Below are 242,069 nucleotides of genomic sequence, written 5' to 3'. Positions count from 1 at the left end.
CAAGATCAGCTACAAATAACAATTATTTTTCATCTCAGAGTTTCATGGTTCTGGGGAACCTAAAGAAGATCTCTTCTCCCCAACTTTTGGCCTCAACTCTCCCTGACTAGATAGGAGTACAGGTGGATTTTACATTTGTGGGAGTGCATTCCTTCAGTGTTGTGATTCCTCTAACATGGGAATAACAAAATAAGAAAATGAGATCGTAGAGAGTGCATGAAAACCAAAGATGGCTGGAGTGATAAACAAGGCGTACATGTGGCATACATGAATAGCTGGGTGAAGAATCAATGAGGTAAATATGCATTTATGTGTGGAAGCATGTATAGGGAATAGACAAGTTGCAAATTCTAACACCTGTAAATAAACTCTTTTTGCTGTTTCTTTTGTCTTTAGATGGAGTGTAAAAGAAGTCAGAAATGCTCAGTAGTCTCCCTGCCCCAGCAAGCCTGGGTTTAACACTCAAACAGAAATAAAATATTATTGTATATTCTGTTTTTGTTATATATATATTTACAGGAAAAATGTGTAGTCTAACAAATGCAGCTTCAAAAACTCAACATTTGGATAAGTATCATAAATACAAATCATACCTGCATAGAAATCATTCATAAAGAGAAATAGCAGCATTATTCACTCAATATTTCTGTTATATAAACATACTATCCCCTATGGTACTAAAGGTGCATAGGAATAGAACTTAAGAGCTCAGAGAACTTAGATGAGGGAAAGAATAGGCCATTGTCCATCACCTTGCAAATATAGTACATACAGTAGTCCACAGATACATGATTTATCAGTTATTAAACTGATACATTTGATATTAACCCAGCCAAGAACAAATGATTACTGTCTTGTCTAGTTCATAAGTTATTTTGTTATGTATCTATTCTGGAGTGCCATAACAATACATTTTATGAATGCATAAAATACATGATCTCTATCCTGAGGAGGAGACAAATATGATACATGGAATAAATAAATCAAACATAAGTTAGTGAAAGGACAGATATGGAGATTAGTATTAGAAAGCTTCATAAAAGAAATGGGTTTTAAGGAGGAACTTAAAGTAAAAAGAAGAGAGCTGCTAGTAGACAAAGAAGAGGGAGAGTGTTCCAAGCATAGAGACCAGCATGAAAGCTGATGTTAAATTGACAGTGGAAGAAGCACACAAAGAGAGCAGTTATGGGAGCAAGGCTAAGAGTAGGAGGAAATAAGAGTATAGCGAAAGCTCTGTAGAGCTGGTACAGAGGTTTTTTTCATCATATTATGTTGTTTTATCAAGGCCAAAATGGTTCACAGAGATGTATTGGTTCCGATGAAGTTTTAGATGGGAAGGTTTCCAAGGTCCAGGGAAGACTCTCAGATCACTTCAAGAGGGAGAGAGAAACAAAAGAAACAAAATCAAAAAGCTTAGGTTTTCAATCCAAAAGCAGATTGTTTCAACACAATTCTGCTTCACAAAAATGTTTGAAAGGTTTTGTTTTTGTTTCAGTGAGGAATGAAACAGAGGGGGAACAGAGGGAGAATGATGTCGTCAGAATGTCCATTTACCAATGGACTTCTGTATAGACTGGAGTGATGAGAGGCAAGATGCAAAGAGGTAGTTACAGTTGGTGTGGTGAAAGATGACCAAGGCATGGACCTACAGAGGAAAGGACAAATTTTAACAGTGGTTAACCATGTAGACAAGCCCTTAAAAGTGACAGGTTTTAGCAAGAGCCAAAATACTAGGGGGTGGAGCAGATGAAAGTGGGGACTCAAAGATAACATTAAGTTTGTATATCTGGGTGATGGGGAGAATAATGAAGTTGTCAGTGGTGCTAAAGAAAGGAGACAGAAGAAAGAATCTGGGAGGAAAGGTGAGACAAAGTTTCTAGATATCTCAGCTGAGAATTTTCAAAACTATTTAGGGGCTTTGGATGGTCAATCTCATCCACAGGGCCACATTTTTAAATGAGGGATCTAATTTTGCACCAGTAATTGAATGTAGGCAAGGCACAAATGGTAGAATGGAAATAGCTAACTACTGTGTCTGAGAAGTAGATAGTTAAAGATTTAAAGTTTATCATTAGTGCCCATATTTGATTGCATCAACTGAAAATAAGCATGAAAATTAGAGGCCAGATCGGGGCCTTTGAAAATATGCCCATAGAACTCAATTCTCTACTTAGATACACCCATGCAACTTTCACTCAAGACAGTAGAAGTTTAATGTGTGCATCATTAATTTTGGGATGCCCATGTGTCCTTAATTTCTCCCTCTCTGTGTTATTGGTCTAATGATTGTGATAATCTCTTTACCATTCAATACCCTTTCCTTCACTATTATTTTCTGTAATTTATACCATACTCTCTCCAGTACCTTACATAATTTTGATCTGTAAAATGATTGGAGATACAGTTTGTATGATGCATGCTATTCAAACTAAAGTTGGGTTGCTTTATTGTCATAAACTGACAGGAGATGTGCTCCAGATTCTCTGTGAATTTCTGTTTTTACTCTGACCATCTATTCTATCATTATTTATCAGCCACTTCTTTCATGACTTATTTGCAGAATTGAATGTGACAATAAAAATATTCAGCTGGTTCTTAGCATTAAGAAATAATTTGAAGTGGAGTATACTTAGAGCACAGTAGATATCTCTTGTACTTTAGGTATGAGGTAAGGGCATAATTTACTATACCGAGACCTGATTATGCATTCCTTACAGTGAGTAGTACCTTATCCTGCAAGCAGTCACGTTGAGTAACCTTATGTATATATCAATCACAGTGTAACAACAATCGTCTTGGTTAAGAAATATAGAAAACACAAATAAAAAACAAAAACAGTGAAGTGGGGCAGCGTGGAATGGTAGACTCCTCTTCTTCTTCCTTAGATTATCAGAAAAAAAAAAAACACTACTGGCAATGATTTCTATTCATTCTTGTTATGATTTTTTAAAAAAGTCTTTTCTGCCCTAGAGCCGTTCTTTTTGTTCTTCAGTTATTGTTATTATTTGTATTACCACAGTACCCAAAAAAACCCAAATCAGGGATCAGGGCTCCATTGTGCTAGGTGTTGCACAACAATATTCACACTCCCTTTCATAAGTTGGAACTCTCTAATATGTGACTGACTAGCATAAACTGTAAACGTACAAAACAACCCTCACTGGGGAAAGAATCTGGTCCTGTTTTTCCTCTTTCCTTAACGTTTTCACACTGTTTTTGGAGTGAGTATTTTGAGGTTTTGTGGTTGGGCCCTGACAAACTAAACTAGAACCCAATTTTTCCCTATTGGAAAATGAGTTTTCCCAAGAAAATCTGTTTTTACAAAAATGGCAGAATCCTCTGGGAAAAATAATTTCTTCCTTAAGGAACACAGGATTTATCAATCAGAGGGGTTTTTTTTAAACAGATCTTAGCATTATAGATGCACTAAGGATCTGATCTAACTACCATTCTGCTTCTGGAAGTGAACGTAACATTTGAGTCCTTCAGAAAAAGATATTTTTAAAGTTTAGTTTGGTCCAGGGGACATTTTTGGTGTTTTTTCCCCCAAAACAATTGTGAAAAGCTATGTTCACTAGATTACAAATTACAAAATGTCACCATGGATCAGATAAGTATACATAAAAGCACTTTATCTGTTTTCACCTCTATACACTTAGGAGTCAAGATTTGTCATGTCACACAGCCCTGGGTTAATAAATCACACAAAAAAATTACTCCATTTAAAAATCAGGAACCCTTTTACCCTTTGCCTGTTAAAGAATGGAAGAGTCACATAAAGCCTTCATTCTCCATATGAGCATCATACTGCAATCTGTATCCAGTTGAGCTCTAAGATGACTTACCCTGGTTAGGAAGCTGCCATTCATGTATAGAAAAGGTGGCTTATAGTTGTAAGAAATAACTCCAAAGTGGTTGCCACCAATGCTGCTATTATATCCAAAAAGATGAAACAGCACAATAAACAAAAAATGTCTCTTGAATCTTAAAACCATCCTAAAAATGTGAGGCACCCTTCTTGTGTCATCTGGTTTGTTTGGGTGCAGTTTCCGTGTATAAGTATAGTACTTAAACTGCAACACCACAGGGTTACGCCTGAAATTTGGCAGGAGACAGACAAACTTGCTAGACAACAATTTCTTTGCTGTACAGCTGACAAAATGGGAAGATAAAACACTGCCAATAATTATAGATTAAAAAGAGTTGCTAATTAATCTGAGTCACTTAATGATGAGATAATGACACCTGTAGAATACGTAAAAGGATACACATCTGAAACCCATAGCTTTTTTAGTTTCCATATTCTGTATTAGTCAGAACTTGGTTAAAACATATCCATTGACATTGTAAATCATGTTTCTTTACGTCATGCCTCATTTGTTGTATATTATGTAACTGTGTTACCTATTCAAAAAGCACAAAACAAAAGTGAAAAGATAAATTGAGAGCACTCCAAATTGAGAGGCTAAGGAAGCAAAAACATATATTGTTAAATATTACTTTCAGAACACATGGAGGGTTTAGAGTCCCATTCATTTCCAAACAGTAATGTTAGTGACGATACTGTAGATGTGTTTAAAGCATTACCTGTCTTTAAAGGGATTCAGTTAAGATGCATCTTTAGGCTTCATGAGGATATGAATTGGCATGCTTTGTATCAACAATGCTGATTTCATTTTTATTGTGTAATACCAATTGCAAGGAATGCAATTTTGCAACCTTGCTTGTTTTTCGCAATTGAGTGATAATTAATACAATGGACTTATTTCCTTCTGGCACCTATACCAGTGTAGCCCTAAGTTTTCCTCTCCTTCTCTTGGTTTTACCTTTATCAGGGAACGGTATTTTTAAAAGTTTGTGTGTATATGTAGCCATGCCTGGGAGATATACCTAAAACTGCCATCAATTAACTTCACTGAAGTGACAACTCCATTGGAGCTTGGGAGTTGTGTACTTAACCAGGTGAGTCTAATGGACAAATGGCTTATGTTATAAAAGGGAGCTGGAAGGCATCAGAAGTTTGAAAAGCTAACAAAAAAATGAATAAGGAGAGGATTTGGAAATGGAAGCTTATAAATAGTTTAAGAAGGTAACTCCTGGGATTAGCCATTTGAGGTCTGAAGAAAGACTTCACATCCCTCCACTGGCTTCCCCTTCTCTATCACATCAAACATAAGTATCCTGTCAGAAGACAAGTATTGAGCTAGGTGGACCTTTGGTCTGATCCAGTATGGCCATTCTTATAAGATACTTTTCTTCACTTTCAAGACCCGTTATGATGGTCTATCCCCACTCTATCTCTCTCATTCCCTATCAAAATGGCAATTCCTACCCTAAGTGGGTCCATGGTACCAGCCTCTATCACACACTTGTAAAATTTTCAAACAAGCACCTTTGTACTTTCTCCCATGCTGCCCCTCATGCTTTTCTCGTTGGTTTCCTTGTACTTTCCCATCTGTCTGCCTGTATCCATCTGTTGTCTCTTTACCACTTATCAATGATAATGCCATAAAGGACCGAGCCGCATGAATAATTATTCATGCATCCTTTATGAAAAAATTGCTTTCAGATTGTAACTTTAAAAGTAGCTATTCTGCAGTTTAGAGGTTAATACTATAGATCTTGTTTGACGTGTAACTCTTATTTTGTTATTCTGGCAAGTGGTCTATGGGCAAAGTAAAAGGGCTACATTTTGGGGACTAGAATAAACAGGGCAAAAGGGGCCCTCTGTGGGAGGTGCTGAAAGTTTGACTTCTTGCCATATTAGATCAAACAATCAGTGTCGCATTGTCAGTTCTGCTTTTCCATGACATTATCCTAGTCAGACTCATGCAACACAAAGAGAATTGGTCAAACTTTATATTTAACTCTCTGCTTTTCCATTCCCCAAGAGAGACTCGTTAAAAGGAGAACCATTGTCTAAAATATATTATAACATTAATAAAGTAACAAACTGAGGATAACTCTCATTTACTTATTGTCAGCATTCTATTCCCAAGAGTGCCTTCTGTATGAGAAATTGCTTAATTTAACCTTTGAATTCATTATTTTTACACAGCCTTACTTTCCAAATAATATTTTCAAATTCCTGTTAGTTCAATATTTAATTGATTTTCAAGAGCCTTTTGTGATTTTTCACTCAGGATGCAGGCATTTATTTAACCTTATTCACGTGGAAATCAAATCAGTTCAGGACATTGTGTGTGTTATGGGTGGGATCTACAAATAATAAAGAAAAAACTTCTAATGGTTTTTAAAGGATTTTAAAAATGATTTTGTAGTCTTATTAGTATTATATATATTGCAGTCACACCCAAAGGCCCCATTGTGCTAGATACTGTATAAGCCAACAGGAAGATCATTTCCCCTGAGATTTTACAACTAATCTAAACAAGACACAACAAGTGAGTGTTACAGATAGACAGTAGGAAAGAAGTGGGGAAAGAGTGTAAAGGTGACAGCAATGAGATCACACTGCTATCTAGGCTAGCTATGTGCACAGCTGGATGGGTCCATTGTTTATAATAGGCTTTTAGAAGGTATAAAAATTGTATTAATTCCACCCACAGTGCTTTTATTGTTAAACTAAGGCAAAATTTTGACTTCTCCCAAATTTTATCAGTTTGTTTTCTAGTATCAAGTTCTCGATTCTTGGAATCGAATTTTCTCAGTAACACATCCCACCCTAACACTGAGGGAATTCATGTAATTGATTTATCTTTAGTCAACTGTGGTATAAGCAACCAGCTGTTTCCCACAACAGAAGAAACTTTTCTTTTGTGCCATCAGAAAACATAGTAGTGGCAAAACGTATGTCATCCCATCCTATACTGTCAAACTTATCTTGTTCCATAACACTTTCCTTCATATGGCATCTTACATCCACATTTTAAGGAAAAATATAATGAAGAAGATTTTATATAAATGAACATTGTTAAACATCTCATTTCCCCTTAAGACAATATTATGAATGACTACTCAATCCAGTACAAATATATCTGGCTTGAAACAGAATAGAGGATTTTTGCTGTGTGCTGTTTGGACTCCTATTATCATGACAATACTCTATGCATACAATGTGTACATTCCTTTAGAGTCCTGCTGAGATGGATTAGGATTTTCTCTGGCAAATAATATTTTTGATTTATCAAAAGACTTGCTAGTCAGTTTCTCACATCAATAATATAAACACCCTCTAATAAAAGAAAAAGTTCATTTCACACATTTATGTAGTACTTGACTCCTTTTCATCAATTTCTGCCCTGTTTGCCCCCTTTTGAAAGTCACACTAGTTACTTTGTTCTTTTCACCTGGAAGGGTGGAAAGTAAAAAGGGACTGAGGAATACTAAAAATTTGTACTGGACTGGTTTTGGGGTGCTTCAGACTTTTTGGCATATACATTGCATGAAATCCCCAAGGAACTAGCACTTAATACATTCTCAGATGCAATGACTGCAATCAGAAGAATGAAAATAATGTAGACTTGTTTATGTAATAACTATGTAGCTTTAGTAACATTCTCCCTATTATAAAACTCCCTTAATCCCCACGCTATTAATTTCATTCTTATAGGATACTACCACACACATATGAAGAGCTTTTCATCCCTGACCAACTGAATAATACTGGCACATACTGAGGTGTCTGTTTACGAATATGAGCTTTGAGAACAAGAAGTTCCATTCTGAAAAATGTTTAAGGGTAGCAAGGTGATCCCGTAGGGCCCTGTTTCTCCATTGTGCGTGGATAGAGAAAATAGCATTTTACTTTGCACAGCTAAGTTGTAAGGCAGCAGACATCAGACTCTGTGTATGAATTTTGTAGAGTAGGAGATAGACTCTAGGGAAATCTTAAAGTGGGGTAATAATATCTGCCATTTTGTGTAATCTGGTAGATTGCAAAGACAAATCAGCACTCTCTAGCAATATCATCAGCACAGCTTTATAGCACCTTTGCCTTTAGGTTTTGTTCCTCAAGAATTTTTGCCATGAACACAAAATAGGAGAAAACACAAAGCCCTATTCACTAAGGAGTGGAGAATGTTCTGTGAGGCCTCTAGCACTTATTTGCTCTCTGTGCTTCCCCCAGCTACACCTTCTGTGATTGAGTTGGAGTGAAAGCACTTATTCTTAAAACAAATCAAAAGTATAAGAATTGAATGTGAACCTAGTGCATTTGGTTAGCATTGTGGTTGTATGGTCTACGTGTACAGACTAGCTGATCACTATGGTCCCTTCAGGCCTTGGAATCTATGACTTTAAGGAATAAACTTTGAACATAGCATTACTGGAAAGGCTTGTGGCCAACCAGTGACAAACTAGCAGTGGCTATGCACCCTAATTAGCTGCTACATTCTACAACCAATCTTTCTATGGCCTAAGACAAATAGCTTCACATAGCCAAAGTTCTAAAAAGAAAAGGAAAAGCTTAGTCCTATATCTCAGGTAGCATTCATTCCCTATATCAGCTAGGTTGCTAAAAGAAAAAAAGTGTACCACCCTCTCTCTTCTTATACTGCTTTCTCTTTCAGATGGCACAATTATCCCCACCTGTGCCAAGAGCCATTTCCCCCCCATCGCTGAACTCCACTGCCATCCCTGCAATGAGGGCAGGCACCTGTTGCCAATCCCATGTTCAGACACAGATGGCCAAATCCTGTATCAATTGAAATCAATGGTTAAAAATCCCATTGACATTTGTGGCACCAGAATTTGACTTGAAGTTGTTTTTAACCCTTGCTCCCGCAAGCACTGGCTGGGAACTGAATAAACTGAGGATAATAATAATAAGAAAGAAAGAAAGAATGATGGCAGCAGTTATTCTGTTAATCCTGTTTTTCTTTTTTTCCTAGTTCTTTGTTCTTATTAACTCCCCCCCCCCCAGCATACACACACCATTCCCTCTGTCCCCACATCATAAAAATAACAACATGGAATTAACAAGACTTGTACCAGTCATCACCCTGACAAATCTGCTGCTTGCAAAGTGCTTTCCTTTCTCCTTTGTCTGATGTTTGTCTTTTTAGATCATATGCTAGTTAGGGCTGAAATTGTGTCTTCCTATATGTCTGTCCAGCACTTAGCACATTTTGAGCATTATTGAGTAAATAAAAAAAGTATACTTCCTTAGCCTGATCTGTGGGAGAAATGTCATACCATTCTGCAAACATCAAGGGCCAATATTTCAAAGTGTGCTTTTATATGCACCCAGCTTGTGCAGATGGAAACTGCAATTTATGGTGGAACCCATATGCATGTGTAAATCAGGGTCTGTGCATATGCAATTAAATCTGAACTCATGCTTTTGAAAATTTGGCCTCAAGATTTTTGAGTGCTTCTATTTCAGGGACAAATAAAAACAAATCACTTAGGCAAGTACCTCCCATTGTTTTCATTAGATTTTTAAAACATATTTAACCACTCCCCAAAACTGTTCATCAGATGTGGTTATGACAGACAATTTAATCAGACTTTCAAAGCATCAGCTATATTTGGATCGCTCAGATCTCACATGCAATGCATCACATCACAGGTTTGGTTGGGGGAGTTCCTGAGCTGTTACAACATGAGCCTGTACTCCTGGTAAACCTTCACTGTGCTGTTCAGTTTTTTGTATGCTTAGCAGAAGTCAAGAATTGAGCAATATTCAAGTGCTCAGGGGATGTGCCACACACAAGCAGGATATGCCCCACCTTGCTGTCTGCTGCTTTTTCTCCAGAGTGAGTCTACTACCATTTGACTCAAGCAGCCTTTTCATGATGATTACCAAAACTAGGGGTGGGCATTTAAGAAATGACAATAACCTCAGTTTCAACTGATAATAATGCAGTTTCTTTGGAGATAATAAAATACCCTGTTTTTGTGGCAGCCCTCTCCCCCTGCACACACACACACCTTCCCCACTAGAATCATAGAATCATAGAATATCAGGGTTGGAAGGGACCCCAGAAGGTCATCTAGTCCAACCCCCTGCTCAAAGCAGGACCAATTCCCAGTTAAATCATCCCAGCCAGGGCTTTGTCAAGCCTGACCTTAAAAACCTCTAAGGAAGGAGATTCTACCACCTCCCTAGGTAACGCATTCCAGTGTTTCACCACCCTCTTAGTGAAAAAGTTTTTCCTAATATCCAATCTAAACCTCCCCCACTGCAACTTGAGACCATTACTCCTCGTTCTGTCATCTGCTACCATTGAGAACAGTCTAGAGCCATCCTCTTTGGAACCCCCTTTCAGGTAGTTGAAAGCAGCTATCAAATCCCCCCTCATTCTTCTCTTCTGCAGGCTAAACAATCCCAGCTCCCTCAGCCTCTCCTCATAACTCATGTGTTCCAGTCCCCTAATCATTTTTGTTGCCCTTCGCTGGACTCTCTCCAATTTATCCACATCCTTCTTGAAGTGTGGGGCCCAAAACTGGACACAGTACTCCAGATGAGGCCTCACCAATGTCGAATAGAGGGGAACGATCACGTCCCTCGATCTGCTCGCTATGCCCCTACTTATACATCCCAAAATGCCATTGGCCTTCTTGGCAACAAGGGCACACTGCTGACTCATATCCAGCTTCTCGTCCACTGTCACCCCTAGGTCCTTTTCCGCAGAACTGCTGCCTAGCCATTCGGTCCCTAGTCTGTAGCTGTGCATTGGGTTCTTCCGTCCTAAGTGCAGGACCCTGCACTTATCCTTATTGAACCTCATCAGATTCCTTTTGGCCCAATCTTCCAATTGGTCTAGGTCCTTCTGTATCCTATCCCTCCCCTCCAGCGTATCTACCACTCCTCCCAGTTTAGTATCATCCGCAAATTTGCTGAGAGTGCAATCCACACCATCCTCCAGATCATTTATGAAGATATTGAATAAAACCGGCCCCAGGACCGACCCTTGGGGCACTCCACTTGATACCGGCTGCCAACTAGACATGGAGCCATTGATCACTACCCGTTGAGCCCGACAATTTAGCCAGCTTTCTACCCACCTTATAGTGCATTCATCCAGCCCATACTTCCTTAACTTGCTGACAAGAATACTATGGGAGACCGTGTCAAAAGCTTTGCTAAAGTCAAGAAACAATACATCCACTGCTTTCCCTTCATCCACAGAACCAGTAATCTCATCATAAAAGGTGATTAGATTAGTCAGGCATGACCTTCCCTTGGTGAATCCATGCTGGCTGTTCCTGATCACTTTCCTCTCATGCAAGTGCTTCAGGATTGATTCTTTGAGGACCTGCTCCATGATTTTTCCAGGAACTGAGGTGAGGCTGACTGGCCTGTAGTTCCCAGGATCTTCCTTCTTCCCTTTTTTAAAGATTGGCACTACATTAGCCTTTTTCCAGTCATCCGGGACTTCCCCGGTTCGCCACGAGTTTTCAAAGATAATGGCCAGTGGCTCTGCAATCACAGCCGCCAATTCCTTCAGCACTCTCGGATGCAACTCGTCCGGCCCCATGGACTTGTGCATGTCCAGCTTTTCTAAATAGTCCCTAACCGCCTCTATCTCCACAGAGGGCTGGCCATCTCTTCCGCATTTTGTGATGCCCAGCGCAGCAGTCTGAGAGCTGACCTTGTTAGTGAAAACAGAGGCAAAAAAAGCATTGAGTACATTAGCTTTTTCCACATCCTCTGTCACTAGGTTGCCTCCCTCATTCAGTAAGGGGCCCACACATTCCTTGGCTTTCTTCTTGTTGCCAACATACCTGAAGAAACCCTTCTTGTTACTCTTGACATCTCTGGCTAGCTGCAGCTCCAGGTGCGATTTGGCCCTCCTGATAACATTCCTACATGCCCGAGCAATATTTTTATACTCTTCCCTGGTCATATGTCCAACCTTCCACTTCTTGTAAGCTTCTTTTTTATGTTTAAGATCCGCTAGGATTTCACCATTAAGCCAAGTTGGTCGCCTGCCATATTTACTATTCTTTCGACTCATCGGGATGGTTTGTCCCTGTAACCTCAACAGGGATTCCTTGAAATACAGCCAGCTCTCCTGGACTCCTTTCCCCTTCAAGTTAGTCCCCCAGGGGATCCTGGCCATCCGTTCCCTGAGGGAGTCGAAGTCTGCTTTCCTGAAGTCCAGGGTCCGTATCCTGCTGCTTACCTTTGTTCCCTGCGTCAGGATCCTGAACTCAACCAACTCATGGTCACTGCCTCCCAGATTCCCATCCACTTTTGCTTCCCCCACTAATTCTACCCGGTTTGTGAGCAGCAGGTCAAGAAAAGCACCCCCCCTAGTTGGCTCCTCTAGCACTTGCGCCAGGAAATTGTCCCCTACGCTTTCCAAAAACTTCCTGGATTGTCTATGCACCGCTGTATTGCTCTCCCAGCAGATATCAGGAAAATTAAAGTCACCCATGAGAATCAGGGCATGCGATCTAGTAGCTTCCGTGAGCTGCTGGAAGAAAGCCTCATCCACCTCATCCCCCTGGTCCGGTGGTCTATAGCAGACTCCCACCACTACATCACTCTTGTTGCACACACTTCTAAACTTAATCCAGAGACACTCAGGTTTTTCTGCAGTTTCGTACCGGAGCTCTGAGCAGTCATACTGCTCCCTTACATACAGTGCTACTCCCCCACCTTTTCTGCCCTGCCTGTCCTTCCTGAACAGTTTATAACCATCCATGACAGTACTCCAGTCATACGAGTTATCCCACCAAGTCTCTGTTATTCCGATCACGTCATAGTTCCTTGACATCACCAGGACCTCCAGTTCTCCCTGCTTGTTTCCAAGGCTTTGTGCATTTGTATATAAGCACTTGAGATAACCTGTTGATCGCCCCTCATTGCCAGTATGAGGCAGGAGCCCTCCCCTCACAGACATTGCTGCCTGTGCTTCCTCCCGGTATCCCGCTTTCCCACTTACCTCAGGGCTTTGGTCTCCTTCCCCCGGTGAACCTAGTTTAAAGCCCTCCTCACTAGGTTAGCCAGCCTGCTGGCAAAGATGCTCTTCCCTCTCTTCGTAAGATGGAGCCCGTCTCTACCCAGCACTCCTCCTTCATGGAACACCATCCCATGGTCAAAGAAACCAAAGCCTTCTCTCCGACACCATCTGCGTAGCCATTCGTTGACTTCCACGATTCGACGCTCCCTACCTAGGCCTTTTCCTTCCACGGGGAGGATGGACGAGAACACCACTTGCGCCTCCAACTCCTTTATTCTTCTTCCTAGAGCCACATAGTCCGCAGTGATCCGCTCAAGGTCATTCTTGGCAGTATCATTGGTGCCCACGTGGAGAAGCAGGAAGGGGTAGCGATCCGAGGGCTTGATGAGTCTCGGCAGTCTCTCCGTCACATCACGAATCTTAGCCCCTGGCAAGCAGCAGACTTCTCGATTTTCCCAGTCAGGGCGGCAGATAGATGACTCAGTCCCCCGGAGGAGAGAGTCCCCGACCACCACCACCCGCCTTCTCCTCTTGGGGGTGGTGGTCGTGGAACCCCCAACCTCAGGACAGCGCATCTCATGCCTTCCAACCAGCGGAGTCTCCTTCTGCTTTCTTGCCCCAGACATATCATCTGGTCCACTCTCCGCAACGATACCTGTGGAGAGAACATGAAAGCGGTTAGTTACCTGTGTCTGTGTTACTGGAACCCGGACATTCCGCTTACCTCTTCTGGAGGTCACATGTTGCCAAGCTTCTTCACTGGTCTCTTGGCTCCTCTGTGCAACCTGCTCTATATCTGTAGAGCTTTGTGCCCTTAGAAGCCTATCCTGAGTTTCGTCCAGGAAATCCTCAGTTTCCCGTATGCAACGCAGGGTTGTTATCTGTTGCTCCAGACCTTCAATCTTCTCTTCCAATATGGAGACCAGCTTGCACTTTGTACAGACAAAGTCGCTTCTGTCCTGTGGAAGAAAGACAAACATGGCACATCCAGTGCAGGTCACAACAGCTGAACCCCCCCTTCCATATCACCTTCCTACTATGAGCTTCCTCAGAGCAGTTTGCAAGACGTAAGCCTCACTGGGCTCCCTCCAGGCGAACTCCCAGGCAAACTCCTGCTGTGTGCTGCTCTGCTGTCCCCGCTGCTCAGCTGGTTCTCCGCTGCTCAGCTGGTTCGCGAAGCTCTGGCTATTTTTAAACAGCCAGGCTTCCCTGTCGCAAACAAACAGACACTAAATCTTTGGAATAGTCCTTCCACTATGAAAAGTTGGTTAGAGCTGTAAAAACTTTTTGGTTTAAATCTGAAGCCAAGAAAAACTTGCCTGGTTTTATGTTTCAAGATGAAAGCTAAAATCTGCACAGAATTCATCATGCCTACTACACTCATTTCCCATAGCTGCTCCCAAAAAGGCCCTTTATGGAAATAACTGCATCAAAGTTTTTCTTTATGTTTTTGAGCTCACGTAATCATGGTGGATACTCCATCACTGACCATTTTTAAATCAATATTGGATTTTTGTCTAAAAAGATCTGACCTAGGAATTATTTTGGGGAAGTTCTATGGCCTGTGTTGTATAGGAGGTCAGAGAGATGATGGTCCTTTCTGGCCTTGTAATCTATGAATAATTCCAGGTGAACATCAGGAGGTTCAAACCAAACCCACTGATTTTGGTTCACCAAAACTGAGAACTGAAACCTGTGCATTCCATGCAACCATAGATGTGACAACAGTAAAAATAGTTGCTTAAATGTGCTGAAAGAAGGAGTTTCCACCATTTCCACAGGGAATTAATTCCACAGACTAATGGAGCGTGCATTATCAGTATACACATATCAGAATTACATGATATTTACAGGCTACATTTCCTTATTTAAATTTCATCCTATTACTCCTAATAAAAGCCCCTTTTGTAATATGAATTATTTCCTCTCTTTTTGGTGTAGACTATATTCACCTTAATCAGTGCTTACCTAAATTATAGTTAATTAACTCTTTTATTTTGTCCTTGAAAATTGGTCCCTCAACAGTTCCTTCAAAATTTCTGTTGCCCTTCTCTGAACTCACTTCAGTTTTCAGTATGTTTCTGGTAATGAGGGACCTAGCTCTGAATGGAGTATCCCAGGTGAAGTCACAGCAAAGATGTATTGAGAAGGGACTACTATCCAGGCGTGCTGGAACTATTTTTATAGTGGAGGTGCTGTGAGCCATTGAACCAAACCGTAAACCCTGTTTATAATGGAATCCACTTCAAGTCAGTGGGTACTGCAGAACCCCCTGCACTCCTAGTTCCAACATCTATGCTACTATCTCCGTGCTCTCCAATATGACACCTCAGCCCAAAATTACATTGGCCTTTTTGATGTCATAATATATTGCAAACGTATGTATAATTTGCTGTCCACTCTCACTCTTAAGTCCCTTTCAGGATTACCAGTAACACTGTTCTAAAACATTAGTAATATTCCTGCCAAAGAGATTACAGTAACCTTTTCACAGAGAGTGAGCAAAGACTGTGTTATCAGACAGCAATTTGCTCAACTTTCAATCAAGCAAGTTCCTTGATTTGGAGAAGTGGCTGCAATGATGTGGTGTATGAAATAATTTGTTCATTGGTAAATCTATCCATACACTTCATAAATTCTTTGGGATGCCACTGAATGATGTTTCAATATTCCATAAATAAAAAGCATTATCAATATAGTTTGGTCTTTTGATTGGCTGGACAGCGTTTCTCAAAAACTTGTTGCGGGGATGATCCTAGGGACAAAATATCCAACCCAAACCAGATGCCAACAATCTATTTCCTAAAAAAATACAAGCAGGGTGTTCAGTATCCAAATAAATGACACATGGAATGATTGACTGTAGCTTATACCAGATATTGTCTTTGCATTCAGCTGCCATACTAGGGAGAATAGAGAAACAATACACAGGGAGTGAAAATAAAGCAAATCGGTGAATAGAAAATAAAAGACTTCTAAATTGCCCTGGACATTCTCACAAATGCTGTTTTTCAGCTTTATCAGCTTCCTATTTGTGATTCTGCTAAACATCCACAACCATGTGGCATTTTTTACATGGAGAAGGGTGGGGAGAAGAACTCTGATGAATGCTAAAAATCTGGATTTAGCTTGTTTTGGTATGTTTCATCTGATTTCACGTGTAAAGCACCACAGATCCCTGAATAATTAGTATTTCTGAGATTCTTAAATGCAGTGATTGTAACCAGAAGAATGGCAATAACAAACTATATGAAGTGTAGATTTAGCTGTGTCCATCCCAGGATATTAGAGAGACAAGGTGAGCGGGGTAATATATTTTATTGGACCAACTTCTGTTGATGAGGGAGACAAGCTTTTGAGAGCTCTTTGTGGCTCAAAAGCTTGTCTCTCTCACCAACAGAAGTTGGTCCAATAAAAGATATTAGCCCGCCCACCTTGTCTCTCTAATAACAAACTGCACACTTGACTCTCTTGAATGACCAGATTCTAATAACACTCTCTCTAAAAATAGAATGCTCCGGTACCTTTGGTCCCACGCAGTTCCTCCACCCCATTTATACACGACTGGTTTTTCATCTCTGACTAACTGCATGCTAATGGCAGGCAGTTGAATAATCCTTTTGCTTTGTGTGATTCCCTATGTGCATTCTCCTTTGGAATAAAAGGAAATGCCTGGGCTAAACCTATTGCATCAGATTTGAAAAGAACGACTTCCTTCTAGCTGAGACAGGCTAAAAACTGCTTTTACTGAGTGAGCCACTGGGAGGCTTCCTTTGAGTCCCCTAATTGGGTAGGTTTGCTATTTCGTGCTGCCCATCAGTTGACTGACTAAGTTAAAACTGGTAAAGGCCATGGAGCCACCTGGCTTAGTGATGAATGGAAAAATGCTGGTTTGTGTTGTCTGAAGAGGATGGCTTGACGAAGAGTTTTCTTTTCACTTTAGAGTTTTGTTAATCCTAAAAATGCCTCTGATGTTGAATTTATAGTGAGAGTGGGGGGTATCATCATTCTGAAATGTACAGTTGTTAGGGGACAGTTGGTCCCTTACTGACACACAGTTGGGATTTTTGGTTGGCCCCCTCCCAGTACCAGAAGAAAGGGCTGATGAGAAATCAGGACTCTCAGACTAAGAGTCCTCAGGGCCAATGGGGAGAGGCCAACATTCTCAGTCAGCCTGACTGACAGAGCAGGCAGGCAGGCAAAGGAAGGAATCAGGAGGTTGGGGGTCCCATCCTTCGTGTGAGCTGGAGCTGCCTGGGCCAGAGCAGGTGCAAGATAATGAGAGAGCAGGAGCCTGAGCTGAGCCAGGGAGTGAGCCACGCCAGCCAGAGGAGCAGCCCAGAGAGCAGAGCTGGAGGCAGAGCAGCAGTGCATTGGAGAGTGGAGCTGGGGCTGGAGCCAGCTGGAGCCAGGTGCACTGAGCAGCTTGGGAGAGCGAGGGGGAGCCTGGGCAGAGGACCAGCACAAGGAGACACCCCCAGCCAAGCGGCCTTCCAGGCTGAACTTGAAGGGGGATGATAACCCTGACGGGAGGGCCAACACTGGGGAGAAGGGCCTTGCCATCCAGAGCCTGAGGGCGTGGCACCACCAGAGCAAGTGTCTGACCTGCAACATCCCTGAAGCACAGCCAGGGCCTGGGTAGGGGCCTGGGACATGTGAGGAACAGACTGTGAACTGCCCTGACATTCCGGAGATGCTGTTTGTGGTGTCCCTGGGACCACAGGGCAGGGTTACGTGTTTTCCTTTAACGTTTCCAGTTTTTTCCTTATTTTTTAACTGGTTCCTGTTTAATAAATTGCATTTGCTTTGAAAGTATGCAGTGATCAGTGGGTCAGGGAAGCATCCAGAGTGGAGAGAGTACCCTGGAGTGGAGGCACCCTAACCCCTGTCCTGAATGACCATAACAAGATTGGAGGTTGAGTCCCTCAGGAATCCTGAGCCCAGCCTTGTAGGGGTTACAAGGACTCTGCCATACAGGACAGTGGAAGGGGAGCCCTCAAGGTCAGGCAGGCCTCTGGCTAAAGGGAGTGGGAGTGAGGACTCAGATCCTTTGCTAGCCAATTCCACCAAGGTAGTATATAAACCATGAAAGTTCCCCACAATAATGAAACCACTCCCCTACCTACACGGTGATTGTGTTACCTTGGAATTTTCAGCTGATCTTCTTAGATATTAATTGGCTAATGTTTTTACAGTGCTGTGCAGGTGTAAAGGACGATTTAAGTGCAAGGTATTATTATTAATAATGATGTGGTTTTTCACAGAATCATAGACACATTAGAGAGCGAAAAGTTCTACAGGCTCATTTAGTCCATCCCTTAGGCAATATAGGATTGTTCCCACCAAATATTTTCTATTACTTTTTCCAGCCTAATTTAAAATGTCTTGAGTTATGGATCTTCTATCATTCCCCTTGGGAGAGAGACTATGTTACAGCCTAATGGAGCACACCGTGAGGAAGTTTTTAATAATATTCAGCCTAAATTTTCTATATCTTAATTTAATCTCAGAACAGTTCTTCTCCCTTGTTTGTTTCCATCCTTCAAATACTTGTAGGCAGTTATCACCAGTCGTGGTGATAATCATGGTCCAGTCATGTTACCTGCAGCCACTTTAAAATAAGGGATAATTTTAGCTGGCATTTATTTTACTGGGTGCAAATAGCTAAGAATTTAAGGTGTAACCACATAAGGTACAATTAAATACTACTCCACTGAGATAAATACCCACTGAAGATACTACATAACAGAAATATAATTGTCAGGTGACACATGGATTTTAGATTTAATAATTGGATTTCCAACAAGAACAAGGTAATGTCATAGGATCCTATTCAATGACAATAATATACAAATTTTACATTAAAGCAGCTCCCCAAGGCCATGGAATTGATCTGGATTTTGCACATGATTATCCTGTTATCAGAAAACAACTGATGGAAAATATTGTGTCCAAGTTCAATGGTATCGCCCAAGGACAACCAAAGGGGGAAAAGAAAATTTGTTACAAACCACTCTCTTCCTCTTACTCTCCTTCGTGTGCCCATGATGGCTAGAATGTCTGATTAGCTAGTTGAGAATATCAGGATGCAGAGCCTGGGAATATCTGTTCTGAGAGTAGACATGTACTATCTCACTATGTATTTGCCTTTAAAGTATCCTCGTGTATATTAGGTCAGCCCTTCCCCATACAAGTACGTCATTGTGTTCTGTCCATTGGAGGATCAACACATCTTCCAGAGGCATTACCATCCCTACACTAAAATAGGAGGGACACACCTTCCTTTTCTGAAACAATTTGTTGGATGTGGCTAAAGAAAGATGAAGTAAGCAATTCACAGCACATAGAGGTTTTGCTTACTGAATCAGAATTAGTGTGCAAGGATGTCAAGTTGAAGCCAGTAGAGTTTTCATGGCCAGAACTTGTAGAAAATTAATTTCTGCTGATTAGGGCCCATAGCAGAAAAGGAGTGATCACATGGTGTGGTTAGTCGTAGCTTATTTTTTTAAAAGTGAGAACTTTGCATTTGCTTTCTCAGACAATGTTGGCAACTGCAATGTTAAGGAAATAAAACCCTTATTACACAGCTTTAAAGCATTTAAATTTTTAACTATGGCATTATATTAATGTATGTGTTCACTGAGGGTTTTAGTATAAATCACATTTTTATTAAAAAATACAGTAACAGTATACTGTACAGTACAGTACAGTATAGATTTTTTTAAGTACTTAGAAGCAGGAAGTAGTATGTTTATGAGAGTTAAAAACTCAGGGTTAAATTCTAGTCTAATTTACCAATGCAAGTGAAATAACTTCTGTGGAGACTTCAGTAGATATAAATCAAGGCAGAATTTGCCCTGATATTATCGATAAGATTAGGGCTCTGTATAGTACAGTACATATCAGAAATATGTTAAATCTTCTTGCATCTGTATATGACACAGGATCTTCATGAATGCTTCCTACTTGGATATTCCAATCATTTCAGTTCACTTCATTCACCCTGCATATATTACAGAGTGAGTTCACACTGGAGCCCAGTGCAGGAAAAGAGAACACTAACAGTCCATTTCTCTGGCCAATCATTTTCTTAATTCCCTTTCATATTAGTATTTATGCTGTAATAAGAGCTTTCATTCTCCTAGCCCAATTTTTTATTCTGCCTCACCCATAGCCACAGGGCCCAGTCCAATCAGGAATTCCCTATGTCAAGTGTTTGCCAGATCAAGACCATAATCCTGTGTTTGTGACATCACAGTCTATCACTATTACTATGTTTATATGATTACTAGCACAGTTATTGGTTCCAATAGTCATTTTGTAGCACAGACACTGTGGAGTTGCTTCCATGACTGTCTGCAGCTCATCTGATATGTCATATGGCCTTTATGAGCATATGAATGGTAGGTAGAATGGTGTTGTCATCGGAGCATTGGCCTGGGACTCAGGAGACCTGGATTCAATTCCTGGCTCTGTCACAGATTTCCTTTGTGCCCCGGGGCAAGTCACTTAATCTTTCTTGTGTCTCAGTTTCCCTGTAAAATGGAAGTCACACTTTCTTCATTTCACATTTTGTCAGTCTTGTCTACATAGATTGTAAGTTCTTCAAGGCAAACACTGTTTCTTACATATGTTTTATGAAGGGTGCCTAGCACAATGGGCCCCTGATCTTAGTTGGAACCTCCAGGTAGTAATCTTTTTAATGTTATGAAACTCAAAATGCCCATCTTAAACATCTTCTTCGCTCTCCCTGCCCATCTGGGTAAAGGCAACCAGTTTGTTGGCTATAATCTTTCCTTTATGAAACCATTCTTTGAAGGACTTTGGCAGGTTTCTTTCCAGATCCAGTACAGTCAAAACTCTCTAGGAATCAAAGAACTAGTCTCATATATTCAAATAACTGCAACAATGTCACATGGAGAGAAAAACAAGCCAATATGCTATAAAATATAACATAAAAGCAAGGAAAGACAGATGAAGATACTTTCAAAATCTGGCATAGGTAAGCAGTCCTGTGAAAGAGCACTGGGCTGGCTTTCCGCAGTGACAAAGCATCACCCAGTGGCCATTTACCAGAGGTGCATTATTTACTTCATTTTGTTAATCTCAAGCCTTCCTTCAAATTTAAAACAAAGAATTGGCCAGAACCAATGGATCTGTTTAGAGCTGTGTGAGTAACGGATTTTCCAGTTTGCTGTCAATTCCAGGAGGGAGGATCATTTAGGGAAAACCAAAAATGAATTTTTTCAAAATTTGTGGTAATTCAAAAGTATGTGTTTAAGTCCATCTCAACTCCACAAAGCACTTCATATGCTTAAGAGTTTTGTGAATTGTGGCCTCTCCTGAGGTTGCGAATAAGAATGCCAGCTGCCATGATGATTTCTGATATAACAACCCCCTAGCAACTGGACAGAGACCTGCCCTCACCCCCAAACAATGTTTTTCACATAGGCTAGTGGGCAGTATTGGGTGATAACAATTTCTGCTTCCTTGTGGCCTGGGCTACGCTTGAATTGAACACCATTGGAAGTTAGACACCTAAATGCTTTTGAGGATCTAGGCCCGAGTATTATTGTTTTTTAATAATATTTTAACAACTAAAAACAGAACTAACAGAAAAGGATTGTGGGAGGCATTCAAAACTAACAAGTTTCAGTGGCAGTTGTGACTTAGTGCTTCTGTGTTTATATTAACTAGGACAGGGATGGGCAAACTTTTTGGCCCGAGGGCCACATCTGGGTGGGGAAATTACATGCAGGGCCATGAATGTAGGGCTGGGGCAGGGGGGTGGGGTGCGGGAGGGAGTGTGGGGTGTGGGGGGAGGTGCGGGGTGAACAAGGGGACTCAGGGAAGGGGGTTGGGGTGCAGGAGGGGGTGCAGAGTCCGGGAGGGGGCTCAAGGCAGGGGTGCAGGGACATGGTGCTGGCCACTTCTGGGAGCGGCACAGGGCCTGCAGCGCCACAGGGGTGGCAATCCCACGGGCTGAATCCAAAGCCCTGACGGGCCGGATCCGGCCCGCGGGCCGTAGTTTGTCCACCCCTGAACTAGGACAATCTAGTTAAATCAAGGAAAAAGCTTCACCTGGAGCTGCTGTATTTTCTCACTTTCTTGGGACTCTGTGCTGACTGTCTCCCCCATCAACACACACGCTTAAGAGGAGTACAAAGAATATTACATAGGACACCAGGAAAAACTTGAAAACCTCTCAATACCTTGGAATCTTCACATCCTGGTCCCCCAGGTCTGTTTGAAGAGCTCCAGAGCTGCAGTGTGAAAGCTGTGAAGTGGGCTGCACGGTGTGTCCTGGGGATGCTCACTCATCAGAGAGGCAACACATGCAGTGAAAGAGAAAATCACACACCAGGAAAGGAATGGGAAAATCACTGTAACTTCCTAATGAACAGTTAGTTTTCCAACTTGAGAGTTCAGGGAAGAATGGACCATATTGACTTTTAGTTTGTTCAGGGAACAATGTGAATCTATAAAACGTGGACTTGCTTTTGCCAGTTTATTTTCCAGTGAAAAGGAAGTTTGTTCTCAAATACTGTTATCTTTTGGAAACATAGTAATTTTGCAAATCTTAATAGGTTTTGAAGTGAATGGGTGATAATTAGGGCTGTCGATTAATCACAGTTAACTCAGGCGATTAACCCAAAAAAATTAATTGCTATTTAAAAAAATTAATCATGATTAATCGCACTGTTAAACAATAGAATACCAATTGAAATTTATTAAATATTTTTGGATGTTTTTCTACATTTTCAAATATATCAATTTCAATTACAGCACAGAATACAAAGTGTACAGTGCTCACTTTATATTACTTTTGATTACAAATATTTGCCCTGTAAAAATGATAAAAGAAATAGTATTTTTCAATTAATCTCATACAAGTTCTGTAGTGCAATCTCTTTATCATGAAACTGCAACTTACAAATTTAGGGTTTTTTGTTACATAACTGCACTCAGAAAACAAAACAATGTAAAACTTTAGAGCCTACAAGTCCACACAGTCCTACCTGATCAGCCAATCGCTAAGAGAAACAAGTTTGTTTACATTTACAGGAGATAATGCTGCCGACTTCTTAATTACCATGTCACCTGAAAGTGAGAACAGGCATTCACATGGCACTGTTGTAGCTGGCGTCGCAAGATATTTACATGCCAGATGCGTTAAAGATTCATATGCCTCTTCGTGCTTCGGCCATCGTTCCAGAGGCCATGCTTCCATGCTGATGACGCTGGTTAAAAAAATGTGTTAATTAAATTTGTGACTGAACTCCTTGGGGGAGAATTGTATGTCTCCTGCTCTGTTTTACGCACAAGCTGCCATATATTTCATGTTATAGCAGTCTCGGATTATGGTCCAGCACATGGTGTTCATTTTAAGAACACTTTCACTGCAAATTTGACAAAATGCAAAGAAGATACCAACGTGAAGTTTCTAAAGATAGCTACAGCACTCAACCCAAGATTTAAGAATCTGAAGTGCCTTCCAAAATCTGAGAGGGATGAGGTGTGGAGCATGCTTTCAGAAGTCTTAAAGAGCAACATTCTGATGTGGAAACTATAGAACCCCAATCACCAAAAAAGAAAATTAACCTTCTGCTGGTGGCATCTGACTCAGATGATGAAAATGAACATGCGTCGGTCCACACTGCAATAGAGGATATAAAAAATGGGACTATTGATTCCCAATTATTTCACAACTTGCAAACAGTCACACATTTTACTTTTTAGTCTTAGTGTTTAACTAGAATCTAAGCAGCCAAGATGACCCCCACAGGCAGGTAGCCAGTAGCAAGATCAACTAGATGGTATGATTGGATATAATTCTATTAAATAGGAAGAAATTACTATAAATTATTTTGATTGTGTTTGGACATTATTTAGATGATACTTTCACACACACACACCCATTTGTTTTTCAGCAATATTTATGGGATAAAGTAAGCAGTCATGGGATAAGGGGGAAGGTCCTCTCGTGGATTGGTAACTGGTTAAAAGATAGGAAACAAAGGGTAGGAATAAATGGTCAGTTTTCAGAATGGAGAGAGGTAAATAGCGGTGTCCCCCAGGGGTCTGTATGGGGACCAGTCCTGTTCAGCATATTCATAAATGATCTGGAAAAGGGGGTAAACAGTGAGGTGGCTAAATTTGCAGATGATACAAAATGCCTCAACATAGTTAAGTCCCAGGCAGACTGCAAAGAGCTAAAAACAGATCTCAAAAACTGAGTGACTGGGCAACAAAATGGCAGATGAAATTCAGTGTTGATAAATGCAAAGTTATGCACATTGGAAAACATCATCCCAACTATACATATAAAATGATGGGGTCTAAATGAACTGTTACCACTCAAGAAAGAGATCTTGGAGTCATTGTGGATAGTGCTCTGAAAACGTCCACTCACTATGCAGCAGCAGTCCAAAAAAGCAAACAAAATGTTGGGTATCATTAAAGGGATAGATAATCAGACAGAAAATATCATCTTGCCTCTGTATAAATCCATGGCATGCCCACACCTTGAATACTGCATGCAGATGTGGTCGCCCCATTTCAAAAAAGATATATTGGAATTGGAAAAGATTCAGAAAAGGGAAACAAAAATGATTAGGGGTATGGAATGGCTGCTGTGTGAGGTCAGATGAATAAGAATGGGACTTTTCAGCTTGGAAAAGAGACAGCTAAGGGGGGATATGATTGAGGTCTATAAAATCATGACTAGTATAGAGAAAGTAAATAAGGAAGTATTATTTACTCCTTCTCATAACACAAGAGCTAGGGGCCACCAAATTAAATGAATAGGCAGCAGGTTTAAAACAAACAAAAGGAAGTATTTTTTCACACAATGCACTATCAACCTGTAGAACTCCTTGCCAGAGGATGTTGCGAAGGCCAAGACTATTTGAGGGTTCAAAAAAGAAGAAGATAAATTCATGGAAGATAGGTCCATCAGTGGCTATTAGCCAGGATGGGCAGGAATGGTGTCCCTAGCCTCTGTTTGCCAGAAGCTGGGAATGAGCGAGAGGAGATGGATCACTTGACTGTTCGTTCCCTTTGGGGCACCTGGCTTTGGCCACTGTCAGAAGATAGCATACTGGGGTAGATGGACCTTTGGTCTGACCTAGTATGGCCGTTCTTATGTTCTTACGACTACATAGTTTTTGAGTTGGTAATTGTTGGGACAGTGCCAAATTATTATTATTACTGTGATTGACATGAGTGAATGTGATGAAGATGAATCTGGTATGGCTTGGTACATCTGAATTTGCTAGAGAATTCTGGGAACAGGGTTCTCTTAGCATCAGACAGTTGGTATGGAAATTTACTAAGAATGATTAGAGACTCTATCTGTGTGTATGTTTCAACATAGAACTTTGGTCATATTGTTAAGCTTATAAGAAGCACACAGCATCTTTTCCAGGAGATAAGGCAATGTGTTGCGTTTATTAAGAATACAGCCTAAAAATTAGCGTTCACACACGTACATACACCAGTCCTGCTAACGATGTTACATTTACCTTGTACTAACCTAGTGGCCAGTTAGGTCAGACACGAGTGGAGGAGCCGGGTTTAGTTGGACATGATCCAATGCTCTGAGGCCTTGCAGGACAAACCCCAGAGTTCCATGGCAAAACACCCCATCTTTATACTTGTAAGTTTCCATTTGAGTCTGTAGATTCTGCACTGTCATCCTACAATTGTTAGTCCTTAAGTGGCGTTAATCTCTAGGTTTTCCGCTGTTATCATTTGATGGGTATTGTCAGGCTTTCCATCCTTATGTCTTATTTGTTGTCTCCCCTTCGGGAATATTTGCCTCATCTCCAGGGTTGTCAATTCTACTAACTTGTTTAGCATTGAGTACAATGGATGTTTTCTGATTGTTTCCTTGTGTCTCCAAGTCTCTCACTTCTTCCTGACCATCTGGACATCTGTGATGGTTTTCACACTTACCCTTAACCACGCACACATCCTTCATTCACACTAAACAATTTTACAGAGAATTTTAGACAGGATTACATTTTAGAAAGGATTATATGTGTAGGCACCCTTTACTAGAGAAGGCCTCTGGACGTTATTGGGAATGTTCTGGGGAAGATCCTGTGTGCTGCAATGCAGCCTTAGAGACTACAACTCCAGTTATGCCTTGGGAAAAGGGGAGAGTCTCTCTCTGCCAGGTGGGAGAGTGAGCAGGCAGGGGGACTCCATTTTGAAGACGGAAGTGAGATTGCTGTGGTGGAGCTCTGGCCATGCCAGGAGCTGCTGCTATGAAGCCAGAAGCTGCTGCTGAGAACCTGTAGGGGCTTTGATCTGCAGGGAGCCTCAGAGGCTGTTAGTAGCTTCAGTGGAGTTAGAGCCAGGGCCGGTGCAACTACTAGGCAAACTAGGCGGCTACCTAGGGCGCCAAGTGGTTGGGGGCAGCCAAAAGCACACTCCCGGGAGGCAGTGGAGCGGCGGTGAGCTGGGGTAGGGGGACGCGGGGAAGGCCGCCTGCAGCAAGTGACGTGGGGGGCGGCGCACAGAGGAACCGCTCTCGGCTCTGCTTCTCTCTGTCCCAGGCTTGCGGCGCCAAACAGCTGATTGGTGCTGCAAGCCTGGGAGGCGGGAGAAGCGGAACAGTGGTGGCATGCTCGGGTAGGAGGCGGAGCAGAAGTGAGCTGGAGTGGGGAGCTGCCGCACGACTCCCCGGGCCAACAGGGTGGGGGGGCAGGGAGCTGCCGCACGGCTCCCCGGGCCAAGGGGAGGGAGGGAGATCTGCCGCCGGGGGCGGGGGGGGGGGCGCCTCAGGGCGGAGGGCAGGGTGGAGAGCTGCCGCAGGGCTCCCGGTGGCGGGTGCACAGTGGAACTTTCACCTAGGGTGCAAAACATCCTTGCACTGGCCCTGGTGAGATCAGAGACTTTTGCTGTGCTTGGAGCTGACTGAGCTGGGCCTGCAGTGAAGGGAACTGTGAGTAACTCTGGCAAGGGAAGGGACTGCAACAGAGGGGTAGATAGAGGATTCCCACCTATCCAACATCACCACTGGGATACCCAGGATCTCCTTTAATGTCAGCAACATCAGGCACCCAGATACACGAGTGTTGCCTGCTCCCAAGTAACCCAGGGAGGAAAGGGTGGGTTACATATGGCTACTAAAGAGATTACAAAAGAACCTTATGCAACTTAGTTTGCAATACAGACAAGAAGCACAACTTAATTCGTAATGCAGACAAGAAGCAAGACCTTGTAGCAAACACTAATAAAACCTTGTCCTAAGATAAAAGAAATGACCATACTAGATCAGAGATTTTTCTAGCCTTTTCCTGCCTCAGTGTCGGAGGTAGGCACTGGCAGGCCTATCCGATGCATATTTTACAACACCTCCAGGCTGTTCCTTTCTGCTAATCAGAAAAGGGTGGCTGGCAGGGTAAAGATGCATCAAACAGATACCCATAATTCTTCATCATTAAACTCAACACTACTAAGAGAAGGTTACTCACCTTGTGCAGTAACAGAGATTCTTCGAGGGCTGTGCCTGTGGGTGCTCATGCGCCCCTGTGCGCATAGTCGGAGACTTTTGGTAGCAGCGCCCAGTTGGGCCGGATATGCGTGGTCCCTGCCTCGCGCTGCTGCAGGCAGTTAACCGACGCTGTGCGACCAACCCCCACTCCGTTCCTTCTCTACTGCAGAGACTAATAAGGAAACTCCGAAGTAGAGGGGAGGAGGGAGGGTAGAACCTGCACAAGGTGAGTAATCTTCTCCTCTTCTTTGAGTGCTGTCCTTGGGGGTGCTCCACTTTAGGTGACTTCAGAGCAGTGCCCTCTGATGGAAGAAGGGGTTTCAGAGTTGAAGTCGTGACCTCCTATGGTACAGAGTGTCCGAAGGAGGTATCAGATGTTGCCTGTTGCTCTAAGGCATAGTGCTATCTAAAGGTATGGGCTAAGGCCCAGGTAGCAACTCTACAAATGTCTGTGATAGGTACATTGTGCAGAGAAGCCATGGAGGCTGATAAGGCTCTAGTGTGATGTGAGCGAATCCCCATGAGGGATTGGCAGTTGCACTGATGATAGCAGAGTTTTGTGTGATTATGGTTCTACGTGGAAAGTCTTTGTTTTGAGATGGCGCTCCTTTTGGAGCATTCAGTGATGGATAGAAACAGTCTGGGTGATTTATGGGATGGTTTAGTCCTGTCTATGTAAGAAGCCAGTGCCCTCCGAACATCAAGATTATGAAGTGTGTAATGTGTTCTATCTGTGTGGGATTTAGGAGTGTGGTCTGAGGGAGGCTTTATCCTTAAAGAAGACCATGTACGGGGGTTCTGCCATGAAAGCCCCCAGTTCTCCCATACGTCTGACAGATGTCATTGCCACAAGGAATGCTACTTTCATAGAACAGTGTAGCAGTGATTATGTCGTCATGGGTTCAAATGGGGAAGAGGTGAGGATCCGAAGGACCAGGTTCAGGTCCCATGGTGTAGTAGGCTAACATAGGTTAGGGTAGGCATTATTGAGTCCTCTGAGGAAACATTTGGTCAGTAGATGGGTAAAGATGGGATGGTAATCCACCTTGGGGTGGAATGTTGTGATGGCAGGTAGATGCACTTTTATTGAGCTCATGGATAGGTCTGACCATTTGAGTTCCAATAGGTAACGCAGTACAGAGGGTAATGTCCCTGGGATGGAAGTCATCCATTTTAGTTGGCACCAGGCCTTAATTTGTCTCCCTTTCAGGGTGTATGGGTGACAGTTCATTTCTGTTCAACTGTGTAACAGTATATTTTGTATCTCTTCTGAACAGGTCAGCTCAGGTTCCGTGAGCCATGGAGGAGCCATGCTCTGAGATGGAGTTTCTGTGGATGCAGGACACAGCCTGAGTCCTGGGACAGTGGATGAGACAGAAGTGGGAGTGCGATTCATGGATGCACAGTCATGCTGAGGGGGTAAGGATACCATGTTTTGGCAAGACCATGCTAGTAGAATTACTGTGGCCCATCCAGCCTGATCTTGTGGATCACTCAGTTCAAGAGAGGGATAGGAAGGAAGGCATAGAGAAGGGGAGCATTTCACTAGAGGAGGAATGCATCGCCTAACGACTGCACACAGAGACCTGCACTGAAACAAAAATGAAGGTGTTTGGTATTTTGTGCAGTTGTAAAAAGGTCTATTGTGGGGAACCCCCAGTGTTGAAATACATGCAGGAGTACTGTGCTGTCGAGGTCCCTTCCAGGGATTTCCCCAACACCCCCCCACACCTCATTTTTGTGAACTAGTTACATGCAGTGTTGCCAATTTAGTGATTGTTTGGAAATCTGAATTGAAATTGAAACATTAATTCACATTTTAAAAGCATATAAAGTATATGATAACAAAGGACCAAAATGGACACTGTGTAGAATCAAGCACGTAGGTTGTATTACGCACAGTGCTGGTGGAGTGTCACCTTGCTTATTAGGCTCAGAGACACTGCTAATCAATTGATTACAGTGAATTATATGGATTTTCCATGGGTGGAGGGAAATGACGGGGTAGGTGTTAGGATATAGATATTCAAGCCTGTCTGTAAAGGCCTATACACTAAGAATTTAGGTGTATTCTTATCACTTGGCTAGTTATAGAGGTATAAAAGAAAGAATCAAAATCACTGTCTGCCAGTGTAAGAGCTTTCTCTTACTGTGACAGTCTGAGGCCTTGTTCTTAGGCTAAGGCCTTTGGCTAAGCAGCAGAGGCAGCCATAAGCTGGGAAGCGAATGGTCAGATCCTCACATTGCAAATTAGTCACATTGAAATAAGGTGCTATTGGGCTGTTAGGAATACAATCCTGTCCTGATAATGCCTATCGCCTCCAGAGAAAGGGAAGTGCCTAGAAGATGTAAAAGGAAACTTAGTTTGATAGCATCCTGTCTGGCAAGAACTCACTTATCAACAGCTGGGATGTGAAATCCTCATTTCTTTGTTGTTCTATCACTGTAGTCCCCGCTTCCCTATTGTTTGTCTGCATAATCTCTGTCTGGTTCTGTGATTGTTCCTGTCTGCTATATAATTAATTTTGCTGGGTGTAAACTAATTAAGGTGGTAGGATATAATTGGTTAAATAATCATGTTACAATATGTTAGGATTGGTTAGTTAAATTTCAGTAAAATGATTGGTTAAGGTATAGCTAAGCAGAACTCAAGTTTTACTATATAGTCTGCAGTCAATCAGGACATGAGTGGGTGGGGGGAAAATGGGAACAGGGGATGGGGTGGGGAATTGGAATCATGTTTTGCTAAGGGGGGGGGGATGGGAACAGGGACACAGGTAAGGCTCTGTGGTGTCAAAGCTGGGAAGGGGGATGCTAAGGAAGGAAACTAGAATCATGCTTGCTGGAAGTTCACCCTAATAAACATTGAATTGTTTCTTCTCTGTTCATGCGAGAAGGACCAGGGAAGTAAGTGGGTGAAGGAATAAGCCCCCTCACAGTAGGTAGTCCCAAACCCCTGGATAGGTCTAGCAGCAAGACAAGTACAGTAGCCAATAGTCAAAGATTACATGAGGTCTCTGCCCATGGTTTCAAGTTAACACATAACATACAATTAGTACTTCAAACAATATATAAAATGTATATTAGTATAAAATATATATGTTGAATTCAGTTAGAGGTCCATCGGAATGAAGTAGCTCCTTTGATTGTCCACAGGTACATACCTGGGGGTTAAAGCAAAGAGACAAATGAAAATTACATGGCAATAGAGATTGTTTTTCAGTTGCTCATTTGTGTTTCTAAGGCAGGCACTGATAATGGCTTGGGAGGAGGGATGTGCATCTGTGAGAGGGAGGATGTCATATCTCATACTGACATGTTTGAACCTCTTCCATAAACTCAAGGTTGATGTGTGGGAAGGTATCTCTTCCTACAGCAGGAACAGGGCCCCTTTCATTCCTTTGGTCTGTTTTCAACTTCAAATAAAGACACCAGTTATGATTCCCCACCTGGCATTTCGCTGACCAAGCTTATCTTAGCAAAAAGCAAGGTTGTCTTTTGTTTGTTCTGCTCTCTTAGCTAATATTGTTCACTATTTGCTAGGCCTCTGGTCTCTTGACCAAACTCTGGACTTTGGGCCTGTAAAAATAGCTAACATGGTCTATATCAGGTTGTTACATAAACATCATATGGATTTTGGCCCTTCAGATAAAATATGTGTATCTGAAAAAGTATAATAGATTTGAAAAGTATGAACATAGACTAGCTTCCTTATACAGATGTTGTTTTTTTGACAGTGTCAGTGCATCCCCCATCTCAAAAAAGATATATTAGAAACAGTACAGAGAAGGACAACAAAAATGATTAAGGGTATGGAACAGCTTCCATCTGAGAGGTTAAAAAGACTGGGACTATTCAGCTTGGGAAAGAGACGACTAAGGGGGCATATGGTAGAGGTCTATCGAATTATGAATAGCGCGGAGTAAGGAAGTGTAATTCACCCCTTCACATAACACACGAACCGGGGTCACCTGACTAAATGAATAGGCAGCAGCTTTAAAACAAACAAAAGGAAGTACTTCTTCACACAACACACAGTCAGCCTGTGGAACTCATTGAAAGGAGATGTTGCGAAGGCCAAAAGTATAACTGGGTTCAAAAAAATAATTAGATAAGTTCATGGAGGATGGGTTAAAAAATGGCCAGTAGCCAAGATAGCCAGGGATACAACTCTATGCTCTGGGTTTCCCTAAGCCTCTAATTGGCAGATGCTGGGAACAGGAGTGCCAGAACGTTGGTAGAAGTTGGGGGATCATGAGGCCCTGCCCCTCTTGGTGGCACCTCCCCCAGCCAGGCCGGAAGCCAGAGCTGGGCAGTGGTAAGAGCAACCCAGGGAGCCTAGGCTGTTGTGGGGAGCCCTGGTCCCTCCACCTGCCCTGGGTGGGTGGGAGGTGCCCAAGAGCAACCCCTGGCTATGTCCCCATCCCCCAGGGGCTGTTCTGTTCATTCCCTTGGAAGCATCTGGCACCGGCAACTGTCAGAAGATAGGATACTGGTGTAGATGGACCCTTGGTCTGATCCAGTGTGGCCATCTTATGTTCATGAGAGATAATACTCAGCAATGCAAAATACTGGCCATGAGGCCATGGCTGGTATTGCACTGTGGGTTTGGGAGGAGTCTCAGAATACAGGCATGGTGTGTCAGTGAGCACTATGAGAGATGAGAAGGCTTAACTAACACCGCCTAAAAGACCTGATCTAAAGCCCCTTCAAGTCACTGAGAGTCTTTCCAATGAGTTCAGTGAGTTTTAGATCACACCTTCAAACCTCATCTTAGTTTCAGATGTCAGAGGAAGCTGCAGAGAGTAAGAAGAGGACCAGAGTACTCTATAAGGAGGAAATGCTGACTCACATTAATAGAGCGAATATAAACTTATATGCTCCTGGGCTTGTTCCTTTACCATTTACTCTTTCACTTGATAAGACAGTGATAAGGAGAGACAGTTTTCTGATCTCTGGGGCCTCTAGCAACAAAAAAGACAGAAAGAGATCACTGAAATGAATGGGAAATAAAGACACCACAAGCTATAGTAGCTCCCAACACTGTGAACTAAACAAATCTTGTTAGCGTTGCCTAAAGGGGTATTTCTCTAGTTAGAAGTCCCTTTTTCCCCAACCCACAGTTGTGGCCTCACATATAACTTCCTTGTCTGATATTGCGGGCCCATAACATTCAGAGCACTGATGAAGATTTTATACTGCCCCTCTGAGTTGTCCACTGTTTGTAACCAGGATAGAGAACATTCTCAGTACAGAAACACCCATTACACTGTAATTAGCTAAAAATGACAAAGTGCAACTATAGAAAACCTAGAGCCTTGGTTTATAAAGGCAACCTGGATGAAAGTGCTTTTTTTTTTTTTTTTTTTTAGTTTTAGCTTTTACCATCAGTCTCTGAATAAAAACCCTGAGCATATGAGACCATTTACTTAACTGGTCCTTGACTAGAGAAATAAAAAGAGATTTAATCTACCTTTGACACCCTACTTGCTCTTTGTCAGTGCTTTCCTCTCTTATATTCATCAGTCACCCCTTGACAAAGGACTGTGAATCACAGTATTCTCTCACAGTCTAACTTTTTTCTCTTGTTTCCTTCCCGGTTTCTTTCAGCAGATGGCAGCTCCCAACACCACTGTACCTATTTTGCAGCAGTCTCTCCATGAGGCAGAAGGTGGAAACCTCTGGCTTCCTGTGGGGCAAATTTACATTTTTATAGTAGCCATTTACTTGATGGATAAGAATGTAAGTATGATCACACTACTAGCCACTGGAATATGATACAATCCAAGACCATGAGATCACTCTGACAAAGGCAGAAAAGAATACAGATCACAAGACATACAAGTTTTGCTATATTAGAAACATACACACTAATGACAGGTTTCAGAGTAACAGCCGTGTTAGTCTGTATTCGTAAAAAGAAAAGGAGGACTTGTGGCACCTTAGAGACTAACCCATTTATTTGAGCATAAGCTTTCGTGAGCTACAGCTCACTTCATTGGATGCGTACTGTGGAAAATACAGAAGATGTTCTTATACATACAAACCATGAAAAAATGGGTGTTTACCACTACAAAAGGTTTTCTCTCCCCCCACCCCACTCTCCTGCTGGTAATAGCTTATCTAAAGTGATCACTCTCCTTACAATGTGTATGATAATCAAGTTGGGCCATCCTGGATTTGTGCTGGAAATGGCCCAACTTGATTATCATACACATTGTAAGGAGAGTGATCACTTTAGATAAGCTATTACCAGCAGGAGAGTGGGGTGGGGGGAGAGAAAACCTTTTGTAGTAGTAAACACCCATTTTTTCATGGTTTGTATGTATAAGAACATCTTCTGTATTTTCCACAGTATGCATCCGATGAAGTGAGCTGTAGCTCACGAAAGCTTATCCACTCTCAGGAGCCAATGCCCCACACTGGTAGCTTCTCCTGCATGGCTGTACTGTTCCCAGCCCTGCCCATGGGGCTCCTTGCCCACAGGTGCCCACCCCAGTGGCCATGCTGGAGGAGCTGCCAGTGCAGGGCACTGCGCAGCAACTGATTTATATCCGCGGATATATATTTTGTATCCATGCAGGGCTCTACAAATCATACCCGCCGATATTGCATACCTGTACTGGCATAATATGTGTTAGCTTTTGGGGACTGTTTCTCAGGGAGTTGATAATAGATTCTGTCCAATAACCAAAACAACAGTGATTGCTGTAATTTTGGGGTATGGTAAAGATTAAGTTAAAACCTATTCAATAAAACCATATTTCTGTATCAGTGCTACAAACTGTGTGATGACTGAAAACTTAAATCGAACTCACTGCAGCCTGAGTACCCGTGTTAGAAGCTGTGACATTCTTTCTATCCCAGAGAAGTCCCACAGGCAGAAGACTGCTATAGAGCATTCCACCAAGCAGTTGAGGAGCCTCCCAAGGGTCAGTTAGGATGTGGAGATGGGGAGCAAGCAGTGAAATCCAATAGAGACTTTTATGTCTCTTGTTTGGGCCAGGTAGGAAACCTCAAGGTCTAGGCCATCTGTAGTTTTTGCACTGGAAGGTGAGGAAAACTCCTTGTGGGCAAAAATACTCAAGTTTATTTCCTGCTTTTAACCAGCATGTGTGATGTACAAAGCTCAAGAGAGAGCCTTCTAGTGTGGTTGATCTGGAGATAAATACCTAACCAGTAATGGAGACACGACCAATTTTTGGCAGACTTATGTTGGAAATAACTATGGAAACATGGTCTTAACTAACAAGCTGTTTACTTAGCATGTTTAACGAGTTATTACATACAGTAACTTCCTCAGTCCTTTTGCAGTAATGCCCTATTCTCATAAAGGGCTCCAAGTCCATGGTCTGTGAACACAGACAATACACTTAAAAACAATTATAATTAACTTTCGTCTTAAGAACAATTATATTCAACAACAAACAAAAAAACTACACAGACTTCCTTGCCCCAGAGTCTTCAGGCTCATAATCATGTTCCAAAATGGGTTTTAACTTGGCTTCTTCTGGCTGTTTCTGTGCCTCCTCTCGCCTGCTCCCATCTCTCAAAAGTGGAACCAAGGTCTTCCAGTTTTTCCCTGAAACTTATAAGCAAAGTGGCTATTAATGTTTTTTTCCTATAGAAACAGACTAGAATATTCCTGGTTTCCAAAACAGAGGAAAGCTGATATAAATATAAAGCACAAGTGAAGATTTTATTCTTTTAAGAGTTTTATTCTTCTGTCAGTTTTCCATTCTTTTAAGGTGACAAGTGCATCCACTGATCTATGAACTGGGGTTCTTCTGCGCTGGCTAGTGAGCTACTGAACTGTGGGGTTGGGGCATCAGAGAGTGGCTCCTATGATACACTGCTGCCATCTCTACCCAGCTCACCAAGGTGTGCCACTCATTACACACCATCCAAAAACATCCAGAGTGAGGAATTTGAGGGAGCTAGAGAATTCCAAAAAATAAAACTGCAAAATGAATACAGGGTTAGCTCATTTTAATCCTTTTGCCCACTGTGTTCATTTAACAGCAGTTCATGTAGCTATTGGAAGTCTCACTAAGAGATGTATAAACTTGCACTACATTACGCTGCCTTTATAACCAAATGTATAGTCTACTATCGTCAGAATATGGGAAGAACCAGAGTGTTTCCATGCATGGATTCCTCACCTCTGCTAGACTTAAAAGAAAAACTTGAGTTTCGCTTCAAGCCCACGCTGTATCCGGGCTCCTCGTTGATTATGCCCAGATTAGTGTTCCACGTGGACCAGTTCACCTCATCGACTCTGGAGAGAGAAAAAGAGTGATGTCATGTTGAAGGGGATCTAATTTATTCTCCAAAAAGGGATCGAGAGTCTCAAGGACCTCATGCACAGTATAACTTTGTCACGCAACCAGTTCTCTGTGTGGACAAATTACTCATAGATAATTCTTGTAGAATAGTAATTACTACTCTTGAAGTACTCAAGGTACACAGCAATAATCCTGGAATTTTTGTGAAGTAAAGTGTTGTAGAATGGTGCTGGCCTAATCCTTGTGGCTGATTAAAGCTCCTGTGGGTTTAATATTCTGTATTAAAGTCCCTAATATACCAAATAAAATTCTCCATCTACTGGATATTTGCAAAAGGCCACTCTCAGCCTGAGGACCGAGGCAACTGTCCACAAAGAATTCTGTAACGTTCACCTGAGGAGAAACCAGCCTGACTCAATTAAATTTATATCATACTATGCAGAGAAACACCAACGGATTCCATGGTCACACTCTGTCCTTGTGTCCCAGGGCAGAGGGTTGGCTGTGGGCTGGTGAATCCATGAGTATGCAGATCCACTAACCAATCACCACACAAGGAAGAGTTCCGGCTATCGCAGGCCTGCTGTGTAACAGTTCTGCCAACGCTTCACGGTTTGGCAGGGAATGCCATAGACGTCCCTGTTGCATAGGTCAGATACTCAATCTCTGCACTCCACTAGGATTCTCCCCACTGAGCAGTTTGCGTCACAGTGGCCCAAGAAGTAAAGCAACGTAGAATCAGATATCGAAAGAAAAAGGCTCAGTTGCAGTATCTGTTCATTATCCGTTGAATTATGATGCTGCTTTGAGTCTGACAGCAATGAGAGGACACAATGCTGCTATTTTAACATAGAAGGTCTGCTTGGCATTCTGGCCCTTCTCAGACCCAGCAGGCTGGACCAAGTCTATTGCGAATTGGACTAAGAACCTATTTCACTCAGGCCACTGAACAGCTATCACTTAGTGTAATTTTTGGTCATCCTAAGTTTAAGAGCTCTGCATCCCATTACCAGTTATTGAGCCGTCCCAGCCTGTAGATATGTTTCTGTAAAAGATTGTCCATTTAAAATAAAACCAGGTTACCTGAAACACCATCTGTAATCGTCCTTGTCATCAGGCGTGGTTCCCACTAAGACTCGCTTCCCGGATCGGAATGAGCTTATCATGCAGTTCAGGTAGCTGTTTTCAATATTCAAGATGGTGATGGCTCTCTACCAATTGAAAAAAGCAAGGGGAGTGGGGAACAGCTAGCATTTAACTATATTTATACAAATGTTGAGTCCTTTCTTTATAAAACAAGAATCCCCGAACTTTCACCTGCATTGTCAGCCTAGGGCAATGATCACGCCAACCACAAACACAGGAAATTTCTCTAGAAGTGTGTCTTTTAAAACGATGGATGATTACTGTTATGTAGTTAGAACTACAGGGTTTCTTTTCGTACACAAAAGCTGACATGACATTGTCTGCAAACCTGGCAGAAGGCACTTGCTTTCATCCAATGCATAATCTCTATCTTTTCATATTCTGATCATAGTTTTCCAGTGTCAAGAGCCTAAATGCCTTCTGGTTTTTGACTTTGTTATTGTCTAATAATAAAAATATTTATTTTCTTAAACTGCAAACATCTGTGAAATATTCAGTGTACATCGAGAACATCTGCTTAAACAGTGCATCATACACCAGATGAGGAAAGGGGCCAAGGACAGTCATACAGGCTTGTGCTCATGGGTAAGGAATCAGGAGATCGAAAGCCATGAAAATCTGCAAGTTTAGAAACATACCAATCCCTCCAGATTCCCCTTAAAGTGCTTATCCCCCAAGTTCTCTTTCTAGTTCCAACATAAAACCAGAACCCTTGGGGGATCGACAAACCTGGAGTTTCCAGATGCTCTTACTCTCTTGTGCGATTTTGTTCACAGTTTCCCCCATCAGCGCAATCAGCATGTTGAGCAGGAGAATGTAGGTGAGGATGATGTAGAGGACCAACAGGATGACAAAGACAGACTTAAACCTGTAGTTCTCAGTGAACTCTAGATCTCCCATGCCAATGGTGAACTTGAACAGCTCCAGGCAGGTGTAATACAGACTGTTGTATGACATGCGGCCACGCTTCAGCTGGACTGATCGGGTGCAGAGAGAGCTGTTATTTTCTTGTCCCTCATAGTCATCTTCAATCAGAGTCACCACAGCTGTTGCAGATGGGAGGAGCCATGTATACAAGAAAAAGTTACTCAGAGATCATGCTCATTTTGCAAACAATGAAAAACTTGCAAAGATGTATCTGATTAGACACAATATATTGACGGCCATCGACTGCAGGTGGAGTTGTGGGGAGTCAGAAGCTCTGAAAAATCAGTCCCCAGGATTCTAAAGTTGGGCACCCAACATGGAGGCATCCAAAATTAGAGATTACTTGAAAATGTGGTGTCTCAGTTTCTCCATCTGTGAAATGGGAATAATGCTGCTTGGCCAGCCACTTTGAGATCTATGGGTAAAAAGCCCCATTTAAATGCTAAGTAATAGTATTCTTTATTTTTTTATGTGGTAGAGATTTTGTACGGGGGCGTGATGTAGATTTCTTAGTTTCTAGTTGGTAAAGGGAATTCTAAATTAACTGAAAAGGTAATTTTTGCTAAATCTCATTGATTCTCTAAGAAAAAATAACTCCCAGGGTGACATTACCTGTGGAAAATCCCAAGAGAAATACTAGGTAGACAAACATGAAACGACATAAATCCCTCAGGATCATCTGCAACATGGAAACAGAACATTTTATAGGACTCTAACACAAACTGCAACCAAGAGTGGTGGAAGGTCCTGATTTGGCTCCAAGAAGGAACTATACAGTGTGAACTCACTGCCCTTGCCTTACACCATGACTGCATTTCCTAGTACTGGCTTTCAATATAGAGAACATTTCCTTTGCATTATTCATAAAACCTATTACATGCATATGCAATATATTTAATGCCAAATATATTTTCAACTTTTCATGTGTGAATCAAGCTAAGACAGTGTGGTTCTTTGTCCCCCTCTATAGGCTGCTTGGCTAGACCACATGAAGAGGTCAGACTTCTTTGTGGAGAAGGCCTGAAAATAATGGAGGAGAGGAGAGTTAACGGACATGAGCCTTTTCAGACTCACTGGAACAGTTAGTAGATTCCCCCCCCTCCCCCACACGGTGAAAATAAAGCTGCTCTCCCTGGTTTAAACCATAAGGTTGAGTCGGTGGCTCTGTGAAAATTCAGCAGTGCTTGCCAGCTGCTCCCTAGACTGACCTTCTCAATCATGACAGAGTAAATTCCCATCTGCTGGAAGCCTCGGGTGTAGTACAGCATGTTAGTCCAGCCCAGTGCCAAGGAGAACACCATGGATGCCACATAAAGTTCCTGGCCACAGAAGTACAGCACCACTGAACTCAACAGTAACAACGAGTGGACAAAGCTGAAAGACAAGCATGGTCCAAGCAGAGTGCAGATCCACCCAGTTAGGCAAGAAAGGAGGGATGAAGACATAAGCAGTGGGCTCAGGAACTCCCCAAAAGCCCATTAGAACCCACCTGGACAGGCATGTCCTCCTAGGCCAACCTCCATCCCTTGAAAGATTCTTTCCTTTCATGCTTCACTTGTTTTCTGCACCCTCCTCAATTCCTCTCCCCTTGATAACTCCCAAGTTTCCCACATATCCCTGTTTCTCCAACCCCACTGCTGTTCTTCTGCCTTGCAGGGTGTCAGCAAGACAAGCCACAATTCTCTGTGTTGTCCTCGAGCGCTGCTCTCTCTGGTACTCCCTCTCTCTCACCACAGAACTGGCAGCAGTTCAGGAAGCTGCCCTGTGTAGCAGCCTTCCGACTGGAGAAGGCAGAGGACTCCAATAGAGTAAAGCGGAAGGTACCATTGGGGACAAGAGAGGTTTCAGCTTGGCCCAGTGCCCAGGGCATTGGACTGCAAGTCAAGAGTCCTGGGATCTATTCCTGGCTCTGCTGCGGGACCCAGTCAGTAAACCTCTCAGCACCTCACGTTCCCCACCTGTAAATGAGGGTTATGACCTGGCGCCACCTGTGTAAAGTGCTAGGAGAACTGGGGGATGAAAAGCACTGTGCTTATTTCAAAGCCTGTACATGAGCTGCCTGGCTCAAGCCAAGGCCATGAGTCCCTCAGGCTCCTAAATGCCACATTCAAAGGCAAATAAAGAAGTTGCTGAGAAGCTTACAAAAGAACCTCACTGTAACTGTCAGCTAGCAGAGTCTTCAATGAGGGCCGCCTCTGCAGGAAATACTGTATCTGCAAAAAAAGGAGAAGAAAGGTCAGTTTCAGGCTGGCAAGTAGATTTCCACTGCGAATCTGCCGGGGGGACCCATCACTCTGTATCTAAGTGCTGACTGTTATCTGGATCACACTTGTTGGAAATGCTACTGCAACCATTGCCCCTGTAAGTGCTCGGGAGGTCTGCTGAGCCAGGGCCAAGCTGGGAAAAGAAAAACAGCTCACCCTAAGTTAGCTCACCACAAGGACCTCTCAAAAGAAACACACATTCCAGTAAGCATGAGCTTCAATTAGGGTTATCCCCTCAGTGTAGCACTACTCTGGAGCTTGCAGCTTGGGTGGAAGACAGCAGCCCATTTGCTCACTGGTTTGAGCAACTGTGATCACATTGTATTTGCTGTGCGTTCTTTACATTGGCCACCACACAGTAACAGGTTTCAGAGTAACAGCCGTGTTAGTCTGTATTCGAAAAAAGAAAAGGAGTACTTGTGGCACCTTAGAGACTAACCAATTTATTTGAGCATGAGCTTTCGTGAGCTACAGCTCACACAGTAACAGTTTGTGTTTAAAATAGCACTGATGATCTCTAAAGTCCTTAATGGTGCAGGCCCTGGCCTATATTCAGTACCCCGTTAAACCTTGTCTCGGCTAGTTCCTGTGCTCAGGCACTCCTAGACTTTGTAGGGCCTTCCTTCTCACACAGTAGCATGACAGGCAACTGCACCTTAGCTTTGCAGGTTTCAGAGTAGCAGCCGTGTTGCAGCCTGTAGCTGCAAAAAGAAAAAGATCACTTGTGGCACCTTTGAGACTAACTAAATTGTTAGTCTCTAAGGTGCCACAAGTACTCCTTTTCTTTTAGCTTTGTAGCTCAGTAGAAACCTGACAGCTCCTGGCCATGCCATTGAAAACTATCTGCAGCTTTCGAGTGAGGGATGGACTCGAATAGCAAGTAGCCCAAATCAAAGGGGGCACCTATTTTTGGCTCCCACCTATCCACATGGCTCTAAAGAGACATTTCAAAGCTCTTACCCCTCTGAAAAAGAAATAGAGACCTCCCAGCACACTCAGGATCTCTCCGGTGACTCGAAAACACTCCTCAGTGGTGTATTCAAATTTGAAGGGAGGCTGCATAACACAGGAGCAAAGGGTCAGCACAGCTGAAGATGGAAAAGGACCTGTCTGCTGAGCAGTTGAAGGTGCTTGGCTTCCCCTAGGATTGGTCCCTAAAAGCACTGCTTCCTCCGTTCTCCAAGGAGGGGCTGGAGGAGGAATCCTTCCTCTACGCCCTTTCTCTTCCTCACTCAGAAAAGAAGGAAGAACCTTTTAAGCTCTGGCACCATGAACATGGCAGGCATGCCTGGGAATTCATCTCTGGGGTGGTCACACTGATGAGCATGACCAGTGAAGTACCTTTCCATGTTTCTCCACAGGTCTGAAGTAGGCGGCAATGGTGAGGATGATAACGTGCATGGCATAAACAAAGAAGTTGAAGTAAAATAGGCGTTTGACGAATCGGTCCCACTTGTCCTGCAGCAGCCTGTTCAGGGGCTCTACCAGCAGCATCTCATGGCGATTCTGCGAGGGGGACGAGAAAGAGAAGAAATGCGAGTCCCAAAGAAGCCAATACACACATAAGATGAGAGAGCACCTGCCAAAGGGCTTTGCAAACAGTAAATGAAACCTCATTGACCATAGCGAACACATTCTCCAATCCCCAGAAGGCAGGGAAGTGTCATTATTCCTGCTTCACAGATAGGGAAACTAAAGTAGAATGATTTGTCCAGGGTTGCACAGTGAATTAGGAGCAGAGCTGAGAACAGAAGCCAGGAGGCCTGTCTCCCAGTCCCCTGCTCTAACTATAAAATGTTTCTCTCAGGAACCCAAAAGAGTGCCAGGGAATGACATACAACACAGGGGCTTGCTGTATGGCATGACCATACTCTTACTTGTCTGAGCAAACACTCCTGTGAACAGTACTGCTGGCTTCAAGCCGAAGGGGAATGTTTGCAATAAAGAGTCCTGGGATTAGCTTCCACAGTCAGGTGGGCAAAAGGAATGTCAATGCATAGACTCGTGCCAAGAACAAAATTACATCTCTGCACTGTTCCTGATCACTATTTACTTGTAACTAAGGATGCAAACCTTCAGAGACATGCACTGTACAGAACGCAGCTGACCACTGAACCCAGTAAGAACGTGTAGAGGAGGTTTCATACTCACTGGTGTTTTGCTGCTATACGCAATGATCTCAAGCACTGAGTTTTTCTCACATGTGTCTATGGAGGACAGGTCATAAAGAGATGAGTGGACGGGTCCATAGGCCCATTCGGTGAACTTCCTAGACAGATGCCTACACTCAGGCTCTTTGATCTCTCGTCTAAGGATATAGGCGAAAATCTAATCATAAAAGAATAATATGTGACCAACATTTCAGCTGTGGTAGATTTTTTGTTACTCAGTTTCTCAACAACACAGGAGGTCAGATTCCTCCCTGGCTTAACTGCACTGATATCAAGCCATTGGGATACTGTACAGCTCACAGCTTGCACTATCCAAAAGCCAGTGATCTCATTGGGTTCTGGAGAATGGGCAATATGAATGTGGCAAATGGGCTAATGCAGTAACACAAAGAAGTGTCTCTGATCTCTTCCAGTTAGGATTTGGGACTATCTTTGGCCTCTGAAACCTAAAACAGACATCTAGAGGCACCTGTTTCATATCCCTTTGAGGTCACTGTCTTGGTGAATGGGAAATATTTTGGAATTGGCCACGTCAGCCAATCAAAGATGCGCTTCCTACTCCACCTGAGATAGCAGCCAGGGCACTTTTACTGTTTCCATCTAAGCTGACATACATGTAGTGGTACTACATGACTCCCTCTGGATACATGATCTAGACTATGCCAAAGCTTTGCTTTTTAAACTCCAGTGTTAAGTCCTGCAAAGTTTTCCACCATCTCGGTCTGCGAGGCCCAGGCAGCAAGTAATGACATGGACCCAGTGTAAATGTTTTGATTATACTGTGTGTCATTTGAAAGGGTAACAGGTATGTGTCCACCTACCCCTATCTTCCCTTTCTTTGCAGCCAGGGTTAAAGGAGTCAGTCCCTTCTTGTTAGTGATCTCTTCCAGCTTCAGCATCGGGTTAATTTTGGCACCAACGATCAAAATGTTGTTATACACCTTTGTTACAAACTTGGTGTTATCTTTGGTGTTATCTGCAATCTCCACAAGGGCGTGCAGAACTGTATTGCCCATAGAGTCCTGGCCAGCTATATTGGCTGGATGATACGGATTCTCCAGGAGAAATTTCACAATGCCTAGCTGGTTGGTGCAGGCAGCCAGGGAAAGAGGGAGTTCACCTAATGGCAAGCAACATGAACCACTGGTCAGAAAACTCACCATATGTACAAAAGTCACCTTTATGAGCCTAAAAGCGAAGGAGAATGTACAAGTCTCCACCTCCCACCATGACCAGACAGGGGTGAGAGTTCTCCATCAAATACTGTACCAAATCATAGTCTCATTGTAAAAATTGTATTTCCCTATAGGACTTAAGCACTGCATAAAACTTGTGCAGGCCCTCTAAACATGGATGAATGTCACTCACTAGGGAACATGTTCATACCTTGCTAATCAATATAGACTGGGGTTATCTGGACCCAGCATACGAAGAGTTGAAAAAAAAAGAATTCTCGAATTAGAAATGCACACTGAATGGTCCCTATGTATTTTGGTTAAAAGGACTGAATGTCTTAAGGGAGTTTTCCACACACACACACACACAAAAAGACTTCTTGTGTTGGGACCTCACACACTAAGTTTTAGGCAGAAAAAAAAAGTGCTTGGATTATAATATCCTCTTCCCACTGAAAACAGATGGCTATAGAAATATTGAGTGCAGGGCTAGAAGGTGCCTTTAATAATGATACAACCCATCAAGAGATACAGAGGTAGTTCAGAAGACAAATGAGGTTAGGTACCCATCTTGCACTGAATATCAATGGGAAATGCATGCCTAACTGCCTTAGCTCCTTTGTAATCCCAGTCCCCATTAGGGAAATACTAGGGAAGGTTGGATTAGCCCCCTTGCTATTTGTGGGTCATCCAGTCCCCCATAATCAGGAGTATTTGAACAGCTCACATTTGGGACAACTCTCTTGGTTACTTGATCAGTGACTGAAATCATGTATCATGCTCCTTGTTTTCCCTACCAAAATAAAAGCCCGGTTTCCCTTTGATTTTTCTGAAGAACTCTCCGTGGGCTCTTGCATGAACATCTGCTCCATTTTGGACCAAGAGCTTCACCAAGTACATATTCCTCCTCTCGATGGCAATGTGGAGAGCAGTCTGACCTAGGGAAACACGCATCAGACCATGAAAATCTCACATCACATAACACAGAGAAACAGCTGCCAGACACTACAGGCTCTTCCTTCAGAGGTTAATGCAATGCTGGTGAAAAGGGACAAACTGAACATCACTGGAGACTGAAGTGCTCTATTTATCAACAGAATGGAGCCCACAGAGGCAGCAAACACAGGCTTCCTTGCACCCCTGCCAATGTGCTCCCAACCCTATTCCAGCAATGTGCAGCTAGAAAGGAAAGAAAATTAGACCACATTAACCAAACATGTCACTGGCATAAATAGCAGGTGTGATCCAGGTATTTCAGGAATACAAGTGCTGACTAATCGTCAGGCTCTCTGGCACTTTGTGGTTCTGCTTTCCTAGAACCAGAGCTTCATTCTTGGTCACATACAGAGAAACGTCTAAAGGGCTCAGGGGTCCTGTGTAACCAATCTTCAGTCTTTCTATACAGACTTAGGCTCAGGCAAGGCCAGACATTCTTCCAGCTGCCTCTCTTACCCTTGTAGTAGTTGTCAATATATTCTGCATTAACTAACTCTTTCAGATTGCCTGTCTTCTCTGCAATTTCCAGAAGCAGGGGAATCGTATCATTCTTCCCATCATGCAGATTCAGCATGGCTTTCAATAAGCAGGTTTTCCCAGTTTCCGGCTCTGTAACACAAAGGGTTACAGCTATAAAAGGGGGCATTACAAACCTGCCCTCTGACACCTAGGCATGCAGTAATAACAAGGGATCTGGGATCTTCTGAATGGATGGAAGAACCTACGGACATTTAGGGTTTCACAAATAACCTCTCAAACTTTTCTGAAATTTCCAGCATCTTTATAGAGAATTGCCCAGTCTATGGGAAACTCCTGCATGACACAGAACCCCCTGCCATGTCTTACCATGTATTTAAGTTAACACCATGCTGATCTTTTAACCTCAGCAGCGCTGCTGGAAGAGGGAATTGGCATTTGGATGTATCTGACACTACTGGGTACCTTTGAACTCATTGTCTGTGAGATGCTTCCGGGTCTCATGGAGATAGATCAGCAGGTCATTCAGATCACTTGTGTCACCTTGGGCTACAGCATCAAAGATCCTTCTGCGATCATAGAACTTGAAAGCTTTTTCTGAGCAGCTTGCAATGGAATTGGTAGATAGGAGCCTAACAAAGATACATTTAGTTACTGAAACGTAAGGATTAAGCAAGTCTCTTAAAAACCACCAATTATACTTCCATTACTGGCTTTCAGTGGCACACACATTAGTGAATATTACATATATGAATTGTACAGTCTATAAGATCATAAATGTTTAGACAAACAGATTTACTGGTGAAATTATGTTTTTACTGGTGAAAAGTTAAGAACAAGAACTCAAATCCAGTTAAGCAACTAAGTCTAACATCTGATCACGCTCCTGGGAGCTAAGAACTCCCAAGTTCTAACCCCAGCTCTACCACGGATTCACTGTATAGCTTTGGGTAAATGATTCAGGGCAACATTTTCAAAGGTGCCCACTAATTTTGAGAAAGACACCAAAGGGTTTGATTCCTGGAGGCACTGAGTTCACTCCTATTGATTCATTTGGAGAGTAGATTGTATTCAGAGATACAACTCCAGGATGGGCAATAGTCATTAAATGTACCATAGTATTTGGGATACTTCCCATTCTTTAAAGCGTAGGAAATACTGAAATATCTGCTGTAAAAGCAAATACTTTGGTGCAATGGGTAAATGCTGAGTTATGCAGCCCAACCCCTGTCATAATATATATCCAATATATCAGGAACTTACTTGGCAAACTGATTGTGTATTTTTGCCCTTTCCATATTGATATTAAACTTGATGACGGGAGCAGAAACCAGGTGGTCCATCTGGTACAAGGAGTCCATGGGCGCCATGTTCTTATCGCTGTCCCCCATCCCAAAGCGGCCTCGTCTAGCAAAGATGTTGCTTTTGGGCAGCTGCTGTACCTTGGTGCTCTGGCTACCCTGAAGGCTGTCAGGGGTTCCCAGAAAGGAATTCTCACCATCTGTGTGCTCGTCCGTGACTTCAGAGTCCTCCACATCAGAACTGCCAAGTTTCCTCATCTTTCCAAGGATGGATGACATGGCCAGCAGGCTGCAGGGAACCCAGTGACATTAATACTGCCACCTGATAAACTATGTGGGAGCTTAGTCTGGCTTCGGTTAGGACTCTTCACCAGTAACAGTTAGAAAGGGAGTTGCTTTCTTTTTCTTTTAAGTGAAGGTGCTGGTTGCCATTCTGTATTACCTGGGAAGGTACAGTAGCAATATACACTTTCTACTCACTGCTCCTCTCAGCCTCATTCCTGATCTGGAGAGACCAACCACTGCTTTGGGTTAAGAGAGGAATTCAGCCGGTCTGCTGATATGATTAATAAGGGGGTCAATTGGTGCCAATTGTGGTCATGGTTCTTGTGATGTGGTCACTTGTTCACTAAGGCTGGGGCTGTATCTTTTCTGTTCTATTCATTGACCTCATCACCTCCAACTCGTTTCATACAAGCCCATCAAACAGCTATCAGATGGTACATTGCTCAACCACCACCACCGTTCTGGTGATAAACACTGATTTAGTATTCTGCTTCACAGACAGACCAAGCCTCTTCTGGCTTGCAAAGCTCTGACTTACAGTAAAAGAATCAAGAGTAAGGTCTTGAAGGAAATTCAACAACAGAGATTCTCCCCCCACCCCACTAGCCAGAACCTGGCATACACTGGGAAATAGTGTGGCAGACTTATAGAATGTTACAAAGCCAGGAGCAAATAAAAATATATACATGCTAGGAGGGAAAGAGAGTAGGGCCAATATCAGGTCCTTTTGCATGCTGGGGAGGAAGAGGAAACCAAGACACATGTAGCTCTTGTAAGGCTTATGGAAAGGTACAAATTGCTACATAGGCACATTGATCTGGTATGGTCCTGGTATCCTGTCTTGGAAGACGCCAATATCTAAAATGAAAACCTCACTAACAAGGTAGTATCTGGTACTGTGAAGAGAAATTTTCCTCTTCGCCCCTGCAGCAATCCACTGATGCCCTGAAGCATAAGGTTTCACTGTTCATGTCTTCATCTATATATATTTTTTACTTTGTTCATGAAAGAATTTTTACAATATCTTACTATGAACATGAAGAGGAGAAACCTAACACGAAGGATCTCGTCTTCACCAGCCATGAAGCCATCCTCAGCAAACAGGCTACTCCCCACCAGGTGAAGCACTGAACTGTTTGGAAATTGACTCATAGCTCACACTGTCCTGTCCTTTAGCATTTTGTTAGGCAGGCAGCTTGAGTCTTCCGCATGCTTCAACGTAACTATTCACTCGAATAGCTCCTAACCTGAAGGAAATATCCTCAGTATGTGAAATCAGTGCACAGCAACATTCCCTCTGGGATGATCCAGCAAAGAAGAGGCTGCAGCACTGATTAATAAACCAACTGATATGGAAAATCATTTTTACTACTTCTGCAGAATCACGCCAGTTTCAATTATTTTGGTAATTTATTTCAAAATAGCTGTCAGCAAGTATGCCTGTAACAATACAGACACACCCAAAAATTCCCCTGGGAGTAGAGTGTTAAAGAAACCCCTATGACAACCCAGCTCCTCTTTCTCTGTCCCCTTCTCCCCCCTCAGAGCCCAGCTGTGGGGCCAGAAACCCACAACCCCTCCCCAGAGCCCACCTGCGGGGCCCTCCCGGCCCAAGTAGCCACATCCCCTCCCCCCCACAGAGCCCCATCCCCCACCCCGAGCCCAGGGATCCAGAGGGAGAAACAGCCTGATGCTTGGTCCCAGGCTTGCACAGAGTTTCCTGCACACGGCCCTCTCCTTCCCTCAGGGCATGCAGGGAACTGCCGCTGCCAGAAACCCTCTAACTCCCTCTTCCTCCCTCCAGCAGTGTCTTCTATGTGCAAGCTGGGCTCTGCCGAGTCCAGTGGCCCCTAGTGGCAGCTAGCAGTACTGCAGTCCATTTTGGTGGGGGATAGAAAATTCTGCACGCGTGTTCAATTTCTGCAAAATTCTTCACTGCACAGTGGTGGAGAATTCTCCCAGGAGTGAAATTTTACACAGGATCATAGGAGCAAACTACATCACCTCAGATTATCATAGATCCCTGGCAAGGAGAAAACAACTCACACCTCTTTGCACATGAATGATTAAAGCTCAAAGTAAATTTCTTTGTTTGGCAACAACAAGGCTCATTCTGCTCTCAGACCAGGGTAAATCGGGAGTAACACATTTATATGAAAGGAGTTGCACCAGTCGGTAAGTAACAGCAGAATCAGGTCCATGGCATCTACCACAAACAAGCTCTCTTGTTCTCCTTTTGCCCATCTGATGAGAGTCAGGGGACACAAGAAGGGGAGAGGGAAAGTTGTGTTATTTTCAGGATAAGCATCAATCAAGAGAAGCAGGACAAAGTAAGGAGCTGACACTAGGGAGAGCAAATGAGAAAGGAATGGAGAAAGAAGGTGTGCTAAAGAAATGAATGAAACAGGTGTCCAGCAAGTTTGAAATGTCAGATGTTGCTGAGAGAGATTTGGAGGACAGGACTGAAAGAAGACGCTAAGTTGTTGTGAATGGGCCTGTTAAAAGCACATAACTAGAGGGGTAGTAATTAGTCTTTGTGGGTAGAGGTTAAGGATATTACTCTAAATGTTGATCTATTAGCCAGTGAACTGGGCCTCAACCAATGTCTTTGTGCATGAGGGCTGCATCTCAGCCATATGGTAGCAAAGAGATGTTTGGCTAACATGGGAAATTACCACCTACTGACTTCAGTGGAGTCACAGTGATGTCTAAATGGTGTAAAAGACTGGAGAACCGGTTCCAGTAAGATAGCCACTAGACAGGTGGACCTTGGAAGCTGATAGTCACCTCAGAGATACTAAGAAAGCAAAAAAGGACAGGTTACTCTAGATGAGTAATATTCGGAAGGCCAGCACTTTGATCGTGTTTGATTTACGATAACAACAGATATGCTAAAATGAAGGGTTGTTGTTGCCGTGATGGTCCCAGGATATTAGAGAGACAAGATGGGTGAGGTAACATCTTTTATTGGACAGAAATTGGTCCAATAAAATATATTACCTCATCCACCTTGTCATGCTAAAATTAAGACTGTTTCTAGACTGTTTTCTTATTAAAGTGTTTTAAACAGCCATGTGTACATGCAGTGTGATCAAGAGGAAATGAGGCAAACACTGATACATCGAGGTGAACGTGACATGCAGGTAGGAACTACTGTTCATATCATTATTAGATATAAAATACTCTGGAGGATCAGAAGTAGAGAAAGCATTTCACTGTACCCCTTTTGAACTCTGACCCAGCCAGATTTGAGAGTGTGTGGAATGTCCTCTTACAAAACATTTCCTGAAATCCCAAATTGTCTGGAAAATCTAATGCTTTGAAAATAAGGGTTTTTGAAATCCTGCAACAGCAAGTGCCCTCCTCAGCTATAAACAGACCTTCATGCTAAGAATTATTATGTATACAAGCAATAGCTGACCAGTGACCTCATACGTGCTTATGGAGGCGAGTTAGCAAGACCACAGGTAAAGTTGTACCAGGATCTTCAGTTCAGTAGGATTCATTAACCTCTAAATCAATGGCACCTGTACAATTTTCTATGGAAGTAAACATGGAATGAGAATGTTGTTGTCGGTTTGACTTTTCAATAACCATACATAATATGTATCGAACAAATTCTTAAAATATTCATAAATATACATTTACAGCATCAACCATAAAACAAAAATAGAAACTGTTAAAATGACATCTACCATAATTTAGCTGTGGGGTACATTTTTGCTTAAATTTCCAGTTCTGTGGGTCCCTCACAAAAATAAACTGAAATAAATAGAAAAGAAATTTTCCTAATATCTTAAATGATTCTGCAAACAAGAAATAATGCAAAAAACAAACAAACAACTAAAAACAAAAAAAACACCTTTTCATTTACAGTTTGATATTAAAATACTTAAGAACTATAAAATGTTCCCTGAAATAATCAACAGTGGGTTTAAAGAATGAAAAACACTGGCAAACAAAATATTCATGGGTTTTTGGTTTGGGGTTGGGTTTTTTTCAGGGAAGAGGGGGGTGTCTCCTTTAAGCGAATGCACATCTGGCAAAAAATGCCAGACTGGAACCTGGAGACCTTTATTTCTCCACAGAACAGGTACCGTATAGGCAGCAGCCCAATGACCTTTCTCTCACTGCCTTATCAATACGCCATCACCCTATTTTCATCATTCCAAAAGCTTTAGTTTTAAAAACGCTTGGTAGAAACTGCAATAATGATAGGAAAACTACTCAGCCTCATACAGGTCTGAATTTGCAAGATGTAAAATCTTCCACAGAGACTTCAAAATTCACTGGAAAGATATTTTGTCTTTAAATTTCTCATGTGCTATCCGGATAAAATGTACCTAATTTGGGCTCTTCTAATCCAGTGTATATCAAAATTCAATCCTATACAACAACCAGATAAAAGAAAATATTGCTTACAAGAGACTCCAATCGAACCACATCTAGTGATAAATACCAAGGGGTAATTTACAAACAATGCACAAGTATGCTATTCAAATATACATGCAAAGACTTACAAAAGCTCAAAAAAATGCCACCTTCTGCAAAATAATCCCGTCTCAATAAGTACTATCTGATCTACAAGTCCTCTCTTCTTAGGTGATTCGTTTGGAGCAACATCACAGATCTTCCCTCCACTTCGGTTGTCTGCGGGATTGTTCTACACTCTGAGGATGTACACTAGAACATGAACTTGACTAATATAATAATTAAGAACTATCCTAGAAGCAGAAGTAACAGCAGCAGCTATTCCCGAGAGTGTATCAAAGCTCTTTACAAGAATCCCAGTTTGTTTTTTTCAAATTACATTTAGCAATGGACACTCCTTTCCAGATTTCCTTTTCACAGATACATTCAGCCTGGGAAAGTCAGTTATTTTTGTGGTTCAGCTGTACACATCACTTAACGTGAAAGTTTGTAGAGATCTTTTCTGAGATCGTTCATCTTTGCAGTGGCTATTAGTGATGTTATAATAAAGATCTACATACTGTCCAAGGAAGAGTTTGATTACAATCAGAGTTGATGAACTTCGAAAACCAATTTAAAAAATCCAAACACCATTTTATTAATCTGTTTATGCACCGCGTTTCATTGAAATAATACATGCTTACCTTAGTCAGCTGTGAAAAATTAATGTAAGTGCAGCTTGAACACTTGAAGTATTTCCTTACTTCAGGCAGGCTGGTTTTATTAATCTGTCCTTCTGTCTAGGATATCTACATCAAGGAATAGGCTAGAAAGACAAAGCATTTCTAAAAGATATGCTCTAGCCCAGCCAGAAGTTTTGGACTCGATACAGGAATCACTGGTGAAATCTCTGGCCTGTGTTCTGCAGGAGATCAGACTAGATGATCACAATGGCCCTTTCTGGCCTTAACATGTATGAAAAGGGATGCTGCAATATTCACAGCAAATTGAATTACATTCATCAGAACAGCCTACGACATTTTATTCAGAACAAATAAAATGCCTGTTTATTAATGCTGAAGCATAAATTAACAATGGGCCAGATCCTCGGATAGTGCTACTGGAAGGAACTACTTCTTCACTGATTCCCCAGAGCTGGACTTGATAAGCGAACTAGGTATTTGGTTGTAGGAACATGTGCATTTCCTGAAAAGGTGAGCATTTAGCACCTGATCTACCACTGACCATCAGAGTTTGAGTTTATATTCAAACAGCAGGGTTTGATTCTGTTCTGGCTTACCCAACAATACATCTGGGGCAATTCCTTTTGAAGTCAATGGAGTTAAACAAGTGGAGAAGAGAAGAGTCAAGCACCCCAGTGTCCACATTCAGTCATAGATACATCTCCAGATTTCAGACATCCTGGAAACAGAAACTCTCAGTGTATCAATAAAGGAAAATTAGAGCAGCCAGAGGAGTGAATGAAACCAGAGACAGAGTAGCAGTTTGGTACAGCTGGAGAGGGTTGGGGGGAAGTGAGGGGACAACACACACGCGAAAGAGGATTAACATAACAAGAGGAAGACGGCAGAATCTGAGCTTGCCTGCAGGAATGTGTGACCTACAACTTATCCTATTTATGTCTTGCTCAGGGAGTCACTGGAGGCAAGTTTCCGGCAAAATTTCTTTAGAATCGAATGGATCCTCTACTTAAAAAACAAAAATAAAACAAACCTGGGCACTTGTCCCCAGTATAGAGTCTGCTATGGGAAATATTCACATATTGAAGGACATAAGACAGCTTGGTCCCTAATTGATCTTGCAGCCAGGCCTCTGCCTAGCAGATTGTTATGCAAGATACCACATTTCCATAGATAACCCAAAGGAAAAGTCATTTAAAATAAAACCTCCTGGAACTGTAGTGGCTGTTTGTCAGCTCTGTGTGATGAGCTCACAATTGCTGAATCAATTGATGTAGGAAGGACTAACACTTACGGATTCCAAACAGGAAAAAGACTGAAATGTATCCAGCACTTCTAGATAAGAAAAAAGGGCAACATGGAGCAGCCAACCGCAGCCACTGGGAGCCGGGACTGGCCAAACCTGTGGACGCGGCAGGTAAACAAACCGGCCCAGCCCACCAGGGGCTTTCCCTGCACAAGCGGTGGAACAAGTTTGGGAACCACGGCTCTAGGCAATTCGAGGACAGATGAAACACTGCAGTTTTATACCAAAATGCACCACGTACCAAAGCTTTTCAACAGTGTCAGAAATTGTATAAGCCAATTTCACAATGGATGATTTTTGAAGCGCCTAAATTAAAAAATAATGGCAGGTTAGGGCCCAATTCTGATCTTTATTACACCAGTGTAAACAGGATAGATTCTCCAGATCAGATGAGATGCATTCAGCATAAGTCTGGGGGGGCTGGCCAAAGTGGCTTGAATTCTGATTCTGATCCCACTTACACTGGGGTAGCTCCAGTCCAAAAGAATCACTCCAGATTTTTCACCAGCATAGGAAAAGTACATAATCAGGCCTACTACATCTGAACAATGGAGAACTGCAGTGAGGTCCAAGCCTACCGGTATCTACCCATCATGCAGAGAACAGGAGTCTTCAGAGTGAGTACAACATGCTATCTATAGAGCTAAGCAACTTATATGGCCCCCATTACGGTTGTACCACAGGCAAATAGAGAGAGATCAAGTGACTTGCCCGAGAAACCTGCGGCAAAGCAGGGAATTGAACATGGGTCCCAAATCCCAGGCTAGTGCCCCCACCACAGGGCCATATTTCCTCTCATATCCTTGCTCTGCACATTGCTGTCATGACTCACAGCAGTCAGTCTCAGCAAAACAAGAGAATTACAATGCACAGTGAAACATCCAGTAAACCTCATTATGCTGGACTGTTCACTAAGATAATCACATCCAGCTTTTCAGAACTATGAGGAAGGAAAGTTAAGTGCTTCAGCTGCACTAGCTAGATTTTCAGTCATAATTCAATTATCCCTATTACTGCCTTTTACTTCCAAAAAAACAACACCCCGGAGGCGCTGTGACCATGTCTCTCATGCCCCCTCTCGCTTCCTAGGCTTTTCTTCATCTCTTTTTGCTAAGTACTTCTTCTGTCTCCATCTCCCATTCCTGGCTTCAGACTTTCTCTGACCCTTCCTACCCCATGGATGCACATTTTTAGAACACCCTCCCATTTCCTGTGCATCAAGGAACTCCCCTCCCCTTCTGATCTCCCTTTCTTGTGAAGATGCTCTGCTCTTCACGATGTCCTGCTCTTGCCTCACCTACAGGTCTCTGCACCTTCCCACGCTTCAGCTGTTGTCCTAAATACTGGGTTTGTTTGTATTAGACTTGGCAGGGACCTGGTTTGGGTGTATCATATAGCGTGATCAGTATACTTGCAGCAGCATATAAATAATAAAATGGTGAAATTTACCCCTGTGCAATGGGTCCTACATACATCTGAGGCTTAAATGGTGCCTCAGTCTTGAGTAAACTCTGCACACAGGAATGAATTTTACTCACCGAATATCCTTTCTCATCAGGTGGCAAAAGACAGAAGTGACAAGAGATATGCTAGGAGCTTTAACAAACACAACTGGTGATGGGGAGGACTGAGTTACTCCAGAGAATTATTTCCCGGGTATCTGACTAGTAGGTCTTGCCCACATGCTCAGGGTCTATCTAATCGCCATATTTGGAGCAGGAAGGAATTTTCCCCCAGGTCAGATTGGCAGAGACCTTGGGGGAGGTTTGCCTTCCTTTGTAGCATAGGGCACGGGTCACCTGCAGGTTTAAACTAGGGTAAATGGTGGATTCTCTGTAACTTGAAATCTTTAAATCATGATTTGAGGACTTCAGTAACTCAGCCACAGTTTAGGGGTTTATTACAGGAGTGGAGTGGTGAGGTTCTGTGTCCTGCAATGTGCAGGAGGTCAGACTAGATGATCATGATGGTCCCCTTTGACCTTAAAGTCTAGGCGTCTATTAATCAGGGAAATTCTTGTCTTGATAAAGCATAGTAATGAACCATATTCCAGATTTTACCAGCTCCCTGAAACTGGCTTAGCTGGATTCAAGGATTACTAAGTGGCAGCTGCAAAGACCTAGTTTTTTAAGGGGAAATATTATTGGCTCCTAGCGGTATCATTCAAAAAAGGGAAGAAGACCTGCTGATGCACACAAACAATATAACTAGCAAAATTAAAACAAAGTGCTACAAAATAGGGTGTTTTATCATAACCTTCAACTATTCATAACACAAGAACTAGGGGCCACCAAGTGAAATTAATAGGCAGCAGGTTTAAAACAAACAAAAGGAAGTATTTTTTCACACAGCACACAGTCAACCTGTGGAACTCCTTGCCAGAGGATGTTGTGAAGGCCAAGACTATAACAATAACAGGGTTCAAAAAAGAACTAGATAAATTCATGGAGGATAGGTCCATTAATGGCTATTAGCCAGGATGGGCAGGGATGGTGTCCCTAGCCTCTGTTTGCCAGAAGCTGGGAATGAGCGACAGGGAATGGATCACTTGATTACCTGTTCTGTTCATTCCCTCTGGGGGACTTGGCATTGGCCAATGTCAAAAGACAGGATACTGGGCTAGATGGACCTTTGGTCTGACCCAGTGTGGCCATTCTTATGTTCTACACTTTGTCTGTGTTTCCTGGTTACACCAATGGCTCTTTACTCACCACATGGAAAAGACTGGTCATGAGGAGGCAGGGGATTAATCTATCACTTTAATTAAAGTCTGTGGACTTAGAGCTCTGGGATAGGAAGCAGATTTCTCATTAAGACAATATGAGTCAGTCTCGATGCTGCTAATGAACAAGATGAATATGCAGGTCCATATTTCAGTTAAAACAGATGCTTCTAGTTAATAAAATTGTACACAGATAATATGAAACCGCTTTATTTACTTCCCTCTCTCTCTAGTACTTCTCCTGGATGATAAAATAAAATACAAATGCTTTTACTTTAAAATAAAGGAGTGGGTAGAATGATCAGCGAGGTGCTTTAGGACCATGGCACATGGGATAGAAACCCAGAGACTTATGGCAAGCTCACATGAACAATGCTCAAAACTGAAAAAAGATTTTAATCCAGCCTGCAAATTGCTATGCCAAGGCTCAGTTCCTTCCAATATATAAAAAGCAGAGAGTTATAAACTCCTTAAAATAGAACATATCAAGGAAACCTGAAAGGACGTTCTTGGGCTGACACACGTGAGCACATTTCACCTCTCACTGGCAACAACTGATTGTACTTCAAGTCACATTGCGGTAAGAAGAGAGGGGAACGGATCTATCAGGAGGGTTACTATAACCTTTCTAGAACAAAAGAAAAGCCCAATGAACCATCTATTCAAATATCCCGCCAATGCGGGATGCTTCAGAGGAAGCTCCAATCCACACACACGAGTGTAAATAAACAAGAGAAATACCTTCCTGACCCCCCAGCTGGTAACCAATTGGCACTCTGAAGCGTGAGCACTGAAGTCATTTATGAGCTAGTCATGAATCTAACTTGGATCAGCAGCAATATACTTCACTGATCCTATCACCTTCCCTCCTATATGTTTTTCTTAACATTTTATTGTTACTTAAGAGCCAAAAAGGTGCTCAGCCCTTCAGAGAGAGACTCTTCAATGCATAAGATATGGTAAATTATTATTTTATTTGTATTACAGTAGCACCTTTAGGCTCCATTGTGTTGTATACACATATATATGGAAAGAGATAGTTTAACCACAAAACATCTCTAACAAAGGCTACAGATGCCATTACCAACAGACACTGGCTCTTCTTAGCCATCACAGGCTTCTTTCCTAACAGGAAAATAAGCCTGTGATGAAGTATTATCTTCAGCCCAAACGTAATGGAGCTTTTCCCTTCACACAGCCAAATTTCATATGGTAAATTGTTGCACAATTAGGAATGACAACATAAGAGCATGCAGGGCCCTGAGTACATATGGAACCAGAGAGGGACATTAATGGAAGCTGTTCTTCTCCATACTGAGTGGAATGGTAGATTAAAAGCAACGTCAGGAATGATGAGGAAATAGAAAGAAAGTGTTGATATGTCCAGAAAAAAAAACAACTTTGTATCAGACAATCCTGAACTATGGATTTATCTTCTGTGCAGCATCACCATAGCAGCGCCTACAGCTGCATCCACATCCTTTCCATAGATCACAGGAAGTGGAAAAGTTTTCTCCACTTCTTGCTTCAGCACATCATTCCTGGAAAGGGCACTTCCACTTCCCAGAATTCTCTTCACTCCTGCCTCTTTCAGGTGTTGAAATGGCAACATGGAATGCAGATTCTGAATGATCCCATGGCACAAAGCTCTGGTGACGTGACCCAGAGAGAGCTCAGAAGCAGCGATACTAGTCACAGACGCCAGTTGCTCAGGCATGTGCCTTTCTCCAAATACAGTTGGGCAGATTGAGAGTCTGGTAGCATTTTGGGCCAAGGCTGCGTTGATCATTTGTGTATAGACACGGGACTCTAGAACGTCATACCCTGCCAAAAGGAAATGGTGTTACTAATTTTGTCAGCCTGGTGTCCCTTTCACCTGTCAGAGATGAATGCTGGAGGCTTAAAGTATGCTAATCATGCTGGGTGCTGTTTCAGTGGTGTATGTTGGCTCAACAGAACACTATGTATTTGGCTTCTCCTGTCCCTAAGGAGATCACTTTTGCAGGAATATGACTCTCCTCATCCAGAGTATTTTGATCCAAGAAGTCTTTTCTGATTATAAACACTGCAGTTCTGATAATGGAACAGTTTTCTCTGAAACATTAGCTATTGGCTCAATTTAAATGAAAAAGCAACAGTAAAGATAATTTTGCATGTTTGGAAACTAACCAGCTAGTGACCTTTTCTTAATAGGGGCAATCAGCACAGACTCCACCTCCTATACTGACAGTGCAAAGGTCACTCAAGCATTGGTTGGAAGGGTTTTAGAATTTACTGTTGCACTGAGACAACTCAAGGGAAGGATATCAAAGAAGTTGTGACAACACATTTTAAAGCACTTTGGGGAAATGACATGATTGTCTTATATGATACTGCACTAAACCTGGCTCTTTAAAGTCCATTAGGCATTTAAAGTTCTGCGAAAATTGCAACTCCAGGCAATTAACATAATCAAGTCACTCTTTAAGACTCTATGAACATGGAAATTAGTGACTGACTTCTGATTTATTGACCTATAATTTTTCCTTTGAAAATTTTTCCTTCTGAAATGGAACCCACAAAGATATTCTCACTCACTTAAGTGCTTGAAACAAAAATAAAACCCAGACATAATCCAAATGCAGGTTCCAGTTAGTGTTGTTCTCAGCATGTCCCCTAATTGTTGTAGGAAATTCTAGCACTACAGTGGGAACAAATCGCATGCGTCATGATTTCTGCTCAGATGACACATACTGTACAACAGTGGTTTTCAACCTTATTTCATTTGCAGACCCCTAAAAAATTTTGAATGGAGGTGTAGAGCACAGGTTGAAAACCACTGCAGTACAAGACTTGCTGCTTTGACTCAGTCCCTCATATCTTGCTGATCTACTCCCATATTAAGCTGTGTCTATCCCCAAAATACTTTACCCAACTCCGCCATCCAGCAGGCCAACATATCCACAAATGTTGCCAGCACATTTCCTCCGTTGAGTGATGCTGCCACTGCCAGATAGTTACCATCAAAATAAGGAAAATAGGCAACAGCTGACAAGGAATCTGGTGTCTCTGGGGGCTGGAATCCCAAGGGCATGGGGACTGTCAGCTGAGCAGAGGTGCTGATATTGAGAACTGCAACACAAGAAAGAAAAGATTTCATCTTTTAGCAAGCTACCCTGAAAGAGGAAAATAAGTTATCCACATACCGTGGTGTTGAGCACAATATAAACACCGAGCTAGGAACAACAGTCAGGCAAAAAAGAGTGCTATGGTATTAATGGAAAAATTTTATTAGTCCTTTCACAGACTAGAAACTGGTACTCAGACCTATTGAAAGGTCTGACAGTAGAACCTCAGAGTTACAAACAGCAGAGTTACAAACTGACCAGTCAACCACATGCTTCATTTGGAACCAGAAGTACACAATCAGACAGCAGCAGAGACAAAAAAAAAAAAAAAAAAGCAAGTACAATACTGCGCTAAACCTGAACCACTCAAAAAAATAAAGGCAAAAGTTTAAAAAAAAGATTTGACAAGGCAAGGAAACTGTTTCTGTGCGACAAATTAAGATGGTTAAAAGCATCATTTTTCTTCTGCAGAGTAAAGTTTCAAAGTTGTATTAAGTCGATGTTCAGTTGTAAACTTTTGAAAGAACAAAAGTTCTTGTTTTGTTCAGTTACAAACAACCTCCATTCCTGAAGTGTTCGTAACTCTGAGGTTCTACTGTAGTTGTTGTGTCCCAGCTGTATAAGAATACCTGCATCAGTCCTCTCAGTCATACAAGAATAAACAGAGCACTGGAAATCTCCCAGAGCAATTCCCACTTCCGCTCCCTTTGGTATTCCATGCCAGTCATGGGGCATCCTCCCAGCAATGCCACCAGGGTCACCCACTTCAGGAAGCAAGTCAAGGGGAAAGCCAGATTCTCTCAAACTGCAACCAAAAGAAAAATATATATATATACACACACACACACACAGATGGATTAGTCAATACGACAGCATGCAACCTGGCGATGTGAACATCCCTGAGGTCACAGGCTAGCCTGACCATGTGCTTGTGGCTGCTGGGTTTACAGATTCTTTTGCCCACCCAATTAGCTCTGCCTTGGACAAGTTCAGACTTTTAGTTTTTAGCCAACACAGCCAATGGAACTAGAACAACCTTGTACAAAATAGCCCAGAAGAGTAAATAAATCCACCTACATTTATACTTGATTTGATCTAGCAGGGATCACATGTTCAACCCACCAAAGTCACATAGCCAAGCAGCATGGTAAGGGACAATCAAAAGAACAGAAATATAACCAATTTTCAAGTGCCAAAGAACACTGACTCCCAGGACACTCTCATGCAAAGGATTAGCATGTCAAAAACAAACCAGAACATCTTAATTACAACAAGCTTCTTAACCAAACTTCAACGTGAGTATGGGCTACCTCACAACAACTACTACTTCAAGTCAGAAAAAGCTCAGTGAGCCAAATCCAAGGTCCTGTTACCCTTTCAATGGGCTAGAAAATATTTTACCTTCACTGTTAGAAGATCTTTTCACCCTGGAGTCGTGGCCCAAACCGATCCCTGAAATGTATAGGGCCCTGGACTCCACCCCCTGAAAGAGCAAGTCGTTTTTAAAAAAAGAATAAAACTGATGTCTCATCAGATGCCCGGTAGCCGGACACCTTTTAAATGACACTGTGAGGAAATTTTAATGCTTATGAAAGAGCTCAGCTGAAGGCACTAAAGAGTGAAATTCTCTTTAACCAGCATGTAGATAGAGCATGGACAGTTGACCCACTCTGTCTCACTGCTGTACCTCATCCGTGCCCTAGAGAGAACCCCAGCAGGAAGGAAGCAAATAATTCAGTATCCATGGCCTCTTTGCTGAGCCAGCCAATAATGCCTTCTCTGAGGGTTTCTAAAAATGACAATGCCAATGACTGCCAACAGTGATGAGGTTTTATATGATATACTTGCCCACCACAAACTGCACTGAGTCACACAGACTCATTCAGCAAAGGGTCAAACAACCATCAGAGATAGCAGCTTTCAATCACCCCTTTCTGGGCTATAATCATACTTATGGTCTACAGGAGTATTCACCCCATCTGGGACAGACAATAAATAAAATCCATTGGATGACTGTCACTTACATCTCAGTATTCCAGCTTTTACTTCTGGAATTAAAATATCCCCAGCTGGCAGCATTCTGGACGGACATCAATGGCCTTTCCAGGTCACACAACATGGCAACCACGTAGTCGTGGATGGTACCAGCTGCATCAAAAGGCTTCAGAAAACCTGGGCTATTTAACAACAAAACAACAGCTGATTTGTTAAACGTCCACTTGCCAACCATTTCCATTTGTAGTTGATATTCAGGACAAAACTGGAAACACATGACAAAAGAAACCTTCTGGAAACATGTCAATTAACTGAATGAGAGAAATCCTTAGAAAACAAGTGTCCACTAGCACTGGTTAGGAAACATTCTTTCCTCCCCACAAAAACACGTTATACTACAATAATTGTTTTTGTCAAAAACTTTCTTCAAAACTTTTTGGATTTTATAGAAAAACCAAAAATCCGAATTAAGGAAAAAAATCATTTTTGGCAACTCAAAAATTTCATAGAAATCAGACATTTCCCTGCAAAAATTTGTTTCAATTAAAAAAAAAAAGTAAAGAAAGCATTCTTTGTTGATAAAAAAACCTTTCAAGCAAAAAATTTCAACCATCTCTAGCATCTACCTCCAACACTGCAGTTACTCCATTGGCACCTGGTTTTGAGGCCAATAATACAATTAGATCTCTTCCAAATATTCTGAATAGGGTACTTGAGGTTTACTGTAAAAATGATTTAACAGTGAGTGTCTGAGGGAAAACAAAAAAGCTGCTTATTGAAGAAAAATAGAAAAAATTGAACAGTGTGTCTAATGTTCTTCAGTGAATTGTTACTTTGCAATAAAACTTAATTACACTGTTGCAGATGAGTATTGCTGAATTCCTAGCTGTATATAAAAGGAAATAAATAAGGTAGGTATTATCTCTTTTCTTATCTTTGTCATGAAAGTCAAATGATGCAGAGCAGTATTAAGTAAAGACAATGAGAAATAATTCCTAAGGCTCCTTAATATTAGTAAAATATTACATTAACTCTGTCCCATCAGTAACTGCATCCTTTATAAAAAACAAGATTGCTTCTATCACTCCAGAGAACTTTAGAAACACACAGAATCTCACAATTAAAATTGCATGGAACCAACTATAAAGACTGCCTCAGTGATCAAGTCCTAGTTTTTCCATAGAATTGGATTTATGGTGTGTTACCATGCATAATACTCACTCCTACAGGGAGATGGGGGAAACAGTTTTAACACACAAGTTCTTTGTGGCAAAGTGCACAGCTGCAAAGCCTGTTATAAAGAGAGAAACAGCAGCAGACTTGCACAGAGATGTCCTGCTCTCAGCTTTGGAGCATCTGAAAAAATCTTAATTCCATCTAGTTGAATTAGGGTGCTCAATATATGCATTAAAGCAAAAGTACCAAGGATGAAAATAACAGTATAAATACGAGTGTGGAGAGATCAACTGTGTTCCAGATACCATCTAAACAAACTTCAGGAGGAATGCAAGATCAAGAGAGTCTTTTATTCCTTTGAGCAAAACGGAACTCCTACTTGATGTGGAAGATGGTGACAGTTTGGGAGATGTAATAGCTTATTGAAGCTGAAGTGGTTTCAGAATCTACGCAAAGGTTTTGTGGATTCCACACCCTGCTATGGCTAAAGGCAAGTTGTAAGTGAAAAACTGTCCCATGCAAAGCATGTGACAACCCAGCAGATTATGTATAAAACCTCATCAGAGGCTTGCTAGGACAGCTTAATGCCTAAAAGGGAAGGGAACAGCAGCTAATGTAGGGCCCAATTTTCTTAGCATGTTGCGGGAATTGGCCCAAAACAACTCCAACAGATTTTAGATTTTCATAAGTATATATAGGAACTATGCTTAAAGCACAGCTATAGGGTTCAAATTATATTAACTGATGATGTTTCCGTTCATGTATAACCAGAGCTGTTTCTTTTCTTGTTAAGTGTTCTGTGGTATTTTTAAGTAGAAGGATGAGAGAATATCAAACTCAGTTGTATATGGTTAATGTTTAATACTTCCATTTGAAATGATCTTCAGCCATTTAATTAATATTATGATTAAAGGGAAGTTTTGCTTCATCTCACAGGTCTCCTCCTGCTGGTGCATTATGACAGATAGGAAGAAATATACAGCTGCAGACCCTGAACTGGTATTAGCCTTCTACAAGAACACTGACTGGCTTGAATTCCAGCCAAGAAACTGCTAAGGAAACGGCATGATAGAGAAAATCTAATGAATACAGCTGAAGTTACAGTGCTTCTACCTGTTCTTCAAATACCAGTAGATTGTGGCACATCCAAATCCTGTAGCCACGCTTAGATGTGACTGTGGTTGAGGAAGAGAAGAGAGGAAACTGCTGCTGCAGCGGCCATCTTGCCACGTAATCAGATGACTGACTTCTCCAGGCTGAAAGGTGTGACCAGTTCCACTCTCGGCCCATTTGCAACCTGAAATCGGCAGTATTTGAGAAGCACAGCATAATTAACCGCAGTTTGTCTGGTACCTTTCAACTCCTGTGACTCAAAATATTCCACAAAGAAACACATTTAACACTTCAAAAAAAAAAAAAATACAGCAGTACTGACTCTACTCAAACTAACCAATCATATTTTCTAGCCCTGAATAATCTGCCTCAAAGACTGTTACCCTGAGATGAAGAAAAAAACCATTCTGTCCAGAGGCTTTATCTCTGTCCTCCTAGCACCCATAATATCCATCCAAACAGGCACAGATGGAGATAAGACAGAATGTGACACCTGAAACTGAGCATGACCCACCAAAAACATGCAGCTAAGAAGTGCCCTGAGAAGTGGAGCAAAAGGCTGCTAGAACCGCACTGAACTTTTAGAACTGCATGCAAACGCTACATGTTTTAATGCAGCTAAATGTAAACGTAGGACACCTAGGAACAAAGAACGCAGGCCGTGCTTACGGGGGGACGGGGGGGCTCTATCCTGGGAAGTAATGGATCTGAGCTCCCAGTTAAACGTGGTGGCCAAAAGGGCGAATGCAATCCTTGAATGCATAAAGAGGGGAATCTTGAGTAGGAGCAGAGAGGTTATTTTACCTCTGCAATTGGATCTGGTGCGACTGCTGCTGGAATATTGTGTCCAGTTCTAGTGTCCACAGGTTAAGAAGGATGTTGATAAATTGGAGAGGGTTCAGAGAAGAGCCACAAAAACAATTAAAGGACTAAAAAAAAAAAATCTCTCGTAGTGACAGACTCAAGGAGCTCAATCTACATAGCTTAACGAGAGACTTCAGGGGGGATTTGATGACAGTCTATAGGTATGGGGAACAAATATTTGATAATGGACTCTTCAATCTAGCAGAGAAAGAAATAACGTGACAATCCAATGAGTGGAAGTTGCAGCTAGACAAATTTGGACTGGAAATAAGGTGTAAATATATTTTTTTAAACAGTGAAAGTAATTAACCTTTAGAACAACTTAATAAGCGTCATGGTGGAGTCTCCATCATGGACAATTTTATCAAGATTGGAAGTTTTTCGAAAAGATATGCTCTAGGAATTATTTTGCGAAAGTTGTATGGCCTGTGTTACGCAGAAGGTCAGACTAGATGATCACAATAATCCCTTCTGCCCTGGAATCCATCAATCACTTGAGCCCAAATTTTAAGAGTATGACTTGGATGTGTCATTTTCTAGCCTTGAAATATCTACACTTGCTCTAACGTTGGGCTCAATTTCATACAACAGATAGCTCATGAATATGTCTATTTTTTAATACAAAGTACCACTTACATCTGGTATCGGGGGGTAGCCGTGTCAGTCTGTATCCACAAAAACAACAAGGAGTCTGGTGGCACTTTAAAGACTAACAGATTTATTTGGCCATAAGCTTTCGTGAGTAAAAAACCACTTCTTCAGATGCATGGAGTGAAAATTACAGATGCAGGCATTATAGAATGAAACATGAAGAGAAGGGAGTTATCTCACAAGTGGAGAACCAGTGTTGACAGGGCCAATTTGATCAGGGTGGATGTAGTCAACTCCCAATAATAGAGGAGGAGGTGTCAATTCCAGGAGAGGCAAAGCTGCTTTTGTAATGAGCCAGCCACTCCCAGTCCCTATTCAAGCCCAAATTAATGGTGTTAAATTTGCAAATGAATTTTAGTTCTTTTAAGTCTGTTTCTGAAGTTTTTTTGTTCACATATAGCTACTTTTAAATCTGTTATAGAATGTCCAGGAAGATTGAAGTGTTCTCCTACTGACTTTTGTATGTTACCCTTCCTGATGTCCGATTTGTGTCCATTTATTCTTTTACGTAGGGACCGTCCGGTTTGGCCAATGTACATGACAGAGGGGCACTGCTGGCACATCACTTATGTAATATATATAAAAGTTATATATGTAAGTGATATATAACTTATGTATCACTTACATCTGGGTTTATCAACAGAGACATGTAACCACCAAGCAGTAAAGAGTACATGCCATCCTAGCTTTGTAACACAGGCTCATAGAACATCCTAGCTCTGTAACACAGCCTCATAGAGAAGGTGGACTGCCTTCATTAGGATTTATATTGATTCAATATTCTTTTTTAGCTTCATTGCCAGGGTAATTCCTATCTTGTTCCTTTTAAATACAAAAGGTAGGATTCTGTGCTGTGCCTCTAAGTGCCTCACAATCCTAGGCCACCTGGAGGGGCCAGTCTAAATTATGCCAGCCACCCAGGGCTGCCCAGAATCTCCACAGTTCTGCATGCTGATGCTCCACTTCTGTGCCCTCAACCCCACTCCAGTGTGTTCCCTATACTGGGCGTCGTGAAGGAGTCCTAGGAAGGCAGCTTACAGGTGTCTTGCACAGTTCCTGTGCTGGGGAAGTTATCCCCTGGCCAGAGGGCTTTTATGGACCCTTTACACAGCATAAAGGAGCCACAGTGGGAGTGAGGCTCTCACCCATAGAAGTTAAGCCGTACTGGCAGAGAGGGAGCTTATACCAAACATGGCAGAAGGCATCATTCTATGACGACCAGTGCCTCCACTAGTCTGAACTGAAACTTTGATACAGCTCCTGAACTTCACTCTCACACAGAGCAACTTTAAACAAAATGTAAAAGTTACAGTATTATGTGACGCGTCCAAAGTCCATGTCTGTCTTATTTCCTTTTCTTTGATACCCATTCCTTTAAGTCTATTTCAACTGTATTTCCACTTCATCTATTTTCTAGTTTTCAAATTGATTCTAAGAACTATTATTAACCACAAAGCTAACCCTAAATGATGCCATTAAAAATGTAATTTGCAACATTGAGTATGCGGTTTCACTTAATCTACTCAAAGTAGTGAGAGCAAACAAACATTCTCCTTCATTTTGTTGAATACAGCAATTTAAAACAAAAAGTGACATACAGCTTTCTGAAATGAAATATTAAACATCTCCACATGAGAATTTATGCGGCTGATGGAGTCATGAGGTTTTGTTATGCAGCACTCATGGGACAGCTAGAAAGTGGGCAACAGACCCATGAATCCATCAGTCCTTGGATATACTCCTTGGTGATGGTTTTAGTATTTAAAATAAAATCACAGCGGTGAATAGTTCAGGATCTCTTAAAGCAATTGAGATCCTGCCAATATCTGACAGACAATGACCAGTGCTTTCAGAAAATCAGTTTTATGGTCTACAGCAAATCTCTGCTTCAACTACGGAGTTCAACATTAGCTATTATTAAATATTTTTTATTATTGCCTATAGGTGTGTATTTTGAGTTATAGAGAGAATAAAGACATGGAATCAGATTCTGAAAGCCAGAGTAATGCCACTGACCAAAATGGATTTACACTAGTGTAGCTGAGGAAAAATCTATATTATAATCCCTGCCCTAGAGAGTTTACAATCTAAGACCAAAATCTTGTAAACAAATGCATGCAGCTACACATTTACTTGAAAAAAGAAAAGGAGTACTTGTGGCACCTTAGAGACTAACAAATTCCTTTTCTTTTTGCGAATACAGACTAACACGGCTGCTACTCTGAAACCTGACATTTACTTGAGTATTTGCAGAATTGGGGCCTATGTGAATAAGTCACAGAGGTCGACTTGGTTGCTTGTGACTTGGATGCTGATCCTACAGCTACTTACACATGCAGAATTGCATTTCCATTTCCCAGATACTCATGGAGTCAACAGCAATAAGAGTATTGTGCGTCTGTCACCTGTGGCTTATCAGAAAACTATTTCATTGAATGCTTTGGGCTTTTTAAAAACATCTGACATCAATTCAAATATTTATTGAATTTCACTCCTTGTATTTTGCATTCAAACTGGAATCTTTAAAAACAACATTCCAGAGCAGAATGGGTAATGCTATGTACATTTCCATAAAGTGTAAGGCTAGCTAACTTTCCACAGCAGGATAGACTCAGTAACCTCTGTACTGAAGAGGAATTAACTGAAAGGTATTCAGACAACTCACTGGGAAACAACTAGTATGGGATAAAAAGAGTACTGTGTGTTCCATAAGCACATTTCATTTGGTAACAAACAGAGGACAATTGATAGATAATTGTAAAGGCCCAATTCCCTTCCAAATCCCAATCCTGCAAAACCTTCCTCACGTGAATAGCCCTGTTGAATTCACTGGGACTGCTCACATAAGGATTCACAAGATCAGATCCTTAATTAGTATGTCAACAAAGAACATGGTTAAACGGAATGAGTGGTTGTAAATGTCTGTCTACTACAATTAAGGAGAAATGCATGTTTAACAGGACTTTTTCTGACTATTATATTTCATAAAACATCAAGATGTTTTATGGCAGTTTTCTGCAAATTATTCCAGAACTAAAAATGATCTCCAACATCAATAGACCCATCTTCCATGGCTTCTGCCATTTAGCTTCTATACTACAATATTTATAGCAAACATGTCAAAAGATGGACATTACCTTGGTTTGTTTTCCAAAACACAACCCCATGCATTTGTCCTGAAATACCAATGCGACTAACCCTTTGAAGGTGCTCCTGGGGAAAAGCCGCAAGACATTCATTCAAGGCTTTTATTATTTTCTGGACATCTTGCTCCATTCCCTGCAACCGTAAAATCAGCTATGAGGGTGTTGAGACATAATCTACTAGATTCATGTACTGCATTTACTTAAGCAGTGAAACAGAAGCTAGAAGTGAACACCATCTATTATTTAGCTTAACAATATACTGTTACTATAGCTGAATTACTGAGTTACTACTACATAGTTCAAAATTTCAACACACACTAATTTAGCTGATTTGTGGCTAAATAATATACATTAGAAACAAAGTTTAATTACCCACACACAAATAGATATGAATTATTCTATTAACATATAACTTTGATTGTATAAACAAACAAGATGTTTACCTGCTGTTATTATAATTACTTATTATTTGTATTACCGTAGTGCCTGTCTTCACTACTAAAAAAGGCAAGGCCTAGGATCATAACAAGTCCATTAAGAGCATAGAGATGTACCTTCTATCTTTCTGCCCTGGTTTTTGCCAGGTTGTATCAATAGACACAATGGACCAGAAGCCCCTTAAGATGAAAGGATCTTGTTGCTTCTTTCTAACACACCATGCCCTACTTAAGCAGTGCTTTCATGAAGCTAATGATTGTATCCCGAAGTAAAGTGCAAAATGGGCTAGGGCAGTTTGCCTCTGTCCCCTGTGAAGCAGCATCACATACAAGATCAAGGTGCAGGGAAAGATCTATTTTAGGTTTTTCTAAGGTTCTGATAAATATGATCTAAGTATCTGGGCTTTCTGCTGTTTTCTAGATTCTCAGGCGAAGTACATAACTTGGGTTTGGGCTGTAAGTTTCACTCGATCATGCTAGAGCAAAGACCACTATGGCAGCTAACTATGGTGCCATTTCAGAAAGTGCTCAGAGCTATGTCTGTTTTGAAACTCCACAAATCATTAGGAAAAAAAAAAAAAGTATTCATTGCCGATAGTAGAGAGACAAGGTGGGTGGGGTAATATCTTTTATTGGACCAACGTAATAAAATATATTACCTCACCCACCTTGTCTCGCAAATATCCTGGGACCAACACAGCTACACAACCACTGCACACTGGACAGCCAGAAACACTAATCAACACTAATTCTGTCTTCATTTGACTTAACCATTTAGGTACCTAACCACTGATTCTTTTAAAAACTGACCCTTCTAGAAACAGACTGTCTTACTCTTACTTGGCTTGGCTTTTTCATACAGCACAAGAGAAGTTTTTTAAATTAGATTTGAGACATACAGACAGACACACATGCCTCCTTTCCCTTTTTTCCTAAAGAGCCAAGCGGCATCCTGCAAGGCATTAAAACAACGCTGATAAGTCACTGAAGCTAACGTAACATGGTGGCGCAAAGCTGAGTTGGTAAAACACAACACCTCTGTCTTGAGCTCTCTCTCACCTGTGCTCCAGCAGCCGGGCTATCAGCCTGGGCCTGTGTCTCCCTTGAGCAGCTCTGGGTCACAATTTGCCCTTGCGCTGTCTCTACGACCAAGGCAGCCTTCACTGAGGTGGTGCCCAGATCTATGCCCAACACACACACCGTTCCAGGCGTGGCGCATGGACTCAGCCCCATAGCCTGGTTATCAGCCATCATTTGTGTTGTCCTGTGGCAGCGGCCACTTCCTGCACCACGGGGATGCGTTCAGTCCGCCTGCTGCCCAAGTAAACACCCAGCACAAGGCAGCAGTAAGGGACCGGCGCAGGGACTCAGCCCGGCAGCCTGGCTCCCACTCTCCAGCCCTGCTCCCTGGGGTGGCTCTCGGTTACTCGTCTCTCCACCGGCCGGGTGCCCAGGTCTCTGCCCTACACACAGGCAGCACCAGGGCACAGGTCCAGCTGGCTCCGGGCTCCCATGGCAGGCCAGGGCTGGAGGGCCTGGGGCAGCAGCCGCCTGAGGGTTAAATCCGGCTCCAGGCAGGCTTGGGCTAAGCCCTGGGCTGCGCTGACCCTTGAACTGCGAATCTCGGAGCCGCAGCAGCCGGGAGCCGCTGCCCGAGTAGAGCCGGGGGAGGGATGGAGCCTCCCATCTTGAGTGTGGCAACACGCCCGCCCGCGACCCACGTCTGGCTCTTCCCAGGGCCCACCCCCAAAAAAACCCGTATCTAAAGAGTTTTAAACACTACTTTAATTAAACCAAGAGCGAGACACCCCAGGTCATCGCTAGCGCCCCCAGCACCAGATGCCACACCCAAGATGGCGGCCGAGGGCGGCCATTGCGGCTCTACGGCACGCTAGAGGGAGCCAGCGGGAGGCCTGATATAGGCGGTCGCCTCACAAGGGAGGAAGGAGCCGGCAGAGCGCTAGTCGGACAGAGCGGCTCGGCGGTAGTGGGTCGGTCTTTCTCCAGGGGGTTTGTTCTGCCCTCGGGGCGTACAGCGGAGCGGGGATCCCCCTCCGGAGGGGTGGCCCATGAGGACCACAATTCCCAGCATGCACTGCGCCGCGTGGCCGTGGGACTGAGGGGGCGCGTGGGTGCGAGCCCTCCCCGCCCCCCATCACCCCCGCCCCCTGGCAGGGGCGCTGAGACACCCCGCCTGTTCCCCCTGCCCTCCCTAGAGCGCTGGGCTGGGTGAGGAGATGTGAGGGGGGAGGTGTGGGGCGGGCTCTAGGTTCAGGGGCCCCTGGGGTGGGTGTGGGGCAAGGCAGGGTGGTGAGGTAGGTGGGTGGGGGAAGGGTTTTAGGTTCAGGGGCCCCTGGGGTGGGTGTGGGGCAAGGCAGGGTGGTGAGGTAGGTAGGGGAAGGGTTTTAGGTTCAGGGGCCCCTGGGGTGGGTGTGGGGCAAGGCAGGGTGGTGAGGTAGGTGGGTGGGGGAAGGGTTTTAGGTTCAGGGGCCCCTGGGGTGGGTGTGGGGCAAGGCAGGGTGGTGAGGTAGGTAGGTGGGTGGGGGAAGGGTTTTAGGTTCAGGGGCCCCTGGGGTGGGTGTGGGGCAAGGCAGGGTGGTGAGGTAGGTAGGTGGGTGGGGGAAGGGTTTTAGGTTCAGGGGCCCCTGGGGTGGGTGTGGGGCAAGGCAGGGTGGTGAGGTAGGTGGGTGGGGGAAGGGTTTTAGGTTCAGGGGCCCCTGGGGTGGGTGTGGGGCAAGGCAGGGTGGTGAGGTAGGTAGGTGGGTGGGGGAAGGGTTTTAGGTTCAGGGGCCCCTGGGGTGGGTGTGGGGCAAGGCAGGGTGGTGAGGTAGGTAGGTGGGTGGGGGAAGGGTTTTAGGTTCAGGGGTCCCCGGGGTGGGTGTGGGGCAAGGCAGGGTGGTGAGGGGGGCTGGGGAAGGGAGGGCTCTAGGCTCAGGTATCCTGGCCGCTGGGGTGGATGGGGGGCCAGAAATGGTGATGCAGGGTGGGCACCACGCTCGGTGGTGAGTGGGAGCTTGGCAAGCCAGGCTCAAGGTGGCCCCAGCCCCTGGGATGGGTGGGGGCTAGGTGTGGAGGTGAAGGGGCAGTGCTGGGCTGGCCATGGTGTGTGGGGAAGTGATGGGTGAGATGAAGGGATGCAGGGCACAGTGGAAAAAGAGTGCTCGATGGGACTGTTCTGCTGCTGAAATTATGCAGGAGCCTAAACAAAACTTCCTTTCATTTGCTTTGTAGCGGTCTGAAGAATAGCATGATGGTGAAAAGATGGCTACTTCTCTCTGTGTTGTGTTTTTCGCTCTCATTGCTAAAACTTTGTGGTAAGTGTCTTCCAAATAGGGAAGCTTATCTAGCTGTGCACCAGATCAGCAGTCGGTTATTTATTCGCTAAAATGGCTGTAAAAGAAAAGGGTATCTGTGCTGAAAACCAAATAGTCTCCTGTTAAAGGTGACCTGTGTGAAATAGTGGTGTGTTTATAAGGGTATTGGCTCGGTGTAACAATTTCTAATAAAGAATTGCTCCAGCTGTTGTTGTGGTGTTGGGAAACTTTCTTCCCTTATATATGTTACCTTCAGACTATTTTGTAGTGACAGCGCAGCATGTCTTCTTTCATTATTGATGTAAGTGACTAGGGTAGGTCAGTAGGCTAGATTCTATAGGTTTAGTCCTCATTATACTGAAGTCAGTGATGAATTTGGTGATCCTGTCTGTGCTAGCTATTGGGTTTATAGGTGCCAGAAGTATCTACAAGATAAGACCACCAAATTCAGTCACTTGTAATATATAGAATTTTAACAAAAGATTTCTAAAAATTGCATTTAAAATAATCCCCTTCTCCCCTAATTAAGAGGTCTTTATTCTTTGCTTTTATAAGCTTCTGATATTAGCAGGTATGAGTGGTGAATTCCTGGGCAGGCTTTAGGCATATGTCGGAATTTGGGCAGGGGAGTGGAAAAACTGTCTGTGGGAGGCTGAGCTATACTGTGGCACTTGCTTGTGTATGAAATGTAACTACACCCTAGTCACTTAAATAAAGTGACTGACAAGCAAGAAAAGCATAATCTTATTTCTCATATGCCTTATATGAATATTGTTGCATGGTGCACAATTTCAAGCACAATAGCAAGATGTTGCTTGAGTACTGCAAGGGCAGGATAATGAGCTGAAGTTCTTGAATTTCTTGGTATTCTGCTGGGCTTGTGTCATGAATATAAAGGGAAGGGTAACCACCTTTAAATCCCTCCGGCAAGAGGCAAAACCCTTTCACCTGTAAAGGGTTAAGAAGCTAAGAACCTTGCTGGCACCTGACCAAAATGACCAATGAGGAGACAAGATACTTTCAAAGCTGGGGCGGGGGCAGAACAAAGGGTTTGTCTGTTATGCTTTTGCTGGGAACAGATCAGGAATGCAGCTCAGAACTCCTGTAAAAAGTTAGTAAGTAATCTAGCTAGAAATGTGTTTAGATTTCTTTTGTTTAATGGCTGGTAAAATAGCTGTGCTGAATGGAATGTATATTCCTGTTTGTGTCTTTTTGTAACTTAAGGTTTTGCCTACAGGGATTCTCTGTTTTGAATCCGATTACCCTGTAACGTATTTACCATCCTGATTTTTACAGAGGTGATTCTTTTACCGTTTCTTTAATAGTCTTCTTTTAAGAACCTGATTGCTTTTTCATTGTTCTTAAGATTCAAAGGTTTGGATCTGTGTTCACCTGTACAAATTGGTGAGGATTTTTATCAAGCCTTCCCCAGGAAAAAGGGTGTAGGGCTTTGAGATGTCTTCCTGCAAAATATCCCCCCCAAGTGGGCTCTTTCCCTGTTCCTTGTTTAACATGCTTGGTGGTGGCAGCATAGGGTTCAAGGACAAGACAAAGTTTGTACCTTGAAGTTTTTAACCTAAGCTGGTAAGAATAAGCTTTGTGGGAACCTGCATGAAAGACCCCCTTCTGTACCCTAGAGTTCAGAGTAGGGAAGGAACCTTGACAGCTCATGTGGATCATGTAGCAATTTTAAGACCAGCTTTAAAGAGTTCTGATTCTTACAGGTAATTAGGATCCATTGCTGATCATAGCAAGAAACAATAACACTTAGCATTTTATAATTAGCTTAGAGTTTAAAGTATTTATAATAAACACATTATACACATGCAATTAATTTTGTTCCAGGAGACCATTGTTTGGCCTATTTACTGTTTTCAGTCTGCACTTTTCTCATTAATGTCTCAGAATTATTCAGTCACTTGAAAAAGTGCCAATGCTTACTTCCACACTGTTGCTAGTTGTCTGCCACTCTAACCCTTCCTGCTAACCAGCCCTAGGAGCTCGTCTAACTGGTTTGTACTCTAATTGCTTTCTTCTGCCACACAAGAAAACAATTCCTCTTTTCAGGAAGGAGATTTTTCCTTTTGTAGAAATCTAAGCTTAATGTTTTTCTTTTTCCAGATGGAGCCATCATGCTCTCTGTCCCTGAAGTGGTTTCAGTAGAAAAGGGTAGCTTGACAAATATCACTGTGACTCTAAGGTAAGGTTAGAGCATCATTTTCAGTTTCTCTTCCTTTAATTCTCTGCTTTTGTTACACCCACAGGCATCAGACCAGAACAGAGAATGGACAAAACTTGTTCAGATAACTAACTAGATTTGCAGGAAAGATGAGGTGGCTTGTTCATTTAGGGCAGTGGTTTTAAACCTTTTCTCATTTGTGGGCTCCCCCCTCCCCCATCTAATTTAGGTGCATGCCCCTTTGAAAATGTTAGACATAGTCTGCAGACCTCCAGGGGTCTGTGGACCAGAGGTTGAAAGCCACTGTTCTACGGTTATGACTACCTTTCACGGACCCCCTAGACATAGTCTGTGAACCCCCACCACTGGAGGGTTGAAAACCACTGATTTCAGGTGAGTTTCATCTGTGTGCAGTGAGTTAGTACAAGGCCACTATTCCACTTGAGCTGTGGTACATAGCCTTCATACTGGCCCTCACGGGGATGAAAATTCACCATTAGGTACAAGCTCAGATAAGTCTGTATTTTTGTATCAATAAGTTTTGGCTAGATGTAAGATTCAAATTCATATGTCCTCTGTTGGAGTATTGAATTCTGCATTTGCCGGAAGATGGACTCAGTCTCTTCTAGCTCTAACTACTATGAGCCTAACAAACATCCTTCATGTACAAATTTATCTAGAAGGACACCTAAATGTTTTATAAATTGAACAGGTGTCACTGTTCCCAGCACAGAAGTGTAGCCATCTCAGAGCTGAAACACACACTGTAGCTGTGGAGTAGATATTTACTATAGTCCAGTGCTCATTTTCTCAGTCTCTCACTAATAGTGAGACTTTTCCCAAGAATGGAAAGTTCCTCTCAATGTGAGATGACTTGTGGGGAGAGAGAGGAAGACTTCAGAGAAGACTGCAGTGGTGGGGATTGGTGGGGTGTTTACAAAGTGGGAGGAGAAATAGGGAAATATCAGACTTTTTTTTTTTAAAGGTGTTTATCCATCTTTCAAACCCCTGTTAGAATTGACTAGTGGCTGCACAAAGGGACACATACAAGTTCTATCCAGTTCAGATTGGTTTGTCAGTAAAGGACAGTATCTGTTTCTAGAGTATCATGTTGGTGCCACAAGTGATGATTAAGTGTGAATTGTATGTGGTCCATCCAAAACAATATTGCCTAAGCTGCATGGAATCAATTCTCCCAGAAGGCCTGAAACCTCCTTTAAACACATGGATTTATAGGCTTCTTTTGACTTGTCTATCTTCACAGTGCCCCATTAAATGAGACGTTGGTGATAACATTTAATATCACATATTCGTCAAAAAATGGAACCATTGTTGAACTACCTGATCAAGTGAGTAACAAAACTGATTTCAGACCTTATACTAAAGCTTACAATTGGTCATAGTCTGACCTCATTAAAAACATGTGACTAGTCATTACATGTAACCTTTTTTTCCTTGTCTGACAGGTAATATTGCCTGCAGGTCTAAATTCAAGCTTTCAAGTGAAAGCTAAAGATGTTGGACAAGTTACAGTTTATCTTCATGCCAGTAATGCCAATGAAACTGGGTGAGTTAAACTACTATTCAACCCAGATCATGTGCAACTCCTTGGTATCCAAAGTAGTATAATAATTTCCCCCGCCCCTACACCATCTCCCAGTATCCTACTAATTACACTGCAAGTTCCCTTGATTAACATAAACATAGTCATCTTCTCTTATCTCTCCTTCTTCCCCCCCCCCCCCCCAAAAAAAAAGATGTTGAGATCCGTGAAGTGGTACTGGTAGCTTCTGTATCTTGTAATCATGAAACCTAACCTCCTAAGCATTCATAGGTCGGGTTCAGCAGCATGCTCTAAACTACACAAGAAAAGGCTCCAAGCATGCATGACAACACTACTCAAGCTGGATACCATTTGGCCCTAAAGTCCATGGGCTACTGCTTTGTTGCTATGCCTATCTTGCGAACACGCTTCTGAGATTCATATCCTTGAATGTTAACAGCCTGACTCTCCTCTGCACACCCACAGCTTTCACAAGACTTCAATGCAAGCCACAAGTACTTAGCACATCCACAAACCTTCCTGATTAAAGAGTCTCTTAAGGAATCATGTGTTCACAGGTGGAACTCTCTTCCTTGAGATCAGAAACTGGTGAGATGGGGAATGCTGAGTTGCATTTGCTTGTTGCCATTAATACCACAGCTCTGCAGGATAATGCATGGTCTTGTCACTTCCTCATTTCACTTCTGCTTTTAACTGTCTTGATCATGGCTATCGTTACCCACATCACAACATATCCAGGAACACAAGACAAGCCAGATAATAAGGCTTTGCTTGACAAGCATGAAGAGTAAAACCTTGCTGTTGCATAACAGTAACATACTAAGAGGCATAGAAGAAAGAGAGGAAGATGAGAGGCTTCAGAAGGCCTGTATAAGGGAGGGGAAAATGACAGAATAGAGGAGGATTGAGGGTAGGCAAATCACTAGGATTTGTAGAAATCTTGGAAAGACCACAAGGGTGTGTGAAAAGGGGGAAAGCTTTATTGCTCTACTAAAACCCAAACCGAAATTTGAGTAACTGAGTAGTTTTCTGCCCCACAAATTAGAATGAAGAAGTATGATCTGTGGAAAAGTGCAGAGAATATACTGACTGTTTAAAAACTGATTGATTAGTACAAATTCCTTTGCAGCCCCAGGATTCGATTCCAAGTGATTCATAGTAACATACTGAGGATTATAGACCAGGTGACTGGCTGGATCTATTTCTTTGCCTGGTCGATCTCCTTCTACCCTCAGGTTTTCGAAAACTGGCGACGAAAAAGGTAAGGAGACTAGCTGTGAAATGTGTGTGTCTCTTAGCAGTGATACAAATGGTCATGTGGACTGGTTTCTGAGTAGGTTGGGGAATTATCAGAGATCCCCCTAATGTAATTAGTTCCCATTAAAGAAGAAAACCATACCCCATTATCACAAGAGTCCATTAACGTCATTAATATAAAGTCTCTTCTGGCAAGCTCAAGTACCTTTCCTAGAAGGCTACTTTCCTCACAACTGTCTGAGTCAGAACTCCAAGGCGCTGACCCTGCAATTGGTTTTGTCCAAATGGACCCCTGCAAAGTATCATTGAAGTCAATGGGCAGCAGTTCACATATGTAGCTCCGATTGCAGGATCAAGACCTAACTCACTGAAAGATTTAAAAATACTAAAAGACCATTCAAACAAAACAACTCTCTTTGCTGGAGAAGTAACCTGTCAATGTTTGGGTCCCCCCCCGCCACCCTTCTTTCTCCCCTTGAGCACAATAGTGGACTCTTCAGATCTTAAATTCACCATCAGAGGGAGCCCATGTAGCCTCATGAACATACTGGCAACTTTGTAGCTAAAAAAACTGAGTAATAGGGTTCAAAGAAAAATGCACTCACTAGTATGTATGCCTCCTGAACAGACTCATCTCGATGGAAATTAGATTATGCCTATTATGTATGCATAGGAGGGTAATTTCCCCTAGTCACAATTCTGCTTAACTCCACAACTTCTCACCTGTTCCAATGAATGGTTATTCATGATTAAGGCTGCAAGTTTCACAGACATTCCGAATTCCATGACTTCAGTGACTTCTGCAGCAGCCGGTGCGCCTGGCTCAGAGGCAGCTCAGGCAGCCCCTGTGTCAGGCATACTGGCCACTGCTAGGGCAGTCTCAGGCCTCCGCCCCCATAGCAGCAGTTTGGGTGTGGAAGGGGACAGGGGATTGGGGCATGGGACAAGGTGAGGCGGGCTCTGCACAGCACTTACCTTGGGGGGGGCTCCCCGGAAGTGGCAACATCCCCCTCGCTCAGCTGCTAGTCGAAGGCGTGGCCAGGCAGCGCTGCGAGCCAATGGGAGCTGCAGAGGCAGTGCCCTGGGCAGAGGCAGTGCACAGAGCTGCCTGTTCACGCCTCTGCCTAGCAGCTGAGCAAGGGAGATATCGCTGCTTCTGGTGAGGCCCCCAGGTGGGTGCTGCCCAGAGCCCGCCTCACCCCATCTCGTGCCCCTGACCCCTCCCACACACAAACGCTGCTGCAGGGGCAGGAGAGAGCACAGAGCCGGGAAGGGAGCCAGCCCCACCCAGGGACCCGGGCCGCATGCTGCCTCCACGTTTTAGTCACGGTATCTTTAGTAATAGTCATGGACAGGTCATGGGCCTTGAATTTTTGTTTCCGTCCTGTGACCTGTCCGTTACTTTTACTAAATACTTGTGACTAAAACTTAGCCTTATTCATATTGTGTGTGTGTATGTATACTGTGGCAGCTGGAGACTGCAGCCTCATTCTACTAAGCACTGTTCAAATATGTAAAACATACAGTCTACTCCAGGGCAGGGAGTACAGTTTTTTTGCATGTTAGACACCTAGCGTAATTTTCTAAATGCCTAATTGACTTAAGAACCAAAGACCTATTTTCAAGACCACATCACCCACGTGCTTTTGCAAAATTTACCCCTAATCTCCATCACCTCAATTTCAGTTACTATGTGAATAAGTTACTGGAAAGATGGGAGTGTGTTTAAAATACACACTGCAGTGGTGATGTCCCTCCTCTTCTGGGTCAGAGGGAGGCCTCACTACATCATCAGTATCACTGCCTAGTATCAGGGGGAATTAGCAGACCAGGCATTAGTGTCCTGACTGGTCTAACAGGGAAGAACCCCAAAGAGTCTATGGGCTCAGGCAAGGGCAGGGCTAACCTGTCATCCTAGCTCTGGACGACAGTAGGCTAACACCTACCACCTGGCCCACGTTAGGGTGGGATGGTAGGGAGACCCAGGCCCACCATCACTGGATCTGATTCTAACAATCTTGGAGTGGTCTGCAGTGGGGAATCTAGCTGCAACATGCTGACCATGTTTCAGGCAGTGCTACAGCAGACTAGAGTCAGCTGTCCTGGGCAACTTCCTCCCCTCCAGGTGTACCTAGATTGAAGGAGTGTCCTCTATCTCCCCAGGATAGGTGGCCAGCAGCAGTTCTGGCAGCTCCCCTGTAGACACAGGTTCCTTCACGAGCAGGATGCATCTATCTCCCTCACTGTTTCAGACCTAACTGAGCTGGAGCTCCACCTTTTATACTTCCTGTCCTATCTATCCACTTCTGGTGGGAAGGACAAGGTGGATCTGGCTCCGCCCACTTGGGCAGAGTGGGTGGTTCCTTCTGGCTTGGAGGGAGGGCACACAGCTTCACTGCACACACACTGTAGTGCAAGTGACTACATGTGAATTTGAGCCCTGATGAACTTTCAATAGCACGTGAATTGGAGGGAGAATGGAACTTTAAGTGCGTCCTCCAGTGACCTAACGCTAAACCATGACTTAATATGGATGGTTGACAAGATTTCTTTTTCCCCCAGGGTTGTAGAAGACACTGTATTTCTAACCAATTCATTTAGAATGCATGCCTTTAACAATGACAGGTTATCTTGCCTCTGACTTGAGGCTCTTAGTGAGTGAACAAACGATTGTCTAGAAGTTTTTTAAATTCTTACCTGGAATGTGAGGACAGAACAGTGGGCAGCAGGAATGGACTCCTTCTGATGTAATGCTTCTGGTTGTGGATCTAATTTAAAATGCTATCTGATTCATTGCAGTTAACATAGGAATATGAATTTTGAAAGTAAACTTTATTGTAAACGCTATCAAAATATATAGTATGTGTGAGGGGCAACCCTCACTGCGAACAAATTACTTCTTTTATAAAGTGGTATAGCCGCAGTTTCTGCTTGGGACAGCAATTGTAAAAAACACTTAAATCAGAACCTTCTAGTGCCAGAAAGTCTGTCCCTCTATGGCACTGACCATACTGCTCCGCAGATGAATCTTTACATGTAAAGTGGTGTCTCTCTTTCTTTCTTAGTGTTGTTGGATTAAGCTTTGACTACATAGCGTTCAACCTCACTGGTTTCATAGCATACAGTGTATTTAATGTAGGACTTTTCTGGATTGCCTATATCAAGGTAAGTGCACTTGTTCTTTCAATGAAATATTTCATTACTTGTAGAACAGAGTTACGGTAGCTGACTTGCTTGGGTTTTTAATACACAGGAGCAGTTCCTACGCCAGTATCCCAATGGAGTGAACCCTGTGGACAGCAATGATGTTTTCTTCAGTCTCCATGCAGTAGCTTTAACTCTCTTTACAATATTTCAGTGCTGTATATATGAGGTGGGTTTACCTAGGATATTCTTATAGTCCAAATGAAGTCAAAACCGTTGATTATGTTTAAGCTTTGAGGCAATTATACCTAGCAATTATAGGGTTCTTCATTTTCACAGCACTCTACAAACATTAATTCTCAACATCCTTCTCAGATAGGAGAATACAACTGCCATTACAGCAGAAAATATGGGCACAATTTGTATTACTCTTACAAAGCCATGCGGAGTGGCAGAATCTGGTTCGGAATGTGGGAGTTGTTCTTGGGTTCCACTTCTGTGCTCAGTTCACTGCCTTCCCAATTACAAAATGTGTGTGGATGATCACTTACAGGCAGTAAACCTGCTAGGTGGAAAAAAATATTCTTACCTCTTCTGGATTACCAAGTTGTGAAAGAGGGGGGTGTGTATGTGCGCTCCTTGCTCTCTCTACCAGCATGGGATGCTTTCAGGAAAGGTCAGGGTATGTGGCAAGTGTGACTTTGGAAGCTTCTCTGTGCCCATCTCAAATATGCTATTACCAGCATAAAGCCCCACAAATAGTCTTAATTTAGAACTGAGTAATAAAACAAGTTCCACAAAAACATTGCAGAAAGACTTTGACCCCTTCCTCCTGGATGCTAACATTCTGAACAAGATTTCCATGGGAATTGGGACTCGGAAATTGCACTGTTTTATCCTAAACCTGTAGCAAGCTATTATGATACTAAAACAATGTGGGGATCCTTGAGGAGGAGGAGGGGTCAATCTAGCCAGTTCCACAATGGGCTTTGGTTGTATGTTATGCTTAGCATTGTGCATCCTATGGTAACTGGGGTGGGAGGGAGCTGGGTATAATGAATTCTAAATGTATAAAGTGTCTTGTTTTTCAGCGAGCTAGTCAAAGAGTGTCCAGAGTTGCTATTGGGCTACTTGTGATTGCATGGATCTTCACATTTACCACACTGTCCGTGGCTGCAGCTGGAGAAATCACATGGCTACAGTTCTTATTTTTCTTTTCTTACATTAAACTGGGAATCTCACTGATAAAATATTTTCCACAGGTAAAAATTGGCACTAATGTCTCCTAACTCAGGCAGATAGCAAGAGGCCACATCCTAATATAGGAGGCTACCTGGAAGAGCACTGTAGGTTCTTTAATATGTAGTGCATATGATTCTAGAATGCTGACTATGCTATGTTAGAATTGTGAGAAAACCAATCACTTGATTGATGGCTCTTGTGCTGATTAAGCATGCAAGTAACTTGCAATGTCTGAAAACTGTAGTTTGTTAAACCAGCGAGGCTTTCTCTTACAGCTGGGGTTAACTGAGGCATTGAAAGCTCAATCTGCTTATCTGAGGTCAAAATAAGTGGAGAATTCTCTATTGCTGGGGTAGAATAAAAAGTTTTGGCTTGTTTGACTGCTCGATCTGCAAAAATATTTGCATTTTATAGGTAAAAATCAAAGGCTGCAGCATATTTAAATTCACTTTGACTCCCTTGTAGGCATACATGAATTTTCGGCGGAAGAGTACTGAAGGGTGGAGCATTGGAAATGTGTTACTAGATTTTACTGGTGGAAGTTTCAGCCTCCTTCAGATGTTTTTGCAGTCTTACAACAACGGTAAGAATGAAATTGAAGTGTCTTTTAGGGCCTACATTTTCAATTAAAGAAAAACCTGCCACAAAGCACTTTCTTCCAGTCCAGACCCACTTAAGGTCATTCCCAAACCTAGGTGTCCTGCATGGCAATACATGCAGCCATCAGTGCTATAAAAATGTGGTAAAGAATAAGTGTTTGGCTGTCTTCTAATGTAAGCTATTTACACAGTTCTGTGTAACTATACAACAGCACAGAATACCTTATTGCATTAACCGTACAATGTCATGAAATCAAACTAAAGTTGATGAATAACGCCTGTGCTGTTAAAAATAAACCATTTTAGTAACAACCTACGGTAATGACAAACTTGAACAATTTATCTCATAGACCCATAACTATGGGATAGCCATTATCCCTTGACTTTTAAGGATAGCCAAGACCAGTTTTAAGACTATTAAATCAGTTAATGTGGGTGACAATGCAGATTTTCAGACTACCTTAATTTTTGACAGATGAATGGATATTAATCTTTGGAGATCCAACTAAGTTTGGACTGGGCCTCTTCTCAATCACCTTTGATGTAGTCTTTATCATCCAGCATTACTGTCTATATAGAACATCAGGCTATGAGTCTTTGAACTAAGACCCCACCCTGAATAGACAACAGTACGGATTTATTGGTTTTACCTCTATACTGGCTGATGGATTTCCAGACTACTCACCAGGTATCCACGTGAGTAGTGCAAGAGTCATGCTGTTGTTTATAATTCCTCTACCGTATAGGACTGTTGAACTTATTTTTTGCTTAATGGCAAATGCCTTAATGGATACTCCATTACCCTACCCCTTGCAGCTGGAAAAGATTTGCAACCCTGGAAGCTAATTCCAAGCCAGCCTGTCTTGAGCTGGCCTAGTAATAGTGGCTATCTTTGACCAATACAGCATTTTGTGTGGGGCAAGGAAAGAGCTGGGCTTCCTTCAGCTGAACACAACTGGAGGGTGAAAAACCGAACCAGGTACCTTTATAAAGTAGTGACCAAGAAACAGGTTGGTTTTTTTTTGTGGACTGGACAGTAAAATCTAACTCTACTGCTGCTGACTTCATCTTCTCCCAAACCAAGTTGTAAGTGAAAGGCGGCGGCTCAGGAAAAGACTGCTTGGTAACCACAGATACTGTTACAAGTAGGTACAATGGGTTAATGAAGGCACTAACCAAGAAGCATGAAGACCAGACCAGTCTTCATCAGATTTAATCTCACAGCACGTTCATATGACTGTGTCAAAAGCTGTACCTAAACATTAAATAAAAAAAACTTTTTTGTGATCTCTGCTACCATATACCACCAAGCACTTTCTGTAAAAGTGCTAAATCTAGTGCCAAACTTCTGAATATTTACTGCACTAAGTTGTAGTTATTCACATTGGGTTCCATTGAAGTGCCTAGTCTGTGCTGTTAATGCAAGGGAACAATTTTATGTTAAGTCTGATCTTGTTCAATAGCCTAATGATTAAAATTTGTATTAATCTTTGTTTCCTCCCATTTCCTGAGTAATCTAGGCAGTAGCTGATAAGCACTTACATGGCACCTTCCAGGTAAAGATTTCAAAGCCTCAAGATTCCCTCTGCAAGGTAGACATCCATTTTATGTAGGTGGCTTGGGGTAAATAAGGTCTTTAAGTAAATAACAAGACCTTAACACAAGGTAATGCAGGAAGGTGGTGAATTGGGAATAAAACTTGCTCTGGTGCTCTGAATTGCTTTCTCTGTAGTATGCGTGCAAAGGATGTAAGATATTTGATCTCTAAACAGGGCTGAACATTCTTGCACTTTAAACTGTACAACTTGGCACTATACTATATTATCTTTGACTGGAGTAAGGAATAGCTTATACTAAAAGGGACTCAAACACATGATTTAGAATCACTACTGTTCAAGGTCTGATTACTTAATCCTGTGACCCTCCTGCCAGAGGGAAAATTAACTTGTTGTTCACTGAAAAGTTTAAGATGGTAAAATTTCAGAAGGGAATGTACTTCTCCCCAAGAGATGCTCCAAGTTGTAAATGGGTGAAGAATTTGCTGACTGTCACTTTACTGTTAGCTGTTTAGCATATCTTTACTTCAGCAGAATGTGGCTGTCTAAATGTTAAGCAGCACTCAACCTGTTCTAAATCAGAAGAATTGGAGGGGTAGGAAGCTTGCACAAAAAGGGTGTAAATACATAAGTTGTCCTCTTATTAGAGACAGTTTCTTAAATTCATTTTATTGTGTAAAATCAAGACCACAGTACAAATAGCAGTGTACTTTTTTCTACAGTAAACAAAAATAAGGCCTATCTGTAAAGCTATTTACTACCACAGGATTTGTAATTTAAATGTCCAAAATTCCTTTTGGATTTTTTAGTATTACTGAATAAGGTAAAAAAGTATAAAAAGAGGCATCTGCTGGTATGTCGAGATAGAGTGGAACATTCTTTGAGATGCATTTATCAAGTTTATAAAATTCATTCAAGTCAGAACCTAAATAGCACTGCAGTAATAAGTTAGTCTACAACCTCTTCAGTGTTCTAGTTAAAAATTTTAACTGGTCTGAAGACAGCTGAAGTAAAGAGGTCATATACAGTGTCATTAAAACTAGTTCTGGACAATGAAGCAATTTTTTTGAATAATTAAAGCTAGCCTGTATAATGCCTTAAAGTGTAAATGAGTTTCACTGAAGAGTATAAAACCCTTTAAGGATTTGTAGGAATCTTCTGCAAAAGCTCCTACAACTCCATAGTTTGGCCTTTGTGAAGGATTTCTGTAGTGTATATTTGCCTACCACAGGTGCAAGGATAGGAATTTTGGTACAATAGATGTTTGCAAGCTTGTTTGCACATTTCTACTTAACACAAGATTTAAATAAGTCTCCCACTACAAAACAGACCAGCTGCCCCTTCTATTTGAAGATTCTCTCTGCTAAATGTGGAATGAGGAAGTGGAACTTTGTAAATGTCTCCTGTATGGTCAGCAATGACAAAGGTTTCCATCTCTTTCCCAATTATTATTTTTTTTAAAAAAATGTAAGCCCTAGAGTTGCAATAATTATGGCATGTTAAAGCTGGTCTTGTTTCCCAAGTACTTTACAGTTGCAAAGTACCTCTCTACAAGACAAAATTATGATTGCTTCATAAAGTCTTGAAATTTGTTACTGAATCCCACACAGCTTCCATTATAATCTGTTTCTGCACCAACTGCTAGTTCAAACTTGTGTCCCTTTTATGATGAGCTGCTTAGTGAAGCAGACTAAAATCTTGCAGTGAACTCTTCAGGACAGACTATCCCTCAAGCACTGCAAGATATTCTGCTTAACTTCTGGTAGCACTTGATGCTAAGAGTAGTGTAGAGATGTCCTTATTGGACTTTCTACAAACTTCTACTTAAATGTAGCATCTTAAAAACCTGAGCCTGAACTAGTAAGGAACAATCTAACCCTTAACATTAGATTTTGAAAACTTACAGTAAAAACATTACCTCCTCTCCCCACTGTTAATCATTCACTCCTTTGCAGAAGCAGCTAACAGAGCTTTAAATGCTAAGCAATGGGGAACTCTTGCACTATAGGAGAATCATCTCCCACTAAGTTTCTTCCCTAAGAGAAGTATTTAGTGTTTTGCATGTTCTTAACTGCTAACTTCCCCTGCCGCTGTAGTGTTACAGCTTTGCATACACAGTAGGGTAAGGTGCTGTTTTATGCAGCATATGCTACTGGAAGCCTTTCTGAAAGAGAAACTTGCTTCTGAAATGGCTAGAATTTACTATTTTCAGTTTAGAGTAAAAATGGTGCATATTTACCTTGTTGGGCAGCACTAGTGTTTGCAAACAACTCAGGTCCAGTATTTGCTTCCTTAGAAAAAGGGAGTGTCACTCTATAGATCCATCCCTCCCTCTGCCCCCCTCCCCCAAGCCCATTGCATAATTAGGACATCATGGACTGCTGAACAGCCTTCTGCAGGGAGTGTCTGGTCACCAGGAGCCGTACCACTTCTTCATTCCTCTTCGTCAGTCTCTTCCTCGCTTGGTCATGAGTTACCATTGTCATGTCCCACCCGTTCACCTACAAGAGAAGTTTTATCAGGAAACAATATTGTCAGTGGAGCTAGCCCTGTGAAGGTGACTAGCAAGCTGGGGCCTGTCTGTCACAGTGTCTTGGCACTAGTGGGTTAAGTCAAGATAGGGTGAACTTTAAGGTTCAAAGGTTTGCTTTGGAGAAGTACCAGACAATTTAAGAACTGCTAGTACGACAAACATACCTGCAGGAGTCCTGGTGTCGCCTGGAATGAGGAAGTATATGAGAAGAGACTTAGCTTAGAGAAAGTTTGAACATGCACTGAAGGACTTGAAGATGTGGAGAAGGCAGAGAGAAAACCTAGTGGAAGCACAGACTTAATGAACAGCACCCAATCACTTCACCATCTCAAGGACACTTCATTACCCAAGGGAAAATCTGTTCAGACATTTCTGCTGGCTCTCAGGTGAGTTCCCTCATTGCAGAACTAAGGGAGGGTCTGGGGTGGATTTCTCTTCTGCTCTTGCTGAAGCTGGTACACTTTAAAAAAATTACATAGTAAATGCGCCACAGCTAGCATCAGGACTGCTGTATAACCCAGTGGTTTGAGTTCTTCCCCCAGGCTGTAGGAGAGTCTGATTCAATTGACCCTCTGCCTGCTCACTGGAGTGTAGGCTATACTGGGTGGGGGTGGCCTCATACTTGCCTGTTGGAGCTGCTGACCCTTTACTTAAGTAGTGTTTGGGCCAGGCCAGGAGTTAGAATCACTCCCTAGTCCAGTGGTTGGATATTGCCTAGGAGGTGGGGGATTCTGGTTCAACAGGCAGAACCAGGATTTGAAGAAGGGATCTGTAGGGGGATTCCCAGCCTTCCAGGGCACATCTCAGTGAGGGAGAGCTCCTGGTTTGAATCCCCTTGTCCTGGAGAAGGGAGGGGACATCCCCCCCTGAAGCTGCCAGGGCAACAGGAGGCCCTCATCCAAATCCCTTCAGAGAGCAAGGGATGTGGTCTAAGGTCTCCTGGCCCCTGGGTGAGTAACTTAGCAACTGGGGATGAAGGAGTGGTTTGAGTTTTATGCAGATCAATTTTAATTTAAAAATAGAACTTTAGGTGGCAAAGCTCCCCAGGCAGAGGGAAGACTTGAACCAGTGTCTCCTGCATTCTAGGCACCTACCCTACACCTGCACCACATAGGGCTCTTTGCTGCTATATCTTGCTTTGGCCCAATTAATATTTAAAGTGGAACAGCTTCAAGAAAAAGGACTTGAACTCCATGAGGCTCATTCCTGGCTCAGGACTTGAGCCCTGCTCGCCACCAGCACAGTGTGGCAGCATAACCACTACACTACCAAGGGCGCCTTACAGCCCATCTTTGCTTTGGCCTAATTAACATCTAACTGAGCAACCCTCACAGCAGGATACCTCATAGCCTACCTGTTAGGGCAGTTACTTGCATGGCAGGGAGATGGCTGTTCAAATCCCCTCTCAGGAGACAAAGTGAGACTTTAACCAGACTCTTCCCACACCCTGGGTGAGTTTATACTCCAGTGGGTGGGTTAAGTGATTCTTATGGTGTCTGACCCAATTATTATTTAATTAAAGTGGAAGAGCTTCAACAGGAGAATACAAGCAACTGACATCAGACTGTCCCTTAGTGCAGCAATTAGGGCACTCACTGGGGAGATAGCAGTTGCCTGCTCAAATCCCTTCTCATGAGGCACAAGGGGGAACTGACCCAGAGTCTACTACATAACCACTGGAGAAGAGCTAATGTAACACCCATTTTAAAAAAAGGCTCCAGAGGGGAGCATGGCAAGCATAACTTCAGTACTGGGCAAACTGGTTGACATATAGTAAAACACAGAATTATCAGACATCAATGAACATTGTTTGTTGGGTCTGAGTCAACACAGCTTTTGTAAAAGGAAATCATGCCTGACCAACCTACAGGCATTCTTTGAGGGGGTCAACAAGCATGTGGACAAGTATAGTATACTTAAATTTCACAAGATCCCTCACCAAAGTCTCTTAAGCAAAGTAAAGGAGTACTTGTGGCACCTTAGAGACTAACCAAGGTGCCACAAGTACTCCTTTTCTTTTTGCGAATACAGACTAACACGGCTGTTACTCTGAAACCTGTCATTAAGCAAAGTAAGCAGTCATTGGAGAAGAGGGAAGGTCCTTTCATGGATCAGTAACTGGTTAAAAGACCAGAAACAAAGGGTAGGAATAAATGGTCAGTTTTCAGAATGGAGAGGTAAATAGTGGTGTCCCCTAAGGTCAGTACAGGGACCAGTCCTGTTCAGCATTCATAAAAGGGGTGGCAAAAGAGTGAGGTGGCAAAATTTGCACATGATACAAAACTACTCAAGATAGTTAAGTCCAAAGCAGTCTGCTAATAGATAAAGGGATCTCACTTTTTTTTTTGTAGACACCACACATGCAACAACATGCATGACTAAAAGGAGCTCTCACAAAGATGCACACACCAAAATTCAATGTCGATAACTGCAAAGTAATGCTCACTGGAAAACAATCCCAACTATATATATAAAATGGGGTCTAAATTAGCTGTTACCACTCAAGACAGATCTTGAAGTCATTATGGATAATTCTTTGAAAATATCCACTCAATGTGCAGCAGCAGTCAAAAAAGCGAACAATGTTGGGAATCATTAAGGGATAGATAAGATGGAAAATATTGCCTTTATATAAATTCACAGTACACCAACATCTAGAATACTGCATGCAGATATAGTCTTCCCTTCTCAAAAAAGATACTGGAATTGAGAAAAGGGCATCAGAAATTATTAGGGGTATGGAACATATGAGGAGAGATTAAGACTGGGCCTTTTGAGCTTGGAAAAGAGTCTATAAAACCATGATTGGTGTGGAGAAGGTAAAGTGTTATTTACTCCTTCTCAAACAAGAACTAGGGGTCACTAAATGAAATTAATAGGCAACAGGTTTAAAAACAAAGGAAGTATTTCTTCACACAACACAGTTAACCTGTGGAACTCTTTGCCAGAGGATATTGTGAAGGCCAAGACTATAATAGGGTTCAAAAAAGAACTAGATAAGTGCACAGAGGATAGGTCCATCAATGGTTATTAGCCAGGATGGGCAGAGATGGTGTCCCTACCTTTGTTTGCCAAAAGCTGGGAATGGGCAACAGGATGGATCACTTGATTACCTGTTCATTCCCTCTAGGGCACCTGTCATTGGCTACTGTCAGAAGACAGGCGACTGGGCTAGATGGACCTTTTCTCTGCCTCATATGACCATTCTTATGTAACCACTGGATTAACAGTCATGAGGGAAAGCTACCTTGCCTCTCAGAGCACTCGAGCAATGGCAGCTCACTATTCAAATCCCATCTCATAAGGCAGGAGGAGGAAACTGACCCAGGCTTGCCCCTATCCCAGGTGAGTACCCTGACCATGGAGATAAAGGGAGGCCAGCTCCTCCCAGCCTGCTATGTGTGGCCTTAGGCAGTCCCTAAGCAGGCCTACAGACTGAGTCCCACCAGGGAGACAGACAGGGCATGTGTAAACCTGCTCCAGTTACCTAGAGCATGAGCAGTTTGAGGGCAAAGAGCTGAAATGCTGACACCTCGTCACCCATCAAAGATTATCTGATAGTCTAGGCCAGGGGTAGTCCATAGGCAGACTGCCAGCCAAATCCAGACCACCAGACACTTTTTTTAATAGACCTTAAGTCTTTTTATTTACTTATTTTCTCTGGAGTCTGGACCTTGACAAAAAATATTTGAGTACCCCGGTCTAGGAAGTAGCTATATCTCTGCCTGTTAATGGCTTTATAAATTAGGACCCTTACTTTGAATTCACAGCATGGACAATCCTGACCTAACCAGAGAGGTAATGAAGAACCAAGCATTAGCTGAGTCAATAGTCCTTGCTCAGTATCACTAGCAAGATTTGAAGGTAGGTAACTGCATTCCAAGCCAACTGCTGTTTTTTAGTCAACAGATCTCACTATTGTATTGGGAAAGAAGTAACCATCTCTGGATCATGTGGCTGAGTTGTTTGCCAAGAACAAAACAAATGAGAAACTGCCAAGTGTAGCCTCTTCAGGCAGCACCTGAAACATGCCACTGATCAGTCAGACATACAGAATCATGCTGCAGTTCAGTATCCTCAAGTATCCCCTGTCAGCACCGGATGGGTGATAGGTAGTTCCTAACACAATGGTCCAGCTGCCTGCTCCAGCAGCCAGCCTCACCTTTGTGCAGTGTAGGTGGGAGTACCTGTGCAACAAGGAGATGCAAATGCTGCAGGGAAGATTTGGTGTGCTTGATGCATGCAGCTGTGACAGTAACAAGTGCAGCGACTGAGCACATCAGAGACAGATTCCGAGGGGCAGTGGAAATGTTTCAACAGTCTGCAAATTTCTGTGATTATTTTTTTGAGTTAATACGGCCCAAAGGAGCATTGCATTAGATATCCAGTAGCTCACAGTTGTATACAGGGGTTACATTAGAGTGCTAGTTTGTTATTCACAAGATAGTCATACAAGACATTCTATAGCCTGGCTACTGAGTCCTTATGGTTATATAAATAGTATACATGTATTGTCATTGTACTCAGTGACAGTAAGACGATAATTATAGTTGTATGTGCTTGTTTAGCTTAATGTCTCCAGCTGAGCAGGTATCAAATTATATATGCTTTATAATTAAGGGGTAGGGGTCTTATCTACATAACTTCATAAACATAGCAGACAAAAACTCTTCTCAAATGAGTCCATTCTACACTGTATTGTGAGGTATTACATGGTACAAACAAGCTCATACTGTCATGTGACTATAGACTTCTGCTTTAACTGAAGGCAAAAAAGTATGGGGGGGGTGGGTTTTTTTGGCAGGATTCACATTCCTCCTTCTACTCCAGCCAGAGCAGATTGCATCACCTATACACAAAGGGATTTAAATATTTCCCAAAAAACTTTCCATACAGGACTATTTGGAGTACACACTTGCATTATCAGTTGTATTTAGAAGCTTTCTGCCAATTTTGTTAAAAGTAGACTATGATTCTACAAGTAAAGGCCCTTTTTGGATTTTATCAATTTTTCAAATTGGATACTCCACAACATTTAGACACGTGATACAAAAAACCCTCACCATGAGGGTTGCATCTACATCCCCTCTGGGGATGACCACCAGGTATGTGCCTAATGTGGTAGCAATGACATTCTTCTACCTGCTGGGTTACCCTTAGTACCTTGGATGGATCACTATTAAAAGCCCAGCCCCACAAAGGCGTGTTTGGGGGAAAGAACATGTGTCAGTCTGCTTCTTCAGGATCTGCCTCAAGTTCTGGTATTGCAGAATGGTTGCCAGGCACTACTTTCAGAGCTCTGAGGTTCACAAGAGTTCATGACCATTCAAGACCACGTGCTCAATTGTGACTTATAGCTAACTACCTATAAGTCACTCTTCTGCAGGGGGCATTCATGCTGGCAGTTACAGCCAGAAGCCTCTTGTCTGGAGATAGGGAAGCTTTTCCAGACAGATTCCCAAGACAATCCATATGGGAAGGCAGTGACCTTTTATAAACTTCCTTGGGTAGCACATACAGCCGTGGAACAATGAGTAGGTGAAACAGTCAAGAACAGAGCAAGTGGATGAGATTCACCATCACCCTACCTCTGAAATAGCCTGGAAAGCAGTGCTCCCTAGGGATCTTCTGGGCTGGGATTGTCCTGCATCTAGGCATTCCAGTATGTTCCTCTTCCTACCTTTGAATTTACCTGCATTATCTTGTCTCCAACCTGGAGTCCGGCAACTTCTGCTGGGCCTCCTTCTGTCACCCTTGTTACATAGATGCCCTGTAAGAGTCACGTTTTAGTTATTCCAGTTGGAATGGTTACAAATGCACACAAGGCAATAACCTTTACTTAGCAACACCTTAAAAATTGATTCCATTAAAAAACAAATCTGATATTAGAAAACAGATGAGTCACACAAGAGCCCAAATGCAGCAGCAGTGCAAGTTGGCTACATTGACTAAGTAGGAAAGGAGTATAACATGGACCAATCAGACTGAGGGAGGACCAGGCATAGGCTTACAAAAAGTGTGTGCCACTCACTGAATTCAAGGTGAGTTGAGGGCACTCAGCCTCTTACTGGGGGTCTTAATTATTTAAGTTCAAAGAGAATCTGACCTTGTCAGTTTTATCTTCAGAGAAAGGATTCTGAGCAGGGTCCTGATCAATTCCACCTCCAATACTGAATCCAAGAATCAGATTTTCACCTTGACGGAGTTTATGGATTTCAACTCTTTGCTGAAAGAGATGGGAGGGGGAAAAGTGCAGGATTCACATCCCTTCTTCTACTCCAGCCAGAGTAGATTAAGTTTAGCTTTATTACATGTAACTATCTCTGAACATAGGACAACAGATTTTGTTTGGTGAGCTACTGTGTAACTTCCAGACAAAGGGAGCACATAAGATAGTTTACAAACGAAGGCCATATCACAAGCATGTTTTTTATATTTGCTTAGACAAAGAGCAGGGATCTCTGGATCTAAAACCCATTGGTGGATGGGAGCATTTGCTATCTATCCCAAAGAGACAAGCAAACTTAACTTGGGCAACAGCTGTTTGTTTTAATTGATCCTGTTTAAAAGTTATCATTAAGATGAACCATTTCTGCCCTTCAGCAGTAACTGAGGAGCACTCTGTTGTCCTTGCTAGTAAGCCACAACAGAAATAAGCATCTCCAAACATATCCCTAAAGGACCTGGCACTTCAGCATCTAAAGGAGTTTAGCCTCTATCTCCGTTACCACAATTGAAATGGAAGGAGGGATGGCTCCAATAGCAGTAGCCTTATATTGGAGATCAGCTTCCTTCAAGCCAGTAAAATGCAAGTGTCAATAACGAGCAGTCTCTCAAACCCACACATCTTGTTCTGTTTTGTCCATGGAAAAACTGCGAGTTCCTCCTTTGCGCTCTGCCAATGGGAGTATGTATCCTACTATTGTCACTCACCCACAATAGATAATGGGGCAGAGACTTCTGTTGTCTGCAACAAGTTCAGAAACTTAAAGTACTCTGAACGTAGGCCACTAACTCGGCTGAAGAGAGTCCAACTACCAAAGGGTTCACAAGACCAGCTGTAAAGTCGCCCCGGCATTAAGAGTATTAAAAAAGTCTTGATGAGAAAGTTCAGACACCAAGAGATTTTAAATCGTATGAGTAACAGCAGAGGCGCTCTTAGTGACAGAGATATGAAGGGGAGTCATGATCTCATCCAGAACCCTGTCCAGCCGGGGCCTCTCTGCAAAAAAAAGTTGTTTAGTCTTTTCTCTTGAATTAGGCCCAGATCCCCCCAGGCTACAAACTGCTCTGCCAAACAAATGATTTGTGCAGCCTTTGCTGCATGACCTACTTCCAACAAAATTATGAGATTTATCATACACATCACCAGGAAGCCTGGTTTAAGTGTGATTAGTAATTCAAAGTGAGTTGCTTTGCAATCTTTGTTTCATCAAGGAAAGTAGTTCACATTACTATCTTAGAACATTTTAATTTAATGAACTCAAGTATGACCAACTACAGTTCTATGTTTTTTACTGCCTCTATAGTAACAGAACTCTTAACTATAGCATTGCAAACCCACAGATTACAGATAAAACCAGAAACAAGGATTTAATTCTCAAAAGCTTGCTTGGCATCTCATTTTCACAAGGGTTTTAGCTAGTGAAGTACAAAATTAAATTTTTTTAATCTACTTCACAAGACTAGAATAGCTAAAGCAGATGCCACTCAACTTTTAAAGAGCACCATGCAGCACTGTCTAGTGGAGGACACAGAACAGTCAGTAAGTCTTGTCATGCTACCAGAGTGACACTTTGCATTGAGAGATTAGAAACTGTTTTTCCCTGCTCAGGGGAAGGTTCTTCCTTGTGAAATACTCCAAAATGTAAACAACCTATCTCCTCTAGGTAATTTTGGGTATGTTAACTAGCTTTCCCTTCTGACAGCAACTTCTGGAAAGAAAGCATGGGTTGAGGGCAAAATTACAGGCTACATGTAAAAAGAAAAGGAGTACTTGTGGCACCTTAGAGACTACCAAATTTATTTGAGCATGAGCTTTCGTGAGCTACAGCTCACTTCATCAGATGCATACAGTGTATTCAGCTGTAGCTCTTAAAGCTTATGCTCAAATAAATTTGTTAGTCTCTAAGGTGCCACAAGTACTTTTCTTTTTGCGAATACAGACTAACACAGCTGCTACTCTAAAGGCTACATGTATGATTTTTGAAGTTTTTCTTCCCTCAAGTTTGCACGGCTGTCTTTTTCCATTCATCAGAATGCTTCCCTGGGTCAAGTGAGCCCATTTGGAATAGAAGAGGGAGGTGTCTAACTCAGCCAAGTAAACAAATAATCATTTTAATTGGAGTGAGACTCCATATGAGCTCATTGGAAATACTGACAACTTCCACAGACAAACTAAAAATTGCAGCATACCATAATAAGAGACAGACAAGGAACAGACTCCAGGCTGGCAGCCAAACAAGTGGATGGCAGCAGATTTGGTATCTTTTTATGTTGTCTTCAACACTGGAATTGGCTCGGAGGCAGGTTGTTGAGAACAAGGCTAACAGCAACAGCGTGCAGTCACATGGCATTTTTATCAAGCATGCGTGGGGGGGGGGAAGTGGGGGAGCGGCGCTAAGGCACCACAACTTTAGCTGAACAAGGACATTCTTGGTTTTGTTTTGTTAACTGGTGATACTGAGATTCCAGTTCAAGAAAACCTATGCTCCTTGAGCAACATGGTGTGCAGGGTGTTTACCCACAGGAAAAGTAACCCATTGTAATCTGTGCACCATCATCTTCTATCCCAGAAGGCACCTTAACAGAAGGCACCATCTGCCAAGCTAAAGAGTGAACACTTTCCATCAAGATCACAATGGTTTTCGAAGAAAAATACTGTTAGAGAGGTCTGACATCTGAGGTGAAGACCTCTGATAAGTGGCAAGTTGACTATGCTATGCCTCTTAAATCACAACACGTACCATGATCCCAGTTTGCGCTCAGTTAGGCTGCCTGGCGTTGCAGGGAGATGTCAGAAATCTGACTTGTTTGACAGTCACTTGGTTGGACAGCTAGTGTGCATGCCACGGTGTGCACCACACCGATATGTGGCAAATTTTCACCTCTACACTTATGGTACGTTTTACTGGGCTTATTTTCTACGGAGAAGGGTTGATTCTGGAGTCAAATCAGCCCCCATCCAACCTGCACTGGCTTGCATTAGTGGCAGAACTCACACCAGCTCACACAGCCTCTAAGTTCTTTGTTCTCATCGGACTGTCAGAGACTTTGTGCAAAAAAGGTTATTTTTTCATCCCCTCCACTACAGCTACCACAAAGTGACATGCATCACTGCAGTCTTGTGCACATCAGAAACGTAACCATAAGCAAATAGCGGAAACAGCATAATCCAGTGGACCTGGGAGACAGGACAGCTAGCTTTTGTTCCCTGCTCTACCACTGACTCACTATATGAACTTGGGCAAGTCAGATCACATCTGTGCTTCAGTTTTCCTGGATGTACAGAGGGGACAATGATACTTCAATCTTTGGATGAAAGTGGTAAGAAAAATGGTATAACCTAAAGTATATCTGTAGTAAAATCCTTAATTAAAAAAATACAATAAGGGAAGCTAAGTCACCCAATCCTTTCACACCACCAAAATGAATTAGTTTGACTTTTCCATTCCCCCTACCCCAAATCTATAAACATGCTACGGTTCTTTTGCTTCAGAGCACATTTTTCAAATACCGTTTTACCACCTTGTTACTTAGCTGTACGTGTATACATGCACACATGCAGGTGCATCAAGGATGGGGGAAAGAGTTGTTACATGCTTCAGCATAGCCAGTGAACTGGAGGGGTCTCTTCGAGTTGCCTCCAGTACACTAGCTCGCTCCACGTTTCGACTGCCCAGGTTTCAGAGTAGCAGCTGTGTTAGTCTCTATCCGCAAAAAGAACAGGAGGACCTGTGGCACCTTAGAGACTAACCAATTTACGGGAGCATGAGCTTTGGTGAGAGGCAGCTCACTTCGTACAGACTAGGTAGCTCTTATGGAGTGCTCTATAAAGGAGGTCGCGACCAGCCTCGTTTTAGAGACGGGGGAAACAGAGGCACAGAGCAGGGAGGGGCCCGGCCCCAGGTCGCCCAGCGGCAGACTGGGACTCAGCTCTCCCAGAGCTCGGCCCCTTCCACCGCCAGGCGGCGCTTTCACCGCGCGAGCCTCGGCCCGGGCGCTCCCCGCAGCGCAGCTCGGAACCTCCCTCCGACTCCCCTGAAGCGGGGCGCGGCCAGAGCAAGCGCGTCCACCCCGGCTCCCGCGCCGCCTCAGCCCAGCGCCCGTCCCCACACGCGCTGCGCTGCTGTCAAACGCCCCCGCCGTGGTGGGTTTTGCTGGCAGCCGAGCAGCCCGAGGGAGACTTTCCCCCCTTCTCCCCCCGGGGGGTGGGGGGCAGGAACCCAGCCCGCGCGCGCCCCTTCGCGCCCCGCCCGGGGTAGGGAGCTCGGCCCCGCAGCCGGCGGGGAGCCGGGCCCCGTGCGCCGCCCCGAGCGGTTCGCGACCCGCCGCCAGAGCTGAGGGGGCTGCTCCGGGCGGGGGGCGCTACGGGGACACGGTCCCGGCAGGGGCCGCCCCCGCCCCAGCGCTCGGCTCGGCCCCGCCCGGGGGTGGCCCCTGCCCCACTCACCACCACGGCGGTGACCGGCTGCCCCGGGATGTACGACATGGCCCCGCCCGGCAGCTCGCGCCCGACTCGCCGGCGCGCCCGCCGCCTCGCCAACAAAAGGTCCCTCCGGCCCCGCCCCTCGCTCCGCAGCCGAGGAGCCAATCGGGCGCCGCCTCCGGCCGAGAGAGCAACGGCGCGTGCGCATCGAGAGCGGGGCTGGGGGGGGTGGGCGACGTTTCCCAGCAGCCTTTGAGCCAAGATGGCGGGCGGCCGCCGGCGGTAGGCGCGGGTGAGTCGCGGCTGTTACCTCAGCGGGGCCGGGCGGCCGCTGGGGGTCCGTAGTGACGTCGTCCCGGGCCCGGCCTCACCCTCACCCTCGGGTCAAACCGAGGCTGGCGGCGCTGCCTCAGGCATGTCCTTTGCGCCTTGCTCTGGGCGGCCCCCGTCCAGGCCTGGACCCCGGGCGGGGGCTGGGCTCCGGCGGCCCCCCGGGCGGGGTGGGGATGAGGCTCCGGTGGGGCCCCCCCCGGGGCGGGATGGGACCGGGAGGGCTCGCCCCGCCCCCCTGGAGGCCGCTGGTGATGCGCTCGGGACCTGCTGTTTCTAGTGTGGAAGCCGGGCTGCGGGAAGGGGCGCAGAGTAGCTTCGAGGCCGATATTCTGCCCCATAAAGGTGCAGGAGCGAGCTGGGGCCAGCCTGGTTCTGCAGCACAGGGTGGTGTCCCCGCGGGCCCGGCCATGGCACTGCGGACTCCATCCCCCAGGCTGATCCTGTATCCCCAGCCATGCTCAGGGCTAAACTGCAGCTGCACTTGGTGTCTAGGCTGGGGGTAAAAGCGGTGCTTTCTTTTAGTCCCTCCTGGAGTCGGTGACCCCAGAGAACACTAAGTGAGGGGTGAGTTTAAACTTCAGATTCCTCACCTGTGCTTCACTAAGCATGGGGAAAAGGGAGCTAGCTTGGGGCTGGGTGGTTTTGCTTTAACTCGGACCAGGGAAAGGAGGAGATGTGGATGTAAATCTGCTTTTACTGCCATTTTGTATAACATCTCTATGAATATTAAAGTTTGTGAAATCTTTCTTTTACAGAAAGCTACAGTTGGAGTCTAAACTGCTTGACAGGCCCTTTCGCTTTTGTGTTCTGGTTGCATTTCACCTCAGGTAATTACATTGAGGCACTCCAAATTTCCCAGAAGCTTCAATTAAGCACAGTGCCCTTTGCTTTTAGTCCTGAAGTCTTAGGTAGTGTTGCTATTGAACAACTAGCATGTTCCACCCTAGCGATAGCTGCGTTACACTGTTGAGTAGAGTGATCCCTGTATCTAGTTATTTTGGGTCTAAGCCAAGTGGAGGAGGGGTTCTTTAATATTAGTAAAGCACACTGAAATCATTGGATAAAAAATGCTATAGAAATGCCAAGTAGTGGTTTTAATGCAGCGTGCAGCTACATTTGGTTAATTGGGTCCTGTAGTGTCTAGATACTACTTCCTTGGATTTAATTACAACTTCAAAATTTAGGTAGTTAGCTAAAGAGGTGGCATTGTTGAACAGACCAGACTGATCGAAATTAAGTGTAAATAGGAAATCTTATCCAAACTCTGTGTGCTACAACAAGGAGGATAACAAGGAAAAGGAGGATGTGAATTTAAAAGTTGAGTTGCTGTTAGAACTATGTGTATGTACACAACAATATGTTGCAGGAAAAGGCCATATAATGAGGTTACTCATCTCTAAATTGGGCTTGCAAGTCTTATACTGGAAGCTAGGTTCCCTGCAAGCTGCATGCTTGGGCCAAGTGGCTGCCCAGGTGATTAGCTGAACATCTACACCCTGGCAATATGTGTTCATGTGCCTCTCCCCCCACAGTGCTTGTCCTGCAGCTGCTCCTCTCCTACTTGCTTTGCGGGGGGGGGGGGGGGTGTTGCTGATGTCAGGATGTTGACCCTGTACCCCATCTCTGCAGGGCAGAGGGGACACAGTCTGGCTCAGGAAGGACTTGGAACTGCTGGGGTGAATGATGAGTGCCTTTCTTAAAGAGACAGTGCACTGAGATTTCCCCAGCAGCCAGCTCTCACACACTTCCCCCCACCCCCATATACCCCATCTCTGCAGAGTGGGGAAGGGGAGACGAGGGCTCAGGACAGAGCAGGAGAGCTTTCAGTGAGTGTCTTAAAGAGAGAGCGCATGGCATCTCTCAGAATCATCCCCAGCAGCCAGCACACACCCAGTCTGTCACTCTCACACACACACTCACCTCCCAACACATAATTGTATTAGTGTTACTACTTGGTACTTCCTGCAATGCACATATAGTCTCTAATTTTATTCTTTCAACGTGTTATTTTAGGGTTTTGACTGGTCTATGCATTTCATAATTTTTATTTCTCTTACACTTAAATTATTTGAGTAGTGAGTCCTAAAATGCCTAACCTGTTCTAGCTGGAGTAATTATCCCTATAGTTACTCTTAAAAAATATATATATGGGTTTTCTGTTTCTACTGGAGATGCACATCCCCAATTTATTCTGCGCACATGGGTGGAAAAAATTAGAGGGAACATTGATTGGAACAAAATTCTATTTTTTTCAGATGGCCTAAATTTTTCTTATTCCAACAAGTAAATTTGTGTGCTGTAAACATATGTAATGAGATTGGTACTGTTTTGTTTGTGTGTGTGGTGTTAATGACGAAAAGGCTTTGCGTTTTAGATGTAAACTTACCTGATTAACTCAAGTTAATTTTATATTTGCATAGAGTCCAAGTGCAGACTACCTGATTTGCTTGAATATTTTAGCAGCTCTTTGAATACCATCAGTTATAACAGCTACTGGACATGTGAATAGCTCCTTGATTTCTTGTAGTTATTCAAAGACCACCACTTATTTCTAGTGCAGATAACTGGGAATACAGTTTGTCCAAGACACTACTCAAATTAATTTTTTTCAAAGGGTATGAACAATGTTCTGATGACTGATGCATTCCATATGCTGTCAGGCGTGATGTTACCAAAATGTGCAACAGATTATAGGTACTCTTCAGTTTATCGATTTACTGATGGTGATTTTTGCTAAAGAGGACAATTTCCAAGTAGCAGTGCATTTTTCACTCTGAGTTCCTGTTGTTAGTTATGCACAGGAGGGAAAATTGTTCTGTCCCATCTTCCCAAATAAAATGAAATTGACTTAGTATAATAGTTTCTTTTCTCTCCTTTGACGTAGTCTCGTTGGGAGAGAGAAATCCTTGACTCCAAACCAGAGCAATGGCTACCATGGTGGCTAAGCGAGAAGGGCCTCAGTTCATCAGCGAAGGAGCAGTCCGAGGGAATGCAGCCATTCTGGATTATTGCAGGACATCCGTTTCTGCCTTGTCAGGAGCAACAGCAGGAATTCTTGGCCTGACTGGTTTACATGGCTTCATCTTCTACTTCTTGGCTTCTGTCCTTCTCTCAGTGCTTTTGGTATTAAAAGCTGGACGGCGGTGGAATAAGTACTTTAAATCCCGAAGGCCACTTTTCACTGGGGGGCTTATCGGAGGCCTCTTCACGTATGTCCTCTTCTGGACTTTCCTCTATGGCATGGTGCATGTCTACTAAAAAGAGTAGTAACCACTTTAGCTGCAATGGGTTTTAATGAAATGGGAGGACTGTTGCCAAAAACTCATCTAAACAACTATACCAGCTTTTTAAATTGTTGTTCACTGCTTGTATTGTTAAGGCGGTCAGTAACTTATGTCTGAGAACAAAATTCTGTAGTATTTGTCTAAGTAAATTGAATGTAAAATGTCTTACGGAAAAGTCCCTTAAATTGTTTCCCACGCTTCTATAAGTATCCTGTGAATCGCTAAAAATCGCCATTTGTCCACTATTCTCAGCTGGCTTTATTCCTTTTACATTCTGCATCTGTAAGATCAGAAATAGCAGCTATATTTTACTGTGTGTTCCTACTGTCACCGTTTGCACCAGCGTACAAGCATTGGTAAAGTATTTTTAACCAGAAGCTTAATGCAATGAAATCTGAAAGGCAACACTGACACAAAGTTAATTTCACAGTAATATATAATTACATGTACATGAAACTCTGGACAGAAGTATCTTATTTGTCTGGATCATTCGTGTAAGTAATCCTGGGTGCAGTCACTTTATAAACAGGAAATTAAAGCTACTAAAACATTTCAGTCTCTTCCATGCATTGACTTTGCAGAGCATTTTTTTTAATGGCAGATATAAAAGGTAATAAGTAGCAGAATGCTTTCCACTGCCATACTACATTATGCCAAAGGAAACCACAGTATCCTATGAATCAGTATCCATTATAGCTAATGTGAACAAACCCACAGCCAGAGATCTGAAATAGACTCACTCTTAGTATTTCCCCAAACATACAATGCATTATTGTGGTAATATACTTCATTTTCTGCAAGAAAATCAAGGACAGACTGAGCTGTAAACTGTAGCTATAGGATAGACCCTGCAATCCCTCTTCATCCATTTTCTTAGTGAATGGGTATATAGTCTCTGCACTTGTATGGTGACAGGGCTCTGAAGCACACTGATATACACTTAGCAGTATTTCCATACAAGGAGAAAATCAAATAGTCAGTAGCATTTTTGCAGTTCACCCTATTCTAAAACAAATTACTAACCAGTGACAGAACAGTCAGTGTAAAACATTTTCCCACTTATACTTTGAAATGCTTTTTTTAAAGTAGTCTTCCCTCTATTTTAAACTTTAATATTAAAACAAAGACGTTATATATGATAAAGGGAAATTGACAATGATACTATAAATATTGTCAGCCATACTATATATTTACAATAGTTTTATCTTTGGTCTCCTGCAAAATAACATGGTCTAGTTACTTAATTCTGTCAGAGCTATTTTTCTATATTGTCATGCATCTTTTAAACATGGGCACTTTAGCTATGCTTAGATGGGCAGCTTTATTAATATACTTGTACTGTTCAAATGTTGAGTATCAGAGGGGTAACTGTGTTAGTCTGGATCTGTAAAAGTGGCAAAGAGTCCTGTGGCACTTTATTAGACAGACGTACTGGAGCCTAAGCTTTCGTGGCTGAATACCCACTTTGTCAGATGCTTGCATCCGCTGAAGTGGGTATTCACCCACAAAAGCTTATGCTCCAATACGTCTGTTAGTCTATAAGGTGCCACAGGACTCTTGGCTGCTTGTTCAAATGTTGTGCATGCTTTTAAAAACAAAATGGAGAAACCAGCATGTATATGGTTAATCACCATTATCTAAAATAATGCAACTTACAGAAGAGACGCAACATTGTCCTAAAATAGACAAATTCCACTGCTGTATATTAACTCCAAGAAAAATATCAAACTCTATTTAAAAAAAACCCTCTGAGAATCCGGTAGTTACTGTTTATGAATAATCTCTGTACTGAGTTTAAAGAAAAAAAATGGGGATCAAATTTTGTGATGAGGGACCTAAAGTCTTCAACTCTGGAAGTGAGTTTAGGTCCTTTCTAACAAGGTAGCATTATTTGGGCAGGTTAAAGTATTAGACTACAAAGCAGGCCTAGCCTTGTTTTTATTTCTGATGAGCTGTTTGATTGAATCATACCGTAGTATGAGGTGACACAGCATTGTATTATATTTGTTTCAGCTTCAAAAACTACTTAAGTATAGATGGTTAAGATAGTTATATTGGCTTAGTAAGTTTACACAGTCCTGTTTGCATCAAGCTAATGCTGTCAGGTTTCACCTTAACACATCATTCACCAGTTTTTTAATTGAGTGAAAAGACTGATGTAGGACTATTAATGTCATATTTCAAAACAAGGCAGATTAATCTTCACCACCTACCATTTTCATCCAAGGCTAGTGAGCCAAATTCATCCTAAGGAAGCACAGAGCCAAGTAGAATTGACTTTTGTGCTTTTGCTTCCTAGTGTTTTTTGGGAAGTTATATGACCATCTGAATTTAGGCCACAGAGCTTTGAGAGTCAAAAACCAATGGAGCAAAAAAAAAAAGTTTTAAAGTATTAGATTTCTAACTTTTAAATAAATCCTGTAACTTGTGGGGTTAGGAGATACAGAATGACTTGGGAAACAAAGTTCAATTGGTGTTATTCCCCTCCCACAGCCCCACATTTTAAAGTATGGATAACGAAAGAGCAGACACAGTAGCTGTCCCTCACTAGAGCCTGCCTGACCCAGTAACAGTGACTATCCATTCCTACTGGCAGAAGTATCAAATTCCTCCTCTTTCAGGAATGAGTAAGTAAGGTAGAGAGGATAATCATCCATGAGCTAAACAAAAAGCACAGTGATAATAAAAGGGAGTTGCTGAGAAAAGCAGATGAAACCAACTGGTAAAGGAAGGGAGGCTTGGTCATTGAATGTGCTGTCATTGACAGGTGCCTTGATGCATGCTGTTAACACACTGAATGTTTGATACTTTCTTTCCACATTCAGCTTCCAAGGGCAGTTTGTTCAAAAGAAAATTCAAACAAAAAAGTGTTATCAGGCCAGTTATGCAAGCATTTGTCAACTTCCTTAGAAAGAAGTATCACCCAACTTGTTTCAAAATATTCCCCTAATCAGCTAACTGCTGTGCCACACTATGCTTTCTTGTACCCCAAAATGTCCAGTTACCTGGACCAATTACTAGGGGACAAACCCCATCCCTTTTCTGTAGGTTATTCTGGTATTTTTAAACACTAGATTTAACAGAAGTTCTATATTTATTTGCTCATGAGAGCTTTGCCAGGCCAACTGCAAATATCACTGAGCCTGGTTGGTTTTGGAGTGGGGTTGGTAAAGTGCTTCTATGGAAATAGGAGGATACCATGGTCTATATAGTAAGTGCTCTTCCTGTGAAAACATCTTTAGAGTCACTTTACCTGTGGTATGATGTTACCTGAACTACAGACAAATTGAATGGAACGCTGGATCTCATTTATCTCAACAGCAGCCCAAATTATTTCAATCTACTCTTACTGGTAGATCATGCAAGACTTGGGAACTGGTGTGCAGTGCAGCTGAACAGAAGGTGATTCTGTTTTCCCAACCTCAACCCTCCTAACAATGTCAAATGCCACGTGTTCTTTGATAGTGATCTTTCACTAGCAAAGCAATGCAGTGCTAGAGAATAATGCTGGTTATCTATGTATGTGCATATAAAAATGTCACCTGGTTTCTTCTACATTTTTCTTTATAATACAAAAATTCTGTAGCAATGACAGGTGTCATCAGCTCAAGATAGGGAAGAATGCCTTAGGTCAGAAGGTGTGATATTTTTAGCAAACTGCTCTCTTGAACAGAATAGCTATAACTGACTTCTTTGGGCATCCAAATGATACAATAGACCTGACCAGGGGTGTCTCCACCTCAAAGTTTGGTTGCTTGTTTTACCACCGTAGTCTTTATGGAACGTGTTTTCCAATTGACAGACCCTTAGGTCTCAACTGTCTGTAGTTGTCTCTGCTGCTCTAATGTAGCCAGTGATTCTGAGTTCTGGTTCCCATTCACTGTTCCACCTGGTAAAGACTTCCTTGAACTGGACCTGTGGGAACAAAAGGCAAGAATGGCAGTACCTTGAGTTTATTTACCTTGTGAAGCAGAAGAGGGGTCTTGGTAGGACCTTCAGCATTTCCAGGAGACACAGACAAAGAATGTTTAAACCATTGTTTCTAGAGATGGGTAAATTTCTCCCTGGCTTGGCTAATGGACAGAACTGAGCCATTTTCATAAGTAGTCTGTTTTGACTAAACTATAACTGTTCAAAACAAATGTTTGTTGTTTCAATTGATTGTTTTTTAAGGTCCACTTGTACATCACAGAAGCTAAGTTGAGTCATAGATTTTTGCATAATGCCAGCAATGGCCCCAGGGCACCTTGCTGTAACTCCAGTAGGAGCTCCTCACATAGCCACATGCACAAATAACCTTATCTATTCCACGAAGCTCATACTGAATTTGTGATGTCAAGTTTTTTAGAAAAAAATCTTTCCCACAATTTGTTGGCAACTTCATGATTGAAACAGAGGGGGCAGTTGTTCCACTGATGTAGATCTGTAAACTCCCTGTTAATTCAAGTAGATTGCACACAAATATAATCAAAAGGAGCTTAGACGGTACATGAAAAATAAATGTCAACGTGACGCTCAGACTTCAGGATTCAGAGCAATGGAGCTCTGGCACTGTGACAATGTTCTATTACAGGGACTGTGTACTCAAGGTTTTATTAGATGGATGCTGGTGCAGCAGTGACTCACGCTGCCATTCTCAGTTGGCTGAACTCCAGTGGCACAGAAAATGGATCTACAGGGTCTAAGTCTGCCATACCTGAGAGGACATGGCCCCTGTTGCATCCCTGCCAGGCCTACATCAGCTTAGCACTGAATCCACCCTTTAACATAGCAGCTCTCGGGCTGGAGTTGTAATTTTCATCTTTATAAGTGAAAGGACAAGGCATCCAATACTTTTAGTAGTTGCCATTGATTCCATTTGGCATCATTATGGATGAAGAGGCAGGAGGCCATTTGCAGCTTGAACAATGACACAGCAGTTTCCCTGACTCCAGAAATGACTTATGGAGGGAGCAGCTCGGCTACATTCATCTGTATGCATGTAATTTCCTGGAAGCAAATGCCTTTCCTCTACAATTAAAATTTCCCGTGTTTCTATATTTCTGTCCATTTAATGACTGGACGGTCTAATGCTACACACATAAATGCAACAAGAGTCCCACTTACTTCACTTCCTCATATTTTTTGCCTCGATAGAAGTTGCTCTTTTTCATCAAATACAGCAGCACCACGTCGCAGAAGAAAGCCCCCTGCAAAATATTGGAGGCAGCACAGTACTATAAAAAGCAACAGAAAGCAAATGCATAATCTCCCTGTAAAAATCCCCAAAGCCACTACCTTGTCCTCCTCCCAATCTCTCCTGAAAACTCACCTGTGCTGTGAAGCCTACAAAATGTTTGACAATGGCTACTCTCAGCCAGCCTACCGTGACTGTTGCTTATTATGGTAATCGTGATCCTCCCACTGTCACCTTGTGCTCTCGTTTGCGTGTTGCATCCACCTGTTCTCTCACGCTCAGACTGTAAGCTCTTTGAGGCTAGGACTGTCTTTGCCTGATGTGCATAGAGCACCTAGTGCACTGGGGTCCTGTTTGGCAACTCTAGGCACTACTGCAGTGCAAATAATCACGTCTTCAATCCCAACCTTGCATATGAAAGGCTTTAGCAAAGCAATTGTTTCCACTCTGTGGGGCCAGAATACCCGAGGCTACTAGATATAACTTAATTAGATAGCTCCAGGGCATCTGAGCACCTCACAACAACCCTGTGAGGCAGGACAGTTGTATTATCTATCCCCGTTGTGCAGATGGGAAACTGAGGCGTAGAGGAAATATGTGATTTGCCCAAGGTTCCACAGGAAGTCTGCAGCTAAAGCAGGAATTAAAACCAGGTCTTCTAAATCCCAGACTAGCACCCTAACTGCTGCACCATCCTTTCTCGGTATCATCCATATCTGCTTACCCAAAAATAACTGGTGACTTCCGCTACCAAGAAATGCAGCCAGCGTTAAGACTGGTACATGTTAGCATGGAAAAGACACCGGGTTCACAAACATCAACATCCGCATTTGCTACATATGGACCAGGTATGTGATTCTATTTAGCTTTTATTATTCATTAACACAGCAACATGCCAATTTCCCTCAGCAGGAGTATCTTGCCCAGATTGGTTTCAGACAATGGGACAAACAAGAGAAGGAAAAAGACACCAAGTCACAATTCACAGGGGGCTTATTATAAAGTCTACTCAGTAATAATTCAGTGATAATGGGATTAATCTTGCTTTGTCTGTCTAGGCTTTCACATTATAGTCATCACCATGGTATCTGAGCTAAGAGATGTCAGCATATCACAGCTTCTTCCTTGTGCATGCGTTGCATCTCTCAAGTACAATAGTAGGCCTAATTTGCAGCATGCACTGGTTAAAGGAGGAAAACAAAGGCTATGGCACAGTTTATAATCTAAGCATTTATACTGTGCTTATTACCGCAGTGTCTGTTCTCCCTAATGTGTTCTGCCATGCTGGGGTGCCCACAGCACAAAGTGTATTAACTGATGGCTCCCTTTTAAAGGCACAATCCCAACCGATCAGCCTTTCTAAAGAACTTGACTATTTTTTCAGGCCAACTGTTTATCCTGGAAACATCTCAACCGCAGGATTTGGACATGGTTCAGGTTCTGATGCTTTTCTTTCATCCGTAAATAGGATGATACATTTACTTACTGCACCCATAAGCGCAAGTCCTGAGCCCACGTTGATTATCGTTGGAATGATGTTAAATTTACCTGCCTGAAAGAAATAATAAAACACTTCGTGTTAGCCGAGCAGTTACCACAAGCTGAACTGATGGCCACAGAGTTACACTTAGGGAAAATTTGGCTCGATGCATGTGTTTCATTAGCAGTACGTGATGGAAGCCAGCAGGCAGAGTTACTGAGCAAGCTTTGAGACTAGGGCTACATTCTAAGAGGCATGGGTTTGTCTGGTAGCAGCCTGGCCCTGCTTGCCTTCCTGGGGCTGTGGTGACACACCAGACTAGGTCTCTCCTGTATGCTGATTCTCTTTCTCCAGTTCTACTTCTCATACTACAGTGGGTATTGACAGGAAACCCAATAACATCTTCCATAGTCCTCTTACTGCTGGACATCACATGAACCAGTTTCCTCAATGAGCATGAGATGTGTAGAGTGGATCCTGCTGGCTGATATTGACTAATCTATTAATCTTACTTTGAGCAGCCTAGTGCTTCCCTTCAGCCTCAGCTGCACTCCAGGCTCTTTTCTTCCCTTTGTGTATCAAGGCAGCTTGCTAGTGCCAATGAAACATTGCCTGCCAAGAATCCTCCCCCCTCACAAACAAGGGGGTGGTTTCGCCCTAGTGCTGCCCTTTCCCACTCTGGTGGTACCTACCCAACAACAAAAGTCTGACTCCACCCTTATTTCTTCCAGGACCAGAAATATCCTGGTCTAGGCTCCTCACCTTGCCATTCACCATCACATCAAAGCGTATTCCGTAGGCTTTTATCAGTGTCCTGTACTCGACTCCTTCAGCATCCTTGTAATATTTGGCAAATCTAGAAAGCAGAGAATGCAAAAACATTGATTTTTAACCCAGTCACCTGCCTCCCTCACGTAAGAACAAGTTTGAATTCACCCTCTCTGTTCAAACCCAGGTATATTTCCCTTTAAAAATCAGGGGTACATTTGATGTCCTAAACTTGAGGTCTCAGAGGAGCATGTGGATGGGTTCTGTATCAGCCAGTTCTTGACATCATGTTTCATTTCTAGCCTTAGCCAGACTAATAGGAAAGCCTTTCTTGCTGGGTAGCTCTAAGCCTATTGAAATCACTGTAATGGCCTCAGCGTACATTTCCTTATCATTACAGTGGGAGACTGGAAGGTAAAAACCCTAAACCTGTTCAATTTCCATGGATCACTCTCAGTGGCTGGCTGACCGTGGTGGGGGTGATGATGCAGAAGCAGTGCTTAATGCAGAATATGAAAGACTCAGCAAAACTCATAGAAGATCTCTAATTCTAGATTAGGAATCACTGCAAATACATCAAGACTTCGGTGTCTGCAGTGTGTGAATGGTACTAGCTTTGTGGAGAGAGAGAGAGACTGTGTGTGTGTGTAAGTAAACTGCGATGAAAATTTTAAAAGGCCATATACCATGGAACCGGCATAGGCTCAGCTGAAAGAGTTAGCCAGGAATAGTTAGGAACAGAATCTGATTTAACCTATGAGCCGATACTGTTACAGTGGCATTTTCAAGGGCCCCTGTGCCTGAGAGTTACACAGTGGTACCCAGTCCCATCATTGCCTTTGATTACCTGAAGTTGTATCCAGAGGAGATGGATTTTTCCGCAAACTTGTTGTCCAGACGGCTAAAAGAATAGTGAGGGTTGCATTCAGAAGGAGGTTTATCAAGATCACAGTCCCATTCAATCTGAATTCCTATCACACCACCCTTAACGAAAGAGAGACACGTTTTCAGTGTGCTTTTTTGTAGCTTGGCTTGGTTTGTTCATTTTTAAATCATGTCTGCTCCTCTGCCAAGTGTCCCTTGAGGGAGATAAAAGAGAAGTAGGCTCCTCTGGTCCTGAACTCATACTCAGATCAGGATGAGCCAAACTTAGGCAATTGTGGTTAATCATATTTTTCTACAGTCATCCTGGCTCTTCCCATGCTGGGCATCTGGAGACAGTTTCACTGACAGCTTCCTCACAGTGCTCCTGACACCAATTCCAACCCCACCTAGAAGGGCCCATCTGTACTCTCTGTTGTAATGAGGATTTTCATGCCCAGGGTGTTCGTTAAGTTCCTGTTAGCTGACGTGTTCACTTTAGCGAAGAGGACCTTTGTCCACTAGTGGTAAAATTCTGTCCTGTGCAGAGGGTCAGCATGAGGACTGTGGAGCACTTAGCCCTAATTATGCGGGGACTTGAGAGGGGCTTAGGTCTTGCGCTGGCTCCTCTGTACAGTAAATTTCAGCACTAACAGTAAAATATTCTGTATTTCTTTGGACTTGAAAGGGTTCCACAGGTGGAAGCATCAGTCAATGGTATATTCATGAAAGCTACGTTCCCTTTAGGGAGTATAGTTAAATGTAGTCCTTCAAGGGACCTGAAGAAAAGCTCTGTGTAACGCAAAAGCTTGTCCCTTTCACCAATAGGAGTTGGTCCAATAGAAGATATGACCTCACCCACCTTGTCCTTCAAGGGACACTGTTAAAGCTGGCTGTGGCAGGGATGGTGACATTTTAACATGTAAGGTTCAGGACTTCTTTACATAGATCCAAAACAGACATTTCAACCATGTTTTAAAAGAACATCCTGTGAGCAACTCATACACAGCCCTACAATAACAAACTAGGGTGCTCAGCCAGACATGTACAAGGTACCCAACAGTAATGCACAATTGGGCAGGTGGAAATACTTCAGTTCCATGGGGTTATTATAGGCAAGAGACAAGATGATTTTAAAGCTCAATGACCTGCCATAGTTCTGGATATGAGAAGTCCTCATAGGGGTGAGGGGGAGTTTTGGTCACTGGAAGGATTATCAGCTTTTCCAGAGAGGAATGTCTGTTTAGCTGGTGTGGTGTATGGGAGAATAAGGAATGTTCATACCTTAGATGCCATGTCCTGAAAGTTGTTCCCAGCCCAGCTCACGAGTTTGCCCAGGTGGAATATGGGGCAGTAAAGGTGCTGTGCACTGAAGTGGCAGTTTTTCAGGTAGAATTCATCATCAGTGTTTAGCACATTAGTCCTGCATATAGTGAACAACAGAACCAGTCTGACCTTTCTCTTTGCCTGCCCTACAGAACAGCCGTAGGAAGATTCTCTTCCAAGGCCACAGAGATGAGTCTCCTCTTCGACACCCACCATAATAATCCAATAGGACAGAAAGGGCATTCTTGCCACTAACCCTATTATCCTGTGAGCATCTCTGCAGCCACCCCCAATGAATGCATTCTGCTGTGCTTGGATGCAAACAGACCCTGAGCCTGCACATAGATCCACGCAGGCAGATTTATGCCCATGCAGACCTGACAGCAAGATCAGGCTCTAAAGGAGGATGCAACCCTCATTCAGGCAGTGACTTTTGAAACCACACCTGGATTGTTCCTTCAGTTTTTAAGCAGAGCTTCCTGTTGCAATTCTGTCTCATGTTCTCTCTCATAACAATAGGCTAGAAATGCACAACTGAAGCTACCCAGAGTGGTGATGGGAAAATGCTCGTTTTGATAGAGATTTCTGTAAGTAGAGCCATAGCCAATAGCTCCTGTTCCCACCTTCACACCCATCCTTACAAGTGGAATATTGAAAATCAGCATTTTCCACTCAACTTGCCCAGGTTATTTCATTTTTACAGCATAATAATTAGGGGGTGAAACTCCAAAATGTTCTTATTTTTTACCTAACCAGTGAAAACACAATCCCCCATCAACTTCCCCCAGCTTGGGAAGCTGGTTTCTTTCTAAATGAAGGCCCAACTACTCCACTCCCCTTTCCCCCGAATACTGCTGGTTGATGGACATGCTGGGTTTAGATCATGTAGGCTATTAGGGAGGCTGCCAGCCCAGTTGTACTCTAGGCATGAGAGGGGAATACCCCAATATTCATATACATGGGCTTGTTATCCAGTTAGATTAATAAAAATCCTATGATGGAAATAATGGGTCATATTCATCCCATTGGTCAGTGCAATGTCAGCTTGGATACACATAGCCAGACAACTGTCAAAGATTACGTTCCATAAGTGACGGTCTAAATCCAGCCACTGTTTGGCTGGGAAGCTCTCACCAGACTGAAAATCTTCCCCTAAAATCAAATCCTTCATTACCTTCCCTGCTCCTACATAGCCAGAAACCAAATACTGTCCTCCGGTTACCAACAGGAAACAGTCACCATCCTAGACAGGAGTGTTCAGATCACATGCCAACATGCATTGAGGAGAAAAACACAGGAGCTATTTGGATTATTGACAAAAGAAAGGTTGCTGATAGAGAAAGAAACAGAGACAGGCACACACTTACTTGGAGAATTTAAACTTAGGGAAGCGGATCGAGTTTTTGATGTAAACAGTGAAGTTTTCTGCATTCGCTAAAAGCGGTTTCCTGAAAGAGAGGGGGCAAAGTTCTCTTGGGTTTATACTCATTGTTCTTCTGCCCATTGACATTTAACTGACATGTTCATGTAATAAGCAGAAGCAGAATCCAATCCTGCAGAATGCCCTCTGAAGACAGAGAAAGGGCTGCTGCACAGACCCTTGGCTCCTACTGAGAATCAGTTCTGTTCCACACTCTTCCCCTTTGGCCAGCCTCCCTCAGTTGTCATGTTTTGTCGGGGAGTTGTTTGAGAAAAGGGCAGTGTTAGAGGGAGTCAGGCAATAGCAAGAGTTGGAAGATGCCCTGCAAGAAGCATGTGCACCATCTTTAGAAGGAGCAAGGTGTGGTCCCCAAGGCACCCTCATGCAGAATTTCCTGCTGCCCTGACACATTTTAAACATAGCAGATGTTTCTGACCTCGTGCGTTCAAGCCAACGGGAATCTCTGCAAATACAACCCAGCGACTTATCTTCAGTTGCTTGTTAGGAAACGGAAGCCATGCTTCAAAATAAGACAAAAGACAGGCAACTCATGCTCAGTGAAATTGCCAGAAGGGGAACATACTTGGGCTTGGACTTTTTCTCCACCGGACACCACGCTAATATTTCACACGTCCCATTGGTGTTGCTCCCGACTTTCAAACAGCGGCCAGTCTTGACCCCTATGGTGCAGACAAGGTCATGGAAAAGGTCATTCAAGGCTGATACCTCCCTTTTTCCTGGCCCACTAGAGCAGATGAAATGTTACTTTGTCTTCATTGTAACCCTAAATCCTCCCAGCTGTGAAATGTTCTCTCCCTGCTTGAACAACTGCTCTGTTGTTGCTTTTCCTAGCAGCCTCAGGGTATCTTGGCAGGGAGACTGTGATCCATTTGGTTTAGCAGAGCTCTGTTTAAATGGGCTGTAAACAAGTCAATGATCTCAAATAAAGATGGCTAAGCAAGAGTGAAGTCACTGCTGCTCCCTCTCAGTTACTGACTGGAGACATCCGGGACCACGACAGTCCCAGCAGCTCAGTATGATATTGGCTTTCAACAGCAGTCCACCATGACACATCCAGGGGTTCCCTTTCTTCCAAGGAGCCCTGGGTCCTTTGTTAATTGCTGACCTCAGTCTCAGGGCTGTTGGGGGACCACTGCTGACCATGCTACAGTGCTCGGCTCAGGCTGGGGCTCCTGATACAGTCGATTCCATTTGAAAAAGCCAGGTCACTTTGAAAGGCAAGAGCTGGGCTGTTGTGAATCATCAACCACCCTTTACAGCACACAGGGAGGAGGGGAGCAGGAACATCTATGGCTCAGGGCCAACAAGATGTGTAATGATATGCAGTGACCCCCCCCAAAAAAACAACCAACCAAACAAAAAAAACCTCCTGGGGTTACGGCCCAGACCCAAGGTCACAGTCCCAACTGCTCTGGAGTGCCCAGGGAGATCAATGGACACATCCCTATCTTGCTATCTCCTGTTAAAAAGGGAGTGTTCCCAATATCATAAAAAGAACAGGAGGACTTGTGGCACCTTCGAGACTAACACATTTATTTGAGCATGAAGTGAGCCACAAGTCCTCCTGTCCCACTTGCTTTCCTCAGCCAGGCCTCCGAAGAGTTTTGCTGACTGGCCAAGTCAGTGCCCAGGGGGTGCCACTACTCCAGCACACCTATCCTCCACGGCTCTTACTCATGCCACATGCCTTGGGCAACTCCTCTTGATCCAGACTCCCAACTGGCTGCATTCAGAACCATAGACATGCTGTGAAATCTCTGCCCCGGGGAGATCCTTGGGGATTCTGCAATATATTTAATGCCAAGCACCAAGAATCCTGTTAGGCCCAGGCTAGGTGTTGGAGCCAGCTGACCCTGCCCTGCTGCTGCTACCAATGTGTGTCGCAGGATAGGATATAAGTCAACCAATGGTAAAATACATTATTAATGACAGGTTTCAGAGTGGCAGCCGTGTTAGTCTGTATTCGCAAAAAGAAAAGGAGTACTTGTGGCACCTTAGAGACTAACCAATTTATACAGCTGTAGCTCATGAAAGCTCATGCTCAAATAAATTGGTTAGTCTCTAAGGTGCCACAAGTCCTCCTGTTCTTTTTACATTATTAATGTAATTGATGTCGGCTTTGTGCTCCTGAAAAGAGAAGACTAAGAACACTGGTTAGGACCAGGTGCACTGTGGGCAGGTGTGGCACCCGATTTCCCCACAGCTCTGCTGATGCATCTCCATCCTGCAGGACCCCCAGCTTCCAGTCCTGGGTCCACCTCTATGGCCACTTTCTCAAGCTCTCCCAAGGCCACATCCCGTTACTCACTAAGAGACTCCCATAAAGCTCTGCCAAGACACCTCAGTCCTGACTTGCAACACCCCTGTTATTCTGGGACAGAGACTCCCATAAATCTCTCCCTCCTCCTCCAATCGTCTTCTCAAGCTAAGTTCTTAAGTGGAGAATTGTCTTCCTCAGAAGGCAAGCTAATTGCTCAGGATGTGCAGGGGGATGATCTCATCTCTTACCATTGCCAGCTATCACAGCTTCCCCCGCAGGGCAGTCCCTGTTCTTGCTGCACAGTGCGTCTCGAATGCCAGTACTCTGCAAAGCAGATGATTGCAGCAAGTAAGGCATGTGATAGAAAGCATAGTGTGCTTTCACTGGAACGCTCCTCCACATAGGACTTCATGTACCCGCCACCCCAAAAACACTTAGATTTGCATTGTGGGGGTGAAGAACTAAGTGAAAGGGATACATCTGAACTCATGTCAGCCTCCCAAAATTCACTCATTCACTCAGGCTGGATGAACAAGGTTTTTGATAGGAGAGTAAAATATTATTTTCTTCTTCCTCCTCATCACAGTAATTGGGTGAGACTTTCAAAAAATACCTAAGTGATTTAGAAACTTGAGTCCCTTGTTCTCCTAGGTGATGTAGGTACTTTAGGAAATCCCATCCTTTCTCTCTGGCATACTTCCATGAGGTTTACATGAATGATTTCAGTAGGGTAATTAGGTCACTTTTACAAAGAGCCACCAAGTGCATCCCTTACGCAATGGGGACCACATATAAAACATTGTCCTGGAGGAAATGTACAGTTTAACAAATGGGGTGTGCACGCTAGCACTCAAGAACAGCCCTGCAGTAACCTACCCTGGGACTGGGTCTATCTATCATGTTATTTTTTATGACATGCCAATCACTCGCATCTGAACAATTGAGAGAGAAGAAAATGAGAGGAAAACAGATTGCACTCCCCGGCTCCCACAGGTCTCTAAAAACAAGCAGGAGGAAACAAACTATTATTAAAATGATGGGATAACGCTACCTTTGCTTTAATCTAAAAAACTTTCTCACTCTGAAATAAAGCAGAGACATCCTGTGTGATTGGACACATTCTTATTCCTCTTCCATCTCTGCACGCTATGCTAACCTGGCCACTTGAGGGCAGTGTTGTCTTACCCAGCTAAGCTCCATTGTTTGGTAGGCCTCCAGAGTGCTTAATTTCAGATGACCTCTTCAGACAGACATGGAGCCCAGCCAGAGGAAATGACTGTCATTAACTAGGCCTCAGCCCTGAGAGCTTGTTACCAACACACACACTGGCTTTCCCAACTGCCTGAGGGTTTGCTACAAAAACTGGCCCAGGATAGGGCAAAGTTAGTAAGGATACTGGTGAGATGGTAAATAATGGAGCAAAACATTTCTACATGTTTATGACCGACAGCAGTCCAGCCAGCTCAGGCTCTTGGCACTAACGAACAGTCTTTTATGATAGGACTGGAAAGAACTCCTGTTCCTTGCCTAATTTAGGACCCAATCCTGAAAGGTGCTGAGCCGGAGTTAGTCGGAACTGCAGGTGTTCAGCACCTCTCAGGTTGGGGCCTGTAACAGGGGAACTGTCCCCTTTAAGGCTGGCAGGGACTAGGGGTCAGGTAAGTTTTGGGAGAGAGGAAGTGATCTCAGGGAATAATTAGTGTTTGCAGAAAATCCAGGGTACTGTCTCTTGTAGTGTAGGATGGGGACAGGATCCCCTCTCTCCTAGCCAATCAAGGCAAGCTCTGGGAACGAGGGCAGTAGACATTGTGCGCCTGTTCCCTCATAACGATGGAGACATAGCAGGACTGCTGCCCTTTGCCTGCCCAGGGAGAAAAGGACTAAACTACAAAACTGGGAGAAGCTGGTTTAAAGCTACAGCACACGGGCCCCAAGAGATTGTCTGTGTGGCTCCTGAACAAAGGAGAGGAAGCTTGTCTGAATCAGCACATAGGCCCCAGGAGGAAGGCTGGGGAGTCCAGAATGAAGGAGAAGTGTTGTTGGCCCAACGGGCTAAAAGAGTTTGTATTTGGGAGAAGATTAAATAGATAAGATCTCACAAAGGGAGATCCTATTTTAAGTATTCCGGCCTGTAAATTATTGTAAAGAACTAATAGGGATATAAGGCTGGGTGCCTGCAGGGCTACCTCATGCCATGAGGGGGTGCTCTGAGACCACCCCGAGCCACAGGTTCTTTCTTCTGGCATTACTGCAAGAGAGTCGTCTCTACACGAAACCCAGGATTGTTTCATTTGGACTCCACTTGATCTCTTCATATGACCACTCTCCCTTAGCTAAAAGGTTACCTTTCTCTAATGACTGTATGCTGTTATGGCCTGATTTCCAGTGGTGCTGAGGTCCTGCACTTCTCATTGAAGTCAATAGAGGATATAAAGTGCTCAGCACCTCTGAAAATTAAGCCAGCCGATTCTGCACTCCCCAAGGGCTAATCCACTTCTTCCCTGGTCAAGTTACTCTTCTACAGGCCTGAGAAAACACCTGCCCCCCGCAGCGATGTTCACAGCCTCTCAAGTATTCAAGTTTCTCAACTTTCCTCTTTGTTCATTCGTATCCATATTTTTTGGGGGGGGAAATGAAGGAAGTGGGGGCAGTTCTTCCTACCTCAGGGCATGTGTCCTGCCTTTGATTTGGGGTCACAATCAGATTTGTCATAACGAAGAAAACATTTTCACCCTAAAAAAAAAAAAAAGAAGAAAAGAAAATTTATAAACCCTTTTTAACTCCTAGGATCCGCTTTAAAACATTAGTGCTAATAAGAACCCATCACAACAGATGTGTTGTTTTATAATAATAAAACCGAGTTCTTATCTAGCACTGCTCAGGTGGTAGCGTCTTCGGCTGATCAGTTTTTCCCACTAATCTGATTCAGTCCATAGTTTAGGAGACTCCTGCTCCTGGAGTCCTCACGGGCACAAAGGGCTTGTCTACACTGGCACTTTACAGCGCTGCAACTTTCTCACTCGGGTGGGGGGTGTGAAAAAACACGACCCTGAGCGCAGCAAGTTTAAGCACGGTAACGTGCCAGTGTAGACAGTGCGCCAGCCCTCGGAGCCGTGCTCCCAGCACTGGGAGCTTCGCCCCTCGTGGAGGTGGCTTTTTTAGAGCGCTGGGAGAGCTCTTTCCCAGCGCTCTGCCGCGACCACACAAACCACGTTGCAGTAGACTAGCCCTGAGCTCTCACATAGCAGCATCTGCAAGTAATGCCTTCTACCATCTCCAGGTGATGAGAAGACTGTCCCATCCTAGCGGGCAATGACCTGGTTATACACACCCTGGTCTCCTCTCATCTGAACTACAGCAATGTGATAGACCTGGGCACGAAGCCTTCTGTACTTAAGAAATGCCAACTCTCCTCCACTCTCTACACTTGCATCCTATAGAACAGCAAGTCAAGGTTCAGGTCTTGGTCCTTATCTTCAAGGTGCTCAATGGCTTGTCTCAATAGCATGTGTAAAAGAGCCTAAAGCTCCAGGATAAGGACTGTGGTCAACAACTCCACCCCTCAGGCCTGATGGAACTGTCCGCCACACAGGTAAGGCTTACCGGTGCAGGAGACAGTGCTTCTCCGGGGGCTGGTCCCAGACTGGAATGAATGCCCCCAGAACCGAGGACCATCCCAAATTCTCACCACCTCCTGCTCCAAATGCCATCTGCACTTCTCCGACCTGCCTTCTCCAATATAAACTCAGGGCAACAGGCACTTAAAAACAAACAAACAATCGCTCCCAAAACAAAATGCTCCACTGCACATACAATTCTCCCTGTCGAGAGAGGATGACAGAAAAGTGTGTATCAGATGTTGGTCACATTACTTAATGCACTGCTGGAAAGTGCTCAGATGCTATAGTGATGAACGCGGGATAAAAACCTATATAGGACAGAATAGATTTGATTGCTGCACTGACATACAGACACAAGCATACTGGTTCTGTATTATTAATGGCATTGGCTAAACATGCTGGAAGAGATGTTCTATATCCACACCAGGGAGGGGTTCTGTGATGCACTGTGTTTGCATGGTTAGCCGATGGAATACACTTTATTTAGTGGAACATTACTTGGCTTTTAAAAATACATTTGGCTCTAACATCGCATCCTGTTTTGCTGCATCGATTATTACTGGGGCCAGCAACCAGCAGCACCTGGGGCATTTGGGAGTGGGTTTGAGTGAAATGCATTAACCTTGAAGCATAATCAAGAGGATAAACCAAAAGCTCTGGAGACTTTGGGAAGCAGCATTTACCAGCTCCGTTCACTCTCCTTTCAAAGTACAGTCCCTTCTTGTGTCAGTTCTATGAGCAGCTTCCATCTGACGACTGAACAAGTTGGGAAGGAAAAGGATGTGTGTTCAAGGTTCACCACCACAAATGCTGCTGCTATGACAGTGGGAGTCTCCCAGTATTTTCCAGTAACAATCCAGTAACTGGCGCTGCAGCAGCTTGCCACGTTACTGCAGGAGACTGCAGTATTTGTGATAAAGGAATCAACCACAGCATATTTTGCTTTATGATTTTTTGCAGAGCGAACCACTCCCTCCCTCCACCAAACTGCGTGAGGCAGCTCAGTGTCAGAGCGAAACATAAGGAACCGTGGGAATGAGCCATGAGAGTAACCTGCAGCTTTTGCTTGCTTCAGATACACCCGCTTTTCCCTATTCATCCCACTCTGATCCACTGAACCACTGCAGAGAAATGACGCCTGGGCCCAAATGCCTGTACTGTAGAGTGCCATCACTAGAGATGGGGTGGACGTTTTTAGAGTACACCAGGCGGCACCCCAACAGAGTGACACACAGTAAGAGGGCCAGTGGCAAATCCTGGCGCATGAGTCCTGTGGAAAATAACTATCAGCGTCCCTGCCTGGTTTATGCGGATGGGCGTACACACATGACACCTGGTCCAATGGGCATGAAAGTCCTGGACACCACCTAGGGCAGACAGAGTTTCAGGCAGTGCAACCATTTATCACACAGAGTCTTACTCCGTGTTTCATGTCGAGCATCTGACTGGAGGCCACGTTTTTCACATCAGCGATGAGATTTGGTTTTAAAGTGCGGGTGGGCTAGTGAGCAGTGCAGAGCACTGGTGCCAAATTTGAGTGAGTGCAGACTGGGGCATGAGATGGAAGCTCTTACTGGCATGCACAACTTCACTGCATAGAAAGGGTAGCAACAGAGGACTGCAACACGCTGCCAAGTACATTGCTCTTGCTTTACTGTCCTCTGCACTGCCTCAGTGTTTGCTGTCTTGTAAAAGTCTGTCAAAGACTGGGAAGGGTCAGACTTTCAGCCCCACCCCACCCCCTTTTTTTTTTCCTGCACATGCTTTTGTGCACATGCAACTGACTGTGCAAACAAAAGTGGACATGCAAACGGCCACTGGTGAGTGCAAGTCAGACAGCTCCCAATCCAGTCCTCAATTATCCAGTATGTGCACTCACAAGAGGTGCTCCCAGACAGGGGCCAGCCCACATTTGCAGGTACAGCTGGCCAAGGAAATGGGCACATCTGACATTTGAACTGAATCGAGCAAGGAGCCCGAAGGGTTAAACCAGACCCTTCATTTAAGCAATTCACATACTCAGCACCATCATCATCTGATTCGTCCGCCTCCTCCTCTGGGCTTCCCCTAGAGTTCTCAGATAGGCACTGCATTTATTCATGCCTGCTCTGTTCAGGTAGAGCCTAATCCAGCATGTTGCTTAAGCATGGGCTTAACTTTAAGCAGGTGAGCCATCTCAATTAAGTCAATGGACGACTAACCTGCTTAAATTTAAGCACATGCTTAAACGCTTTGCTGGATCAGCACCCTGGCCTGACATCCATCCAAGGCCGAAAGGAGGCTGGCTGAACATTTGTTGGAAAAGGAGGCACAGAGCTGAGATTCTCTGGTAGCCCCTCTCCTGGGCATTCACAGAGCTATGGGGACTAGCAACTTCATCGCTGTCTCGCCAATAGCGACCAAGCAGGAATTAGCCCCCAGTCTTTCTAGCTAAAGAAAGTGAGAAATAAAGCAAAGGGGACTCAGCAAACCTGTGGGGGAATGACATAATCGGCGACATCCCACAGCCTCTCCCCCAGCTCCGAGGTGTTGGTGAAAGCCACGCCCTTCAGCTTGGTGATGACGGAGCTCTGGATGGAGGTGTCCGAGTCCTGGTAGCCTTTCTTGACAACAAATACCCATCTGTGAACAACACAGCAGGCAGCAGCATTAGCCAGGACAGCCAGCCGAATGGGCCAATGTGGCAAGTTAGCTAGAGAAGAGTTGTGCCCAGGTAAAGCACAGTTCAAGGGTAAGTCAGAATATACAAGTGATACCAAACCCCTCTCAGCCACAGCTCCAAATTTAGATTAAGCCCTTTGATGCAAGTCACCTGTCCAGCAAATCCCCTAATGACCTCAACTCCTGAATGTTTCCAATGCACCCAAAACACTATGGCTAATAGAATATGCAGCGCTTTCCATCCATCAATCTCACAGCACTTGCCAAGGGGTCAGAGTATCATTATTCTCATTCAACACATGGGGAAAAGGGAAGGGAAGCAACTTGCCCCGCATCACACTATCTCCATGACAGAACTGGCATTACAGCCCAGGCCTCCGGACTCTTGGTCCCCTGCTCAGCTCACCATCCGCAGCCAGGTCAAGGGGCTGCTATTGTGTATCTGGTAGCATATATGGCCCAAGCCCAGGTAATTCTTACACAGACAAAGCTCCCATTGACTTCTATAGGAAAGAGTGAAGGCCCTGGCTCTCTGTTAGTATCATCCTGCTCTGCTATATACCTGGGATTTACAGACTCCTATTACCGATGACATACGGTTTGGGAGAGTCATTTTTTGGCATCTGGGAGACATATTTACCGGAGAGACCCAAGCAGCCCCCAGGACTCTGCCTGATCATACAGATAAATAATACGCATTTTATTACCTGCCACAAAATTGCCAGCCCTGCAGTGGGTCAATGCTAGGGAGACACAACCCAGGAAGGTGAGCAGGGATTTGCTTAGAGAAATCCACAGGGAATATTTGCATTATCCTAAAGTCGTCACCTCAGCACCAATGCCATCTTCTGAGCAACGCGCGTATCTCGGTTGGCTCAGGTGCTGCCAGCATGAGGAACAACTCTCAGAGTGTGGCACAGACCTTCCTCGAGAGACTGGGAACGTGAGTCCCACCCACCAAGACACTGTGTCGCAAACAGGAGTCCTGAGACCAAAGGGACTGGAAGCTGAACTGGCACCGCTGAGGAGGGATCACCCCTGCAGCACACGAGGGAGCTGCAGCAATTAGCAGAGGCCATACGTGATGTGTGCCAGGCAGTGCTTGGAGAGAGTCGCCCAGTACACTGGCAGCAGCTGATCCCATTGTATGTTGAAGTGGGGCTTCCAGGCTTGGATGCTTAGTGGGGTTTAGCAGATCAAACTGGGAGCATTAAATTCACTCCACTCCCTCCTTTCCTCCACCCCGAGCACCATATACCCGGTGAGCTGCGCCCCACTGCACAAGGTTCCTTCCTGCCCTGCTCAGCTGGCACCGTGAAGCCTGAGGTCCAATTGCCTCTCTCCTAGCCTGCAGCATTGTTCACAGGACTATCCAGCCCCTTTCTAAATCTAGCTCTGGTATTTAGGCCAATTACAATCCTGGTGTAAGAAGGCCCCTGAACTTCAGTGAGAACTGTACCCGCTTTATGCCAGGGCTCAGCTTGTACCTTAGAATTTATGATTACCACACGACCCCAGGAGGCGGGACCCAAGCCTCAGCCTGCCTCGGCACTGGCATCCTGGGTAGAGGACCAAAGCTCAGGCCTCACCACCCACCACCATATACCCGGTGAGCTGCGCCCCACTGCACAAGGTTCCTTCCTGCCCTGCTCAGCTGGCACCGTGAAGCCTGAGGTCCAATTGCCTCTCTCCTAGCCTGCAGCATTGTTCACAGGACTATCCAGCCCCTTTCTAAATCTAGCTCTGGTATTTAGGCCAATTACAATCCTGGTGTAAGAAGGCCCCTGAACTTCAGTGAGAACTGTACCCGCTTTATGCCAGGGCTCAGCTTGTACCTTAGAATTTATGATTACCACACGACCCCAGGAGGCGGGACCCAAGCCTCAGCCTGCCTCCGCATTGGCATCCTGGGTAGAGGACCAAAGCTCAGGCCTCACCACCCCAAGCTGGGGCTGGGCGCCCAAAGTCGAAGCCCAGGGCTTCAGCCCCAGGCAGGGGGCCTGTAAGCCCTGCAACCCAGGCCTGAAGCTCTTGGCTCAGCTTCAGCCCCAAGTGGTAGGGCTTGGGCTTCAGCCCCGGGCCCCAGCAAGTCTAACACTAGCCCTGGCAAACCCATTAAAACAGGGTTGTGACCCAGCTTGAGAACCCCTGCACTAGGCCCATCACAGTCTTAAACTGCTGTTACATCCCCTCTGATTTCTCCTTCCCAAACTACCTAATCCTCGGTTTTGCAATCTCTCACTGCACACAAGAGCTCAAACTAGCCTCCCTTCCTCACCCTCCTTGGCCCCTTTACTGTTTGGAAAGAAGGGTCTGTCACTGATTCCCACTAGGATCCAACTGTTCTGGGGGGAATGGAGAAGTAAAGCCCTTGTAGAACTGAATGAGGTGCCTGCCAGCTCCTCTATAGGACTGCCCCAGAGTTAGGGCTGTCAGTCACCAAGACAATGAATCAGTGGAGAACCTCTGGCAAGTTAAATGACCAGGTTACAGACTGGGTGGGGAGCAGGCAATGTTTGTAGGAACCCTTGGAATGCACTAAGGACTGAGCATGCCACTGAATGCAGCATGTGCAAGCAGCTGCCATGAGGGCTGGGGATAGCAACATCACATGCCTAACTCATGCCTGCTTTTAGAGGCAGATTAAGAATAAACCAAGAAAGCCCCCCCCCCTGGAAAATTCTCAGACTTTCTTGCCTTCCCAAGAAAACCAGCTCTTTGCAGTGAGGACTTGACAGTGACCCAGTTTGAGGCAGGTCTTTAGCTTTCCCCATTCGAATGTAACAGGGCATCCAGTGTGGGCAGATGTGCCCGAGCTCCAGGGATGCTCATCTGAACGGACACTGGTGAATAACAAAACCATCATACTAATGCCTGAGATGCAAGCCCAGCCTGGCAGCAAAGGGGTCAACACAATAACAATCACCTTTAGTTATATGGTACTACAGGGATGCATGGAGCTATACACACCAATGAAAGGGAGCAGCCCATTCACCCAGTGCGTTCAATGTCTCCCAGGCAGAAGTCACTTTAGTATCCTCTTTTCTCAGGGGAAGGAGTATCATATCTATAGGATTCCTCCTTTAACAGCTAAAACATGCCAGGCTTCTGAGACTCCACTCCTCCTCCACTAACAGATGTACAAACAGACAGCAACTGTGCACTTTCTATAAATAAACCCAACCAGGAGAGTGACTCTGCTATATTTATTCAGTTATGGTGGGGGAAGGGAGGAGGCACTCAAAGGACAAACAGCTCAGCTCTTGTTTTTGGGTTGGAGACTCTTCCAGATAGCATCCTGGATCATTCTGGGAAGCCCCTGATACTCCAGGAGGAACAGCACATGCATTACACATAATTCATCAGCCTGTTGGGACATGGAACTTGATCATTCAGGGCCTGATCCTGTGAGGAGTGAAGCATTGAGTTCAATGAGAGCGCTCAGGATGTAGCAGGACTGGATCCTCTCTGAGCAGTGCCGGAGCCATCACCATGCCAGCCAGTCCTGCTCTGAATCACTCGTGAGGCAGCAGACATGCATGCCACCTCTCTCCGCGTTCCCATGACTGCCCCCATTCCGGCTTGCTCAGCTAAGGAATTTGCCACTCAGTATGGGCCCATTTTGCTCTCAGTTCACTCAGACAGCCACTATCACACCCACAATCCTGCATTTAATAGAGTCACACGGAGTCAAACCTCACCTGGTATATCCTGATTGTCAGCAATAATGGCCACAAACACTTCAGCTTCTAAAAGAGGTTAGCTACAGTGGTTTGGGACCATAATTACAGAATACTGAAATAAGGATATAAATAATGCATCATAAGGCAATAGTAACATTTGCTCTATTTTTAAACCTAATTGTAATGGGGGAGGGGAAAGCTAAATATTTCTACTGGGGGAATCTAGATATTAGCCTCTTACATTACACAAAATCCCTATTTTGATTAGGAAGTTCAAATATTCATATTCAGGCAGGTAAAGCATTATAGAGCCCTCCCTGTACATACAGTCTCTCATAACAGCCACGGCACCAAGCTCCATTGAGATGTAACTGAGATAGTATCCTATGCACAGAGTGACCCTGACCGCACTTACCCCACCAGGTAAGCCAGGATGGACAGCTGCACCACTCGATAGAGAATCCCCACCTTCTTGTTCTTTGCAATGACATATTTTTCGGTTTTATAATCAAAAAGCGACAGACACAGACCCTTCCAACCGACCTGCCCCATTCTCCCGGCTCACTCTGCATCAGTGACAGATCGAAAAGGCAGCACTGGATCATTCACACGTGCTTTGCATTGAAACCTGACTACACCAATCCCTGTAAAAAACTGCAGATCTCCACCCTCCTTCTCAGCTGCTGTTAAGCAAGCAGAAGCACCTTCCTTACAGCCAGTACTGCAGTAACAAGAAAGGGATTCTCACTGAATTCATCTGCCCAGGCACAAGTCCCTGATAAATTCAGTCAGCCCCAGAAAGTGCTGGATGATTCTCTTGTACCTTTCCCCACAGTCCAGAAACAATGGTAATTTAAAACAGGTTTAAGGTTGAGCCTTTAAAACCAGAGAGCTGTATTCTCTCTCTCTCTCTCTCTCTCATCCTGAGGAGTCAAATCCTAAAGTCCTTGCTCACTTTTATTCAGTCTTTATTCTGGCAAAACTCTCACTGACTTCCTTGCGAGTGTGCTGAGGCAAGGAGAATTTGGCCCATCTGGAATAATCCAAAATCTCACAATGGCAGAAACGCCCTCTCCCAGCACAAAGAGCAATGTAGGAGACTAACCTACAGATTTTATAAAAACAATGAGGAGTCTGGTGGCACCTTAAAGACTAACTGATTTTATGATTATCTGTAGCAAAAACAACCAGAATTGAAAACCATAAAAATAAATATGGCTAGATTACAAAACATTTTTTGAAAAGTACATTATTTTAGCCTATATTACAATCAGCACTTGGGTTACCAAACAAAAGTATTTTATTGTACATTTGGTAGGTCAACTGTTCGCACTAGTTGGTGAAAATAAACTAGTCAGTGTCTAGTCAATATGATTTTCTAACTGTCTAGAGGAATGTTGGAATACCAGATCTGCAGACAAGCAGGGGAATGGTTGTTTTTTAAATTACCGTTTCCGATAGAATAATTTTAAAACAATAATGGAAACGTTTCTATAGGTCTTTGGTTTTATAAAAGCTTGTTTTTCACAAGACTTAAATGTTGGTCCAAATGCATACCCTGAAAATGCAATAAAAACTCCCTCAGCAATTCTCTCTCTCATTCTGTTTTCTCTGACTACAGCTATCATCATTGTCCTGCCCCGAAACAAGACACAAACATGACAAAGCGGATGAGTTTCATTTTCCATTTTGGGGTCTTAAGATCCAAATACTATTCTTATACTCTTCCAATTGTTTTTTCCCCATTTGCATGATGCTCTTTTCTATGACAATGGCTTGAGATGAACCAGACTCTGGTTGTGGTCAACCAAGCAGCCACCAGGGAGGCACACAGTAGAACACCACTCCAACTCTGACCTTGTTTATAAACTGGAGCCTTATAAATCATGAGTACTGGGAACTCAGGACAGTCCCAAAACCATTCTCCGCCATATGTTATCTTTCTGCCTGGTTCTCACTTCACCCTTTTCTGATCAGTCCATTTAACAGCCAACTTTGGGCCTCAGAGGCACAGCAGCTGGGATAAGAGAGTCTGAGGCTTTCTAGGAGCAAGAAAGGCTCCTGCAACAAATAACTGACCAAAACAGGGATACTTTTTTGAAGGAGGGAGTTACAGGTGGGGAGCAGATTGGTTACTGAGATGATGGGAGGCAGAGAACATGACCCATGTAAATGGGAGTTGTCACATATTTTCTCTATCTAGGACACTGCTGTGCCCAACATTGGTCCAGAGCTGCAGATCTTGGCAAGGGACCAACACCCATGGCTGAGGCTCCCTCCTTAGTGATTTTTCCTTCTTCACACAGTGTGATTTTTTTAGGATGGAGAGAGATGGCTGCAATAAGACTACAGGATGTGCATACTGAAATATAAAACAGGGTGAAAAATAGCAGCGTCAAGTGCACAGTGCTGGTTCTCTCTGGAGAGGACATGTTTGGCTGAAATAGAGCGCAAAGAGAAAAATACAACTGTAATCTGCCAAGGCAGAATTTTCCAAATATAATCCATTAGATTTCTCCTCTAATTCTGCTGTGGCTTTGCAGTCAGTGCAGTGTAACAAAATGAAAATCAGAATCAGGCTGCAAGTTGCCATGGTTATAAACAAGTTGAAGGATTTTTATTTTTTAAATCAGAGGCATGAAAATAGCATTTGAAATTTGATAAAATCAACTGCAACCTTTGTCCTTCTAACTAGTGTCGACCCAAATTAGGCACATGTCCTTGAATCCTGGGGTCTGAAAGGAAAAGGAGACAGAATCCCAGAGAAACACTGGAAAGGTGTTTGGAGCATTTTTACCTTTTGAATAATTTCTTTCTTTTTCCTTGTAGTGTTGAACCAATGGGACCAATTCCACCTTGGCTGGCAGACTGAATTATTTTCTCTCATTCCCAGACACTCTTGGAAAAGGAGCACCTGGAAATATGATTTCTGGCATCTCCATGCAAAGGGACTGGCAACACGCCATAAAACCTGGGATTCCATCTCTCCCAGGGGGCACCCAAACCTGCCTGCGAGGGTGGGGAAATGGGAACATATCCAGGTTCCAGGAGACAGCCAGGTATTTTCTGTTCGATTTATCTCCCCAATCCTGCTCTCATTAAACCAAATGACAAAACACCCATTGGCTTCCAAGAGAGCAGAACTGAATCTCAACTCTGCATGTTGCTTCCCAGTCTTGTTAACCCTCTGGTTTGGTGAAACAATACCGGTGACACAACTATCTCTCACCAACAGCTGCGCTGACATCCTTTAATTATGGTACAAGCTGACCTGCCCTAAAGAACAAGCTACCTTCTAATGACAGGTTTCAGAGTAACAGCCGTGTTAGTCTGTATTCGCAAAAAGAACAGGAGGACTTGTGGCACCTTAGAGACTAACAAATTTATTTGAGCATGAGCTTTCGTGAGCTACAGCTCACTTCATCGGATGCATACAGTGGAAAATACAGTGGGGAGATTTTATATACACAGAGAACATGAAACAATGGGTGTTACCATACAGACTGTAACAAGAGTGATCAGGAAAGGTGACCTATTACCAGCAGGAGAGCGGGGTTGGGGGTGAACCTTATAGCTACCTTATAGTTAACCAGCTTTCAGGTTACATCATCTCCTCATTCTTCCAGTGCTCTCCTAGTCCTTGAATGATCTGTATTGCATGTAGCACATCCTACACGGCCTTAGCATCATCACTGGCTGAAGTACTTGCTACTTCCCCTCCCCCTTCCCAAGGATCCAAGGTATCAGTGGAGAAGGATTGCGAACAAATGGTGGGGAAATCTTGTGGAGCTGAGGAAGTTCTCATAAGACAGTGCTTGATGGATTAAACTGCTGGCACCATAAAGGGAAACTGAAATGAAATAAAAATACACATACAAAATCATTTGGAAGACTGAGTGCAGCAGTAGACGGAACAGTCAGCATTTTGCAATGCTGCATTCCAGTGCTTTGACCTCCTAATGCCAGCCAACAAAAGCCTTGTTGGGGGAAATGTTAAATCAATGGCCTGAAAACTGACAGTTTTTAATAAAAACTTGCCTTCATGTTAAACTAATAACTCAAAGCAAAAATCCTGCTCTTGGCTAGGTGTGGCAGGTCTCTGCTCCACTGGTTAGTACACAAATGGCTCTTTGCCAACATGCTTCATGATTGACATGTAGGAATGAGAAAGGAATCCAGTCCCCAGAGCTCATGCAACCCAGGGCTGCTCTGTTAAGATGACCAACAAGGTGGCCCAAACTAGTAGTGGTGATTTTAGTCCTGTTATACTTCTAGGAACTGGACTGAGGCTCACCAAACTCCTTCATCACAGGCTACCATCAGACAGTAACACATTCCAGTCATTACTCAGCCTAGGCAGGACTCAAATCTGTGACCTGGAGAAGAAAAAGTTTCTTGTCTCCTTAGCAATCCTCTGAGCCAATCAGTCCCCTCTGACTGATCCCGTCTCAAACCTGGAGTCTGACTATGCATAGTGATGATCAGAGGTGGAATATTTGCAATGAGCAAGTTACATGCCACTGAATCACTACAAGAAGCTCAAATGTCCCAGTTGCAACAGAACTCTGGAGCGCACTACAGACGATGTTCTGCTCTCCAATTAGTTTCACACATGTTCATCACCCCACAGATGCAGCATTGAGCACTGGCTTCCAGGAAGTTTAGCATTGCTGAGTCACCTCTTAGCACTGTTAAGTGCTCTCAGGGAATTCTGAACAGAAGGTGCCCTGTAGATTACTGGGCTGCTCTTTAAAAAGCATATACTCTTCTAAGTCACCTGGCACAGACTGTATTCTCCACAGGAAATGGAGTTAAGGTATGGCCCACACTAGAGTCTAGACAGGTTGTTTGTGCCTCACTCAGGAATCAAGAACACTTTTTGCATGGAAAGCTTAAGCCCTGCATCACCCTGTGCAGGAGGTCTGGGTAGCACCCTATTGCACTGTTGCAAACCCTGCTGAATGCTTAGGGAGCTCCAGGATCTCCACAGTGGCATATCTTTTCATTCTACCAATACTTGGGATGGGGGAAGGGGAGAGGGACAGGGAGGACAGACCCAAATCAAGCAGCTGAGAGCGAGTCCAGCTAGGGTCCGGCAATTAAAGAAGCTGAATGTCATTTGCAAGGCTCTGTTCTTGAATGGCAACTTCAGCAGATAGAGCAGCCTCTTTCCTTTTGCTCTGTTTAGAATGGATCCTCACTGTATTGACAGGACTGAGCAAATCTATATTACCAGGCTGACTTACCGCACAGCTATCAGTAGGATCTAAATGAATGGCAAAACTAGCTTATGCAGAGGTGGTTCGCCAGGTACCTGAGGATAAACAAAGAGTGTTTATTCCCACATAGGGAAAGATGGCTGAATAAGACTGATAGGAGAATAAGGTGTTGAGTGTGAATCAGTCTGACATCACCGAAGACCTAATGAGATGGTGCACAATGGCCCTCAGACAAAGCCTAGACAAAGCAGGGAAAGACGTCACTGCCACCCACCTATAGACGATGGGAGCCCTAAACTGAGGCTTGGCTCAGATGGCAGCAGGTCGCAAAGCAAGTCCAGCCATGGGATGAGGATTCCACCAACTGGCTACGTTTGCTCCAAGAGAGTCCAGGGCAAGGTAACACAAACACATACGGTGAATTTAGTCTAATCCCAAATGGTAATATGACTATGTCACAAATCCACTCTGTTATAATGGTACAGTTGCCTTGTGTGTGCACATAAGTACTGACAAGGCAATAAAAAGCAAGGGTCAGTGGCTCTTAACCTTTGCCCAGTTGGCTTTCCTGTTTTAACCCCTCCCTATGTGGTCCACGCGTCTGGCGGGGTTGTGGGGAGGGAGAATTCCACTGAATAACAGTGAGCTCATGCAAAATGAAAATGTAACAACAGCCCAATGCTCCCTTTCCTGCAGGACGAGGTGGATTGTAAGGCTTTGGAATTGGTTTTAACCACACTCTTGGGGACTATGTATGTACAAACCTCAGTGCTGGTGAGGTTTGTTTTTTTTTTATTGTAATTGAAGGAAGTAAAATTAAAAAAAAAAAATGCAGCAAAGCTTCCATGGGGAAAACACAGGATCCTATGAGATACATGATTGTGGTTTGGGTTGTTACAAGATCTTGGCAGTCCTGGCTAATCCCTTTAGTGCTATCCAATCACTGTGAATGGATTTGGCATCCACTACAGCAACAGCAACTGTGGGGAATTAAATCATCAGATAGGGCATGTCCGGTTTACAAGTCAAGGAGCCTTATAATGCATTTAATAAAGAAAAGCTGCTTGAAAGAAAAACTGGTTGGACTCTGCTAGAGCCACACTCCCAGCTCCCAGACAGCTTTAGAAGACAGCAAAAATGACTGGAGGCATCAGGGAAGTTACATACAAGGGGACACTGGAAAAGAGAAGAGTAGGAGGCGATATAATAAAATAATGAATTGTATGGAGAAGGCTGGGTCCCCTTTAACCTGTCCCATAGCACAAGAATATTGGGACACAGGCTGAAATTAAAAAGCAGCGAGTTCAAAGCCAGTAAGAGGAACTACTTTTTAAAAAGCTACACAGAATTAAACTGTGAAACTCTCTGTTGCAGAATGTCATTGAGGCAAATGGCAAAGAAATATTTTTTAAAATATTAGACGCCTAAAAAAACCCTGCTTCTGTAGTTATACACAAACACCAAAAATCCTCATGTTTCAAGGCATAACCTGCTGATCATCAGCTGGAGTTAGGAACCACTTCTCCCACTCATGCATTTCCTCCATAGGATAATATTGCAGTGTTAATTGTGTTGTAGAGCTGTTACACCTTTGCTGAGCAGGAGCAGACGCAGGATGTCACAGGTCAGTTTCCAGCTTGAAGCAGAAATCGGTGAAACAGGATCAAGTATTTTGTTTATAGCTTGTTTATTTACAAGATCTACACTAGTTTTATTTCCTTGGTAACAAACGGGCAATTTACAAGATCTACACTAGTTTTATTTCCTTGGTAACAAACGGGCAACTCCCCTCTTTCAGAAGCCCTAGAGAAAGGAACCGCTGCCTTATCCCAAGAAGCAGCTTCCTTGGGCCTCTATGTTTCTCTAGGGTCTCACGCAAAACTAACTATTAAATACAGTTCTCTCCCACTGCCCCCAACTCCTGAGGATTTTCCCTAGGAAACCCCTGCAACTCAAAACTCCTCCTCTGGGGGGGCCTTCCAAGATGAACCTGATTGTCAGCCTTCCTTTTGTGCAGCTGTTTTGGAATTCAAAGGAGCCTCAGAGCTTTAAGTGCCACACAAAGGCAAGTACTTTAACCCCCACAAGTCTCCTTAATGAGCATCTCATCTGGGTACTTATACATCAACAAACCCTATTAGACAAACCACTAGCACATTTCAGCATAAAATGGAGCTTTGCTCCTGCCTATGAAGCAGTTAGCAATGGCCATTGTTGGGGACAGAACACCTTATGACAGCCAATATCAAGTTTGTCTACACAGGGAAATTATTCCAGAATAAGGTAGGATGTGAATTTACAGCACTATAGTTATTCTGGAATAATTCAATTATGTGAACGCTTTTATTCCAAAATAAGAGTGCCTCTTTCCAATTTAACTTAATCTAGCTAAATCAGAAAAAGGCACTCTTATTCCAGAATCAGAGTGTCCACATGGGGGCGTTATTTCCAGAATAGTTTATTCTGGTCAAGCCCTTAGTCTCTTGCAGTACTACAGTGCACATGACTATAGGAGAGAGTGGGAAAAAAACGGTTACTTACTTTCTCATAACTGTTGTTCTTCGAGATGTGTTGTTCACGTCCATTCCACATTAGGTGTGCGCACGCACCGCGTGCACGAGCGTCGGAAACCTTTTCCCTTAGCGGCTCCCGTCAAGCCAGCGGGCCCCCCGGCCCCCCGAGTGGCGCCACTGCGCCCCGCATATATACCCCCACTGGCCCGACCCCCTCCAGTTCCTTCTTGCCGGCGACTCCGACAGAGGGGTAGGAAGGTGGGTGGTGGAATGGACGTGAACAACACATCTCGAAGAACAACAATTACGAGAAAGTAAGTAACCGTTTTTTCTTCTTCGAGTGCTTGTTCACATCCATTCCACATTAGGTGAATTACAAGCTTACCTCTGGAGGAGGGTAGGAGTCATGGAACAACTGCTCGGAGGACCGCTCTGCCAACTGCCATGTCCTCTCTGGCCTGCTGGTTGACCGCACAGTGGGTTGTGAAGGTGTGCACCGAGGACCAGGTGGCTGCTCTGCAGATCTCCTGGATCCGGACCTGTGCCAGGAATGCCGTGGAAGTCGCCTGTGCTCTGGTCGAGTGGGCCGTGACCGCCGGGGCCGGAACACCTGCGAGCTCATAGCACACCCAGATGCAGCTTGTAATCCAAGACGAAATCCGCTGCCCCGACACTGGGAGGCCTTTTAACCTCTCCGCCGCAGCCACAAACAGCTGCGCGGATTTGCGAAAGGGCTTGGTGCGCTCCAAGTAGAACGCCAGCGCTCGACGCACATCCAAGGTGTGCAAGCTGCAGTGACTCGGGTCCGTATGGGGTTTCAGGAAGAACACCGGCAGACAAATATCCTGGCCCAGATGGAATTGGGAGACCACCTTAGGGAGGAACTTGGGGTGCGGCCAGAGCTGCACCTTGTCCTTGTGAAATACTGTGTATGGTGGCTCAGAAGTGAGGGCCCTCAGTTTGGACACCCTTCTGGCTGAGGTAATGGCAACCAGAAACGCCACCTTCCAGGAAAGGTGGACGAGAGAACAGGTAGTAAGGGGCTCGAAAGGGGGTCCCATGAGTTTAGAAAAGACCAGGTTAAGGTTCATGGAGGGACTGGGGGGCAGGAGTACGGGAACACACTCTCCAACCCTTTAAGGAACCGCCCCACCATTGGGTGAGAAAACACCGAGCCCCCCCGAGAACCCCGGATGGAAGGCGGAGATGGCCGCCAGGTGCACTCTGAGTGAGGACGGGGCTAGCCCTTGCTGCTTGAGGTGCAGGAGGTACTCCAGAATGGCCTGCACCGGCCGCACCTGTCGGGGTTCACACCAACATGAGAACCTTTTCCACTTGGCCATATAGGCCCCCCTGGTAGAGGGCTTTCTACTGCCAAGCAGAATCTGCTGCAGAGGAAGGGAGCACTGGCTCTCCAGGGCGTTTAGCCACAGAGCCTCCACGCCGTCAGGTGCAGTGACTGCAGGTCGGGGTGGAGAAGCCACCCGCCGTCCTGTGTAATGAGGTCCCGGTGTAGGGGCAGGACTACGGGGGCATCCACCGACAGCTCTAGGAGCGATGTGTACCAGTGTTGGCGGGCCCAGGCTGGGGCGATGAGGATCGCTGCCGCCCTGTCCCTGTGCACCTTGAGCAGGACCTTGTGCACCAAGCGGAGCGGGGGGAAGGCATACATCAATCCCCTCTCCACGCGATCGCAAACGCATCCGCGAGTGAGCCCGGGCTGCGGCCCTAGAACAAGCAGAACCGCGGGCTCTGGGCGTTGGCCCTGGTGGCAAACAGATCTACCCGGGGAAACCCCAACCTGTGGAAGAGCGAAAGCACGACATCCACCCTAAGCGTCCACTCGTGCATATGGTACGACCTGCTGAGGGAGTCCGCCAGCTCGTTCCGCACCCCCGGGAGAAGGACGCCTCAAAGTGAATCGCATGGGCTACGCAAAGGTCCCAGAGGAGGAGAGCCTCGTGACAGAGTGGCGAGGAACGAGCCCCACCCTGCTTGTTTATATAAAACATGGCAGTAGTGTTGTCTGTCAGAACTGTCACGCTGTGACCACTCAGAGTGGCATGAAAGGTCTGGCAGGCGACACGAACCGCCCTGAGATCCTTCACATTGATATGGAGCGACCGCTCTGCCTCGGACCACAACCCTTGCATCATGAGGTCCCCCAAGTGGTCTGACGCGTCTGTCACCAGCATCAGGTCCAGAAGTGGGGCGGCAAAGGGGATGCCTTCGCAAACCACAGGCTGGAACTGTCACCACAGCAGGGAGTCCAGCACATCCCTTGGGGCTGTCACTACCAAGTCCAGGGGGTCCCTGCCTGGGCGGTACACCCGAGCAAGCCACGCCTGCAGAGTCCTGAGTCTCAGTCTGGCATGCCTGACCATGTGTGTACCTGCTGCCATGTGGCCCAGCAGTCGCAGGTACCACCTGGCCGTTGTTGTTGGAAACTGGCGCAGGGAGGCCACTGCTTGTTGGATAGCCCAGAATCGGGATACCGGAAGGCTTGCCCTGGCCTGCACTGCGTCCAGGACCACCCCTATGAATTCCACTCTCTGCGTGGGTATGAGCATTGCCTTGGGGATGTTGACCAGGAGCCCCAGCTCACAGAACAATCTCAGGGCCACCTCCACATAGCCCTACACCTCTGCCTCGGATCGGCCCGCCAGGAGCCAGTCGTCGACATACGGGTCCACCCGGATTCTCTGCCTCCGTAAGAAGGCCGCCACCACCGTCATCCACTTCGTGAACACCCTTGGGGCTGCGGCTAGACCGAACGGGAGAACCGCAGACTGATAATGTTCTCAGCCCACGGTGAAGTCTAGGAACCACCGATGTGCTGGGAAAATGGCGATATAAAAGTACGCATCCTTCATGTCGAGGGCAGCGTACCAGTCCCCCGGATCCAGGGAAGGGATGATGGTACCCAGAGAGCCCATGTAGAACCGGGCCTTGACTGGGAATTTGTTGAGCCTGTGCAGGTCTAGGATTGGGTGAAGGCCCCCTTTGGCCTTGGGCATGAGCAAGTACTGGGAGTAGAACCCTTTTCCCCTTAGGCCGTGAGGCACCGCCTCTACCGCCCCCGCCTGTAGCAGCAAGCGGACTTCCTCCTCTAGGAGATGTTCGTGAGAGGGGTCCCTGAAGAGGGACAGGGAAGGGGGGTGGGAGGGAGGCGAACTGCAGCGAGTACCCGTTCCGCACCGTGCGTAAGACCCAACGGTCCAACATAATGGTGGACCACGCACAGGAGAAACGGGACAGGCGGTTCAGGAAACAAAGGGACAGATCTGGTGACTAGTCTGGTACTCTGTCCTTGAGCGCACCTTCAAAAGCCTGGCTTACCTGGCTGGGGTTTGTGCTGGCCTTGGTTCTGGCCCGGCGCATTACTGTTATTGCGCCGTTGCCTGTTATCCCTGCCTCGCCTATGGTAAGGCTCATGCCTATGACGAGGCTGGTACTGGCATTGAGGGGGAGGCTGTGGCTTAAAAGGCTTCCTCTGGGTCACCGGGGTGCGCATACCCAGCGACTTGAGTGTAGCCCACGAGTCCTTGAGGCTATGCAGCCTCGCATCTGTCTAATCCGAGAAGAGCCTTCGAAGGGGAGGTCCTGGAGCGTATTCAGGACCTCGGGGGGCAGGCCTGACTCCTGGAGCCATGCCGAGCGCCTCATGACCACCCCTGACGCAATTTTTCTAGCCACCGTGTCTGCCGAATCCAAGGAGGCCTGGAGAGAGGTCTTGGCTACTGCCTTGCCCTCGTCCACCAGGGCCGTGAACTCCTGTTGGGAACCTTGCAGGAGGTTGTCCTTAAACTTCCCCACGGCCTCCCAGGAGTTGAAATTGTGCCTGTTGAGGATGGCCTGGTTAGCAATCCTCAACTGAAGGCCCCCAGATGAGTACACCTTTCTACCAAAAAGGTCCAGGCATTTCGCCTCCTTGGCCTTAGGGGCCGGAGCCTGCTGCCCATGGCGCTCCTTTTCATTCACTGCCAAAACCACTAGGGAGCATGGACTCGGGTGGCAGAATAGGAACTCATAGCCCTTAGATGGAGCAAAGTATTTACGCCCCACTCCTTTAGCCATTGGAGGTCGGTGTCTGCCATATAGTCTTATAGATAGACTGAATGGTCTTAATGAGCGGGAGCGCTATTCTGGATGGCCCTTTGGGGCTCAAAAATGTCCACCATGGGGTCCTCCTGCTCAACCGTCTCCTCGGCCTGCAACCCCAAATTTTGGGCAACTGTGCGCAGCAGTTCCTGGTGGGCTCTATGATCTATTGGCAGAGGGCCGGATACCTCTGTACCTGCCACCGCCTCATCGGGGGAAGACGAGGAGGTTAGCTGCTGCTCGACCCCCTCTGGTTGGTCCTCCTGTTCCCCATCTCCCGTGGCAGGGGCCCCCGGCTCAGGCTGGGGTGGGAGTCCATGGGACGGTCTAAGCTGGGGGGATGCTGGAAGCCTGGATACTGCTGCCTCCGGCACTGTCTGGCGTCAGTGCGGGGACCGGGACTGCCGCACTGAGTAACTTCCCCTGGATGGGGTGCCTTGGAGCTCCTGATAGGCCCAGGGGGTCCAGAAGGGCCAATGGCCTGGCGGCCCCCATTGACGTTGCCAGCTCCCCTAAGGGTCCCTGCTGTCAGGGCCCAGGTGCAGGTAGCTATAGCGGCTGGAGCCAGCGCCGGACTGCAGCGATGCCAATCGCGAAGGCCATGGCGGTGCCAACGATCTGCACCAGCGGGAGAACGAGCGGCTCCTGGCTGAGCGGGACTGGGACTGGGACCAGTGCCGGCGTTCCCTGGACCGGGACCGTCTGCGGGAGACCTCTGGCGAGGGCCATCTCAGCTCCTCCCGGTGCCAGTCTCTGGGAAGTGCCAGAGAGCGGTGTGCCCTTCCTGGCGCTTCTTTGTGTCGACCTGCTGCTGGTGCCGCAACCTCCTTCTGGGCCGCTGGCAAGTGCGAGTCTGCGGAGTCGGAGCTCGACCGGGACCAAGTCCGGGAGTGGTGCCGGGATGGTCTCCTTGAGTGGCACACCATTGCCGGCTTACCCCTCGACGGCACCCGAGGCATGGGTGCTGGAGGGGGCTCGCCACCGACAGCTTGATGAGGTCCTTTGCGGCCTCAAAGGTGCCAGGCATAGAGGGCTGATCTGTTATGCCCTCGAGCCCATCATCCACACTGAGCTCACTTAGGTCTGGGCTCGGTGGGGCTTGTGCCGCTGGGACCGCCTGTATCAGCACCAGTACCGCGGCCTTCCTGCTCTTGTCGGTGCTCGGTGCCTTGGGAGGCACCAGCCTCCTGTTCAGGGAACGACCACGCCTTCCTTTAAGCTGCACTGGGGGCTGCACCAGGGAGGACGATCGGTGCTGGGGCCTAGCCTGGTGCTCCAGGGCCGACAGTTTACGGTGCTTCGCCAGTGCCGGGTCTCATGACGGCTCCGGGGCACTACGCACCGATAAAGCCTGAGCCAGCGTTGGGTGCTCTGGGCCCAGCGGCTGCAATGTGGCCTCCATCAACGATTGTTTTAGGCCAAAGTCTCTTTCTTTCCTTCTCCTTGGCTTGAACACCTTGCAAATCCTACACCTTTCAATTTGATGTCCATCCCCCAGGCAACGTAGACATGAGACATGGGGGTCACTAACTGGCATAGGTTTGCGGCATGTGGCGCAAGCCTTGAAGCCGTGAGCCTGCGGCATGCCCCACGGCCCGGGGCCGGTGCTGGAGGCTTCCAAGCACCTAATCACTTTAGTGTTCACAGTTGATATGTAAACGAACTGCTAACAGGTACTCTAAAGGCTAAGGGACTGCTCTTCTTCCAGAAAGAGAGAGAGAGAGGTTGTTCCAACGCCGCCACGGATGGTAAGAAGGAACTGGAAGGGGTCGGGCCGGCTGGGGTACATATGTGGGGCACAGTGGCGCCACTCAGGGGGCCCACGGGCCCGACAGGAGCTGCTAAGGGAAAAAGTTTCAGACACTCGTGCATGTGGCGCATGCACACCTAATGTGGAATGGACGTGAACAAGCACTCGAAGAATAAGTCCTTCATTCATTTAGCAAAGCCCGTTTCCTACTGTATGGAGGAAACTCCAGATCCAGCCAGATACAGTTTGCCAGGATTCATGCTGCAGGAACTCCAGACATTAGAAAGATCAAGGTACACTGTTCCTCATTCATCCATAACCAATATCACCAAGGTACATAAAGATATTGAGACATGATGGATAGAACAGAATCAATGCACAGCACAACAGATGCATTTGTACTAAAGGTATGTTTGATGCAGAAGGGAAGTTAAAGGTTGGGGATTCATAGAGCAAAACTCCAGAGACACAATCTAAAACAAAGCCCTGGTGAAGATGCAAGAACACCAGAGCACAGAACCAGAGCTCTTAGAGAGGAGCAAGGCCTATAAGGATTGAATGAGCTAATGCACCCACTTCCCCAGTGGAAGACTGGTTTACAGTATTACTACTGGACTAACCTCAGTTGGAAAGCCTGTATAACCTCAGTTATAGAGTAGGTCAATGGAGTTACTGCAGATTTAAAGGTTTCAGAGTAGCAGCCATGTTAGTCTGTATTCGCAAAAAGAAAAGGAGTACTTGTGGCACCTTAGAGACTAACAAATTTATTTGAGCATAAGCTTTCGTGAGCTACAGCTCACCTCATCGGATGCATTCAGTGGAAAATACAGTGGGGAGATTTATATACATAGAGAACATGAAACAATGGGTGTTACCATACACACTGTAACCAGAGTGGTCACTTAAGGTGAGCTATTACCAGCAGGAGAGCAGGGGGGAAAAACCTTTTGTAATGATAATCAAGGTGGGCCATTGCCAGCAGTTGACAAGAACGTCTGAGGAACGGAGGGGGGACGGGGGGAATAAACATGGGGAAATAGTTTTACTTTGTGTAATGACCCATCCACTCCCAGTCTCTATTCAAGCCTAAGTTAATTGTATCCAGTTTGCAAATTAATTCCAATTCAGCAGTCTCTCGTTGGAGTCTGTTTTTGAAGTTTTTTTGTTGAAGAATTGCAACTTTTAGGTCTGTAATGGAGTGACCAAAGACACTGAAGTGTTCTCCAACTGGTTTTTGAATGTTATAAACTGATGTGACTGAGACCAGAATATGGCCTGTATTCTGGTACCCACTATTTCCCTTGGGAAGCTATTCCCTAGTGATGCAGATCTCACTTTCAGGACTTTTTCCATTATGTCCCCCACTAGATTCTCCTTTGCTTAGTTTTATCCCATTACTCGTAGTTACAACCCCTTGAATGACTCTGAAGAATTCCTCTCCCGACCCTTGGAGTCGGCAACATTTAGGTACAGCACTAGTAGAAAATTACTATTCTCCTCCCCAGGAAAGGCTTGATTCCAGGCCCAATGAAGCCCATTAATGAGAGCTTTTCCACTGACTTCAATGGGCTTTAGATCATCTCTAAAGTTGACAACTGGCCACACCATAGCGAAGATGCTACTAACTGTCCAAAAACATTGCTAACAGACTCAGGGTTACCATTGCTGCCTTGTGCCCTTCCAGAACTTCGGGAGCGGATACCCTCAAAATCTCTGAAAAGCAGGGAAATACAACATTAAGGTAAATACCACCCTTGCAATGCCACCTTAACACTGACCCCTTGAGCTAGCAATAGCCACTGGGAATGGCTCAGAAAGGGTGGTGCCATTAATAAGCAGACATGAGGAAGGACCATAAGAACATGCCCTTCTTTGTGTTGTTTTCCACTCCACAAATTTGAATTCCATCATTTATCTGCATTCCATGCCACGTAACTGTATTGGGATCAGTTGGAGCAAGTTGGAAGAGCTGTCATTGTGATATGCAGAGTGGTGTAAGTATGCCTCATTTCAACACCATATTCCATATTGTGTCAGCGGAGGTGCGCAGGAGTGCTGACAATCCCCATGGCAAGAAGACAATCAGGCTGGGATACAAGACAGTGGTCTCCAGGGCTTAGCAAGAGGTGAGTGAAGGCAATGTTTCAGAGGAATCCTCAGGGCAAGTCTGGGGTGGTTTGTGTTGAGTAAGTTCTGTGTCTGAGTGTAGGCCAGGTGCAATTAACTATCGATTGCTGTGCCTGACTTAACCTCAAGATTTGCCTTAGCAAAGAGGTGTTACTTTGTCCTAGTGTTCCTGTGCTCTGTTCCTGAAGAATGCTATCACATCTGTAAGGGTAGAGGGCTAGTATGTGTCTTATTGGTGTGTTGCTCAAAGAAGGCAGAATTAAGGTTGAGTTGTGAGGGCGGAATGCACCTTAACTATGTATTTCCTGGTTTTTAGAGGTTTAAGCGCAGATGAACTCACATTCAGGGTCAAACTCTACCCCAGCCCCTCTTGCAGCATACCAGTTTTCAAGACAATCTCCCTACACATGTAAGTTTTAGGGCACTTAGATTATCATCATCATCTGCTTATTGGGAAAAGAGGAGACTGTATCTGAGAAACCCCTTGACCAAATGACCCCAACTTGCACCACAAACTCCTCATTTCCTATTCCTAGCATGTCCTTCTACAAATAACCTTCTTTCATGTGATGAGCAGCCAAGAGGCATATATCAGGGTTGGTTTTTTTTACTCCAGACTTACCAAATATGATCTTACTGTAGATACCCCACTCAGGATTCTTTGGCACTGCACAGCAGCAATCTCTTCTGTGAGAAATGGAGAGTGTAACAAGGTGCTGAGTGATTTAGGGAAAGCTGGAAAAAAGGAGACCATGCTGGAAGAACTGGTGGCTTCTTTCAGTCCCTTCACAGTCAAATATTAATAGATGCACGTCCGAACTGAACTTCCAGACGCTGCGAGGTTTGCCGATTGCTGGAGAGAAAGCAGAGAACAGACTCCCATCTCCCAAAATGAGTCAATCTGATTCTTGGCTAAAAAAATGTTTTAAGAAACCTCAAAACAAGGCAGCCCATTATGATTCCCCCACTCCAAGTACTAGTGTGGATAGTACCTCTCCTACAGTCTTCATTTCAGTTACCCTGAAGCACCACAGGTTGTCACAGCACAGCTCATCTGCTCTGCATAAGCCCAGCATATCCCCAAGGTTAGGTCAGTGTGAGCCAGCAGTAAAGTCATGCACAAACAGAGCTCTCTTGCAGGTTTTTATTGTGAGGAAGCCACAGTTAAACAGATTTTAAAAATAAACAGGAGATTTTATACCAAGAGAGAAATAAGGTCATTCAGGATAAACAAAAACACAGGCTTTCCAAGCTCAGCTACAGAGCCACTTTTGCTCAAGAACCTAAGTTAGTTGATTCCCTCACTTAAACTGTTTTCTCTTGGCTGAGTCCCCACTTAGGAAGCCTCGTTAACTCAACCCTTTCCACCTGCTCCAGTGTGGGGAGCAGGCTAGATTAGCCATTAACTCCCTCTGCTGCGGCCTATATGAACAGCTTGTGGTGATGGTCACAGAAATGCAGTTAAGCAGAATGGCTATGTTAATAAATCTTTAGACTTGCAAACAAATAGGCTCATCTACACTATAGGTTCTCACAGCATCTCCTCTCTTCTCAGTGATCAGGTCCCTGCTCAAGGGCATGACACCTGGAAGCCACACAAATAAGTCAACCAGAATCAACATTCACTACAATACCCACTGCTCCAGGTTTCAGAGTAACAGCCGTGTTAGTCTGTATTCGCAAAAAGAAAAGGAGTACTTGTGGCACCTTAGAGACTAACCAATTTATTTGAGCATGAGCTTTCGTGAGCTACAGCTCACTTCATCGGATGCATACCGTGGAAACTGCAGCAGACTTTATATACACACAGAGATCTTTCCACTGCTCCAGGGTTCCTGACGCTAGCCTCCCACTGGTATAACTACCGTAGTTACCCTAGATTTACTCCAGTGTAAGTGAGATCATGTTCAGACCCTGTGTTTGATCTTTTCTTGTTCTGGTTGGCTGCACTTTTGCCACGAGTGACCAAACTTACAACACGCTGAGCACCTTCAGTTTTCATCCACAGAGGTAGTTTGTATGGAAGAAGTGAACATAGTTTGGTGGCAGTGCAACATGGGACCAACCTTGTGCCTCTAGTCTATTCAAGTCTTTGAAGGTAACAGACACGGTAAAGAAGTGCCTCCTGTGGGCTGACTAACAGACCATTCTAGGAAACTGAACGGGGAGTAACAGATTAGCTCCAAACCCATAAGGAGTCAGCAAAAGATAGAACTCTTTCCCATCCACCACAATATCCTCCCTGGAGAGCTATTTGCAGTATTCCCGGTACATATTTTTCAATGGTGCATACATCTATTTTGACTGTAATTAGTGACAATGTTAAGCCATTATCCCCCCCAGAAAATGACAAGGTTAATCGTTTTGTGAGCTCTCCTTGGTGGAGGAAGCCATTTCCCTCTCTGGTTACCATCTGTTTGAATGATCTCTAGAAATGTGCATGTGGCCAGCTGAGTCACATATAATTATGCTAAGAGATGCTATTGTTTTATGGATGTGATTCCTTCCTGTGAACCAAAATGAATAATCCTCTGCTGGTCAATTTTCACTGGAAATACTGATGCAGTAAATAATGTCGCTTTTATTATTAATAATTTATGTAGTGCTATAGAGCACACAGCACTATAAAGCTGTGGCTCAGTGCCAAACAGATAACAGGTGCCTGCCCCAAAGGTCATACAATCTAATGGCCTGATCCTGGGAGGTGATGCATACCCTCAACTCCCTATGATGTCAACCAAAAATCAGACGGCTGAGAATTATTCTTTTCTGTTTCATAGGTAGTGTTCACATCCATCAATTGACAGCGTCTCTCAGGAGCTTTATTAAAGGTGACTCAGCTGGACCACACACATGCCTCGTACAGTATGATGGTTTTGGATTTGTCTGCAATAAATCTATAAATACTATATGTGCTATGAGTTTGTCTTAGTACTGTAAAGTTGGGTACTGCATTAATAAATTGTGATAATTCACTATCGTGTTTGTCAAGAAATGTTCCCAGAAAAGAGGGACAAACATTTGAAGAACAGTGCTGTGATGAACTGGCTAGATCCCTCTGTAGGCTTGCTAAACAGGTTTCTCCAGCAATGTCTCAGTCCTGTGAGGAAACGGGGGAGAACAAAAGACTCACTAGGGTTTAAAGACACAAAGGCTCTCAAGAATTCAGTTCACTAAAAGGGAGTCCAGGAGAGGTTGGAGATGTCTAGGAGGACAGACCTACCAGGTTCCCTATGTAGAAGACGGAATGACTCCTAATAAAAAAGATGTGTGTGTAGGCCCTTTGTTGTTTTAATTCTTTTCTCCTGTTATGCTGTGTTCTTATTGTTCAGATTAAATAATACTTTGCTTTAGAAGGCTGTTTGGGTCATTGTATTCACTACTGGTCATAACCCCTGAAGGGAAGAACTGCAGGTACTCTGTCCCGCTGGGCGTGCTGAGTAAGCATGGATTGTACACAGCGGGGTTGTAACCTAGTACCCTGATTTAAGTGTGGGAGACTCACAGGATTCCATCCCAGGGAGGTAAAGGCATGAGCCTGAGACCTCAAGGGGGAGGCACTTGGACAGAAAGGGAGAGGGAGAGCTTGTCCTGAACTGTGACACACAGCTAAAACCCAAAGAGAAAGAAACAGTCTGTCCTTTTTCTGATCTGATGTTCTATGGGGATTTTAAGAGGTGGTCTGTCCCTCCCTCCAAACCATCCACAAATGAGTTTCTTGGATTGCCAACTCTGGCACTAACCAAAGGCCTGGCAGGTTTCTGAAGCTCCTCTATATCCTGGGACCACAGATTCAAAACTCCTGCTTAAGCTCTACCTTGGAGGGAACAGACGTGCTGTCTACTCAACAACCATTACCACTGTGGTTTTGTGAGTTGTCCATTAGGACGTGCTTTTGCAGAGTATCTTGTTACCTTCTCGGACCTGCGTAGACTGAGGAGACCCAACATTGCACTTAAACTCAGGTACTTGTCATGCTGCACCACCACCACATCACAGCCATCTGCCATCCGACCAATTGCTACATCAGGATATTAAAGACACTCCAGTGCAGGCCACAGGGCAGCTGTTAGTTTCCCATGAAACAGTACATATTGACTGCTACACTGAGACATTAAAAACACCAGCACAGGCTACGTAGAAGCTGTTAGCTACCCATGAAATGGTGTGTATTGGCTAAGACATGAGCAGGTGGTGGGCCAATCTGCTTTCCTTTTGTTGGAATGAACATCTAGGTTAATTCTGTTCATTTCAAGTGAACACACACTCAAGTTTCAGTGGTTTTAGGTGAAGTAAATGTGACAGAAATAAAACAGCAAACTACACAGGTAGGGACAGCTACAGCCAGATGTGGAAATATTTAAAGATATTTTTGCTTTCAAAAAAATGTTTTAGGTCAGTGGTCATTTTCATGCTCAGAAAACACAAGGACTGAAGGTGCTGACTAGAGCCAACCACGGGACAGGCAGTTGTTAAGCAAACTTCCCACGCACACTGCTCTGTAAATGCAGTTACCTCTGACCTGCAACACCCCCTGCTGTTCCAGTCTTGGGACTCCACATTGCTATGCAATAAAGCACAATCCTGACCTGCAACAATCCTGCTCTGTTCAACTCCAGACTTGCCAGTGACTCAAGACCTGCAACACTGCTACCATTCCAGTTCTTGTACTCTTCTGAGCAGGCATTGCCAATCATGCCATCATGGTGCAGTGATTTCTGATGCGGAAATAGTCCATCGGGACCTAGTATGAAACCTAGCAAACACATTTTCACTTGTGACCTAATCAGAATTTGAAAACAATTAACCCAGAACTGAAAGGCATGAATCTGATTATTAACCCTTTGTTCTCACGAGAGTCTGGAGATCCCAAAGGAAAACACAAAAGCATTTTGGGTTACTAGGCCAAACAAGAACCTTCTTTGTTCTGGGTGTGGGGAGGAGAGTCTTTCTCCTATACCATTCTGCTTGTTTACATGGTCACCTCTGGACACACTTATGATTCCAATCAGCAAGAATCCACGTATCCCACAAACTGAATAATGGCTGAGAGCAACGAGACTGCCCTGCTGTGTTAAATCAAACAAGTACAAGAATGCATGCATCTGAGGTGCTTTGCTAACTTCACTCACAATGACCAGAGTGAAGCCTCCATTCAACCATTTCTATTTTCAAACTAGTTTGCGGTTGCATGCTCTTAAAGTCCATTTAAAACCAACTCGGCATCAAAACAACAAAGAATGTGATAACAAGGCATAAATTACATACAATCCAAACTAAATTTTCTCCATATTTACATTTACATTTAGGCAAAATTTGAAATGAGGATTCTGTAGTTTGTTAATTTAGGAAAATCCAATTTTGACAAACAGTCAGCAAATCCAAGCTAGCTGCATAAGCAGGTGACTGGGTTGTGCAAGGTCCCTAAATTAAACCAGGAGCAAACCATGGCAGTCTCAAGATCCATCCCAGCTCACAGACTGATTTGCTTTGCTTCCGGCTGGTCTTTGATATTGGAGCTCTCAGGAAGAGTGTACAATTCCTGTACAGAATCCTGCTCTACTCATTCTGATCCTCAGGAATCATGTCCACCATCATATTTTTATAGTTTCTTTTGAAAAAGCCACAAAAAGTCTCTTCAAAAGTCTTTTGAAAGACATCAAGAAGAGCATTAAAAACATGTATTGTGTCCTTTATGTTTGTGTATATACATTATAACAATGAGCTAAATTCTGAGTTCCCCCTATTCAGTTAAAGTCGCAATAAGTCAGAGGAAGTTTAAGGACTGAGCAAAAGCTGAATAAGGAACTGAGCAAAAGCTGAATAAGGAACTCAGAATTTGTCCCAATTATAATTTCTTACAGTTCTATAGCACCTTACATCCTTAAACCCTTCAAAAGGTATTGGCATGTAGCTATGGAATCACCCCCTCCCATGATTTTCTCCTCCCGCCTCCACATACCCACACTCTACTAAAATGAAGCCACTTCTGGAGTGGAACGTGGCAGCTGTTTAGCAGTTTAAGAGAAAATAAAAATGAATACCTTCTCCAACTGAAACTGTGGAGGAAATTTTAAGAGGCTGTACACATTTGCCTGAGTTGTAATCTGGCCAGGACAGTAAGGCCTTGAGAAAGACTTTGGGATCCTTCAGGATTTGTTTGTTTTTTAAAACAAATTATTTCATAACTCAGGGAAACTTTAAAAATGTATTAATTCACATTAATTAATTACCCTGCTGAAAAAACTGTAAGAGAGAACCCCAATGGTCCTGCATTCCCTCCCTCAGTAAAACATATCAGAATATCCACAGCTGAATGTGAACTCTCACTGAGGACAGGATAGTCGCTGGACTGCTGGGATCTTAATCAACAAGAATAACATGTGCTTGTAATTATGTCAACAAATATATTTACCTTAAAAAGGATGAAAATAATGAAAGCCAACAGCAAAAATCCACCAACAGAGCTTCCTATGACAACAGGCAAGGAATTGACTACTTGCGTTTTCAGCAAGATGACAGTAATCTAGAATAGAATCAAGGGTGGTTTAACAAATGCTCCAGTATAACTGCTTTGTCTTAACTAGGGGAGTGAGTTCACAGATTATAACGCCAGAAGGGACACTTTACATTTGGCCATCTTAAACTCATAATATTTGCTTGTGCCCTGCTTACTAAGCGATGTAGATCACTCTGTATCATGACCTGTCCTCTTCTTTATTTACTGCTCCCTCAATCTCTGGGTCATCTGTAAACTTTCTCAGTTTTATGTTTATCATTTTATTGTTTCTTCAAGGCCACTGACAAAAAATGTTAAGCAGTGCAGGGCCAAGAACCAGTTCTCATGGGCCTCAACTAGAATAACACCTGCTTGATGAAGATTCCCATTTCCAATCTGAGTCCTTTCAATTAGCCAATTTTAATCCACTTAATGTGCGTAATGCTAATTTTGTATCATTCTACTTCTAGTTAAACTCACTCAGACTCCTTAAGAAGTCTCTGGGTGAAGTGATTGTCTCAGTGTCTCCTAATGACAACCCACTATAATATAGTTTTTGTCTCCACTGTGGGGAAAAGGTGCAACTTTAAAACATGTTAACTAACACATTGAAATCCTGGTGAAGACAAGGCAGTTGTAGCTTTAATACATTAGCTGAAGCCAAGCAAGGAGCCTCGTTAACTTGTTAAAAATACACCTTTTTTCCAAATACAGATGTGGCCATATTTTGCGGATGGAGTAAATACCTCAAACCCCTCTTGCTTTGATGCTGGCAAGAAAGGAGATTCTATTGAGCCGAGCTCATTGGTAAAGGTTTCCACCAATGGGAGGAAAAGGCTCAAGTATTTGCTAACTAAAAAGAAACACTGAAAAATAGAGACAATACAGTTGAGTGACAGAGGTTACTTTGTGTATTGAAATGATGCTCCAGTACCACTGTATCTGCCCCTTGTCTTTCTTCACACTAGGCATCAGAGCACGAGCAGAGCTATATTTCTGATAATCCCTGTGATACGACCTCTTGCTTCTCTCAATGCACTACAGTTATACACGGCTCAGATTTATCTCACTACTTTAACAGCCTCTCCTGAAACATGAATTCTCTTCTCATGTACACCGACGCAAGCCCGCTGATTTCCCTGGGGTTTCTCCTGAATTACATTGATGTACGTGAGAGGACAAATGTGCCTATTAAATATAACTGTATCAAGTGGCCAATTTCCCACCTGACATTTATAAAAATGTTGGGATTTAGATTCAAATAGATGATTAAGAGGGAACGTGAATGCAGCCCATCTAAGATGAAACAGCTGCTCATCCTAATTGGCTGTATTCCCCACTCCCCCACCCCCATCAGGCTTCCAGGAGGTGCTTAAATGTATCTACTATCATTGAAACTTCTTTGAAGCTGACATATATTTGTGTTTCCAACTAGAAATTACCTTCTGGACTTAGGATAGTTCTCTGCATGACTGGGAATACAGTATGCATATTCCCAACCAGGCAGATAACTTCTCTGTGTACACCAATACATTCTCTTCATTCCCTTTTGTTCTCTCTGTGGTCCAAATCCTGGTTCAATTGAACTCAGCCAATGAGTCCAGGCCCTCCTAAATCACTCTATTTTAAGAGTTCAGCAGAAACATTTGCATTCCTCCCCTCAGTTGCTTCCTTCATTTCCATCCTGAGAAAGGGCCCTAGCTGCCTACATGGTGCTTGGATACCTCAGCTTTGTGGTTCTCTTCCTTCAGGCCCTCATACAGATGTTTGTTGAAGGTGATTTCCGCAATGACCAGAAGATCAGTTCTATCTTCTAAGAACTACAAAAGAGGGAAGGAAAAGACAAAGCAAATTATTATTTTAGACCTTTCATTTCTTCAGAGAAAAGCTGGCAAAATCATAGTCTAGCAAAGAGGTCCTCTGCCTCCTCCACAAACATAGTGGTTTTCCAAACTCAGAACTCAGCTGCATCAGCCAGTTCCCACTGCATCCCAATCAACGGAGTGTGTTCGAACCCATACTGGAGCTCGGACTGACCAAATTCCAGATAGGATTGCACCCAAGATGTCCAGATTTTGCAGTTCTGGTTATGGGGACTGCTCATCAATTTAAGAAATTCACAGAAGGAGTTATCTCTTCCCCCTACATCTCAGACCTCTCACCTCAAAGTCTGTTAAGACCTGCTGGATGTTTTTCTAGCCAGAGGGTTAGAAATGGAATAACTGCAGTCCACTCACACAACTGAGACTCTAATGTGCTGGGGTTGTGTTACCCAGCATCCCCCTGCTCTGCTTGGATTTATGGAAGAATCAATAGTAAGACGGTACCTAGAAAAATCAATGTTTGCAGCACTGGAAATGCCATCCTCTGGAGGAATAGCCTCTGTGGATAACTAGCGGAGATGGCAACATGTCTTGTAGGAGCAGAGTCTCTCCTGAGAGCTGAAAGCACCATGATTAAAACTCCACCCTTGCTCTGCAGAGTCAGGAGATAACTTAGTACCTAAATGTCATTCAGGGTAAGGATTTCATAGGTGTCTCTGCAGAGATTCTATCCCACAAATGTGGGTTAACAGATTTTTAGCAAGAAAAGACAGACACGCACAGCTTTTGTGTATACCTGCTGAGAATCAGTTAAAGGCAACTCAGCTATCACAGTAACATTCTCTCTGTCGGACAGGATAGCACATTCCACACATTGGTACTGCACTTCTTTGCTGCCCTGAAAGTGAAAGGGATATCAACACTGAAAATATTTCTCAAAGCAAAATGTATGGCATGGAATCAAACTATTTCACTCTAAGCAGGGGCTTCACGATTGCAATTTGCATGGAAATAGTTTGAGACTTCTAGAATGTACAAGCCATTTCACTAAATGCATGTTGTGTGTGTATTAAAAGCAAGCCATTCTTGGTTACAGCATGCAACACTTGTTACTCCACTTTTCAATAATGCTGTATGACTCACTGCATTGGTCACTACAAAGCCAATGTCCCAGGACAGAATCACAGGACCAGAAGGGACCTTGAGAGGTCTTCTAGTCCAATCCCCTGCACTCACGGCAGGACTAAGTATCATCTAAACCATCCCTGACAGTTGTTTGTCTAACCTGATCTTAAAAATCTCCAATGATGGAGATTCCACAATCTCCCTAGGCAATTTATTCTAGCGCTTAGATATGCATGGCACAGCAGATGCAGCACAGCCCTGCAGTAGCTGTCACTACCACCAGCAACCCTAATATAAAACAAGAGAACTAAAGGGCCACATACCAAGCACCATGACAGGCTCAAATCAAGTAATCAGATACACACAAAAACGTGCCCCAACATTAAAGTTACAAGATCGCTATATGGATCTAGGAAAATATAGTCTATCAGGTCAGGACTTTCAATTTTTTTTTACTTATTTTTTTTTTAACATCCAGAACCATTATGCGCCTGTGTGTTAAAACCAAACTAAACTGAATCTTGGACTTAGCTCACTGCTTGCACCACAGAGAGCCTATGTTGTTACATTCTATGTAGATTTACTAACAGAGTATCTGCTGGGTGCTGCATTTCCCATTTCTGGAAAGACCAACAGTAACTAGTTTGTGTTTCCCTAGTACATCTGTGTAACAGCAGATACCAAGAAACCACTCACCGATAATTTGGTCTCTCTAGTACCGAATGGAAGAGACCATTCCTTCCCTATTGTGCAGACTGTTGTATTCTGGAAAGAGAGTAGTAGAAAATCTTGGTAGTTTCCCACACACCATTTGCCCAGAGCATGCCTAATAAAATGCCCAAAGAATCCCAGAAGCCCAATCCCATTGTCTGCCACCTTCTTCCCAAGACTGGTGATACTTGTAGTGGTGGCATGTTCAGCTACCAGCAGAGGAAGGGAGGCTCAGGGTCTGATTGCTCACGACTCCACCAATTGGTCAGTTTAGGAGAGATGAACTCCAAAGTGTCTCTGATCTGGTGGTCTTCACCTAGAGATGTGTGACCACAACCTACTTGCAGTATGTGGGGCAAATGTATTGGAGAGCTATCCCCAAGCATTTGCCTGGAGCACAAAGGACTCATCTGCACTGTAGAATAGTGGAGTCCCCAGAATTCACTACAGCAGAGACTATATGGATTATAGACACTATTTTGGATTATATGATAAAGCCAAAGCTACGTCAACATTTCGGCACTCACTATATTCAGGGTGAGTGCTCTGTTGTTTATACAGTGCTATCCGCTCAGCGTGTATTGTGCTGTACAGCCAGTCCTGGAGACACAGCTCTCTGCCCCAGGAGGTGAGAGCCTGAAGGCCTTAGCTGGTTCAATACAGAATATGGCCATTGTCACCAGGGGCTCAATGGAGCGGAACCAGTGAAGGGCTGGTCCATCTCCCCACAGAGACGCAAGTGCCCTGCGGGAAACACTGAGAGTGAAGGGGCCTCGTCATCTCATGAGGGCAAGACAAAGTCACCCAGGGAGCACAGAGATGGGCAGACTGCGTGTGAGAGACACAGGGCACCTGGCACAGTGTGTGTGACATACATAGGGCATCCGAGGGGTGATGGGCACGGGTCACCTAAGGGGAGACAGGCACAGGGGAGACACATGGGGAGAACGGGGCTGATGGGCACGAGGAGGAGGTGACAGGCATGGGGGGGAGGTGACGGTGACAGACACAGGGCATGGGGGGGGTGACAGGAAGGGGGGAGGTGACGGGCCCGGGAGAGTGACGGGCCCGGGGGGAGAGGTGACGGACACAGGGCACGGGGGGGGGGGTGACGGACACGGGGGTGAGGTGACGGACACAGGGCACGGGGGGGGGGTGACGGACACGGGGGTGAGGTGACGGACACAGGGCACGGGGAGGTGACGGACACGGGGGGAGACGGACACAGGGCACGAGGGGGGGTGACGGACACGGGGGTGAGGTGACGGACACAGGGCACGGGGGGGGTGACGGACACGGGGGTGAGGTGACGGACACAGGGCACGGGGAGGTGACGGACACGGGGGGAGACGGACACAGGGCACGAGGGGGGGTGACGGACACGGGGGTGAGGTGACGGACACAGGGCACGGTGGGGGGTGACGGACACGGGGGTGAGGTGACGGACACAGGGCACGGGGGGGGTGACGGACACGGGGGGAGACGGACACAGGGCACGAGGGGGGGTGACGGACACGGGGGTGAGGTGACGGACACAGGGCACGGTGGGGGGTGACGGACACGGGGGTGAGGTGACGGACACAGGGCACGGTGGGGGGTGACGGACACGGGGGTGAGGTGACGGACACAGGGCACGGGGGGGGTGACGGACACGGGGGTGAGGTGACGGACACAGGGCACGGGGAGGTGACGGACACGGGGGGAGACGGACACAGGGCACGAGGGGGGGTGACGGACACGGGGGTGAGGTGACGGACACAGGGCACGGGGGGGGTGACGGACACGGGGGTGAGGTGACGGACACAGGGCACGGGGAGGTGACGGACACGGGGGGAGACGGACACAGGGCACGAGGGGGGGTGACGGACACGGGGGTGAGGTGACGGACACAGGGCACGGGGGGGGTGACGGACACGGGGGTGAGGTGACGGACACAGGGCACGGGGAGGTGACGGACACGGGGGGAGACGGACACAGGGCACGAGGGGGGGTGACGGACACGGGGGTGAGGTGACGGACACAGGGCACGGGGAGGTGACGGACACGGGGGGAGACGGACACAGGGCACGGGGAGGTGACGGACACGGGGGGAGACGGACACAGGGCACACGGGAGGTGAAGGGTACGGGGGGGGAGGTGAAGGGTACGGGGGGGAGGTGACAGGCACAGGGCACGGGGGTGAGGTGACGGACACAGGGCACGGGGAGGTGACGGACACAGGGCACGGGGGGGGGGTGACGGACACGGGGGGAGACGGACACAGGGCACACGGGAGGTGAAGGGTACGGGGGGGGAGGTGAAGGGTACGGGGGGGAGGTGACAGGCACAGGGCATGGGAGGGGCGACGGGCACGCGGGGGGCTGAGGTCAGGGAAACAGGGCGCGGGGGGGTGACGGGCACAGGGCACCGAGGGGCGACGAGGGTCAACGGACCCGGGGCGCCTGGCACCGCCTCTCCCGTCGGCGCCGGGGGGCGGAGCAGCGACAGCCCGGGCCCAGCCCGGGCCCAGCCCGCGCCCGCCCCCGCCAGCGGCTGCGGCAGGAGCGGCCCGGTGGGCGGGACTTCGCCCGGCCTCGCGAGACGCGGTTTGAAAGGGCGGCGGGCGGGCGCGGCGGCTCTGGCTGAGGCGCGGCCGCGCCATGGAGCTGGCTGCCAGGCCCCAGCCGCGGCTGCTCCGCACCTACACGCGCCGGGGCGCCGGCCTGCGCCGCCTCCCGCCCCCGGCGCCCTGGCTGTCGCCGCCGCAGGACCGCGAGCGGCTCTTCGGCTCCAGCTCCGCCTCCGCCGGCTCGGCTTCCGCCGCCTCGTCCTCCGGCTCCGAGGACCCCGACTTCCAGCCCCCTGGCCCCCGCCGGCCGCGCCGGGGGCCCGCCCGCCGGAGGGGCGGCAGCGCGCGGCCGGCCAAGGAGAACCGGGCCCCCGCCGAGGGCTGCGCCGCGCCCGCCACCCCGCCGGGGAGGCACGTCACCCGCCGGCGCCGCTGGGGGGCGCTCCCGTCGCCGGGGCGCAGGGCGGGGCCCCCCCTGCTCTGCAGCACCCCGCAGCAGCCGGCGCCGGCCGGGGCGGAGAGCCGGCCGCTCCCCGCGGAGGAGAGCATCCTGGGCGGCGGCCAGGAGAACCGCTCCCCCGGCGCTGGGAGGGCGGCCTCGGGCCGGGCCCCCCGCCGACGTCACGGGCCCCCCCGGCCCCTGCTGGCCGAGCTGAGCTCCCTGACGCCGGGGAGCAGCGCGGCGGAGCCCGCGGCGGGGCTGGAGGGCAGCCTGGAGCTCTTCTCCCCGCCCCTGGCCGGGGCCGGCGACCGGGTCTCTCGTGGCCCACAGCGGCCCAGCGCCAGCCCCCTGGCGGGAGACTGGCGGGGCCGGAGCCAGCCGGCGCGCCCAGCATCTCCCCCCGGGGCCCCGAGGCCGCCTGCTTGCCGGTTATCCGAGAGCCGGTGTGTCCTCGTACCCTGCGGAGCCGCCCAGGGGGACTGGATCCAGCTTGTTCCCTCATCATTTCCGGGTAAACACAGACCGTCTGTTCCTACTCGGGGCCAGCCTGTGTCACCCCCTCATAAAACTGTGAGTAGAGATCATGTCCAAAGACTGACCTCACAAAAGGCAGAGAGGGCTCAGCGGACTACACCGGGGCCGTGCCCACTAGAAACTAGCCTAGGCCTGCAGAAACGTGCTAGCTGTCCTGGGGCTGCACTGCCCATTACGGGGAAGCCCCATGTCCTGGTACAAGGTAATACCAGTCCTGATGAGCCACATGATGATTTGAGAGGAAGCTCTCAGAAAAGGAGCTGGAACCTTAGCACAGACAAAAGCAGACACCACCTTCAGCCCTTGGTGGTCTTAAGCTCTCAAGTGGTACCAAACTGGTTGACTGCTAATAATAAGAAGTTGGATGCTTGGCCCTCCTGGAGGGAAAACGATTGTCAGCAGCCAGTTTCCCCCTCTGCCTTGTCTGTAATCTCAGAAAAGAAGTCCAGAAGAAGCAAGGTCATTCCCAGAGATGGTGGTAGAGGCACCAGTAAAAAGGCCTGTATCAGTGGGTTCAGCTCCAGCCGATGGGGGAAACAGGCAAGGCGCCGCCCAGTCAGACGCAAGAATTCAAAAACTCCATGGCAGCAGGCTGATGGCTCCTTCTTTCAAGAACAAATGAGGCAAAGAGGAATGGAGAAAAATGCCCTAGAGATGTCGTCGTCTTTTCTGTGTGACTTTTCTTTCCTTAATGACTCCCAGTGGTGGGCCAGGGCTCGAGCATCTCTCTCTCTTCACAAGAAAAAGAAAGTTTCCACTGAGGAAAGTGCCTGTGGCAGCATCCCTTGTACTCCTTCCTCCAAATCTCAGCTTGCAGGGTACCATAAATCCCTGTTCATTCAAAGTGTCGGCTACTCTAACTGGCCCAGTTCCTCCGTGCTCCTGCTGACTCCCATGAAGTCCCATTCTGTTCTGGAGGTGATGCTTACAGATGCAGAGAAGGTGTATGGGGAATGCCAGCAGGAGGGTCCTATCTCCTTTGAGGAATGTATTCCCCCAGATAAGATGAAGAACTGTTTGAAGATTGGGGAAGGAGTATTTGGGGAGGTGTTCCAAACGAACAGTGAGAAAGGAGCTGTGGCTTTAAAAATCATTCCTGTTGAGGGGACTGAGAGGGTCAATGGAGAAGCTCAGAAGAGCTTCAGTGAGATCTTGCCAGAGATGATAATCTCAAAGGAGCTCAGCCTTTTATCTCAGGAGGTAGAACACAGGACTGTAGGGTTCATTGACTTGTACTCTGTGCACTGTGTCCAGGGGGCATATCCCAAGCATCTTCTGAAAGCCTGGGACAAATATCATGAACTGAATGGATCTGAAAATGACCGGCCCGACCTGTTTGGAGAAGAGCAGCTGTTCATGATCCTGGAATTTGAATTTGGAGGCAATAACTTGGAGAATATGAGGAATCAGCTAAATTCAGTGGCAACAGCAAAAAGCCTGCTGCATCAAGTTACTGCTTCCTTGGCTGTGGCAGAGGAGGGACTGTACTTTGAGCACAGAGACTTGCATTGGGGGAATATTCTGGTGAAGAAAACCAACTTGAAAGAGCTCCGTTATACTTTGAATGGAGCAGTTTATACAATCCCCACGAAAGGAATTCATGTGAACATCATAGATTACACCCTGTCTAGGATGGAGAAAGATGGGTTAACGGTCTTCTGTGATATTTCTACTGACAAAGAGCTGTTCCAAGGAAGAGGTGACTACCAGTTTGATATCTATAGGCAGATGAAAGAAGAGAATTCCAACAACTGGGCTGACTATCACCCCCATAGCAACGTCCTGTGGCTGCACTATTTGGCAGATAAACTTCTGAAAGAGGTAAACTACAAAAGAAAGCTATCATCATCCTCTGCCTTGAAAGGCATACATAAACAGCTCCGAAAGTTCCACAGAGAAGTCCTGAACTTTACCTCTGCAAGTGATGTTCTGCTCAATAGCAGCCTTTTCCACTGATCGAAATGGACCTTTGAATGAGTGATCACAACATGATGTCCTTGTACTGTCACTCCCTTTGCTGTATTTTTGGAATACTTAAACATTGGCACATTTGGCATGGTGCAGATGGTAAATGACCTCTTATGTCCATGAGTTGAATAATTTCTAAGTGTTCAGCTAAAATAAGTGAAGATCCATTATTGCAAAAAAAAAAATTGAAACATTTCACAGTTGAAATATTAAAAATGGTTCTACATATGTTAAGTCCTTATTTTGAACTTTAAGCTCCTTTGCCACTTTTAGATCATTAAAACTGATGACTTAAATAAGCTACAGTAAAATCTAGCCTACTTTTCATTTCTCACATTGGAAAATGAAGACCTGACCTAATATTGCTAATACATTTGAGGCATTCCCTTATAAAAAATGTGGTTTTTTGTTTTTAATTAGCACTTGTATAGACCCAGCTTTAACACATGCTCTTAGGTTGGCAAACTTCCTAGATTAGCAGAATGAATTTGACAGGTTACAATATGTAAACCTTGAAATAGAAAATTAGAGAAAATACTCCTGGATGCTGTAGGAAAACCCTGCTTGAATATGTTTTATCAGTAAGGCTATGATTTTGTCATGGATATTTTTAGTAAAAGTGATGGACTGGTCATGGGCAATAAACAAAAAAATCACAGAAGCTGTGATCTGTCCCTGACTTTTACTAAAAACATCCCTGACAAAATGGGGAGGGAGAAGGGTTCAGCACCCTGTCTGTGTCCCTCCCAACCCCCCGCAGTGGCTGGGAGCTGCAGAGACCCCATTGCCCAGTGGCCCCTGCCGCCCTGTGGGGGGTGGGGGTCCCCCACCACCCATAATGGCAGGGGAGCTCTGGGGAGGCATCCATGGCCACTGAGCAGCTCGGGTCCCTCTACCATGCACCACCATGGTCACCACCAGTGGCAGCAGCCAGTCAGTTATGGGTCCTGCTACCTGCAGCTGCAAGAGGGTCCTTGGAGGCTGGGTCCCCTGATGCCTGCAGCAGCTGGTCAGCTGTGGGGGCTCCCAATGTCACGGAGGTTGCTGGAGATCACAGATTCCACAACCTCCACGACAATCTTACCTTTATTTATCAGTAAGGGTCTAAACCTGCTCTCCTGAAAGTCTGTGGAACAGGAATTGCACGTTGAAAAAGTTTTAAAAAAAAAATACCTGTGTTCTTGTTATATTTTTTGTGTTTGTAATAAGATTCTTTTGTATGCTGATAGGAACCAAAATCTGTAACGTAATTTGAGCTCCAAAGCGGTTTTCCCCATTGATCTACGAAAGCAAATGCACATGAGAAAGGGTGAACAGTTGGCCCTAAAAAATCCAGCTACATCGATGTTATTAACTTTGTACCTACATGAAAGGAACTCCTTGTTCTCAGAGTGTCCTTGACTAACATTCACATATACCACTGGAGTTGGCCTGCAGACAAAAAGATAAATCAAACTAAATGGATCTTGCATTGTTATTGCTGCAAATTAGTTCACGCTGTAACTGATAGAGACATATCCCTCAAATAGAAGGAAAGTTATCACACATCCAGTTTTAGTGAAAGTCATGTTTATCTACACTTATTTTAAAGGGAAAGAATCTTGAATCTATTTAAATAGTTTCAGGTACTAGAGAGAAAAGGAGTACTTGTGGCACCTTTGAGACTAACCAATTTATTTGAGCATAAGCTTTCGTGAGCTACAGTTCACTTCATCGGTGAGCTACAGCTCACCGCATCACTGCATCCGATGAAGTGAACTGTAGCTCACGAAAGCTTATGCTCAAATAAGTTGGTTAGTCTCTAAGGTGCCACAAGTACTCCTTTTCTTTTTGCAAATACAGACTAACACGGCTGTTACTCTGAAACCAGGTACTAAAGAGGCCCCTGACTTTCCCTGCCAGTTAGGTGGTTTTACTAACTATCACATTTTTTCAATCTCTCCCTCCCCTGGTGATATGTGAGACTCCTACAAAATGGGAACCACCAACTATATGTAGTGTTGTCAAACACACAAAGTAAGAAATCTTAGGATCTATCAATTACAAGAATCACAAGATTACTGTAACAATAGTTGACTGTTTTAAACAATAAGGTTAATTAAAATTTTTGTAGAGGAACAGCAATTCATAAACAACAAATTATGCTATAGTCTTAACAGGGTTCCCCTACTTCACTTTACCTCCAACACAGGTTTGTAAATGTGATGAGAATATCAATAGCACTTGGCTACTCCGTAAGACTTACTTGGTAAGAACTGCACTGAAAGCATATCTGATATCAAGTATGTGTTCTTCAATCAAAAGTAGTGCTATTTTCATTTACACTAAAAATAAAGGGTAAAACAACACATTTAGTTATCTACCTGGTGTGTATATATGGTATATTTATTTTCACTGTCGCTAAAGCTTCTATAGTTTGACATTTGCTGACAGTGACTTTATACAAGGAGAATGAAGAGAATTATTGCCACTGTACAGTCAAGAGCAGCTTTTGCAGAGCTACTAGCGGTCTGAACTCCATAAATATAATATGGTAGGAATTCTGACCTTTCCTTTAGCATTTCCTGTCTCCCCATATTTCAAATACAAGTAGTGTGTGAGCATACAGCAATGCTCACATCTGTCATAGTTAAGGGTGATTCCACATGTGCAAGAAGCTTGCTGGCATGGTAGAAACACGTACAAAAACCTTCCCCTTCAACTATGCTTGCAGTAGAGTTGAAAGGCAAAAATTCCAGATTTAGCTGTCTAAAGTTAGTCAAATAAAATCTTTAGTTTCCTAACATCAGTTTCCTGATTTTCAAAGATGCTGAGCACCTGCTCATTCCTGTGGTCTTATTTTCCACACTTAAGTCCAGCTTTTTAGGTGCTAAATCATAGGTTTATATTCCTATCTTGTTTGAAAATGTTGACAAATGAGTCAAGTACAATTTTGTGCCCATTACTTGGGTATAAATATGGCCTCAGCTTTTTTTATTTTTAAAGGCTTACTTGCCTTCCCCCCAACCCCCTAGAAATCAGTCACAGACTTCCCTCCCCTCCCCCCGCCACCCCCAAAAGAATACGAGAGGATAGCAAAGGACTCTGAAAACCTGCTTTCCCAGGCCCCAGTTAAGTGGGTGGAGGGAATTTAGTACCCACCATACCTTGCCTCCCTAAAATTGATGGGGGCCTCAACAAAAAATCCACTCGGCACATAACTGGGCCTGTGTTTTTGAAAAAAGTATACACTATACACTGTTTTTCCTACTGATGAAGAAGGGGTACTAGGTATCCTTCAGGAAAAAGTAGTAAATCAGGACTCTGCTTAAGTAATAAGTAAATTTGTTGGCTTTCCCATTCTCTCTCTAATTTCCAAAGAGAAAATATAATCCTCAGCTGGTAGGGGAATAATTTGTACATACATGGACATTTCTAAAAGAACGGAGGGACGGATAAGTAGGGTTTCCATGGAACTGGCTCCCACAGGCTGATTAATGGAGAAGTATTAAGGAAATAGGAGGTGACTTATGTTTTCTCTTCTGTCTATAATATGACAAGTGAGAAAGGGCATGTCTTACTTTGTGACGTTAATAGTGATGTTCGCAGTCTTATCTGGAAATAAAGCTTCATCTAATTGCCAAATCACTGAAAAATGTGCCTATTATGAAGAAAGAGATTATTAAACAAAAGAAGCAAAATGAATATATGCAAATTTTTTTTTAATTCTCACTTTGCTACTTTTAAAATAGATTTAGTTGGATAATTTTATTGTCCAACTTTCTCTCCAGTATGTGATACATATGTATCACTATGTATAATGAAAAAACAGCCAAGGAACAGATATATGCCAATAGCTAGTGTGACAGTCAGGGTCCAGACACCCCCAGGGGAAAACAGAGGGTTTAAACTCCCAAAAAGAAGCAGTTAAACCAAATGATTGCATACTATGTTATTTTACTGTAAAAGTATATTGACTATGGTCTTTTACAGAAGCTTTTACTGGTCTGAAACTGATGGTTATCATGAGATATGTATAGAGACTGTGGTTATGAATGTATGTATTTGTGTACATAGAGAACTGTGCTCATAAGCTTTGGCTCCATCTCACAGCAGGGAGGTGAGCAATCAGACAGGGAGAGGCATCTCCCAAGCCAGATGTTTACACAAAACCGGACTCAAGTAACGATTCATTGTACAATCCAGGAACAGAGAAATCATGGGCCATTAGAGTTCGTGGTAAAACACTGAGGCAACTGGGAATTTTCCACTTTTCAATATCTATAATGAACTGAAGAATAAAACTGCAAACCCTTTTAAAATAAAAGGGGTTTGAAGTGAAATCTATCCATAAACAAGAAGAGCTTGTAGGTGGGAAGCTTTCTGTGAATGCTGGATTCTCCCACCCCTGCACCAGTAGTTAAGGGGTATGCTGAGAAAGTGTTCAAAGGCAAGAGGTAAACTGTATTAGAAAAAGAAAAGGAGTACTTGTGGCACCTTAGAGACTAACCAATTTATTTGAGCATAAGCTTTCGTGAGCTACAGCTCACTTCATCGGATGCATACTGTGGAAACTGCAGAAGACATTATATACACAGAGACCATGAAACAATACCTCCTCCTCCCACCCCACTCTCCTGCTGGTAATAGCTTATCTAAAGTGATCACTCTCCTTACAATGTGTATAAAATCAAGGTGTATGAAAATCAATGTGTATGAAAATCAAGAAAATAACAGAACGCCACTAGCCGTCACCTTCAGCCCCCAACTAAAACCCCTCCAACGCATTATTAAGGATCTACAACCTATCCTGAAGGATGACCCAACACTCTCACAAATCTTGGGAGACAGGCCAGTCCTTGCCTACAGACAGCCCCCCAACCTGAAGCAAATACTCACCAACAACCACATACCACACAACAGAACCACTAACCCAGGAACCTATCCTTGCAACAAAGCCCGTTGCCAACTGTGCCCACATATCTATTCAGGGGACACCATCACAGGGCCTAATAACATCAGCCACACTATCAGAGGCTCGTTCACCTGCAAATCCACCAATGTGATATATGCCATCATGTGCCAGCAATGCCCCTCTGCCATGTACATTGGTCAAACTGGACAGTCTCTACATAAAAGAATAAATGGACACAAATCAGATGTCAAGAATTATAACATTCATAAACCAGTCGGAGAAGACTTCAATCTCTCTGGTCACGCAATCACAGACATGAAGGTCGCTATCTTAAAACAAAAAAACTTCAAATCCAGACTCCAGCGAGAAACTGCTGAATTGGAATTCATTTGCAAATTGGATACTATTAATTTAGGCTTAAATAGAGACTGGGAGTGGCTATTGGCCTGCTAAACCCAGGGTTGTGAGTTCAATCCTTGAGGGGGCTGTTTAGGGATGTGGGGTAAAAATTGGGGGATTGGTCCTGCTTTGAGCAGGGGGTTGGACTAGATGACCTCCTGAGGTCCCTTCCAACCCTGATATTCTATGATTCTAAGTCATTATGCAAGGTAGCCTATTTCCCCTTGTTTTTTCCTCCCCCCCCCCCCCCCCCGACGTTCTGGTTAAACTTGGATTTATGCTGGAAATGGCCCACCTTGATTATCATGCACATTGTAGGGAGAGTGGTCACTTTGGATAAGCTATTACCGGGGGTGGGTGGGTGGGTGTGTGTGTGTGTGTGTTTTGGGGGGGGGAGGGTGAGAAAACCTGGATTTGTGCTGGAAATGGCCCACCTTGATTATCATACACATTGTAAAGAGAAAAGGAGTACTTGTGGCACGTTAGAGACTAACCAATTTATTAGTGCATCTGAGGAAGTGAGCTGTAGCTCACGAAAGCTTATGCTCTAATAAATTGGTTAGTCTCTAAGGTGCCACAAGTACTCCTTTTCTTTTTGCGAATACAGACTAACACGGCTGTTACTCTGAAACCTGTCATTGTAAAGAGAGTGGTCACTTTGGATGGGCTATTACCAGCAGGAGAGTGAGTTGGGGGGGGGGGGGCGGAGGGTGAGAAAACCTGGATTTGTGCTGGAAATGGCCCAACTTGATTATCATACACATTGTAAGGAGAGTGATCACTTTAGATAAGCTATTACCAGCAGGAGAGTGTGGTGGGAGGAGGTATTGTTTCATGGTCTCTGTGTATATAATGTCTTCTGCAGTTTCCACAGTATGCATCCGATGAAGTGAGCTGTAGCTCACGAAAGCTTATGCTCAAATAAATTGGTTAGTCTCTAAGGTGCCACAAGTCCTCCTTGCTAATGCTAATGAAGTGCCATGGCTGCCATATTTGCAGACCAATAAGTGAAGAAGAGAGTACCTCAAAGCACTTCTCATAGAATGTTTTCATTATGTTGTAGATGAAAGCCTTGGCTCTTTCAAAATCCTCAGGCTCTATGCTCCCTGATCCATCCAGAACAATGGCGATCTCTGTCCCTGAGTCTGCTGAGACATGAAAAGCATGATTTAGGTGAAGGTGGTCAGGAGCTCAGAGCTCTTGACTAGGACCATCATTATTCCAGCATTGCGAGAAATGCATCTCAATAGCCAGCTAACGGGCGTGAAACTGCAAAGCTGCAATTGCAGTGTCAGCATTCAGAGTGCAGCTGTCCTCAGCAACACAGGGAGACTTTAGGCTATGCTAGTCATTGATATTCAACAGCACAATCCCTTGACAAGGTATTTCATCGCTTACATGAGTCATCGTCATCCTCTTCCATGTCAGAGCTGATCTTGTTATTGTTGCTGTTCTGGTTTTCATAGCCAGATCCTGCCTCTAGAAGATATGCCGCCAGAAACAAGAAATGAAGAGGGAGCAGAAGGGGAAGAAAAGAAATAAAAAGTGAAAATATGCTTAGCAGCAGTGCCCTGGGCCAGGACTCCGTGAGCTTCACACATTCAGCGTCCTTTCAGCCCATAATGGGTCAGACTAAAGTACGGGCTTAAGACAAGGGTATAGTAGCTACACTGCAATTGGGAAGTGCAGCATGGACAGGCATCCTCAAGATAGCTTTGTTCGAGCTAGCTCACTAAAGAGAGCACTGAAGGTGCAGCAGCATGGGCGAGCTGCCGAAGGATATACCCAGGGTCCTGGACGGGATTCTACTTGGGCGGTCACCCTGTGCTGTCACACCTACATGGGTACTTTTAGCCAGCTAGCTTGGATGCCTCTCGGAACTGCAGTGTAGAGATAGCCTAGGTGTGAAACCCTGGCCTCAATGAAATCAATGGGCGTTTTAGCATTGACTTCAGTGGGAGGAGGATTTCACCTCAGAACGGAAATGGAATGCTGTGCGGTTCAGCCGTGACATGGTGCCAGGTGTAACTTACCTTACGCTCACAGCAGACATTCCTGGCAGTACGTTAAAGGATCTTCTGGAAGATATGTCTCTGAGAAGGAGGGTCGGTAGTAACCCTGCAACGTACTGTGTACATGACAAGAACTCGGAGCAGAACAGTATTCAATGGAAGCAATCTGCCAGCACGTGAGCAGAGGATCTTGGTGCGCATGAGCCTCTCAGAAAACCTGCTACATCCCTCGAGTCCCTTAAAACTGGGAGTTGTAGTTACAGGTCACTTGGGACAAAGTATAAAAGGAAGGGGAGGCTGGATCAAACAGGGAAGGGTGTGGCTCAAGCAAGGGAAGCCTCTGGGAAATTATTACCCAGGGAATTTCAGCTGATTTGATTTTTGTTTTGTTTTTGTGATGCTTTGGCAGATAACGAACAAGGTCTTTAACGGTCTGAGGTTTGGAGCTTTATTTACATTTACAAAACCACAGCACTCCTCATTGTGCAGGCTACAGAGAACGGGAGCGTTTGTTAGTGGCAGGACACTACTGCCTTTTACCTGAGGTACCCAAAATATTTCTGTCCAGCACTGACAGGAAGCCATCCAAGGCTTTACAGGCAGCTTAAACAAGTAATCTTCATCAGGGTCTGAGGCAATGAGCTGCAGCTCTTTCAAGGCCCTTTGCTTGCTGAAGACGTCACCGGACCTATGGAGAAGAAGCCAACCACTAGGCTATGGCAGGGAAGTGGAGCAGTTTTCACACAGAGACACAAAACAAACAAATGCCCAAGAGATCCAAAAACACTCAGGGCAATAACAGAGTGAGGTGTTTGCAGCCAGGAGCCTGGATTCCAGAGGGAATCCTCATTCTGAATTATTCATCTGCAAGGAAATAGCTAATCCAAGCCATCCTTATACCAAGAGGCAAGAGAGTAATCCAGTTTCACAGACCACTTCCAATTTAGGCCCTAGGCCAATGCAAACCCTTCTGCCCAAGAATTCATCTGAGCTCACTGGGCCAGCAGACTTTATTCTACATCACTGTGAAGTTCTGCTCAGAGTGTAACCAGACTGAACAGCAGATGGGGCCATAACAATAAATTAGCTAATTCATTAATCATCGCCACCTTCTTACATTGATAAAAAGGTTTTTCTCCCAGAGGATCCCAAGAATTTAGTGTCACACCCTGGAGTGTGAGGGGAGGGAAAGTTTTGCTTTTCCCTTGCTCTTGAGAGAAGTGCCATGTGGATTCCAGGATTTCCCACAGAGCAGACAGCACCTCAGGGTTTAGGATCTTATTTATACACAATAAACTCTACGGCACCCAGAAGAATGGAAGGCTGACTGGGTCAAGGAAGTCTGGGTATTTCAGACTGGATGCTTAGGCCACCCTAGATTTCCTCTCCACTCACCCTCTCCTTATTCCCTGGCTCACTACCAAAGTTTCTGAGTACACGCATCAACAGAGGAATGTCACTCTAAACAGGTAGCCCTTACTCACATTGTTATCCGTGGAAGTTGCTGGTCCTAGCAGTCCTTTCCACTTCCCTCTAATTGCTTTTTGTCTTTGAAACGAGCTATAGCAAAGGAGTTGGGCTCACGCGTCACTTCACACCTACCCCAAGGGCGTAACGTTCGATTGTGGCCATTTTCGGGGAGCTCATCACATCCGTTAAGCTCAGTGAGTCCAAAAAGATCTCCCCATCGGTCATGACAAGGATCATCCTGTGAGCATCCTTGACCGAACTGCGGCTTTCATTGAAGATCGCATCTCTGCAGGAATGCAAACCCGGATGCGTTTTATGGAACACGCTACATGTGCACAGCTGTATGTCTGTCAAGGTCATCAACGGGCTGATGGTGGCTCCCTGAAATTCCAGCATGCGAGAAAGTTCCCACTGCACTAACACATGTGGAGGACACTAAGTCATTAGCAAATGGGTTTGTGCTCTTCAGGGACAGGATCACTCCATCCAGGGTAATAATGCCTAGCTCTTAAAACAGCGCTTCTCATCAAATGATCTCAGAGCGCGTTACAAAGCAGGTCAGTATCATTATAAACGAGGCATGGAGAGGAGACATGCCTTGCCTGAGGTCATCCATCAGAACAGTGACAGAGCCAGGAATAGAACGCAAGTCTCCTGAATCCCAGTCCTGTACTCTATCCACTAGGCCTTACTCCCTCCTCCCCCCACTAGGTCAAGGGGAACTCTGAATCTGAAGGCAGGTTCTAATGTTCTTAAGGCAGCTGGGAGGGAACCCCAGCTTTGCCCTTTAACCACCCCTCCAATGGAGGATACCTGGAACAGACCTGATGGATTCCAGGGGGAGCCACATCCAGACCCCCTCTGTCAGTGGGACCTTTGGGCCAGGGATGCATTATGAATGGAGGAAAGGGAGAGGCTCCAGGCTGTGAGAAGAAGACACAAGGCGGGATCAGAGGGTGTCTGCGGGGAGCAATTTAAGGAGAGATACGCCACGAGCATGAAGCAGAAGAAATCCCAGGGGGGCTCTAGAGTTCTCGAGGGCGTGTAACTCACAGCACGTGCTGCAGGGCAGATGCAGTCTTGGTCACAGAGCCCAGCCGCATTATGTTATGGACCTTGCAGAGAGCAGTAGACTTGTTGCTGCTTTCCTGCAGGTCAAATTCAGTTTGGATCTCTGCTCCGTACTGTACCACAGCAAACGTACCCTGGGAAAGGCAGAACCAGTGAGGCCAGGCAAGAGCCAAGGCAGCGATCCCCAGACCACTTTCTCCAAGTGCCAAGCTTGGCATTAAGTACAGTGGATGGGAAGTGTCTCCTCAGCTATTCTTGACTCTATATGGAGCACACAGTAGCTAGCATATGGATCTATTTCCCTCCCATTTTATCCCTCTGCTTTTATCACACCCTGTATTCTGGCAGCCCCTGCTTGGACAGTTCCACAGGTCGGAGAACAGCGTGCAATTTCTTTTGCTCAAGTGCTGCTATTTTTATCCATTTTATCCATCTGAACTTCTAATCTGGCCCAATCTTCCCTGGCCCTGTCGTCAGCCTCTCGACATTCCCAAGTACCATGTTCACTGTAATTAAATGTAATGGCTGAGATGTCTTTCTTTCTCTTGTAGTTTATTTTCCTCGGTTGTGCTTCAAAGTACCGTGGAAGTTTTGCGTGATAAGCCATCTAAAGCACCTAGACTAACCCAAAAGCAAGAATGAAAACCCACCCCCATGCTGATCTAGTCGCTCCTCCAACCAGTCTCCACGCTCCAGTTCTCCTTGTCTCTGTGTGGTTTCACTCTTGCACTAAATCCCTCAGGAGAGACAGACTGATACAGACCCTCTGGATATTTCAAAATCCATCGTGTTAAAATTTAGTCAAACTTTTAGTTTGCCCTTTAACTAGCACCACGCATCTGAGGATCTGAGAGCACTTTAACATCAAGCAGCCGATCAGCACAACAACTCTGCAAGGTACAAAACCAGGGCAAAATACAAACCACACTGCTTCAGCATAGCTGTTCCACAATCAAATCGGAACAGGAGTGGGAGGGAGGGAGGGCAAGGAACACAGATTCCAGTAGCATAGTTTCTCATCGGGCTGGTAAAGTGCTCAGACAGCATGGAGGTAAGCATAGTATAAAAAGAATTACCCCATTTTACAGAAGGGGACACTGAGGCACAGATGGTCAGTGAACTGCTCAAACACTAAGTCAGGCAAGAGTTGAGGCTGGAATCCAGATCTCCTGACTCCCAGCCCTGTGCATAACCCAGAAGACTTTTCAGTATCCCTGGGAAATCACAGCCTATTCTGTCTATTGAAACATGACAAGACTCTGAGACGCCTGCCCAGGTCAGGAGGAAGAGCAGAGCACACACCTCTGGGCATTTCCTCCAGAATGACGTCATCATGTTGGAGATGAAACCCTTGGCTCTTTCAAAATCCTCAGGCTCGATGCTTCCTGATCCATCCAGAACAATGGCGATCTCTGTCCCTGAGTCTGCTAGGAGAGTTAAAAGTAGACATTTGAAAGGACAACAAGACAGAGCAGCATAAGCAAGAGGTCAGGAACCCCAACCTTCCCCAGCTTTGCAAATTGGGAACCACATAATTAGCAATAATGAAAAAGGGGAGAGGAACAGGAATTATTTCCCCAAAATCATATGCAACACCCGGGGCTCTGGAACCTGTGTCCAAAACGGCTGCATTTTCGCTCAGCTTCTGTTGAAGCGACTCCTGGTTCTGCAGCTTCATCAGTGCTAGCAACGATGGGAGCACCAATTTGGTGTAGCCGCTGATTTTACCAGCATGTCATCCAGCCACACTCAGAGTAGATCTAGTTGATATTGTATGGCGGTTTACACTTGGGAACTCCACCAGTACTACACCAATACTGAGAGACTTCGAGGAAAAGCTCAGTGACTAAATTACTACGATGATTACTACACATCACCACAAATCAGCCTTCATCTTCCCCCTTTTCCTACCCAGCTCACTCCCAACAGTGGGTTGAAAGTTATTTAGCTCCCATCTAACACACCTCTCCACCCTACTCCCCTGACTCATGAGACCACCTAGGCTAGCACATACCTTCGCATGCATGGCTGCTTCTTGAATTGTTGGAGGTGCTATCGACAGCTGTGCTGATGCCCAGGGCACTGTCTGCACCGATGAAGTTGTCAGTGTCCGTAACGTTGATTTTGTTGTTGTTGTTATTTTGGTCCCTGTTGTTAAATTTGGTCTCAACTACAGAACCAAAATAAAATAGTTTTTAGAAACACAAGTTTTTAACTAACAGGTTATGATGCAGATATATTTCTCTATCATAACCCACCCCCAGAGGGTCTCCCAAACCAGCATGCTAGGGGATAGATTTTTAAAGGTATTTAGATCCCTAAAGATTTAGATCAGTGGGAATTAGGTGCCTATGCACTTTTGAAAATACCACTAGATGCCTGCTGGAATCCTTAGACACCTAAATGCATTTAAAAATCTGTCCCTCAGTGCCTGATCATGCAGGATGCACAAGGCATGTAACAGAACATAAGTACACACAGTTATTCAAGAATGCCTAGGGCCAAATTCTACCCTGATGTCCCCCCGCACAACCCCAGTGAAATCCGCAGAGCCACATTTGTATAACAGATGGCAAAATTCAGCTCAAACTCTGGTTCTTAGATACTCCTAGCAGGCAATAGAAGCCACCTGGCTGGTGCTCAGAGGCATCTGGTGTCAGGGGAGCGGAGCTGGAATGGAACTGAAGTCATGGACAGCACAGAGGCAATTCCCATTGTCAAGGTCCCTCCCCACAGACAAGTTGCTCGCTTTGCTTCCATACTGATATTGCCAAGGTTAAGGAAAGCCTTCTCTTGGAAGTCTGCTGTGAGCTGGGTACAAATTCCATTCAACTCTTCTGTGATGCTAAGGGCCCGGTGCCACTTTTTCTGCAGGCAAGCCTGTGGGGGAAGGGAGGGCAACGCTGATAAGTAATGAGCAAACTGACCAAAGATGTGCAAAGAAACCAACTGGCAACACTTCAGAATCAATCAGGCCAGGGGACCAATAATCATGCCTGGGTTGTGTTGGACTTCAATGCTTAACCAAAGCAAAGGGTGAGGCTTCAATCCAGGACAGCCAGGAAGTGGTGTTAGATTTAAAACACACACAAGTCAACCGGGCTCCAGAGATAACAGCAGCACATCAGCCAAGTCCAAGTCTCTGCCCAGTTCAAACACCTTCTGCTTAGCCTCCTTTCCGCCTCCTCTCGGGAGGGATGGCATCTGCCAAGCACCGTTTCCCCTTGAAGACTCAAAGGTACAGCCCTCCCCACAACTGAAGAGAGGTCCTCAAACCTTGTCACCTGCATGGCAATGCAATAATGCTTGAGGCTAGAGGCCCACTGACTGCCAGGATGCCATCAGTACACAGCAGTATTAGTTCTGATTCTTTATATATTGCAGCAAATGGATACTGTACATTACAAACAGACATTCCAAGCCCTGAGGATCTGCCAATCTACTTACCAGGATCCATTCTGCGCTTCTGGCTATCACTATGCCACCATCCTGGATATTTTTTGACTTTTGAATATTTCCTAAATAGTGTTAAAAAAATAAAATAAATCAAGCAGAAAGGGGGGGAATTTAATTAAATGGAAATATGCCTCGTAGGTTTCCTAGCACCGGTCATCTCAACATTTCTCATCCTTGGGCAGACATGATACACTCAGACAAAGGCTGCTAATTCAGTGTGAGGGCTTTAGGAGTAGCCTATACAGTTAATCCATCTGTTAATATGCTAAGTTCAACTACTGTGGTGATGGGCACCATGGAAACACACCAAGTTTTCCCATGGATTCCAATGGGCTTTGAAGTAGGCTTCAAGTTAGACGGTCTCCAAACACTAAGATAAGCTTCCCCCCAAACCATGGCAGTGTGCATTTGGATTTCTTTTCCCATCAAAGCTGAGTGATGACCTAGAGATCCTTCATGCGTCAGGAAGTTCTCTCTGCCTCCTGCCCGAGTCTCTCTGTGATGGCACTTGCTAGCGTTTGCAACGTCCCCATCCCGTTCAAAACCAATTCAGAGCAACTACTGGGAAGACTGAGCCAGACTGTACCTCTCAGGCCAACTTCCTCGCAGTGGAGCCCATTGGAGGTAAGAGTACACTTATTCAGCCTACCGAGCTGCCTGCTTGGATTGTCCTCCACTGAGGAAGTAGCCAAAACCCTAAAGAAAATGGAGAAATAAGAAGGGCAGGGTGGGAATGAGGAAGCGGGGTCTGTTCTCATTGCAAAGTACAAGGGAGAAATCTATGTAACTATCAGCTCAAGCCAACCATGCTGGCTTCCCCTCTATGTTCCCATAGGTCACTGTTGTGTCTGACCCTTGGGTAGACTTAACTCATCATCGGGAGGGAGGGATAGCTCAGTGGTTTGAGCATTGGCCTGATAAACCCAGGGTTGTCAGTTCAATCCTTGAGGGGGCCATTTAGGGATCTGGGGCAAAAATTGGGGATTGATCCTGCTTTGAGCAGGGGATTGGACTAGATGACCTCCTGAGGTCTCTTCTAACCCTGATATTCTATGATTCTATGATCATCACAGCCAGACAGATATTTCGCAGTTCAATAAAGGAAGCGAAAGGTCTCTCACTTCCCCCCCACCACCTTAGCTTGGCAGCAGCTCTCGCAGCCCAGCTTTTAGTGTCTGGCCTTACAGCTTTTCCCATTACAATACCATGGGGTATGTGGACAGTGCCAACCAGCGGCTGGTCATATACATAACCATCACTGTTCTCAATAGCTATTTGACAAGATGCAGTATGGTGCAAGACCCGACATTTCCCAGTTTAGGGAAGAGCCTGGGATTGCATTGCATATGGCAACATCTGCCAGGTTTATCCAATTTCTCTTGCAGACTCTTGGGTGGGGAGGGAAGGGGGAAGTCTTCCCACCATTCCCTCCCACCATCCTGTCATTGTCACCAGTGGGTCCCTTCCTGTGCTATTAACAAGAGATGGACAGGGAAGGCTTCCACCTTAATATGCTCCACCTTACCCTAGTCACCTGCACCTCCAGTCCAACCATTACCCACAGCAATGCCAGTTGCCTTAGCTGGCGGTATGGGGCAGGGAGACATCATTCATCTGATTCTCTACCCCCGCTGTGCTGAAGCAAGCAGCATATTGTCTGAAATACTGAGTCAGGTCAGGTGGGCCACGACCAAGCAATAGGTCCCAAGGGGACTTGCCCAATTCCCTCACTGGAAGTGAGGGGAGCCCAACTCATCTATGTAGTGGGCAGTAAGGCAGATCCCCCAGTCCTAAGAGATTCCCGCACTGCACTGGGAAATGACACATGCTGGGGGTATTGTCTACTTCACTCTCTGCTGAAATGAGCAAGGGCATTGTTGGGGGTTTGTTGGTTTTGGTTTTTTTAAACACTCCAAAGCTAAAACCAACCCTTCCTCCTTTATAGATACACTGCTACTCTAGCTCTCTCCCCTACACTATCTAGGCTGTCTCCATGACAACCCTTCTATCCACCTATCAGCACAGACACCAACTGCTGTTCCCCCACAAACCCAAGAGAACAAACACGGCAATCTCTGGCCAGTTATGCCATCACATCTCACGGCAGGTGCTGGGGGAGGGGTTGGAGCAAATACAGTTGTATCGTAGAACTTGGCTATAGACAATGGATCATGTGGTGTGGTCTGGATGAAAGCTGGAGGCATGTAGGTAGGAATAGCGGTCAGTAGGTTTCCGGTATAGGGTGGTGTTTATGTGACCATCACTTATTAGCACTGTAGTGTCCAGGAAGTGGATCTCTTGTGTGGACTGGTCCAGGCTGAGGTTGATGGTGGGATGGAAATTGTTGAAATCATGGTGGAATTCCTCAAGGGCTTCTTTTCCATGGTCCAGATGATGAAGATGTCATCAATGTAGCACAAGTAGAGTAGGGGCATTAGTGGCCGAGAGCTGAGGAAGCATTGTTCTAAGTCAGACATAAAAATGTTGGCGTACTGTGGGGCCATGCGGGTACCCATAGCAGTGCCGCTGATCTGAAGGTATATATTGTCCCCAAATGTGAAACAGTTATGGGTTAAGGACAAAAGTCACAAAGTTCAGCCACCAGGTTAGCCGTGACGTTATCGGGGATACTGTTCCTGACGTCTTGTAGTCCATCTTTGTGTGGAATGTTGGTGTAGAGGGCTTCTACATCCATAGTGGCCAAGATGGTGTTTTCAGGAAGATCACCAATGGATTGTAGTTTCCTCAGGAAGTCAGTGGTGTTTCGAAGATAGCTGGGAGTACTCTTGTCGGGGTATTTTAGCCATCAGGCCAGGGGAGATTTTTTAAGGAGAGACTTGAAGGTGAATAACGAAGTCTAGTCTAGTAGCCTGTCTGCTTCAGAGAGAGTTGCAAGAAACTCTATTGTGGAAAATTATGAGATAATCTGCCCACCTATGTAGGAAGGGAAGGTAGCTTAGAGACTGTTGTAAGCAATGTGCTGTGAAATCTTTGCCAACAGAACCAGCCATGAGCAAAATTCAAAAGGCTGGGAGGCTGGGTTTGGAGAGGCATCTGTACTTATTGCAAACCTGTGAACATTGATTTCTCTCCTGAGATTGCCAGGGGGACAGAGACCACGGCTTGTCTATATCATGTTTATCTTTGGCTTTGCATGTGTGTCACAGGCTTTGCCAAAATCAGGCTTGTATGGGTTCCTTCCTGCAAAGCCACTCTGTTAGGGGAGGGATGGCTCAGTGGTTTGAGCATTGGCCTGCTAAACCCAGGGTTGTCAGTTCAATCCTTGATGGGGCCATTTAGGGATCTGGGGCAAAAGTTGGGGATTGGTCCTGCTTTCAGCAGGGGGTTGGACTAGATGACCTTCTGAGGTCCCTTCCAACCCTGATATTCTATGACAGACAATCACACTTTGAGGAGACACGGGGCTTAAGTGAGACTGTAGCTCCAGAACTCATACCAGAGCCATTTAGAGCAGATTGTGGCATTCGGGGGTGGGTTGGGGGGTATCTCAGGGCTCTGAACTTCTGAAGCAGGAGTAGGGATGGGGGTGGGTATGCTTCTTGAATTGTGCATGCATCTTTTGGCGTAGTGCATGTCTAATAATACAGTATGTTTATAAGGCCCCTTCCGTCAGAAATGCTTTATAAAACTACATTAGAATCATTTCCCCCCTGAAATGCAGTCATCTCTGGGGTAGTCACGCAGACAACCAGTGCACACAGCACACCAGCAGAAGGGAAAGGCAAAACTACAGCCATGGGGCAAACCTCTAATCTTACGAATAATGCCATGGAATTGCTTAAAACTGGGAGGTAGCAAGGGCTGGAGGAAAGAACACAGAGCTGGGAACCAGGAACTCCTAAATTCTAAACACAGCTCTGCCAATGACTTGCTGTATAAACAAGTCACTTCCTTTCTGTGCCTTAATCTCCCCACTCATAAAAGGAGGCTAAAACTGATCTTCCTCCCACAGGGGTGTTCTGAGGAATGAGGAATTAATGTTCAGACAGGGCTCTGAAAAGGTGTTTTCACGAAAAAAATAAATAAAAAGCCGTGTGCATCACATATTAACTGATGCATGATGGACGTGGCCTTTTCTGTATGGGCAAAATAGCTATGGAGTTTATATACAAGGGATAGAACTGACAGAAAGCTCCTCAGCACATAACCAGGACATGCTTAGACCCAGAGCTGAGCCCAGCGTCTACAGGCTAACACCTGATGATAAAACCCACAGGCACAGAAAAGGGTGACAGAGGATACCAAAGTGCACTGAAGAGAGGAGCTCTGTTGTAGGCTAAGATGGGATAGAGGTCACTGACAGCTATTCCATTTTAGTTTAAGTTTACATGAGTTAGATCCGGGCAGAGTAGGAGTTCGGGAGTTTTAATTAGAATTGTAGAAATCCCCATGCAGTGTTTACATGGTTAATAAAGATGAAAGTCACCTATAACTCTGAGCTTGAGTATGTTAACCTAATGTTAGTATCCTAGGAGAATACACCTAACAGACAAATACTCTACTCTTCAATGGCTGACCTATAAAACCTATTTCAGATGCATGCAATCTAACACACAACACACGCACACAAAAATTATGTTTAAAGAACATTGAGGTTGCAAAGCCAATCACTCAATTTAGGAAATGCCAGAATTAATGTTAGCTGTGCACCCCTAATTCGCCCCCCTTATGATTATGCATTCTGATACACATACTGGTTTTTCCAAGAGAACCCTGCCTTGTTCGCTGCGCAGGTGGGAGGATGCTCACTCTGGGTTGTTATGCAATATTTCTTTTTATCCTCATCGTTCACTGTGTGGTCTCAAGACATATTCACCACACACCAGCCAAACCCTGCAAATTATTTATTTCCCTGTGGACTCTTCTAAGGTATCCTCACCGTGCTATCTGAGTGCTTCACAAACATCCGTGAATTTATCTTCATGCACACCTGTGAGGTGCGGTAGTAGGATTAGCCCCATTTTATTAATGGGGGACTGAAGCACAGAGAGATTAAAGCCAAAATTGTCAACGTCCACTAATTTTGTGTGCCTAACATGAGATGCCATGGGCCTGATTTTTCAGTGCGTTTAGCATTTTTATAGTGCTTTGTATGTTCAAAGCCCTCCTCCAAACAACTTCAGTTGCAGTTTTGTGTGCCCAGCGCTTCTGCAAATCAGACCACACAGTCTCAAGTTGAGCACCCATAAAATAAGGAACACATAGTTAGTGGCTAGTCCAGTTTTCCAGGGCAGCAATCAACTGCCTTAACCATGCAACCATCCTCTTTCTTCCTGCAATCCCCTGCCTCATTCACTTCCAACTTCTGCAACAAATGAGGAAGGGGTTCTATAGACAACAGTCTCCTCCACAACCCTGATTCATCCCCAGAGCATGGTCCAGTTAGTGCACTGAATAAGGCACGGGTCTTGTGGAGGAAACTGTATATGATCACGTCAAGATTGTAACAAAATACATATGAAGAAGGGGCTGAATGAAGGTTGCTACTCCCTCCCCTCTTATCCCCTCCTTCCCCACTTCATGTGGGTCAGGCTGATTCCACCTTCTCCTCCAAGCTGCTTGGGTGCCAACAGCAGGGGCATGGAAAACACAGAAGACAGTCTCCTGGGTTTCACTTCTGGTGCTTGGTGACAAAAGAGCTCCTAGCTCATGTGGGGAGTAGCTGCAGGGAGCAGCCTGGAAATGAAGCATCCTGCCAGTATCAAAAGTGAGTAGGTTTTTAAACAGCTATTTGTCCTCATTTATATTTAACTTCTTACTTCCAGAATTTCAAAGTGAATTTTCTAATTCATATCTGCCTCTTTATTTATATCAATCCTTATTTCCAAATAAAGGGCTGAGAAAGAGGTTCTCTTTTTATCCTAAATACTAAGTTCAGAACACTTGATCAGAGTTCAGCCAGCCAAATCTCCATGGGCAATGAATTACTCAATGCATTCCCTGATTGGCACACAGACATGTATTTCTCAGGATGCTTATAAAAGGGAGAGCTCATGGACATAAAGACACTGGTTCACACGCTGCTCTCCATTACAACAGTGTAAAGACACTAACCTCACTGACTAAATAAAGCTTTTTACTTATGTAAATGAGAACAGAATTTTCTCAGTTGATTCATCGTGATTATATAGTGCAGTCTATCTATATACCCAGGCAGTTATATGATCCTCACCACTATAATATCTGAGCCCCTACCTGTCTGTCCCCTTAATACAGTTGAGCCCAGTGGATTTCACGAACACTAGCTTTTTCTAGAGAATTGCAAGAACTTACAAGACACTGAAATTACGCCCCCACCCGCCCCCACGATTAACTGATCATGCTGAAATACTAGAAAACCAATAATTTTGCAACAAGGACTTTTATACAGTGCATCTACAGTAAGTGCTGAAACCTTGAAACTTCCAAAATACGCTGCAGGCATAAAGCACTTTACTTCGTCAGCTTAAGTGACTGCCTCAAGTCCTCAGATTCACAACTTTCTTTTCACAGTCCAAGACTTACGTTTTCTAATTTAGGCGGGTGGAAAATAAATAAAATTCACTTACTTATTAAAAAGAGAAGGCATGGAAGGGACCTCATAACTCTGTTCCTGGCTTTCACGTGAACGATGCAGGACTGTAGTTTCAATATCTCACTCTGCCTGCAGATGACTCTCCCAGGACTGCTGGCTGCTGAGACACAGTTAGGCAAGTCTGTTGTGGATTTCCTAGTTGGGGTTTCAGTGTGTATTCTAGTGAAATACATTGAAATATAGATGCGGCAAACTACTGGCAGACCATTTTTATCAGTGCCTCTATCTGTCTACCAGCATCTGTAGCCATTACCAGGGTATCCTTGTGGGTTACCTTTGAAAGCTGTTTCAGAGTAACAGCCGTGTTAGTCTGTAGTCACAAAATGAAAAGGAGTACTTGTGGCACCTTAGAGACTAAACAGTTTATCTGAGCATAAGCTTTTGTGAGCTACAGCTCACTTCATCGGATGCATACTGTGGAAAGTACAGAAGATCTTTTTATACACACAAACCATGAAAAAATGGGCGTTTACCACTACAAAAGGTTCTACAGTCTCTACGTAAAAGAATAAATGGACACAAATCAGATGTCAAGAATTATAACATTCATAAACCAGTTGGAAAACACTTCAATCTCTCTGGTCACGCGATTACAGACATGAAAGTTGCGATATTACAACAGAAAAACTTCAAAACCAGACTCCAGCGAGAGACTGTTGAATTGGAATTCATTTGCAAATTGGATACAATTAACTTAGGCTTGTGTTATACCAATAAAATAAAAACCAGCAGGATCTTATTAAAGGGGAAAAGGCAAAATACCACATTTATTGTGAATACAGAAAGAATCATAGTAAGCAGTTAGTTATAGCTATAACATTCCATTCAATCTCATATTTATTCACACATTCATTCATACAAACACACACACACAGGTTCTGCAAGGTTGTTATCATAGTTACCAGCCTTAGAGTTGTTCATGCCAAGCCACTGGCCAGGTGGCCTGGACATGAGGAGAGAGAAGGGCCTTGTCAGATGCTCATCTGATGCTCCTGGAAGTTGGTTTGCAGAATCAGACCCCAAAGTTCTCACTTTTTAGAGTCTATTTGTATAGGAATTTCTTCCTATGCCAGTCTATGGGAATTGCTTCATCATGCTGTTGCTGAATCAATCAGCAGATAGCACATTCCTGACGGCTCTGTGCTGCTAGATGTTATCTTGTTCTTTGGTTCTCCCATTCTTGAGGCTGTTGGGTGGATTCCAGTCTGCCCTCTGGGGGTCCTCTGGATATTTCCACTTGATGCCTTCTTCAGCCGATGGACACTGGATTCTTAGGCTGGCACCTCCCTGATCATTCAGTTATTATCCACACCAAGCATCCATTCACTTACATTCTCTATCTCTATTTTAATCACAATTGTTAATACAACAAAAGGGCGGGGAGTTTCTGTTGTTAGAGTATTGCTTTGAGTCTCTCTCTCTCTCTGTGAATTGCTTTGAGACAGACTCTGTCTTAGAATGTCTAACACAATTAGCAGCTTGCAAGTTTCACACACAGAGGGAGAGAAACGGTACCAAAAAACAAGAGACCTCTTAATTAGTAATACCCTGGAATTTAAACTATGGGGAATCAAACTCATTTGTGATTTTAATACAGAACTTCTTTAATATGATCCAACACTTGAATAGAGACTGGGAGTGGCTAAGCCATTATGCAAGGTAACCTATTTCCCCTTGTTTTTCCCACCCCTCCCCCCTCCCAGACATTCTTGTTAAACCCTGGATTTGTGCTGGAAATGGCCCACCTTGATTATCATACACATTGTAAGGAGAGTGATCACTTTAGATAAGCTATTACCAGCAGGAGAGTGGGGTGGGGGGAGGAGAAAACCTTTTGTAGTGGTAAACACCCATTTTTTCATGGTTTGTGTGTATAAAAAGATCTTCTGTACTTTCCACAGTATGCATCCGATGAAGTGAGCTGTAGCTCACGAAAGCTTATGCTCAAATAAATTGGTTAGTCTCTACGGTGCCACAAGTACTCCTTTTCTCTTTGAAAGCTGCTAAGTGAGGTATTTGCACTATGCATCTCCACTTTCCATGCTAGCTACCTGGAGGTGTCGTCATCCTATGGAAATGTCTTGGTAACAGAGTGGAATAAACTTCAATGCTCTCAAGCAGGGATTTAAAAGGTACGTCACCTTTCAGATGTGCCTCATGACAGACATCGCTCACTTTAGACCCAGGTTTTCCTCTTTCCCACACAACGCTGTTGTTCTCTCTCTGGTTAGCACATTGTTACTATCAGAAATGTTGGCTCTTGAAAGGAAAGTTTACTGAAAATGTAGGGCACACTAAAGAAAGGAAACCTTATCACTTCCACTCCCTCTGCTGCCAATCCTTTGCTCCTAGTGTCCCCCCCTTTGGGGTGTCTGTACCACATTTCATAAGGGCAAGGCCTAGGAGTCGGAAGGGTCAGTATGTGTTCGTTAAATACCCGTGCTGCATTCTACTCTGACCCAGAGGCGGATTAGGGGTTTGTGGGACCCTGGGTCAGAGTAAGTGGAAGCCCCTCCCCACCCCTTTCACCTGGAGTCCCTCCCGCTCCCCCTCCTGGTGCTCCTGCCAGAGAAATAGGGTTTGGGGCATGGGGGCTTGCCCTGCCCTGCCTTGCCTGCCCAGGGCTCCTGACAGTGAGTGGGGTCGGGGCATGGGGTCTTGCTCCACTCCCCGACAGGAGCGCTGGGTGGAGTGGGTCAGGGCATGGGGTGCCCATTTTTCCAGGGGCCCCCCAGGCATGGGCCCCATTGGCCCAGTGGCTAATCCAACACTGCTGTGACCTATTTTGTGACTGGATTCCAGCTGCACAGAAATAGCCCCAAGTAACTGGTTCATGATGGCAGAAACCTGGTTTCCTCACAGACTGGCAATGCTCGGGGGCTAGAGAAGTTCACAGGGAAGTAGAGGAAGCGTTTCTAGAAACAGGCTGGTCTTTCCCAGCTTGCAGCATCTGTGTTTATTATACCCAATATTCTGGGGAAAGAAGAACGTACCCAATACCAAAGGAGGTTAGTATATTACCACCTTGCCCTTTTTTAGCTCCCCTACACCAAAAGGGTCACAAAGTACTTCATCAACGTTCAACAACTAAGCTTCATGGCACGGAGGGGCAGCATTATTCCAATTTCACGGATATTTGCTTGCTCCTTTTGCACAGAGAAGAAATTACATCAGAAGAGAGCATGAAGCATGTGTTAGTCACTGCATGTGACAGTCACACATACACACTATCCTCGTCTGTCTGGCCACACTGTGACTCACACAGCCAGCAGGCGTAAAGCCTTCTCAGAAATGAAGAGCTTTAAAAAGCTCCAGAGGAACCATTTAGAAAAAAACCAACGTTTTCTAGAATATAATTGTATTCCTGGTGGTTTCAAAGCTCACTGCTAATCACAAAACAACTTGCATCAGAGGTCTGCAAGCTGAACTGGTGCAGAACTAACTCCATGCAGCTTGTGCACACTTAGCTGCAGAATCTAGTTTTTCAAAGCCCCCCCCCCCCTCTCTCTCTCGGAGCTGAGAGCCGAGTTTCAAAGCCTCCTTCCGCTAGCCACAGACCCCAGAATGGAAAGTACTTTGTAATAAGAGTGGGAGGAGCTCTCTGAAGCTCTACATAAGAATAGCCAATCCTACAGCACTCTGACCTCCTGAAAGGAGAATTAAAGAGCCGTTTCTCTCCCCCTTTACAGTTTTTCCTTAGTGATTAACTGATTTATTTCTGCCTCAGAAGATTTCAGGGTGGGAGGTTAAATGATTACACTTGCTCTGACTCAGCATTAGGATAACTGTAGCTCCTAATAATTTATTGCTCTGGTCTTCTTCAGAGGGCTTTGGAAACAGATTCCCTTAGAAAAGTGAGCTCTCCACCCCAGTTTATTGTGAGTTATGGTTTGTTTACAGAGGATGTTAATCCTGCTGGTGTGACAGATACACCTTTAGCTTCCTCCACCTAAGAGCTCAACTTGTAAAATGTGAAGAATCAACAAAATTAATGAATGTGTAAAACATTTACAATTCTGCATGGACCTGCCTTTCAAGCTACATGGTTCTATGGGGAGACAGGAACTAAGGAAACAGAACTTTTCCCAGCACCAGGAAATCCTGCTACAGCTTCTTGCCCTTAGTGCTGCCACTAGCAATGCATACAACTTTCAAGTGATCTTGCCACCTTCACCAGTAAGAGGCAGCAGACGGTGATGCCCGGGGATGTGTGATCTAGTAGCTAGAGCAGGGGTCTGAGAATGAACAGGGAGAGTCAGCTGAGAAAGTGGTAAGAACACCAGACAGTCATATACCACCAGGGTGGGGAAAAGGGAAAGAAATCAATCCACAAAAGTATCACTTCAGCAAAAGGACAGAGTCGATTCATCTCTGTATGACAACTTGCCTGGTTTCCCTGTTCCGCCTCCAGGCAGAGATCTGAAATGGCAGGTCTTGTTTTGCCTAATCTGCCATAGTACGTACTCACTTTCCCCAACATTTTAGTATTAAAATGCTTCTTTGAACATTGCCTTTGGCTGTTCCCTCTGATCAAAGATGCATTGGAAACCAAGATGATGCATTTACAACTTCAAAGATGGATGCGGGAATTGGCTGGAGGTCTCTGTCACATTTCAGTGCTCATGAAAACAAGGGTCCGATAGCACTGGTTTGAGCCTGGCCTAGGGCAAGCAGAGACTGCGCCCAACTCTGCCAACACTCTCCAACCCTGACTCAGAGCACATCATCCCCTGTGCTCCTCCACTCCTGGGTCTCCCGCTCCAGGAGTGTGTATGTGGAGCTCTAGAAACCCCTGAGACAAACTCTTTCAGTGAAACGTCCCTGGTGCACTGGATACCATATGGAAAATTTTCAAGCTACCACTTTTTTTTAATACAGAGGACTAAATTTCTCTTCCTGCTTTCCAGCAGAATTTCACAGCATGCGTCTCACCCTGTCTGAGGTGGTCAGCATGTGAAAATCAACATAAACTTAGGAACCATTTGGAGCATGACAGAAGTCCACAGAAGCGAACAGGAAGTTGTTTAAGAAGGGTGAAAATGGCAGAGGTTGTATTAGCCCCTGCATCTTCAAGAAGCTCTGATATGCAGTGCTCAGCAGCTCTCATTTGAAGAAGAGCACACCTGTGGGGAAGGGATGCCATATATATTTGCATTTCTAAGTCACAGTTTCAATAAGAAACAGCTTGGAGTGCAGCTGTTAGCAAAGCATACAACTTTCAAGTGACTTTGCCACCTTCCGTTCAGATACAGGTTAATGGTTCTGAGGCTGTCAAAATGCCAAGATTTGCTACCTTTGCTATGACAGAAGCCGTAGCACTGAGCTTAATGTTTCAGCTTGAATACCTCTTAACACACCTCCCAAAGTGACACACACTGTCTTGCATACAAGCCAACCTCATGCCATCAGAAACTTTGAACAATGCTTTATACACCTTTAATTCCAAAGCACTTCCCAGATAGATTGCCTGAAATGCAGTCACATGTGGGATTGAGGATAACAGTGCAGAAGAGAACATTTTTCTGGCCACAAACACTAGGACAAAGTTCTGTTCTCACAAAAAGTACTTGGTATCTTATACTGTCAGTACACAGCAGACAGGTCCTGTGGTTGGAAAAGTATCATCCAAAAGTTCTACACATATTGAGCTGCATGGAACTAAGTTTTCCTGTCTCACAAGCATGAAGGGCTAAATTGACTCAAATGAAATTTTAACCTGGCCTTCCAGAGAGAAATTTCAAACCTGAGGCTTCGATTACAAAACCATCCCATCGAGGATACACACCCCCAATCTCTCTCACACACACATCCTCTTTTTAAGCATTGTAGGAAGAAAGTATCAGGCAGAAGAAGTTGAACAGAAATTATTTCTTCAAAGGAAATACTTTGTACGCACAAAACACAGACTGAAACACAGTCTTTGATGAGACATGTTAATACAGATTACTTTTCCATCTCAACATTAGTGGCACCATAGAATGAAGAATTCCGTTACAGATGGGAGCAACGACGGGATCCCAATGCCGAGAACATGCTACAGTCTCTTGGCTTGTCCTTTTCTAGTGGCCTCCTCTCATTTACTGGTTGATGGGATGTAATGGCAACTGCTCCTCCAGTTCTGCTGAGTTTGCTTGCGCCTGTGACATCCTGTCCCGCACTCTCTTCACTGTAACACGAGACATAACAATGGTGGCCCTTAGTTAGTAGGGAGATGACAAAGATAAGGAAGAGGGTATTGAGCTGGTCCTAGGGCTATTGCAGGTTTACATAAAACTAAAAAAATTCTATTTGAGGCATTTTTGAAGTGCTGTAAACCTCCCCATCCCACTCCCTTTAGGCCAGCAGTTGGAGACCAACCAAAGATGGAACAGTGAAAGGGTCGGGTTAATCCTGATGGGGCTCCTACACAAGACCTGGCAGATTAAGCAAACAATATATTTTCATTGAAAGGAACAAATCTCTGTTTTCAGTGTAGGGCTCCTTAACCACGCACAGGTATGCTGCACCACAGCTCAAGACAGGAGGTGGTGAAGGGGGATGGGACTGTATCCACTTGAAAGTGCGGAGGATGTTCAGGCAAGTAGAATGTGATTCTACAAGTTAGAATTTGGCCACGATGCCAAGGTTAACACCCCGACTCTTGCTGAATGTGCCCTGGGACCTTTAACACCACACTGGGGCTGGACCTTAGTTTTACATTTCCCATAAAAGGAAACACCTGGGCCATTGATTTAGTTTGGACCTGAAGGCACTTAACTGAATCCTCAACAGTGTTTATTGGAGAACATTATTTTTCTTAAGGCGTCCTCCATTCAAGTACGGAACAGACCCAAGCTTACTTGGATTGTGCACGCTGACCAGATCACAAATGAAGGTGCGATGGCTGCAAGACACTTGATAGACAGCAGTTTCACAGGGTGTATCGGGGGTGAGGGCAAATCCACCTGAAATTTCTGGCACACAGAGTCCACCAAAGAGATAACAGGCAAAGTGCATAAAGCATTTGCCCAGCAGGTAGTAGAAAAGGGGCTGACATCCTCTGCTCAGCCCTGGGATATTTTACCTAGGGATTCTATTTCCAAGTCTCTGGAGTTCCCAGGATCCTCCTTGATGACTCCCAGCTCCTTTTCCCAGTTGGCCCAGTTAATCTCCTCCACTCTGGAGACAGAAAATAGAACAATTTCCCCCATCAGCCAGTAGACAATGAGGCACTGGGGCAAAACATACTGACCACACAGCTGCGTACCAAGGCTGCATCTGTGGCATCCCAGTGACATCCATTCCGATGGATTTCAGAGTAACAGCCGTGTTAGTCTGTATTCGCAAAAAGAAAAGGAGTACCTGTGGCACCTTAGAGACTAACCAATTTGAGCATGAGCTTTCGTGAGCTACAGCTCACTTCATCGGATGCATACCGTGGAAACTGCAGCAGACTTTATATACACAGAGAATATGAAACAATACCTCCTCCCACCCCACTGTCCTGCTGGTAATAGCTTATCTAAAGTGATCATCAAGTTGGGCCATTTCCAGCACAAATCCAGGTTCTCTCACCCCACCCCACCCCTTTTTCTTTTTTCGGGAAAAAAGGGGGGGTGAGAAAGCCTGGATTTGTGCTGGACATGGCCCACCTTGATTACCATGCACATTGTAGGGAGAGTGGTCACTTTGGATGAACTATTACCAGCAGGAGAGTGAGTTTGTGTGTGTATGGGGGTGGGGGGGGGTGAGAAAACCTGGATTTGTGCTGGAAATGGCCCGCCTTGATTATCATGCACATTGTAGGGAGAGTGGTCACTTTGGATGAGCTATTACCAGCAGGATAGTGAGTTTGTGTGTGTGTTTTTTTGGAGGGGGTGAGGGGGTGAGAAAACCTGGATTTGTGCTGGAAATGGCCCAACTTGATGATTACTTTAGATAAGCTATTACCAGCAGGACAGTGGGGTGGGAGGAGGTATTGTTTCATATTCTCTGTGTGTATATAAAGTCTGCTGCAGTTTCCACGGTATGCATCCGATGAAGTGAGCTGTACGAAAGCTCATGCTCAAATAAATTGGTTAGTCTCTAAGGTGCCACAGGTCCTCCTTTTCTTATTCCGATGGATGGTGGTCTTATCGCCACAGCACTAATGACTTGGCGGCACCATCAGGAGCGGCTTTGTTGCCAAGGGAGTTCTTATTTAGCTCATACGCCCTGTGGAGTGCGCTAGTTCTGTGTCTTCCTCTGTGCTGTGAACAGTGCCGGTGTTTAAATAACACCCCAGTGCCTGGAAGGGGGGGGGCACTTAACTAATGGAGTTTTCCCACAGCAAAGTCCCTACGCATGGAATGACACAATGCAATTCATAAGGTCCTGGTGTCATTATCGGAGCGCTCCAGATTTGGCTCCCCCTGTTGAATGAGGATAAGGGGTATTCCAGGTCCCAGTCTCCCACGCTTTACATGAACAAAGGGAGTGCTGCCACTTTGTGGTTCACGTAGCACATTGCAGAGGGTTAGCAGCAGCATTCACACAGCCAGAAAACTGAGGGCGTGTCGACATTAGTGCTCTTCCCACAGCTGGGCTAGCATTGGGACAGCTCCACCATTGGTACCACCAGTGGAAGCGCAAGTGTAGAGGAGATGCCAGCAGTTTCACCTCCTCAGGAGTAGCGCAAGACGACAAGCAAAACGCCTGAGGCTTGACTACACCACAGCATCCAGCATTGCGAACATCAGTGGAGTTGCATGCATCCAAAACCAATGCTGGAAATAGTACAGTACCAGCGTAGGCAAGGCCAGGGGGAATTTGATTTGGTAATTCCACTGCAACTGACAAACCACTCAGACTGAGTCCAGCTGCTTTCCTTTCAGGATCCAGCTTGCAGGTCAAAGGGCCCCATTCCAGGAGAAAGGGGCCGTGGAAGAGAGGAGGACAGTCTCCTGGCTGTAACACAAGGCAGTAGAAGTACCAGCACTACATGATGCCTAGATACAAAAGGTGATGGGGGAGCATGAGAAATGCACCAATGGATACTCGATTATCTAGGAGTGAGCAGAGTAATGTCTTGATTTCCCCCCACCCGCATCTCTCATACACACACACACACACACAGATGGGGGGGCAGAATCCCTCACTCTCACAGATCTTGGGAGACAGACCAGTCCTCGCTTACAGACAGCCCCCCAACCTGAAGCAAATACTCACCAGCAACCACACAACAAACACACTAACTCAGGAACCTATCTTTGCAACGAAGCCCAATGCCAACTCTGTCCACATATTTATTCAAGTGACACTATCATAGGACCTAATCACATTAGCCCCGCCATCAGGGGCTCGTTCGCCTCCACATCTACCAATGTGATCTATGCCATCATGTGCCAGCAATGCCCCTCTGCCATGTACATTGGCCAAACCGGACAGTCTCTACGTAAAAGAATAAATGGACACAAATCTGACATCAGGAATCATAATATTCAAAAACGGGTAGGAGAACACTTCAACCTCTGTGGCCACTCAGTAAAAGATTTAAGGGTGGCAATTTTGCAACAGAAAAGCTTCAAAAACAGACTCCAAGGAGAAACTGCTGAGCTTGAATTAATATGCAAACTAGATACCATTAAATTGGGTTTGAATAGAGACTGGGAGTGGCTGGGTCATTACACATACTGAATCTATTTCTTTAAGTTAAGTATCCTCACACCTTCTTGTCAACTGTCTAAATGAGCCATCTTGATTATCACTATAAAAGTTCCTTCTCCTGCAGATAATAGCTCATCTTAACTAATTAGCCTCTCAGTTTGCATGGTAACTTCCAACTTATCTGTGTGTATATTACTATATGTTCCATTCTATGCATCCGATGAAGTGAGCTGTAACTCACGAAAGATTATGCTCAAATAAATTGGTTAGTCTCTAAGGTGCCACAAGTCCTCCTTTTCTTTTTGCGAAGACAGACTAACACGGCTGCTATTCTGAAACCTAGATAATTGAGTGTCCATAGGTGCATTTCTCATTCATATACATACATATAGATACATACACACAGATATGAACAAACCAGGCTCCCCCATTCACACACAAGGCCAACACACAGAATTCAGAATGTGGGCAGCTGCCTCCACTTTCTATCTTACCTGAAACACCATCTCTGATCTTCCTTATCATCAAGGCTCACAGACAAGAAGCAGCCAGATCTCTGCCTTCTTCTTGGGCACCACAGCCAGGACTTCTCTATTTCCAGAATGGCAATGGCTCTCTGAGGGTACAAGTCCGTGTTAGAGAAGAACTGGTGCAGCCAAAACCCAGTCGCGGAGCTAGCCTAAGTTCCAGTCAAGTCTTCCCCATCCACCAGTGTCATGACTGGGAAAGGCACTTTTGTGAATGTTCCTTGGCTGTTACTGCTGTCAGGACATACCCTAAAGTCTCCTAGGCCTGTGGGCTTAAGAAATTACTCTAAACTCTGCAATTTTCTAGATAGAGCAAAAGAGAGGACTGGGTTGCCATCAGTATAAAAGAGGATTTTGGACTCTGACAGATCCTGTAGTTCTCTCTAGCTCCCAGACTGACTAAGCACAGCCTAGCATCACCTTACAAGTCAAGGAAGGAGCTGCTAACTGCATTAGAAATTCCTCCAAACTGGGGTAAGCCAACAGAAGGTATAAAACACAGACAAATCTTCACAGAGCCCCACACACGAGAACAGAAACATCTCAAGTAACAAAGGCATGACACCTGCAAAAGGGTTAAACGTCTGTCTCCTAACATGGTTTTGCTCCCAGGGTATGCTCAACCAATGAAAGTATTGTGATGCTGTCGGGGTTTTATCCAGTGTTTTATTGTCACTCAATCTGCGAGGAGAGCTTGCTTGCATGGAGCCTCTGGAAGACCAGAATCAGCTCTCCCAGGTTGAGGAGTTGGAATAAATCTCCCAATAAACTCAGCTGTTAATTTCCCTCAACAAGCACCACAGCACAGCGTCACTTCCTCTTCTCTCCCAGAGGCAGGGAAGTGACAAAGAAGCACTTAAAATGTACAGTCCCACCCAGTAAAGAGGTCACAGTCTTTATAAGTAGATCTGGAAGGCAGATATCTCAGCACTTTAGATACTAAGGTGATGGGTACTATAGAAACGTGGAGAGAGAAAAATCTCATTACACTTTTACTACTTTAAATAAAACTTTAGAGCTCAGTGAAAACGTGCGTCAAATCTGATATCCCAGTGCATGCACAGCGGGAGAGAATTTGTTGCAAATGGCTCTCTCAGGCCCACATTTAGCACATAATATAAGGCCTATATTAGAGACCAGGTGAGTGGTGCAACGGACATACCTGCAGCTTCCAGACACTCTTGCTGTAACCAGAGACACTGGTGACAGTCTCGCTCATCAGGGCAATCAGCATGTTAAGCAGGAGGATGTAGGTCAGGATCACAAACAGCAGCAGCAGCAGCAGGACAAAGTATTTGAATTTCACATGCTCCTGGAACTCCAGGTCCCCCATGCCGATGGTGAACTTGAAGAGCTCCAAGGAGGTGCTCAGCAACCCACTGTACACAACGTGGCCTTTATCGCCATCCTCTTGGGTAACAGACTTGTTCTGGGAAGTTGGAGGAGCATCCCCTGTGAGGGTGACCAGAGCTGTAACGAAAGCAGAACAATGAATCTTTCCTGGCAAGTCTCCTCCTGGCAGCTCTGCCTGTAACACAGTGCTGAGTCAATCCTCACCTGCTGCAAAGCCAAAGAGGAAGATCACATAAACCATGAGGAAACGCAGCAGGTCCCTCAGGATGGTCTGGAGACAGAGCAAAAGGCAGCGTTATTAATCACCAATAACTTCACATGATATTTTTACAGCACAAAATTACCAGGACAACAGGAAACTAGCGTACCTATCAAATAAATATATTTGGCTCTGCACCAGTTCCGGCAACATTAACTCATTAATCCTCACAGTCCCTCGCAAGGGAGGCAGGTCAGGAAGTATTATTACTCCCATTCAATAGATGAGGATGTGATACAGAGGCCCACTGGTGGTTCACTGCTCCGAGTCACCAACTCCTATTAGGCCTGACAAACTCAGTACACCTAACTCATTGCTGTCATTGTATTTATCTATAAAGAATGTTGTGTGAGGTACCAAAGGAAAGCTTAGGCCATACTGGTCACCATAAGCATTGAGAGATGCAAGTACGGGTGTTATTTTAAAAGTTGTACGTATATACGGAAAATATTTTTAGAATCTGTGTTCCAGGCAGGGTTGATAAGCAGCTTTCACCAGACCTATCCGCCCTGTCTCTCATGTAAATTAAGCATTTTTAAACCAACACACAGGAAGTGCTATTTGCATATGAAGTCACCAAGTTGACTGGTGGGGTGAGGGGGTGAAACAAACATGGGAGAGCACACAGGAATCTGAGCACCAGGGGCTTTCCTGCCTCTCGAAAGGACGACAAACTTTGGAGAAAAAAAAAGGACATTTTGTGATCTATTTCACTGAGGAACATCCTTGGCAGAGGGGGGTGGATCACAACAACCTGGATCCTGAATTGAATGAAGATCAGCAAGCTCTGCATAAGGGCTCTGCATGACTGTGAGAAATGTTTTGAGATACAGGAGAGTAGCCTGTCAAGGTTATGATTAGTCTCTTAGATGCATGTTATGCTTCTGTTTTATTATAACCATCTGTTTCCATAATTCTTGGTCACTTGAATCTGTGATTCTCTGTTCTTTGAAAATACACTTTTTCTCTTTTTATTATAAATTCATCTCAGGGCTGTGAACTGCTACAACACATCTGGCTATGCCAGCCCTCCCTCCCCCTCTCTTTTTCACTCCCCCCCTCCCCCCATTGCTGATGTACCTCATCTCTGATATGGAGCATCCCCTGCTTCTCCAATCCTGAGCAGCACACACAAATCTGCTTATGTACCTCAATCCAGACTTTCCAATGCTAGGAAACATCTCCTGAACAGACTCGCACTCTGTGTTTTGTGTTGTGCTTTGTTTATTGGCGGGGGAGGGAGGGTTGTGACAGGCAGGCAAATGTCAGCTACTGTGGGGGACCAGGATGAGTCCCAACAAACTCATTTTTTCTTGTCACCTGAGCCAATATTTGAAAACCTGCTGCAAACTGAGCCACTGGTCTGCCCCATGCAGCATCCCACCTCCGCCGAGAGAATACATTTACTCAAACGGGATGGAATTTCAGTGTCCACAGCCTAAGTATTAGCTCCTTTCATGTTTCTGATGGTCCTGACGGGAGAACAGAAACTGCAGCATTTGAACAATGCCTGATATCCCTGACCATCTCTTACAGGCTGTTGCTCCATACTGACCTTCTGTATCATGACACAATAGATCCCAGTCCACTGGAAGCCCCGAGTGTAGTACAGCATGTTCACCCATCCCAGCAGTAAGGAGAATACCATCATCGGTACATAGTCTCCTGAACTCACAATATACAGGACAGCTGAAAGCAGCAGCGAGATTGCCTGGAGCAAGCTGGGGGAAGGGGAGGAAACAATCATAGTCACACAGTGAGCTGAAAGTCTGAACGCCAAATCCTTTTTGTGCCACACTGGGCACAGCCAGCTGCATCTTGCAAGGTTACCCAATGGGGTATAAAGTGGCAGCTAATCAGATCCTGTAGTTATAGGTGAGTTAGTATCTAAATCCATCTGTAACATACTTTCTGCACAAGTATATTGCAGATTCATTAGACACTAGTGAAGTTCACATTACGGAAAATCTCAGATATACTGGGCCTGACTCATCTCTTTTTCACCAGATACATTTACATATACCAGGCCTGATTTCAGTGGAGTTACACGTGTATAACTGGTGTAAAAATGGAGAGAATCAGACCCATCACATATAGAAATATACACACACACACGAAAATTATAAAGTCTCTTCCCCTTAACAAAAACACCTCGCTCTCATACAGCGATCTTCAACCATTGATCTCAATGTGCTTTACAAATGGAGGTCAGTGTATTATCCCATTTTACAGACTGGGAAACTGAGGCACGGGAAGATGAAGTGACTTGCCCAAGGCCATGACTTCAATGGGAGCCACTGGTGGAGCCAGAAATGGACCCCAAGTCTCCTGAATCCCAGTCCAGTGCTCTGTCCACTAGGCCACATCGCCAAATCTCAGTCACTAAATGAGCAATTCCACATATGAGTTCATGTTATTATCATCTGTATTACAGTAGCACCTTGATGCCCCAATCAAGGGTCAAGGCTCTATTGCACCAGGCACAGTACAGATGAAAAAAAAGAGAAAGACCTAGAGAGCTCACAATCTAGAGTTATGACAAGAGGCAACCAGTGGAAGAAACAAGCAAAGAGTTGGTTGGTAAGATGACATAACAGCAGAACAAGCATGCTGTGAGAGAGAATGGGTCATTTCTGCTCACCACCTGCCTAGCTACCTCTTGCTAGTTCAGTTGCCTCTTAACAGCTGTTTGATTTTATATTAACTTTCATTTCCCACAACCTAAAGAACGTACAGAAAGACCTCAATGCAGCCATCGGAGAACACGTTCTTCAGGTTCCGCCATCTCCTCGAAAAGTACAGACCCTATCAGAAAAGGGAGAAATCAACAGGGACAGTTCCTTAACGCAGCAAGACACATATGAGTCCAGCCCCTGCTGGGATAATCTACTGCACAGCGAATGGTTTCTTCATAGCTCTTATATTTATACCGTTTGCTCCAATGATAGAAAAATTCAGACTATCCCTCTTCAGGGATGGAAAAGGGCTCCTGGTAACACAGAGCCAATAAAGAAATAGTAACAGAGCCACAGATCTTGTATGTGTCTTTTTAATATAGTCTATCCAATCATTAATGTACATTTGCTATTGTACAACATAAAACCCCTCTTGTGACCTTTTACGTTGTGTCCATCTTACTAATCCTCCCTTTGTGTCATCCTTTGCTTGCTATATCCTGCTTATATTGCAAGCACCTGATGGCAGGAACCTCTCCTTCCATTTATCTGTGAAGCTTTGTGCACATTTATGATATTATGGAAATAAATAAGAGTGGTGTACCAATGCCATGGGGGTGGTGGTTTTATTTCAGAGCAGATAAGTTAGATATCTTTCAGAGTAACAGCCGTGTTAGTCTGTATTCGCAAAAAGAAAAGGAGTACTTGTGGCACCTTAGAGACTAACCAATTTATCTGAGCATAAGCTTTCGTGAGCTACAGCTCACTTCATCTGTAGCTCATGAAAGCTTATGCTCAAATAAATTGGTTAGTCTCTAAGGTGCCACAAGTACTCCTTTTCTTTTTTAGATATCTTTGTACCTGAGCAATTATGAGATAAAAGCCTCCCAGGAAAACAACGATCTGTCCAGTGAGTTGCAGGAAGCCGATAGCTGTGAACTCTGTAGGAAACGGAGACTGCAAGATAAAAACAAGAATGTGAAGACAGCAGTGGGAGCTGTAGCCACCCAAAGCCCTTTAAACCCCTTAAACCACAGCCCCAGCATTCAAGCTCACTCCATCCCATCCAAGTAAGCCAGCCCTACCTGTAACTGCAGGGGACGATGGTAGGCAAGGACCGTGAAGATGGCCATGAATATAAAATAAGAGAAAAAACTTAAGTAAAATCTCCTGGCAGCAAATGAGTCCCATTTGTGCTGGAGCAGTTTGTTCAGCGGCTCCAAAACCACCATCTTGTATCGATTCTAGGGTGAAAGGAAGAAAAAAATAACACGTCATCAGGGATCCAGAATCACCATAAAGCCTTCTTCATCCAGTGTTGGAATTCAGAGGCCAGAAGAATTTCATCGGACCTCTCAGCATGAAAGGACGCTGGCATCCTATTGGACTTGGATACTGCCCGAGTCCTATAGCCCTGTACTTGGAGAGACCCAGGCTGAGTCACTGCTCCACATCAGGGAACAGAATATAAAGGTCCCAAACTCCTTCCTTATTGCAGATTAGCAACAAAGCTGAAGGGGTTTAATAACATTAACCATATATGTAAATTCCTCATCATTAAAAAATGAACAAATTCACACATTTCCCCCCCTAAAATAGAACAATCTGAAATGCCAAATTAATCTACATGATTTACATAATTTATGGTAACACTATAAAAAACTGGACAAAGCCATTCTATATTTGATTTTAAATAAGTCTTCAGGACTCACTGGTGTGTCACTGCTCTCAGCAAGGATCTCCAGCACAGAGTTTTTCTCATAACTATCTACAGAGGACAAGTCATAGAGAGATACATGGACAGGTCCATAGGTCCATTCAGTGAACTTGCGAGACAAGTGCCGGTACTCTGGATCCTTGATCTCTCTTTGGAGAATGTGTCTGAAGATCTGAAGGGAAAGTTTATGTTTATTATACTAATTATACATTAGAATGTAAAATGAAATTCCCAGCATACTTGAGTTGTCTTCAAGCCTGTAACCTGTTGCCTGCATACACTTTGCAGGTATGTTCTTGGTCACACATATGATCCGGCCAAGAACTTGAGGCAAACTAAGAACAGCTTCTAAAAGTTCAGTCAAAGGAGTAACAACTCTCAACCCAGCCCAGGAGCTCCCAGCTGTGATCACATCAGCACAGCTCCTAACAGGAGGGTCTGGAAGAGGGTTTTTTCATGCCTCCTGCGGTGGCACTGCTGGAGAGTCTCACGTGCAGTAACGTAGGATGCACGTACATCAGACCCAGCCTCTAGGCAGGGGACTCACTCCACTGTCCTCACTATTTCTACCCATGCCCAGAGAACCACTCTCATTGCGTTTACCTCTACTTTGCCCTCCTTGGCAGCCAGTTTCAGTGGCGTTAACCCAGCCCGGTTCACTATCTCCTCGAGCTTCTCTGCTGGGTTAATCTTCGTGCCTGCCTTTAATATCTCATCATACATCTTGCTCACTAACTCAGTGTTCTGCTCGGTGTCATCTGCGATCATCACCAGGGCATGGAGAACTGTGTTGCCCAGGGAATCCTGTTTCTGGAGTCTGGCTTTCTGGTAGGGGTTATCAAGGAGGTATTTTATCACATCAAGCTGGTTGGTGCAAGCAGCCAAGGAGAGGGGAAGTTCACCTGGAGAGATGGAGGCAGGGTTTTGGGAAAAAAAGAAAAAAGAAAAAGTAGTTTTAGGAGGAACATTTATATCTTACTCTGCAGAGTCTTGTTACTGTAACAGTGGTGGGCTTTTTCTGGCTGAATCTCTGTATTCAGGCTTGGATGTTTTGTAGTTAATTGGTACAGAAAAACAATCCCTCGCTACTTCTGGAAGCAGCTGGACCACTTTGCCAGACTCAGATTTTGGCAGCACGCCATCAGCATCCACTCCCTCCATCTATTTTTGGGCTTAGTCCACACATGTGGGGGGTCTGAAGCAGTCCCATGTCCCTCGAGAGGGACAAGTGCACACCGCTGAACGGCAGGAGGCAAGCACCGACTGGTGCAGAGGAGAGCTCAGTCTGGTGAAGAGGTCTAGCGCCCTTAGTAGGATGGGGCACCCAGGGTTATGGGATGGAGGAGATTACACCAAATGCATGGAGGGGCAAACCCAGGATGGGACAGTGTCTCCACATACTGCAGGGTTCCCAGATAGCAAGCCGGAGCCTGCAGTGCTGGCTTACCAAAATAAAAACCCACTCCTTCTTTCTTCTTCCTGAAGAATTCACCATGGGCTCTGGCATGGACATCGGCTCCATTCTCTACCAGCAGTTTCACTAAACCTAGGTGCCTCTTCTCTATGGCAATGTGGAGTGCAGTCTGACCTAAGAAAACAGGCTTTGCAGTCAGAGCTTGTTGCGATGGTGCCATGGACAGATGGAGCAGGAAAGGCCTTTCCAGAAAACCCCACCAACGTATCAAATCACCACCAGCAATACTGTCAATATGGTGAAATAATCATGGACTCCCAGACATACGGTGTGCAGGGAACTTGTGGCAAATGCTGACTTTGCAACAGCGACCGCTGGAAATGCAGTTTGGACACTGAGCATGTGAGCTGTCAGACACAAACTCCCCCAAGACTACGAGGAGCTGAACAGTGTAATTTCTCTTAGAGTTACGATAAGATCTCAGATCTGACCCATGACCTCAAGACCATGAAGCAGTAATAATGATCTAGAAAGATAAAGGTAATATACATGCACACAGAGGTATGTTTCTTTTGAATATTTGCTGTTAAAAGGACAAATCCGCTTAGCAGAACTCATTCATTTCTTAAATGTAACTTGTTTTCACTGAATAATACTACGTAATCTTTTTGCTTCTCCAAAGCACTTTACAAACCTTAACAACAGAACCTCACCATAATCCTGTGTAAATAAGCCAGTATTACCCCCATTTCTCAGATGACAGAACTGAGGCACAGAGCGGTTAAGTGAATTGCTCAAGGCCAGAGAAGTAGGTATCAGAGATGGAATTAGAACTCAGAAATGCCCAGCTCCCTTTTCTGTGTCCAGGCCATCAGTATACCCATTCCACAAACGAAGAACTCCAACATCCTATCAATTATGCATCCATCCAATTCCTGTTATTTTCCATAGATGCTGCCTTGCTAATTGTTGACTTCAAAGTCAGTCACACAGTGCTGGAGAACCCTTACCTGCATAGTAACTATTGGTGCATGCAGCATTGACAAGTGGCCTTGGAGTCTCAGTCTTCTGGTCTATTTCTAGCAACAGTGGGATAGTGGCATTTGTCCCGTCTTTTAAATTCAGCAGGGCTTTCATTAAGCAGGTCTTACCTGTCTTGGCATCTGGAAGAGAGAGAGACAGCATGGAGCGGGGCATAATTGTGTTTTGTACATGACTGCACCATCAGTTTCGTCTTGCCCAGAACTTAACTGTCAATGTAGCATTAAACACATTAAATTAAAAATCCCTTTCTCATGGTATTTCCAGCCTGCACTAGAAGCAAAGAGCTTAAAAAAACCCCATATTGCTTAGCACTTTACATCCCCAGATCTCAAAGTGCTTTGCACACAGGCGGGTAAAAGTATCATTAGCTTCATTTCACACATGGAGAAAGTCAGACACGGAGAAAGGAAGTGATCTGCATGACACAAAGCCAGGGGCACAGCGGGGAGCAGCACCCAGACCCGTGCTCGAGCCCTAGACCACACAAACTCTTGTTTGTGGCTGCAAGAGGTTCAGAGTCCAAACTTTTGATTTGGTGGAAGGGTGTATTGTGGGCAGGGGGAGTTGTGAGCCTAAAGACTTTTGGTTTGGTGCTTATTCAACGCGAGCAACAAACCCTTTGAGCTATGCGGGCCACCATCAAGGCATGCCTGTGTTAAATCACCAGAGTACTGAGCTTGTATCTACCTGTATATTCTGAATTGGAGAGAAATTTGGAGGTCCTGCTCAAGTAATCAAGCAAACCATCCAGCTCCTCTGGGTTACCCCTCAAGACAGCACCAAAGAGCCGATCTCTTTCAAAGCGATTTGCGTCCTTTTGGCTACTGGAGAAATGGAAGAGTTAACCATGTTCTAGACACTCAACAAGAGAGTATGTACCAATATCCCACGATGCAGGAGCTGCCGTGGTTTCACTGCAAGAAGAGCAATGGGCACGGCAGTTTGCCAAAAGAAAGAATCAAATTCTTTCAGCTCAAAGACCAAAAAAAAAAAAAAAAGTTAACTCCCCCAACCCTTTTTGTTTGTTTATATTGGCCTCAGCACTTTCTGGTTCCAGACAGAGGTGCACACTCTGAGTGTGGGGGGAAGGGGTAGTATGTATCCCTCTCCATCTGTGTACCACCCCCCCAGGACGAATGCAGGACTTGTGCATTTTCACTCTCTTGCAAAGTTTCTGGCACCAGCTTGAATTTCACTTGGTAATGGAAGGCTTCCCAAGGGCAGATCCCATAATTACTTACTTGCTGGAAAGTCCTGGTCGATAATTCAAGTTAATCTTGATTTTTGGATCAAAGTCACTGCTCTCTTTCTTGTAAGGAGTCTCCAGGGGTGGTGGTTCTTCCTTCCCTCCTTTGGCCCCTTTGCTTTCTCCCTGTTTACCAGCTGCACTTTCCTGGATGCTGTCATCTGTTTCTAACACACCCATCAGCCTGTTCTGTGACAGGCCTGGCTTCCTGACCATAGCGTTTGAGATATCCATGTCTGGTAGGACGATGCTTCAGATCATCAAAGGAGCTCCCTGTAAGAGTAGAGATCTGCAGAAGAGTGAGAATTCATTCAATATTGCAGCTGAATTAGACCTCTCACTTGCAGTCCATCCCTGTCAACCCTGCTCCCTCCTAGAAATTCCCAAACCATCATCCAGGGATCTATGGTCTAGTACCCTCTGCCCAGTGAAACTTCGTTATTTACTTGTTGAACACCTAGAGTTTATTCAGTGCTGTGCAGAAGGCAGCACAGTCATTGCCCCAAAGACTTTTACCATTCAAGGGCCTGTACCTGCAACTGTATCTATACAGGTGGGTCCCTTCAACGACCTGCTGATTTCAGTGGGACTCAGCCCAGGTCTATGAGCTTGCCTGCACCCATCAGACGGGAGGATCAAGTCCTTAAATAGTCTTTGGGGCAGGGAAATAACCAAAGAGTTGTAAAAGCAGGTTAGAGAGTACAGACCAGCAGGGTGTGCTAAGCAGTGTGTCACATTTGGGAGATAACCTCACCTGCAATTGACGGATGGCGTCCTTAGATAAAATGTACTGTGTGGAGTCCATTAGGACTCAGCAATAAAGGAGGGGGACGAATATCAACATTTAGGACACGGACACCATTGTCCTTGTCTTAATGTACCCAGTACAGGCTAGCTATCAAGTGGCCCAAGAAGATAAGATTATTAACAACAGGCCCTCATTGGAAAAGAGCATTAGGTTTGCTCCAGTTCTTTGTTTGGAAGTAGGAAAGGGGGAGGGGGACATATTTGCAGGAGAAACTCATGCCTAACAAACAGTATGTTCCTTGTGCACTGCTGCATCACATACTGGGGCATGAGTGCGTATGACCTAACATCTCCTGAAAGCTGTGGTGTGCTCCAGCCACTGCTATCCACATGCGCATGGGCTCTGACCCGCTGATCAACAACCTGGGCACACACACACACCATGTACAGCTGCTGTTCCGGTAAATATTGCTCTCCTGGCCTGAGCACAGTGCAGCCTCATCGCTCCCAGCCAGGGAGAATGAAGCAAGATCTGCTGAATAGCAGAGCTGAGCACTAACCATTACAGTACCAGGCCAACCCACCAGAATCTAATATTTCTGGTATTCTTTTTCCATCATTTTGAGCCCTCTCTTTACAAATATCTGGGTAGATCTCAGACCCATCCGTGCAAGCTCCCACTGAACACACGCGAAAAGGATCCACGAGAGGAAGAGATGACTGAAGGTTTGTTTACATGCAGTCTAAGAGAAGGCAAGGAAACACCCACGACCAATTCAAGCTAAACATCCTTTATCAGCAGTGCCTTATGCATATGCGCTGTCTGCAAAGAGTTAACAGTTCCTCAGGAATATCATGCTGCAGAGTTGGAAAGCCACGCTCCCTATTCTATGTCAGGGCAGCATCAGAGGAACACAGTATAAGCCCTGTGCTCTAGATTAGGATGCAGAGATGCTTATTTAGATCTAGGCAGTGTATGTTTACAAAGCAATTTTCATGTAGTTCACAGCAAGAGAAAGCCAAAGGCACATGCAAAGAAAGTCTATATTAACCATTTTATTTTAAGTTATAAGAAGGCTTCAGTCATGCAGCTTAGGCCCCATTCTATTGCCAAGGACCCCTATGCACACACAAACATATACCCCATAGTCCCCTGCACACCCTTCATGCCCTCCCCACAAACACTTACTGTGGCAGCCACAAAGCCTTCAGAAAGCTGTGTTTATTACTCATACCACACCCAGGTTGCGTTTTTGTGGCTTCTTGTTCCTGAATTCTCTTTCAGCTGCAGTTTCCATCCCTTCTTGGTGCTTTAAAGATGTACAGTCGTATTTACTCAGAAGGCATTTCAGGTTCTCTTTAAAAACAAAAGCAAAATGGGTCCTAAAAAAAGATCTTACAAGAAATACATCCCCCTTCTGGCTCCCTGGAGAATCCAGAGGGCATTCTTTGGTCCCCATCTGAGCTTTCCCCTGTGTATTCACCCCTTAGCAGGCTGCTAGTCAACTACCAAGCCACTCTGAATTGCACAGCACGAAGCAAGACCTGCAGCCAAATGAAAAGCACAGCACATATTCTGAGCTGGGGCTCCACCCAAGAAATGCTGCTGCCCTGATAGATGGGTCCCAGATAAGCTTTCAGAGGCTGACCCCCCCTTCAGTGCAAAGGCAAATACCAGCGATCACTAGCGAAAGCGCAAAGGTTAAATGAAGATTTGAAAAAGCTCTTACCCAGAGGTAAGATTAATCTTACCCTGCAAAAGAAACTGTGCTCCTTTTAGCACTCACTACTGCATGCTGATAGTGAGAAAGAGCATCCCTAGGCGGAGATCCTGGCTGGTGCCTATGAGGAATCCAGGCTTCTTGTAGGGAGTAAATGTTGATTCTGCACTGGCTAGCCACTCAGCAAATAACGGAAGAGTGGCAAAGCGCTTGAGCAGGAAGTGATTAGATGGATTTTGCAGTAAGAAAGAAACCCATATTAGAGAGCCAATGAGGGCAGTTATACTGGCAATGTCTGGCTCACTGGGTACATTGCAGGTTGTATGCTTAACCCCTGGTCACCCAGGCGGAGGCGGGGTAGAGTTTTGAGGCTGTCAACCACAGCAGGCTCAGGTCTGATGGGAGGTTGGTAAATTTTATCTCCACTCTTTCTGTAGCCAGTGGTTTTCCTCACGAGTATGTCACAAGGCTCAGGGATCAGCCGCAAAATGAGCGAAGTTGTCACGGAAATGTCTACCAGCAGCCCACTTCCTAGGAGTGTCAGTTTTTCTGCACCCAGCTTCACATGCCCAAGCTGTGGCAAGGCTGAGATCAGAATGAAACAAGAACCAGCTTAACCACAATGTTAACAAGAAAGACCCACAGTATCAGCTGCACAACACGAGCCAGGGGATAGCACAAAGGCATCCCAGTTCTAAAGAGCTGGGCTCTGTTGCTCCACTTTTCAGCAGCACAGTTCAATGCCCCATTGCTCCCAGGAGATGCAGCACTGGACAAGACCCCTTGCAGATAGTCAGAGACCCCAACTCAATTATTTATTGTTGTTAGCTGATGCTGTGTCTTTAAAGAAATTCTGATCTCATCTACATGCTCCTTCTTGATGGAGGACTAACTTCGGTGCATCATGATGGAGAGCAAGGTGCTGGGACAAACCCTAGTTCCCACTCCAGAGGTATGATACATAGGGAACACAGCTGCCACGCCAGGGCAGTTACACTGCATGGCACTTACACTGTGGGTGAACCCAGGACTGGAACAGCTGGGGGTGCTGCAAAGCAGCAGTGAGGCGAGTTGGCAAAACTTAGAGAAGAGATTCCTAACAATAAAATTAATGCACAGGTGAAGGACTTCATACTGATTGTTCATTTTCAGCTTCCTTCCTCTAATGCAGATGGGGAATTTTGTTCCATTCCTCTCTCCAACATGGTCTGCATCGCCTCATCCCAGCCAGACCTGAAGCGAAACTGCTGAGCTGCATATCTGAGATTAGGGTGGTAGATCCTGACGGTGGTCTTTTCTTTGTGGGCCATATCTTGCCCGTCTGTGGGATAGTGGGGTCCAACTGTGGGAAGGGAAATTCCATCAGTTGACATCTTATTAAGGGAACCTTTGGTGCAAGAATTGCCGGTGCAGCCGAATATGTGGTCTGCGTAGCCTGATCAGCCCAGCAGTAAGTTCCCAACAATGGTATACTTCACATTCACCAGTTGCAGAGCACTTCAGCCAGCACCCTGTGGTCTCTTGAGTTCTTTCTCCTCCTCCCCCCAGCAGATTCAAAGCCTCTGGATTTAGTGTAACCCCTCTATTTTCAGCAGTGTCGGTGCAGGATGACATTCAGAGCACTCCCCAACCACATCACCACACCGCTTAGCTGGGCCTACAACACTCTCGAGGCCCAATATCTTGAGTGGTCACTATATTCTGCATTGCCATGCAAGATACTGAACCCAGGGCTCAGGTTCTGATCTCTCATTACCCAACACTGCGAGAGGCCCAATCAAGTCTAAAGTAGTTCTCAGCTGGAAGGACTGCAGGCACGAGACAGCATAGGGGCAAACTTGGCCATCCCCCAGGGAAACGTTCCAAGTTAGCATCTAGCTAGAATCTGCCTCTAACAGAAATCCTGTTAGAAGCCATAGTGCCACCCACCTGCTCAATGGTACCGAATTAAATCATAAGCCAGTTTCTCAGATGCTTGTGTTAATCCCTGGGGAGAAACAGAGCTGGTTCTATAATGATGTAAAGCTATTTTTGCTTTCCTTTCCTGCTTAGTAGCTTTGACTGTGCCACAGATTCTAGTAATGACAGGTTTCAGAGTAACAGCCGTGTTAGTCTGTATTCGCAAAAAGAAAAGGAGTACTTGTGGCACCTTAGAGACTAACCAATTTATTTGAGCATGAGCTTTCGTGAGCTACAGCTCACTTCATCGGATGCATGCCGTGGAAACTGCAGCAGACTTTATTTATACACAGAGATCATGAAACAATACCTCCTCCCACCCCACTGTCCTGCTGGTAATAGCTTATCTAAAGTGATCAGTCTGCTGCAGTTTCCACGGTATGCATCCGATGAAGTGAGCTGTAGCTCAGGAAAGCTCATGCTCAAATAAATTGGTTAGTCTCTAAGGTGCCACAAGTACTCAGATTCTAGTAAATGACAGAAATCCGGCACAGGCAGAGAGATGCAAACAGGGCTCAGTTCTCCTCTCTCTTTCACACCAACTTTACACTGGTTTAACTCCACTGGCTTGGAGTCCACCTGTTGGGTCAGAACAGCAAAATACACAATGCCTCAAAGAAGCTGAGGAAGGACGGGGAAAATAGAAACTTTTGACATAGGATTTAGGAAGGACAGAATTCAAAGACTGACTATCACAATAGCAAATACTTCTCTTCAATCACTGCAACACTACACACACCCGTAGACAACATCAGGGTATGTGTTAATATAGTTCACAGAGTGGGAAAGTGAGACAGAAAAGTTACATGACTTGTCCAGGTTTATACAAGTCTGTGTCAGAGTCAAGAATCGAACCCAGGAGTCCTGACTCCCAGTGCTTTGGCTCCAGTCACAAGACTTGTCTGAGTGGAACTGATTTCTGGCCAACAAACTTATTTCACTAGTGAACAATTTCACACTTGAACTTGGAGTCTATGGAGGGGACAGTTTTCTATTACTCCATTAAAAAGGGTGGGGATATAAATAATAGGCTAATACTTTATAAAGTCAGAAGGGATCATTGTGATCATCTAGTCCAACCTCCTGTATCACGTGAGCCATAGAACTTCCTGGAATTAATTCCTGTTTGAACTAGAGCACAACTTTTAGTTCTTTTACATGAACGGCTGTCAAAGGAATTTAACAGACTATAAAGATTTCATGCCACTGTCCCTCTGCCCCCAGGTGAATCATTTCACAAGGTCATAGTTATGACAAAGACATCACATGAATATCCCCTACCTTCACTTTGCGAGTCTGAATGTTTCCATGTGACCAGCTGGCAGTTACACCACATCACTTGTCTCTGCCCTCCCAGACTCTAGAGATTGTGGAAAAAGGAAGCTCATGAAAGAATAATTTCTATTTATTTAAACTGTACTCAGCGCTCTGAGAGAGCAGAACCAAAGTGCAGGTGGCAGCCAGGATCATTTCTTCTGCCTTGTACATGGTACTTTCAGCCAACCCTTGAAACAACATCATATAAATAATTAAGTTAGTTATAACAGAAGATAAACCTCACATCTAGCCCGGATTAAGAGGGACAAGGAGAAGGGGTTTTGGATTCAGTGGTGCGCACTGATTCCTGTTATATTCCAGAGCCACAATATCAACTAGAACTATTTTAAATAGTTAACATGAGCAGGTCTGAGCTTCCTGCTCATTTTGGTTTGTCTTGTATGGTCCAGAATGAGCAGCAGAAGAGGCCCATCACCAACAGGCTGCTGCATGACCCAATATCTCTATTATTTGCAGTTAGAGGGGCAGAGGAGACACCCACTGAATGAGGGCAGAGATGCAGTGTAGTGCCTTGCAGTATGCAGCAAGCATGTTATGTGGATGCTTCTCCACAAAAGGCATCATGCACTGGACTTTCCAGCTCTTGAGAATCACTATTGGGAAATGACTGTCTCAAGCTGCATTCTGACTGGCTTGTGGGCCCTCCGGATGGTGTCATACTGTGCACCAGCTCCCAGTAATGCATAGCTGGGACCTTGCCCCTGAAAAGCAAAATCATTATGCCTGTCATAGCTGGGGAGAAAGAGTTAACGGGCGACAAAGATAATAGAAGCAGCCTGTAGGGAGGAAAAAAGGAGCCATTAAACTGCTCACATTCTCCAAAGTGCCAAGCGGCCTCTCAGAAGCAAGTTGTGGTCCTGCTGCCATTTTTATTGGGTGGGAAATTCAGACTGTTCAGTATTTCATTTCATGGAAGGAAATTGGTTGAAAGTGGCTGTTGGGCCAAAAGCTGCTACTGAAAGGGCAGCCAAGCCTCGGGAGGACAGAGGAGGGCTTTTTTCTCTCAAACAAAACTATAGTTCAAACCAGAAGAACTATCAGTGAAGGATACATCACAGTGAAGGATACATCACACAGTCCACACCACACCCATACATCCATTTTTAACAGAGTTTTAGTTTTTAAAATGATTTTTAATGTTCATGGGAATTTTGTAGCATAAACCACACCAGTGTGCCCAGTAACAGGCAACCAGTGCCTGTCTTGGACAGCTGTCCTTTGACCTCATCCTACACAGAGAACCTAAAGGTGCATCACTAGCCGACTAATGCAAATACACCCTGTCATTGCTTATTGCGCCAGTGAAGAACAGGAGATTTCAGTTTCAGGTTTCAAAGGGGTTATTCGAATAAACAAAGCAAGTTCACACAAAAAGAACTCTTTAACAAGATCCTTTTAACATCATAACACTCAGTGTAGAATAAATAAAATTAAAACTGATTAAGAGATTGAATGAATTTAATTTATGCTGCAAAGCAAAGGGTGAAATAAACCAGCTCTTAACTGATGTCAGTCAACAGATAACTAGAAGGTTGCGGTTTTGGGTGGGGGGAGGGAGGAGGAGGAGGAGGGGATAGAGAGAGGGGTGAATAGACTTTCCTTGTGGCTAGTGCTACAGCCAGACTAGAAACAGCCTTTGTAAAGTCTGCTGTAGCAACAGGCCCTAGCAACGGTGGGACTCCTCTGCTGGGACAATCCGAAGCAATGGCAGGTGGCTCAGGAACTCTGACATGGCTACAGAAAGCCCGAAATCACATTGAGAACTCACAGGTATGGTAGAATTAGGCACAGAAAGTCAGGACAGGTCCTGATGGGCCAGGAAGGGGTTTAAAGTTTGGACTTTGTTGATCTTGGGCCAGAGAGCTGAGGCCAAATGCTGGAATTCACATTTCCTGAGCCCACGGCCCTGGGAGGAGGGACTGTCTTGCAGTTAATATCAAGGGGTTTGGGGGACGTGTGGCTGAGCCTTCTGCACCTTGGGCTAAAATAATGGACTGTATACATGAGTCTTGCTCCACTGGGTCTGAATTGCAACAGTCGGTTATAGGTTTCTGAAAAGCCAGAGGCAATCTGATGTGAGCAAGCTTCAGAAACATAGAGCAACCAGCACAAAAGCCAGAAAGCCCCCCTGCTAGAGAAACAAGCAAGACAATTGTCTGTAAAAATACCCAGTGATGTGATTACTGCAAAGGTCGGAGTCATAGAGGGACATTTTGGAGCTGTACTTACTAAGAAGGCAGCAGCTGTCCTGATGGAGAGTCTCTCTAACCTGCATGACCTCTGTGACCCCATGTGCTGTGCCTACAGCATCTGGGCTTCTGCTGGGTCTGTCTCATGAAATCATCTACAACGCTTGAGTCCCCTGGAGGCCCAAGGATAAAGCCTCTGCACTGCCACTTTCTAGATCTTGTACACACTGTTGCAGTGACAACATCTGCCAGAGATGGCGGTTGACAGGAATACTGTCAATCTCAGGGGGATTATTATTAGGGTTGAAGGAATGCCTGCCAGAAGGGAGTCTGTGGAGGCCCCCCCTGCACACGTCCACCTCTGTATCCCTCTTCCTGACCCATGGAGAGCGTGGCTGTCTTCACACATTTGGGATGAACATCCAGGCCCAAGGGAGGCTGGCCTAACAGAATCCCCTCTATGTTGGGCAGGAATGGCGAGACTTCACAGTGCAGTTATGTGATGCTGCCCAGCAGCAGATGACTGAGAGCCACGTCCATTTCTTCACTGACCTCTCTGCGGCAGAGAAGGCTTTCGTCCTTCAGCGAGCTGCCAAGGCCATCCAAGGAGGTAACAGCTTGGGAAGGGAAGAATATTCAGCCTCTCTCTTCCTTCAACTTCTAGGTTACCACCCGGTTGTTTCATTTTTTTCCTGTCATCAAAGTACTTTATTTTGCTGAGCAGCTCAATAAAGTGCCCATGAAACTTTGGCTTCTTTCCTAGTCTCTGTATGGGCATTTACACCATGCCCATCACTGTTGTATCCAAGTACACTGAGTTTAGCTGGGTAGTAATCAGGGCAAGATGCACGCTTCTCCTCCGTTGGCACAACAGCTTCTGCTAGTACTTTACTTGCCGTGTAACTCCAATGCTGCATTGCAAGAGAAAATGCCAAAAGGCTTGAGCCCTGCTTCAGCAATATCTGGTGACTGTAGTTTTGTTACAATAGTTAAATGTTAGCCATACACTCATGGCTAAATCACTGACTTACACCGCCCTACTTATCTTCTGGTTGTCTTACCATTATCCTGATAAACACTGAAGAAACCTTCTGGCTGTTTCAGGAGACCTGTGTAAAGCCCTGATGTCTCAAGTTAGCACTTGCCTAGAGGAGCAGCTGTACATTCAAGTTGCTCATGAACTGCAAGCTGGTGATCGTCTGAAAAACAAGTCAGCCCTGGTTCTGAGTCACATCAAGAATGGAGTGGTACATTTACTATCTTTTTCTAAGAGGGTTATTTTATTTGCATGAAAATTCAAAATAAAGGACTAATGTGACCTGCAGCTGTTCCAACCTGATGCAATCGTTGCACAGTCTAAAGACAAACCAGTTTCCTTTGTAGCCCTTCATCTATATTGCTCCAATGGCATGAAATTTGCCAAGAATCCAGCTTGTGATTTTGTCCTCAGATTGTAGACCAAAACTGCCGCTCTGGGACCCAAGTGGCTCAGGGCTCTCTATTTCTATGTGCAAGCTAAGATGTGTTCAACATCATAAGTGCAGAGGTCCCAGTTCAGTCCCTCTTGACTTGCACTTTAGAGCATCCATTCATTCTGCTCAGGAAAGACCAATACCTCCTCTCCCAACTCCAAACACTGGAATGTGCCACCCTGTCCTTTCCTTAGCACTTGGCAAAGTTCCATTCTGATCTTGGATCTTCTCTCCACCGTCACTCAGCTAGGTGGACAGGTCACCTGCCAAACATAAGCCCATCTAAAGGGACTATGAGGTAAATCAGTGCTTCCTGTCCATTGAATCTCTGATTATCTCATATCTATCCACAGCAGAGGTGCTGCCAGCAACCTGGCCAGTTCTAAACTATCAATGTCCAACGACCCACTCCCCAGCACAAGCTGAACCAGAATAAATCCACTCATCCATTCCCTAACAAATCTTACACCGATGGAGCAGTGCACAGACCTATAAAGCAACAGTCCTGCCTAGTGCCTGCATGTCATTCATCTTACTGCACACCAGCCTGACAGCTGCTGTATACAACTAACTTAGGCAGGAATGGGCAAACCAGACAGAAGCAGGCAGGATGGAAAAATCTGAACCAGGCTGATTTCCCATTTGCAGTCCTTATTCTTATGCTTGAAATGAGTTCACTTTCCTCCTGCTGTAACACTCTTGATTTTGAAAACTGTAAATAGTTCAGTGGTTATAAATGGCTAAGTGACTTGCTCAAGACAGTATAGCAAATCGGTAGCAGAGCTGGGAATAAAACCCAGATGTCTGACTTCCTGTCCTTTGCTTTATCTATAAATATAGCTGATGACAGACAGATCTGAAACCCTAAATTTAATTATCCTCCTTATTCTAAGTGATTTTATAGATAAGGAAATTCCATCTTCCCTCTAGGCCTGAAGCAGATACTAGACCTGCTTCTATATACCTCATGTCTGAAAACTCCCATTGAGCGGTTTCACTGGATTCCATGACTACAGCAGGGGTCCATATCATATAGAAGGGACACTTTGTCCTTATACTGAAAGGCTTTAATTTAGAATTTAGCTGCTGTCAATTATGCATTGTTTTTCAGATGAATTTGCTGGAGGAAAGGCCAGCTATGAAGGGGAAATTGCAAGCTTTTTTCAACCAGTCCCTCCCTGCAGACTTGAGAAGGCTCACCGGGAGGCTGCACCTGTCTAATACCGAAGGTATTTATTTATTTCAATGGTTCCTTCTTTTGTTTTAAAATATTTGACCATCCCAACTTCTGGGCACGTTTAGAAATCAATCTATCCTATCTATGCCATTCATGTGTGGTATGACACATAGGGATTAATATTTATCCACACCACAAAAGACAGGATACCTGGAGACTGCTGTTCACAGTCTGAATGACGAGTGTAAACAGCTTCACATCTCTCATGATGAAAATCCAGTGGTTTTCACTGGTCTGCAGAGATGTTGTTCCTTTAAATGAAACACTCGAAGGGGCTCCTTGGAGGCCCTTGCTAAAATTCTTGCCACAAAATTGAAGAGAGGGTTGGAGCAATCTCCCTCCCTTATTTATTCCAGGGGCTCATAAAATAGTTCTGAAGAGTACCTTTCTTGCCTTTGGAGTGGATCAGTTTGCTCCAATTATTTTCAGAAGTGATCTCTCAGGGTAGCGCAGTCATTACACACATGGAGTCAAATTCTATGATAATTTGCATCCTGTGCAGCCCCACTGAAACCAATGCATATATCTCAGTACAAAGTTTAGACAAAGATCATCAAGAATGTAAGTGGGTTCAACTGCACAGAGAGATCTAGTAGTGTCTTTATAAGAAATGTGGTGAAGTATGAGAACACATTAAAGTTCACGCAAAAAGTAAATGCTGTGGCTCCTTTATGGCCTCCCTTGTTCTTCTTCTTTCCAGCACGTACGGAGTATCTGTCCCAAGTAGCAGTGAATAAAGCTAAATCCCCAAAGGAGCGGGAGATTTTCCTGAGGTCTCAGGTTCTGCTGTCCACCGAACCCACCTTCCAGCACCTGAAAAATAACAAAGGTGAAGTCATATGTGGTTATCTTGTGATTGTGAAGCCATGACCTTTACTTTTTGCAACTAATAAAAGATTGTGTACAACACCAGGGAAAAAAGGACTCCGAAAAAGTTGGGGTTTTTATTTCAGTTGCAGCATGAGCCCTGAGGAACATCCTCTCTTATTACCATAAGCCTCAAGGCACAGCCACGAATCTGCCTGACACAGAGTATTTTTTACTGGTGCCTCTGCTGCAAGTCGTCCTAGACACTGCTGCCCCCAGCCTATGCTTGGACTCCATTTCTGCTGTTCTGGCTGAAGAGTTTATCACTTTCATTGAACCTTCGACCTCAGTTAATGAGGCTCTCTTCCACCAAGGTAGAGTCAGATGCCGGCTATGCATCTCTGGAGAAAGAGGGTGCAGCTGACTACAGAGGCTTCATTGAGTCCATGTGTCTGGGATCAGAGACAAATCATTGCTCTCCATCCTCCCTCATGGAGCTCCAGCCTTGGCTGCACCTCACAGCACAGGCTCCTATGCCACACGCATAGTCCCCCACAAACATAGATAAAATCTGCACTGGTCGTGCCCCATGTAGAATCAGGGGAAAGCCGTGCACTCACCCTCTTCAGTTTCTCTCCACGACCTGTATAGACAAGGAGTTGCCACACTCCAATGAAGTGAGCTGTAGCTCACGAAAGCTTATGCTCAAATAAATGTGTTAGTCTCTAAGGTGCCACAAGTCCTCCTTTTCTTTTTGTGAATACAGACTAACACGGCTGTTACTCTGAAACCTGTCACTGGGCCATTAGTTTGCCTTAGAAATTGTTTCCCTAGAATAAAACAGCTTGGGTTTAGAGAGACGAATGGAGCATCAGGCATTTTCCTTAGTTCTGTACAGCACCTTTTCTGAGAACTGTATAAAGAAAAGATGCCAATAGGACATAGTGTCCCTTCTCCTCAATGCATTTTAATTTCTCACACAGATGCTGTTATTTCTTGTTCTAGGATCCCACCAGTGCCAATATATTGGAGGAAGCAACCTCAATGTTAGAGCAAAAGGACAGGGACCTGGCAAACATCATTCGAGGCATTTACAGTCAGACAGGTAATTGTGCTGTATAGTAAATAAAATAACGGAAGTATTATATGGTAATAATTGCCCACTCCCTAGGAGGTGAAACACAAAGCCTTATCTTCCTTCAAGATACTCTGTTCATCATCTCAGCGGAAAGCTTTTCTATCAATCAGATCCTCAGCTGGTGTCCATCAGTAGAGCTCCACTGGATCTGGCCCTATATAAGTTGTAGAATTTAAATACAGTCACCAGCTCGTGAGACAACCAGCATGTTTGTCTCTGAGCTTGACTGAAACTTCAAGTAAATTCCAACTGTTATGCAGAATCTATTTACCCTGAACTCTTTCATTGTGTCCTAGCAGAGGAACCTCAGGAACCCCTGCAGAAGGCACTGCAGCACATGGTCCAACCAGCCATCAGTACGGTCTTTGCAGGTAAGGCCCTTACTGAGGTTTTTAAATGAGTCACAAGCCAACTTCTTCCAATCCTAAAATGAATCAGGCTTTTCCACATAAGGTCTAGCTTGTAAGAGAACAAAGGATGTTGTGTATTAAGAACAGTGGTACGAGATATTCCCTCCAACGGGAGGGAAGACAGCGAGATAGGGCCAAATGTATCACTGATATTAATAAACGGAAGTCATTTATTTGGTCCTTAGGGTGTAGCTACATTGCAGTCTCTGGTGTAATTACAGCACAGGTAGACATACTCATACTGACTTTACCCACACCAGCATGGCTAAGAACAGCAGTGTAGACACAGTAGCGTGGGCTTCAACTCCAGCTGTATAATCACACCAAGGACCCTAGGTACATACTCACAATGCTAGCCTGTGCTAATGTCCATGCCATTGCATCTCCACTAATATTTTTAGCCAGCCTTGCAAGGCTAAATCTAGCAGAGACAATCACACCTCAGATCATCTCTAGAAAGGAAAAAAAGAGTCAATTTGTCCACAAATTCACCCAGATGAAGCAATTTAGAAAGTAATTAACATTTGCTCATCTTTCATTCTCCCCTTTCCTACTCATTCTGGGGAACAACAAGCAACCACTAGCAAACAGAGACATAAAACGAGAGTCTCAGTTACCCAGAGTCTCCTGGCAGAGCAGTAATTGTGCAACTCATTCCTGTAATGACCAACAGATCTTCCAAACTTGGTGCATCTCATGCATACACACATCCCTGCCTGTAGTAAAAGGGTTACTCTGCACCTTTTCACAGGCTACCTGACCATGGGTACATTGCTTTATGTCTGGGACCAGGTAATCATTGGACTTGATCAGCCAGCATATAACTGCCTCCCTGCATTCAGCACAGCCTTCATCTTATTGCTTCGGGACTATCTGAAGACATGTCAGTCAGTAAGTGTCACATTTCCTTTCTCACAAAATATGCAATTTCATTCATAAGATTCAAGTCCATGATAACTTTTATTTCAGAAATCATAGTTTGGGGTAGATAAAATGTGGAGCTAAAGAGACAAAGACTGTTTAACACTGAGGCTAGGAGGTGAGTCAGTGACAAAAAGAAAGATTAAAAAAATAAGTTCAACCGCATCCCGACACAGAAGAGGGTGCAGAGATATAAAGGAAGGGCAGCGAGGATATGCCACAAATCTCACGGCAACTGCAATCCATTTTCCTGGGACATAAATCACTGCCTATTGTTTGGTTCAGCCAGGCCAGGTGGAAACAGCTCTAAGGACTCAAGGGCCAATTCTGTCTGTGCAAGAATTTCAAGACGTGATCAGAAAACACGTCTTCAGAGAACTCTCCAGCCAGCTACACAGAGATGACAGTGACCCCTTCCCAGTCCATGATCCCACACAAGGTGAGATCACATCCTGCATCTGGCATTGCACAAGACTTGCACCTGGAATAGGTGTCACAAAAACAACATACCCAGCTAGATGCAGCATGCCCAGTGATTAGCTGCCAAAATCTTAACAACCGGTTTCCTCTTCACCCCACAAGGGGGTCGTTGCCCACCCCCACTCCCCGGGACTCCTGCCCCATCCAACTCCCCCGTGTTCCTTGACACCCCCCCCCCAGGACCCGTGCCCCATCCACCCCCCTCCCCTGCCCCCTGACTGCCCCCAGAACCAGGCAGGAGGATCTCGTGGGCCACCGTAGTGGGTGCCCACCACACCCCTAAGAGCCAGAGAGACCTGCCGGGGGGCAAAGTGGGGAGTCCCGGCGATGCTTACCTGGGGCAGCCGGGAAGGGCTGAGAAGCAGGCGGCAGCTTCCTGCTCAGGCCGAGGGTGGTGGAGGTGAGCTGGGGCAGGAAGCGGTTCCCCTGCGGCACGACCCCCCCTCCTTCCCCGGGTTACCTGCTGCAGTGCGGACAGCCCTCCTCGCACCCACCCACCCCCGCCCCAGCTCACCTCCACCTCCCTGGGCCTGAGTGTGAAGCCACCGCCTGCTTCTCAGCCCGCCCCAGCTTCCCATGTGAACAGCTGATTCGCGGGAAGCCGGGGGGGGGGGGCAGAGAAGCAGAGCAGGGCGGTGCGTTCAGGGGAGGAGACAGAGCAGAGGTGAGCTGGGGCCGGGCGCAGGACGGGGAGCTGCCGGTGGGTGCTCTGCATCCACCAAATTTTCCCCTTGGGTGCTCCAGGGCTGGAGCACCCATGGAGTTGGCACCTAAGGCGCCACTTTTGGCCGGTTAAATTTAGAAGCCCTTTTAGAACCGGTTGTCCCTTGCAGAACAACCAGTTCTAAAAGGGCTTCTAAATTTAACAACCGGTTCTAGCAAACCAGTGCGAACCGGCTCCAGCTCACCACTGAGTATGCCCATAAAGCTGGTGGATATTCCAATACTTAGATTCACCAAGCCAGCATAAAACATCTTCTTTATTACCTTACTGGTTACACTCAGAAGTCCAAACCACAAAGATCCCTTAAAGTGATCCAGCCTCAGGCCTCCATCCAGGTACCCACATCAAATATGATGAAAATTTCTGTAAATCTTATTTCATTATATAAAAGAAATGGTTCTACCAACCCCAAAGGATCAGACACATTATCTCCCAGGTTAATGAATGTTTCAGATCTTACCCAAATACACGCTACAGCCAATTCTTATTAACTAAACTAAAATTTATTAAAAAACAAAAGAGAGAGGGAGTCTGGTTAAAAGATCAATATACATACAGACATAAGTTCAATTCATTGAGGTTCAGATTCATAGCAGAAATGGTGAGCTTTGTAGTTGCAAAGAGTTCTTTCAGAAATAGTTCATAATTTATAGTCCAATGTCCAAATCTCACATTCAGGGCGTACCAGCATAACTGGGACCTCAGTCTTGTGACTCAAACTTCCCCTGATGAAGCCAAAGCAGATCTCAGATGACAGAATCAGAACCCAAAGATCTTTTATACAATTTCATGTCTTTTGACAAGTTGGGGTTCCTCAGGGAACAAAAGGTCATTAGAATAACTTTGAAGGAGGTCCATCACCGGTACTTAGCTATATGAATTAACATAAGACCATTTGCTTGTTCCTCCACCATTCACAGTACATTTAAAAAAAGAGATGAATACCAAGATATCCCGTGTTTACAATTCATTTAAATGATAGGATGTTCTTTTGACCTCTGAATTATCAGAATACAGCACAGACAGGGACTGCTGATTACACTGTGGACTCTAATCATGCATATGTAAACACACAAAAACACAAACATCTCTCCACCCTCTTTTGAGGGTTATTTATTTTGCAGGATGTTTAACCCTAGCCATGTGTCACAAAACCACCACAATTAAGGAGCTGTTATAGCATAGTCTGGTCTCACCTGTGCAGATGGACCCAAATTATGTTTTAACCTTGTTAGTGGATTGTGCTATGGCTCCTATTAGATCCATAACACAATTCAAGTAACAGGCTCATACCAGGCAAATGCAGACCTAGTTATAAGACAGAACACTACCATGATGTAACAAGACGTGATAGATCTTGGTTTATAGACAAGTACTGTTTCTCCTATATCCAAAAAAGGAACCATATGCTCTCAGTCTTATTCCAGATTATAGGAAAAACAGCAAGAAAGAAAAAGTGAAGTCTCTGCGAGGGAGAGCACAATGCAGGCATCTCCTCTGTACAGGCTGCAGCAACTCTGAGAAGAAAATGGCCACTGCCTCTGCACTTAGGCACAGTTCTTACAAATGTAAAAGTGCAGAACATAGAAAATTTAACCAGCACTACTGTCCCTAAAAAACCCTGACTTCCTGTTCCACGGGAATGCTATCCTGCCAATAGAGAAGGAAGTTGGTGACTAAATGCTCTTAAAGCAACCTGGATAGGAAGCCCCAATAGCTGATGTTTGATAGATGAGCACTTACGTTACCAGTGATTTGTTAGCAGATTTCACAATATTTTCTAAATGTTTCTTCTGGAGAATTCTATAATCAGGCTATGGAATATATACACGTGTAGATGAAGCAGTATGTACTCAGCATGGAACTTTTATCAACTCAGATCTGGATTCATGTCGAACACGTCTGTGGGAACTGATGCAGTTGTCTGGCTATCTCTGTGTGCTCTTCAGAAAGCTGACAATTGTCATGTTCTCACGGTTTTTATTTTCTTCTCCACAGTTTTGCCTCCCTGGAACTACTTGTACAGACTACCAGTATCTCCAAGAACCAGACCTCAGGACAGAAGACAGGCAAGGTAGCTCTATTGGGCATTACTGTCACCATACAGTACTCATGTATTTCTCAACATTACTGCCAGGGCTGTGACCATTAAAATGGGTAGGTCACTCCAAGACTGCAGCCTTTAACATCTCAAATGGCCCTGTTTAATCCTTTCTAGCCATGTGTCACAACTAGCAAAACCACCACTATTAAGGAGTTGTTATAGCATAGTCTGGTCTCACCTGTGCAGATGGACCCAAATCATGTTTTGTTTAGTGAAGCAGTACAGACCTGGGGTGCTATCAATGACACAGCCCAGCAAGGGCACGGAGGGGAAGGCACCAAGAGCAGTTTTCAAAGGGGAACAAATATACGTTTCTACATTACAGAAGAAACCATGTTTGCATTTTTGCAGGGGGCACTATACCATACATGAGAGTGGGTGCAGAGCAGCTCCATCCTTGCCTTACTCTACCTTCAGGGTTGAGATAGAGAAGATGCAGGATACCTATTAAAAAGGGTTAGAGAACTGTAAGCCAACAGAGTCTGTCAGCGTACTCCAAAGACATGGGGTTTTCCTCCCAAGTGTTTACTGGCAGAATTTGGAGGTAAACAGGTTTTATCAAATGATTTTAAGCCAACAACTATCAAAAATCCTTGATGTGCTACCACCAAAAAAAAATCCTCTAAAGCTTAGTGCCCTGTTCCGCCTCCTTGGAGAGGCCTGCCTTAGTCTGTTTGCTGCTAACCTTAGATCTCACACTTCTGCCTGTGAGCCACATTTATGGCACTCTGTTGCATTTGGTTCCTGATTGCTCCCCTCAGGAGCCCCACCTTAATATACCAACAGATTTCACCTGTGCAGCTACGAGCCATAAGAGACTTGATCAGAGAAATTAACTCTCCATCAGCTGGATTCAGTGTGGGACCTCCCAGCACACTGAGTATTTTGTGCCTAACTTTAAGGGATCGGCTGTAAAATTTATTAGAAGGGGGGGCAGTTTGAATTAGATTTTGACACAAATCTTGCAATAAGCTTCATGCAGGCAGAGGCCTACAGAGAGCTCATTGCATAAGCCTAGGAGTAGTTTCACAGTTTTTCTTTTGGTAAATTTTAAAGAAGAGTTGAAGGGAAAGGGGAATTTAAATCTTTTCCTAAGGTGTTTGGGTCACAAACCCAACAGCACTGGGCTAAGTGTGTGACAGCCAGAGAATGACATTGATTGTAAACAGTGAAACTGATCCTTCTAGCTTCATTATTATCCAACCTCCATGAACAGCAAAAAGTATACAAAGATTCCCACTTTATACCTGGAACTGAAACAGATTTACCAGCCTTACCTCTAAGGAGCCTAGGGGATAATGCACACCGCAGGCCCTGGAATACAGGCCTGTGATTTCCTACCCACCCTGAGGATAGATGGAGTTAGAGAGGCTGTCTCAACCACTGACTTTAAAAGTTTCTCTTCCTGTCCCTCTGCTCCCATTTTCCTAGAGAGTCCTTCCCTAAATACAATCATTAACAAAAACTTTAGCACCATCCACTGGCAACCTCCCATACTCCACTTTATCATCAATGCTATAAGTACGCTAATGAGCAAATCATTACCCACTGTGGTTTTGTCAGGTTAATGCTCTCTGTGGAGCAGATGAGTGAGCTCAAGTCCTGATATTTACACATTACTATATTTAAACCTAACGCTAGCAGAACACTCAGAATTAAAGTTGTAGTTGTATTCGTCCTGGATTTTACAGAGACAAGGTAGGTAATATCTTTTATTGGACTAACTTCTGTTGGAGAGAGACAAGCTTTTGAGTATACACAGAGCTCAAAGAAGACCTGAAGAAGTTAGTCCAATAAAATATATTACCTCCCTGACCTTGTCTCTTTAATCAGAATTAAATGCAGTTTTACTTCGTCTTCTGCATTTATGGGTACTCTCTGCAAGCTTGCGGCATCTTAAATGTTCCAGGAACCAAAACAATGTGGAATTCTGGAGACCTTTCCCAGGCACATTTTGGGGAAGGAAATTCACTCTCAACTAGAAAAGGGAGAAATTGAGAGTTTCAATAAAATTTATTTTGTGCTTGCTCTGCTGATCAGTGGCTTCTTTTACAGAGCACTATGCACTATAGTTTCCTAAAGGGACATGGGAAAGCAAAGCAGCAGTAGCACTGGGTGTATGTGGTTAATTCAATTCTAAGATTCATCTCCTGGCTCGTAGAAGTGCTTATCAGTGGAGCCCGTTTACATACACAACTCCTTCACATGCACGCACCAGTCCCGTTGTTGTGACTGTATCAGGATGTAAGCTTGAGGCATCTGACTCACAATGGGTGGGTGCACTGTTAACTCCTAAATGGTTTGCAGTTAGTGGTGTGTATCCCTACTACACTAAGGTGTGAGGGGATAACTTCTTTCCTTTCAGGAGAAATGGTTCTAAGGAAGACTAATGCATTCACTGGCATCACCTCAGTGGTGTGCAGATACTTAATGCAAGTGCCAATAAGGAGATCAAGCCCAAGAGCACACTACTGGGTCCCCAGGCCTCCAGCCAGCAGTGCTTGCCTTCTTGACGAGCAGACCAAGAAAAGACAATCTAAACAAGAACACCAACTTCAAAGCCAGGTGCATGGTTACCCTTGAAGCCAGATATAAGACTTGGAGGCACTGAAAGGAATAAAACTGTAAGGGGAAGGAAAAGGTACACTTGGGGCTCTGTCTCGGATGTAGGAGTAGAGGTGGAAACCCACACATACCTTTTAAAAAAAAAATCAGTATGTTGTGGTTTGCAGAGAGGAATGTGAGATGTTTCAAAGGCAGCACATGGAGAGACTGAAACAGGAAGAAAGGTTGCAAAGGTTTAGAGAAGAGGAACAAAAGAGGTAAAAACACCCCCCCCCCAAAAAAAAAGCCCAACCCAAAACAATCCCAGTATTCCCAGATTTAGGACTACAATAGCACTTCCCCATCACACTGCTCCAGCCTTTATGACTTTCTACTCTTAGCCCCTTGGCTCCCCCATCACATGCCCCCTCGTCTGATTTCCACCAAAGAATCTATTTTACTGCTAACTAGGAGCATGGAGGTAGCTGTACCCCTTCTCCAAGCACTCATTTTTCATATAATATACAGTGTCATGCGGGGGGACATCTTAAACACTGTCTGAAAACCCTCCCGTGATGCATAGTTTGGGAATGTTATGTAACCTGTGTATGTTAAGTGAGCTATACTTTTAAAAAAAATAGTCCCACCATCTGAAATTAACTATTTAATGGAATGATAGGCAACAAGAGGGCAGACTACTACAGCTTCTGGAAGAGACTAAAGGAACCTATGAAGCACAAAGGATCTATCTGGAAGAACAACTATCACAGGCACTATTTGGAGAAACGGAGAGGAAGAGGAACTGCATGGCTGATACAGGATATGAGTCAAACTGGAGTTGTAATTACCTCTTCACCCCCTCCACAGCAGCAGCAGCTGTATGGAAATAACATGCTTTCAGCCATAATCCCTTACATCTCTGCAGAGCTTTATTCTGAAGGATCCTAAAAGGCTTTAGTCTGCAATGTAGCAGGGTCACTTTCCTCTTCACAGAAACACAGTCTCTCTGCGGTGGGACACAGCCGTCCGTCTCGAGCAGTAGCACCACACAACGAGGTCCTTAGGAAGAGAGGAAAAGCTTCTCCAACTGAAGCTGCAGAAGGAACTTAGTTACTGTAGGCAGCACGAGTTCAAAAGTGGCCCGGATGTCACGGTTAACGTCTACTCTTACAAAAGAGGCCATCAAATATTTAATGACAAGTTGCTGAGGCCTAATTTTTATCTGTTGTCTAAAGAGGCCACCTCCAATAGCATATAAGCGCCCCCCATCCTCCACTGCCTTCATATGGAACTCTTAGCAAGAACCTCAGAAATCTGCCCAACATAGTTTTAATTCCCATAGGACACAACCCCGAGCATCATTATCGAAATTAGGGCTGTCAATTAATCGCAGTTAACTCAAAAAAATTAATTGCCATTTTAATCGCACTGTTAAACAATAGAATACCAAGTGAAATTTATTAAATATTTTGGATGTTTTTCTACGTTTTCACATATATTGTATTGTGTGTTGTAACTGAAATCAAAGTGTATATTATTTTTTATTAGAAATATTTGCACTGTAAAAATGATAACTAAAATTAATAGTATTTTTCAATTCACCTCATACAAGTGCTGTAGTGCAATCTCTTTGTCTTTGCAACTTGCAAATGTAGATTTTTTTGTTACATAACTGCACTCAAAAACAAAACAATGTAAAACTTCAGAGCCTACAAGTCCACTCAGTCCTACTTCTTGTTCAGCCAATTGCTAAGACAAACAAGTTTGTTTACATTTACAGGAGATCATGCTGCCCTCTTCTTATTTACAATGTCACCAGAAAGTGAGAATGGGCATTTGCATGGCACTTTTGTAGCAAGGTATTTACGTGCCAGATATGCTAAATATTAATATGCCCCTTCATGCTTCAGCCACCATTCCAGAAGACATGCTTCCAGGCTGAAGACGCTCGTTAAAAAAATAATGTGTTAATTAAATTTGTGACTGAAGTCCTTGGGGGAGAATTGTGTGACCCTGCTCTATTTTCCCCGCATTCTGCCATATATTTCATGTTATAGCAGTCCTGGATGATGACCCAGCACATGCTGTTCATTTTAAGAACACTTTCACTGCAGATCTGACAAAATGCAAAGAAGGTACCAACGTGAGATTTCTAAAGATAGCTACAGCACTCAACCCAAGGTTTAAGACTCTGAAGTGCCTTCCAAAATCTGAGAAGGATGAGGTGTGGAGCATGCTTTCAGAAGTCTTAAAAGAGCAACACTCAGATGCGGAAACTACAGAGCCCAAACCACCAAAAAAGAAAACCAACCCTCTGCTGGTGGCAATGAAAATGAATGTGTGTCAGTCCACGCTATGTTGAATGGTTATTGAGCAGAACCTGTCAACAGCATGGACGGATGTCCCCTGGAATTATGGTTGAAGCACAAAGGGACATATGAATCGTTAGTGCATCCGACACGCAAATATCTTGAGACGCCAGCTAGAACAGCGCCATGAGAACGCCTGTTCTCACTTTCATGGAGCCTTTGTAAACAAGAAGCAGGCAGCATTATCTCCTGCAAATGTAAACAAACTTGTTTGTATGCACGATTGGCTGAACAAGAAGTAGGACTGAGTGGACTTGCAAGCTCTAAAATTTTACATTTGTTTTATTTTTGAATACAGATTTTTTGTACATAATTCTACATTTGTAAATTCAACTTTCTTGATAACGAGATTGCACTATAGTACTTGTATTAGGTGAATTAAAAATACTATTTCTTTTGTTTTTTACAGTGAAAATATTTATAATAAAAATATAAAGTGAGCACTGTACACTTTGTATTCTGTGTTGTAACATCCAAAAATATTTAAATAAATGGTATTCTATGATTGTTGAACAGCGTGATTAATTTTTTAATAGCGTGACAGCCCTAATAGAAATGTTTTCTGTGCTTGTTCTCTTGTAGTGTTGCAACAGAATTTTCATTGACCTTTGCCTTCCTGATCACTGCTGGTAAACTAGATGCCAGAAGACACAAATGGCTTTTGATGTCTAGATTATTTACTCACTTTTGCCATCTCAAATTACATCTTCCAGGAGAAACAATTGCGCTATGAAATACAGAGGAAGGCAGAGGCACAGATCAATGGGCTGCAAGCTGAAATCAAAAGACTCATGGAGAAGAGGGTAATAAAAGAGCTGAATTTATTAAAATGAGCCCAAATGGACACTGCTAAGTACTACAGGTCATAAAGAGCCCATGAGGGCTCATCGCCAACTCTTAAGAACATTCTGTTTAGAAATGCTGATGCTTAAATAATTTATTTTTCTTCCTTCATTATCATCAGGCACTTATACATGAAAACAAGGTCTTTACTAATTAAGCTTTTGTTATTCTCCATCTTAGTTTTTAATTCCATTTGTGACAGCACAATCATTTCCACATCAATCAGTTTATAATCCTCAGAAACTTCTGGTAAAGTTTGTTTGTTTGGGTTGTTCTGATTAGCATCTGTGTCTTACGTCTTGGTCTTCAGGGATTCCATTCAATGGAGAAACCATATTTGAATTAAATTAGTCTTTTATAGTAGCTGGAGCAGAGGGCTGGGGGCTCAATACTCCTGGATTCTAATCCTGTCTCAATATATGTCTTTTTGCAAGTCACAGATCCCTTTATATGCCTTAGTTTACACATCTCCAAAGTAGGAACAATAACTACTACAGCATATCCCACTGGGGTTATGAAGTTTAATGTTTATATGTGTTCTAAGATACCTGAATGAAGGGCATTATAGAAAAGCAATTTATTATAAATAACCTAATTTAATTCCTTTCAATCTTCTAGATTTATTAGTTACCCACAGAGAAAACGTACTTATCCGGTGCAGCATTGATTCTGCCTTGTACTAACACTGATGCAAATGAATGTTCTGTCAACAATACTACCAAACAGCCCAACCTTCCAGAGGTAGCTCAGAGAACCCTTGTTCAATAGACTGGGAGAGGTACCTTTGTGGAAGGAGTGAAACTCTCCCAGGCCCACTCTGTCTCGTCTGATATTGAAAAGCTGGCCCGCCACAGCTCTGACATGGGTATTCAGTTGGAGACATAGTGAAGGCAGAGAGCTAATCTCAAAGCTGTTTAAAAAAATCTTGATTTAGAATGTTGCTTTCTGTTTCTCTTGTAGCTTTCTATTGATGCATACTCAGAGGGAAGGTAAGATGCTGTGCAATATGTTACCAAAGAGAACACTCAGGGGGGAAAAATGATCTTAGTCAAGATAACATCCCCAAGACTTTCCAGAGTGGTTTTGTAATGCACCAGAGTGATTAATGCCTTAAAAAAATCCCAAATGAAATACAGCAAACTACAATGTAACAAATATTTTAACAGTTCCAACCAAATATTTCTAAGTCATATGACCAAAAGTGGGAAGAGGATTTATTCTCCAGAACCATGGGGCAAAATTTCCATAGAACTGGAGGACTGAATGGCTCAGGGGATTGGTAATGATATAAGGCCACTTTCAGTCAGAGTTCCACTCACACAGTATGGCCTAGTAGATGGAGAACTAGACTCAGGAGACTTGTGTTCTATTCCTGGCTCTGCCACCAGGCTGCTGCTGGGTGACCTAGGACGAGTCATTTCACCTCTCTGGGCTTCAGTTTCTCCATCTGTAAAATAAGGATAATGACACAATCCACTGGCTGGAAGTTGATGACAGCCAAGTTAAGACTATAAATAAGGCATACATTTTTAACAGTAAGGGTAATTATCTATTGGAACAATTTACCAGGGGCTGTGGTAGATTCTCCATCATTGCTTTTTAAATCCAGATTGGATGTTTTTCTAGAAGATATGACCTAGGAATTATTTTGGAGCAGTTCTCTAGCCCATGTTATACAGGAGGTTAGATTAGATAATCACAGGGCTCCCTTCTGGACTTGGAATCTATGAATACAGATGAAGATGACAGCAGCTCAAAGTCATTACTATCTAAGTACTTATTGTACCTGATACACATTTTGTAGTCTCTGAGTGGAACCAATGACTGAAAGTGGCTTTATATCATTACCAATCCCCTGAGCCATTCAGTCCTCCAGTTCTATGGAAATTTTGCCCCACAGTTCTGGAGAATGAATCCTGTTAAATGAGCTGGTGGAATGGAGTCTTCCTCATAAACTCCAACAACATAAGTAGAGCCCTGCGCAGATACAAATTTATATCCATGGATGCAGATATTTCACAGATATAAATTGGTATCTGTAGAACTGCAGAGCTCTCCCAGGGGTGAAATGAGCATAATGCAGGGCTGCCGCTACCAGGAGCTAGCGCTGCATGCTGGGAGCTCCCCCAGTGTGCCTGTACCGCCCCCAGCCCTGCCCCCGTCCCATCCATGCAGGTATCTGCGTCTCCCGTCTGGGGGCGTGTGCGCCGCTTGAACACAAGAGCACGACCAGGGACAGCTGCTGGTGATCCTGGTGCCGCCCCACTAAGCAGGGCTGGGGTCGGTACAGCTGTGCCAGAGGAGCTGCCGGCATGGGGCGCTAGCTCCTGGTAGCAGCAGCCCCGCATTATGCTCATTTCACCGCTGCAGTTCTTGGGAGAGCCCTGAGGTTCTGCGGATACCAGTCTACATCCGTGGATATAAATTTGTGTCAGAGCAGGGCTCTAAACATAAGTGGCACTAACTGGCACCTTTAAACAGAGAGGTTAAGGATTAAGAGTGTGATTCACAAAGGGCACGGAGACTCAGCTATCCACTGCCCCTATATGGTTTCTTTCAGCTGAGGGTTATGGTACACTAGTTGGGAGTGCATGGAAAGATTGCACTGCTGCTGACCATGCTGTACCCATTCTGTGGATAAGAGAAGACATCAGTTTTCAGGACTGTCAAGCCAACGTGTTTCATTAGCATCAAATTCACTTAAAAATAAAAACTGAAAATCTGTATTGCTTACATAGGATCCTTTTTATGTTATTTATGATATTATGCCTCAAGCAAAAGGAAGGACTCAGGTATCTCCTGATCTGGAATTCATTCACCTCTGTTATTGTCCCTCTTTATGCACAAGTTTGTAGGACAAAGAAAGGACAGGGAGTGAAAAGGAGGGGATGGTCTGACAATGAAAGGCAGGTTATCACCCACCGTTCAGACAGAAAACACATTGCCTCAGTATCAGCAAAAAGGTGTGATAGAAAGAAGCAGCAAAGGGACTTCAGGAAAACAAATACAGCATGTGTCACAATGGAGTATGCCTCTGGAATACATGAGAATGTGTCTTTCCTCTCTTATAGCCTCACAGCACCTGCACCTTCGCTGCAGTCCCTGACTCCATCTCAGACGTTGCATCCTCAACCTTCTCCAGTACAAACACCACCTCCTACAGGTTAGTGAAAGTTACATGGCTCTTATCACGTACACATCTATATCATAAAGGCTTTATGGGAACATGGAGGGTACCCTGGGGAAAAATCTGATCGGCTCTTATTTTTATAATCAGTGATGCTCCACATTCCTTCCAGCTTTGAAGGACTGGGGGTGAGCTTTGAAATCAGCTGATGACTCGGGCTGCCTTTGAAATCAGTCAAACTTGCTCTTCAGTATCCCAGAGGAGTTAGCGAGGTGTTTCTCTTCCCAGGAAGGGCTAACAATACTGCAAAATTAACTTGTGGAACTCATTGCTACAACATATTACTGAAGCCAAGAGCTTATCAGGTATTTTGTTTTGTTTTTTTAAAGTATCAGGCATTATATATGAATAATTAGAACATCCACAGCTACCTTAGGCTGGATTTCCCTATTCCTTTTGTGGCATTTTTCCTTGGAGGGGGTTATTTAGTCTAGAGCAGGGGCTCTCAAAGTTCATTGCACCGTGACCCCCTTTTGACAACAGAAATTGCTTCACGACCCCAGGAGCGGGGACCAAAGCCTGAGCCCACCCAAGCCCCACTGCCCTGGGTGAGGGGGCCAAAGCCCAAACTCTACTGCTTTGGGCAGGGGACCAAAGCTGAAGCTCAAGGGCTTCAGCCCCAAGCAGGGGGCCTGCAACCTGAGCCCTGCTGCCCAGGGCTGAAGCCCTCGGGCTTTGGCTTTAGCCCTGGGCAGAGGGGCTCAGACTTCAGCCTTAGGCCCCAGCAAGTCTAAGCCAAGCCTGCCAACCCCATTCAAAAGGGGCTGCGACCCACTTTGGGGTCCTGATCCACAGTTTGAGAACCGCTGGTCTAGAGTTACCAAATATAACCAGGACAGCTCCTTAACTCACCCACCACCATTGGCAGCTGCTTTAGGTACAGTATAGTGCACTATTTCACTAGCATGGAAAGATTAAGCTGGAGATATTTTTTTTTAATGAAGCACAAGAGAGAGGGACAAATACAAATATATACAAGATATAAACCTTCATGTTTTAGAGCATAAACCAGCAACTAACAGCCTGGGATTAGGAAAAACTTTTGTGTAAGATCATTCCATAACTGTCCATCAGGGAGTTTCATGGAAACCTTTCCTCATCAGGGTTGAGCCTCATCACCCATACGTTATTTATCTCTAAAGAGATTAAGAAATTTACTCCTGGCCTGAAAAGTGGTGAGTCTACATTTGTAGCCTTTGCTTTAGTTACAGATGGCACAAATAGGACCAGGGAAATTCATGGCAAAACAGCAAAAACCATAACACTGGATCTACTTGAACAACTAATGCAGGCTGCAAACACAAGTAAGTAATATGGTTTTCTGAAAAGCTAGAAATCAAATAAAGTCCCTGAAATATCTGTTGACTGATCATATTCCTCTTTTTACCAATAAGTTTCAAATATAGTTTTCTGTTGTGATTAATACTATATATATATCGCATATGCTGTTTGCAGTACAGAAAAGTGACTTACCAGTAACTGAAGTTTAAGTATATTGCCTCTATCCATCTATACCATGGGTAAGTGGTTCAGAACCATCTCCAAAACAGTGATTGCTATAGACTTGCTCCACTTGTGCACCCCAATGGAGATTAGACCAAAAAATAATTCTACACCATGGATGTCAGGTACATAATGGCTCTGGACAAATCCTGTTATGGTCACTGCACTGAAAAAATAAAGCTGATTTACATAAATATCATAAATATAAGGATATCCCTTTACTAGTACCAGTGAATGTCATATCTAAAATTAAGATATTACTAAATATATCCTCTGTCAGGACTGGATTCCAGGGTTCTAACCTCTCATGGTATTAATTTAAATTATAAAATTCTATCAAATTTTAGCATTACATTACAATATTTGAAGTTTTCTACATCTATATAGCTCCCAAACCCAATCCTCTCCTAATCTGGACTCCTATTACTACGTCTATCTAATCTAGCTACATGCTAACAAGAATTATCAGTTGACTGAATTATTTTGATAGAAAACTACTTGGAGGATGATTTGCTCTCTTCTGCATGGCTATCCAAGGAAAGGATTATAAAGTAGAGGACATTTTCCCAACTATTTTCAAGATGATATAAGCTTCTGATGCTGGGCAGTGCATATCTTGATAGACAAAGCGTAAAAGTCTTTCTAGGTCCCAATTATCCAAAACAGCATTTCTATCTAGTTCTACTTCCCCACCAATGTGCCTGTTCTGGAGGAACCACCCATCTGTAAGGTTAAGAGGGTAACTGCATTCTTCTCTAGGTAAAAATGTCCTTTCACTTGATGTGTTCTTTCTGGCTCTATATTTATAGCCTGCTGAACAAAACTTGCAATGAAAATCAAATGTCAGTGAAAATGTAAAAATGAAGTTTTTTTTTTAAATCAGCACTTCTGTGGAGCAATGATGACATCCTGTGGCTTAAAATGTAATTGCTTCTGCTTAAGAAAATAGGCCCTCGGGGGAGACTCTCTAAGCCCATGTGTCTAGTTAACCCCAAAGAGAGTTGCAGGCCTGCACTGAGAGAACAGGTTCCAATGATTTATTCCTAGCATTAAAGTGGGTATTAACAGCTTGTCTTGTTTAAAACAGCACTATTCCAAATAAGCTTCAAGGATACAATTATATTCCATAAGGAATTAAAATTGTTGTAAATTTACGTTTCTGATGCCCAGTGTCCAAAAGGAATTTATTTTTTGTGTTTTTCAGTTGCTAATGGGAGCAATGCAGCTGAGCATGACTCTTTGAATGCAGCTACCAAAGAACATCTTTGGAACTACAACCAGGACTGCAAAAATGCAGAGGTATTACATATGCTTACTCACCCTTTGCCTCTCCCCTTAATGCTATAACCCTATGGTTATGCAGTGTACATTTAGGGGGGAAAGTACTGTTTATCTTCTATCAGTGACTACTGCAGCAGTGTAAATGATGCAGCCACTTAATCCTCATACTGTTGTCAGGCCTGGACTACAAAGTTGCAGCAGTTTATGTAAGGGTGTGATTTTTTTAAAAACTGATTTAACAGGGCACAAATTGCAGGTGGACTAGACTCACCCAACCATCTTTAATAATGTAAGGTTACGACAACACAGAGTCTTAAAGCATCATAAACGATGGGGAAGGAAACCCAAGAAAAAAGGCACATGTCCCAAAAACAAGTTCCTGAGGTCAGGAAAAAATCTGCCATGTTTCAATACTAATGCCCCTCCTGAAAAGTAACAGTGTAGGGTAATGTTTTAGATTTAGATATATATTTAAACAATCTTGCATTAGGAAATGAACGACTGGCTGGGAGAGTTGGTAGCCTAAGAGGGAAACAATCCATATTAATGCAAGTAGGCCATTAATACGCACGAAGAGTCCACGCAAATGTTGTTTCATAAAACATTGATAAAAAAATACCCTGCTGCTATCAAAGTCTTAGTTTACATTCTGAGATTGTTACAGAATAGTAAAAGTCCTTTTTTAGATGTTTCCAGACAAATCTTTTAAAAAGCCTGTTTTACTATTTTTACAACTCAAAGTCTTCATTAAGTAAGATGTAAATTATTAAATATTGCTACAATATTGTCTTCAATTTAAGAGTTCCTTTTTTGCCTTAACAGATTGAAGTATTTGGGCATCAGATAAACACAGAAGACAGAGAAAAAATTCCAGAACCCAAAAGACAACTAAGGGAAAAATTAACCACAGCTATCAGCAGAAATGCAGAGGCCCGTTACAAAACGCAGTTTGAAGCAGTGAGGATGTTATCAGAGCCTGATTATATGGTATAATGCTCTGTACCTCGGGAGAACACCCAGCACCCCCATGTCCATCCTTGTAAAATGATTGTGTGGTATCCAATGCAAAGTTTGTCATGTTGGGTGTCCTCAGAAGGCTCATGATGCACTGATCATTGTTGTTACAATAATGTTACAGGTTATAATTTCATGTATGTAGTTATGAGGCTGAAAACGTATCCTCACGGCTTAAAATAAGCCCAGGCAAAAACTCTCCAAGAGCAGAGAGGCAGTTCACACCTCATCAGGGCAGGAATGGGACAAACCCAGCCCAGCCTCACAGGAACAAAGGACACTGGCCTAAACAGCAATAAAAGTACTCCTTTTCTTTTTGCGAATACAGACTAACACGGCTGTTACTCTGAAAAGAATGTTAGACTCTCAAAGGAGTCACCCCCCTTCCTTTGGTCAGTTTGGAACTGCAGTGAGGTAATGCTCACGTGACACTGAAGGGGGGGGGAGGTACACACATGCACAAAGCCAAGGGAGAGATTTGCTATGCTCTTCCACCTACATCCAGACACCACCACACCAAGGGTAAGTCTATACTAGAAACTTCAAATAGCGAACGCAGGAATGCTCCTGCAGCAGCACTTTGAAGTGCTAACATGGTCACGCTCGAGTGCTGGGAGAGCACTCCTGGTAATCCACGTCCACAAGGGGATTTGCTCTGAGCACTGCTCAGAGCCTGTCTACACGAGCGCTTTAAAGCACTGACTTGCTGCGCTCAGGGGGGTGATTTTTCACCCCCCAGAGCCAGCAAGTTAGAGCACTATAAACTATAAGTGTAGACAAGCCCTAAGCAACTGAAGCGCTGATCAAAGGGGAGAGGCAGGCTGAAGAGCAACCAGCCAACCTGTGGTGAGGAGCATCTAAGTTTGTACAGGCATTGAAAGTGTTAACAGCTTAGAATACATTTTACTTTTATTTCATTTGACCAAATCTGATTTATAATCACTTAAAATCTTTTTATATTTAACTATCTGTATTTATTCCACCTAAAGCAATGCATTTGGTTTGAAGTGTCAAGAGACTCCCTTTGGGATTACAAGCCTGGTACATTATCAATTTGTTAAACTGACAAACTCATAAGCTTGCAGCATCCAGCAGGCACAACTGAACATTGCAAGATGGAGGTTCCTAGGGTTGTCTGGGACTAAGATATTGGCTAGTCATTCGGTTGCAAGTAGCTGCGAGGAACTTACATACCAGAGGCTGTGTGTGAACAGCCCAGGAGTGGGGGTTCTCACAGCAGAGCAGGGTAAGGCTGGCTCCCAGAGTCGAGGGTTAGAGTGACCTAGCAGATCACCTGCCCAGGTACCAGAGGGGAATATCACAATTTGGCTACTAATCTTGTGCTCAGTTTAACCTACCATTATTACTGGGCTCTGAGAATAATAAATCTGTATTATAGATGGGGCTGCTAGCATGTTAAGGTTGTTCCTGCCCACTTCCCATTACAGACCCAGTTTTCAGTTGCTTGTAACTTTGTGCACATGTACGTATCTCCAAAAATTCACAACATCCCAGAAAAGCCTGGAGACCTGTTTTAGCAGGAATCTTTTGCAACAGACCTATTATAGTTAGGAACAATCAGTTTTGCTACAAACTCAGTACAAGAACTGTATCATACTACTAGCTGGCTGCCAAAGCACTTTACAAATTAAATGCTACAATTTTACTTCTGGGAAAAAGAGCATAAAGTGACTCACTTTGAATGCAGCAAAGTCACTGAGAGCGTAAAATAAGCCAATTACCACAAATTACCAGACCAAATCATTTTCAGTTATGTTTACTTATGTAGAGGGGAATCAAATAATTTTCTCTACCATTTTGTCAATGTTTTGCTGATAGAAACTATTTACAAAGGGAGTCACATCAAACTTTTACCCTTTGGTGTAGAAGTTATTTTAAGGAGTCTGTAAGCAGGAGTTAAAATGTATTTTGTTAATGGGATAACACACCATTTGATGCTAACATTGATAATGTAACTTCCCATAGAAATGTTTAAGGTTGAAACTCCCTCAACCTAGAATTAGTTGTTACAGGAAATATCCCACCTATTTATGAAGAACCCACAAACTGAAACAGTGAAGTTTCCTCAACAAGAGCACCAGTGGATATGGTTACACTATATTCTATAAGCTTTTCATTATGAGTTTAGTTCTGTGTATTTATGCACCATAAATTACACAATATTGAGTTGCTATACAGTATATTTTCAACACCCACATTTGCTGGAGCTAACACTGGTTCTGCTATACTTGAGAAAAAACAAAGTGCTTTACATGAAAGCATGACGTAGTAGTAGGCAAGTTATCGGGCATAGAAACACTCCAGATATCACAACACCTTTACTTAAAACTAAAGCCCACTATTTAACTAATACCAGATTAGTTAATAAGAATAAGTGTAGCACTAGTAAATGACTGTTAGCTCTTACAAAGCTAGAAAGACTTTCAGTCTCTGCTCAAAATCAGGGCCAAAATTTCATGTATGTGTTTAATACCCCCATGTGTGAATGAGTGATTTTCATTGATTTTTTTATTAGTAAACTGTAAAAATCCAGTGAAGTGTTTTCCTCTTAATTCAGTACTGTTGATGCAATCTACAGATTGAAAAGAAGAAACAGCAGAGAACTGAGAATATGTTCAGTTCTCCCAGTCCCTTCTGTTCCCACTAAGGAAACAATTCAAATGTCAAACAGCAAGACTTACTCTTGGCTTTTTCCTTAAAAGATTAGTGTAAGCAACATTATTAAAGTTGGCATAATCTAGAGGAAAAAAAGCTTCTACTAAGCATTGCATAAGAACAAGCCATTCAACTGTTTATAGCCAGAGGAACCAGACTCTGCTCAAGAGACCGAAGGAGTTATAGTAATAACATCCTTAAACATACCAAGGAAGTTCCATAATAAACGGAGAATAGTCTAGATAAGTGTTACAACCTTACTTTGCATAATTCTGACTTGTTGAAAGTAAGATCAACATCAGAAATTAGTAGCTAAACCTCCACACGCCCCTCCATGAAACAAGTTTTTTTATTGCATGAAGATTGGGTAAAATGTACTAGAGTTTCACAGTTAGCAAAGACCATCAGGTAATGTGCAACAAAAAACTTTATTAGCATTCACAGACTGTTCAGCAGTTACTGCAACTTGTATTTAACTTACAATATTAAGACATTAAAGGGCTACAGTGCAAAAACAAATGCTATTGGCAATCATGTAAAGCATGGTCCACAATAACTAACAGCCACCCCTCAGACGCAGCACAAGATGGAGGGTGGATTCCTTCTGGATGTTGTAGTCAGACAGGGTACGGCCATCTTCCAGCTGCTTGCCTGCAAAGATCAGCCTCTGCTGGTCGGGTGGGATGCCTTCTTTGTCCTGGATCTTAGCCTTGACATTCTCAATAGTGTCACTGGGCTCAACCTCTAGGGTGATGGTCTTGCCAGTCAGGGTCTTCACAAAGATCTGCATACCACCTCTCAGACGCAGCACAAGATGGAGGGTGGATTCCTTCTGGATGTTGTAGTCAGACAGGGTACGGCCATCTTCCAGCTGCTTGCCTGCAAAGATCAGCCTCTGCTGGTCGGGTGGGATGCCTTCTTTGTCCTGGATCTTAGCCTTGACATTCTCAATAGTGTCACTGGGCTCAACCTCTAGGGTGATGGTCTTGCCAGTCAGGGTCTTCACAAAGATCTGCATACCACCTCTCAGACGCAGCACAAGATGGAGGGTGGATTCCTTCTGGATGTTGTAGTCAGACAGGGTACGGCCATCTTCCAGCTGCTTGCCTGCAAAGATCAGCCTCTGCTGGTCAGGTGGGATGCCTTCTTTGTCCTGGATCTTAGCCTTGACATTCTCAATAGTGTCACTGGGCTCAACCTCTAGGGTGATGGTCTTGCCAGTCAGGGTCTTCACAAAGATCTGCATACCACCTCTCAGACGCAGCACAAGATGGAGGGTGGATTCCTTCTGGATGTTGTAGTCAGACAGGGTACGGCCATCTTCCAGCTGCTTGCCTGCAAAGATCAGCCTCTGCTGGTCGGGTGGGATGCCTTCTTTGTCCTGGATCTTAGCCTTGACATTCTCAATAGTGTCACTGGGCTCAACCTCTAGGGTGATGGTCTTGCCGGTCAGGGTCTTCACAAAGATCTGCATACCACCTCTCAGACGCAGCACAAGATGGAGGGTGGATTCCTTCTGGATGTTGTAGTCAGACAGGGTACGGCCATCTTCCAGCTGCTTGCCTGCAAAGATCAGCCTCTGCTGGTCGGGTGGGATGCCTTCTTTGTCCTGGATCTTAGCCTTGACATTCTCAATAGTGTCACTGGGCTCAACCTCTAGGGTGATGGTCTTGCCAGTCAGGGTCTTCACAAAGATCTGCATACCACCTCTCAGACGCAGCACAAGATGGAGGGTGGATTCCTTCTGGATGTTGTAGTCAGACAGGGTACGGCCATCTTCCAGCTGCTTGCCTGCAAAGATCAGCCTCTGCTGGTCGGGTGGGATGCCTTCTTTGTCCTGGATCTTAGCCTTGACATTCTCAATAGTGTCACTGGGCTCAACCTCTAGGGTGATGGTCTTGCCAGTCAAGGTCTTCACAAAGATCTGCATATTGAACTATACAGAAAGAGGTATCAGAAAGAGTTCTAACTTCCCATATTGATTAAACTTGCTACAGAACACAAGTCATCCCATAACACAGAGCCTTAAGCTTCACATCAACATTTCAGTTTAGAAAACTAAAGCTCAGTAATCAGTAAAATCAGAATACCGAGAACTCTTCCCTGGTCTCTATATTTAGATAAAGAAAATGTTTTGGTGAGACATTTCCATAACTGGTTCCCTGGACCCTAACCAGCCCCTATGTTGCTGGCTTAAGAACATGTCTGTCTCCTGTCCACAAGGGGTGGTATCAGACGTTAGCAAGTTCAAGCCCTTTCCCCGGCAGCCGGGAACCCAGCTCTTCCCTTTCGCGGCTTCACCAGCGCTCCCGTCCTCAGGGGAGGGAACGCCGCGCCACCCACCCGCGCTCTTCGGCGCCTTTACTTACCCGAGCGCTCACTCGGTCGCCCCCATCCCGGTCTCCGCGACCCTTCTGGGCGACACACGCGGGTTACCGGAGCTTGGGACCGCCCCGCTTCCCTCCCCAGTCACAATGAGCGCCCGTGACTCAGCACTCTTCACTTCCGGGAAGGCAACGCAATGGCGGCCCGCCGCCTCCGCTATCTTAGACCGGGCCCCCTTCCCGCACAGACGCGGAGAGGGGCAAAACCCAGAGGCTGTGCCCCCAACTCCCCTAAGCGGCTCTGTGCCGTCCCCACACTAATCGCCCCTACTCTCCCGAGCGAGTGGCCTCCCCACTTTCCCCTTCACACTGCCCTGTGTCGCTTCTTACCGTTAACCTCCCGCGGCTTGGACACTTACGTGGAAGGCTATAAAATCAGCCTGTCAACGCCGAGACCGCTCAACTATAACAACACTGTCCGCTTGTGAACTACGCAGCTCTCTGCGCACCGGCTCCTATTTATAAGACTGGGGACGCCAGACGCCCCACCCATTCACGCACAGATAGTGTCAGTCCGCTGCAGAAAATAGTCCCAAGCAATGGCCCTGCACCAAAGGAGGGATACAGACCCTTCCCCGTCACAAATCCTTTCCTGAAGTCTCAGGGTATGTCTGTTCCTCCCTGTGAGAAATCCACAGCTCTCCCTCCGAATAATCGAAATCTCTCAGGCGCGGAAGGATATCGGGGTACGGTGAGAAAGCTACCAGATAGCTCTGGAAGCTTCGCCGACTGAGAGGACGGTAGGCGGGGTTATGCCAGTTGTCGGCGTTGATTGGTGCAGAGGAAGAGAGACGGGCCATTGATTGGTTCACAGAGTCAGGCGGGCGAGGCCACGAAGAAAGCTCTGGAACCAGGACGGGGAGAGAGGGGTGATTCTCGTCGCTGATTGGTACAGGGTGAGGTAAGCCTTGTTGCTAAGGGGTGCCGCCTCAGAGAAGCAGATTCCGGGCGGGGGAAGAGAAGGGGTGTTGCGCGCGCGGGAGCGCGCGGAAAACAGTGGTCTGCAGTGGTGGGGGAGGGGCACCGAGGGCCTTCATGGGGGTGGGCCCTCACGGGGAGGCTGGGGCCCAACAAGGCCAATGGCCTGTGGGTAGCGATGGCTTTCCTCCCCTCCCCTCCCCTGGCAGCCAGGATGGGGGAGGGCTTGGGCTTTGGAAGGGGGAACCCCCCCCCCCCCATACACTATCATACGGCTGCCCTGAGCAGGGGCCCGGAAACCATTCATGCCAACTGCTCTGGCCCCTGGCCACCTTTCTCGAGCTGGAGTGATGAGCACCAAGGCGTGTGGTGCTGAGACACTGGGCCGGTGTCATGTCCAGTGGGATGTGTCAGCCCGTCAGTTAAACTGGCTCTAAGGGGCTGCTGTGTGGACGCACCTGGGTCTGTTAAAACTGGGCTTGGTTTATTATTTTAACTCAAATAACCTGCCCTTAGACCCAAATGAGAGTGGGGAACTCAATGGGTTTGCACTCCTGTAAGTTAAACCGGTGCAACTTCTGCATGTAAGTAAGGCCTGGCACTTCTGAGTAGTGAAGAGCCAAGCTGCTCCTTCTCTTGGACCTGATTCATAGAATCATAGAATATCAGGGTTGGAAGGGACCCCAGAAGGTCATCTAGTCCAACCCCCTGCTCGAAGCAGGACCAATTCCCAGTTAAATCATCCCAGCCAGGGCTTTGTCAAGCCTGACCTTAAAAACCTCTAAGGAAGGAGATTCTACCACCTCCCTAGGTAACGCATTCCAGTGTTTCACCACCCTCTTAGTGAAAAAGTTTTTCCTAATATCCAATCTAAACCTCCCCCACTGCAACTTGAGACCATTACTCCTCGTTCTGTCATCTGCTACCATTGAGAACAGTCTAGAGCCATCCTCTTTGGAACCCCCTTTCAGGTAGTTGAAAGCAGCTATCAAATCCCCCCTCATTCTTCTCTTCTGCAGGCTAAACAATCCCAGCTCCCTCAGCCTCTCCTCATAACTCATGTGTTCCAGACCCCTAATCATTTTTGTTGCCCTTCGCTGGACTCTCTCCAATTTATCCACATCCTTCTTGAAGTGTGGGGCCCAAAACTGCACACAGTACTCCAGATGAGGCCTCACCAATGTCGAATAGAGGGGAACGATCACGTCCCTCGATCTGCTCGCTATGCCCCTACTTATACATCCCAAAATGCCATTGGCCTTCTTGGCAACAAGGGCACACTGCTGACTCATATCCAGCTTCTCGTCCACTGTCACCCCTAGGTCCTTTTCTGCAGAACTGCTGCCTAGCCATTCGGTCCCTAGTCTGTAGCTGTGCATTGGGTTCTTCCGTCCTAAGTGCGTCCTAAGTGATTCATTGTTGCCTTGCACCTCCTGTAGTTATGCCAGCACAAACTTGGTGTGAAAGGTCATCATCTATATGTTGCTGGCACCCAGTGCCGAGAGGCAAAACAACAGCAGGGTTTGGTTCGCTACCCGGTGTGCTTCACCCAATAATCACAACGGGGTGGAGAAGCAGAAAAGTTTATTTGAAGCTTCAGAAAGGTACAGGGAGAATAGAATCTCAAATCCTGCACACAGAGCAGGAAGTTACACAGGCTTTTATACATCCTATCTTCAGCATACTTATCCAATAGCAAGCTGCCCTGAGTATCCATATAGCCAACCAATAGCTACCTGCTCGTTCCCTTGTTTTTTGTATCATTTGTTAAACTATACATAAAGCTGCTTTATTCAGCATTTTTCTTCCATATCTGCCCTGTTTGGCCTTGTTTAGTTTCAGGCAGTCTGACTCTGCAACATATTGTTGCAGATCCTCAGCATAATTGCTGTGAGTATCTCCAGGTGGGGGGCCAAGGACACTTGGGCCTAGTACACATAGCTGCTGCGAGTGCCTCCAGGCTGGGGGGGACCAAGGACACTTGGGCCTAGTGCGAGGGGGCTTCATAGACACTCGTGGTCTTCCATCCCCTCGAGTTACCATGCTCCAGTGTCCCCAACATATATGAGGCTTTGTGTACATTACACACTTACTTTGGTATAACTACGTAGATGTATGACAAATGTTTAAGCAATGTTATATTTTGTTTTAAAATTTCTGATTTTTCGTGGATGGGTGGGTGTTTTGTTTTTGTTTCATTCCTAGTAGGTTATTATTTTCCTGTATATAGTGCTAAAAATGGGCTAAATGTTTGATCCATGGGAGCTCTGTATGTACTGAACTAAATTAAAGGGTTTAAAACTCAGCATAAAACATAATGAGCAACCTACATCTGTTCTGTGTAGAATGGAATAAACATGGAAGAAGCAGGAAAGAGTTTTTAAACTGTTTTAATTTAAATATCCAACCTCAACAAATAAAATTAGAACAAAGATCTTTGTATAGAGTCTGCCAAGTGGTAGTGTCAGGAAATATGAGTATAACTTTTTAAGATCCAGAATCTATTAGAAAATAGCAGGAAACTGGATCTCTAGGGCTCTGGTAGGGATGCAGAGTATCTGTGGGTGGGAGGTATCTCTATAATTGTTTCACTGTGATTAATAAACCAGAAAACACCAGAGTCTCTCTTATTGTTTCTAGGTGTGGTTCCCAGTAATATTAGCTAAACTGCTTTCCCTCAGTTACTGTTGGTTTTCTTTTTACCTATTCAAAACAGCAGATTAGAATCAAGTCTCAGTAGTTTCACCATAGTCTGATCTTAAAATAACTTGTTGCTGTTTCAGAATAATTGATGCTTCATGGAAGTGTCATTTTATTAAGCTACTACAGGGATCTGCATGCCCACACAAAATGCAGACTCCACATTCAAAATAACAATGGTGTTTATATGAACTATGGTGAAATTAATTATCCTTCCAACACACACGCGCACCCCCAATTGATTTTCTCAGATAACCAGATGTCCAAATAAGATAAACAATTACGTGGGCTTTGTGCAAAGAATTTGGTGTGGGGAAGGTGGAGGTTGGAGGAATGGAATTGACCCCCACAACGTGCATGTGGGCCACACAGCCACCATTCCAGCTTTGGGCTGGATTAGTGTCTGTTCCAGCTTTGCACCTCCTTGATTTGGTGCACTGGATTCACATAATTGTGGATTCAGTGGCCTCTCCCTTTACCTTTCTACCATGGCCATCTGTTCCATCTTATTTGGAGTCACCACAGAACCCTCCTGTGCTGGGCAGAGGTTAGAGATAGCTCTCTTGTGCAGCCCCATAATTGTGGATTCAGTGGCCTCTCCCTTTACCTTTCTACCATGGCCATCTGTTCCATCTTATTTGGAATCACCACAGAATGCTCCTCTGTGCTGGGCAGAGGGTAGAGATAGCTCTCTTGTGCAGCCACTCTTATTAAATGTGTCATCCCACCCACCCTTCCGTTCTTTTCCTCTCTGTGCAGAGCAAATTCAAAGCCTGTTCTATACTTAAAAATTATGTCAACCTAGTTATGTGGCTCAAGACTGTGAAAAATTTCATGCCCTGAGTGTTGTCGTTAGGCCAACCTAACCCTAAGTTGATGTAGATATGGCTAGGTCAATGGAAGAATTTTATCCCGTCTCGGAGAGCTGGAAAAATCCTTTCCTAGCTGTAGCTGTGCCACTGTAGCAGCTGTAGTGTAGACATGCCCCAGGGCTGACATGGTGCACTCTGGACCTGGACACATTCCCTATATGCACAGAGGATTTAACTCTGCCCTTTTATTATCTTGATACTCTGGGTGGCACTTTCTTGCTATGGCAGTCACAAGCTTGTGTGTGTTTTACATGTAATATACCAGATTCTGTTTCATTTACAACAATGTGAATCCAGACAACTCCACTGGAGTCTGGTATATAGCTGAAAACAGAGTTTGGTCTCGTGAGTTAGTAAATGACAGTTTCAGCCTTAGCTCAGAATTTCTGTTGGTGAGAAAAACAAACTTTCGAGCTTACACAGCTTGTCTCAGGTTTTGTCTGCACTGGAACTTTGTTGGCAAAACTTTGTTGCTCGGAGTGTTAAAAATCACACACACACCCTGAATGACAAAAGTTTTACTGACAAAAAGCGCCGGTGTGAACAGCACTTTCTGAGCAGGAGTACTCTCCTGCCAGCAAAGCTGCTGCCGCTCATTGAGGCTGGAAGACTTTTGTCTGCAGGAGAGCTCTCTCCTACCAACAAACAGCAGCTAAACTGCGTGCCTTGTAGCGGCACAGCTGTGTCTCCAAAAGGTGCAAAATGTAGACAAAGCCTTAGGGCTAGTCTACACTAGCAATGTTAAAGCGCTGCCATGGCAGCGCTTTAATGTGGCTTGTGTAGTTGTGGCTCGAAAAAACCCATGAGGAGGCGTAGCTACCAGCAGTGCTGGTGCACTGTCTACACTGACACGTTACAGTGCTGAAACTTGCAGTGCACGGGGGTGTGTTTTTTCACCCCCCTTAGCGAGAAATATGCAGCGCTGTAAAGTGCCAGTGTAGACAAGCCCTTAGTCTCTCATCAACAAAAGTTGGTCCAATACAAGATATTACCTCACCCACCTTGCCTCTCTAATATCCTGGGACCAACCTGCCTACAACAACACTGCATACAAATACGATAAACACAGATTAGGCAGGTCTGGATGTCTTTAATTCTTCAGGTAACATAATTTTCTTTCTACAAAGTATAAGCATTTTTTATTTTTTCATATGTTGTGCTGACAATTTTATGTGAAAAAGTATCACCAACCAGCAGTTGACTCTGAATAATATATAAAGAAACCGAGTCTGGAAAAAATCCAGATCTTGTGACTGGTTTGACTGCACAGGTGGCTACAACATTTGCCGGATCATGGGACACAGCTAGGAACACAGCTTCCTTGTATAGTGGTTTCAAAAGTAGGTCATTGGGCAGTACTACAAAGCAACCCACTTGCTGAAAAGAGGGCTCCATGATCACAAGAAATTTATCAGACAGATTTGTACATTCCGGAGCACAAATCATAGGTGACCTATCCTGCAGTAGAGCCTGAGCAACTGCAAATCCTATCTGCTGGGACATTGCAAAATCAAGCAGTTTATTTGTACCTACAATGGCATAACCTGTGAAAGGCAGGCTGTTGGAAGATTTGAGTGTGACTACCGTAAATGCAGTATTTTTCCTGCAGGGAAGGGCTACTCTCTGATTAATTTTGCCACAAGGGAAAACCAGTATTTATTCCCAGTTCACTCCTAAACTTACTAAACACCTCTTTCTATAACATTAGGATAATCACTTCTGCCTATGTCATAGGAGCACTTGTGAGGACTAATTAACTACGCATAGTTCCACTTTGCAGTGGAAATAGGACCTATCCTTTTTTTAAGATCTATGCTAAAGCCTTAAACATGTCTGGATAGGTCTAGATGACAGAGTCTAAAATACCAGCAGCTAATTTACATTAGTGCATCTGTCATGGCTAGGATTGGTGCTATAATAGTGGGATATTTAAAAAAAATCTCAGTGCAGTAAAGGCTTATGTGTGACTAACGAAATGTGAGGGACGAAGTGAGTGAAAGGAAGGACCGAGAATATAAGTGGAAGATGAAATAGGTGACTGTTTATGCAAGTATTGGAACTGAGCACTCTCAGACTTAGGGATAGTGTTGTATCCCAGCAACATTTAAGATCCATCAGCTGTACAGTTTTTAAACCATTTCCTTTAAATGTGGGTTAAACAAGGTGTTGACAGCTACTACATGCAGAGTATAGCTGTGTTAAACCATTTTAAAAAGCCTTTCTCAGGTCTCTGTTAGTATATTTGTACCCATCCATGCTGGCCAGTATAACGTTGAACAAGATTTGTAGAAAACATTTTAAAGCCTAATTATATGGTCTGTTCATACTGTGACTTTAAGCTGTGTATAAAATAACATTTAACAATTCAACAAGCCTGAGATTTTTAAAACATTGACATCTTGAAGGTGACAATATCATTGTTTGATAGTCAAGATGGTCAGTTAGTTGGGTACATTATGGGTTTCCTTCGAAACCCACTTTCCAAAGTTCCACTATACAAAGTTCCACTTTGGTATAAACAAGAAAGTGCCTTTACAAATCTTTACAAATCTTTACAAATCTTTGTACAAGTATTTGTAGCACTTGTGCTCCCAGGAGATTAATAAAGATGTCATCAACTTTATAGCACACTTCTGTGTTAATATTCTGTGCCTACTGTGATAATGGTTACAGTCCACTTTCAGTTTGTTTACTACATGCTCTTGGGAGCACTTTGGATGTGCTCCAACTTGCTGCAGTTAGGAAAGACTTTTTGTTGACTTTAATGCAAGTTGGGTCAGGCACTAAGTGTAATAAGTAACCCTAAGTAACTAAGTAACCCTATAGTTGTGTGGCTCTTTTACCCAGGAACAGGAGACAGATACATTGTTAAAAATAGGAAAATATTGTTGTAAAACACACAAAATTGTGAGGAGGAATTGGGCAAGCATAGGATCTGAAACCATTTTTAATTTTTGTTAATTAAGTTGATTTCAAGTTGATACCTCTTTAACAATGAATAAGAGCTAGTCCAACAAAGTAAAATAACTCCATTCTGAAGCAGCCTTCTTCCATTGACGGGGCTTATGGAGGAAGCTGTATTTTGTCCTCCTGAGCCAGGACAGATTGACTCATTATATCCCTCTTGATGAGAGAGAATCACCCAAAATACTTCCCCTACTCCCCTCCCCATATTATGATTAAATCTCAGGCAATGTTTTTCTCCTCCAGCGTGCAGGTTTTGTAGTACTGATTCCCATTATTTATGCCTCTTATCTATTAAGTATGTTGTTATCTATAGGCTACTTCTAATACTCTGGCCTCTAGAGTGAAAGTGAAAATCAGTATCCATATTTCCTAGTTTTCTCTTTAGCCCACTAGTATCCAGCTGCTTTCAGTGAGGCTTCTCCAGTGTAAATTCCCTTGCACACAGAATCACAGGCTGAACTCCAAGAACTCAGTGTTCTGCTAAGTCACCATTACACACTCAGAGCCAAGGGAGTACAGAAGGGCACCTTTGTACCTTTAACAATGAAACACATCAGCTACACCTGGGAGTGAACTTTGAACGTCACAAGATAAGAGGAGAGCGTTTAATGAATTTTCCAGACTGTTCTCCTCCCTGCCCTGTAGGACATCTTTCTGAAAATGATCACTTTTCCTTCTCGATTGTCTCAGATTTTAAAGCAAAGTACTCCCCATCAGGCTATTGACTCCTGCATGCATTCATGGGAGTTCAGTACACCCACTATTGCTCGGAACAAGATGGAGCATTCTGTACAGCACCCTGCAATTGCTATGGGCCGCACCCCACATTACAAATGAATGAGGCCACATTGTAGAACTCCATCGACTGCATTTGGCTCATGGGCCCCAGTTTGTCCCCACTGACTTTTCCTCCCAGAATATGATGTGACTAAAATGAAATCGAGTATGACTAAAGTAAAGATCTGGGAGTGGTTCAGAGAAGTAGCTATAGCTGAGCAGTTCTGGTGTGGGTCAGAATTTGTCACATGCAGTATATTTACAGTGATTCAGCTGGGATAAACTAGTAACCAGTATATAGTTCAATACTAGGAATGAAAATAACAGGAAATCATTCCTCCAGTAACCTTTTCTGTCTGCCAGAAAAACCGAGCAGTTGAGCCATGGGGTTGTTATTCTAGTTCTGCCATGTACTGTTTCAGGAAGCAATGCATACTTTGCAGGGTCACGTGTTTTTCAGAGCTGTTTTTCAGGTCAGGCAGTTTTGATGGTGGTTTAATCATGATTCAGTTGCTCAAACATATTCAGGATTGAGAAACTATTACAGTTAAGCAGACCTGTCCTGTTTATATTGCCTGTATGCAGTGGTTCTCAAACTTTTGTACTGGTGACCCCTTTCACATAGGAAATTTCTGAGTGCGACCTACAAATTAAAAGCACTTTTTTGTATATTTAACACCATTATAAATGCTGGAGGCAAAGCAGGGTTTTGGGTGGAGGTTGACAGCTCATGACCCCCCAATAACCTCATGACCCCCTGAGGGGTCCTGACCCCCAGTTTGAGAATCTCTGGTATATAGTGAGTACCAGACTGGCAGCTCAGCTGTGTTTAGTGGTCTCTGTTCCATTTCATGAAACTTTCAGGATCTTCCAGTGCTTTTAAGATGTAAACACAAATTTTTATTTGGGGTATAACCCAAGTAAGACAAATCCACTCCCAGCCAATACTTGGTATGGAAGGTTTAGCCTACCGGTGAACTTTTTTTTAATTAAACCAGTTTGAATGCTGATAGGTTCTTACAGTCCCTCCCATCCACCCATGTTTTGTTGCATCACATATATTTTTTGTGTTTCAGATATTCAGTCATAAGATTTTTTTAGGTCATAATTGCACAATTCTGACTGGTGCCTTTTAATCTTCCAGTGCTTTTTTTTAAACAAATGTAATATATTCTCCTGATTGAGATTTTATTCTTTAGTTCTAAAGCTCTATTGACTGTGACCATGGGAACCCTTGTATCAAGAATTATGGTTAAACACAGTTCTCTGGAAAGACGGCAACCTGGTTTCTAATCCCAGGGTAGGCAGGGCCAAAAGATATTGTTTTTTTCCTGATGTCCTGTCCTAAACTGCTGTGCAGTATTACTGTGTGCTATTAAAGAGCTGCCATGTTTCAAATCACAGGTGGCTGTATACCAGATGTGGGTGAAATGATCCCTGCATGTTGTATGTATTATCACTTCAGGTCTGTAAAAAACTTTGGAATTCTTCAGGATGTGAGGATATACTTATAATGAAAGGATATATCCCACCCTAATGTTTACACAACAATGACAGGTTAGTGGCATTCCCGTAATTAAAATGGGATGTGAGCTTATTGTTACGGATTTCAAGGTTCATTTTCATATTCATGGCATGCAGATCCCATCAGTGTTAATTATTCCAGCCCATTAAACTAGGCAAGTAGGGTTAATTTCTTGCTTATGCTGAAACATGCTGTACAGGACTCACTGGTGTCACCTGTTTTAAACAGGCTTGTATACAACGTCAGCTATACGTAATGCTGAATCACCACTGCCTTGCTGGGCGTGTCTTAGCATTAAACATGAGGGGATGTGACAAGTCCCCTTTTCTAGGATTAGTCAGGTAATAGACAATGGTTATTGTTAGGATATAGATATTCAGGTCTGTCTGTAAAGGCCTATACTCTAAGAATTTAGGTGTATTCTTATCACTTGACTAGTTATAGAGGTACAAAAGAAAGAATCAAAATCACTGTCTGCCGGTGTAAGGGCCTTCTCTTACTGTGACAGTTTGAGGCCCTATGCTTAGGCTAAGGCCTTTGGCTAAGCAGCAGAGGCAGCAATAAGCTGGGAAGCGAATGGTCAGATCCTCACATTCCAAACTAGTCACATTGAAAGAAGGTGCTATTGGGCTGTTAGGAATACATGGGGATGGGAGAGTGCAGGGTGTCTCTTGGGCTAGGATGGAGGGAAGGAGCCAATGTGTGTGTGAGTAAGGTGTCTCTAGAACCAAGGATTGAGTGGAAGGAAGGAACTGAGCCACAGGAGGGAATGGGTGGGATCTCTGGCACTGGAGATGGAGTGGAAGAGAGTCAGGTAGTGGGAGGGAGCAGGTGAAGAACTGGGACAAGTTGGAGGGAGGGAACCAGTTCAAACCTAAAATGGTCACTACCAGGGCTGCTTCAGGACTGAGGATTTATATGTGTGGACTGAATAAATCCAGCAATCGGAGTGACCCTGTCTTTACCCCACAGTGAAGTGACTCTGAATTTGGCTCCTCTGGAGGCTTTGAACGTAGTGCACTGTTCCTTCAGTCTCTGCCTTGGGGTCACCGAGTAACATTTGCTTGTCTGGAGCTGTTTGTCTATAGCCTTCACTCATGGTTCAGCTGAGTCTGCAACTAAAAATACCTCCTGTTGGCTTGCACAGGCAGGTCTTGCTGTTAGTGTGGCCCTGTGATATTACATGATACTGCAGACACCACATTCATGTAGGAGTTCTGCCTGTTTTTTTTTTTTACAGTATCCCAGCTAAAATAACTAGTGATGTGTCATCACTATCAGGTGGGGGGAGAACGGCTGTTCGTGGAGGTGTTATGCTGAAAAAACAAAAAAGTTTTTTTTTCCAGTCATAACTGGGAGCTAGCAGCCTGCAGCAGCTGCTTTAAGTCAGAGTAGTGAAACTCTAGCCACAGACTAAGTCTTGCTCTTACTTACATATAGACTTTTCTGTGGTGCTCATCGCTGTAGTGTCAGAGTATCTCATCCGCACTAATTAATTTATCCTCTCAGCCCCATTGACTTCTGATGTGGTTGCCTTTCTGAAAAATGGGGCCTACACGTCTGATCTTGGGCACCCAAAAATTGAGACACCCCAAAGCAATGGCCCCTTTTGAACATTTTTGCCTATACGTCTCGCTGAAGATCACATGCTGGGAGAGCTAAGAGTACAGCTCAGATCTCCTGATTCCTGGTCCAGTGCTTCAAATACAAGATCATCCTTTCTGTCCAGGAAGGTTTTCTAATTCACCAGGCTTAATATTATACCTGATCTCTGAAAACAAAACATCTGCTTTATATAAGATCTCACCTCTTTGGTTCTCAAACTTCCATAGGAACCCCTCATAACAGATCATTGCACCTACAAAAATGACTCCCTAGATAAAGAGGTGGCAGTACCTGAGCTGACATGGGGAATTCTGGAGTGATGCCTACAACTTCTAAATTCAGGCCCAGCAAACTGGATTGTCCCTAGATTTCACAGAAGCCCATGAGGAAGCACTGCCCAGCTGCACCTGAGTGATGCTATTTTAGGAGCGTATATTACACTTCTGGAAACTAGACGTGGCATTTCAAACTGATCCTTCCTGGGGAAAATCTTGAAAACTATACAAATTCCACCCTTTTTTTACAGTATGAAAGAGGGACAGCAGCTGTTCTTGCTGTAAAGCCCAGACTGATTCAGGTAACCCTTGGAGAAAAATAGTTTTAAATATGAGAATGTTTCCCTTTAAGGAATTGTCCAGCTTGCCTCTGTGAAAAACAGATCAAGTCAAATCTTGCTGTGTGTCTGTGGAGGTGTGGGCAGAACTCAGTTCATTGGAAGAAATGGCTCTAAAATATAATCAATGTGAATTTTTAACACAAGAGAAGGTAGGTGATGGTCGTAGGGAAGAATTGAGGTTGGAGGGAGCTCATTCTGGTTCCCATTGAATTAGATTGTTTGCTGGTTGGACCAGTTCAGTGAAGTAAAAAAAACGTGAGTCTCAGAAATATGATTTTTTTTTCACCAGAAGGGCTGAGAGCTTGAAGGGAAGCACCATTGCTCTTCTGCCCTCTGAAAAGGGGTAACTTTGGTGTCAGATTGATTGATGGCCTTGGAGACTGAAATCCTCTTTACGCACGATAGCTGCAGGCAAAGCTTTCCTGCTACACACACTATGGCTCAGTCCTGACGACCAGTCCTTCTAATCATTCAGTGCTGGGCCAGGCCTCACTGTGACTGGTCTGTGAGTGGAGCCAACTTTGATGTACGGCTTTGGTGATGATAAAGCTGGTATGAGATTCCTCAAGCTGAAGTAACACTGGGCTCTGCCCCTTGGGGTCACGACCCACTCGGAAAAAGTTTAAACACTGGAGCCACCTTAATGTTACCAACTCCTCCCAGTTTTGGGCCCCACCACTCCAAATTCTACTATCTGTATGGCGGACAAGACTAGCTACTGCTATTGTACCAACCTCCCACACATGCCCAAACCCTGGCACATCAGGGCAGCACAAACCTGGATGATCTCTGTATAGTCAGTGAAATTTTAGGGATTGGAGCCAAAAATTGGCAGGATTCAAGTGCTAGATCTCGGTATTTGCAGTGTCCTTAACCAGGATGGGTTATGTGTTTGGTGTAAAAGGAACATCTACCCTGGCCTATGCAGTAGAATTAGGGGGTCTCATCTCTGTCTGGATTCAG

At 44.6% G+C, this 242,069-nt stretch overlaps 11 protein-coding genes and 1 long non-coding RNA gene across 25 annotated transcripts; 4 read left to right on the top strand and 8 right to left on the bottom strand.

Annotated features, from left to right (window-relative positions):
• Positions 1 to 33,831: 33,831 nt before the first annotated feature.
• On the bottom strand, positions 33,832 to 69,137 carry LOC140899684 (transient receptor potential cation channel subfamily V member 1). Of its 2 annotated transcripts, XM_078849194.1 has the most exons (16): positions 69,093 to 69,137; positions 46,083 to 46,409; positions 45,285 to 45,451; positions 44,799 to 44,951; positions 44,144 to 44,284; positions 42,993 to 43,291; positions 42,152 to 42,328; positions 41,342 to 41,506; positions 40,961 to 41,056; positions 39,879 to 39,949; positions 38,945 to 39,110; positions 38,349 to 38,415; positions 37,539 to 37,855; positions 36,747 to 36,874; positions 35,541 to 35,656; positions 33,832 to 34,966 (listed from the first exon to the last, which is right to left on the bottom strand). In XM_078849194.1, the coding sequence occupies exons 2-16, from the start codon at positions 46,397 to 46,399 to the stop codon at positions 34,815 to 34,817; spliced, it is 2,532 nt and encodes an 843-aa protein (XP_078705320.1). In that variant the 5' UTR covers positions 46,400 to 46,409; positions 69,093 to 69,137; the 3' UTR covers positions 33,832 to 34,814. The 2 variants fall into 2 exon arrangements, with proteins under 2 accessions (XP_078705320.1, XP_078705321.1); XM_078849195.1 differs by lacking the exons at positions 42,152 to 42,328; positions 69,093 to 69,137 and having other exon boundaries at positions 46,083 to 47,936.
• On the bottom strand, positions 56,500 to 69,705 carry SHPK (sedoheptulokinase). Its single transcript, XM_073315589.2, has 7 exons — positions 69,093 to 69,705; positions 67,588 to 67,729; positions 62,936 to 63,119; positions 60,676 to 60,828; positions 59,281 to 59,456; positions 58,455 to 58,655; positions 56,500 to 57,368 (listed from the first exon to the last, which is right to left on the bottom strand). The coding sequence occupies exons 1-7, from the start codon at positions 69,285 to 69,287 to the stop codon at positions 56,974 to 56,976; spliced, it is 1,446 nt and encodes a 481-aa protein (XP_073171690.1). The 5' UTR covers positions 69,288 to 69,705; the 3' UTR covers positions 56,500 to 56,973.
• A 206-nt stretch (positions 69,706 to 69,911) lies between these two features.
• Positions 69,912 to 82,824, top strand: CTNS (cystinosin, lysosomal cystine transporter). 3 transcript variants are annotated; one of them, XM_073315688.2, is made up of 11 exons: positions 69,913 to 70,024; positions 71,265 to 71,347; positions 73,469 to 73,547; positions 74,791 to 74,875; positions 74,993 to 75,093; positions 76,220 to 76,351; positions 79,413 to 79,512; positions 79,601 to 79,720; positions 80,583 to 80,753; positions 81,199 to 81,316; positions 81,808 to 82,824. In XM_073315688.2, exons 2-11 carry the CDS (start codon positions 71,281 to 71,283, stop codon positions 81,936 to 81,938), a joined length of 1,104 nt encoding a protein of 367 aa, XP_073171789.1. In that variant the 5' UTR covers positions 69,913 to 70,024; positions 71,265 to 71,280; the 3' UTR covers positions 81,939 to 82,824. The 3 variants fall into 3 exon arrangements, with proteins under 3 accessions (XP_073171791.1, XP_073171789.1, XP_073171790.1); XM_073315689.1 differs by lacking the exon at positions 69,913 to 70,024 and adding an exon at positions 70,052 to 70,262; XM_073315690.2 differs by lacking the exon at positions 80,583 to 80,753 and having other exon boundaries at positions 69,912 to 70,024.
• A 716-nt stretch (positions 82,825 to 83,540) lies between these two features.
• On the bottom strand, positions 83,541 to 96,207 carry TAX1BP3 (Tax1 binding protein 3). Its single transcript, XM_073315691.2, has 4 exons — positions 96,094 to 96,207; positions 91,528 to 91,647; positions 91,114 to 91,191; positions 83,541 to 85,389 (listed from the first exon to the last, which is right to left on the bottom strand). Exons 1-4 carry the CDS (start codon positions 96,130 to 96,132, stop codon positions 85,252 to 85,254), a joined length of 375 nt encoding a protein of 124 aa, XP_073171792.1. The 5' UTR covers positions 96,133 to 96,207; the 3' UTR covers positions 83,541 to 85,251.
• Positions 96,208 to 96,266: 59 nt separating this feature from the next.
• EMC6 (ER membrane protein complex subunit 6) lies at positions 96,267 to 100,237 on the top strand. Of its 2 annotated transcripts, none has more exons than XM_073315692.2 (3): positions 96,267 to 96,361; positions 97,158 to 97,229; positions 99,287 to 100,237. In XM_073315692.2, exon 3 carries the CDS (start codon positions 99,328 to 99,330, stop codon positions 99,658 to 99,660), a length of 333 nt encoding a protein of 110 aa, XP_073171793.1. In that variant the 5' UTR covers positions 96,267 to 96,361; positions 97,158 to 97,229; positions 99,287 to 99,327; the 3' UTR covers positions 99,661 to 100,237. The 2 variants fall into 2 exon arrangements, with proteins under 2 accessions (XP_073171793.1, XP_073171794.1); XM_073315693.2 differs by lacking the exon at positions 96,267 to 96,361 and adding an exon at positions 96,373 to 96,482.
• P2RX5 (purinergic receptor P2X 5) lies at positions 98,505 to 123,579 on the bottom strand. The gene is made up of 12 exons (XM_073315687.2): positions 123,378 to 123,579; positions 119,090 to 119,240; positions 115,660 to 115,731; positions 113,247 to 113,322; positions 111,301 to 111,397; positions 110,665 to 110,745; positions 109,256 to 109,394; positions 107,958 to 108,094; positions 107,105 to 107,198; positions 106,349 to 106,414; positions 104,793 to 104,875; positions 98,505 to 103,601 (listed from the first exon to the last, which is right to left on the bottom strand). The coding sequence occupies exons 1-12, from the start codon at positions 123,512 to 123,514 to the stop codon at positions 103,493 to 103,495; spliced, it is 1,242 nt and encodes a 413-aa protein (XP_073171788.1). The 5' UTR covers positions 123,515 to 123,579; the 3' UTR covers positions 98,505 to 103,492.
• Positions 123,580 to 126,389: 2,810 nt separating this feature from the next.
• On the bottom strand, positions 126,390 to 149,801 carry LOC144929527 (uncharacterized). Its single transcript, XR_013634792.1, has 7 exons — positions 149,358 to 149,801; positions 148,816 to 148,884; positions 147,791 to 147,892; positions 146,896 to 146,991; positions 145,088 to 145,198; positions 139,295 to 139,525; positions 126,390 to 126,812 (listed from the first exon to the last, which is right to left on the bottom strand). It is a non-coding gene; the product is annotated as an uncharacterized LOC144929527 (long non-coding RNA).
• Positions 149,802 to 151,433: 1,632 nt separating this feature from the next.
• HASPIN (histone H3 associated protein kinase) lies at positions 151,434 to 154,621 on the top strand. Its single transcript, XM_073315685.2, has one exon. It carries the CDS (start codon positions 151,470 to 151,472, stop codon positions 154,308 to 154,310), a length of 2,841 nt encoding a protein of 946 aa, XP_073171786.2. The 5' UTR covers positions 151,434 to 151,469; the 3' UTR covers positions 154,311 to 154,621.
• Positions 154,622 to 180,138: 25,517 nt separating this feature from the next.
• Positions 180,139 to 196,990, bottom strand: LOC140899629 (transient receptor potential cation channel subfamily V member 2). 4 transcript variants are annotated; one of them, XM_073315441.2, is made up of 17 exons: positions 196,556 to 196,990; positions 196,015 to 196,182; positions 194,074 to 194,367; positions 193,520 to 193,656; positions 192,799 to 192,951; positions 191,822 to 191,962; positions 190,978 to 191,276; positions 190,370 to 190,546; positions 189,743 to 189,901; positions 189,519 to 189,614; positions 188,717 to 188,787; positions 187,538 to 187,703; positions 185,928 to 185,994; positions 185,533 to 185,840; positions 184,338 to 184,459; positions 181,283 to 181,377; positions 180,139 to 180,385 (listed from the first exon to the last, which is right to left on the bottom strand). In XM_073315441.2, the coding sequence occupies exons 3-17, from the start codon at positions 194,310 to 194,312 to the stop codon at positions 180,297 to 180,299; spliced, it is 2,319 nt and encodes a 772-aa protein (XP_073171542.2). In that variant the 5' UTR covers positions 194,313 to 194,367; positions 196,015 to 196,182; positions 196,556 to 196,990; the 3' UTR covers positions 180,139 to 180,296. The 4 variants fall into 4 exon arrangements, with proteins under 4 accessions (XP_073171542.2, XP_073171541.2, XP_073171546.2 ...); XM_073315440.2 differs by having other exon boundaries at positions 196,578 to 196,990; XM_073315445.2 differs by having other exon boundaries at positions 193,520 to 193,653; positions 196,578 to 196,990.
• Positions 196,991 to 201,524: 4,534 nt separating this feature from the next.
• LOC140899631 (uncharacterized) lies at positions 201,525 to 225,030 on the top strand. Of its 7 annotated transcripts, none has more exons than XM_078849248.1 (11): positions 205,485 to 205,570; positions 206,554 to 206,653; positions 206,986 to 207,057; positions 207,848 to 207,987; positions 211,220 to 211,295; positions 214,549 to 214,747; positions 216,952 to 217,041; positions 220,153 to 220,244; positions 221,474 to 221,572; positions 222,976 to 223,070; positions 223,875 to 225,030. In XM_078849248.1, exons 2-11 carry the CDS (start codon positions 206,593 to 206,595, stop codon positions 224,043 to 224,045), a joined length of 1,095 nt encoding a protein of 364 aa, XP_078705374.1. In that variant the 5' UTR covers positions 205,485 to 205,570; positions 206,554 to 206,592; the 3' UTR covers positions 224,046 to 225,030. The 7 variants fall into 7 exon arrangements, with proteins under 7 accessions (XP_078705378.1, XP_078705379.1, XP_078705374.1 ...); XM_078849249.1 differs by having other exon boundaries at positions 206,983 to 207,057; positions 221,480 to 221,572; XM_073315453.2 differs by having other exon boundaries at positions 206,983 to 207,057.
• A 2,121-nt stretch (positions 225,031 to 227,151) lies between these two features.
• Positions 227,152 to 227,988, bottom strand: LOC144929112 (polyubiquitin-B). The gene has a single exon (XM_078849254.1). The coding sequence runs from the start codon at positions 227,986 to 227,988 to the stop codon at positions 227,299 to 227,301; it is 690 nt and encodes a 229-aa protein (XP_078705380.1). The 3' UTR covers positions 227,152 to 227,298.
• On the bottom strand, positions 227,921 to 229,591 carry LOC140899630 (polyubiquitin-B). Its single transcript, XM_073315447.2, is given in 3 exon segments — positions 227,921 to 228,069; positions 228,072 to 228,678; positions 229,486 to 229,591. Coding segments are annotated over 2 exon segments (627 nt in total). The 5' UTR covers positions 228,673 to 228,678; positions 229,486 to 229,591; the 3' UTR covers positions 227,921 to 228,043.
• Between the last annotated feature and the right edge of the window lie 12,478 nt (positions 229,592 to 242,069).

The sequence above is a fragment of the Lepidochelys kempii genome, chromosome 17, assembly GCF_965140285.1.
Source record: "Lepidochelys kempii isolate rLepKem1 chromosome 17, rLepKem1.hap1, whole genome shotgun sequence".
Taxonomy (NCBI): Eukaryota; Metazoa; Chordata; order Testudines; family Cheloniidae; genus Lepidochelys; species Lepidochelys kempii.
Note: the sequence above shows the minus strand (reverse complement) of the source record. Positions and strands in the feature narration are given on the sequence as shown.

Coding starts and splice junctions, on each gene's coding strand:
- LOC140899684 (XM_078849194.1), bottom strand. CDS start 46,399: ATGTCATCCATCCTTGGAAAGATGAGGAAACTTGGCAGTTCTGATGTG. Junction 42,329..42,992: donor CAAAGAAAGGGAAGATAGGG/GTAGGTGGACAC, acceptor TTTTATGATTAG/ATTTTCGCCTATATCCTTAG. Junction 41,057..41,341: donor CTGTGGAGAAACATGGAAAG/GTACTTCACTGG, acceptor TGTGTTATGCAG/CCTCCCTTCAAATTTGAATA.
- SHPK (XM_073315589.2), bottom strand. CDS start 69,287: ATGATGGCTGATAACCAGGCTATGGGGCTGAGTCCATGCGCCACGCCT. Junction 67,730..69,092: donor GCCCGGCTGCTGGAGCACAG/GTGAGAGAGAGC, acceptor TTACGGTTGCAG/GGAATGGAGCAAGATGTCCA. Junction 57,369..58,454: donor CTGCTGGATGGCGGAGTTGG/GTAAAGTATTTT, acceptor TCCTTTTGGCAG/GGTATGACGTTCTAGAGTCC.
- CTNS (XM_073315688.2), top strand. CDS start 71,281: ATGATGGTGAAAAGATGGCTACTTCTCTCTGTGTTGTGTTTTTCGCTC. Junction 76,352..79,412: donor GAAAACTGGCGACGAAAAAG/GTAAGGAGACTA, acceptor TTTCTTTCTTAG/TGTTGTTGGATTAAGCTTTG. Junction 80,754..81,198: donor TGATAAAATATTTTCCACAG/GTAAAAATTGGC, acceptor ACTCCCTTGTAG/GCATACATGAATTTTCGGCG.
- TAX1BP3 (XM_073315691.2), bottom strand. CDS start 96,132: ATGTCGTACATCCCGGGGCAGCCGGTCACCGCCGTGGTG. Junction 91,648..96,093: donor AGCCGGTCACCGCCGTGGTG/GTGAGTGGGGCA, acceptor CATCTCTTTCAG/CAAAGAGTTGAAATCCATAA. Junction 91,192..91,527: donor CTGAAGATAAAACTGACAAG/GTCAGATTCTCT, acceptor TGACTCTTACAG/GGCATCTATGTAACAAGGGT.
- EMC6 (XM_073315692.2), top strand. CDS start 99,328: ATGGCTACCATGGTGGCTAAGCGAGAAGGGCCTCAGTTCATCAGCGAA.
- P2RX5 (XM_073315687.2), bottom strand. CDS start 123,514: ATGGGGCAGGTCGGTTGGAAGGGTCTGTGTCTGTCGCTTTTTGATTAT. Junction 113,323..115,659: donor GGCAGGACACATGCCCTGAG/GTAGGAAGAACT, acceptor TCTGCTTTGCAG/AGTACTGGCATTCGAGACGC. Junction 110,746..111,300: donor GAGAAAAAGTCCAAGCCCAA/GTATGTTCCCCT, acceptor CCTCTCTTTCAG/GAAACCGCTTTTAGCGAATG.
- HASPIN (XM_073315685.2), top strand. CDS start 151,470: ATGGAGCTGGCTGCCAGGCCCCAGCCGCGGCTGCTCCGCACCTACACG.
- LOC140899629 (XM_073315441.2), bottom strand. CDS start 194,312: ATGGATATCTCAAACGCTATGGTCAGGAAGCCAGGCCTGTCACAGAAC. Junction 192,952..193,519: donor CTCCAATTCAGAATATACAG/GTAGATACAAGC, acceptor TCTCTCTTCCAG/ATGCCAAGACAGGTAAGACC. Junction 189,902..190,369: donor CTGAGAGCAGTGACACACCA/GTGAGTCCTGAA, acceptor CTTTCACCCTAG/AATCGATACAAGATGGTGGT.
- LOC140899631 (XM_073315453.2), top strand. CDS start 206,593: ATGTTAGAGCAAAAGGACAGGGACCTGGCAAACATCATTCGAGGCATT. Junction 207,058..207,847: donor CATCAGTACGGTCTTTGCAG/GTAAGGCCCTTA, acceptor ACCTTTTCACAG/GCTACCTGACCATGGGTACA. Junction 217,042..220,152: donor AAAGACTCATGGAGAAGAGG/GTAATAAAAGAG, acceptor CCTCTCTTATAG/CCTCACAGCACCTGCACCTT.
- LOC144929112 (XM_078849254.1), bottom strand. CDS start 227,988: ATGCAGATCTTTGTGAAGACCCTGACTGGCAAGACCATCACCCTAGAG.